General features: G+C 45.4%; 1 protein-coding gene across 1 annotated transcript; it reads right to left on the bottom strand.

The window, feature by feature from the left end:
• Window positions 1-94,339: 94,339 nt before the first annotated feature.
• USP3 (ubiquitin specific peptidase 3) lies at window positions 94,340-264,283 on the bottom strand. Its single transcript, XM_069222017.1, has 15 exons — window positions 264,148-264,283; window positions 255,359-255,419; window positions 222,365-222,502; window positions 207,338-207,421; window positions 204,300-204,381; window positions 183,242-183,324; window positions 173,674-173,787; window positions 144,608-144,721; window positions 142,516-142,662; window positions 135,167-135,273; window positions 132,795-132,875; window positions 125,427-125,545; window positions 116,340-116,453; window positions 107,081-107,148; window positions 94,340-95,726 (listed from the first exon to the last, which is right to left on the bottom strand). The coding sequence occupies exons 1-15, from the start codon at window positions 264,236-264,238 to the stop codon at window positions 95,561-95,563; spliced, it is 1,569 nt and encodes a 522-aa protein (XP_069078118.1). The 5' UTR covers window positions 264,239-264,283; the 3' UTR covers window positions 94,340-95,560.
• Between the last annotated feature and the right edge of the window lie 24,075 nt (window positions 264,284-288,358).

The following is a 288,358-nucleotide window of genomic DNA, read 5'->3' as shown; positions in this document are numbered from 1 at the left end:
AAGTCCCAGCACCCTTTAGGAAGAAGCCATAATTGAGGGTGTGGCTCTCATATAAAAGCAACCGCACCCAGGTTCCAGTGCTTGCTATTTTGGAACCTTGCCTGAGGAGGAGTCTTGTGACCTGTCTGCACTCCTTCCAGTTTGTCGGTGTACTTTTGTGGGCTTCCGAGGAAAGCGAGTGGTCGGACTCGCAGCAGTGAGAGTTTCATCTCAAGATTCTTAGTACCATTGTTTATTTTATAAAAGGACATCTGAGTTATTTCTTTGCCGCTTTAGAACTCCCTGGAGATTTGGATAATTGCATGCTTATCCTGAACTTGAAACTGAAACGATATTTGTTTAAGGCAGCGCGTCAATTTCCTAAAACTCTAAAGATGTTTTTGACAGAACTTTGATGTAGCAATTTATTTAACATTAAAATGAATGAAAGAATAATATGCTCGCACAAGTTTCCTGAAGAATACATTATTGATTTTATCGCGTGTGCCTAAAAGAAACATTTTGTAATCTCATCTAAGTAGTTTGAAGAATTCATTATTGATTTTGTTTTGTGTGCTTAGAGAAAACCTTTTAAAAAGCACGTGCAAGTTTCCTGGAGAGGTTCATTATTGATTTTTCTGTGTTTATTTAGAAAGTAATTTCACATGCGCGCTCCGGTTGTTAAAAGGCTTATTGTTCAAGCACTAAAAAATGTTCTTGTGAAAACCTAGCTACACATTGCTTATAAATCAAAGAGGTTAATTAGAATTCAGGATATTGTTGGAAAAGACTTATTTGATTATGGTTAAAAAGATTAATAATTACATTTATCTGAGTATATTAAACAATTAGGTTTTTACATTTGTAATTAGTGTCAAAAGGTTGTCTAGTATATTTTATGTGTGTATAAGGAATACTTTATGATAATGTTTATGGAAAATAAGGATCAGTAAAAATAAAGAAAACATTTCTTAATTTAGTGAATATTCATACATAAATAAACAATGAATAATGATTAATGCCTTTGTAATTGTTCTCTTTATATTTTGAAAGTCGCCAATTCAATTTGACCTCCTTTTTTTTTTTCCTTTGTTAATAACTTTTACATTAGAATTATTTCGTAGTAGATTATAAAGATACAAATACACAAATCCCGAGGAATCGGACATTGACATCCACGCTGGATGCAGTTAAGTCACATCTCACGTTACTGTCTTATGATACTGATTTACAAGATTTTTTGTCAGGTCCCAAGATACCACGGAAGAAAAGGTTTTTATACGAAGTTTATAATGAGATTTGGAAGCTTTCACAACAGGAGGCTGCAGCCCGGTTGAGGCAGATTGATCAGGAAAACCTGATGCAGACTTTGTCTGTTGTTGATAATGGCATGCATACCCTTTCTGACCGTGTTTATATGATTGACAGCATTGTTTCCTCTGCTATTGACATTATTAAATCGGACATGTCTTCTTTATATCATGGGCAGAGTCAGACGCGGTCCGTCATGCAGCTGGGTTGGACTCTTCAGACCTTGAAGGCAGGTCGCGTTCCATGGCAGCACATTCGTGCCAGAGAGATCTTTGTCTCCTTTAATTTGACTCGTCAACAACAGCTGATGGCTAAAAAGGAAGCGACGTATGTTATGTTGAATATTGAGAGATTGGAGAAACTGCCTTTCACGGTGGCTGAGATTCCGTCAGCTGAGTTGTTGATTCATGGGGTTATTAATCTGCCTATCTCCACTTTGCAATTTACTTCTTGTTTAAAGCACATTCCGGTGGGTAGATATGAACTATTGGGAGACAGTTACATACACGAGGTGTGGGAGCTTCCCTTTCAATACAGATGTGTTAAGGTTTGAGGGAGGTTTTTCTTAGCGGTAGTGAATGCGAAACTTCTGTCAGCCATTCTATGGTTTGTAAACAGCTGTCCTTGCACGGAGCGTGTAACGCTTCGATTGCTAACTTAGCTTGTTATCTGAAGGGAGTTCCAGTCCTGGTTATTAAAAACACTTTCCAGGTGCTTTCTAACGGCAGTTACATTGTTCTTAACAGCGAACGCTGCTGTGGCATGCATGCCGGAATAGTTTACGTTGTTGTTGTCAACAAGGCCGTTATGTGCTGCGGGAATGTGTTGTTTCCCCCCACTCAAATTAGGGAGGTAGCGGACATCTGGCCTCATATTGCTACTTCCAAGGTTAATTTCGACAAGTTGAGTCGGCTAAAAGCTTTATTGTTTCAAAAGCATGTGGCCCTTACATTTGCTAGCGAGACCTACGCTCTTCAGGTGGCAAGGTCATCGGCGGAGATACAGTCCCTTTTGAATACTAACTTTCCAAGTCACTTCGGTGAACTTGTGGGATGTATATTTAATGCATCCAGCACTGCTGGTATTGCAAATTTTTTCAAAGCCGTTGGTGTTGGTTTTGCTCACACCTTCTCTTCCATATTCGGTTTGATACCTTCGGCTATACACTCTATTTTTGGAAGCATTTTTGGGGGTTTCCCGATTACTTTGGCTTTATTGGCTGGAGTCTTGCTGTTGTTGCTATTTTTTCGCAATGGCTGTCCCGCCACGACGAGATCCTATATTGCTGCTCCCATCAGCGCAGCTGTGTCGTGAACGCATGATGCAGCATTTTGGAGCAACACTCCTGGGCCATTTGGAGTGTGACTGGTCTCTGTCATTCAGACCAGTTTTGGATTTTGTGCAACCCGTGTTTCGGTGCCTTTGGTGCTCGTTTGAACATGCACTGGCTCTCTGTCTCTCACTGCGGCGCCCTCCAGTGGTCGATCCTGATCTGTTGATGTTCCCGATTAGGGCTCATTCCCAGACTTGTGCACTGCGGTTGCGTTTGCTTCGTGAGGCAGTTTATGAGATTCCCTTCCTGGAGGAAGATGTTTTTTTCTCATTCATAGGCCCTGCATGGGGTGCCGCCCTGAATGGTTTTGGGGCTTTGGAACACACCTGCTCCATGGTACTTTGTGGCGTGGATCTTCCGCTATTGACATATATCGAAGTGGAAGAGCTCCTACTCTCTATTGCTTCTGTTTAACAATTGGATTTTTTTCCTCTCCTGCAAAATTGACATTATATTGAATTTGGCTTTATTGTCACAAGTTTTCCAAAGTTATGACTTTGTTGTCTTCTGACCTTGTCGAAATATGTATATAATTTTAGGTATTGTTTATATCTGGGGCATATTTTTATATTATTGGAACCACTTGCTACCGACAAGGGGAAGGTGTAGTGTGGTTGGTTTTACATATCCTTTGCGCGTTAGCTTCAGGCTTTAGGCCTTTGTGCACTTTGCCCTGGATGTATTTTATTCATTTGCTGGCAGCTTAGAGCCTCTGTGCACTTTGCTCTAAATGCTTTTTATTAGGCTCTGTACTGTTATTTTTCAAATAGCCAGTTCTACGGTTTTGTTTTTTATTCATATCACACTGTTTTGCCTACTTCAGCACTGGAGTTCTCCATAACACATTCACTCTGTGCTTCAGTCAAGGATACAGTCTGGTACATTGCCGATAGACGTGGTAGGAGTTTAGACTTGGCATTCCTGCGTAGGGACATTTTGTGATCACGCTGACATGTTAGTTATAAAATCACTTCCTTGTCCCAATACACGCGAGAGGGAGATTCCGACCAGGGAACCACAACTAGACGCTGACTGCCTCGTTGCAGATGCTGAACCAAGATCACAGGCCTTTGCTCAGGTATGAGGGCTGATGTCTCCCCAGTGATACAGACAGGCAAGCTAGAAGCTTAACATGCTGTGCTCAAAATAGAACAAGCAGAGGGAGAGTAGAAACTATTATACACGATGCTCGCTTTGTTCTTATGTTTTACTCTCCTGGTAACTATTTAAATCCTACTGTGTTGTATGGTTCTGGTTATTGCGGCTCATGCCTTATTATCTAAAATACAGTCGTTTTATTAAATCATTATATAAAACTTATACTGTCTTTGTCATTTGTATATGAGATCATATTGTAAATGAGAGAGTTGGTTTGGATCTGAGTGACCACGACTTCCCTGAGAAGTTCCAAAGATGTCATGCGCTCGGCTGCCCAATCATCTCTTCCCCGTGGGAGAAATGAGGCACTGCTAGTTAGCCGGAGCAAAAACCGGATTTAGGGTGACAGAGTTCCTTACACGTGGGTCAGACTCAGTCCCCCACACCGTTATTGATCCTGCTGTCTAGAAATCCAGTAGTCTCATTTAGGATAATGAGAGCCCACGCGACAATGGAGTCGGTCAGGGGCCCCTTGCTAAACATCATGCAAGTAATAAATTGTTACCATGCAATCACCAATTTCAGTTATCCCATGATGACCCAATAACTTATGGACTTGCATGGCTATAAAGTGACACAGATGGCAAATGCATCAGCTCTGTTCCAGCTATTGTGCCCAAGGCAAATTAAAACACACAGGGACAATGAACAGAGAGCCAGAGATATTTTTTATTCCTCAATTTGTATCATTTGTTTAATGTTTTACGCTACAGCAATGGAAAGTAGCACCAAGCATGTAGATATGAACCCGTGTGCATTACTTTGGCATCCATTTCTAATTTAATTGTGGCACAAACCAAGTCAAAGTATCACCCTAAGATATTACCTTTGTACGTATGGCCAGGAATACAGTTCAGACATGTATTCCAAATAATTGGGGACCACATTAATTCCTTGCTTTAGCTTGTGAAATACATCTCTTTCTTGGTACTCACAGACCATGAATGAAACATATGTTTGAGCCGCATTCCCATCATCTATTGACGTCAAAGCAGCACTAATTTACAAGATCAAGTTGTGTTTTGTTAGTTTATGCAGCTGTTGCATCAACAAATCTCGGTAATGTGTAGCAGATACTGTATAAATCAGGGCCACTGTCACTACAGATCATTTAAATGTGCACATTAGTCTGAATTGTACTCACCAACCGGGCCACAAATCACCACACCCAGGTGGTCCAGCAGGTCTCTGGCAACAAGGTCAGCCCAGCGGGTGCTTGAGTTGGTGGTCGCGCGGTTTGTTGAAAATTCTCCTCAAATGGTACAGCACCTTGGACAACCTGAGCCTCCTCGCCTCCGTGTGATACCCCTGTATCACCCTGCCAGCAGCCTCAATCATCAGGTGGAGGACGTGGCACAGCAGCCAAATAAATGCCCCCAGCTCCTCCTCACCCATTCTCCCCAATTGTTTTTTACGCAAATGCTTCAAAATTCCCCTGCATTCATAGTTCCAAATATTTTTCATTGGTAACCAATTTCATGGGGTACAGTGTAGGAATTACTGCTCGGGCCCAATGGATGTATAATGGCTGTGAGCGTCATTTTTCAATGATTATGCGGCGAATTTTGATGCATATGCGTTTTTTTACGCGTTTGCGTCAAAATATCTCTCTTTTACTGTGCTTGTGTCATTTCTCTTATTTTTAACCTACATGGAAGCTGTAACTGTAAAGAGATAGGCTGTTTGCGCCTGCATTGTGTGTTCCAGTGTTTGGGCACATGTGGCAGACCACACTACTGCGGACCATAATACTCATGTTGTTGTACGGATGAGCACTCTTAAGTTACCCAAACATTTTGAATAAAAATTGGTATTACCCAGTTTGAGCAGGTTGTGCGTCAATAGAGGATAGCAAGGGCACGTAACTTGATACATTCACTCATGGCCTGTGTGTTTATGTCTGTGAATTGGCTATTTCAATTGTTGTTGGGCCTCTGTGTGAACGTCGCAAGACGTGCTTTCATTAATGTGCTTGTATGCATGTGTTGTAAACGTGGATAACCATCAGATGCTATTCAGTATGGAAATGAATCAGGATATGTGTTTGTCATACACGTAGCATCTAATGCTGTGTGAACTTCCCTGACGTTTGGGACAAAACATGGGACAAAACATCTCCCATGACAAACTATGCACAGGATAGATAGAGGACGGTTGGTAATGGCAATGAGTAAGCCATCACATGTACTAGAATGCTGGATACCACTTCCTGTTCACTTGTTTGTATACTACCCATGAGTCAGGCATTTGAAAATGCTATGTAGGTACATTGTTTGTGACACAGAGTCCCAAAACCAATCCAAAAATGTAATGCCACTCCACAGTTTGAGTCATAGATATATGACCTATGTTTCTCTTGTGGCAGTGGAGGACCAGCAGACCAAGCTGCATGTGTTCACATATTTTCAGTGGTTAATTGCACAAAGGTTTCCAGTTCACGTGTGTGGCCATGTGTACCCTGTGTCATTATTGGCCTCCATGTTGTCACAGTTACGTGCAGGTCTAGTCATGAGTCTGTGGAGCCATTCCCTGCATTAACAGAGTATCCTTCAAAGCAGAATTAACCGAAAGCCAAAGAGGAATTGACAGCACACATGGGGATAGTCCAGCTATGGCACTGCAGAAGTTTTATGAGGCTGACAATAGGACAACCTTGGTGTGCTCACAAACGTAATGTATCAGTAAATAGTAACCAGCAGGTTTCATCACAACATTTGTACACAAGGTGGCCTCTATAATTCTCACTGCAACAGGGAACATCAGTGCCTCTGTGCTGATTAATCTCACATCTAGTCACCACGCAAGCACCATTATTGGGTTGCAGCCAATGTGAACCTGTGTGTGGACCGTCAGGGCGCAAACATGTTTTGTGCTTTCATGCACATTAGCAAACGTTGTTTGTTGTGCATACAGCCATAATACACTGTCACTGTTTGTCACTCATGCATACATGAAACCCAGACAAGGGATAGGGCCGGGATTTGACTACTTGAATACATGTCCCAGACCATGATACGATAAGTAAACTGATTACACTATACAATCTATTTGTGGATTCATCGTAGATGTACCAGACACAATACCCCAGGAGGAAAGAGAGGGCATGGAATGCAACTATGAGACAAATGGAGCCACAGGGAACCTCTATGGTAACACAAAGACAGGAACCAATCAGGCTAACAGAATGCAGGCTCTGTCAGGAATAAACATGAACAAGGCAAATGCACAGTGAGCAGACTCTGACTGGGAAAAGCTGGGACAACACTAAGGAACGTTACGCAATAACCCAAGGGCTGTGTTACACTTTTGATGTATACGGCAATGCACAACAAGGATATACATAAAATGGCAGCTTCTAAGAATCAAGTTCAAAGGGCCAACAGTATCTTTCACATGGGAAGCAATGGACAGTTGATTACAGGTCCTACAGACTATCAGGCAGTGCATTTTCGGACCTGAACTCCATGCAGACAGATGAACTAGGACTATGGCACGCCATACTAAAGAGGGAAGCACACTGGAGTCAGAATGTGAGTCTGGGTGTAAGTAGATGAAGGATTATCAGGGTACACATAGTCCAGTTACAGGGCCCCCCTAGAGAAGGGTGGGGAGAGACTGAATACATGCCTGTGGCAGGACTTATAACCTGGAATGGCATGCACAGGGCATGTCTTGTGAGCAATGCCTGTCATACCTGGGGCACTCGTGCTATCCATTTGCAGCTTACATGGACTTCTTGTCACACCTGCTCCTTGCAGAGATAGCTGATGTCACATTTACTGCTGTCAAGGGTCTGGTCATACATTCCTGTTACCAGTGCAATAGCACATCCACTGCCTCAGGTATGAAGCAGTTTTTTAACTTATGATTGATGGTGTCTTAGTTGTGTGCCATATGCTGCAATGAACCATGTTGCCAACATGGATGTGTGCCATAGCTATGCTACTCTGACATTGCCCTTCAAATGTGAAATGGACACGATATATGTCATTTACACTATGTGTGAAGTTGAGTGTACATGATGTGGCTTTTTCAGTATCCTAATCTGTATATCTGCAATGCTCCATGAGGCTAAACTCGGATTGTGATTCCTAGGGATCATGTGATGCATAAATAATTACCCAGACCATGATGTAGTGATGAAATGAGGTGTTTAATGACATATGGTAAGACAGTGTTGATGGTGACTAGAGGTAAAAGAGGTTTTGTACAATGTTATGTCTCCGACGCAATCCTGCTGCAGTGTTTGGATGGCCCCCCTCATGTTGATGGACAACATCCTCCTCTTCCTCCTCTTCAGAAATTTGTGGATCTGGTTCATAGAGGGACATGTTCCTCCTTACACATATGTTGTGCAGGATGGCACAGGTCAAAATGATCTTGCAGACCATTCCAGTGAATATACGAGGCTGCCTCCGTTGATGTCGAGGCACCTGAATCTTGACTTCAGGATGCCAAAAGTCCTCTCTACTATGCTGCGTGTCTTCCGATGTGCCTCATTATAGGCACGCTCTGATGCTGTGGTTGGGTTCGCAAATGGGGTCATGATCCATGGCTGGATCCCAAACCCCTGATCAGCTGGAAGGGAAAATGAGTCAAAAATGTTTGATGGAGCTTGCACCATGATTATCACTTTGCATGGCAGTTGTTATCTTGTGTTGTCTGTGACTCATCTATGTTTGTGTTATTGTGTGTAATCCTAGGCTTCTAGGATGTACCATCAGCATTGGGTTGTTGCATTATCTAAACTGGTGTTTGGCTGATTGACCGGATATCAGAGGTATTGTTGTACACTTGCTGTATATTGTGTACTCCCATGCATTATGTCATGTGAAAGAAGTGTCTATGTGTCTTCACAGGGGGTGACATAATACTTCCATACACAGAATTGATTCCACAGTGGTCGTAACACAGTTGCACTATGTGGCTTGAAGATCCCATCCAATTCAACATATGTAATAGCATGTGAAAAACAACAGTGAGGACCTTTGATTTGGCTAGGTGACAATGTGCAACACATCGCCATAAGTCGGCAGCATTGAACTGTTGACAATTGACAATGCAAAAATAATCCGTGTGTGACAAGGTCTATGCAAACCTATTTTTGTGCCCTCACTGAGTTGGCTCATGTGCAAACGTGTGCAAAAGTGTACCTACATTACTGAACCTGGCTAACTTAATTATGAGGTTGAAGGTTTAATTGTCAGAAGGTCCATATGCCTGTACATCTGTTGTGTGTATGTGTAATTGTCTCAATCCTATGTGTAGCAATGTGCACTTTGCAATAATGTCACATCAATGTGTGTTCATAGCACAGTCCACTTGCTTATTGGTAGTGGGCAATGGCACCCCAGGAGTGATGTGAGATGTTGGTACTGCCTCAATGATTCCATGACAGCTTCATTAGAGTCATCATCATCATGCTATGTGTTTCATGGTGTTTGACCTGCAGCAAAACATATTACACGCCCCTTACACAGTATGTATTGGTTGGAAGGGTGTGTGATTGAGTGTTATTGATGTGATATTGTAAGATTCATCTTCTAAGTTGTACTGCCAGTTAAGGCCATGTCATTGTCACTGTGTGGTTTTAAACTGGTCCCTTGTGCCTCTGGAGTGGCATCTGTTGTTATTTGCATCTGTAATTAGTCCATAGGTGTGTATCCCATTGGGTCAGGATATCAAACATGACTGGCAGTGTCAAAACCTCAGTGTTTTCCTGGCCACGTGTCCATGTAGTGGTGTTTGTGTTGTATGTCCTACAGGGTTGCTGTGCTGTGTGTATATAAGTAGGTTTCTGTACTTACCAACAAGCAGGCCATTTCCATATCGTCCATCCTGGAAGTGTTGATTGATGGTGCAGTGGCAGAAGATGAATGAATCATAAACACTCCTAGGATACTTTGCCACGATGTTGGTGATCAATCCCCGGTGATCCACAATGGCCTGCACATTGATGGAGTGTGTGTGCTTCCTGTTGTGGTATAAATGCTCGGTTGCAGCAGGTGGCACAATGTGTGGAGTCAATGGCACCAAGCATGTGTGGGAAGCCGTTGATTTAGCAGACGCCCTGTTTGGTCTCCTGCTGCTTCAGCTGTGTGTTAGGGAAGCTGATGTGGTGGGGTGTGAGGGAGATGATGGCATCCAGTACCTTGGGTAGGAAGGCAGAGAATGAGGGCTGTGACATCCCGGCAAACAGGGCACCAGTGGTTTGAAAAGAGACCCTTGCCAACATGTGGAGGACAGCTAGCAGCTTGGTCTCTGGTGGAATGATGTGGGGTGTCTGCAAGCTGGGTACCAACTGTGGCTAAATGTTGCGCAGCAGCTGCTATATGGCTTGCCAGTTTAGTCTGTACCTCTGGATGATGTCATATTCCTTGAGGCCCAGAAAGGTTGTCCTGGTCCGGAAAATCCACTCCTGCCTTCTGCTTTGCCTTTGGGGTCCCTGCTGGTGTATTGTAAGCTGCTGCTGTTGGTCATGTGCTCTGCATGTTTGTGCATGCTGGATGAATAGCACCTCCATGTCTTCCTTTTGGAACTCTGATGTTGCTTCTGTGTGTTTTCCTTAAGTACTGGTGTGTTTGCCCCATTTTAACACCTGCCCTGACCCAGGCATTAATTTTTTAAGCAAATCGGGCTGTGCACCATTTTCCGCCTCAGCCTCCCAGCCGGTTGGATAAATATGGCGCACGGGTGTTTAAGTCATTTTTTGGACAGGACCGCCTACCTTGCATGTCATTAATGCAAGGCGGATTCACGCATCCAGAAAATGACGCACACAGAATTTTGGCGTTCGCGGGGTCGGGCGTCAAAGTATAAATATGGTGTTAGGTTTGCGCTGAATTTGCGTTAAAAAAAAATGACGCAAATCCGTGCAAGCAGAGTATAAATATCCCCCAAAATGCCATCCAAATTGACACCCAGTATTTGTGAATAACTGCCTTGAAACGCGAGCAGCTGAAAAGAATTGTGTAGCGGCGAACATCAACCCTTGCTGCTGCAGGGGTATGCTGGGAGACGCAAGGACCTACTTGACTGGCAGAGTAGTGCAGTGAACACCCGGCAGCCCCAGGGTTATGGAAAGGCAGGGTGGCTTGGGGACCCTGCCTGGAGAAGCAGCCGGTGGGACCGCTGAGTCTGTGAAGTCCTGACAGAAGCGGGAGCCACCGACGCCCATACTGCAAAGGCTGTAGTGCAGCTGGGCCTTGTGAGGGCCCGTGTGGCTGCTGCCAGCGGGAGAAGAGGAGGCGCTGAAGTGGTGGGAAGGGGCCCCTGGCAGATGGCAGGTCTCAGGTTCTTGCAGCTGCAAGCTGTGATGGGTGGAGGAAAATACAGCAGGATGAAGCGTGGCCCGCATGGAGGAAAGTGAGCCGCTGCCGACTACCTGCAGGCACAGCAACGTGAGCAATAGGGCCCGGCTGCTGGGCGAGAGGTGAGGAAGCAGGGCACTGGGCCCTGACCAGCAGCTGGAACGGGTGTGGGAGGTCTGAAGTGGGTGCCGCTTGGGACATCAGCTACACCGGTTACCATGTGTGGCATGGGCTACTAGGGCTGCTACCACACTGCCTACTAGTCAAGCAATAGGCCCAAGAAGATGATAATAGAAGGTCCCCGGTGAGGTGAGGTACAGAACGGAGAGGAGCTGAGACTCAAACTTGGCTGAAGACTGGAATTCTCCCCGCCGTGGCAAGGACACAGACTTAGGCCCCAGCTTTCAGATTGGCAGGCATGGGGAAATCATATGCCAACCAAGCGAAACTACAGTTTGGGGCCAAAAACAAAAAAAGATCAACCAGGTTGCAGCTAGATACCATGGACAGCCAGTCGCGGCTCCCGATAACCTCAAGGAGCGACATGTGGAGGGGGGAGGAAGAGGGGGGGTGTAAAAAATAAAAACACATCTTCTCCGCCATGCTCCGATCCTCTGTCTTTTGTCGCTCCAAACCAGGCAGGCAGGCACAAGCTCCTACCCTGCCCTGCAGCCAATCCTGATGCTGCTCAAAACAGTGTCAGGATTGGCTGGGACTGCCCTGCCTGGGGGCTGGGTGATCCAGGCAAGCAAAGACACATACTAGCATACTTAGGGGCATATTTATACTCTGTCTGCACCGAATGTGCGTCAAAAATGTTGATGCACATTCAGCGCAAACCGTGCCCCATATTTAAACTTGGACACCCACAGACGTCAAAATCCTGCCGTGTGCGTAATTTTTTGGATGTGGCAACCCACCTTGCGTTAATCATATGCAAGGTAGGCGTTCCCTTCCAAAAAATGACTTAACGGGCGTGCGTCGTATTTATGCTATCGGGCAAAAATGCCGTACGGCCGGGAGGCGGAGCCGGAAAATGACACACAGCCTGATTTGCGTAAAAATGTTACGCCTGGGTCAGGGCAGGCGTTAAAATGGGGAAAACACACCTGTATTTAATCAGAACACACAGAAGCAACAGCAGAGCAGCAAAAGGGAGACATGGAGGTGCTTCTCATCCAGCGTGCACGCAGACGCAGAGCCCAGCAACAACAACAGCAGCTACTACAACACCAGCAGGGACCCCAAAGGCAGCGCAGAAGGCAGGAGAGGATATTCCGCACCAGAACAACCCTTCATGGCCTCAGGGAACATGACATCATCCAGAGGGTACAGGTTGAACTGGCAGGCCGTTCAGCAGCTGCTGCGCAACATTGAGCCACAGTTGGCACCCACCTTGCTGACACCCCGCACCATCCCAACAGAAACCAAGCTGCTTGCCGTACTTCACATGCTGGCAAGTGGCTCTTTTCAAACAACTGGTGCCCTGGTTGCCGGAATATCACAGCCATCATTCTCTGCCTTTTTGCCCAAAGTACTGGATGCCACATCTGCTTCCCTAACACACTGCAGAAGCAGCAGGAAACAAAACAGGGGTTTTTCCTCATTAGTGGCTTCCCACATGTCCTTGGTGCAATCGACTGCACACATGTACGTCTTGTGCCACCTGCTGCAACTGAACACCTCTACCGCAACAGGAAGCACACACATTCCATCAATGTGCAGGCCATTGTCGATCACCAAGGATTGATCACCAACATCATGGCAAAATATCCTGGGAGTGTCCATGACTCATTCATCTTCCGTCAAAGCACCATCAATCAACACTTCCAGGATGGACGGTATGGCAATGGACTACTTGTTGGTAAGTACAGAAACCTACTTATATACACACTGCACACCAACCCTCTAGGACACACAACACATCCACCACAACAGCAACATGTCAACAGGAACACACTGAGGTCTTAACATTGCTAGCCATGTTTCATAGGTCACCACTGAACCTGTCACACATCTGAAATTAGTGTACAGTCTAATGTTAAGACGTCAATGATCACAACGTTTGGAGTGGTTTGCCTAATTGTCACCTTGCAAAATGTAAGCGTCTCAATGATGTTTAAATTAATCCATTGCATAAGTCTAAAGGTATGTGATGTCCAGGGTACATTGATATGAACGTGTTAACAACACTGTCAAATTGAACCTGCGTATGGAACTATCATCTCACCCCCAGTGAAGACACAGGGACACCTGTATCCCAAGTCACAATGCTAGGGAGTGCACACTGTACTGCAAATCCCAAATCATACTGCTGACAACCGGTCAGCAGCCAAACACTCGTTCAGCCAAGGAAACAACACAATGCAGATGGTACATCCTACAAGCCTAGGATGCAACACAATAACACAAAAGAGTCACAGACAACACAAGACAACTACTGCCATGCAAGGTGATATCAATGGAGCAAGCTACATCAACATGATCCCATTAATTTTCTCTTTCAGCAGATCAGGGGTATGGGATCCAGCCATGCATAATGACACCATTTAGAAACCCGAGCACTGCGTGCCTACAATGACGCACATAGGAGGACACGCACCATAGTGGAGAGGACCTTTGGCATCCTCAAGTCGAGATCCAGGTGCCTCGACATCACTGGTGGTAGCCTCCTATATTCCCCTGAAATGGTCTGTAAGATCATTCTAACATGTGCCATCCTGCACAACATTTGCATAAGAAGGAACATTCCCCTCTTGGAACCAGCGCCATACATGCCTGAAGAGGAGGATGGTGGCCTGCAACATGAGGGGGAACAACAAAACACTGCTGCTGGATTGTGTAGGCGCCAACATATCGTGAACAATTTCTTTTAAAAATAATCACCATCACCACTGTATGAACTAATGTAAATAAACACTGATAATAATCACCATAGTATGGTCTGGCTAATCATTTTTGCTCACCTTTATCTCTCACTATCAGAATAAGAGTGTAGTCTCATGGAGCATTGCTGATATACCGATCAGGACCCAGAAAATCCCAGAGCAATTGTGATGCGTATCATACAACGGTCACATACACAAACACCGTAAATGACATATATCCTGTACATTTCACCTTTGAAGGGCAATAGCAGAGGACCACACCTATTTCACACATACATGTTGGAAACATGGCTCATAGCATCATATAGCACACAACTAAGGCACCATCACTCAATAAGGGGAAAACAAGCCACATACATGAGGCAGTTGATGTGCTATTGCATTGGTAACAGGAATGTATGACCAGACCCTTGACAGCAGTAAGTGCAACTGCATCCAATCTTTGCAAGGACTATCTGTGACTAGAGTTCCATATAAGCAGAACATAGACAGCACAAGTGCCACACATATGACAAGCATTGCGCACATGACATTCCATGTACATGTTAGCCCATTTCCTAACTCCTGACACACCCATGCTCCTGGTCACAACCCACCTGTCTGAAGAGGTCCCTGGAATAGTAATATGTGTACCCCGATATTCCCTCCTCTACAAACACAGACAAACAATAGTAATCCAGTGTGCTACACCCTTTCCTATGATATACCATTGTCATAGTACATCTGACTGCATGGACCTCAGGTCAATTAATACACTGGCTTGTAGTTACTAAGCCCTTTTAGAACCTGTAGATTGCTTCCCATGTGAAAGGTACTGTTGGCCATTTGAATGCAAATCTCACATACATGACTTGTGAGAAACAGATGCAGCACACACCTGTGATCACCTCCATGCACACCACCCATCTGAACATGCACTGCCCCTGCTGATGCCTGGAAGAGCATAGAAGTTGCCATTTTGTAAAATAAACTGTTATGCATTGCTAGTAATTAGGCCGTGTAACACAGCCCTTGAGTTCATGTGTCACCTTCAAAAACACAGGACATACACAGTTTTCTATGTCAGCTGTCTTGTTCTTCCTCCGATCAGTCTTAGTCAGACCACTGATTATGTAACTTGTGAAATTGCTGGATCCTGATTGACCCTGCATACTTTCAGCCTGACTGGCACCTGTCTGTGTGTTACCCTAAAGATTCCTTGTGGCTACATATGTATCACACTTGCTTTACCAAACCTCTTATTCCTCAGAGGGTATTTTGTCATGTGCTTCATCAATGCATACCCAAATACATTGTATAGCATCATCTGCCTTTTAATTGTACCACATTTGTTAAATTGTCTTTGAATACCAAAATCATGGCCCATCCCTTGTCTGGGTCTCATGTATGCATGAACGACAAAGAGTGACAGTGTACCAGGGCCGTATGCAGGGATTGGGTACGGTGCCTCCAGCAGAACCAGCTACCTCTGATAATGTCCATGAAAAGTCCACACATGTTAGGACCCTGACAGTTCACACGCTGAATCACATTGCTCACAACATATTGATGGGCCGTGCGTGGTGAAAAGCTGCGAGAATAATCAGCACAGAGGCTATGATGTTCCCAGATGCAGTGGGAATTTTAGAGGCCAACCTGTGTACAAATATTGTCATGACACCTGCCGGCACATGACACCTTAGACATAATCTCACTCAGCACACCAAGGTTGCCCTGTTGACAGTCTCATAACACGTCTTCAGTGCCAGGGTGGGACCATCCCCATGTAGGTTCTCATGTCCTCATTGATTTTACTCACATTGATCTCCGAAGGATACTCAGTAGATACAGGAATAGCTGCCACTGACTCATGATGAGACCTGGACGTAAATGTGACAACATACACCCCTAAAAATATACAGGATCAACATTGGACCACACACATGAACAAGACACCTCTGTGCAATTGATCACGTGCTGCCTCGTCTGCTCGTCCACCACAGCCACTGGAGAGTTGTGGCTCAGTTATATGACCTCAACTGTGGCGTCATATTACATTTGTGGTTCACCTTTGGCTGTCTGGGCCAATTACATGGTACCCACTTCGTCTATGCATGTGCCTGACTCACTGTGGGATTCACCAACAAGTGCCTAGGAAGCAGTTACCAGAAATCTAGGACATGGGATGGCCAACTTGTGGACCATTGACATGAACAAGCGTCTGCCATCTATCTGGTGCATGCTTTGTCATTTGTGGTGTCTACGTTACCCAAAATCTTGGAAGTGCACACAACGGATGTTGCTACATGTATGACTAACACCTGTCCTCTCTCATTTCCACAATGACTTGCATCTAAGGTTTGGACACATTGACTTCACATTCATACAAGCATATTTGCAATAATGCATCTTGTGATGCACACACACTGGGTCGACTAATACATTAGTAGCCACTGCACACACATTGAGCCATAGGCATTGAGGTATTGTACTCATGTACGTCACCTTGCTATCCTCTCCTGATGCCAATCATGCCCAATTTGTGCAATACATATATGTAGGCCACACATATGGCCTTCTAGTGCGTCAGCCAAGCGTCAAAATCGTGTTAAGGAAGTAGCTGGTCATGGTCTGTTGCAGTATGATCTCTCACATGTGAACATACACCATCAACACCAAAGTGGGTGCAATCAGCCTATCTCAGTTGTGTCCCAAAATGTAACATAACATTAAAATGGAAAAAATCCCCAAAACCAGTTCATGCCCTGAAATTTTGACATTTTTATCGTTATGCGTCATATTTTTTCACGCATACAGATTGTGCGTCATATTTTTCGACGCACAGGAGTGAAAATAGGCTGCATCCAAATAATTGCAAAGACTATTTACTATTATTTGGATGCGGCCTAATTTTCACTCCTGTGCATCTAAACATATAACGCACAATCTGTATGCGTGAAAAAATATGACGCATAACGATAAAAACGGTGGCCATTTTATGCAGGAAGTGATGTAATAGGATATCCTGTTTACAGAATATGTACAATGGGTGTACTTTCACTTTCACTTTGCAGTCTCTGACTCTTCTAGACTGTGTGGCTGTGTTCAGAGTGTTGTCCATTGATTTTGTGCTTTTGTGTCCTGTGTGGTATCTTACTTGTTACTTTGTAAAATCAATATTGTTGTTGTATACTGTCTGAGTGTGCTTTGTTTACAATTGTCTGGTACTGTATTGTATTTGTTGTTTGTGGGAGTCTGTTGTGGGTAGTGCTAGTTTGGGGATAGTTGGGCTCTTTTAGTTGTTAAGTTTACTTATTTTCTGTACTTCTACTTTCCCCCTTTTCTCCTTTCTTCTTCTTTATCCCCTATTCCCCTTTTCGGGGCTGAGATGTTGGGTAGGCCACGTCTTGGCAGGATGGGTGAGGAGGAGCTTGGGGGGGTTTAAATGGCTGGTGTGCCATTTCCTCCCACTCATGATCGAGGCAGGGGGCAGGGTGATACAGGGGTATCACACTGAGGTGCGACGAATCCGGTGGGGAAAGGTGCTGCATCACTTGCAGCGCGTGTATGGGATCCAGAGGAATGACCACCAACTGAAGCACCGCTGGGCTGACATCATCACCAGGGAGCAAGATCTGCTGGACAACCTGGGAATAGTGATTGGTGGCACTGTTGGTGAGTACAAATCATGTACATCTGCACAATTAAAAGCTCTGTAGTGACATCAGATGATTTGTGCAATATCTGCCGGCTAAGTTGCTGACTGTGTGGAATGCTGCGGAAACATACAGGGTCATTGATGGACTATGTGAAGGATCACAATTGCTAGCTGTCATGAAGCACATGCTCTGCAAACCTAGCGAATACTTTTGCTTAATGTAATTTGGTGCCGCCTTTGTGTCAGACAGCTACTCAAAATAGGAGCCAATCATGTCTATATAGGTCACATTTGCCAGTGAAGTATAGATTTACTAAAATATTGGCAACCTTTGTTGACGCAATAGCTAGACTGACTTTAGAAACACTACATGATGCACAAAATGAGTGCTGGCTTCAAGTCAATTGATGATAGCAATGTGGCCCAGACATATGTCTCATGTGTGTCTAGTGAGTGTGTCAGGAAAGCGTTTTTGGAAGTTCTATGAATGTTAGGGATTATTGTGGTCCTTCATCTTTTTGGATACATGTCAGATCTGGATTAGAAAACATCGGGGAAAAGGTGTAAGGTGCCCTCAGCTAACATCTTACACTGGTATTTGGAGTTTGTTGTGCCACATTCCAATTATGGATGGCAGTCCAAAGGTATGCACATGGGTTCATATCTCTATGTTTGGTGCAAATCACCATTGGTGGGCCACATCAATGAAGAAACTGTAACAACATGAGGGCTTACAAAAGTCCCTGCCCCTCTGTACATTGTACCTACATGTCATTAATGTGTCATGGCCACATAGGCTGTTTGACTGGTAATGCAGTCCTCAAGTAACCAGGCTTTGGATGTCTCTCTTGGATGCACATGATGAGACGATTACACACCATTATCATTTCTGCTCACTAATGAAGGAGCATGTTTGATAGTTAGGGCCACTGCATGTGTGCAGATATGTGTGTAATTGTCACAGGAGACCCATGCTATGTACATGTTAGCCGTGCTATATCAGATGCAGTATCATCTGTCTGAATGGCTTTCATTACTTATGTCATCTTATACATTGTTTTTGTCTTTGGAATTGTTGGTCAGTGCACAGATTTTGAGCACATTTCTTCCTTCCATGCCTTACAAGTGGACCGGCACCCTACACTGTGGTAGAGGTGGCTTCATTTGTGGACCCCGACCACTCCAGTAAGTGTTGATATGTGTTAGAAAGGGGGTCTTTGGTTGGCAGTCAGGTTACCCCCTGTCCAAGCAGGACCCTCACTCTAGTCAGGATAAGTCACACACAATCCAAATTATCCTGTGCCCACCCTCTGGTAGCTTGGCACTGAGCAGTCAGGCTTAACTTAGAAGGCAATGTGTAAAGTATTTGCGCAATAAATCATACAATAACACAATATAGCACCACAAAAATACACCACACAGTGTTTAGAAAAATATATAATATTTATCTGGATATTTGCAGGTCAAAACGATAAAAGATGCAATATGAAAATGTAAAGATATCACTGAAAAGTGATATAAAGGCCCTCATTCTGACCCTGGCGGTTTGTAACCGCCAGGGCAGAGGGCAGAGGAAGCACCGCCAACAGGCTGGCGGTGCTTCCGGGGCAATTCTGACCGCGGCGGTAAAGCCGCGGTCAGAAGCGGTAAAGCCGCGGTCAGAAAAGGGGAACCGGCGGTTTCCCGCCGGTTTTTCCCTGCCCCAGGGAATCCTCCATGGCGGCGCTGCATGCAGCGCCGCCATGGGGATTCCGTCCCCCTTCCCGCCAGCCTGTTCCTGGCGGTTTACACCGCCAGGAAGAGGCTGGCGGGAACGGGTGTCGTGGGGCCCCTGGGGGCCCCTGCAGTGCCCATGCCACTGGCATGGGCACTGCATGGGCCCCCTAACAGGGCCCCATCAAGATTTTCAGTGTCTGCAAAGCGGTGTTTGGGTGGTTTCCGCCCGGCGGGCGCTGCCCGCCGCCCGCCGGGGTCGGAATGACCCCCAAAGTGTCTTAAGTCTTTAAAAAGCAAACAAAGTCTCTTTCAAGCACAAAGTACCTGGTTTGGAGTGAAAAACCTCCGTAAAGGGTCGCAGAGGAGGAGATGCATGGAAACTGGTGTGTGCGTCGGTTTCGCCCATTCACACACGGACTTGCGTCGTTATTTTTCACGCGGGGGAGCCGTTGCGTTGATTTCCGGCGCGCGGACAGGTCTCCTCTGTGGGTCGCGGGGTTTTCAGACACCCCGGGGTCTGTGCGTGGAATCCTGGGCTTGTTGTCCGGCTGCGTGTCGTTCCGGTGGGCTGTGCGTGGAATTTTCTCCCTCACAGCAGGTGCTGCGTCGATTTCCCCTCTGGAAGTCGGGCGGCGTTGTCCAGGCGGGCTGTGCGCTGAAGTTCCGGTCGCACCGCAGGCAGCGCATCGATCTTTTCCTCGTGAAGTCGAGCGGCATCTTTCCGGTCCGGCATGTGGTGAATTTTTCACTGCGGAACAAGCTGTGCGTCATATTTTTCGCCGCACAAGGAGTCCAGTTGCAAGAGAGAAGTCTTTTTGGTCCTGAGACTTCAGGGAACAGGAGGCAAGCTCTGTCCAAGCCCTTGGAGAGCACTTCTGCAGCAAAGCAAGGGAGCAGCAAGACAGCAGGGCAACAGCAAGGCAGCAGTCCTTTGTAGAAAGCAGTCAGATGAGTCCTTCAGGCAGCCAGGCAGTTCTTCTGGTCAGGGTGCAGGTTCTGGTTCAGGTTTCTTCTCCAGGAAGTGTCTGAGGTGGTAGGGCAGAGGCACTGTTTTATACCCAAATGTGCCTTTGAAGTGGGGGAGACTTCAAAGAGTGGCTTAGAAGTGCACCAGGTCCCCTTTCAGTTCAATTCTGTCTGCCAGGGTACCAGTAGGGGGTGTGGCAGTCCTTTGTGTGAGGGCAGGCCCTCCACCCTCCCAGCCCAGGAAGACCCATTCAAAATGCAGATGTGTGCAAGTGAGGCTGAGTACCCTGTGTTTTGGGTGTGTCTGAGTGAATGCACAAAGAGCTGTCAACTAAACCCAGCCAGACATGGATTGTAAGGCACAGAAAGATTTAAGTGCAGAGAAATGCTCACTTTCTAAAAGTGGCATTTCTAAAATAGTAATATTAAATCCAACTTCACCAGTCAGCAGGATTTTGTATTACCATTCTGGCCATACTAAATATGACCTTCCTACTCCTTTCAGATCAGCAGCTACCACTTCAACAATGTATGAGGGCAGCCCCAATGTTAGCCTATGAAGGGAGCAGGTCTCACAGTAGTGTAAAAACGAATTTAGGAGTTTTACACTACCAGGACATATAAACTACACAGGTACATGTCCTGCCTTTTACCCACACAGCACCCTGCTCTAGGGGTTACCTAGAGCACAAATTAGGGGTGACTTATATGTAGAAAAAGGGGTGTTTCAGGCTTGGCAGGCACTTTTAAATGCCAAGTCGAAGTGACAGTGAAACTGCACACACAGGCCTTGCAATGGCAGGCCTGAGACATGGTAAAGGGGCTACTAAAGTGGGTGGCACAACCAGTGCTGCAGGCCCACTAGTAGCATTTAATCTACAGGCCCTGGGCACATATAGTGCACTCTACTAGGGACTTACAGGTAAATCAAATAGTCCAATTTGGTGTGATCCAAGGTTACCATGTTTCAAGGGAGAGAGCATATGCACTTTAGCAGTAGTTAGCAGTGGTAAAGTGCGCAGAGTCTAAAAGCCAGCAAAAACAGTGTCCAAAAAGTGGAGGGAGGCAGGCAAAAAGTTAGGGGTGACCACCCTAAGGCTGTCAGGTCTAACAATATGTCTGTTATGTGTTGTGTTTGCTGGTGATGTGTGATGGACTCCTGTGTGTTGAACACATAGCAAGGCATGATGCGCTGGCTAATCATTTGTCTTGATCCATGAGTTGGATTTCAGTTTCTCACCATTTTTGAGTTGGCCAATGCTTATCCTATTGTATTATCTAGGGATTGTAGGTCATTCCTGTAGGCCCCGCAATGAGAACTGGGGTGAGTCATGTGGATAACGCTTGTATCAACAAGAGTCGCACTGGAACTCATCTCAGGTTTAGTCTGCCTGTCAGACCCACATTCTCCCAGACTGGGACTGCAAATCGCTTTCCAACAGACTTCTGCTTCCCTATTCGCCAAAGTACTTATTAAAATGTAGGTTGAACTTCCTAGCAGCATGTAGTTCCACATGTAGTGCTACAAGCATGTGGCACTTGAGTGCAATGGCCTAGGTGTCCATGATGTTTGGAATTGTTCGTTGTTTCTCAACCCCCTACCCTCAAACACAGGCATGAGTTTGTGAACAGGGTACCTAGGACTGATGCTACCAGTATGTTACACAGACATGTGAATAAGTGAACGTTTGCTCGGAACCTAGTATACACACTCAGGTATGGCACATGAGTACTATACTAGCAAGTCCAATTATAACTTGCAGATCATGTGGCTTTATATTTCCATCCCGTACACTGACATCTGTAGCCCTGGCATTGGCGAAGGATGTGGAGCATGATTGTTAGCTGACAACTGGCAGAACTCAGATGCCAAAATCATGCCAGTTGTTACCCATCTTGTAGGGTTTGGATATGCTTTGTGTGATATGACCTTTGTAGGCTGCCCTGCCATGTACTTCCTCAGGGTCATTCAATGATCTGTATGATGATATGAGCTGTTACAAGTACAGTAGATGTACTGTCTGATTTACTTTTTGTGCCATTTCACACAATGCGGTTCCTAAAGTAAATTGTTTTCCTTTGTCTTCACAGCTGCGAACATGACACCCATCCAGGTCCGTGAGTTCCAGAGGCGGGCTATGAGGTACCAGCATATCCTGCTGGTAGAGTCGGGGTTCAGACGGATGGCCCGAAGATACCGGAATGAACGGGCCTCCGGAGCATGGAGGGCTTTCCCACAGGGTGGCCCTACTGTGCCCACCACAGTCACCACTTCCACCCAGGTGGCACCACCCACAGCTGGGACTGTTGTGCCAACGTCTGCAGTTGCTCCTGGCCCCAGCAGTGGAACACCTTCAGGGCAGCCCACAGGCATTGACTCTACACACCCACACACATCCTCCGCCGGTACCCAGACTGCCCCAGCTGCTACAGTTGACCTTGCAGCTTTTCAGGCAATGGAAAGAAAAATGGACTGTGTGCTACGGAAAATCAGTCACCTGCAGCAGGATGTTCAACATATGAACAGGCGTATGCGGTCCATAAAGCAGACCCTCCGGAGGGCCAACCTCTAGACTTTTAATATGGACATGATTTCCTCCCCTCCTTCCTCTTTCCTTGTTCTTATACTTAGTGGGCTTGGGGGGGGGGGGCTTAGTGTTAGGTTAGTATAGGCTGTTAGTTTAGTTAGTGTTAGTGGGTGGGGGGTCCTGATTCTTTCTATTTTTACTTTTTGAGTGTGTGGGTAGGTGGGGGGCTATGTTGGGGTTCTTGTATGTTTATAAAAACAATATAAAAAAAATACACAAAAATATATATTTGTTTAGGATAGTATAGTATGGCCCATATTTATACTTTTTGACGCAAAACTGCGCTAACGCAGTTTTGCGCCAAAAAAATTAGCGCCGGCTAACGCCATTCTGAAGCACCATGCGGGCGCCGTATTTATTGAATGGCGTTAGCCGGCGTTAGCCGACCGGCGCTGCCTGGTGTGCGTGAAAAAAAAACACGTACAACAGGCAGCGCCGGCGTAGGGAAAAATGGCGTTTGGGCGTCCAAAAATGGGGCAAGTCAGGCTGAGGCAAAAAAATCGTCTTAACCCAATTTGCGCCATTTTTTTACGACGCCCATCCCCCATTGAAATGACTCCTGTCTTAGCAAAGACAGGAGTCATGCCCCCTTGCCCAATGGCCATGCCCAGGGGACTTCTGTCCCCTGGGCATGGTCATTGGGCATAGTGGCATGTAGGGGGGCACAAATCAGGCCCCCCTATGCCACAAAAAATATATAAAAAAATACTTACCTGGACTTACCTTAATGTCCCTGGGGTGGGTCCCTCCATCCTTGGGTGTCCTCCTGGGGTGGGCAAGGGTGGCAAGGGGTGTCCCTGGGGGCAGGGGAGGGCACCTCTGGGCTCATTCTGAGCCCACAGGTCCCTTAATGCCTGCCCTGGCCCAGGCGCTAAAATCCGGCGCAAATGCGGGTTTTTTAGACCCGCCCACTCCCGGGCGTCATTTTTGCCCGGGAGTATAAATACGACGCAATAGCATCGGAGTCATTTTTTAAGACGGGAACGCCTACCTTGCATATCATTAACGCAAGGAAGGTGTTCACGCAAAAAAATGACGCTAATTCCATGAACTTTGGCGCTAGACGCGTCTGACGCCAAAGTATAAATATGGAGTTAGTTTTGCGTCGAATTTGCGTCGAAAAAAACGACGCAAATTCGGCGCAAACGGAGTATAAATATGTCCCTCTGTGTTTAGGTTAGTATCTGTTGTCCTCCATGTGTCCCGTCTCATAAGGGGGGTGAGGGGTTAATGTTTTGAACGTTTTGTTACATGTGATAAGTAAGTTTAGGTTAGGTTAGTTAGGGACAGTTGTGGGTAATGAGTAGTTAGAGTAGATTAGGGTAGGTAAGACTTTTCCACGAGTTTCCTCTTCTGTGATTACCATTTAATAAATATATAGTGAACCCTTTACAGTATGTGTTAAATGCTTGTTGATCAGGGCCTTGACATTAGTGCACATTAATTTTGTTCTATTACATTTGTGTCCTATGCTACGAACAAATCCCAACTGAGCTGTAAGATTGGCAGCTACCCCAGAGCTACCTTGCAAAGATTCCACCATTCATTGCAACCACCAATCACAGTTTATATGGATCCCAAAGTGTTTTTGTCAATAAGTATGTTTTCAAAGTCACAAACAGTGCTTCCAGATTTGGTATTGGGGGAACTGTTTTAGGTGTGACTGCAGTGTGATTTTGATGGACACCCTTATAAGGTGAGTTGTCGTAAGCACTCTTGTAGTATGGTCTTCATGACTCACAGACATCATTTGTGACACTGTTCAGCATGATTACTTATTTGGATGTAAACTCAGACACCTTCATTCATGCAGTTTTTGGACTGTTTGCTTAGACTTGTGGGCACTGTTATATGTGTTAGTATTGCATGGTGACAACATTTTGCTGCCACTATTTGACTTAGATATCCCTTGAGGAAGCATTATTCTGTCCAACACAGCATGATGGTGTATGGTTTCTCACTTCATCAGATATTACCCTCAGGAAGGGCAGAGTATGATGCAATCCTGGCCAGTGTGCAAATGTATCTGACTACATAATTTCAGGACAGTTGTATTGTCAAGCTATGTAATTTGACAGGAGTCACATTTCAGTTATCTACTGCACAGTTGATGTGTCACATTACACAGAGACAAAGTTGTTGTGTAAGTGCTATTTATTGAAAAGTGCTGTAGTGCTATATGTACATTGTCCATGATTGTGAGTCCATTATAGTGACATCTTCCATTGTGATCCTACACAAGTGGTAAAGGAAAATGCTTTTGACATGCTGGGGTGATGTGTCATAAAGTGCAGAGGGACAGGATTTGCCAATGAGTAAGTGAGAGACAATCACTGGGCAGGATGACAAGATTAACAGTGGTTTGCAGAACAGTCATTGAGTATAGTTGTTGTAAGACTGGCATGTTACAAAGCGCTGGACCTTGGTAATAGTTGGCCATGTGGCAGGGACTAGTGCTTCCGGGTACTTTTCCGTGTGAAGCTGATCTGTTCGATGTCTTCTTCTTCTGATGTGTGTGTTGCCTCCTCTGTCCTTGGTGGTGGTGGTTGTGAAGGGGCAACACACACCTCAGTGTTAGAAGAAGTGGAGTAAGACATCCCGGTCACTGCTACCTGTGAAGGTCTTAAGGGCAGTGCTGCTGCAAGGACGATCTGCTGATTCTTAAGAATAGCAGCCACATCACGATAGTAGGCAGCCAGGTCGGCCCTGAGGGGGTCATGATTACATTCGTGCATGCAGTGGAAGGTTTGGGGTGCGAGGTGTTGTGGCAACTCCCTTACTGCAGTGGTGAATTCCTTGACAGTTTCTTGTAGTCCTTGCAGGATGGATGTTAGGGCTTGCATAGCTGCTGCCTGGTCTGTAGATGACATCATGCACAAACGAACCCCCTCTAGGCTGGCTGCCATAGTTTGCATCCCCACCCACACCTCCTTGGCCAGCTCCTGCTGTACTCCAACTACAGTTCTCTCAAAGCTGGTGTCTGTGTCGTCTGAGTCCTCAGTTGTATTGGAGCTGGCAGTTCTTACAATTGGGGTGGTGGGTGGATCCTCTGCGATGGCTGCTTGTTCTGTGCTCCTCCTTGTGACTGAAGGTGGGGTCTGGAGGGTTTCAAGGACATCTTGGATGTTCGTGCGGGGAATGTTTGTCAGCTCATCATCCATGTCATCAGGGTATACCGGGACAGGCATATCCGCAGGAGATCCATCGTCCTCTGAAATGAAATGGGGTACAATTAGTGTGTGTGTGTGTTGTGGCATTAGTGATGTGACATGCCTGCCTTGTGATGATTTCACATTGTGATCTTGTTTCCTGTTCATTGCTCCAGTCTTTCAGATGGGCATTCTCCCAGGCCTATGGCCCACCTGCATGTCACATGTATTGTATTAAGTTATTGGACTTGTCAGCATCATCTCCTCTAGTGTTGTTTTCGGCCAAATAATGAATTGCCACCTTCTTGTCCTACTCAACCCTCCGTCTACCTCCATTCTCATGGTGAGACCTTTCACTGGCTGTGGGTGCTCTGATGGCACTGGCACCACACTTAACAATCTGGACCTGCCCCAGTCTCTGATCTTTCACATCCACTTATATGTAGTTGACATGTAGCGTATCCTATGCATAGCATTGTTATGGCACGATATGGATGTTGTAAGAAAGTACCATCTTGCCTGGCATGTTACCCCCATATTTCACTGTATATATGTTGTTTTAGTGTATGTGTCACGGGGACCCTGCCAGCCAGGGCCCCAGTGCTCATAAGTGTGCCCTGTATGTGTTCCCTGTGTGATGACTAACTGTCTCACTGAGGCTCTGCTAAACAGAACCTCAGTGGTTATGCTCTCTCTGCTTTACAAATTGTCACTAACAGGCTACTGACCAATTTCACCAATTCACATTGCCATACTGGAACGCCCTTATAATTCCCTAGTATATGGTACTGAGGTACCCGGGGTATTGGGGTTCCAGGAGATCCCTATGGGCTGCAGCATTTCTTTTGCCACCCATAGGGAGATCTGACAATTCTTACACAGGCCTGCCAGTGCAGCCTGAGTGAAATAACGTCCACGTTATTTCACAGCCATTTACCACTGCACTTAAGTAACTTATAAGTCACCTATATGTCTAACCTTCACCTGGTGAAGGTTGGGTGCAAAGTTACTTAGGCCCGTATTTATACTTTTTTTGCGCCGCATTTGCGTCGTTTTTTGACGCAAAAACGGCGCAAACTTGCAAAATACCATTGTATTTTGTAGGTTTGCGCCGTTTTGCGTCAAAAAGCGGCGCAAATGCGGCGCTAAAAAAAGTATAAATACGGGCCTTAGTGTGTGGGCACCCTGGCACTAGCCAAGGTGCCCCCACATCGTTCATGGCAAATTCCCCGGATTTGTGAGTGCTTGGACACCATTTCATGTGTGCACTATACATAGGTCACTACCTATGTATAGCGTCACAATGGTAACTCCTAACATGGCCATGTAACATGTCTAAGATCATGGAATTGTCACCCCAATGCCATTCTAGCATTGGGGAGACAATTCCATGATCCCCCGGGTCTCTAGCACAGAACCCGAGTACTGCCAAACTGCCTTTCCCGGGGTTTCACTGCAGCTGCTGCTGCTGCCAACCCCTCAGACAGGTTTCTGCCCTCCTGGGGTCCAACCAGGCCTGGGCCAGGAAGGCAGAACAAAGGACTTCCTCAGAGAGAGGGTGTTACACCCTGTCCCTTTGGAAAAAGGTGTCAGGGCTGGGGAGGAGTAGCCTCCCCCAGCCTCTGGAAATGCTTTGATGTGCACAGATGGTGCCCATCTCTGCATAAGCCAGTCTACACCGGTTCAGGGATGCCCCAGCCCTGCTCTGGTGCAAAACTGGACAAAGGAAAGGGGAGTGACCACTCCCCTGACCTGCACCTCCCAGGGGAGGTGCCCAGAGCTCCTCCAGCGTGCCCCAGACCTCTGCCATCTTGGATTCAGAGGTGTGATGGCACACTGGACTGCTCTGAGTGGCCAGGGCCAGCAGGTGACGTCAGAGACTCCTTCTGATAGGCTCTTACCTTTCTTACTAGCCTATCCTCCTTCCTAGGTAGCCAAACCTCCTTTTCTGGCTATTTAGGGTCTCTGCTTTGGGGAATTCTTCAGATACCGAATGCAAGAGCTCACCAGAGTTCCTCTGCATCTCCCTCTTCACCTTCTGCCAAAGGATCGACCGCTGACTGCTCAGGACGCCTGCAAAACCGCAACAAAGTAGCAAGGACGACTACTGCAACCTTGTATTGCTTCATCCTGCCGGCTTTCTCGCCTGTTTCCTGGTGGTGCATGCTCTGGGGGTAGCCTGCCTCCTTCTTGCACCAGGAGCTCTGAAGAGATTCGACGGAATCTTCCCCCTGCAACCGCAGGCAACAAAAGACTGCATCACCGGTCCTCTGGGTCCCCTCTGAGCACGCTGAGCGTGGTCCCTGGAACTCAGCAACTCTGTCCACGTGACTCCCACAGTCCAGTGACTCTTCAGTCCAAGTTTGGTGGAGGTAAGTTCTTGCCTCCCCACGCTAGACTGCATTGCTGGGTACCGCGTGATTTGCAGCTGCTCCGGCTCCTGTGCACTCTTCCAGGATTTCCTTCGTGCACAGCCAAGCCTGGGTCCCCGACACTCTAACCTGCAGTGCACAACCTTCTGAGTTGTCCTCCGGCGTCGTGGGACTCCCTTTTGTGACTTCAGGTGGACTCCGGTTCACTCCTCTTCTAAGTGCCTTTTCCGGTACTTCTGCGGGTGCTGCCTGCTTCTGAGAGGGCTCCCTGACTTGCTGGGTGCCCCCTCTGTCTCCTCATCCAAGTGGCGACATCCTGGTCCCTCCTGGGCCACAGCAGCATCCAAAAACCCTAACTGCGACCCTTGCAGCTAGCAAGGCTTGTTTGCGGTCTTTCTGCGTGGGAACACCTCTGCAAGCTTCTTCACGACGTGGGACATCCATCCTCCAAAGGGGAAGTTCCTAGTCCTCTTCTTGCAAAACACCAAGCTTCTTCCATCCGGTGGCAGCTCCTTTGCACCCTCAGCTGGCATTTCCTGGGCATCTGCCCACTCTGGACACTGTCGCGACTCTTGGACTTGGTCCCCTTGTTTCACAGGTACTCAGGTCCGGAAATCCACTGTTGTTGCTTTGCTGGTGTTGGTTTTCCTTGCAGAATCCCCCTATCACAACTTCTGTGCTCTCTGGGGGTTGTAGGTGCACTTTACACCTACCTTACAGGATCTTGGGGTGGGCTATTTTTCTAACCCTCACTGTTTTCTTACAGTCCCAGCGACCCTATACAAGCTCACATAGGTTTGGGGTCCATTTGTGGTTCGCCTTCCACTTTTGGAGTATATGGTTTGTGTTGCCCCTATACCTATGTGCTCCTATTGCAATCTATTGTAACTTTACACTGCTTGCATTACTTCCTTTTGCTATTACTGCATATTTTTGGTATTGTGTACATATATCTGGTGTATATTTGGCATCCTCATACTGAGGGTACTCACTGAGATACTTTTGGCATATTGTCATAAAAATAAAGGGGCATATTTATACTCTGTTTGCGCCGAATTTGCGTCGTTTTTTTCGACGCAAATTCGACGCAAAACTAACTCCATATTTATACTTTGGCGTTAGACGCGTCTAGCGCCAAAGTTCATGGAGTTAGCGTCATTTTTTTGCGTGAACACCTTCCTTGCGTTAATGATATGCAAGGTAGGCGTTCCCGTCTTAAAAAATGACTCCGATGCATATGCGTCGTATTTATACTCCCGGGCAAAAATGACGCCCGGGAGTGGGCGGGGCAAAAAAACCCGCATTAGCGCCGGATTTTAGCGCCTGGGTCAGGGCAGGCGTTAAGGGACCTGTGGGCTCAGAATGAGCCCAGAGGTGCCCTCCCCTGCCCCCAGGGACACCCCCTGCCACCCTTGCCCACCCCAGGAGGACACCCAAGGATGGAGGGACCCACCCCAGGGACATTAAGGTAAGTCCAGGTAGGTATTTTTTTTTTTTTTTTTGTGGCATAGGGGGGCCTGATTTGTGCCCCCCTACATGCCACTATGCCCAATGACCATGCCCAGGGGACAGAAGTCCCCTGGGCATGGCCATTGGGCAAGGGGGCATGACTCCTGTCTTTGCTAAGACAGGAGTCATTTCAATGGGGGATGGGCGTCGTAAAAAAATGGCGCAAATCGGGTTGTGGCGATTTTTTTGCCTCAGCCTGACTTGCACCATTTGTGGACGCCCATACGCCATTTTCCCCCTACGCCGGCGCTGCCTGGTGTACGTCGTTTTTTTTAACGCACACCAGACAGCGCCGGCGGCTAACGCCGGCTAACGTCATTGAATAAATACGACGCCCGCATGGTGCTTCAGAATGGCGTTAGCCGGCGCTAATTTTTTTGACGCAAAACTGCGTTGGCGCAGTTTTGCGTCAAAAAGTATAAATATGGGCCAAAGTACCTTTATTTTTAGTATATCTGTGTATTGTGTTTTCTTGTGATATTGTGCATGTGACACCAGTGGTATAGTAGGAGCTTTGCATGTCTCCTAGTTCAGCCTAAGCTGCTCTGCTATAGCTACCTTCTATCAGCCTAAGCTGCTAGAAAAACCTCTTCTACACTAATAAGGGATAACTGGACCTGGTACAGAGTGTAAGTACCCCTTGGTACCCACTACAAGCCAGGCCAGCCTCCTACAGAGGTTGGCATTGGTAATGTGTACAGCTGATGTTAGGGAATGTGTGGTACATTGGATTGCCCTGATAGTCGTAGCAGTGTCCTATTTCCTCCTCTGACTGTGCAGGTGTATGTCAGTGACTAGTTACATGTGTCCTCTCCCTCAGTGCTGTTGTCTGAGCAGTATTACATTTGGGATGTTGCATTGTGACCCAGGCACAGGATGGACCCTGACATATGCAGCATGGGTGTGACCTTAGTGCTGTATAGCTCCTAATGTGGATGACATTGGCTGATGTTTGAAACAACTATGGGCATTCACATTTGACAGGACTGGAGCCTTTGTCTTGTTTCAGGGGATTATTGAAGTTGTCATCCTCAACCCTCTAATTTAGGTGTGTATGATCCATGGGGATGTTACTGCCATTGGCTACTTGAGCTGCACACAAAGCGGAAGTGGTAGTGGCAACTGTTGTCACTGTTACATTCCAGTTGTCGGTATGACTAGAGGTTGTTAATCGGGCCCTAGATATTGTAGGGGGTATAGTGGCTGACGTGTTCCAGGATGTCAGTTTGACGTTGTGCCCTTCCCTCCTGGCGTGGCTTTACCTTTGCTCCATCGTTGGCATGGCAGCATGCCCCCATGGGACTGTTGTTGGTGTAGTGTTATGGTGTGCCCCAGCTTCTCTCTGTGCAGGCAATGCCCCCATGCCATACCCCTTTACCCATGCCACTCCATGTATATGATGACTTCCATGCATTTTGTGGTCCGTATCCACCCCCCTGCTTACAGTTGACATTAGTGCATTATAATTCCCCATGCGACTTACCCTGCATGTGTGTTGTCTCCTGGTAGTCTGCGCTGTCCTGTCCTTGAATCCCTGTGACGATCTCCTCAGGGATGACGGCTGCGACCATCTCCTCCATGTGGTCCAGGGCCTCCTGGTGTGCTGGACTCCCACCTCCAGTCTGCAGTGCTGCCTTCCTGTTCCTGGCCATCTTTTCTTTGATCCTGCACTTGCAGTCATGCCAGCGGTTCTTGCACTCGATGACTGTTCTGCGTACTTCTGCCACACTGTTAATCTTGTCAACAATTTGTTGCCATATTGCCTCTCTCCTACTGATTGGCAACTTTGAGGTGACAAAAAGTTGGTGCTGGTGTTCCGTCACCTCTTTAACCAGAATTTCCTGCTCCTCTGCACTGAAGCGACACTTTCTTTTCTTCTTAAAAGTGTCCTGGTTCTTGTGTGGTTCCTCCTGTCTGGTTCCTGGTCTGTTGTCATCTTCCTGGGGTCTCTGTACAGGCATCTGGGATCCATTTTGGCTCTCCTCTGCTGAAATGGCTGTGTTAGCGGGAATTTTGAGGCTATTGTGTCAAAAAACGCTGCATATCCGGTTTGCGGTGTCGAGAATCGACCCACAGTCATTTCCGCCGCGTTAACGTCATTTTGCTTTATGACTCGGCGCTGCGGTGTCCGTAAAAAAAAATGACTTACACCTGTGGTTTGCGCCGCCGTGCGTCAAAGTATAAATTTGACGCCCGCACGGCGCACCGAAATGGCGTCAGCCGGCGGTAATATTTTTTACGCAAAACTGCGCCGGCGCAGTTTAGCGTCAAAAAGTATAAATATGGGCCTTAGAGAGACACAATTCGCACCTAGCACTGCTACAGGAGACCCACTTTGCACCCAGGGCACAGGTCTCGTTTGCGACACGATGGGCTTCATATCGACAATACGCCACCTATTCCTCCTACTCCCGTGGCACAGCAATCCTAATATGCAAAGACACCTGCAGACATACTGCAAGGTGTTAGAAATGTTCCACATGGAAGATACACAATCCTCTGGGGCAGAATAGCGCAACACCAAACGTGAATGACCCCATGTTCTTTGATACCATCTGGAGCCATGTAGCAGATATAAGGTCGAAATACTTGGTGTTGAGAGGGGACTTCAACCTGGCCACAGACCCCCTCATGGATAGGGGGACTGGGGCAGTACCCTGCCGCAATAGAGCTGCAGAGAGCTTATACGCTGACATACCTGCACACAGGGTGGTGGATAGCCGGCTACATCCGCAAGACAGGAAGGGCACATTTTATCTGTTGTACATTCCAGCTAGTCTAGGTTGAACTATTTATCTCAATCTATGGTACCCTGGCTGAGGAAAAACCACACACCTGTCTCGCATATATTCTGACCACTCTCCGGTCACTCTTAAGCCAGCACTACCAGCCATTGCTTCCCTACTTCCTAATTGGCAACTATCCCCAAACATGCTATTGGATGAAGCCTTTTGTGAGGAACTCAAAAGGGAGTCAGTGGGATTCTTCAATAGGAACAGGGGTACGGTGTCTAAAGTAGGCATAATTTGGGAGGCCTTCAAGGTCACAATGAAAAAAATCTGTCTAGCAAAGGGCATTGGGGTTCTATGGAATATCCGGTCCATCCTCACTCCTATAGAAACAGAAATTAAAGATTTAGAAAATCCGCTGGCTACGGGAGACATTGACAGACTATCAGGAGACGGCAGAGCAGAAGGTCCTATTCAGGGGTAAATATGCTCAGGCACGTTCTTACGGCGTGGGGGAGAGACCAGGCAGGGCACTGGCCACTACCATTCGAGCAACACATTCAGACAACAACATATTGGAGATATGCGACCCTTCAGAATGCATACTTAGGCACACCCCCGACATACATAAGACAATTGTGGCATAGTATGAGCAACTATACTCCTCAACTAGGGCAGCACATCTGGGCACAGACAGCTATTTAGAGGGTGTAGCATTAGCTTGGCTCAGCGGCCCACAACGGGAATTTGTTGTGGCTGAACTCGAACATGACGAGATACGCAAAGCCCCGGGACCTGATGGCATACCAGCCAACTTCTATAAAACATATGTGGCTATACTCGTCCCGTGGCTGAAGGAGGTCTATACTGGGGCTAAATAAGAGGGGATACTCCCCCCCCCTCCCTATGAGAGAACCCCTGCTAATCACATTACTAAAAACCAAACAAAACAGCTTCTAGCTGCGAGTCCTGTCGTCCACTGTCACTCATCGACTGTGATATAAAGATTCTGGCTAAAGTGCTAGCCAATCGACTAAGGGGGTGATTTTAACATTGGCGGACGGCGGAGGCCGTCCGCCAAGGTACCGCCGGCAAATGACCGCGGCGGCCATTCAAACATTTCCTCTGGGCCGGCGGGTGCTCTCCAAAAGAGCGCCCGCCGGCCCAGAGGAAATGCCCCTGCAACGAGGACGCCGGCTCAGAATTGAGCCGGCGTAGTTGCAGGGGTGCGACGGGTGCAGTTTGCACCCGTCGCGTATTTCAGTGTCTGCATTGCAGACACTGAAATACACAGTGGGGCCCTCTTACGGGGGCCCCTGCAGTGCCCATGCCATTGGCATGGGCACTGCAGGGGCCCCCAGGGGCCCCGCGGCACCCCCTACCGCCATCCTGTTCCTGGCGGGAGACCCGCCAGGAACAGGATGGCGGTAGGGGGTGTCAGAATCCCCATGGCGGCGGAGTCCCCCGAGCAGCGGGAAACTTTCCGCTTCTGACCGCGGCTGAACCGCCGCGGTCAGAATGCTCGTGGGAGCACCGCCAGCCTGTTGGCGGTGCTCCCGTGGTCGGTGGCCGCCAGGGTCAGAATGACCCCCTAAGTCTATTAATGACATCCCTGACCAGACCAATCGGGATTTGTCCCAGACAGATCCACATTGCATAACTTACGCACATTCTTTGACAGTATAGACCCTGAAACCCCTGCAGTAGCAATATTACTTGATGCCACAAAGGCCTTTGATTCCCTTGAGTGGGATTACTTAATGGTCATACTGAGACGGATGGGTTTCCCACCCACTTATAGGGCCTGGATTGCATTATAACATACCAGCCTGTTAGCAACTGTGCAGATCAACGGAGTCCGATCTACACCCTTCCACATAGCACAGGGGACAAGGTAGGGATGCCCGCTATCGCCGCTGCTCTTCGTACTGGCGATGGAGCCACTGGCAGCCAACCTTTGTCAGCATTACAATAATACAGATATCCGTACACCTAGCAGACATATGCTAATTTCACATCTGCAGACGATGTAACACTATACCTCAGAAACCCAGCAGAGAGCTTAAACCCGTGCTATGGTAATTTATAAGATTTGGTCACATGTCTGGTATTCAGATAAACTGGGGAAAGTCACACATTTAACAATTGACTGCAAACTCGCCCTGGTTCAGCTCGGATTTACCCATCCAGCGGACAGATTCGAATCTCCGCTACCTGGGCATAGAGCTCCCCCGTGACAAGGAAGAACTAATGTGTTTAAACTATGGGACAGTGTTGGAAAGCCTACAATCCACCATTACGCACTGGATTACCCTACCCATCTTGATGGCAGGCTGGATCTTGCTAATGAAGATGGTCATACTTCCCAAATTACTCTATTTCTAAATAAACCATTCCCACCAATTAGACACTTTTTTAAATTACTAAAAACACAAATGATCAGACTGTCATGTGCTAGTGAACAGCCGCGTTTGAAATGGGAGATCCTTTTTCAACCATTTGTCAACGGGGGCTTTGAAGCCCCTGATCTCTACTACAATTGTGCGCAGGCACACTTGACACATTACTGGTACTGACCACCCCCATACATGGCCCCAACTCCCCAATCCCCGTATCTGGGGCCCGACATGGAAATCACTCCCTCCCTCTGCCCCCTGAGTCTCCACGGTGGCTTGTACGCAAAGAGCCTGGCAAAAAATAGCTAGCCAGGAAGGGAGGAACTTATTGTATTCACCGGACATGCCTCTGTTGAAGCAAGTGGCGGTGTCAGTTACATGCGAACAGCAGGTACAAAATTACTTACGAAGTTGGATATTCTCACATGGGGAGACTTGTACGATGAGGCTCACTTTCGGGAGCGATACGCACTCCCAAACGGTATGTTGCAGACACCACTGGATAATGTCTTATATATCCGCCTCAAGCACAGCATCAGAGACATTACACCAGACATTACACCAACCTTCCCACTAGAACCGCCCAGGGTGAACACATTTCATATACTGCAACAAGGGAATACACCACGACACTTGGGCCCTGATTTATACTTTTTTTGTGCCTCATTTGGCGTCATTTTGTGATGCAAAAGCGGTGTAATTTTGTAAGTGTGCGCCGCTTTTGCGTCAAAAAGTGATGCAAATGCAGCACAAAAAAAAAGGATAAATCAGGGCCTTGGTTTCTACACTATAGCACCACATGCAACAAGCGCACCCGATAATCTGGGGGAGTACGGGAAGGTTGGGACGGAGAGTTGCAGATGCCTCTCTCGGATAAACAATGGATATACTGCTGTCAGCAGACTGGTAGGATCACAGTAAGTAGCAGGTTGAGAATTATACACTATAAATTCCTACACAGGCTATACTACACACCCAAGAAGCTCCATAAATATGGCCTAAGGCCAGATGCAAGCTGCGCTAGGTGTAGGATGGAAAGTGTGGGTTTCCTACATCTGTCTTGGCTCTGCCCCCCGGTACTGTGATATTGGAGAGAAGTCAAAATGGCAATATCCCTTATGATAGCTACAACACTAGCACTAACACCACAGATAGCTTTGCTGGGATATAAAGAGGAATTGGAGTACGCACATTGTAGGTATAGAGACCTAGGTCTCCTGCTGGCAAAATGGAGGGTGGCATGCAGATGGGGACGAGGAAGGGCGCCCAAATTCAAAGCATGGCAATCAGACTTGCTATACTGTAAAGAGCAGCTGGAGGTTTATACAGAATTGCAACCCCCCACCTCATGCCCTAAAGATATATGGGGACCACTGAACACATATTTGCTCCAGAATCTGAACAGTAGGCCTTCTGCCTCAGCCTAACGGATCCACCCTGGGCCCATCTGCGAGTTCGGGAGGATACATTCATGCTCCGGGAGCCGCCCGCCAAGCGGGAACCGCCAGAAGACCGTACCGCGGTCAAAAGACCGCGGCGGTCATTCTGGGTTTCCCACTGGGCTGGCGGGCGACCGCCAAAAGGCCGCCCGCCAGCCCAGCGGGAAACACCCTTCCACGAGGAAGCCGGCTCCGAATGGAGCCGGCGGAGTGGAAGGGGTGCGACGGGTGCAGTAGCACCCGTCGCGAATTTCAGTGTCTGCTAAGCAGACACTGAAATTCTAAGTGGGGCCCTGTTAGGGGGCCCCTGCAGTGCCCATGCCATTGGCATGGGCACTGCAGGGGCCCCCAGGGGCCCCACGACACCCGTTCCCGCCAGCCTGGTTCTGGCGGTCAAAACCGCCAGAACCAGGCTGGCGGGAAGGGGGTCAGAATCCCCATGGCGGCGCTGCCTGCAGCGCCGCCATGGAGGATTCTGCAGCCCAGGGGAAAACCGGCGGGAAACCGCCGGATTCCCTTTTCTGACCGCGGCTTTACCGCCGCGGTCAGAATGGGCCTGGATGCACCGCCAGCCTGTTGGCAGTGCATCCGCGGTCCCCTACCCTGGCGGTCTCGGACCGCCAGGGTAGGAATGACCCCCTATGTCTGGTGGTGTGGGGCACGACATTGTAAGTAACTGCTTGTAGCGGGCGCCCCATCTGGTGCGCACCAAGGGAAAGGACAGGGTGAACAAGGGAGCGCAGCAAATAAGGATGGATCAATACACAGCGCAGAATGCAGGAACGAGTCTGCAGAAAGACCCTCCTGCCACCTCGGAGAAGGGAGTGGAGCCCACCGGTGTGCAGGTCCTCGCTGCCATTGAGTCATCTAGCCGGGCAACGCAGACTCAGATTGCGGCCATAGCGGCAGATGTCAACCTGCTGAGAGCTGATCTGAGAGTAGTGACGGAACGATCGGTGGCCACTGAGCAAAAAGTGACTTGCATGCACTCTGATGTGGACATACTGAAGGCTTCGGTGGCCATCCTTGAGGCTCAAACACGCAAACTGGAGACATGTACCGAGGATGCGGAGGGTAGGGCGAGGCGCTGTAACCTCCGTGTGGTGGGCTTCCTCAAGGGAGTAGAGGGGCGAATGTTGAGGCCCTTGGATCCGAAAATGATTGCCTGCTGCCCCTCTGTCGGCTGAGTTTGTGGTGGAACGTGCGCACCGGGCCCTGGTGGCGCAGCCGCCGGGGTCCCCTCCACGTACGATCATAGCCAAGGTCCTTAACTACAGAGACCGCAACGCAAACTTGTAGGAGGTGCGCAAACATGGAGATCCCACATTTGAGAACCACACTATCCGTTTTTTCCCAGACTACACCAGGGTGGTACAGCTCCAACAACAGTCATATGCTGGGTTTAAGCGTAAGCTAAGAGACCTGGGCTATACTTATATGTTGTTGTATCCAGCAAAACTGAAGGTTTTGCATGCGGGCCGTGCTCATTTCTTTCAATCTCCTGAAGCAGTGTGGGGCTGGTTGGAGCAGAGCGATGGGACAGAAACGCTGGAATCCCCAAAGAGTAGTAGTAGTAGGAGACTCCTAGGGCTGGAGGAAGTGCGTACTGCAGCACGCAGGAGTACCAGGCGCCATTGTGCTGGCCGTGGAAGCCGTGTGATTGTTCGCTCTTGACAGTACTCTGAACTTTGAGCGAAGGAGACAGGAGCGAGAGGAGGCTAAACTGTTGGTACAAACTGTCACGTCAGAGGCTTCCTCGCGCCCCCTCTCCCCCTGTGTCGCGAGTGGTCTGTCTCCGGAGGGGGGAGGCCGAGGTCACCTGAATGATATACTGGATGTTTCGTTGTGATTGGAATCAAGTACTTTGGTTTGGGGCGATGCTCGGGGTCCTCCTTCTTTTGGCTCTCCTCTGGCTCTATGGCCTCTGTTTTTCCTCCTTTCAATTGCTGCCTTTTAGGTGCTGGGGGAGCGGGGGTCCGGGTTGGCGGTTGAATGATGGCTACGGCAGAGTGGTGAGCCTGTGAACTCCCCCCCTCGTTGTTTATTTGTTGGGGGAAGTGTGTGTGCGGGCTGGACGATTGGCGAGAGGTGGCAGGTAGCGGGGTACAAACACAATTGGGCAGACACTAGTTGTGGGTGGTGTTTACCCGGGGTGGGATGGGGGAGTGTTATGTGGGTTCTAGTTGGTGTTGGTATTTTATTTTTGTCGAGGTGAGCACTGTGAACATTCTCCTGCTGAGAAGGTATCGGATCATCGGGTTGTGCGTGTGCCGTGGCGGGGGTAGGGTTGGGGGGGGGCTGCATGTGGGTGAGGGGGGCGGTCGGGCCCTGTAGGGGTCCAGGCGGTGTGGAACGAAATATGGCTGGTGCCCTGACACGTATAGTGGTGGAAAATGGGCTATTGGTAAGGGCAGGTAAGTACCTACACTTAGCAATAGGCCACTAACCTCCACTTAGGTCCAGTTAGGTCTCAGTAAATTAAACCCAGCTCAACCCTTGGTAGCTTGGCAACGAGCGACAAGGCTTAACTTAGGAAACAGAGTGTAAAGCATTCAAATATCACAAAACAGTAATTAAATAAAACACAGGAAACAGTTTAACAATCCAAAATCAATTTATAAAAATAGATTATATTTTTAACTTTACATTGATACCACAACAAATAAAATCGGATAAGGGGAACCAGAGATATGGAATTTTTAAAGAATTAATGCTTTCCAGCGCATAGAAGCAACAAGCGCTCAAAGGGTTAAAAAAGGTCACACTGGAAAGGAACAAAGTCCAGAGTTCATGCCACCCACCCATGAGGTAACACTGTCACACTTACTTTCAGAAGTGTTTGATTCAGGAAGGTTGTCCACAGAACCAGCCAAGGGTTCAGAGGCTCTGGTTTGCCTCTTGGGGTCTGGGACTACAACTCCCACAATGCACCTCTTCAACTTATGGAGTTGCTGCAAACGTCTCCAAACTTCTGGATCTTCTTCCAGAGGTCCTTTTTGTGTTCTTGACTTGTCCACAACTTGATCCAAGGTTCTTGGAAGTTGGGACTACAATTCCCAGAATGCACCTGGACAGAATCCTCAAATGGCCACTGGACGCTGGTCAGCAGGGCTTTGCTTGCAGGACTTGATGCAGGGGACTCTGGACAGCTCCTTTGTACCTGTAGCAAACAGGGAGACCCTTCTTGAAGCAGTAGAAGACAGGTAAAGTCATTTTAGTGGTGAAGCCCAAGTGTGCAGCTGGTACAGTCCTCCAGAGTGCAGTGTCCAGGTGCAGGTCAGGGGTCCAGCAGACCAGTCCTTCTTCTCCTGTAGTTCTTCCTTGTTGGAATCTGATAGGGATCTGAGGTGTGGGTGCAGGTCTGCCAGTTTTATCCCTGCTCCTGGGTGAAAAACAGGGGGGTCCTGGTTCTCCAATCAGGGACAGGGTCCTTCCCCCTGTGATGACCACTTCCTGGGAAGTGTGGCAAAAATCAATCCCAGGGAGCGACATTCCTCAAAAATACATCATGGCTGAAACTGATTTTTGGAGGTTACATCTGGCTGAGCCCACCCACTGGTGTGGCTAAAAATCCTCTTCGGCCCTCTCCTAATCTAATCAAGGGGGCACCTAATTGTCTGGGTTTGCAGGATGTGAGGGTGTTGCTGGGTTGCTCCAAATGTCCTTCTCTGCCTTTGAAGACAAGTTTGGCAGCCCTCCCCCTTCCTGCATCATCAACTGCTGAGGGGGAGATCTCCTCCCTCAGGCACATCTCTTTGTGTGGAGCCACGCCACGTCACACCTCATCAAGGCAGCTTGGCCAGGCTGCCAGAGGCTGGCCAATCAGAGCACAGCAGCAAAAACACTGCAGGGCTGAAGTTGGCAATTTTTCAGGTAAAGTTTAAAACTCTTTACCTGAACAAGTTATATTAAATCCCACAACTGGAAGTTGTGGGATTTATTATAACAATTAATTTGATACCAAACGTCTGGTATCTGTTACTTAAGGGGACTTTAAAAATTAGAATAAAGCCTACCCATTCTAGCCTATGGAGGCCATTCACTACAATGAGGGAAAAACAAATTTGGCTGTTTTACCTCACCAGGGCTTATAAAACTATTTTTTATAAGGTCCCTGCTTATAGTTACATGGCACCCAGCCCTAGGGGCACATAGGGTACACCTTAGGGGTGACTTATATGTAAAAATAAGGTAGTTTAAGACTTTGAAACTACTTTTAATTCCAAAGTCGAATTTGCATTTACCTTTAATTTAAAAGCAGCCAGCAAGGCAGGCCTGCCTTTAAAATGACACTGGGCACCTCAGCAGTGCACCTATGGGTGCACTACCTATGCTGGGGACCCTAAACCTACATGCCCTACCATATACTAGGGACTTATAGGTAGGTTGATTTAGCCAGTTATAATTAGCCTAATTTGCATACTGATTTTACACAGAGCACAGGCCCTGGCACTGGTTAGCAGTACCCAGGGCACCATCAGAGTCAGAAAAACACCAGCAAAAAGTGGAAAATGGGGGCAAAAAGTTAGGGGGCCTCTGCAATCAGCCCTGTTCTCTCACATATAGTTACATGGAATGTTAGAGGCTTGAACTCCTTTGTAAAGCGCTACAGAGTACACACATATCTTAAACGGCTTGGCTTGCACATCGCGCTCCTTCAGGAGATGCATCTGATAGAAAGTGAAGCGCAAAAAGTACAGAAAAAATGGAGGGGGCAGTTTTAGTCGGCGACTTACTCCTCCTACGCTTGGGGTGTCTCTGCATGGATTGCTCCCGGGACTTCATTCACGTTAAGAAGCTTATAAGGAGATGTTCAAGGCAGATATGTATTCTTACACGGGGTTTTAGATAACTGGGAACTATGTCTGTTGAATGTTTATGCCCCTAACACTGATGATGTGGGGTTCTATCACCAGCTCCAACAGGAATTAATATCTTACACAGGGATGCCTATTGTGTGGGCTGATGACTTTAATTGTGTCCTAGACAGGGCCCTATATAGGGACCCGCCAAAGCTGAACACTAAGTTGCAAATGACTGCCAAGTTGCGGATGGTTATGAGGAATAAACATTTTGTGGATGTGTGGAGGGAAATGTACCCTACTTCTAGAATATTTTCATGTTACATGCCCAACCATGGGGCTTATAGCCGCCTGGATCGATTCCTCCTTGCCAATGACGGATCGCTTGACGTTCGCCGTATTGCCTATGAGGTCCGGTTCTTTTCAGACCATGTCCCTCTCCTTCTGGAATGTGAAACACACGTACCCAAGCCAGCGATCCCCCTGTGGCGTCTGCGGCCAGACTTACTGAGTGATTCCGAATATAAACAAGATCTCCAGGGGGCGCTGAATGGTTATTTTAGTACTAATTGGGGTACGGCTACGGCCCAGGGCATCGAAAGGGAGGCATTGAAAGTAGTTATCAGAGGGGAAAGCCTTAGTAAAACTAATGGTATTAGGAAGCACTTGGACCAGTAGCTCACACAGCAGGAGGATGTATTGACAGCCCCACAGTGCCAAATAGATAATGGCGACACGTCGGAATCGGCGTGCCTTAAGGTGCGTGGCAGAATTGTATAACTCTCGGATAGACTGCATAGTTATGTCCACCCAAATTATAGACAGCGGCTGTATCGGGAGGGGGATCGTTCGGGGTGTGTGTTGGCTTGGCTCCTTCGGCAGGAACGCCCTGTTCCTAATATTCAGATGCTCCGTGGTCCTTCCAGTAAAATTATTTTGGGACAGCTGCGGCTGAATTCGCACCTGCGGGCTCTTTATACCACACCATGTGGTGTAGATGTGACCCAGATAGGGGAGTACTTGGATGGTCTGCAGCTGCCTCGCCTTACAGTGACCCAGTTGGAGGAGTTGGAGGGGGAGGTGTCCTTGGACGACCTGGTGGAGGCGTTGGGAGGAATGGCGTCCGGGAAAGCACCTGGTCCTGACGGGCAACCTGTTGAATTTTACTGTACTTACCCCGCTGCAATTCTGCCGTGACTGTTGGAGATGCTTCATGAGGCACGGGGTGCGGGATTTCTCCCAGAGAATATACGGGAAGCACTGATAGTCATGCTACCGAAACCTGGAAAGGGCAGTGGACGACCCGGGCTCCTATAGGCCATTATCTATGTTGAATGTGGATGTTAAGTTGTTGGTCAAGGTTTTGGCCTCCCGTTTGAGTTGAGTGGTGACCCATTTGATACAGAGTGATCAATGTGGATTTATACCAGGTAGGGGGACTCATATGAACATAAGGCACCTATCACATATGTAAGGAAATGCCTCCTTGGTATAGTTACCCCCTGACTTTTTGCCTTTGCTGATGCCAAGTTATGATTTGAAAGTGTGCTGAGGCCTGATAACCAGGCCCCAGCACCAGTGTTCTTTCCCTAACCTGTACCTTTGTCTCCACAATTGGCACACCCTGGCATCCAATTAAGTCCCTTGTAACAGGTACCCCAGGTACCAAGGGCCCTGATGCCACGGAAGGTCTCTAAGGGCTGCAGCATGTCTTATGCCACCCTAGGGACCCCTCACTCAGCACAGACACTGCTTGCCAGCTTGTGTGTGCTGGTGGGGAGAAAATGACTAAGTCGACATGGCACTCCCCTCAGGGTGCCATGCCAACCTCACACTGCCCATGGCATAGATACGTCACCCCTCTAGCAGGCCTTACAGCCCCAAGGCAGGGTGCACTATACCCCTACAGTGTCTAAGCAAAACCTTAGACATTGTAAGTGCAGGGTAGCCATAAGAGTATATGGTCTGGGAGTCTGTCATACACGAACTCCACAGCACCATAATGGCTACACTGAAAACTGGGAAGATTGGTATCAAACTTCTCAGCACAATAAATGCACACTGATACCAGTGTACATTTTATTGTGAAATACACCCCAGAGGGCATCTTAGATATGCCCCCTGAAAACATACCCGACTTCCAGTGTGGGCTGACTAGTTTTGCCAGCTTGCCACACACCAGACATGTTGCTGGCCACATGGGGAGAGTGCCTTTGTCACTTTGTGGCTAGTAACAAAGCCTGTACTGGGTGGAGGTGCTTCTCACCTCCCCCTGCAGGAACTGTAACACCTGGTGGTGAGCCTCAAAGGCTCACCCCTTGTGTTACAGCGCCACAGGGCATTCCAGCTAGTGGAGATGCCCGCCCCCTCCGGCCATGGCCCCACTTTTGGCGGCAAGGCCGGAGGAGATAATGAGAAAAACAAGGAGGAGTCACTGGCCAGTCAAGACAACCCCTAAGGTGTGCTGACTCTGACTTTTAGAAATCCTCCATCTTGCAGATGGAGGATTCCCCCAATAGGATTAGGGATGTGCCCCCCTCCCCTCAGGGAGGAGGCACAAAGAGGGTGTAGCCACCCTCAGGGCTAGTAGCCATTGGCTACTAACCCCCCAGACCTAAACACACCCCTAAATTGAGTATTTAGGGGCCCCCAGAACCTAGGAAAACAGATTCCTGCAACCTGAAGACGAAGAAGGACTGCTGACCTGAAAGCTCTGCAGAGAAGACGGAGACACCAACTGCTTTGGCCCCAGCCCTACCGGCCTGTCTCCCCACTTCAAGAAAAACGACAACAGTGACGCGTCCCCCAGGGTCCAGCGACCTCTGAAGCCTCAGAGGACTACCCTGCATCTAAAAGGACCAAGAACTCCTGAGGACAGCGGCTCTGCTCCAAAGAAGATACAACTTTGCAACAAAGAAACAACTTTTAAAGGACTGCACGTTTCCTGCCGGAAGCGTGAGAGTTTCCACTCTGCACCCGACACCCCCGGCTCGACCTGCGGAGAAACAACACTACAGGGAGGGCTCTCCGGCGACTGTGACCCTGTGAGTAGCCAGAGTTGACCCCCCTGAGGCCCCCCAGCGACGCCTGCAGAGGGAATCCAGAGGCTCCCCCTGACCGCGACTGCCTGCTTCTAAGAACCCAACGCCTGGTAAAGACACTGCACCCGCAGCCCCCAGGACCTGAAGGATCCGACCTCCAGTGCAGAAGCGACCCCCAGGTGGCCCTCTCCCTTGCCCAGGTGGTGGCTACCCCGAGGAGCCCCCCCCTTGCCTGCCTGCTTCGCTGAAGAGATCCCTGGGTCTCCCATTGAACTCTATTGCAAACACGACGCCTGTTTGCACTCTGCACCCGGCTGTCCCTGTGCCACTGAGGGTGTACTTTTTGTGCTGACTTGTGTCCCCCCCGGTGCCCTATAAAACCCCCCTGGTCTGCCCTCCGAAGTCACGGGTACTTACCTGCTGGCAGACTGGAATCGGGGCACCCTCTTCTCCATTGAAGCCTATGCGTTTTGGGCACCACTTTGACCTCTTCATCTGACCGGCCCTGAGCTGCTGGTGTGGTAACTCTGGGGTTTCCCTGAACCCCCAACGGTGGGCTACCTTGGACCCAACTTTGAACCCTGTAGGTGTCTGCAAAACTAACAAATACTTACCTCCCCAGGATCTGTTGAAAATTGCACCGTGTCTAGTTTTAAAATAGCTTACTGCCATTTTTGCCAATAACTGTACATGCTATTTTGCTGTTCCTATGATACCTGAGAGAAGCACATGTCATTTAAAGTATTGATTGTAAATCTTGAACCTGTGGTTCTTAAAATAAACTAAGAAAATATATTTTTCTATATAAAAAGCTATTGGCCTGGAATTGTCTTTGAGTGTGTGTTCCTCATTTATTGCCTGTGTGTGTACAACAAATGCTTAACACTACCCTCTGATAAGCCTACTGCTTGACCACACTACCACAAAATAGAGCATTAGAATCATCTCTTTTTGCCACTATCTTACCTCTAAGGGGAACCCTTGGACTCCGTGCATGCTATTTCTTACTTTGAAATAGTGCATACAGAGCCAACTTCCTACATTGGTGGATCAGTGGTGGGGTACAAGACTTTGCATTTGCTGGACTACTCAGCCAATACCTGATCACACGACTAAATTCCAAAAAATTTCATTAGAAACTGATTTTTGAAATTTGAGCTATTTTTCAAAAAATTTAAAAGTCCTGCTAGGGCCTTGTGTTAGTCCCTGTTAGCATTTCTTTTAGAGTTTAAAAGTTTTGTAAAAGTTTGAATTAAGTTCTAGAGATAGTTTTAGATTCTTAAAAAGTATTCCAACTTTTAGAAACATAGGCGGTCATTGCAACATTGGCTGTAAAAGCCGCTTACCGCCGTGCAGAAGACCGCCAACACACCGCCGCGGCCGTGGAATTCCGCCACAGCTATTATGACCCACATCTCGGAATCCGCCAAAAGTCAGACACCCACACAAGTCCTCCACACCAAAGGTCAGTGATAAACTGGCAAAAACAAAACCTCCACCGTCACGCCAACAGAAATACGCCCACACTATCACGACACACAAATCCACGCAGCGGTCTTTCATCTGCAGTATTCCATTGGCGGTACACACCGCTGCGCTCAAAATACACACACTCTTACAAAACATCCCCACATTGGACAATTCAAAATACACACACCTGAGACACATACACACACCACTCCCACACACCCATTACAATATAAAACACACACCCACATCACCCACAAACCCCCACGACCAAAAATTCTGAAAGAAGGCCGGAGAGAGACACCACCAGCAAGAACAACAGCATCCACAGGCACACAACACCATCACCCACACAACACACCACTACATATCAGGAAAAAATGTGGTGAGTTCTCACTTGAAAAATCATTAATAATAAGCACAATGCCTCAATAATGGTTTATTAGCATCAAGAAAAAAAGAAGTCAGTTCCATGGAATTGTATTTCTTGTTATTATATAACAGTCTTTAAGCAGAAAATAAAATCCAAAGGTCAGCAATTCTGTAGTCCAATCAACCAGTACCAAGGTTGAGAAAATATCACGTGAAATTTTTCAATAGCGAAGCAGCCAGGTTAGAAAAAGATCAGGTGGCACAATTCGATGACGGAACAGCCAACACGTGTTTCGCCCCTTAAGCGGGTAAGCGGGGGCTTTTTCAAGGCTGTGAAAGATATGTATATGTACAGAATAAGTCACAAAGCAAGCAATGATAATATCAAATTACAGGCTTGCTATCCATGCAAGTCATGCAGAGCAAAATGTGCTCCCTCTTGGTGAAAACTGTAATTAAAACGGTGTGGTCCATGACAAACTCCCAGTTTGGGCCAAGTGCTGAAGTCATAAATGGAATCTTAGTGAGATAAGGCCATAAGTGAGATTAGCAAAAAGCATTTGACCACTCTTGGGTAAATTCAAAGACTGAAGAAAAAGTGATATTATTATAAACCAATCAAAAGTGATGGGTAAGGAAAACGCATGCTGGCACACACGTGATATTAGTTCAAACTTTAACTCAGGAGGGATGCATGCGGACAGATGCTAATAGAGACACCCTGTGAAAAGAGATTTACATCACCGAAATAACAAACTCAAAGGGATTGGTAACATACCCAGTTCAAAGCATTATGGGAAAGCTTCTGGCATCTATTGTCATTAATGCGAATAGTAATCTGAGCAAGGGAACAAGTTTTGCAAAGATCTCATTTGTACACAGTATTTCATAACTAATACAAAAAACCTTAAAGTACTCAGGTGTTTGAAATAGCGGACTCTCTCCCATGAACCAAGGCACAAATATTTGTGAATCGGTAATGTGAGCATAGGTGCATATCAAACCAAAAAAAAGTCATAATATGACTAATGGGTGTGAGCGATATGCTCATAGTTCGTAGAAAGCCATAAGAACCCTTATAACCATATCACACAGATTTGAGAGCCAACAATTTGAATTTAAATGAACAGCAGAAGAAAAGTAAGACAGTATCTTGATCTTGCCGGAGTAAAATAAGTTAAGGCAACATGCTCGTAATCACATAAAACTTTTTCAACAAAAGATGTTACTCCCCGTTTCACAAGAAAACAGACTTTCAGGGGATAAATAACTAAGCTGTGTAAAACAAGTACGGATTCGCAATAAATAGAGAAACAGTCAATTGAATAGGGTTTTGTTACCTAAGATTGCGGTAAGCAAACAAAAGGTCGCTGAGAAGTCTCCCGCGAGTCCTGCGTTGAATCGCACTAGCGCCGTATGGCTAGAACGCGGTGTAAATATCGAACGCGTCCTTTCTCCGTTTCGAAAGCAACGAGACAGAGAAAGGACACGGCATGCAAAGTGCAGATGAATAATGGCGGCCATATTGGAGGAGAGCGATACAGCAGATAACCAAGAGGACCCGCATGGCCAATGAAATTGAATCAATAAAGAAAAAGAAAAGAAGAAGGCAAATAAACATTGGGAACACATGCTACAAAGAGAAGTAGCTGAAAAGTTAAGAAAGCTTAAAAGGGAAAGAAGAAATTGGTAAAGCATAATACAAGAGAAAACAATTAAGAGAGAATAGCTTAGTTGCAAAACAGATTAGAGAGAAAAAAGGAAAAAGAGAGGCAATTTATGAGAAAAGTTATTTGGAAAAGAATAGTGGAATAAAATACTGCAGGGATAAGATCTAGGCACTGTACAGAAATAGAAAACTGATTTTGGAAAAAGAAAAGGAAAATAGTAAAGACAGAGATAATCTGAAGGGATAAAATGTTTGCCCTTTGACTACAATTAGAAACATGATAAAGACCAACAAATTAGAACAAAGGAAAGATGGTAATAGACCAGCATAAGCCTTAACAGTAGTTCATCCAAACAGCTCAGGCGGTGCATCATTTACAGTAACCAATAGTGCCATTCATGGTCCTGATTCAAACCATTGTTCACAGTATCATATCGGATGATCAGCCTACTTTCCTCTTGACGTAGACGTAACTGTAAATTTCCGCCCCTTGGGGACGGTGTGATACGGTGTATCCCACTGAATTTAAAGAATCGTTCCTTGTGATGGAAGGCTTTATAGTGCTCCACTAGAGGTGCTGTGGATTCCAGTTTCAAGATGTTCCAAAAATGCTCCTGAGCACTTTAAGGTTTTTTGTATTAGTTATGAAATACTGTATACAAATGAGATCTTTGCAAAACTTGTTCCCTTGCTCAGATTACTATTCGCATTAATGACAATAGATGCCAGAAGCTTTCTCATAATGCTTTGAACTGGGTATGTTACCAATCCCTTTGAGTTTGTTATTTCGGTGATGTAAATCTCTTTTCACAGGGTGTCTCTATTAGCATCTGTCCGCATGCATCCCTCCTGAGTTAAAGTTTGAACTAATATCACGTGTGTGCCAGCATGCGTTTTCCTTACCCATCACTTTTGATTGGTTTATAATAATATCACTTTTTCTTCAGTCTTTGAATTTACCCAAGAGTGGTCACATGCTTTTTGCTAATCTCACTTATGGCCTTATCTCACTAAGATTCCATTTATGACTTCAGCACTTGGCCCAAACTGGGAGTTTGTCATGGACCACACCGTTTTAATTACAGTTTTCACCAAGAGGGAGCACATTTTGCTCTGCATGACTTGCATGGATAGCAAGCCTGTAATTTGATATTATCATTGCTTGCTTTGTGACTTATACTATACATATACATATCTTTCACAGCCTTGAAAAAGCCCCCGCTTACCCGCTTACGGGGCGAAACACGTGTTGGCTGTTCCGTCATCGAATTGTGCCACCTGATCTTTTTCTAACCTGGCTGCTTCGCTATTGAAAATTTTCACGTGATATTTTCTCAACCTTGGTACTGGTTGATTGGACTACAGAATTGCTGACCTTTGGATTTTATTTTCTGCTTAAAGACTGTCATATAATAACAAGAATTACAATTCCATGGAACTGACTTCTTTTTTTCTTGATGCTAATAAACCATTATTGAGGCATTGTGCTTATTATTAATGATTTTTCAAGTGAGAACTCACCACCTTTTTTCCTAGCATTTCAAGTATTGGGAGGCTTAGGGTCCAGGCCTCCTGGTTTGAAGTTCTCACAACCTTCCCATTAATTCGGCATTTTAAGGAAGTCAATTTGGCTGGATTCCTCTTCTTTTTTTCACCACTACATATCACCACACTTATCACCACACACTCCACCCCACACATCACCTACACCACCCCATTGCACGGCAAAGACACCCCAGGTTCTCGGAGGAGGAGCTCAGGGTCATGGTGGAGGAAATCGTCCGAGTAGAGCCACAGCTATTCGGATCACAGGTGCAGCACATCTCCATAGCTAGGAAGATGGAGCTATGGCGCAGAATAGTGGACAGGGTCAACGCAGTGGGACAACACCCAAGAAATCGGGAGGACATCAGGAAGAGGTGGAACGACCTACGGGTGAAGGTGCGTTCCGTGGTCTCAAGACACCACCTGGCGGTTCAGCGGACTGGCGGCGGACCTCCACCTCCTCCCCCACAACTAACAACATGGGAGGAGCAGGTCTTGGCGATTGTAAATCCTGAGGGCCTCGCAGGAGTAGGTGGAGGAATGGACTTTGGTAACTCAAAGCTTTACTATTACATCCCCCACCCTACCTCCATGCTATCACATATCCCCACCCTCACCCTCACCCCCAGCACCCCAACTCCTCACAAATGTCCCAACATCACAAACCACCCATCCCAACACCAAGCCCTGCATGCAACTACAAAGCATGGACACCCATCACCAAAGCATGGCCACTGCACATACCCATACACCCCCCTAAACCACCATCACACAAGCTCCCACACAGGCATGCTAGCACTGGGGTACATGCTCACCCACCCATTGCACACCATTACACACACAGATTTAACAAACATCCTTTTATACCCCTGCAGGACCCCTACCCAACGTCACCGGACAGGCGGGTTCACACATATCCACACCACCAACACCAGAGGCCCACAGTGATGACAACACCTCTGTCCAACTGGATCTAGATGACCAGCCCGGACCATCGGGGACCTCTGGACAGTCGGTTCCCCTCACACAGGCACAGGCCACCACAGACCTTACCCCCTCTGGAAACACCAGCACAGCACCCACCCAGCGGGCCCATACCTCCGTCCCGAGGACACGTCAATCAGCTGTGTGTCCACCACTACAGGGAACCCAGATTAACCCACCACCCCAACAACAACAGGGACCTGGGGGCAGTGGTACTGGGCACACTGTCCAGGGGACGGAGGCACTGGAACACAGGGGAACTGGGAGGGCTGCCGTGCAACAGGGGGCGGACAGGCCAAGGGAACCCACTCTCCACGAGGCCCTCTCCTCCATCATGGGAGCATACCATCACTCCCAGGAGACGATGGGAACAGTACTGACCAGGTTTCAGGAGACCCAGCGCATGCAGGAGGAACAGTATATGGGCTTCAGGGAGGAACTCAGAACCATCAGCTCCACCCTGGGCACCATCATAGGGGTGCTGAAGGAAATACTTAACACCAGGAGGGACACTGTGGCACTCCAAGGGGCCCCTGACACTAGCATGGACGATGAACTGCCCACCAGCTCCGCCGGCGCAAGTGGACAGGACGCCCCGCCACAGGACCACCACACCAGCACCCCACCCCCTGCAGAGGGAGAACCACCCCGCAAACGGTCCCTGAGATCCAAGAACAAGACAGAGAATGATGCCAAGACGCCCGCCAAGAAGTGAGACCACCCTGATTGTCATCCTTCCGTCCCACTTTGTCACCCTGTCCATAATTAAACTGCCCCAGCTCCACTTCGAATGCCCATATGGGCAATGCACCTGTGAGACTAATAGACTGGACTCTGCCATGGACACTCCTCCGCCATCACCCCTCACCATTTCACTACCCCCTCCAATATTTAGCATTTAAATAAACACACATAAAGCACAAAATGATCTGGAGTCTGTCTGTGATTTCGAAATAGTGTATTAGCAATTACAGTGACAAAATGTTTTTGAAATAGTAATGTCAACATACCTATGTCACACAGCTCTAGTCCAAGAGTAATCTAAGCAGATGTCACACAGTGGGACCCACATCTGTGAAACCGTAAGGGAAAGTGACAACTCAGTGACCATACACTGGGTGAAAACGACAGACAGGAGAGGGGTAGTAGTGTTAAAGTACATGTAGTAGACAGGATTGTATTCTTACCTGTGTCTCACTGGAAATATTGCTGGATCACTGAGTCCCTGTTGTGCATGTCTTCTTCCTCTGCTTCCTCCTCATCACTGTCCACAGGCTCCACAGCTGCAACAACACCGCCATCTGGACCATCCACCTCCAGAAAAGGCACCTGGCGTCGCAAAGCAAAGTTGTGAAGCATACAGCAGGCCACGATGATCTGGCACACCTTCTTTGGTGAGTAGAATAGGGATCCACCTGTCATATGGAGGCACCGGAACCTGGCCTTCAGGAGGCCGAAGGTCCCCTCGATCGCCCTCCTTGTTCGCCCATGGGCCTCATTGTAGCGTTCCTCTGCCCTGGTCCTGGCATTCCTCACTGGGGTCAGTAGCCATGACAGGTTGGGGTAACCAGAGTCACATGCAAATGGTGAGGGACAACTGTTAGACACACACTAACCTGGAGGGATAACCCCAGACCCAGACAACCATTCCCACTGACTTGCTTCCAGGTGCTCACCTAATAGCCACACACAGTGCCTCTGGAGTTGACCCATCACATAAGGGATGCTGCTATTCCGCAGGATGTAGGCGTCATGCACTGAGCCAGGGAACATGGCATTCACATGGGAGATGTACTGGTCTGCCAAACATACCATCTGTACATTCATAGAATGATAACTCTTCCGGTTTCTGTACACCTGTTCACTCCTGTGCGGGAGGGACCAAAGCCACATGTGTCCCATCAATGGCACCTATGATGTTGGGGATATGTCCCTGGGCATAGAAATCACCTTTCACTGTAGGCCAATCCTCCACCTGAGGGAAAACGATGTAGCTCCGCATGTGTTTCAGAAGGGCAGACAACACTCTGGACAATACGTTGGAAAACGTAGGCTGGGACATCCCTGATGCCATGGCCACAGTTGTTTGAAAAGAGCCACTTGCAAGGAAATGGAGCACTGACAGCACCTGCACTTGAAGGGGGATTCCTGTGGGATGGCGGATTGCTGGCATCAGGTCTAGCTCCAACTGGGTACACAGTTCCTGGATTGTGGCACGGTCAAGCCTGTAGGTGATTATCAAATGTCACTCCTCCATTGTCGACAGGTCCACCAACGGTCGGTACACCGGAGGATGCCGCCATCTCCTCACATGTCCCAGCGAACGGTGCCTATGAAGGATAACAGCAAGCACAAAGTCAAACAACTCAGAGGTACCTACCCAAAGTTTACCCAGAACACCAATCATACACAAAAGGTGGTCTGTATGTGTGTTGAGACTAGGCCTAGGTATGTGTGACGCAGTTGAAAATGAAGCCATGTGGGCCCCTGAAATGGCGGCTGCATGACCTCTAAAGTGGGACAATGGGATGTGAGGTAACTGCGCTGGCGTTGTACACCGTCGTGGTAGGCGGTCGAAGACCGCGGCGCAATGCTGCATTGGTTAACATTGGACCCTATGGGTCCCAGGAGCCAATGACGATGTACGCCGGCAGTGACGGTACGCACCGCCGCAGACGTGACCGCCATTTTCTATCACTTCAATCACTCGATACCTGATCTTCGACAGGAGAGGACCTACACTGCAAGTGCTGCAGTGACCTCGGTCTGGAAGAGACAATGGCTCGTGTGTCTGGGGATAGGGCCCCTGCCTTCACATTGGAGGAGTTGGAGAAGCTCCTGGATGGGGTCCTCCCCCAGTACACGCTACTCTACGGTCCTCCAGACAAACAGGTAAGTACACAGGGAGCATGTTGTATGGGCTATGCCTGTGTGGATAGGGCTGGATGTAAGAAAGAAGGGGGCAGAGTGCTGCGTGCATGAAAGACGGTGAATGCATGTGCCACATGGCAAGGGTAGGGATGGGGCCAATCACTTTGACGGTGCAGTTGGTAATGACTTCTCTTCTTCCACTATACATTTCATGTAGGTCAGCGCCCACCAGAAGAAAGATATTTGGCGTGCCATCGCCAAGGATGTCTGGACCCTGGGGGTCTACCACAGACGGAGCACCCACTGCCGCAAAAGATGGGAGGACATTCGCCGCTGGAGCAAGAAGACGGCGGAGGCTCAGCTTGGGATGGGCTCCCAACGTGGGAGGGGTGCCCGTCGCACCATGACCCCCCTCATGTTCAGGCCTACCCGGAGTTGGATGAGCGCTTGAGGGCATCACAGCAGAAAGAAGGGGGTGAGTACACTCTCATTGTGTGCAGATGTCGTCCATAGTCTTGTAGGCCATTTCCCAGGAATTTAACAGTGGAGCCCAAGAGCGCGGCGTAATGCAGGGGGCTTCTGTGTCTTGTCCACCAACGGTAGCGGTAATCCATGCACTCAACATGTCTTTCTTCTGTCGTCCCCCCCTTTTTGTGGTCTCCCTGTTCTTGTGTGCATTAGCATCATCAGGCGGAGGAGCAGTGGCACCGGAGCACGAGGGAGCTGCATCCCACATGGCCCTGGAGGGCGAGACTACGGACTCTGAATTCACCAGTGGGATAGAGGGTGAGGGGAGCTTCACAGCGGGGACAGGAGCTGAGACCAGCGACATGGACACGTCTTCTGATGGGAGCTCCCTTTTGGTGGCAGCAACATCTGTGCCCCCCCGCATCTACAGATACAGCCACCACTCCCCCTACCAGCACCGCCCTCCCAGCAGCCCCTCAGCCTTCGCCCCATGCCCGCTCACCCAGGAGGGTGGGCATCATCTTCGCCCCAGGCACCTCAGGCCCTGCCCCAGTCACCCCTGCTGCCCTCAGTGAGGAGGCCATTGACATTGTCAGGTCCCTCACTGTTGGGTAGTCTACCATTTTGAATGCCATCCAGGGTGCAGAAAGGCAGTTGCAACAAACTAATGCATTCCTGGAGGGCATTCATTCTGGTCAGGCGGCCCTTCACCAAGCTTTTCAAACTCTGGCCTCAGCACTGATGGCAGCCATTGTCCGCGTCTCTAGCCTCCCCCCTCCAACTTCCTCCACCCAGACCCAATCCCCTGTACCTCTGCCTATCCCAAGCACACCATCAGACCAGCATGCCCACACGTCAACACACAAGGGAAGCTCAGGCAAACATAAGCACCACACAACCCACAGGCACTCACGCAAGCAACACACACATGCAGACACACCAACATCCACTGCCTCCACTGTGTCCCCCTCCTCCTCGTCTCCCTCCACCCTCCCAGTCTCGTCTACACTCACACCTGCATGCACTACCTCTACAGCCACTACGTCCCTCACCAACACACCCCGCTCACGTGCAGTCACCACCCCCACTGCCATTCACACGTCCCTTGTGTCGTCTCCCAGTGTGTGTGTGTGACGCCCCCTCCCAAGATACACAAACGCAGGCACACACCCACCCAACAGCCATCCACCTCACGACAGCCTCCAGCGCATGCCCCTGCGCGCAAAGTCACCAAACGTACACCTCCTACTACCACCACCTCTTCCTCCACTCCCAAACCCCCTCCAGCTATCCATCCCAGTGTGTCCAAAAACCTTTTCCTGTCCAGCCTTGACCTTTTTTCCACACCTCCCCCTCCCCGTCCATCTCATAGGTCCCGAACTAGCACCTCAGCCACAACATCTCCGGGACCAGTGGTGCCTGTAGTCACCGGTATGTGGAGTGCACCGGCCACCAGGACAGCCAGTGTGGCACAGAGCCACAGCACAGACAGTCCCCCACCTGTGAAGCATCAGAAGTTGGCCAGTGCCCGGCGGGAGAGGGGGAAGACTCCAGCCACCAAAGCCGCTCCCAGGGGTCCCGTTGGGAGTGTGGAGTCAGCTGTGACACCTTCCAAGGTGGGGAAGGGCCACAAGAAACCCGGCAAGTCTGGGAAGAGCTGCACGGCGGAGAAGACCGCCATCATCCCCGCTGCCAGGAGGCCACCGCCAGCCCCAGCCCAGCTGCCCAGGAGGCCACCGCCAGCCCCAGCCGCCCAGGAGGGCACCGCCAGCCCCAGCCCAGCTGCCCAGGAGGGCACCGCCAGCCCCAGCCCAGATGCCCAGGAGGGCACCGCCAGCCCCATCCTAGCTGCCCAGGAGGGCACTGCCAGCCCCAGCCCAGCTGCCCAGGAGGCACTGCCAGCCTCAGCCCCGCTGCCCAGGAGACCACCGCCAGCCCCAGCCCAGCTGCCCAGGAGGGCACCGCCAGCCCCAGCCCCGCTGATCCATGAAGGACCGCCAGCACCAGCCCCGCTGGGCCATGAAGGACCGCCAGCACCAGCCCCGCCTGCTGGGTCATGAAGGACCGCCAGCACAAGCCCCGTTGGGCCATGAAGGGCCGACAGCACAAGCCCCGCTGGGCCATGAAGGGCCGACAGCACAAGCCCCGCTGGGCCATGAAGGGCCGACAGCACAAGCCCCGCTGGGCCATGAAGACCGCCAGCACAAGCCCTGCTGGGCCATGAAGGACCGCCAGCACAAGCACCGCTGGACAGGGCACCGCCATCTCAAGCAACGCTAAACAGGGCACCACCAACTCAAGCACCGCTGCAGAGGGCACCACCAACTCAAGCACCGCTGAACAGGACACTGCCAACTCAAGCACCGCTGCACAGGGCACTGCCAGCACCAGCCCAGCTGCCCAGGAGGCTACCGCCAGCCCCATCCCAGCTGCCCAGGAGGGCACCGCCAGCCCCAGCCCCGCTGATCCATGAAGGACCGCAGGCACCAGCCCCTCTGGGCCATGAAGGACCGCGAGCTCCAGCCCCGCCCGCTGGGCCATGAAGGACCGCCAGCACAAGCCCCGCTGGGCCATGAAGACCGCCAGCACAAGCCCCGCTGGGCCATGAAGGACCGCCAGCACAAACCCCGCTGGGCCATGAAGGACCGCCAGCACAAGCCCTGCTGGGCCATGAAGGACCGCCAGCACAAGAACCGCTGAACAGGGCACCGCCATCTCAAGCACCGCTAAACAGGGCACCACCAACTCAAGCACCGCTGCAGAGGGCACCACCAACTCAAGCACCGCTGCACAGGGCACCGCCAACTCAAGCACCGCTGAACAGGGCACCGCCAACTCAAGCACCGCTGCACAGGGCACCGCCAACTCAAGCACCGATGAACAGGGCACCGCCAACTCAAGCACCGCTGCACAGGGCACCGCCAACTCAAGAACCGCTAGCCCATGAGCGGCAGGGGCACTGACGCAACTGGGTCCGTCACGGGGTGAGTGATGCACTCTGGGCACCAGTCCCCCTCCAGAACCAGTAGGGACATCCATCCACTACCTCTGTCCTTAACAGGATGAAGCACTCTGGGCACCAGTCCCCCTCCAGAACCAGTGGAGACATCCATCCACTACCTCTGTCCTTCACAGGATGAAGCACTCTGGGCACCAGTCCCCCTCCAGAACCAGTGGAGACATCCATCCACTACCTCTGTACTTTACAGGATGAAGCACTCTGGGCACCAGTCCCCCACCAGAACCAGTGGAGACTGTTATCCACTTGAGAGACTGTGGCTTTGCACTCCTCAGGATGCAGCAGTGGGCAACCCACCCACTGTAAAGACTTGGGAGACTGTGGCTTTGCACTCCCCAGGATACAGCAGTGGGCAACCCACCCACTGTAGAGACTTGAGAGACTGTGGCATTGTACTCCCCAGGATGGAACAGTGGGCAGCCCACCCACTGTAGAGACTTGAGAGACTGTGGCTTTGCACTCCCCAGGATGCAGCAGTGGGCAACCCACCCACTGTAGAGACTTGAGAGACTGTGGCTTTGCACTCCCCAGGATGGAACAGTGACCAACCCACCCACTGTAGAGACTTGAGAGACTGTGGCTTTGCACTCCCCAGGATGCAGCAGTGGGCAACCCACCCACTGTAGAGACTTGAGACTGTGGCTTTGCACTCCCCAGGATGGAACAGTGGGCAACCCACCCACTGTAGAGACTTGAGAGACTGTGGCTTTGCACTCCCCAGGATGGAACAGTGGGCAACCGACCCACTGTAGAGACTTGAGAGACTGTGGCTTTGCACTCCCCAGGATGCAGCAGTGGGCAACCCACCCACTGTAGAGACTTGAGTCTGTGGCTTTGCACTCCCCAGGATGGAACAGTGGGCAACCCACCCACTGTAGAGACTTGAGAGACTGTGGCTTTGCACTTCCCAGGATTGAACAGTGGGCATGTGGCCCTCTCATGGATTTGGCGTCGTGCACTCAAGCGGCTGAGGTGCCCCCCTTTTCCCTCCCCCCTGAGGTGCCTGTTTAGTTGCTGTCTGATGCCCCTGCAGTGTTCTCTCCGTCATGGTCGGGGATCCTGTGTGGGCCTCGCCCATACCGTGTGGTCCCAGTGTTCCACGGACTTTCTTTGTGCAGTACCTGGACTACTATGCCTGGTATATATATTTTGTACATGGTGTATATATATATATTTCTGCCTACTTGTTTGTAATATATTCTGATGGTTACACTCATTTTCTTTGGTCTTTGCATTCTTCCTGGGGGGCTTGGGGGTGTAACTGTGATGTATTGATATGCATTAGTGTGTGTGTTGTAGTGGGTGGGGGTGAGGTGTTGCATGTGTGTGTCCCTGTTTTTTGCCTCCCCCCTCCCGTGTGTCGTAGGTGCAGTACTCACCGTGGTCTTCGCCGCCGGCGTTCGTGCTCCTGGTAGAGGAGCAGGAAGACTATCGCAGGTAGAATTTGGAGTTCCGGTTCCATGTTGTCCTCGTTCCTCGTGGGTTGTGTAGAGGTGAGCGTTTTCCCTTCTAAATTCCTGTTTCCGCCGTGTTTTTATCCGCGGTGAATCGACCCCGGAAAAGGTGGCGGATTGGCCTCTCATAATAGTGTGGGCGGTACATTGTCTCCCGCCTGTCTGTTGGCGGTGACCGCCGTGCTGTTTGTTTGTACCGCTGTGGCGGTCGGAGTGTTAAAGTGGCTGTCTTTGTTGGCGGTTTCCGCCACGGTCGTAATTGCAATTTTTTTACCGCCGGCCTGTTGGCGGTCTTACCGCTGCTTTAACACCGTCCGCCAGGGTTGTAATGACCACCATAATGTCTGCAGCAGAAGAGATAGTGATGGAACTCAACCTCACCCCTTACCTGCATCTTAGGATGTCAGAGTTAAGGTCTCTCTGCAAAATCAAAAAGATAAAGACTGGTTCAAGCCCTACCAAAGTACAGCTCCAGGAGCTTTTGGCAGAGTTTGCTAAAAACAACCCCTCTGATTATATCTTCACAGAGGGGGAAGCTAGTGATGAGGAGGGAAATCTCCCACCCCCTCTCCTAGTTAGGGAGCCCAGGGTTTCTCCAACCCTGACTCCAGAAGTGATAGTCAGAGATGTTGCTTCTCTCACAGGAGAGTCCAACAGCTCTGCAAGCATTGAGGGCAGCCTCAATGAAGATGACCTCCTGCTAGCCAGGTTGGCCAAAAGATTGGCTTTGGAAAGACAGATCCTAGACATAGAAAGGGAAAGACAAGAGGTGGCAGCAATTTAAATAGGGTCAGGGATTCTCCTGACATGCTAAAAATCCCCAAAGGGATTGTAACTAAATATGAAGATGGTGATGACATCACCAAATGGTTCACAGCTTTTGTGAGGGCTTGTGTAGCCAGAAAAGTAAACAAATCTCACTGGGGTGCTCTCCTTTGGGAAATGTTCACTGGAAAGTGTAGGGATAGACTTCTCACACTCTCTGGTAAAGATGCAGCATCCTATGACCTCATGAAGGCTACCCTGAATGAGGGCTTTGGATTCTCAAATGAGGAGTACAGGATTAGGTTCAGGGGGGCTCAAAAATCCTCGAGCCAGCCCTTGGTTGATTTTGTTGACTTCTTAGTCAAAACACTGGATGGTTGGATTCATGGAAGTGGTGTAAATGATTATGATGGACTGTACAATTTATTTGTGAAAGAACACCTGTTAAGTAATTGTTTCAATGATAAACTGCATCAGCATCTGATGGACCTAGGACCAATTTCTCCCCAAGTATGGGAAAGAAGGCGGACCATTGGGTCAAGACTAGGGTGACCAAGACTTCCACAGGGGGTGACCAAAAGAAAGGGGTCACAAAGACTCCCCAGGGGAAGAGTGTTGAGACTTCCAAGGGAAAAAGTAAAGAGTCTTCTACAGGGCCCCAGAAACCTGCTCAGGAGGGAGGGTCCAAAGCCTCTTCACAATGCAATTTTGGGTACAAGGGTAAAAACTTTGATCCCAAGAAGGCCTGGTGTCGTAGCTGTAATCAGCAGGGACACCAAACTGGAGACCAGGCCTGTCCCAAGAAAGGTTCCACTTCAAACTCTACTCCAGTTAGCACTGGAATAGCCAGTCTCCAGGTGGGATCAACAGTGTGCCCAGAGCAAATCAGGGTCCACACTGAAGCTACATTAGTTTCTGAGGGTGGGGTGGACTTAGCCACACTGGCTGCCTGGCCCCCTAATATGCAAAAATACAGGCAGCAACTCTTAATTAATGGGGTTAGTGTAGAAGGCCTGAGGGATACAGATGCCAGTGTCACCATGGTGACAGAGAAGCTGGTTTCCCCTGGTCAATACCTGACTGGACAAACTTATCCAGTCACCAACGCTGACAATCAGACTAAAGTACATCCCATGGCTATGGTAACTTTAGAGTGGGGAGGGGTCAATGGCCTGAAACAGGTGGTGGTCTCCTCAAATATCCCTGTAGACTGTTTGCTTGGAAATGACCTGGAGTCCTCAGCATGGGCTGAGGTAGAACTCAAAACCCATTCAGCCATGCTGGGTTTCCCTGAACTGGTGTGTGTCAAGACAAGGGCACAGTGCAAGGCTCAGGGTGAAAAAGTGGTGTTGGAGCCTGGAAAAATGGCCCAACCCTCCAAGAGGAAAGGGAAGAAGACTGGGGAACCAGCTTCAACACAACAAAAGAAAGAGAACCTCTCTTCTCAGGAAGAAGTTCTGCCCTCTGAGGGAACTGAGCCCATGGAGTCAGAACCTTATCAGATTGAGCTCCTAGGCCCAGGGGGACCCACAAGGGAACAGTTGTGTAAGGAGCAAGAAACATGTCCCTCTCTTGAAGGCCTTAGGTAGCAAGCTGCTGAAGAGACCAAAGGAAAAAGCACTGGAACACATAGAGTCTATTGGGAAGATGGACTCCTCTACACTGAGGCAAGAGATCCCAAACCTGGTGCCACTAGGAGAGTGGTAGTGCCTCAGGAGTTTAGGAAGTTCTTCTGACCTTAGCTCATGATATTCCACTTGCTGGGCATTTGGGACAAACCAAGACTTGGGAAAGGTTAGTTAACCATTTCTATTAGCCCAACATGTCCCAGAAGGTAAAGGAGTTTTGTGTCTCCTGTGCCACCTGTCAAACCAGTGGGTAAGACAGGTGGACACCCAAAGGCCTCCCTCATTCCACTTCCAGTGGTGGGGGTCCCCTTTGAAAGAGTGGATGTGGACATAGTGGGTCCACTTGAACCTCCCACAGCCTCAGGGAACCAGTATATCCTAGTGGTAGTGGATCATGCCACTAGGTACCCTGAAGCAATTCCCCTTAGGTCCACTACTGCCCCTGCAGTAGCAAAAGCACTCATTGGTATCTTTACCAGAGTGGGATTTTCTAAGGAGGTGGTGTCTGACAGGGGTACCAACTTCATGTCAGCATACCTGAAGCATATGTGGAATGAGTGTGGGGTGACTTACAAATTCACCACACCATACCATCCATAAACCAATGGTCTTGTAGAAAGATTTAACAAGACATTGAAAGGCATGATCATGGGGCTCCCTGAAAAGCTCAAAAGGAGATGGGATGTCCTCTTGCCATGTCTGCTTTTCGCCTACAGAGAGGTGCCTCAGGAGGGAGTAGGGTTTTCCCCCTTTGAACTTCTGTTTGGCCACCTGTCAGGGGACCACTAGCTCTTGTAAAAGAGGGCTGGGAGAGACCTCTTCATGAGCCTAAACAAGATATAGTGGACAATGTACTAGGCCTACCTTCCAGGATGGCAGAGTACATGGAAAAGGCAAGCAAAAACCTTGAGGCCAGCCAACAACTCCAGAAGATGTGGTATGACCAAAAGGCTGCTATGGTTGAGTTTCAGCCAGGGCAGAAAGTCTGGGTTCTGGAGCCTGTGGCTCCCAGGGCACTTCAGGACAGATGGAGTGTCCCTTACCCAGTGCTAGAAAGAAAGAGTCAGGTCACCTCCCTGGTAGACCTAGGCACTAGCAGGACCCCCAAAAGGGTGATCCATGTGAACCGCCTCAAACTCTTTCATGACAGGGCAGATGTGAATCTGTTGATGGTAACAGATGAGGACCAGGAAGCTGAGAGTGAACCTCTCCCTGATCTCCTCTCCACAGACCCTAAAGATGGCTCAGTAGATGAAGTGATCTACTCAGACACCCTCTCTGACCAACAGCAATCTGACTGTAAGAAGTTCTTACAACAGTTTGCTGAGCTCTTTTCCCTAACCCCTGGTCAGACACACCATGATGTGGACACAGGAGACAGCATGCCTGTCAAAAACTAAATTCTCAGACAGTCTGACCAAGCTAAGGAAAGCATCAAATTGGAAGTCCACATGATGCTGGAATTGGGAGTCATTGAGCACTCTGACAGCCCCTGGGCTAGCCCAGTGGTCTTAGTCCCCAAACCTCACACCAAGGATGGAAATAGAGAGATGAGGTTTTGTGAGGACTTAATTCTGTCACCAAGACAGATGCCCATCCCATTCCAAGGGCAGATGAATTGATTGATAAACTAGGTGCTGCCAGATACTTAAGTACCTTTGACTTGACAGCAGGGTACTGGCAAATCAAAATGGCACCAGGAGCAAAAGAAAAGACAGCATTCTCCACACCTGATGGGCACTATCAGTTCACTGTTATGCCCTTTGGTTTAAAGAATGCCCCTGCCACCTTCGAAAGGTTGGTGAATCAAGTCCTTGCTGGCTTGGAGTCCTTCAGTGCAGCTTATCTTGACGATATTGCTGTCTTTAGTTCCAGCTGGCAGGATCACCTGGTCCACCTGAAGAAGGTTTTGAAGGCCCTGCAAGCAGCAGGCCTCTGTATCAAGGCATCCAAATGCCAGATAGGGCAGGGAACTGTGGTTTACTTGGGACACCTTGTAGGTGGAGGCCACGTTCAGCCACTCCAGCCCAAGATCCAAACTATTCTGGACTGGGCAGCTCCAAAAACCCAGACTCAAGTCAGGGCATTCCTTGGCTTGACTGGGTATTACAGGAGGTTTGTGAAGGGATATGGATCAATAGTGACACCCCTCACAGAACTTAACTCCAAGAAAATGCCCAAGAAGGTCAACTGGACTGTAGAATGCCAACAAGCCTTTGACACCTTGAAGCAAGCTATGTGCACAGCACCAGTTCTAAAAGCTCCAGATTACTCCAAGCAGTTCATTGTGCAGACTGATGCCTCTGAACATGGGATAGGGGCAGTTTTGTCCCAAACAAATGATGATGGCCTTGGCCAGCCTGTTGCTTTCATTAGCAGGAGGTTACTCCCCAGGGAGCAGCGTTGGAGTGCCATTGAGAGGGAGGCATTTGCTGTGGTTTGGTCCCTGAAGAAGCTGAGAGCATACCTCTTTGGTACTCACTTTGTAGTTCAAACTGACCACAGACCTCTCAGATGGCTAATGCAAATGAAAGGTGAAAATCCAAAACTGTTGAGGTGGTCCATCTCCCTACAGGGAATGGAATTTATAGTGGAACACAGACCTGGGACTGCCCATGCCAATGCAGATGGCCTTTCCAGGTTCTTCCACTTAGAAAATGAAGACTCTCTTGGGAAAGGTTAGTCTCATCCTCTTTCGTTTGGGGGAGGGGGTTGTGTAAGGAAATGCCTCCTTGGCATGGTTACCCCCTGACTTTTTGCCTTTGCTGATGCCAAGTAATGATTTGAAAGTGTGCTGAGCACTATGCCCCTACAGTGTCTAAGCAAAACCTTAGACATTGTAAGTGCAGGGTAGCCATAAGAGTATATGGTCTGGGAGTCTGTCATACACTAACTCCACAGCACCATAATGGCTACACTGAAAACTGGGAAGTTTGGTATCAAACTTCTCAGCACAATAAATGCACACTGATACCAGTGTACATTTTATTGTGAAATACACCCCAGAGTGCATCTTAGAGATGCCCCCTGAAAACATACCCGACTTCCAGTGTGGGCTGACTAATTTTGCCAGCTTACCACACACTAGACATGTTGCTGGCCACATGGGGAGAGTGCCTTTGTCACTCTGTGGCTAATAACAAAGCCTGTACTGGGTGGAAGTGCTTCTCACCTCCCCCTGCAGGAACTGTAACACCTGGCGGTGAGCCTCAAAGGCTCACCCCCTTTGTTACAGCGCCACAGGGCATTCCAGCTAGTGGAGGTGACCGCCCCCTCCGGCCACGGGCCCACTTTTGGTGGCAAGGCCAGAGGAGATAATGAGAAAAACAAGGAGGAGTCAGTGGCCAGTCAGGACAACCCCTAAGGTGTCCTGAGCTGAGGTGACTCTGACTTTTAGAAATCCTCCATCTTGCAGATGGAGGATTCCCCCAATAGGATTAGGGATGTGCCCCCCTCCCCTCAGGGAGGAGGCACAGAGGGTGTAGCCCCCCTCAGGGCTAGTAGCCATTGGCTACTAACCCACCAGACCTAAACACACCCCTAAATTTAGTATTTAGGGGCCTCCAGAACCTAGGAAAACAGATTCCTGCAACCTGAAGACGAAGAAGGACTGCTGACCTGAAAGCCCTACAGTGAAGACGGAGACACCAACTGCTTTGGCCCCAGCCCTACCGGCCTGTCTCCCCCACTTCAATTAAAACTGCAACAGCGATGCATCCCCCAGGGTCCAGCGACCTCTGAAGCCTCAGAGGACTACCCTGCATCTAAAAGGACCAAGAATTCCCTAGGACAGCGGCTCTGCTCCAAAGAAGATACAACTTTGCAACAAAGAAACAACTTTTAAAGGACTGCACGTTTCCCGCCGGAAGCGTGAGACTTTCCACTCTGCACCCGACGCCCCCGGCTCGACCTGCGGAGAAACAACACTACAGGGAGGACTCCTTGGCGACTGCGACCCTGTGAGTAGCCAGAGTTGACCCCCCTGAGCCCCCCCAGCGACGTCTGCAGAGGGAATCCAGAGGCTCCCCCTGACCACGACTGCCTGCTTCTAAGAACCCGACACCTGGTAAAGACACTGCACCCGCAGCCCCCAGGACCTGAACTATCCGACCTCCAGTGCAGAAGCGACCCCCAGGTGGCCCTCTCCCTTGCCCAGGTGGTGGCTACCCCGAGGAGCCCCCCCCTTGCCTGCCTGCTTCGCTGAAGAGACCCCTGGGTCTCCCATTGAACTCTATTGCAAACCTGACGCCTGTTTGCACTCTGCACCCGGCCGCCGCTGAGGGTGTAGTTTATGTGCTGACTTGTGTCCCCCCCGGTGCCCTACAAAACCCCCCTGGTCTTCCCTCCGAAGTCGCGGGTACTTACCTGCTGGCAGACTGGAACCGGGGCACCCCCTTCTCCATTGAGGCCTATGCGTTTTGGGCACCACTTTGACCTCTGCACCTGACCAGCCCTGAGCTGCTGGTGTGGTAACTTTGGGGTTGCCCTGAACCCCCAACGGTGGGCTACTTTGGACCCAACTTTGAACCCTGTATGTGGTTTACTTACCTGCAAAACTAACAAATTCTTACCTCCCCCAGGAACTGTTGAAAATTGCAGTGTCTAGTTTTAAAATAGCTTATTGAAATTTTTGCCAAAACTGTACATGCTATTTTGCTGATTCAAAGTTCCTATGATACCTGAGTGAAGTACCTTTCATTTAAAGTATTGATTGTAAATCTTGAACCTGTGGTTCTTAAAATAAACTAAGAAAATATATTTTTCTATATAAAAACCTATTGGCCTGCAATTGTCTTTGAGTGTGTGTTCCTCATTTATTGCTTGTGTGTGTACAACAAATGCCTAACACTACCCTCTGATAAGCCTACTGCTCGACCACACTACCACAAAATAGAGCATTAGAATTATCTCTTTTTGCCACTATCTTACCTCTAAGGGGAACCCTTGGACTCTGTGCATGCTATTTCTTACTTTATAGTGCATACAGAACCAGCTTCCTGCAACATATATTGCAAGAGACCCGCGGCTCCGCGTTTCCCGGAGCTCTGGTGGCTCTTGATATGGAGAAAGCATTTGACACGTTATCCTGGGAATACTTTTGGTAGATGATGCGTCGGATGGGTATTGGCCCGGTCTTTCTATCCTGGGTGCGTCTTTTATACACAGCGCCTGGGCAAGAGTGCGTACAGGAGCGATAGTGTCGGAGTCCTTTACTATCGAACGTGGCACGCAGCAGGGATGTCCCTTATCACCACTGCTGTTCGCGTAGGCTATGGAGCCGCTGGTCATACGACTACGGTCTGGGTTGGATGGGTGGGGCATCCGTGTAGGGGCCAGAACGCATATAATATCATTGTATGCTGATGATGTCCTAGTGTATGTCACCGATCCGGAGTGAGCGGTCCCCCTCTTGTTTGGTATGATGGATATTTTTGGGCAGATGTCAGGCCTCCGAGTCAATCGGCACAAAACTGTATTATTCCCAATGGCAGGGGTGTCGACATCGGCGGCACCTGAGCTACCCAGTTTGGGGCTGTCTTGGGAGACAGAGTCCTTTACATATTTAGGTGTCCGAGTGACGCACTCTCCGCAGCTGCAATTTACGTTAAACATGGGGAGAGTATTGGAGGGCCTCCGCTCCTCTGTTCAATTCTGGACCTTCCTTCCAATATAAGTTATGGATAGAATTGCACTTAGCAAAATGATTGTTCTCCCCAGATGCCTGTGTGTCATGCAGAACTCGCTCTGTGAGTTTCCTCTCTCATTGTTCCGGCAATTGGATAGATTATTATTATCCCTATTCTGGGCGGTTAGGCGGAGCAGAGTCCGCTTGGAGTTACTGAAATTGGACCTGGCTAGTGGGGGTCTGGGACTGCCAGATCTCTACCTGTATTATCTGTCCGGGTTACTACAGTACGCAGTCCGGTGGTGTGAGGACACTCCTAACTGGGAAAAAGATTTGTTGACTGGCTCGGTCTGTGTGGAGTGACTCCTGCATATATTGATGGGGGGCTCTAGGGTTCTGCGGGGTACCCCTTATCTGATAGAGCAGGTGTTGAGAGCTTGGGAGAGTGCGGTTGTGCGGGTTCTCCGCAGAGCCCCGTACGCACATCTGCTACCGTTGTGGTGGGTCCAGCTCTTTGTCAAAGCTGCTGAGGTGATGGATTTTGAGAAGTGGCGCACAGGGGGTTGTAATAATGCGGGTGACCTGTACCAAAAATGGCAAGTTTATTACAAGGGAAGAAGCGGAATCCCTGTTTGGAGTGGGTAGGGGGCAGTTCCTACAGTATGCGAACATTTCGCAGACGGCCAGAGAGATTTGGGCGACTTTTCCAGAGGAGCCGGCTGAATCTCACCCCTAGTGACTCTTCTGGATCCAGGAGGTGAACACGGTCTCCTGTCACAAATGTATAAAGCTCTTAAGGGAGATAGGCTAACTGGGATGCAGAGAATCAGGGGCTGCTGGGAAACTGACCTGGGTGTAGCGCTCACGGACGGAGAACGGAATAGGGCCTGTTCGTTGGTACAGGATGCGACTAGCAATGCTTGGTTTAAATTGACATTGCATAGAGCATACCTGACGCCCCAACGCCTGCATAGAATATCCCCCTTGAGATCTGACAGCTGTGGCCGTTGAGAGATGCCGTCGGCTTCATTTGATCATATGGCATGGGTCTGTAGCTCTGTCCAGCCCTTTTGGCATCAAGTAGTGGTGGTGCTCAGGGAGGTCATGGCTGGGCGAGTAGCAATGAAACACTGTTTACTGGGCCTACTCCCTGTCCTTAAGAAAGGTCGTAAAATGGCATACAGATTTGCGCAATTGGGGCTTATCTTGGCGAAAAGGCGTATTGCAATGCGATGGGCCAGCCAGCACCCACCGCTACATGCTGATTGGCTTGGCCGAATGGGCCACCGCGGGGAGGAGTGTTGCCTGCGTAGGGTGCGAGTGGATGAACATGCTGCCCGCGACATAGAGCACTGGCACGACATGATTACTGAGTTATCTGGTGTGCGGGAGAATGAGGGGGAGGACCCCTTGACAGTCGCTTCCAACTGCTGAGCTCTGGATATAGTTTGTCTATTCGCGGAATAAGGTTAGCGGCTATGGAGACATGGCTACGAGTTTTTGAGATATCAGGGTGGGTGTGACTCCAGGGTTGGCTGTTGATGTGGGCGTTGTCACAAGTGGAACTCCTCCTCATCCTCATCCTGGTCCTTGATTTATATATGGACTGTTTTGCGGTTGCCGCCCTCCCTGAGCATTCTCCCCCCCCACCTCCCTGGCTGCGTGTGCGTGGTACCTTCGATGTCGTATGGGCGTTGTTGCTCATTTTATCTGTCTGTCAATGCCCATCATAATCACAGTGTTCTGTTTTGTTTAATAGTTGTGGGACTGAAATGCACTGCACAAACTGTATAGTGGTTGGCGCTACTAATCGATGTGCCCATTACGCTTATTATGATGGACTTGACCTTGTCTGATACTATAAATGTTTATCTCCTTATGCTTACTAGGTCAATGACCAATACGTGACCCTGGGTGGGGACCTCGAATGGGTACAGTTGTTGGATGGTCGACTGACTGTAGAGTTCCTTCAATGTAATATGCTATGATGTAGTGCATAGTTATAGGAGTCTGTTTCTATGCATAAATAAACCAGTTTAAAAAAAAAAAAGTGTTTATTTAGCAGATAGTACAATGATTGAGGCAGACCCACTAGTTGCATTTAAAATCCAGGGCCTGGGTACATGTATTATCATTTGCAAGGGATTACAAGTAAATTAAGTCCCAGATTCTGAAAGATGTCATGGAGCGCAGTACAGCAGCCAAAAATGCTTTGCTGCATGGCAAGGAGAGAGCAGCAGACCGCCACATTCACATAGCACTATCCAACCCTCGCCCTAGCCCTAGCACTGATTTCAGCTTCTGTGAGCCACTCACACACCTAGTGCTATGTTGTGTGTGTTCATAGAGTCTAGCATACGTTTTGTACAGGAAGAGTTCCCTTCCAGTACAAAATACAATGCCTAGACAAGTGGTAATGCTTTTCCTACTTTGTATGTGTGTTGTACAGTGCAGCACACATGCAAAGTCAGAAAAGCAGGGAAAAATAAAAACATTTCTCCGGTTAGCACCTGCTTTTCAAAGGAGTAATTTTTTATTTTTTTTTGTAGCTAAACCCTTTCTTCTAATGTGTCAGAATAGGGTTTAGCGTAAAAAAGCATGGGTATAGCATGGGTACGCCAATGTACCCCCTTGACACAAAGTAATGCAAAGCAGCATTTCACACAAACCAACGTTGGTTTGTGAATGCCCAAAAAAGTTTTGCGTTAGTTTAGCATTACAAAAGTAACGCTAAACCAAAGCTAAAACTTTGAGAATCTAGGCCTAAATGTGCCAATTAGGTGAGGGCACTTTTATCATGTTTTAGGAAGAGAGCACAAGCAACTTCAGCACTAGTTCGAAGTGGTAAAGTGCACAGAGTACTAAAGCCAACAAAACTGAATTCAGCAATACAGGCCAAAGATTTGAGGTGGTCTTGCAGAGAGGGTTAGATCCAACATGACTACCCACCCCAGCTAAGAGCTAGGGTAGACTAATCAATACATTGATGGGTTTCCCTACTCAGACGATAGAATTCGGACAATAGCCATCTCCTGCAGAGGTACTTGTCAGTCCTGTGCCCTTCTGAACCTAGTTGGATCCCTCTAATCCCTCTATCAACAGTCCCCTAAGCCACTGAACTGACCCATGGGGGAACCCTTCTCCTGATCTGTGGACCCCATCTGTGAGGCACCTAACAATAATGCATCCACGTAGGCAGAGAGTACCACCCTGGCCAACAAGGTAATGTGACCCATTCTGCCTCTAGGATCAGACTTTTTCCCCCAGCCCAAGGAAGACTGCATAGAAGGACAAAATTGCGTAGATGCTGGTGATCTTATTGCTGAAGAATCTAGAGAGCTGGGTGCAGAGGTCCGAGGAGGGAGGAGGATGTAAATTGGTGAAGCTTTCTCCTAGAGAGGTTAAGTGTTTCAGCAAAGCAAAGATTTCCTTGGCACTGTTGATGCTGCTTTCGAAGCGGTAGTTGTGCGTGGAGTGTTTGGTGGCCCTAATTTGCTGATGGTAGGGGCTGAGTGTGGATTTGTAGATGCTCGTTGGTGCCATTCTGACTTTGACTCCATCTGCGTTCAAGTTGCTTGCCTGGGAATTTGGTGAGCCTGACCTCTTCTAAGCGCCAGCTTGTTTGTGGTCCAGTTTTCATGACTTTGAGAGGAGCAGAGTATCTGCACAGGCAGTGATACTGGCACTGAAGATGAATTCATCTGAGACCAGCGGAGTAGCAGTTCAGACAACCAGAATACTTCTGAGATTTTGTTCCAGTCCCCTCGTAAAGATTTGGTGGTGGTCTTTCTGCAGTGGTGTGGGATGGACATGCTGAAGCTGATGAGGGTGTGGTCAGACCAGGTGATTGGTGTGGCAATGTCTACTGTGATGTTGCTGAAGCTGGTGACAATGGCGTCCAGAAGGTTTCTGACTGTGTGTGGGGCCTTCCACTTGCTGGGTGAATCCAAGGTCAGACAGGTCCTTAAGGAAATTGGACAGGTTCTTAAGGGGATTGGTCATGTTGGGATCGGTAGTGTCTTCCAGGTAGTAGTCGAGGATTGGGGGTACAACAAAGTCTGCAGTGGTGCTGCCAAAGTAGGCATGTAACCTGGGAGGACGTTAGATGAGGGTGCTTTTCAGGGTGTAGTTGGTGGTGATGATTTTGAAGGTGGAGTGTTCAATTTTGCTGGTGGTGCTTTCTGAGGTGGTGGTGGAGCATTGGATGTATTCTTTGATGTTAGCAATTCTGCCTCTGGGTCTGTATGTCATGTCCCATCTTGTGATCTTGTGTCAGGAGAGATTGCTGTGGCATTGACGGGGACCAATGAGGGAGTCAGCCAAGTTTTGATCAGGAAGAGCAGGTCCGGTGAGTGGTTGTGTAGCAGATCCCAAATTTTCTTGGTGTTTAGAGAGGGAGCAAGTGTTGAGTATGCAAGACAGGAAGGGGTGTGGCAAATTAGGGGTCAAGTCTGGATGTTTAAATGTGTTGGGTGTGCGAGGTGCTGGTGGGGATAGAGAGGTGGTTGTGGCAGAGTGCATGTGAAATGGCAGTGGTGCTGGAGAACACACCTTCAGTGCTAGATGGTTTGACAGCAGCAATGGGAGAGGTGACCAGGGTTCAAGTTGCAGAGAACCATGGTGGTGTAACAATGGGGGTGAGGTGGGTGAATGGAGGACCAGGTGGGTCCAGGCGATGGGTGCCAATGGGGCGCAGATGGACTTGCCTTCGCATGTCTGTGCTTCAGCCTTCATTAAAATACAATTTTAGCTGGAAAACAATGATCTCTGTGGAGATGGATGATTGGAAATCCAGTGGCTACTTCCTGTGCAGATGGATGATGGGAAAATATACATCAGAACATAGTGAAGTTTAAAATATGTTTCAACATCTTGTGAACATAGAGATAACTGCTTTTAGCCAATAGTTTTCTAGATCAGTCAGTGCTAAGGAGGAGGGCTAAATACCAGAAAAGGCATGATGTACGCATGCCTTTCACTAATAAAATCAAGCGAATTTTAAAAGGCAAGCCCCAACCGATGGGCGTGGTTAAAAGCCAACAGAGCGATTACTACAGAGCCAGAGCGCATGCGTGCTCGACCCTAAAAAGGGAGGCAGCACATTAGCAGTGGTCATTGCATCGCAAGGAGAGGCAAATAGCGTAAGAGAAATACAACATAACCAGGATCAGTACTGCATCGTGTAGAGAGGGATGTGGCCTATCTCTAAGGACCACTAAAGAGCTGAGATACGGAGGGGCAATGGGTCAGGAGGAAAGGCACAGAGGGAGGAAAAGCAGAAACATGCCTGATTTTTACAGTAATAGCAACAGAAGCTGATTAATGAGAATTACAACTTACTTTGAGTAGGATACAAGTAAATTAAGATGTGCCACAGGTTTTTTTTTTTTTATAAAAAAAAACAAAAAAACTTGTTTGTGCACAGAAAATGCCAAATAAAAACAAAAATGCATGATTGAAGATACACAAAAACATGGCTTGTTTCTCTGAAACCCTCTGTATATATTTACAATAAAACACTGACAAAAGGTCTGAAAAAGAGCTGCCCTATTAAACTAGACTTAAAAAGATTAGGTCAGTTTTGATGGAGCACTGTCTGAGACGGTGTTTTTTGTTGAATGGTTGTCTGTTGGTAGGCCACAACGACTCAGTGTTTATTATATCTGGGGGAAATGTTAGGTGAACCTAGAATCGCTGATGTTGTTACATGCCCCCAGGAGTTTCATCTGATGAGAAATTGTCTGTTTTAGGTTTGGTGGCCTTAAATAGCGTACGTTTTTGCATGATATTATCATCTTAAGAAACAGGTTCAATATGGGACGCCCACAAAATATGGCACCAAACAAAAATGCACTCGTGAGATGTTAGGTGTAGAAAGTGTGCTCACTATAACCGTACATTTGGTTGACACACTGCTATGTAAAATAAGCCTCGGTGCAAGAGCAACAAGAATGTGGAAAACATTTTGGCCTAAATGATTTGTAAGCCTTCAAAGTCAATTTTAGGTACAAATGTACCCGCTGGCGCAACAGAGGCGTTCGGAAACACTTTTAGGTGCAAAATAACATTAGGTGCGCAAACACGTTTCACTGTAAAAATGCCATTGGTGAAAAGTGAGCAGGGGCATAGAATCACATTTAAGTGCAAAAAAGGCGTACTATATTGCACTGGTGCTGTGTAGTGCATTCGGTGGTACCAGGGATTTCACGTTAGTGATTTGTTGGTGGAGGGCAAAGTATTCATAAATCTAGACGGGACAGAGGAGGATCCTGGTTCTTATGTAATATGGATGAGATTTTGACATGGTAGCACTTTATCAGCTATTTAGCTTAGGTGCTGTGCTGTGCTGTGTAGACAGGTGTTGGGGTGTGCTGATGTGTTCCATTGGTGTAAAGTAAGCTATATACGGCCGTAAACGAGATCTATTGCTGATCAGTAAATCCAGTTTTAAATTCAAAGACTACATGGTACAGTGGAACTATGTTGGATGTATGTGGAAAAAAATTAATGAGGGTAGTAGCTTCAGGGGGGCTGTTTGGGGTGTTACACCCCCCTAATAAACGCATTTTCTTATAAATAGGTGAGTACAGGTGCTTTCAGTTGGGTATTCTGAAATGTCAAGCGGATTTCAGCAGGAATTTTACATACACAGACAAAAAAACGCGCGCACACTCTGAAAGTCTTTTAAAAAATGGGTTATTTTACAGAATTTGTTTTCGCTCTTACTACTCCTACCAAACCACATTCCTCTCCCTGTCCACTGCCCTTTAGGCCCCTCTCTTGTGCCCTGCTTGTCGTATAATCTAGTTAAACATTATGGGCGTCATTTACAAGGCCATTTCACCACAATTGTGTCATTTAAAAAAAAATTTTTTTGACACAACAGTGTTACAAGCATTGCTTTACAGTGCTCCACATTTACAAACTGATGCATTGGACCCAATGCGTCAGTTTGTAAAGCCTTGTGTCACATTATACCTGCGCCAAGTACAATGTGTGCAAGGTTTGAGTTCCCTCAGTAAAAGCCACGCAGAACTGACATAGTGAAATTTACATTTCACTGCGTCCTTCTGCGACTTCACTGCTTCATAATTTTAATGCCTGCTCAGTGCAGGCGTTAAATTGATGCAGGGCTTTTCTTTATGGGAGCCTTCCTCATATTACTGTGAAAACGTGTGCCATGGAGTTCTGTATTGTAAATACAGCGCATCCATGGTGGTGTTAGGGGGTGGTAGGGCAGTGCAAGATATCTGACGGATTGGAGCTGATCTGACAGATTCTTGTAAATGAGACCCTATATGCCTGCCAGATTGTCAGAAAAGCTGAAGCTCACCCCCTCCCCCTTACTGACCAAGCTACACCCCTGATAAGCGGTTCTGTGATTGTATTTAATTTCTTAGTATTATGTACTCAGAGCATTGTGACAGCCACCTATGAGGCATACGTGCCTAGCGACAGATAATTTATCGACCATGTCTTCTTGGGTAGCCCTCTGAGAAAATCATATACAGAACATAACCTCAAGTCTTACACTCATTGATGCATAAATCACATAGTAACCTGTACGAACAAATATTGAATTACTAAGATAGTAAATTACAACCCTTTTTACATGAGGAAAGGGCAAAAATGGCAGGGCACTGGTGGCCTCACCATAGATCTCCTCTAGACTGTCATATTTTGTAGCCAAAGGGAGCGACGCTGCAGGTATTGACCAAGAGTTAGAATGTCATTGTTTGGGGCAGGGGTAAGAAATTGAGGTGACACTGCTGGGAAACCTTAAAAGCAACCATATCAAAGCCATTTTCCACAGCACCCTACTATGTAAAGGCACCATGGCTGCACAGGTTTACAAAGCCCCAGTGTGTAACAACAATACCAGCTCAGTAGTCCAGGATGTAAAAGAACCATCATCATGTAGGTTAAGAACCTCAGTACGTAAAGTACCAACCCCTGGAAGCTCCCTGTAGTACCTAGCTGAAGTGTGCAACTGACATTATGCAAAAAGGCCCAGATTTACTAGTTTCTCGTGCAGCAGCGAAAAATGCTGCGTTGTGCTAAGTGAGGAGAGCGCCATTTTTACAGAAATATGGCTCTCTCTTCCCCCTAGCGCTGGCTTCGGCTGCTATGTGCCACACACACCTCTTTGCGCCGTAGTGAAAGGGCGTGTGCTTGAATCTAGCATAGGTTTTGTACTGGAAGGGTACCCTTCCAGTAAAAAATAATATGCATAGACACATTTTAAACATTTTCCTACATTGTATGTGTGCTGCACAGTTGGACAAGAGGAGAAATGAACACATTTTTCCTTTTAACGCCTGCTTTCACATGGCGTTAACTTTTGGTGCAAAACCCTGTCTACTATTGTTTGTAGATAGGTTTTTGCTTCAAAAGCCATGGGTGGTTGCATGGGAAGCCCAGGTACCACCCATGTAACACCCCCTTGGTGCTAAATAACGCAAAGCAGTGCGCTGCATTACTTTTAAGGTACTTTCCCGCACAAAATAAGTTTTTGTGCTGGAAAGTAAATAGGTAAAAAAAAAAAAAAAAAATTGTGTCACTTTTGCGATGCAAACTGTGGTTCTAAAAATTCTGGACCCATGTAATTTACTTTGCCACAGCAGTACGATTTTAGTATCAAAAGACCGATAATGACTAGTACACTAAGCATGAGCATTTTCGCTCAATTCCAGCAGCGTTTTCACCTCGAAATCGCCATTTTCATCCTGCACTCGTGGCTCCCATTTTATACACGGCAGCAATTTTTAAAAGTTGCCCTCACATAGGCTTATAATACAGTCAGATTTGATTCCAAGGACACATACACTTTGATTGACTTTTCTCTGACCTGGGCAAGCTGGAACCATTGCCTCAGGCCAAACCTGTTTGGTCAGTCCCTCTCCCAGTGGCCGAATCAGATAGCATCAAGGCACACCATGCCATAAAACCCTAATTATCGCTCACACACCCTGCCTAATCTTGCTCACACCTGCACCTGCTCTTTTCTTCTTCTTACTTTACGAGGGGGAGGTGCCCGTTTTTATTGGGGGTCCACACTTATCTGATGTAAAATACTAGGCCTTGCCGGGTAATTTATTATGGGTTGGATGACATGAAATATGAGGTTTCATCATGACACTGTTTTTTCCTTTGTAGTGAAAACATGTGAATGACCAACCAAAATGTCAAGAATGTTTGCCTGAAGCTTAAAAAACTGTATATAAGGAAACCTGACTTTGCATTGACACACAGTCTCCTGAGAACATACAAACCGTGCTGTTGTACTTCTAGGACGCTTGTTACTTGGTTGCAGCCAATAAATTCGATCTTTGACTTCACCTAGAAGACTCTGAGTTTCTGTGGTCTGAATCAGGAAACTACCCGAGGTCTTTGGGTGTACCCTGGCACCACTGGGTTACTGGATCAGTACCGGTTCTGAAAAACCCAGTACCTCAGTTGGCGCCCAACGTGGGGCGATACCAGCGGTACCGGTCCAAGCCTGAGGTCCGTGAGGAGCTTCGTGTGAAAATTCTGGAGGAAGGCCGCCACTTCATCGACCCCTGCATGTCGACGTGGTCCGAAAGTCTTTGCTGCGAGGTTCCCCGCTTCCCGACGGCTACGAAGGACTGCTACCCTGGCTATCGCCCTGATTTGGACCCTTGATGTTTGGTAGAGCGAAACGATAAGACGAGTCTTCTGGTGACGTCATCGATATTTTCAGTTAAGTATAAGTGGAGCGTCTCCCAGTCCTTAGTTGGACACTTGGGGCCGTATTTATACTCTGGTTGCGCCGAATTTGCGTCGTTTTTTTCGACGCAAATTCGACGCTAAACTAACGCCAACTAACGCCATATTTATACTATGGCGTTAGACGCTTCGGGCGCCAAAGTGCCCGGAGTGAGCGTCATTTTTTAGCGTGAACCCCTTCCTTGCGTTAATGAGATGCAAGGGAGGCGTTCCCGTCTAAAAAAATGACTCCCAGGCCTTTACGTGGTATTTATACTCCCGGGCAAAAATGACGCCCGGGAGTGGGCGTGGCCAAAAACGGCGCATTTGCGCCGCTTTTTAACGCCTGGGTCAGGGATGGCGTTAAGGGACAAGTGGGCTCAAAATGAGCCCACAGTGCCCTCCCCTGCCCCCAGGGACCCCCCCCTGCCACCCCTGCCCACCCCAGGAGGACACCCAAGGATGGAGGGACCCATCCCAGTGAAGTACAGGTAAGTTCAGGTAAGTATAATTTTTGTTATTTTTCAATTTTTTTGTTGTGGCATAGGGGGGCCTTATTTGTGCCCCCCTACATGCCACTATGCCCAATGACCATGCCCATGCCATTGGGCAAGGGGGCATGACTCCTATCTTTACAATGATAGGAGTCATGTTGATGGGGGATGGGCGTCGAAAAAAAATGGCGCAAGTCGAGTTACGACGATTTTTTCGACGTAACCTGACTTGCCCCATTTTAAGACGCCCATGCGCCATTTTCCCCCTACGCCGGCGCTGCCTGGTGTACGTGGTTTTTCTCGCGCACACCAGGCAGCGCCGGTCTGCTTGCGCCGGCTAACGCCATTCAATAAATACGCCGCCCGCATGGCGCTTCAGAATGGCGTTAGCCGGCGCAAAACTTTTTGACGCTAAACTGCGTTAGCGCAGTTTAGCGTCAAAAAGTATAAATATGGGCCTTGGTTTGGTCCTTAGTTGGACATTTGGTTTGGTATCACTTTGATTTGGAACTTGCAAGTACCAAAGCCGAAGGACTCGTGTATTGACGAGACTATCGTAAACGATAATCCTTTGAAGTTTGAAGCTAGACTAGTGAGCGAAGATGCCTGGTCTTAGCAGACTTGGAAATTTGTTTTGTCTTGGTTGTAAAAGGGACTCCCGGTTGGAGGACTCATGTCCGGTTCCTCCGATTGGAACTCCAACCTATGAACTATATGTGAAGCACGGAGTAGGCCCCATCACATATAATGAAGTATGGATCCGTTACACCAGAAAAGATGGTGTTTTAAAATGGCCCCAAAATGGTAGCTTTGACACAGAAATCTTAGATAACCTCGAAGTTAGACTTTTTAAGAAGAAAGCCCGGCCGGCAATGTTTGATTCTTTCCGCTTATGGCGTAAGGAAGCCAAGCAAAAGGAAATTAAATTAGCTAAGAAAAATAAGAGAGAAAAAGGTATTTCGATTATGCAAGCTGCTATACAGTTTAAAGATAACGAAGTAGAACAGTTGAATGAGCAGTTGCATAGGCGACATAAAATGACAGTAGATAAATGCTATCCAGTTTTGCCGCCTCTTCAGCAAGATGCAGCAAAAGACTCTGAAAAAGATCCCCTAATGTCGCATTTGCTAAGTTCGCCACCACCCTATGCGCAGAATGCCACGGCACCTCCGCAACCTCTAGTTGCACAACCAGTGGTTGCATTGCCTCCTGCTCCTCCACAGCACCCACCAGCTATTCTTCAGTTGGTTCCTATTCCTCCGGTGCAGCCTCCTCAAGGGCCACCGGCTTTGACATCTGCTCTGCCTTTACTTCCTACAACTTTGACTACTATAGCGACTACCACTCCTGGTATTGTTTCTGACACTGCTTCTGTCTCTGCCTTGTCTCATTCTGTTTTTCCTCCTGTTCATTTGTCAACCTCTCCCTCTATCCGTCAGAGAATGACAAACACTGTGACTAGTCTTTTATCCCCTCTCTTTGGGTCATTAGCTACGACCCCAGTTTCAGAGCGTAAACAATTGCATAGCCAATTGCCTGATGGTAGGGAGAAAGAGACACTGAATTATTTGGCGCATAAATGGGTTACTGAACCAGCGAGATATGAACTAGAGTCTGTTATGGATGTCTTGCATCAGTGGGAAGAACCGAAACAGAGATACGTTTTTGAGAAAATGTGTACTTTTCTTTCTGAGGATTTAGAGGAAAATGGTTTGGAGCCCAATCCGCCTAAGTTGTGTCGTGTACGGTTCGATTTTGCGACAGGTTTGATTGTGGGTTCAGATGTCGAGAAAGCAGTTGCGATGTTATTGTCGTTTAGGACTGAAGGTGTTTCCAGGTTATTGTTTAAATATGATTCTTCTGCTAAAAAGAAAGGGAAACAGTACCCCATGAGAGAAGTTCCCCCACAATGGAGGGAAGGGGACCCAAATGCTAATCCACCTGTCCTGCCTCAGTTCCAGCATGTATGGGTACACGTTCCATGGAAGCGAGCTGAAGTTTTAGCCCTTAAGCAGACATTGCCTGATCCCCGTAAGAATCCCACAGGGTATTACAAGGAATTGTCACAGACTGCGGGGTCTTGCATTATGAATTTAGCTGACATAGACATGTTGTTTGGGAATGTTGTTCCACAGCCTTTATGGGGAAAGATTCGCCATACAGACCATGCTCAAGAGTTAGGTGACACATGGGCTAATATTGCTGCTGCAGATGCCCGACAAATTGGTGGTGCTAAACCTGAGCCTTTAGTGACAGAGCTTCCTGGTAGGATTATTGATTACATGAAAACTATAATGCCTGCGATGCGTGTAAACTGGGATAAATTGTCTGCATGTAAGCAAAAGAAAGAAGAAACTGTATCAGATTTCTTCACCAGGTTTGAAGAAACGTTTGTGGACCACAGTGGTCAAGATATGAGCACGGAAGGTGGTCAACGTTTGTTCGTCGATAAATTTGTGCATAATCTGCTTCCTGAGTTGTGTAAAAAGTTAAAAGATTCAGAAAGTTCTTGGGCAGTTTCCTCTTCAGCGCAGATATTGGCTACTGCACAGTTCTACGAAAATAGAGATAAAGATGAGAGAGATAGAGTAGAGAAGAAAACTAAAGAATTGAAAACGAAGGTTCTGTTACAACAAGCGTACCCGCCACGTGGTGGTCAAAATAGTGGTGCACAGAGTAACTATCAGAACAACTATCAGAATAACTATCAGCCCCAACCGTTTCAGAGAAACTCGCAAAGAGCCGAGTATGCTCAACCACGTATCCCAGTAGGTCCCAATCAGTGTTCATATTGCAAGGAAGAGGGTCATTTCAAGTATAGTTGCCCTGCTTTGCTACAGCGCGCAAATGGTACTTCTGGTTTAAGAGGTCGAGGTGTTCCACAAGCACCTAGAGGAAGAGGACGTGGATATGTTCCCCAGAGCACGCGCCCATTCCTCCCTCAAAACTCAATGAACAGATTTGATCAACAGGTTAATGCATCTGGTAGGATGGCTCAGTACTATACTGATGATTACTATACAGATGATGAGCATTTGGACAGTAATGATTGCTAGGACAGCCATAGACAAAGAGAGGGAGTTGTTTCAGTTCCAGTAGATCAGAGTGGGCCTTATGTTAAGGTGATTGCATCAGGTGTGTCAGAACCTTTTCTGTTGGATACTGGTGCTACCAAGAGTTCTATTATGCACTCAAAACTCCCTGGCGCACCTTTGTCTGGCGAAACAAATGTATCAGTAGGGTTTTCCGGCGCCCCAGTTAGAAATCCGATTTCTAACCCTATATCTCTTTCTGTTGGACCTTGTAAATTTGAAACACCCCTTATTTTGACGACAGGTTGTGGCGAGAACTTGTTAGGATTAGATCTGTTAAAGAGATTGTATGCGACATTGTATTGCTCTCCTTCTGGAGTGCAACTCACATTGGGTAAGGAAGTGGTTTCACCAATGTATTTGTCAAAGGACAGATTTCCACCAGAATTTTCGTCTCTTCCTAATACTCTTTGGGCTACTGGACCTAATGATGTAGGTCTTTTGGAAATTCAGCCATATGTGAGAACATTAAAAGCCAATGTTAAAATGCCACGTATTCCCCAATTCAAGATCTCTAGTGAAGGGGAAAAAGCGTTGTTAGCAATTATTTGTGATCTGATTGAGAAGGATGTAATTGAAGAGACAAGAGGCAACGTTTGCAATAGTCCTGTTTTGCCTGTCTTGAAGCATACTGACCCTACTCAGCCACATGTTTATAGGTTTGTAATTGATCTTAGAGAGGTTAACAAAATAGTGGTGCCACAGTTTCCAGTCGTCCCCGATATCACTGCATTGTTGACAATGATTCCAGCTTCAGCCACTTGGTTTTCAGTGATAGACCTGAAAAATGCTTTCTTCAGCATCCCTATTGTAGAAGAGAGCAGGGACATTTTTGGCTTCAATTTGGGAGGACGAAGCTTCAGATTTAAGGGAGCTCCTCAAGGCTATTGTGAAAGTCCATCTATCTATAGTCAGGCTTTGAAAGCACAACTTGACACTCTTATGTTACCTGATGGCGCCACTCTCATTCAATATGTCGATGATTTGCTAGTTGCTGCAGATACTAAGGAGATCTGCAAAGAAGCAACATTGTCATTATTGCGTCATTTGTCTGATTTACACCACAAAGTGTCCCTTTCAAAGTTACAGTATTGTCAAAAAGAAGTGACCTATTTAGGTCATCTCTTTTCGAAGGAGGGAAGGCAACTGACCCCAGAGAGAATCAGGGCTGTTGCAGCAATGAGTGTGCCAAGAACACAGAGAGAAGTGCGTGCTTTCTTGGGTATTACATCATATTGCAGACAATGGATACTTAATTTTTCGTTAATAGCCAAACCCTTGGTGGCATTAACTTGTAAAGATACACCAAATCCCGTCCCATGGTCTGAAGATTGTCAGAAAAGTTTTGTCGAATTACGTGATGCATTATGTTCAGCTCCTGTGTTGGGTACCCCCAACTACAGCAAGCCTTTTACATTGTATGTCCATGAGAAAGAAGGTTGTGCGTTAGCAGTTTTGACACAACAGTTTGGAGACAGGGAGCGTCCATGCGCCTATTTCTCTTCAACCTTAGACCCAGTAGCTAAGGCACTACCAAGCTGCTTAAGAGCGGCAGCGGCAACTGCTGTTTCTATCCGACAGTCTGCTGGTTTAGTGATGAATAACACATTAATCGTAATGGTTCCACATGCAGTGGACACGTTGTTAAACAGAACCAAGACACAGCATTTAACTAGTGCTCGATTGTCAGGTTACGAGTTGACATGGTTAGCAAGCCATGTACATATAAAAAGATGCACTACACTTAACCCAGCTACGTTATTGCCAATTGTGACGGAGTTAGATACTTCTGAACAACATGATTGTCTCCATAGAACAGAAGAAGAAACGAAAGGGAGAATAGACCTTCTGGACACTCCCCTTGCAAAGAGTGATGGTACTTTGTGGGTGGATGGTTCATGCTTTAAGCTCACGAATGGTGACACGACTGCGGCGTATGCTGTGACAACTTTGTGTACGATTGTTGAAGCTGCACGTATCCCACACAATTCAGCCCAAGCAGCTGAGTTAATAGCCCTAACAAGAGCATTTACAGTATCAAAAGGAATGAAAGTGACTATCTATACCGATAGCCAATATGCGTTTGGTGTGGCCCATAGTTTTGGGCGTTTGTGGAAGGAACGTGGGTTCCTGACCTCGCATGGAACTAAAATACAGCATGGTCAGTTGGTAAATGAGCTCCTTGATTCACTTACTTTACCGTTGCAAGTTGCGATTCTGAAGTGTAGCGCACATAAAAAGGTGACTGATGATGTTGGTCGTGGGAATGCATTTGCTGACGAGGTCGCAAAAGAAACGGCAAGGAATGTGATGAGCCAAATGTATGTCGCGGGCCCTGCAAGATGGATTGGTGATGTTGGAATGTGTGAAGACACGATAGAAAGCGTGAAATCGATTCAAGCTGAAGCCACAGAGAGAGAATTGAGTGTGTGGAGAGAAAGTACGGGTAAATTGGATGCGAATGGTTGTTGGGTCGAGTTGTCAGAACATCAAAGATGGTTGCTACCCGATGCGTATGTGCTTGCAGTAGTTACAATGGCTCATGGAATGGCTCACATGAGTGTGAAAGGGATTTGTAAGTTGTTGGCCCCAGTATGGCAAAATGCAGGAATTCCCAAGTGCGCAGAAAATGTGGTTAAAAATTGCATGGCATGCCTGAAACACAACCCTGGTAGAGGAACCCCAACTCCAGCTGGTCATTTTGCACCTCCTACATATCCGTTTGAGGTTTTGCAGCTAGATTTCATCCACATGGAGAGGTGCAACAACTTAAAATACGTACTCGTTGTTGTTTGTGCCTTTTCAAGATGGGTGGAAGCCTATCCCCTAAAAGACAATACTGCGCTATCCACAGCCAAAGCCCTTGTGAAAGAGTTCTTCCCTAGATTCGGAATGCCGAGAATGATCTGGAGTGACAATGGAAGTGAATTTGTGGGTCAAGTGATGAAGAAAGTATGCGAAGGGCTAGGCATAAACCAAAAGTTTCACGCTGCAAATCACCCCCAATCAGCTGGATTAGTGGAGTGCTATAATGGCACTCTAAAGCTAAAATTGGCCAAGATACAAGCGAGCTCTGGTCTTAAATGGCCTGACGCTCTACCCTTAGCACTCCTATCAACCAGAATGACTGTGCATTCACGAGTGAAACTTAGTCCTTATGAAATAGTCTTTGGCCGCCCGGCCAATATATGGGGAGTGCCCAGGCCCAAGAAGTTTAGCGAGCTAGAGCATCCAGTTTTGCTTGACTATCTGTATGAATTGACGGCTAAATTGCGTGTTTTACATCAACAGGTCCACGACACCCTGCCTCCGGTCTCTGAATCTCCAGGTCATCCCACTGAGCCTGGATCCTGGATTTTAATAAAGAACTTTCAGCGAACCAAAAACGAGCAGCCCAGGTGGACCGGACCGGACCGCACCTCGTTCTTCTCTCCACAAGATCAGCTGTTCGAGTAGAAGTGAAGAAACACTGGATCCATGGGACCCATTGCAAAAGGGTACCCCTACCTCTGCCATATGACCGGTGGGTTCAGGAAGGTGTCGCCGACTCAGAGACTGAAACCGTGCCACGTTTTCTGCCTTTCAGCGATGCACGAATAAAAGGAACACTCACTGAGAAAGAAAGTGATGACATTTTACAATCAGCAGTATCACCGTCAGTTCGATTGGACACTACAGAACCTGAACTCCTTTTTCAGGACCACACGATACCTGGGACTAACCGTTATAATCTACGACCAAGAATAAAGGACAAATAAAACAGTTTACTTTTCTTCCCTTTAGCAAAGTTCTCCAATATGGAAAATTATTTTTGAATGACTTTTTTTTTTTTTTTTGTTTTTCGAACCTCCATCCGGGTTCAGCTGTAGGATCGTGGCTGAAAAGACTTAGGGGGGTAGCCTGTGGACACAAGGTCTACAGGTCTGGTTTGTTCTAGGGCGGCCTGGAACATTCAGAACACTCCTAAGTGAAGTAAACCAACCGCCACGAACGGCAACGGTTAGAGGATGGAATCTTTCCAAAATGGAGAACATGTTGAAAGACTGAGTTTCAAGAAGAGAATATGTGAAACGATAACCAGGAAACGGTTTTTGCTGCTGTGCATTTTTATGTTATTTAGTATACTTATGTTTTTTATAGGATATGTTTTATTCTGTTTTAACGGGATATTGGCACCCACTACCTCGTCTACACCTCCTCCTTCCACTGTTTCCCCACATTCTTTTCAACTCCTCCCTAAACATGAATCTGCTAGGAGACTAGAGTTCATTAATAACTCCTTCATCCAGCTTTTGCACCAACACCAACTAGTGATAAATACAACTAACTGTTGGGTGTGTGGCCTTATGCCTCACACAGCAGATAAAGGTATCCCTTATCTGATCCTGCCTTTCAGCCACAATGGTTCCGTGTGGGCATTCAGAACGATATTCATCTATGCACACTACCCCCTACGTTTTGCGGAAGACAACCCTAAGAAAAATGCTTTAGTTAAAGGTATCATAGACATGATGAAGGACAATATCTTCTACGAGACTATCCCCAGAGATGAGACAATAGCATATATAGGATGGAACATGACCGGATATGAAGCCACAATGAGTGAGAAACAGCAAGGTAAGATATCTTCCCTGATTTGGGTTGTACCCCATCAGGGTCACCTGTGTCTGCAAGGTACTGGCAAGAATCCCAGAGCTCAGCTAGGGGAAAGCGTCTGCACTGAGACATATGTCTTCGCATCTCAGACCTCCCCTCCGCTCTTGGCAACTAAGGGTACCTATTTCATCTGCCATGATAGAGCCTTTACATGGTTGCCCCCTGACTTTTCGGGCACATGCTTCGTTTCGTTCCTGTTGCCCCCTACCTACACAGCAGCGGCAGATTACCACAAGACAAGGATAGTTAGAGGCGTCCTCAGTGAAGAAGACACTGCAGGACAAGAATTTGGGGACTTCGTAAAGGGTTTTCTGCCGTTCTGGGGACAAATAGGTAACAGCAGGAGCATAAGGCAATTGATAAGAGTGGTTGAATCCACCGTGGCTGAAACCGCTGGTGCCCTTGGTAACTTGACTGCTGAGCTCCAGTCGGATCGTCTTATGACCCTTTAGAACAGGGTCGCATTAGATGTCATACTTGCAGACCGGGGTGGAGTATGTACATTGATCCAATCCAGTTGCTGTGTTTTTGTCCCAGATAACGCTCCAACAGTATACCAGGCCATCTCCAAACTGCATAGAATTTCCGAATCTATTCATTTAGATAGAGGAGATTGGTCATTAATGGGATGGTTCTGGGAACTGATATCAGCATGGGGATGGAAGATACTGATGGTCATTGGGATGATATTGGCCATTCTTTTCCTGTTCTGTCTATGCGTGCAGTGTGCTCCTGCGATATGTGGCCTCTGTGTTACATCATGCATAAGGAAACCTGCACCAAGAGACGAGCTAAATACTAGGATGATGTTACAGCAACATCTCAACGACTTTAGAAACATAGACCTGGACTCAGATTAGCATGAGAATAGGTTTATTGCCTATGTAAGGGCAAAAGGAGGGTTTGTGGTTCTAAAAATTCTGGACCCATGTAATTTACTTTGCCACAGCAGTACGATTTTAGTATCAAAAGACCGATAATGACTAGTACACTAAGCATGAGCATTTTCGCTCAATTCCAGCAGCGTTTTCACCTCGAAATCGCCATTTTCGTCCTGCACTCGTGGCTGCCATTTTATACACTGCAGCCATTTTTAAAAGTTGCCCTCACATATGCTTATAATACAGTCAGATTTGATTCCAAGGACACATTCACTTTGATTGACTTTTCTCTGACCTGGGCAAGCTGGAACCATTGCCTCAGGCCAAACCTGTTTTGTCAGTCCCTCTCCCAGTGGCCGAATCAGATAGCATCAAGGCACACCATGCCATAAAACCCTTATTATCGCTCACACACCCTGCCTAATCTTGCTCACACCTGCACCTGCACCTGCACCTGCTCTTTTCTTCTTCTTACTTTACGAGGGGGAGGTGCCCGTTTTTATTGGGGGTCCACACTTATCTGATGTAAAATACTAGGCCTTGCCGGGTAATTTATTATGGGTTGGATGACATGAAATATGAGGTTTCATCATGACACTGTTTTTTCCTTTGTAGTGAAAACATGTGAATGACCAACCAAAATGTCAAGAATGTTTGCCTGAAGCTTAAAAAACTGTATATAAGGAAACCTGACTTTGCATTGGCACACAGTCTCCTGAGAACATACAAACCGTGCTGTTGTACTTCTAGGACGCTTGTTACTTGGTTGCAGCCAATAAATTCGATCTTTGACTTCACCTAGAAGACTCTGAGTTTCTGTGGTCTGAATCAGGAAAGTACCCGAGGTCTTTGGGTGTACCCTGGCACCACTGGGTTACCGGATCAGTAACGGTTCTGAAAAACCCAGTACCTCAAAACACGGCGTAAAATCTTAGTAAATATGCCCCAAAGACTGATAGCATCTCTATTGTGGTCCCTGGAAGGCCTTCAATTCAAGTGCAGTGTCATCTCTTCCTCCAGCCTAGGCCACAGCAGAGCACAAGAGGATGCACAGAGACACCACTAGTGAAACAGACAGTGAAATACCCACAGGAACACTGAGGACTAGAACAAACTCTCCCACCAGCCCAGTTGTCCACCATGGCGCCCAGCTTTCCATGTATAATCCTCCTAGCCAATGCATGACCCCTCCCCTCCCTCCAAGGGTCCAGTATCACATTTGGATATTTAATTATCTTTTCAAACCCTTTTGCTAACTAATAAGCTATATTAATATAAATGACTTAAGAGGCAACCAGCCTTTTTAATATGAAGAAAGGCCCGAAGATACAAGGCTTTAAGATTTGGCACCAGATGCCATACCTCAGTACTTGCTGCACCAGACCAAAGATACAAGGCTTTTAGGTCTGGCACCAGATGCCACACCTCAGCGCTTGCTGCACCAGTCTGAATATACAAGGCTTCTCAGGTCTGGCAGCAGATGCCACATTTCAGCACTTGCTGCACCAGACCTCCCCATAGCTCACCTCACATGGCCAGACAGCAGCCAAGGCCTTTGTGTAAAACCTTCATAGCCCCCCCCCCCCTTGCAGAGGGGAGGCAGCTGGGGAACTTCAAGTGGGCGGGACGGTGGACATTGAGGGGAGGGAACCTCAAGAGGGTGGGAGAGGAGGAAATGGGTGGATGTTGAGAGGGTAAGAATGCGAGAGGTAGAAGAGGTTAGCAGGGAAAATTATGAGCAAAGAGTAGCAAGTGCAATCGCTGAAGATATTCGAACGAAAACTAAAACAACAATTACCTAACCGCCCCCCTCAAATCAAATAAAAGCCTGCAGAAGCAGCAGTCAGCACTGAGATCCACCCAAGGCAACCTCCATACTAACATTGACAAAATAGAAGAACCAGAGTTAGCACTTAGATGGCATAAATCCCTCAGGCCTTGAGAGAGAGCAGACCCCAAGTCATATAATCAGTTGAAGAGGCCCTGAAAATCATGTGATACAAGACCGACATGCCGAAACCTCACCTAGCATAGCAAATGTATAAGCCTAGCAAGCAGGCAAAATAACAACATACCAGGCCTCCCATATGTGAAGATTTGACAGTCTATCATGGATTTATATAGGATAGATACAAAAGTATGTAAAATCTCAACCAGCATGGCTAATTTAACTTCTCTCAGGCATCACCCCATGAGCCTATTTTTAGGTCTGGGTTTTGACAGCAAAGGTGTCAAGCAGATATGCTGCTTACCATATACACAGGACGAGCTTTGGCTCTGCCCATTTCAACAATTGGCTTTCTTCGACCAGTCTCTTGCTGTCCCTAGGAACTGCCTCGCCTAACTACAAACCTGAATGACAAAGTGCTTTCTTCCTCTGAGCCCACAGAAAGAATGTATCCTTACAATGAAGTCCCTCAGTGAAAAATGTAACGCTATCCGTTCTAGACACACTAAATCTAGGGAGTCGCTTTCCGTACCCTTCCTTCTCTTAACTTGTCAGTCACTTTAATCCTACACTTCAATAAGGTGGTCAAAGCAGCCAGAATTCATTGTAATGCTTTAAAGTTCATAACATAATTTTGAGCGTTCACCTCAGAATAGCCCTATGTCGGCTGATCGTCTCCATGCAGAAGTGCCCGTCTCAGCCACTGCACCTCTCAAAGCATTCCTTCATTAGGCATCTAGGCTTGGTCACAGAGAATCAAAATAGGAACACATCACTGTCAAACTGACCGACCTACATCGTGCTATCTTATGCATTCTCCACAGTCTTAATGTTCCCTGCTGCCTGAGCCAGTGAGTGAGGTCATTGTATGGTTGGAATGTTGACAGCGTTTGTGCTTTGATGAGTGGACAGTTGGAGTGAGAAGGGCTGAGTGGCAGGATGTTGCTCCTGGTGGGGCTTCATCTGTAACCTAAATAAGCTAATAAACCTACCTCTTTTATAACCTACAAGCTTCCAATACGGACTGAGAAACATTATGGGCCATATTTATACTTTTTGACGCACAACTGCGTCAACGCAGTTGTGCGTCAAAAATGTTACCGCTGGCTAACGCCATTCCAAGGCACCATGCATTCCATTATTTATGGAATGATGTTAGCCGGTGCTGCGGACTGGTACGCATAAAAAAAAAATGACTCACACCAGGCAGCACTGGCGTATGGGAAAATGGGGTTTCTGCGTCAAAAAATGGGGCAAGTCAGGTCGGAGGCAAAAATCAGGCCTCACACCGGACTTGCGCCATTTTTTTTTTTAACGCACAATCCCCATTGACATGACTCCTGTCATAGAAAAGACAGGAGTCATGCCCCCTTGCCCAATGGCCATGCCCAGGGGACTTTTGTCCCCTGGGCATGGTCATTGGGCATAGTGGCATGTAGGGGGGCCCAAATCAGGCCCCCCTATGCCACTTTAAAAAAAATACTTACCAGAACTTACCTTTCCTTCCCTGGGATGGGTCCCTCCATCCTTGGGTGTCCTCCTGGGGTGGGCAAGGGCGGCAGGGGGTGTCCCTGGGGGCAGGGGAGGGCACCTCTGGGCTCCTTCCGAGCCCACAGGTCCCTTAACGCCTGCCTTGACCCAGGCGTTAAAAAATGGCGCCCATCAGGCTGTGCGCCATTTTTTAAGGCCCACCCCCTCCTGTGCGTCAAAATGACGCCAGAGTATAAATAAGGCGCACAGGCCTTAAAGTCATTTTTTGGAAGGGAACGCCTACCTTGCATATAATTAACGCAAGGCAGGTTCCCCCTGCACATGGTGGGATTTTGACGTCCGCGGGGTCGGGCGTCAAAGTATAAATATGGGGCAGGGTTTGCGCCAAATGTGCGTCAAAATTTTTGACGCACATTCGGCGCAAGCAGAGTATAAATATGCCTCTATATTTTATACTTCAGTTGTATGCCCACTGCCGACAGTGAAGAAAGTGCCAAAAAAATGGCTAGTGTAGCTATAGAGCTACACACATACAATGGTGTAAAAAAATAATCTATAAATAATCATATCTTGGCTTTGACTATTCTAGTCAATATAAGTGTTAAGGAACAGTCGAAATTTTGACCCCGTCCGCAGGCTTAAGAGGGTCATAAGCAGGACCAAAAGGTGAAATGAAAGCATGTGAGAGAACAAAAAAAATAGAACAGAATAGAACAAAATGAAGCAAATAATAATGAGATGCCCAAATAAAAAGATATTTACAGATATACAAGGCTCACAGAAGATCTGTTTACAGTACTACTGCGGAACATGGGGGCCTAGGCAACCTTAGGAGGTCATCATCTTCCCCCTCCCCACGACTTTTCGCATGAGTGGTGAGGGCCAATGTAAAGCAGGTTGGGGTTTGGGAGAATAAATTACATAAAAAGCGATGAATGGAGTGCTTCTACTGGTAATTATTAGGGAGACATCACAGTACATCGTTATTTTTTGCAGCATGCCACCTCAGTTTAGACCCAGCTATATGCAAATCAGTTTTGGCTTTCCATTAAATTGAAACAGTCCAGTCCAAACTGCCAGGCCAGGTCCTTACTGAACTGGAATTGACTTATGACAATATGGTGCATTTGTTTACTGTTACAGCCAACACGCTTCATGGTTGAGCAGCTTTTTCAGGGCGTAACACACTATGTTATAATCCATCTCAGGCCGATATTAGGAAGTCTAATGTCACTCGAGGTTTCTCACAGATTTTCATGCAGACCATTTAAATTCATGGTTTTTGAATGGTGATGGTTTGAGATTTTGTGACCATGAGACAAATTAATACTTCAGTTAATTGGTAAAAATTGAGATTTTAAAAGAGACTGGAATTGGAAACAATGGAGCCTCACAGAATTTCGGGTGTAAATTACTGAAATCAGGAGCTATTTCTGTGAGGCATATGTTTCAAGAAATGAAATGATGGGCAGCATCCCACTGCGTCTCAGTGAATCTGAATGGTCCGCATGAAAAACTTTGAGAAACCTCAAGATTGACATCAGACTACATAATGACAACCCAAGGGGGATCTTACAATCATGTTTTAGTCCTGAAAAAGCTTCTTACAAATGTGAAATACTTGTTGGCTGTAGTGATTCGGGGCCCTGTCCATCACCTGAAGATAGGCAAAAACAGACTAGGGGAATACCTACTGCATGTGCTAAACAAGCGCCCTCCCTTTGCACTTGCTTGATATCCGAGATCTGTTAAGATACCCCTAGATATGTAAAATTTGATTGGTTAAAAAGTTATATATCCTTCCACTCAAGAAAGAAGTAATTCTGTAAAGTTATTGAAAGCACCCTCTAGGGGACCACTTCTGGCACACCCTGCGTTCTGACAAAAAAGTTGATCAGTGCACTGCCATTGTATTTTCAATAAAGACAAACGCAAAGAAGGATTTCTTTACCATGGGGCCTTCTACTTTGGAGGGAGAATGTGATGTGGTGCAATGGGCCTCATGTTCAGCCAGACATGGGGGCTCCTGTACAAGTGAGCCCTTAAACGTAGCAGCCCTCCAAGACCACCAGATCATGAGAATTGACACTAACATCTACAGAGGAGATACTGGTTTCTATGGATAAGTGATCCCAAGCAGCAGACTACATCGCATGGCACACAAATGAAATCTGTGCAGCTGGTAGACCCCCAGAGTTCGGTTTGGTGGCTGAATGTGTAACACCTTTTTTCCCCCCCCATCAATGCCAATTCAGAAGGCCCAGGTAAACAGCTGGATGATGAAGCATGTTTACCCAATAAGTTCTGTGACTTCCAAATTTTCCGGACAGAGGGCACACCATTAGGTGTCATAACTACAGGCTGCCCATACAGGATTACTAAAACATTACAGTGATAAAAGGACTAGTAATAGCTGTGCTTGGCAGTTTTGAGGGAATCAGGACTACAAGTGTTAGAAATTGGGTTTCTGGTTGGCAGAGTTATGCACCCTTCCCAAGCAGGAAACACAATCCTAGTCAGGGTAGGAAAGGAGAACCTCAGCGCACTTCAAAGCCCTTCTTTGAAGTCTCCCCCACTTTAAAGGAAACACTGGGTATAAAAACTAAACCTCAAACCCTACCAACTCAGTACACTTTTGGACCTGTGGATTCTCTGCCAGAAAGAAAGACTAGTGTGCTGCTACAAGGACTGCCACTCTGCTGCTCTGGAAGAACTGATTTCTCACTGTGCTACCCTGCGGCCTTCCCTGCCTGGGTGAGAAGGACTGGATCCACATCACTTGAACCCAACACCCAGACTTGCTTCAAGGGCCAGCTGACTGATCTCCTGTTTTCTGAAGTCTCAGGGGCACAAAAGACTTCCAATTCATCTACTACGGCACCTGGAAACTGCCTGCTTTGAGTCTTACCCTCCTAAGTGGTGCCAATACAGTCCTGGGCCCTTGGAAATGGGTATCTGCTCCAGCCAGAACTACCGCATCACCACTATTAAGGGGATCAGAACTGGTGCATCGCCTTGCTGCGTGGATAGGAACCAGTGCATTGCCTCTACTGGTGAGGATCCAGTGCATGAGAGAACTGGCACATCATCTTCTGAACCACCGCACCTCGGAGTCACTGCATCGCCGCAGCTGCATGGGGAAAATCAACACACCTCTGCTGCAGGGATCGACTCTGGCGCACCACCTTTTGAACCACTGAACTGCTGCTGTGTGGGGAAAATCAGCGTCTCCTCGACTGTGTGGTGAAAATTGGCGCATGTCCTCTGCTGCGGGCTCGACAAAGGCACATAACCTCGTCTGCACCCCACATTTTCACAGACGAAACCAGGATTAAGGTAGCTTTGTTCAGCGGCCTCACTGGGTCCCTGTATCCAGCCCACGCCCCCATCGCGGTTGGCTTGAACTCCTAACTGTCTCGGTCCAGAGTTATCAGATTTCCCAAGTAAGTGCCTATTGTTCCTAAGCACTATTTTAGCTTTATTATTTAAAAAAAATCATAGCTCAAGTTCTACTTATTGGATTTAGGTCTTGTAAATTAGGTTCCAGTTTTCTAACCAGATGTGGTATCTTTTTGTGTGGAGTTTTCACTATTTTACTGTCTGAAGCATTGCACAAATACTTAACACACTGCCTACTATGTTAAGCCTGATTGCTCTATGCCAAGCTACCAGAGACGAGCACAGGTTAATTTAGGGTGGGTTTGTGGCTTACTCTTACTAGGACTGTGGTTCCCGCTTGGACAGGGTGCATACCTCTGGGATCAGAAACCCAATTTTTAAGCATAAGTGGTTAAAACAATCCTAATATCCTACCACGGAGGGAGTGCAGAGTTAGATTTTTTTCTGACTGGGGCAGATCGATCTAGATGAACGTGCAAAAGACTCTAGAAAGACCTAGATCAAGGTGCAAAAGAGTCAAAACATATCTGCTGGCCTTTAATATGGATGCATACCTTTGGCACCCTGCTTGTTAAAAGTAAGTGATTTTAGGCCTTGAAGTCTTGAAAAAGTCTATGGTGATGCAAGCTATTCAGGGACTCAATCTTGTCATTACTGTGGTCTCTTTCACAAAGACAGTAAGTATCACACTCCTTTATAAATGAGGGGTGTATTTGATCTGTGTGTAGGCCCTGGCATTTGGCTGCATCAGGTTTCCAGCCATTGTAACTGCCAAACAGCAGAGCAAGGAATTCCACCATGTACAGGTTTTGCACCTAGTATCAGTGTCCACTCACCAAACTGGATGCAAGGGTACTGTGGTGTTAGTTTTTGTTTTTTTTCTAATCAACTGGATAATACCCTTTATGTCTCCACTCACCCCAATCAGAATACGTTTTCAATAACTTCTAAATCACAGTTTTGTTTCAAATCAGGATCTAAAAATAATTGTACAAATTTTACATATTTTCCTATGGGAATTCCCCTGCGCACACTTCACTCAGAAAGAACCCCCCTCCAACCAAGCTCCAGAGAATTCCAAATACCAAAATGCATACATTTGCTTAAAAACACTACCATTACCCGCTCCATATGTCTGCGTATAATTTGACACAATGATATTAATGCTTATGCAAATTTGTCAAAGGGTGCCAACGATATTAGGGAATCACAAAACACCTTTTCAATGGAAACCATAGCTTGATTATAATATACATCTTTAAAATCAGGATTGCCCAAATCACAATTTCGAAATACGATATTGTATGTTTTTTTGGCTGTATAAAGACTCTTCCCGACTTCCCTCACTCCCTCTACAGTAAAAGCATACTCTCTGCTTTCATTTAACCCAAGAAACGTTTTTTTCCCAACTCATCAAAAAAATTACGATTATAGTCTAAAATCGCAATTTCAAGATGGTCAAAAAAATAAATTTGAACCACAAGTTGCTGGATGGCTATTTAGGAAAAACAAAAAATATCAAGAGACACTTGACCACATTCTAGTTGGGTGAAAATCCGGCCGGTGGTTTTAACTGTGGATACAATAATATTGCTATGAGAAGTAACAGAGGGAAATCACTTTTGGGACCCTCAACCACATTTACCTGCCTTAGCAGATCTTTAGCAAATTCTCAGAGATCAAACAGATCCACTTTAATCAACTTTTAGGAAAGTTTTGTGCAGTTATGTCAAACGTGCTAACATTAAAGACTAAAAATGTTATTTTCTCTAGGTATAGCAACTTAACTGTAGCTACAGTGTTGCTTATAGTCCTCTCTGTGACAGACTCCGACAAATAGCAATGCCAGCCGATTAGCGTATTCAGAGCAAATAAACTACTCATCTTGCCACACAGTTGTAGCATGGCGATCCACGTCAAAACAACAATGACAAAACCTGTTCTGAATGAGGCCCTTACTTGGATTGCCTGTCCTTTTGGTTCCAAATTCCAGCTCTTCTCTTCCATTTAACCTTACTCCTGACTTGATTCTCAAAATTATCCCATTTAGCAGTGAATACCTGTAACCCTATGCATATTTTGTTCAACTTTCAGGATGGTTCTTCGACCATACCCAATATTTTTGGCATTGCTCCAACACATCAAATGTTTATCTAGGTATCAACTCACAGATTCATCATTCATCTTTTAGAATGTTTTACTAGTTTCAATACAGATTATTAGGAGTGGACTCGTTAAGTATTGCATACAATATATCACTTATAAAGGGTCTTATGCCTTTCAATTTTTCTTAGAAGGTTTATCCAAAAGCTTTATACAGCGCCCCACTTCAGACACAGCAGGGCATTTCCCAGTCTGGGTTGTCTGCTTGAAAGGTGGCAGAATTAAGACTTACAGTTGTTCCAATTACGCGGTTCAAAACAAGTTCAAACCATTTAAATAATTAACAAAAAACAAAGAGTACACATAACTGGTTTATTAAAAGTAGGTTTTATACTTTCAGACTTTAAGCAATTGTTTATCATTTTTTAAAATTGTTTGCAATTTCATACAAACTAATAAATTCTAAAATCTACGTTCCTGGTTTGACCTAAAAAAATATGAATTCTAAAGAATTAGCAGCACCTTTATAAACCCTATGTGGAACTAGAAGTATCAGCATGGAAACCTCTGAATACTCAATTAACACTGAGATTTTTCTCCTTTAACAAATCGATTATTTATGCCAGAACTGAAATGGGGTTCAAATTCAGTCCAACTTACACTTGCCCAATGCTAATGTTTCTTAATTGGTAATTACCTGGGCATGCAGCATGATTGTATACCACCTGAAAGGTATGTTCTCCAATCGATGTATGCAGTTATATTTTGTAAAACTGGACGCAAATTGTACAAATGATTGCAGAGGGAAATCAAATATAAGAAAATGGACTGGCAGTGGGAAGCTGCGCGTGCACAGTTTCATCACCATAGCCAAGTTGTTTCCCCACAACTAAAAACAAAAGAACTAACACATGCACTTTGTGACAACAGTACAAACAAAGCACCATTAACAAACATACACCACCAGCTGAAGGGCTTTCTTGATTTTAATATTCTATGTGGGATAGCAATCTGCACTCAATGCATGTTAGTCTTAAGTGCATCTTAAAAAAACAGCTGGACAAGAAATATTCTCGGAGCAAAGTATACATGAGTATTTTAGCAACCGAGAGATACCTTTTTCAGTGAGCACTTGAGTGAAAGCCTGAGTTGCCTATTTTGCATTAAACAGGCATAACAATCGGCCATCTCATAATGGAGGGAACTCCAGCATGTCAGTTACAGAACAGCTATAACGAAGCAGCATCAAGTTATTTTTGCTTTTCATGACTGGGAGCATTCCCTTCGCATGATACAGACGCAACACAACAAAATGGTTTGCTAAAGTAAATGTGCGTAAGGAAAGGACTGACAACCACACATGTATACAGAGTCAAATATGAGCAAACCAAACATCTGCTGAGGTTTTCTGGTATAACTAATAAAGTTAGCTTTTGTCCATGTTCAACATGTAAGATGCGATGGATATCGACAAAACTCTGAAAAGTGCACAATGAAATGAATTGTCTTGGATCAAGTGTTCTTGAAAGAAATGAAAGTGTCTTCCTTCGTCTTGTACACTTGGTAAGTGAGGGGGATATTAAAGTTTATCCATTGCAGTTTTTGTCTGGCGTTCGACGTAGAACAAGATGTAGGCCTTGGCTTTCACCACAGTCTCTTCCTCGGTTAGAGTTACTGTGCTATCATTGAAGTGGAACCACCGGCCTTCGTGAGCGGCGTATGCTGTATAATGCCCAGATCCAACACTAGAAGGAAGGAAACGAAGAGTGCAAAACACGAGGTTTCATTAAAAGGAACATTACTTTCTAGTACTATGCTCGCCCTTGCATGATTACATTATCTAAATATTAACAATACTGAGAACATATGAGTGCATTTCGAAGGCACACCTCAAGCTTCATAAGTGACTATGGGGTTTGATGGTGCTCCTGCCCAGCCGCACTTGTTGTTTCCCTGCTCACTGAGTGTACAATGGCGGAGCCTCTGCCAGTGTAAACCTCTGACTTGGCAGCCTGTCTGGTAAAAGGCTACAATGTTTGTGATGGATTTGAGGGTAAAGCGACCGTCAGTGATTTCTTTCTGCCATGCTGTGAAGGGTGGACCCAGGCACGGAAAATGCAGAGCGCCCTCCCCAGCCCCCACTCACTTGGAGAAAACTTTCTGCACGTGAGCGAAATGTGTCTTTTTTTATTTTTATTTCTATAAAACTAACTCTTCCTTAGGAGGTATCTCTAAACCAAAAAATTTTGCTGAGCTGTCCCTTTAAACATGACGACTGTTCAGTAACTATACAACCTCCTTCACAGCACTGAGATCCCAGTCAATGACATGGACGGTCATCTGGCTCCCCTTCCTCCCCCGTCCCCATTTGATGCCATTTGTTGAGCTGCATCAAATGGACAGGGCAGGAATGCACCAATTCTATCAACACATTCCTATTCTCTCGTTGCATTGGTGTAGAGTGCTGTCTGGCACCAATGCAAGCACACTCGCGTCATGGTGCAAGGGTTTTTTTTGTTCTGGAAGGGACACCTTCCTGCACACAAAAAAATACTCTGAGGCTCTGTCCTCTTTCTAAGTATGCTGCAAAATGCAACACACTTAGAAAGAGGAAACAACGAGGAGAAATAAACATATTCCTCCTCTTTGAGCCTCTGTCGGGTAGCATTTTGACGCATTTCCAGGTAGATCTGGGAATGCAATCCATGGGTGAATGCGTGGGAACACCACACTCCACCCTTGGAACGCATTCCCAAGTGCAGTAACGCAAGGCAAAGCAGATTTACCAAGCCACACAGGGGTACGCAAGGTGGCCTTGCACTGCTTGATAAATCTGACTTGAGGATTGTGTTGCCCTTGTGAACCATGCGTGACGCAAAGGCAACACAATCTAATGATAAATCTGGACCTACATGACTACACAATAGGATTCACTACCCATCAACATCCTTCTTCATTGTAAATAAATCCTGAATCGTAACTCGGCGATCCTGCCCTTGCTCAGCGCTGTCTAAAGATAGCTACGCATACAGCGGAGGGTGTGATTCAAGAGAAAGTGAATAATTAGGGCAATGTAGACAAGCGACTCCCCTCTCCTTCTTGGAAGTCTGCTACCCCTCAGTAGGGTTTGAGGATACTTCGAGGCCACAGACGTAAGGTGGGAATACATTAAAGGGAAGCAGGCGCAGTAAATACTTGCACACGGCTGGGCTGCGTATGATTCAAGTTCCATGTGAGCTTTGTAGGACTGAGGGCTTTAAAGACAATTCATAGCTGCGGCACCCCGGAATCAATTAAGACAGACTCAGTTGAGAGGTGGCCTGGGTACCACACAGTGTCCCTCCTATAAAGTATGGCGTTAATAAAGACATGCCTGATAGCCCACGTTTTGCTGGAGGGGGCAGATGCGAACCACCAGTCTGGTGGGAAAAGCTGTAATTGGAAAGTGAGGAAAATACAACGTAAATGAAAACACAAAGAAAAAGAAATACTGAGAAAGATGGAAAACATTAAAATGTTAGCGACCACAAGGGGGGGTAATCAGCCAATTGGTGAAGCGACATTTGTACACTCAAAAGGTCTCATTATTAATTTTAGTAACAGAGTGCTTGAAAAGAGGAGGGTGTTAACTGTACAGAGGGGCTCACCAAGGATTTTACCAGTGTGATTACGACCACCCTGAATTTGTAATAAGTGACTGAAGTGACATACTATGATAATGTGGTCTGTAGATGCAGGTTGAAGAAAGGTGTAAAGACCTGCTGTTCGATACCTTTATGTTGGGGGGGGGGGGGGGGTGTTGGACAAAATTGAGAGGTTCCACTTTCTAGTGTAGCAGTTTTAAAGTAGGACTGAGTTGCTCTCCATACACCAAAAAGAGAAACTGATATCCTTTATCAGAAGAACCTCCTGCTCCACAAAGCAGGAGGTGAGCTCTCGCATGAAGATACACCAAGAAACACAAAGGAGGGTGACCTAAATGAAGCAGCTACCAAGCGAGACACCACAAAGAATTTCAGATGATGCAACAAGAAGTAACATAACCAATCAAGGAAGTGAGGACTCGCACTGATGCGGTGCTGGAACGAATCTGCAGGGTGGAGGAAGCTCAACAGACAGAAGAAAATGGGACTGCCACATAGATGAGAGAATGTGAACTGGAGAAAGCAGGAACTATTGCATTAACTGGACAATGCCAGAAACAAAGAAAGACACAACTTTACTTTTTGTGATTTACAAGGCGTAAAGCTAGGCTCCAAGGGAGGTGAAACGTCTTGTCATAGTTGAAATATTTATTAGAAGAGTGGTGCCAGAAGGGTAGGTATAAAGGTGACAGAGGCACAAATACGACACATATACATAGTGTCATTACCACTAGAATTCTGCATTACTTTCCCTGTTTAAATAATACAAATAAATCATACAACAGAAAGCAGAAGTTTCTAAAGTGGGAAGAGACCTCCAGAGGGTTCAGATTTTACTTAAGGCTTGGGGTACTGCCCGACTATAGTGTAGCCAAAATGTGGGTGACCAGTTTAAAAAAAATCTTTAATCTTCCAAGAAAGGGAACTCATTGTAGGAGATAATTACAAGATGGGCAGTCCACTGGACCTGGAGAGACTCAGAAGAAGAGGCGAGAAGTATCTTATGTAGAGTGAACATTTTGATTTTTGAAACCATTATTAAGAGGGGGCTACTGTTAAATGTATGGTAGGAGTGGAACTCACGAGAACGCTCTTTCCCACTCTCTGGCACTCAGCCTGTATGCCACCACTGTATATACTGTTCTTCTGGGGAGAAGCTTCGTCTATGTCATGGGAGCAGAAATGCTATCAAATTTGTACAAGAGTGGTCTTGGCATGTAAAGGAAATAAATGGAGCAATAGCAACTGCTGGCTACGAGACAGGATAATATGAGAAGACATCGAAGATGTCATCCAGCAGGAAAATGTTACTTACCCTGTAACAACCTGTTTGCAGCATGCAGTGCTGTAGATGCACATGCTCTGCATAATCCCACCATGTAGTGTTGGACGTGGACATTTTCAAGTTGTTTTCGAGTCACAAGGTCTATTGTCACTCCAACCTTAGCCCACAATGCGCCTGACAAACACTTCACCTTGGATTTTTTTTTTCCACTCTGAATGTACGTAGTGTAAGTCGAATGTCAAAGATAGTGTAGTAGATAATCTAGAAGATATCTATTACTTGCTTCCGGGGAGGAGGCTGGGCACATGTGAATCTACAGCACTGCATGCTAAGATCAGATGGTTACAGGGTAACACCTTCTGTTCAAAGTGTTTGAGCTGTAAATACACATGCTGTCCCATAGGCTAAAAAGCAGTTTCTTTCATAATCAATGGCTAGCGAACAGATTGTGCCGGTGTCTGAAACAATTTTCTCAGCATTGCCTGGCCAACCCCTGCTGTTGAGATTGAATAACCACAGAGTAATATCTGATAAATGTGTGGGGTGTTGAGACCATGTAGCAGCCTGACAAATATCTGCTAAAGGAATGTTACGATAAATGTGTGCTTGGCCTAACCACGGCATGTTTGAATGCATGTACTAATCCAACTAGCAATGCCTGCCTTGAAAATGGGGTTACCCACGTGAGGATACACAAAAGTCATAAGCAGTTGCCTTGTCTTATGGATGGATGTATCCTGTCAACGGAATGCATGGGTGCTCCATTGACATCCAAAGTGTTAAAACTTTTTCATCGACAGAAACTAGGTGCAGAAAGAAAACGAGAAACTACCTAGGGTAGGAATTTCGGTTTGTCCTTAAGGCGACCCTATCACTATGAAGCTGAGTGAAAGGTTCTATAGTCAAAGCCTGCAACTCATTGAATCTCATTAGATATGTGATGATACTTAAGAACCCTACCTTCCATGATACAAACTGCATGTTACAGCAGTATAGATGTTTGAAAGGAGGACCCATTAGTCTTGTAACAACTACATTAAGGTCCCAAGCAGGCACTGAAAGTGTGATTTGAGGGATTACTCTCCTTTAAGGCACTTTTTAACATGGATTTAAAAAAATAAAACCTTCCTGTTTTTTGTGTGCCTTCTACTCGTTTTTCTCTCGTTTTCACTTCTTCCATCTTGCTTTTTGTCCCCATTTTTGGGTGCTTTCTCCTTTTCCCTCGTTTTCACTGGTTTCTCCTTGCTTTTCTCTCGTTTTCACTTTCTCCTTGCTTTTCCACTGTTTATTGTAAGCCTTCTCTTTTCCCTCGTTTTCACTGCTTTCTCCTTGCTTTCCCACCGTTTTTTGTGTGCCTTCTTTCTTTTCCCTTGTTTTCACTGCCTTCTCCTTGCTTTTTCTATCATTGTGGCACCTGCCTGCCGCCTGTTATTTCCCGCTTAGCCTCCCCCACTGCCTCCCAGCACCCTACCGAGGACCTACTTAATGGAGGCCACAACACTGCCGAGCTACCGGCGCACCAAAGGCAAGCTCGTCTGCGCCTGGATCTATGCCCAGCGCCAGGACCCCTGATCCCTGGCCCACCCACAGTTACGACGACGCCACCCTCCAAGCCCTAAACACTGGACGACCCAGAAAACACTGCCACCATGCTGCACTGCACTCAACAGTAGAACAGTTCTCCTGCGCCTGATGCACCTTCTCCTGCACGAACACCGTCATGGCGCACAGCACCACGCCCAATTCTCACCACAACACACCAGAAGCAACACACCAACCCCATTGCCTGCTCCTAAACACATGTTCAATGTGCAAGCACTCCATCAAACTATAGGAGCTCATCACTACTCTCAGCCCAACATCATCTTCCTCAACGAAACCTGGCTCACACCCACATGCGCCCCAGACATTGCCACAGCAATCCCCAACGGTTTCAAAATCACTCACAAAGGCTGCACCAGCAGGCCAACAGGAGGAACAGCCACAGTCCATAAAGAAACCATACAGTGCACCACCTCCACTGCCAACACTACCACCCCCATGGAGCACCTCAATTTCAAGTTCCACAAGGACAAGACTACCATGAGAGGTACCATAGCATACCAACCCTCAGGCCCGTGCACCAGCTTCTGCAATACCATTGTAGACTTCATCGTACCCCTTGCCTTACAATCCAAGGACTACATCTTCTTCAGCTACCTTAACTTCCACATTGACGATCCCAAAAACACCACACACCTCTTAAACAGTATGAGCTGCCTCGGATTAACCCAGCACACCTAAGGATACACGCTAAACTCCATCTTCACCTCCAACAGCCACATCACATACAGCCACGTCACCAAACATGTATGCACTGACCACTCTGTTGTCCACTTCAGCATCTTTAGCCCCCGCACGACAACCCCACGTCATCCAGCCCCCCCCACCATGCATAGAGCAAAGTTTTAGAAGCCAATTGGACTGATGCCCTCAACACCTCCAGCCCTGCCACTGCCACCGACCTCGAACAAGGAGTGCAGAACTTTAAACCCAGATCACCAACTGCACCAATAGCATGGTCCCCATCAAAAGCAGCATCCAGAGAAAACAATTTAAAAAGGCCAGCTGGTATGCCCCTGAACTCAGAACAGCTAAAGAAGGCAGCAAACAGCTGGGGAGGAAGTGGCGTGCCAGCACAGACACCTCCAACAGGGCAGCTTTCAAGACCTCCCTACCCCTACCACCACCTGCTGAGAGCAACAAAGAAGGCAGCACTAGCCACGCATAGCAAAGCCAGCAGCAACACCAAGGAACTCTTTAACATCATTAAGGAATTCTCCAAATCGGCGGCTAGTGAAAACAACATCACACCTTCACAGGAGCTGTGCGACAACTTTGCCAATTTCTTTCACAACAAGACTGCAATCATATACAGGAGATTCAAACCCCAACCTACACCTACAGACTTAATCGGATAGAGTCACCACCACCACAACCAACCACAGACTAACCACCTGGAACCTTCTCTCCATCAAGGGCACCACCTCCACCATAAAACCGATTGACTCAGGAGCCTCCACAGACTGCTGCCTGCACCATATCTTCAATCTCAGAAACCAAAGGATCGTCCAGAAACTCACCATTCTACTCAACACCTCCAACACTGCAACCTTCCCCGAGGCTTGGAAACATGCTGAAGGCAATTCACTACTCAAAAAACCCCACAATATCTAAAAACTACCAGCCAATCTCCCTGCTCCCCTTCCCAACTAAGGTACTGGGACAAAGTAATCAGCAAGCAAATCATAACCTACCTGAAGCAGATCGAGCTACTCAACGCCTCCCAATCCGCCTTCCGCAGCAATCACAGCACCGAGACTGCCCAGATCGCAGCCACGGATTACATCCTTACTCTCCTCGGCCAAAGAGAAACAGCAGCTCTGATCCTCCTTGGCCTCTCATCAGCCTCTGATACTGTATCTCACCACATGCTGATCAAAACGCTCCACCCAATCGCCATCGAAGTGGATGCACTCAGATGGATCACCTCCTTCCTCACCGGAAGAATCCAGAGGATTCACCTACTGCCTTTCATCTCTGAACCAAAGGACATCACCTGCTGGGTCCCCCCAACCCCCCTAAAGGATCATCCATCAGCCCCATGCTTTTTAACACATATATAACCCCACTTAGCCAACATCATCAGATCTTACAGCCTCAACATAATCTCCTATGCAGGCGACAGCCAACTCATCCTCTCGCTCACTGACAGCCCCACTAGTACCACCAAAACCAGTTTCTACAGATGCATGACAAGCATGGTCAACTGGATGAAGAAAACTGCTGGCAGCTAAACACAGACCAGACTGAAATTCTGATCTTCGGCAAGAGCAGAAACACATGGACAGACTCCTGGTGGCCTTCAGAATTAGGACCTGCACCCACTCCCTCCAAACATGCCATGCTCACCACAAAATCACAGATTAACACCATCTCCTCTGCCTGCTTCTTCACTCTGCGCATGCTACGTAAGACCTTCAAGTGGCTATCCCCGCACACGAGATGCACTGTGATACAGGACCTCATCACCAATTGACTAGACTACTGCAACACCCTCTACGTAGAAATCGCCTTCAACTCCTACAGAGACTACAGAAGAGATGCCAATTCAAGGTTCTGATCCATGAACACAAGGCTCCACAAATCCAAGGACCCGCATACATTAACCACCACCTGAACTTCCGGACACTGTCAAGAACACTCTGCCTCCCTTTAATTTGCCCATACTCCCTGCACCTACTGAAGCAGAAGTGACGGACGCTCCTTCTCACAACGCAGCAAAAACCTGTAATCGCCACCCCTCGCACCTCCGGACCATCACCTCACTTCCGGAATTCCAAATGGCCCTCAAGACCGTGCTGTTCGAATAAGCCTCCGGGACCTGCAAGCGCCAGGACACCCTATCGGGTGATTAGCTGTGCTTTATAAATCCTGATTGATTGGCCAAAGAGTATCTGGTTATAGATATATTCACCAGAACATCCATTTGCTTCCAGAATTTTGTCCCAGATCATCCTCCATATACACCATAGTAACTATGGGACATGCTAGCCTCCTTTGTGATGCCCACTATAATTTATTCAGCATGTAACTTATTCACATTCCCTCCTTACTTCCCTGGCCTTTCCAAAAGCCTGCACCAGTTTGGAGTCTAAAATCTGCCAATTTCCTCTGCACCTTTCTTCTCCTGATTACAGAGGACCCTAATGTTCTTAGCTTGTGCAATTTTTTGGTTGCTCCAGCTGTCTATCAGTGCGCCTCGGTTCATGTAGGTCTGCATGTACTACTTAATGTACCATAGATTTGAGTGCTTTTATTTGTCCGACATCCTGTGGTCTGCGCAGCATCGATGTTTCAAACTGTACTACTCTTTGCAGCAATAACCAACCTTCTCTTAAAGTTGATCAAAACTGGTGTTGAGATTTGAGGTACTTGGGTCTATTCACTGTAGCATCTCTATATATGCCTGACCTCTGGGCAGAGTAATGTCTGTGAAATGAGTGGGTCTAACTACCTCAGGCCTCCTCTTCTTCATGTCTTGTAGTAGGAGTTCTTCTCTGGGCAGAAAAGTCATTTCTGTTGTATGCCCTTTGCTCAAACTGGGGTGGCATGGTGAGCAAAAGAACGAAGGATTAAACCCAGATCTTTGACTAGGGGTGAGTGTTTGAAAAGTTTCAGTACTCCATCCTTCATCCTTTTATCTTCCTAAAGTCACCCTAAGTGAGAAGGGTATGCCCAGACATGGGTCACGTGCTTACTGTGCCACTGGATTCAAGCTAGCCTGGCTGATGAAGGGTGATAGTCTGAAAACGCTCCCAGGATGCTTGTTTCCTAGGTTTGAGTGTTTGAAAAGTTTCAGCACTCCATCCGTCATCCTTTTGTGTTGCTATAGTCACCCCTAAGTAGGAAGGGCATGCCCAGACGTGGGTCCCGATCTCACTGTGCAACTGGATTCAAGATAGCCTAGCTGATGAAGGGTAAAACTCTGAAACCGGTCCCAGCATACTTGTTTCCGGACCAGGGAAGACCTGGCCTGGTAGTTCTGGCTGCATTGTTCCAATGGCAACAGAGTCAAGAGTTATTTGCATATGGATGGGTCCAAACTTGGATGGCATGGTGAGTGTAAGAACAATGGATTAACCCCAGATCTGGGACTGAGGGTGAGTGTTTGAAAAGTTTCAGCACTCTGTCCATCATGCTTTTGTGTTGCTAAAGTCACCCTAAGTGGGAATGGTATGCCAAGTCGTGGGTCCCGTGCTCACTGTGCTACTGGATTCAAGCTAGCCTGGCTGATTAAGGGTGATACCGGTCTCAGGATGCTTGTTTCCGGTCCAGGAAGGACCTGGTCTGGCAGTTCATGATGGACTGTTCCAATGGGAACAGGGTCACAACTGATTTGCATATGGTTGGGCCGAAACTGGGGTGGCATGGTGAGCAAAAGAACGATTGATTAAACCCAGATCTGCAACTGGGGTGAGTGTTTAAAAAGTTTCAGCAATCCGTCCATCATCCTTTTGTGTTGCTTAACTTTGCTCACATTGGAAATCACTGCAAAGCAGCGGAACACTTTTCCTTTGGTGTGTAGTGCTCTGTCACCTATGCAGATCTCCCTTCCAAGATGGTCCCCTATGTTTATGAACTTGAGTCACTCATCACCTACTTCTGTAGCAAAGGTTATGTAAGATATCCGCTACTCTCCATGCCCTCCTGTGTCACTTGGTGGGTTGTGTCCCAAAGCTGGGGTAATTGCGGGGTTCTAACCTCAAGCTGCTACTGTGTCCACCAGCTTCACTCCCCCTCCCCGCTATCAAAAGAGGATTCACCTTTTTTCCGGTGTGTCTTCTAGTTCAGCTGACACACATGGATTCACAATCATAACTGACTAATTGCCTGAACCATTGAGCACCCGCACACCTACTCACACCTGCTTTCACTTCACTCTGGGACTTCTTTTTTAATGTGTGAAAACACCAGAGGCCCCCCAGTGTTATCTGAAAGAGTAGCACTACAGGGTCAGATGCTGTCCGATCGTCATCTAGGCCAGGCCCGTGAGAATTTCAAATACAAAACACAGAAAAACGAGAAGCCCCTGGTCTAACCTTGTAAGTCACAGCAATTAACCAGTGAATGGACAAATCAACTTGAAGATCCCTGGGCCAATCTCTGAAAACTGATACCAGTGAAGTCGCATGACCTTAAACTGACCAAGCTACTCCACCTTTATCTTAACACCAAGGCATTAAGACACCAATGCCAGAATACAATTAAACGGATCCTAACAATGACCATCCACGGTTAGTTCTCATTAATGGAATGCAGAAGATTACTACCTACAAGTCTTTGAAAATATTGTAAAGCTCCTCAAAAAGTAGTTCTTTGTACTGCAACCTGTCTGATCTTGAATGTTAAAAGATTGGAGCACTTTATACCTGCTCTTGCATCTCTAAGCTAGTTTCCACTAGAACGTCACATTTCTTATAAATCATTTACAAGGATATCCTCAACATTCTAGAATACTTGCTATAGAAAATTCAATAGAAGTCAGGAATCACTCAATTTGGACACAAACCAGATTCAGAAAGACCTCCACTCTCAAATACTCCTCCAATAGAAATGTGATAATGTTCTCATATGGTTTATATATACAAATCAAAGCGGCAACTTTGATCTCAATCTTCAAAATGGGAACTCAAATACAACTTTCTCAAACATCTAAAAAAAAGTGGTATGCTCTGTCTAGCACTGCTCAGTATTATAAGTTAACTGCATTATTAGGCATGCACTCGGTATGACTTCACTGTGTTCTTGAGGTAAAGGGTTTTGTGGATGATGCTGTTGTTTCGTCTAGAGCAGTGGTTCCCAACCTGTGATCCAGGGACCTCTGGGGGTCCGTGAAGCCTCGTCAGGGGGTCTGTGACTGCTTAGAAAATTAAATAATATTAACAGATTAATAAAGTGTATAAAAATGAAGTGGCTTAGTGTACAATTGAAAATGATATATTGTGCATCGATAGTTACGTGGCAGGAGTGTATAAATGTAGACTTTTTCAGCTATAATTTGTGTTCTGTCACAAATTTGAGCGCTATAACCAGCTGTGCCAATTTTGTTCAGAGTCAGGGATTCTACCTAACATCTTAAGTTGGGACAGTTTCCTTCTAAATTCTATTTTGGGTGTTTCTTTTGATGTGCTTTTGCATGTAAAGATTTGGCGGGTTCTCTGAGTGGTTATGTAATCTAGGTTTCAGTGGATTTTGGGCCATTTCTTTGGATAGAATGACTACAGCATTCATTTATTGGGTAGATGTGGCAACAAATAGTTTGTCTTCAGTGTCTATTGCCATGTTGTCAGTCACATCACTGTTCATACTCACCAATTATCCCACAATAATTGTTTTGGAAACTATGCGAAAGATGACCTGCAACCTTCAGATTGCAACAAATCTACATATTAGAGATGTGAAGGAGTTAATTATTCCAGAGTTGTGACCTACTATTGGAAATAATAAAAAAATACCTTCTGACAGAAACACGGCTAATACTTTCACAAGAGATGACATTGTTGTCTACAGGATGAATGCAACCTGTAAAGTGTATCTTTATGTAATGCTGTATTATGGATTTACTCACCCAGATCCATGATGAACAACAACAGCCACAAGATCATAAAGACAGGTTTCTGGTTCACTGTTCTCTGGCTGTAATCGAAAAGAGGTTTAAACAAGGAGAATCATCAGAAAGTGTTTCCTTTCTTTTTTGTAATAAGTCATAGCTAGAAGCTGACTCTAAATACAACTTATTTACTATGGCATTTCTAAATTCAAACATGGTTTAAATACTCAATATCAAAGTCATTCCAGACCTTGCACTTTGAAGCTTATTGTATTGTACAAAGACAAATCCAGGATGAATAGAGGTCTACTCTGAAGAGGTAAAATACTAATGGACATTCATGGAAATAGGTCAAACCAGCAGCAGTGTTTAATTTGATATTTTGTTTTCGATCTCTGTGCTGCAATCAAGGTAACTCAAAATATTTAAAACACAAGCCAATGCTCTCTCTCTTTAAGTCGGTCCTACAGCCTAGCTGTCTCACCGGACTCATGTAATAATAAAAAATTTAAAAAATCATAAACCTAGCGGAGCTTTGGGTCAGTACTCTTTATACATTTGTCAGTTCAAAGGTCATTCACATTTTGTTTGAATGATTGTTTTAGAGATGAAGTGGGGTTAATTAATTAAACAGTTTTTTTACATTTTCAAGGAGTAAGCATGTATCTAGACGTCTACTGCATTTTGCATTAATCTAGTGAATGTTCAAATCTATATTCCAGTTTTCTTTTAGACGATCAGTATATGCTACCTCCAATATATACTTTTGGATAAAGTGTTTATCTAGGGAGTACATCGTTTAAAAAAAAATATTTGTATTACATATTAGTTTGATAATGTGATACAGAACAATTACATTTACACATTTTTTTAAAAACATGTGTTTATTAGGTTTTACTTTATGAAGAATGATTACAACTGGTGGAGTCCATCAGGGCGGAAGAATTTAACAGTATAACACAAGCAGTACATCATACATGAAAATATAAAAAAAGTAAATATGAATCAGAAGTGTACAAGCAGACTTGGTTATGGGATGATAGAAATGGTGGGGGTGTACTGCCGCAGTAATTACATTTATTCAATGATACATTACTTCAAAGGTGAGACAACATACTGTCCAATACACCATTAGTAACCATGGCTGTGTGTGCAAAGATTTGTGTAGGCTCACATTTGATCAGACTATGTCATAATACAATTCGCTACAATCACAAACGCTGAACAGGAATTTGTCAACTCTCCTATCAATATGTTTATCAAAGACAAATATACTTCGTATACTTCCATATAATTGCTACAATGTTCATTCTATAACGACTGAAATGCTGAATCTGGGAGATGCAGTAGTTCTTGTATATAAAACAACTAATTCAACAGATTTTTCTGGACTATCATCGGTTGGGTGATTTGTAGACTTTTTTTTGTTGCCCACTCTTCTATATGGTTAATCCTTCTTTATGTAGCAGGCTCTGAATCATCCAGTTTATGGTTATTCTTCATTTAGCCAATGGTAAGGTAAACTGTATCTTCAAACAAAAAATGGCAACAGAGATTCCTCAGTTGCACATCCCTTACAATTTGAGCACTGTACTGTTAACACCAAATATAGTGCTCTAACACTATAACACACCTGTTGCCAAGATGTGTAGGACTGAAAATCGGTGGAACCCAGGCCAGTAAATGTCAGACAATATATGTTTGTGGAGCACTCAATATGTGTATTTCTCCATTTATTCTTGGTACGACACCTTTTATATGTCCATAGATGCACTATCATATATGTTATATTTAAATTGTTCAGATTGATCTAAAACATCACTATACCAATTTACCTCAGATATTCAGGTGTGTGTTACTTCTTCTTTTTACTAGAGCCAGATTTCAAAGGCATTTACACATCATATTCTTTTAGTTATTAGTCCGTCCACCAATTTCAGGTACAATTATTTGAGAATATTTTGACAGACATATTGCTATCACTTCATCAATACAAATACAACTATTGTGATAGAGATTTATGGATATGTTGCTGTTAATTTCTCATAGATGATCCCAACCGACATGCTTCATCTTATGAAAGGAGTTCCTCAAGGCTGATTAAAAAATCCATCAAGTAAAACTGCATTAAAAACATACTCTATTTCTAAATAACATCAAAATATATTTGTAAGAAAGGTTTTTATACAGTGTCGACTTAAAAAAACCTCCGGGCACACAACATGAAATTTGTTTGTCCTGTTCACCAAACTAATGTATAGTTTAGCCTTTTTTTTAAAAGACATGCATTTGTTGGATCTTAAGATTGATTTTGAATGAATGAGGATAGTAAAAAATATAATCCCTTCCCCAACACCCAATCGTCCATTTGGGAGAGAAAAGAAAAAAAAGAAGAAAAAGTGACACAGAAGATTGAAGTGTGATCTTGAAAATATTAAATGTTGAATATTAAGTAAAGGATGATGCACTGGGAAATTCCGTGTATAGTCCAAAAGTATTGTGAAAACATAAGTCCATAGAAACACAGAGCAGCATGCAGATATATAGTTCCAAATATTCTTTCTATATAAAGATAACAAAAGGAAGAATCAACCATAGCAGGTGCTACTTTACCTATATCCAAGTAATGACTACTTCTCACTAGTGAAAGCTGATCACTAAAGAAGAGGAACAAGAATACATAAAGGATCAGAGATTTCGCTCTCAAACGTCCCTGCAACTAATAAAGCATAAAATGGCCACAACGTAGACTAATCTTGCGCTCGATCGAGCACGAAGGATATATGCATCCCGGACAAATGTATGTTGGAATTAACTTCAGATTCTAAAATAATGAATGTATCACCAATCCAAAAACAGTGTGTGGTAAGTTATTCACAGTCGCCAAACCTGGAAATGAAAACTAATGTATAAATATCCAGGTTTTATCACTTAAAGTACTGAAAAGCAGATTGCTTTAATAAAATCAAAAATAACTCAGAAGATCAACCAGACCTTCCCGTAATGTGTAAATGTCGTAAAATGGAGCCCGTATGTTAATAAGGACCATGATAAGTCCTTCAAATAATCTGTAAAAAAGAAAAGTGTATAACAATAACAGGACCAATTTTTTTATTGCAAGCTCACTACTGAAGGTTTGATATCCCAAAGCACCAAGCTAAGGAGTGTAATTTCTAATCCAAAGACATGTCCCATCTAAGACACATGAAGCCAAAAACCTGCTTTGTTCTGTCAATGCTGATGACAAAACAAATCAAAAACCACTAAACTGATACTACCAACAATGATATTATCATGTAATCAAAAGCTCATCACTGCATGTTTTATACAGGTAAGTGCCACGCTGAATAATGACATTGCCAATTACACAACATGTCCCATGCCGACTGCAGAACTTTTCCAAAACCCTCACAACTCTGCCAATACTTATAGATGTACACTACCCCTAAAAGCCAGTACATAGATGACTTCAAGTTATCGCTTACCTGCATTTTAACAGTGTGCTACATGGCCTGGCTTGGTGTTCAAAGTGTGTGTTGACGAATTAAGCACACCTCTGTCTGCATCAATTTAAAAGAAATGTGATACTACAGCAGAACTCCCTGGAAACAAAAAACGGTAAGTACGGAACAACAAGGATTTTAAAGATTGGTTGCCATTTTGCAGTATCCAAATTCTTTCAAAATGTCTATGTGGGTAAATATACCTGGACAGTTATATTGCCTATACTATAGCAGCTTGACACATAGCCCAACTCGGCATTCAGAGTATGTGTTGGTGAATAAGGGGTACCTCTGCTGGCATCTATTTAGAAAAGCCTGGAACTACGTCCAAACTCCGTAAAAATAAAAGAGTGATTACAAGAGCACAAGACTGTTAAAAAACGGTCACCATTTTGTAATGTCTAACTTCTAAAACTGACTAAGTGGGTAAACAAATCCAAACAATTACATCAAGAGTAAGACAGCATGTGAGCTTCAATAAAACATGTATATTCACATTGCACAATCCTCCCAGCCAGCCTCTATTTTAGAAATTAAGCACTGCATCAATATTCTTTTTCAAGAATAACTGGTACCCTATAGAAGATAAAAAGGAAAACAGATGATAAAAAAAAAAAGAAATCAAATAAATTAAGCAGGGTATCAAAGAATGAACACCTCTTGTGAAGTTTTCTGAAGGCCATCTGTGTACATCCACATGCAATTAATAGATCTGCATTATATGTAACATTCCTATCACCCTGTCATGATTTTGCATTTTTACAAAGACAAGGCCACCAAAAAAAGAATGAATTATTTTATGTATGTGTGTCGGGACTAAAATAATAATCATGTCTTAAGTATTACAAGTCAGATTTTACTGGTTCCTTTCTGTTTATACATTAAACCATCCTGAAATAAATAACAAACATCCAATATTGCATAAGAACATATTGATATTAAGGAAACTCTATTTCATGTAATATCAAGGTAAAACATGACAGTTCTGTGTTGACTTTAAACCATTGCATTTTTCATAAGACAACATCTGTATTATAATAAAGTAGAATGAAGGTCTGACAAAGCAAAAGATAACTATACTGTAAATACCAGATTTCTAAGATTCACATAAAGTATATTATTTGATTAATGCAGAGGAGTAAATGAAATGTGTATGACTAGAGAAAATTATGCATTTCACTATCCAGATTGATGCCCAATTCCACGGTTCTCAATTTAATTATCAACCTTGCCTCATTTTGTCTGAGTTCAATCATGCGATTTTCATCCATGGCATTCACTTAGATCTGAATGATTCCCATGAACGTAATCACTGGAGTTTCCGATTTTAAATGTATCTACCTAATGTGTCTCAGTAGGGGGGGGGGTTGATCATTGTTTTTCAATGGGCACATATGCTACTGTATTCTCTCTTTGAAGACCCGAATTGTACTACCCACATATACACTACTGCATTCATAAAGCAGCAGGTAAACCACATATCTGGTATTACAATTTATGAATGTTTCAATTGCGTATGTATTGCTGCCATTGAAACTAAAGTTATAGATTTTATGCATCATGTTACAAGAGCTACATATGAAAAATCCACATGGCCTCCTAGACAACCATGTTTTGTTACTTTCTGTTGTACGTGGCAAATAGCTGTTGTGTGTGGGTGTGTGTGTATTTAAACAACCACTCAAAAATGAGGAGGCAAGTGAAAGTTTGTAACCAAAGGTAATTAACTTGTTTTCCTGGTGGATACGTCTACCTGCAGATTTACTCGCCCCTCTAATCAGTACCCAAACAATACCCCCAAGGTGGTCGGTCTGAAGAGATACTGCAACACAGATATTGCACAAAGGCTGTCCTTGTGAACTTCAAAGTTGAGGCAATAATGCCTGGTTTGGTTGAGAACCAAATCCCATGCTGCAGACCGGATGATAACTATAATAGAAATAACTCTGTACAATGCTAAAGAAAGGGTCTTCACCCTAGTGCAGTGGGCCCCAACACCCTCAGGAGGCTCCTTTTGGGGAAAAGCATAGTAGATTTTGATGCACAGCACAATCCAAGTGTAACTTTTACACTTCTGAATAGGTTTGTCAATCTTGGAGTCCGCATCAACGAGGAAAAGCTGGTTATTACTCTGGTACTCGCTTGTCCTCAATCTTGCGTGGACAAAATGCAGGCCAGTAGGTAACATGCCGAGCACGATGAGCGCGTTATCACTGCGTGTTGTGTGTTGATTGGCTGAGTGTTCCCTACCTCATGTGGCATCTACCTTTTATGGTGTTTTGGGAACGCACGCCCCTCCGGCCAAATGTGTTTTATTGGGGGCCAAGCTCCTACGACTATGGTGGTGTTGCTGCCTATCAGAAATCAATCGGGGTTTTTGCTGTTAGAGAATTTGTCTACTGGCTACATGTGACCCCCATCTGTAATCTGTCAATCAGTAGATTCAGGTCTACCTCGCAGGGCTTGTCTGACCACGTATTTCTGACTCAGGATTGATGAGGTCACATCGGATAGAAATACATTAGTAATGAGAGTCTGTGGTTATGCGTATACATTTCATAAACAATGACATTGCTTTTTCTTCCTGTGTTGATAGAGAGAAAAACAATCAAATAAGTAAATCCCTTCATAAAATGCATAGGGATCAGAGACATGAGCAACGAAGGCTAATCCAATTGCAATTGGGGCACCAAGAAACTTAAAGGGATCAAAGTACAGAATAAATAGATTTGGAAGAGGAGCAACAAGCTGACAACTAAAGTTCTAGTCTTTGTAAAGTGGTTCTACCTGGCTTTACAAATCTCTAAAAAGCAATTACATGGAAAAAGTATGCTGACAAATTGAAAGGAGGGGGTGGGCCATTCAAATGTTTGATTTTCCCCAACTTAGTAAAAGTTTTGTTAGACCAAAGAGACCGTTGATTCCATGTTCTTTTAAAACAAGAAATAGCAGCCACATGGACTCTGACTGACTGAATTTGACAGATATAGAAGATACAGTAATATTTGTTGAGACAAGGCAGGTTTTGATTTAGCCTTTTTTGTATACACCGATTACAAAAACGCTTCCATTTTGTTAAGTATGTTTTGTTTGTGGATCCTGCTCTGGCTTTGGAAAGTGCTTCTTTACATTCCTGTGGGATGTCTAATAAAGGGAATTTTTTGAGTTCAGGAGCCAATCTGACAAGGTGAGAGACCAACAATCTGAGTGAAGGATTTGCCCACTGAGGTGAGACAGTAAATTTGGTGTTGGTTTCATTAATATTTGTTGCTCTAAAAAGAGAAGCAGCTCTCTGAAGCAATATTGTATTGTCCAAGTTAGAGCTTTGAGGATTATTCAGCCTGGTTCCCGTCTCATTTTTGATAATACTGTTGATATCAACAGGACTGGAGGAAATGCATATGCAAAGGACCCTGATCACTTTATCAAAAAGGGATCCTCCCCATTAACCTGGTAGGTGATGCATGCTGGCATAAAGTCAGCATTTCTTGTTCCAATAGGTAGCAAACAGGTGTAGTTTTGATTAGCCCAATTTTTGTAATAATTTCCATAACTGGATATTGGTTCAGTTCATATTCATGAAATTCCTTTGTTCTTCTGCTGAGACTGCCTGCCCAAAGGGTTGACAGTAAGGAGCAACAGAGATCATGTGCCGTACATCCACTATTGGAGACAAGTATATTGAAAACTGGGGTGCTTAAAACGCTACTGCAGACTTGTTGCCCATGTGCCAACCACCACACCCTACATAGGGATGGACGTGATACAATCAAGAATAAATATTTTGCAGAGCACTTATTTAATTATTTCATCAGTTACAAGTCGTATATCACAAAATCTAGAATCAGCGGACACGTTTCCTCCTCCCCTCTTCTTGCCTTTTCCCAAGGTTTACCAAAATGATGTAATTTCAAGTTTTCACGAAGGAAACCATGTCCATAAAAAATAAAAAACGCAATGGTTGTTGCAAAACTGGAAATCCACCAGACATCAAACTCGAGGTCCATAAATAATACAAGGGCAGTTTGGTCTAAATCCAGACTATTGTGAGTCAAAGGTTATAGTAATTCCAACAGTAGGGGAAGTAACGATCAGTCTATAGACCTTGATAGGTCTGACATCGGATCATTCAAGCATCCTTAGACACGGAATCAGTCAGCCGGTTATCGAGGCAAAGGTTAAACAGGTCTGATAGATGCTCTGCTTTTATCTGGATATGATGTTGTATCACTCAATTCTATAGTTTTTGTGCTTATTTGGACAAGGGACAGGATTGTGCCCTCCTCACCCACATTTGCTGGCATAATACATACTGGTTGTATTGCCTGTTCTTGTCAATACCAAAATGTTCCTTATTCGGGTGGAGAAAAGAGTGGAGCCCTAATGGGATTGTCCTTAATTCTAGAATATTGATGTGAAGTTTGCTCCCTTTTTTGCTAACTTGCAGGTCTTGTAAGTGTGCACCCCAGCCTTTCAGTGAGTTGTCCATTGACATTACAGAGTGCATTGTGTTTTTCAGAAAGGACAATCTGACCTCGGTGGCATCAACTCAAAAACACAATGTGAACATCGTATATGGTCCTCTGTAACAACTGCCTTTCTAATCCCTCATGAAATGGCCTCATACTAAGTTACAGTATGGGATAAAATGAATGCATGGTAACATCATCCCTAAAAAGGACTTGAAGATGCTCGTGGTGGTTGTTTTTTCTTTTTGGTAGGGGTGTCAACCTGACTGTTAAGCGGGAGGATCTTTAACGATACAATATTGGTCTCTAATCTGTGGTCTTTTTCTTTATGAGGAAGAAATTAGAGTAAATATCACAAGTTCTGTTGCACTCTGGGAATCAGCTCTATTGCTCCCTTCCTTAATTTCGATGTCTATTTCCTTCTGCAACAGATGCAGATGTTTTACTATGAGCGGTGGTGTCCTTGGAGGTTTTTCTAATGTGTGCCTACAATTTATCAGATCTAAGACCCAAAGGTTGTAATGGGGAGAGATTAGGCTGTCTACAGAGGCAACTCTTGTGTTCCGCAATGTCTAGAAGTATAACACTGTCTTCTGGAACTCTCAATTCCTCTGTCCTGGTTTTCTGGCCTTTCAAGAGCCCCCCCACTGGGGCAGCACATCAAATGAGCCACTCTTGCCTCCCAGGTCCTGGAAACAGCCAGTAGCGAAGCTTGGCTGACTTACTGAGGTTTCAATGAGGCAGCAGTGTTTTTCCAGGGAGCTGGTTTGTGGGGGTCACGGGAGCAAAGAGTTCCGAGCAGCACTCTGGTTCAAGCACACCTAAGCTAATCGCTTCTGCAATGCTGATCCCTGCAGCAATACTCCAACTGCCTTTTCCCAGAGAAGACCAATGACCTATTCCAGTCATGCTACAAATGCATATAATACAGGTTCAAATGACTGCATCTTTTATAGCCGTTTTAAAATAAAAGATGTACAAGAACAACAAACAACTGGGCATTTGATGGTTTTAAGTCAGCAAGGAAGGAACATTAATTGGACATTTAATTAATCTAGGATTCCTCTACATAAGGCAGTAGTATTTACAGGAGCCTTATTTTTGTAAAAAGAACTTCAACGTTTCATTAATTGCACAGGTATAAATCTGTAATGCATGGTGAGCCTGAACGGACTAAAATGAAGCTCTGGCTGTGTCTCCAACCTTCTTTTGCATTCAGGAAGAACATTCACTTAAAAAAGGAGACACTGAAGAAAATAAATAAATCAACAACTGATAAATGGAAAGGCAAAAAAAAAACCAAACCTCTAACAAGAAGCATTTCATGTCCAAGTCCCGGAGAGGAAACTCTACGTATGTGTCAACTTTATTTCTCAGGTATGCAGTCCAATGAAATCTTTTCAAATGTAAGCACAACACCTGCATAAAAAAGAATACAACATTTGAACTGATTTACAAACTCCTTCAGCATTTTTAGGGAAACAAATATGAGTTGGCACACAAGGTGTTAAGTATGCATGCATCAATGAGTGACTTGTCCCAACAAATGTTTATTTAAAGATGCAGCAAAGGAGAGATAATGTGTGTCAGAAACAGTGTATTAGCCCATCAGACTATTTGTGAGTTAAGGCAGACTGAGTTTATTTTTCTGTATTATGAATACTGTATTCCCAAGTTCCCAGATAAAATACATTTGTGGGTGGGAAACGTCACACACACTCCTGAATATTCTGCCAGCGTTTATGGTTTTCCTAGTTATAATCAAATGACCAAGGGTATTGTCACAGAGGTTATTTTAGTGTTTTACATCGAGAATGACTGCTGGATGCAAGGGCCAGTACAAGTCTGAAATCGGGCATGTTTGCTGGGACAGGACTACAAGGCCCAGTGCAGGCTGAGGTGGGGGGAGGAGCTCATCAGAGCTGGCGAGCGCTATTAAAGTACTCGGTGCTCTCTGCTGCATGGGCCCAGGCAAAGACCAGGCCAAGAGCAGTCCCTTCTGCGCCCGTCAGAGCTCGGTAGAGGCTGGGCTGGGCCCGCCCAACCCCCTTTGGACGCATTTATAAAACAAGCTGTGGGATTTAATAACAAATAAATATTCACTGCCAAAAGGAGGTTGTTGAGCTTTTTAGTACCCATCAACTGTGGGGCCTGCAATCCTCATCAGCTACATCCACTAACCAAGTCAGCTAACAACTTCTGTGCCACCAAGTGTCACCCCAAGCCCAGGGGGCTGTGGCCTTAGATGCAGTAGGTGCCTCTCCCTCCAAGCCGAGTTTTAATCAGAAGTGAGGGGCCAATTGCATGTGCACCCCTACCCCACGGTACCCTGCCGCTTGCCCAATTAAAGAGGCTATTGGGAGTTTGTCCAGCTTAGAACGGATCCTGAGGTCCTCTTGGTCTCTAAGCTGCAGGGTGGGTATCATCACTTGGTGAGTATAGAGTAGAAAATGTGTGATCTGGATACCACACTGATCGACAAACTTCCAAGATCTGGTGTTCTGATAGAAATACCCCTTCTAATCCTGTGCAAGAGCCTTGTGCACCGGAGGGTGTTTGGGGCTGCTGAATCTGGTTTAACTGAAGGAGCCTGTGGGAATGGTCCAGCTATATCTTCTGGCCAGGGGGGTCCATGAGGCACCTGGCCCGCCAGGGGGGCTCGGAGGACATATGGTACTTCCCAAACAACCCCCCCATGGAGTTGGGTTTGGACTTAGTTTCCATCTCCAGGTGTGACCTTCTGCCGACAGTCTGCCCATTTGTCATTGTTTTAGCTAATGTGCCGACTTTACACTCGGAGGCAATCAAGACTACAGTGAATCTAATTCACAAATGTATTCACTGGATCCACAGGAACTTGAGGTGTCACAACAACATTTAAAATTAAGTTCTTATGGCAAGGAAGGTGGGGAGTATGCACAAAGAATGTATGGGTGAGCGTGTTATTGTTACCTTCAGATATCAGAAAATTGCCGGTGACTTGATTAGGGCGTCCATCAAAGGTCAACATAAGCCTGACAATATTAAGATCTTGCCTACTGGCTATTTCTACAGAGATGTGGCTAGACACCCCCAAATTTGGGAGGGCCCTTATGTTATTAAGGCACCTAGTCATCCCCCTATAATATCCATCTCCAAAATCGCTTTGCAGCCTTGGCTGACAACAACTGACAATCGCTCGCCAGGCATCTCAAAGGTGGCCAAGCCTGGAAGTCAGTCGCGGAGCAGGCTATTTGGGTTGGGGTACGAGCCCCATAATTGATCAACCTAGTGGAGATTGCTCTACAATGGTTATTGCAAAGTTAGCAGCCCAGACACGGGAGCAGGGGTTTCAATCAACATAGGTGATGAAACACAAGAGGTTAAAATACTCTTCTGGAATACTGCAAAATGGGTTGCGAGAACTGGGTCACCTTTATCCATAATCATATTACTTTCTATCAAGACACCTGGGCGACTGATGATTTTAGCCAGGATTCTTATATCTCCTACTCAGTCCCAGCAATTCCATTCTCTTATGGCAGGGCTAGGGTGGGGTTAAGGGCACTGTTTAGAGTAACATTGGAGTGCAAAATTAGCCTTGCCAGCACTGACAGCACTTTAGTTCAAGGATTTTTACCTATCTAATAATTTTTTACAATGGGTGCACCTGACTGTATTTTAGTGTTAATATTAAATTGTTCTCTGATTTTATTTTAGGTCTTGACAGAAAATGTGCTTTTTTTGACAAAAGGTATCAAATCTTTTTAGGTGCTGATTTTAACATAAAACTGGGGCTCACACAGGAGGATAATGTCCATCTATTTATCAGCCTATCTAGCAGCCCTTCTATCTAGCATTCTCTCACTTACATAATTCAACCTCACTACTGCCTGGGAACTGCTGGACCCCCTTTACCTCTTAAAAGCGACCTTTGTAAGGGAAGAGCATGGTTCAGTCATTGATTATATTTTTGTATCTAGAGATTTAATGGGCTGGGCTTCTAGAGGTGGGATTGTAGAAAGTATATTCAACAAACACAACCCTTTGTATGTTAGTTTATGTATCCACAAGGGAGGTATGGGTGCGAATGGTGTGACCTCGTCCACCCTAGTTGTTAAGATGCAAGGTCTCCAGCTGGCATGGAGAAATGTCGATTTAAATGCCCTCATGTCTAAATTCTCTGTCAACCATCTAAATATGTTTTTTAACTTTGTTACGCCTTTGGATAACTATATGGGTCTGGCCAACCAATTTGTCCAGCTGGGGCAGGTAGTAAGCAATTTGCTCATTAAGCCAATTAGATCCAGGAACCACGAAGGCAAATGGTTTGACCAATCTTGCAGGAAGGCCTCGACAAACTTATGTAAGATGCTGAGGGAGAAGCCTAGAGACAGATGTAAAATTCAACAATATAGAGCAGTGTATAAAGCGGTTCAGTGACGTAGGTGCAAAAAAGATTCAAAATAAGTCCTGGGGGAAGTTGGTGTCGGCATGTAGACTGAAAGACACCAGGGCCTTCTGGGCGGTGGTTAACAATATTACATTTAAGGGGGCTAAAAGCAACTCTGTTCTAACTCCATCAGCCCTGAGGACTGGGTTAACCGTTGTAAAGCACTGTATAGTACTGCCTCCCCACCTCCCTCCACCCAATCAAACGAGGAACAGGTGACTTTCCCTTTAGCCCTGGAATTTAATGCTGAAGAGGTGTGGCAGGCTATCATTAGGTCTCCATTTCATAAGGGCCTGGGGCCAGACAGGATCCCAATGGACTTGAATAAATCCTTACCCGAGATTTGGGCCCTGTTGCTGTGCAACTGTTTTAATGTTTTTGTTCAAATGTGTCTCCCAGAATCTTGGCACACTGCTATTACAGTACACATCTTTAAAAGGGGCAATCCCTAATCACCAGGTTGCTACCGGCTGGTATCACTCCTGCTGAATTCAATTGTGAAGCTTGCAGGGAGAGTTGTCCTTGAGCGCCTTTTAACATGGATCAGGGAGTCAGACACATTGTTGAAGGTCCACTATGGGTTACCTGAGGTGCACGGCACGGTGGAACAATGTCTGAAACTGCACTTATTAACAAATATACCATTGCTAAGCAGGGTTCCATCTGCTTGGCCTCATGGACCTCTTCTGCACCTTCAACAGTGTGGTAATATCCAAATTGTGGAAGAAAAAACGAATTTGGAGGTGGATAGTGGCCTAGTGGAATTTCTGTGGGCCGTAGATTATGACCTTTCAGCTAGGGAAGAGGGTGTGTCATGGCAGTATCTTGGCCCCAGTTACATTCCTTTTGTATATTAATGGTTTAATCACAACCCGTTCAAATAAAACGTATATTCCCGTTATATTGTATGCCAATGCTGCCATACTAAGCACTAGAACTTTCAATGGCCCTAATATGCTGTTCTAGGAGTCTGTTACCTTTATGGGGGAACAATAAATTTACCATGACCTGTAGAACCAGGCATCATAAGAAGCCCAATGTAGATTTGCAAGGTCACCCTGTCGTCTCTGTGCAGGACTTCTCATATTTGAGTGTTGCTTTTGATGCCAGGGGGAATATGGGACCCTGCACCACTAAAGTACATCACAGATTTGTGAGTGTGGTGGGTTAGATTTATAATTTTGCCTCTCTCATTGGAAGCAAACCAGTGGCCCCCAGATTAGAGGTCTATAGGAGCAAATACCTTCCTATTCTCGCCTATGGGGTGGGCATTTGGGTATACTCCAATATTAACTCCCACTAGGGTGAGCAAAATCCTGGGAGTTCTCCCTGCCTGCACAACTTTCATAGTTCACCAAGAGCTTGGAGTTGTGTATGTGGAAGTTACTTTCAGACTGCCCCCCCCCTTGCTCTGTGGTGCGCGGTATGGGCAAACCTGCATGCCTCAATAGGAAGGTCATCTTAGTCTGCCTTGCATGCAATAACGGAAGGAAAATCCTATGGTTAAAATACATTAAGTCAGAATTAACAACCCTGTGTAGGCTGGCCACTTTCGCCAGTCCTGTTACCATGACAATCTCTGATGTGGCCTGCATAAAAAAAAAAAAAACGTTTCAAAACACTGAGGCACTGCCTAAGGGAGGAAACCAAACTGTCAAAAATTACTATTAGGGAGTATGTTAAGCTCTAAACCACACCAGCATTGGGGCTGTATCTTGAGTGGGTGGAAAACACTTGGGACAGATCGCTTTTAACAAGATTCAGGCTCGGTTATGTGAGATGGCACCTCGGTTTCTCCCTTGGTCTATTCGATTCAGCTAAAGTTTTAATATGCCATATGACAAATCCTATCCCCAGAGCTTGCTCTATGTTATTTTTTCTGTCAGTTTTATTCTGCCTACACCAAAAGGGTTTTTAATACCAACTCTAAGGGAGAGTGGAATTACAAGACATGGTGCTGCTTTGGCCTTTTGGCAACCGTTGAATTCCCCTTCCCTATGTGCAAAACATGCTATCACTAAAAGGAAAACCATCTTATTTTAGCCGTTTCCAACTATAACTGTTTTTATGATGTATATTTTTTACGCTAATCCTGCAAAGCCCACATAGGCCCATTGTAAACAACTGTGTGCCTCCTTTTAACGCCTTCTCTGAGCAGGCGTTAAAAGAGCCAAAAGAAATTATGCAAAGAAATTTCTTAGATTTCTCTGCGCCATTTATTCGTCTCCCCTCTAAGGGGGGGAACGTCATCTTTGCATACATTATGCCTGGAACAGGTATAATGTACTGCAAAGGGTTACAAAGTGGCGCAATGCATGCACTGCGCCACTTTGTAAATTTGGTGCAGCGATTTTGGCCTCGTTGGGCCACATTAGCGGAAACAAAATGATGCTAATGTGGCGCAAGGAGGCACCAGGGGCTCTTAAATCTGCCCTTAAGTCCAGAGGGAAAGAAAGCAGCTCATCAAAAACCAGTACAAATGGAGTCTGCCAAAGTTCAACTCCTAAACCACACTGTTATTGTGATTGCAAACAATGTATGCATTCAGTGAAGCAGTGGGTCACAATGACCTCACTCCCAGATATTATGAATCCAACATGCAAAGGGCTGGCCAATCCCACTTATATGAAGGTCCAGGAGGTCAAAAAGCAAGAGAGCACCCACAGGGATGTGCAACAAAACTCAGCCAGGTTCTCCAACATTCGAGTTCAAGGCACGATTAGAGCGTGAATACCTCAGATACCAAGAAGTATCTGCATAAGTCAGAACGCCTCCCATGTGTTATTTCACAGCATATCAGATTGTGCTTTTTTGAAACTGTTCTATAGTAAGTTATCCTCTAGTAGGCATGCATGATGTTCATTTATAACTGCACTCTTCTATCTCACGCTGGTACGTATTTTATTCGAGAGCAACAGATATACTTGTAAACCAATTTAGTCTGTATGTTGTGCTTGTATGGCTTTCTAATTTGTTTCAGTTCTCTTGTGAAATAGACTGCCAAAGTCATAATGAGGGCCTTAGTTTGGCGTGTCTAATAACTGTTTCATATCTAGTGAATGTCTCAGGAGGTTCATTCATCTTGGGAATATAAAAGATCACAAATTATTATACGTCTACTAGATTTTCTGGTAGTTTAGCACATATTTAGACAATTTAGGGGGTCATGAGTTAGGTGGACGGTTTTTACTGTTCGCCGAACGTCCAACAGGGAGGTTGCCGCAACACAAGCTACCTCCCCGTCGGCCCCATTAAGAGTTTCCCGCTTGGCTGGCAGGTGGAAACTGAGGTTCCCGTCCACTAGCCTAGCGTGAAACAGGCTACAGCATTGTCTCTGGCTCGTAATCAAGCCGGTGGCAATGCTGTAGCCTGCAGGGTGCACCAGCATCCTTGCAATGTTCACCGTCTGAAAAGCTGACAGTGAATACTGCGAGGGTGCTGGCAATGGGGGGGGGTGGCACTGCCCATACCAAGTGCATGGGCAGAGTAAGGGCCCTGCACCTGCACCCATTCTCCACTAGCCTTTTCATGGGAGTGCAACCACCATGAAAAAGCTGGTGGAGAATGAGATCGTAATCCTCAAGGCAGGGCTGCCCTGGAAGATTAGGACCGCCACTAGCCTCCAGACCACCGGGATCTCTGATCCTGGTGGAGCTGGTGGTTCCCTGGTGGCCCGCATGCCAGGGTTGTAATATGGCAGCGGTTGTCTATTTAATGACATATTTGAGAGTATCTTTGAGCAAGAGTTGCTTCTCAGAAAGCCATCACAGAGGTAATCTATGTTCAGGCCTGCATCTTCTTCAAAACCAGCTGCATCATTTATAAAGCCATCCTGACCAGCATCCCTACTTATCCCTACTTATCTTGCAGACAAGCTCAATATCTAACACTTGCAGCCAGACATCACACTAGACCAAAAAATGTAAAAAAGAAACAGAAATAAGCAGCAGGCCTTCTCCATTATGCACCCATTATCTGAAACAACGTCCAGGTATCCATCAGGACTGCCCCACAAAGCTGTTGCAATTTAGGAAAGAGCTGAGGATACACTTCTCTAAAGAACACTATACATTAATAGTCCACAAACCAGCTACCTCTCCTATTACTCGTTGACCTTATACTTGTCTTTGACTCTGTACAAAGCTCTGTTGCCTTTGGGTTGGGTTTGCGCTACAGAAATACTCCATACATACTTTCTACCAAAGAAGTGTTTGGAAAGCCACGCATGAACTGCACAAAAATGCCTGGCTATGCAAGAGTAACTTTTCAGTGTAGATAAGTCACAGGAACACTGACTAAGTTGTTTGGAATTCAGTGAAATGGTGACCACAAGCAGGGAAAAGAGAGAAGACAGAAAGAAAAGGACAGTGAGAAAGAAAGAAGGTGAGAGAGAGTGAGCTTAGATTATGCACCAGTTATGGTGTGACTCATCAGCAGGAGAATGGGCGGCCAATGTGGGCTGTTTAAGAGATTACATTTCCTATAAATATTTTGTTTTACAAATCATTTTTCAGTGTGGTCTCTTCGACCATATTGTAGTCAGTTTGCAAAATTTCTGCAGTCTAATTAATGTGCTAAAAATGCAATTACTATGAATAACAAGCACTGGCTATTTAAACTGTTCTCGCTTCCTTGCATTTACAAGTTAGATAGATTGGCACTGTTGATGCATGTTTAACGTAGTATTGAATGTCTGTCAGGATTGACAGATCTTCATTATTTCTGCTGCAGTTTATTTATAGAAAACAAGACGGAATTAAAAAAAGCCTATAAGATGTTGTTTTAGGGTGTCTGCCTTGGGTGCAGGAAAAAAGGAAAACAATTAATAGTAACAAAGTAATGGAAATTGACAAGTAAACCATCCAATCTTGAGCCAGGATGGCTCTGTGTAGTATTGTATACGATCTTAAACTTTAAAGCAGTTTATATTTGGAAAGAGCATTTGCATACAGAAATCACAAAGTCAACTCTAACAGCTTCTGGTTTAGGGATATAAAACTGTAAGCATTAGAGAAAGGAGCAATCCTAAAAACATGTAACTTAACAATCCCTGGCAAAGCCAATAGGGTCTTGCCTTTGAGACCGATTAGCTTTGCAAATGTGTTTTAGCAATGCTGTACAGCATCCTCAATACTGTGCAGCATGGGTAAAGATCAAGCAAAAAAAAATGAGGGCACTCCACATGCGCACCTAAAAAAGTATGCAGGATCTTTTTAGTCCTTTTTTTATTTTTTGGATTGGTAAATTAAAAAAAAAAAAAAAAGTAGTACAAAAGCAGGTTCTTTTCCAAACGCGTGTGGGGAAGGTACAGAGGGCATTTTTTGTGGGAATCCACAAAGAGGGTATTGGAGGATGTGAAGCATGGAGGATGTGGGAAAAGGCATACACGATATGGGCGAGAGAGAGCAACCTAGAAAGCGGGGGGATGGTGGATGGGCACAAGAGAGTGGGGGGGAGAACATGGGTGAGGGAGAGCAACAGAGAGTGTGGTGGGGTGGGAGAGAAGTACATGAGGGACACAGCCGGAAAACATGCAATCTCATGGAGTGCTTAGTGAAAACAAAAAGTATTGCCTAAAAAGTAAACAGTGGAAGGACACAAGTAATGAGGTCATGCTCCAGGGGAAGGACAACCAAAAGAAGAGGAAGGAAAACCCACACAAGCTAATAAAAAAATCAAGCAAATATAAATGTCAATAAAGCAACCAATGGTAAGCAATGAGTGGGCTTGAAATCCACTATAAGCTGCTAATAAACATCCCCCCCCCAAATAGACAGCCTGTGCTGTCTGGTAGGCTAGACCTAAAAAATACCCTCTACCGTTTTAAAGCGTTTCATGGGTTGATAACATAGATAGCTAACCGTCTCTAATTAACCTACAGCGGTTGTGAAAACAATCTGACAGAGCTAGGGCTTGGATTTTTCTGGGTAAGCATCAACACAGCACACATTAACACAAACCTTTGGTAGTTTCTGAATCCAGAATTTTTTGGTGGACTTTTGTTTCTTTTTACATTTGTGGCACATGTACAACTCAGTCTCATCAAGTTCTTCCAGGTCTGTAAAACTTTGAAGACAATCTACAAAGGGGAAACAGATTATTAACAGAAATTTCATTCACGACCACACTACAATAAGCACATTTTAAATCACAATCTACTTTTTACGGGCTAATTATCTGTTTTCTTAGGTTTTTCTGCTTTAATTCATTCCTGGATGTGTTCATGAGTCTGCTTTCGAGGAATGAAATCTTGACTAGCTCATCGAATATGTGTTCAACATTTTCACTTTATGAAACTAGAGTATTCAAATTAAAAATTCATTTTTATGTTCGGTCTCACCATTCCTTGTTGAAATGCCTAAGTAGACATCGCCCAAGTAGTTTTGGGAGATAGCATTAGGGTCATACATTAGGTCAGATGTGTCTTTCTTAGACATTTGTTAGTATTTCAAAATTATTTCTGGCACACACTAGTAACCAAATGAAGCCTATATAGTGTCAGGGTAATGTGATGTCATCTTGTTGAAGTGTGTGGAGTTTACCAACAAGAGGATGTTGCAATGGCAATCTTGGAGCCAATAGTAGTTACTTACCCATAACAACAGTTTTGAATTATTCAGCCTCAAGAAGTTGGGTCTGGAAACTAACACTGAAAAATTATTGTTACAGGTAAGTAACTAGTTTGTTATGCAGCATGAGCCTCTTCTATAGTCACATGTTTTCACAGGTTATACAGAAGATATATTTTCTCTTATAGGGGAGGGTTGCATATGTTTAAATACGGTTTAATTTGTGCATCAGTCCTTGCTTGAATATCTCCACAGCAGTGTTTAAATAAAAGGTGTGAAGGACTATGTGACTGTCCTGTTAAAGGACCGCAACAACATCTGCCAGATTTGCTCCCTTTTTCCTTTCCTTGCTACATGTGCCCTAGGATTGAATTTTAGTGTTTTCCCTGTTGTAGTCAATTGGATAATTTGCATGATACAACTGGCTATAAAAGCCTTTGCCACTGGTTGCAGTTTAGATTGTGCTGTGTGTGCCACTAAGAACTGCTGAATCCTTCTAATTTCCTTTGTGGACTCTACACAATACAGGATATCCCTCTGACATCTAAGGTGAGTAGCTTTCTTTCTTCTGGTGTCTTTGGATGTAATAAAAAGGTCAGTATGTATATAGTCTCATTCATTTGAAAACTGGATAAAACTATAGGGATTAATTTAGGGTTAGTTGTCATTTTCATGTTATCTTTGCTCTGTATAGTAAGGGCTTGTAATACCATTACTCTTCATATTGATGTGATCACTACCAAGGATATGTCTTTCAAACTGGCCTTATTCAGTGGTCACAAACAGAGTTTCTCTCTCTCTCTCATTCTCTCTCTCTCATTCTAGGCGGATAGTTTGAACAGCTCATTGCATTTGTGACCCTTTGGTATATGCTCCTATCATTGATAGGAGTACTTTTAGCGATGTGTATGCCAGTTTGCAATTGAAAAAGTGCATTAATAAATGTATGGTAGGCGAGTGGTCTGCTACACACATCAAGCAAGTGGGAATAACTAGGACTCCATCAGTAAGATTTCAAAATAGTGTGTAATTGGGTCTAATCTGTATTTACAACCTTTTTTTTTTTTTATTAATGGGGATCTTGAATATATCTTTTAAGTTTTCCTTTTGTAGTCCCTCTCTTATGTCCACTTAAAATGGACAATGTGATTGTAGTGTAGATTTATCATAAGTTTTTAACTTACAGTTTGTTTGCTTGCTCATAATGACAGATGTTTGCTTTCAACTCCCTGCTTTCCATGTTCCTTCTCCTTGGTATCCATCTACGAAAGTCAGTTGGCGACTGGAGTCTGTGAGGAATGGCTCCTTTTCCCTGTATCTTAAATAAATTCCTAAAGAAACACTGAAGAACTGTCCAGTGCTTTTCTAAATTATTCTCCACTACATATATTTGGCGAGGAGCGATTCTTCAAGAGCTCACTGTCAGCGCTGAACTTTTGAGGAGCACAGATCCACGATTTCAATAACCTGCCAACCTAACTGGTACGACGAGCGATTCTTCAGGAGCTCACCGTCAGCATTAGAAACAGGAAGGGTGAGTTCTCCAGTGAACCAGCAACTACATCCATGTGCATGGCTGGCGCTGGACGCATCAAGGAAAACAATAGGGTAACGTGCACCATCAGACATGCGCGTCTGAGCAGAGTGCACAAGTAACGTGCACAGTGCTGTCATAGCTGCATGCCCCAGTGCGAGAAAACACTGAAACAGGATGCACGTATCCTCTGTGAGGAATCACGTGAAACAAAACACTTATTGACAGCCTCTTACTGTCTATTTGTGAGCACCACAAACAGCAGCAGCTGCGCCCATACCGGCAACCCAGAGGATATGAAAAGAAAAAAAGCAATATTGGAACATTTAGAAAAGCATTTGTTGTCTCCATAGAATTTCAGTTCAGAACGATTTCAATGTCCCATGCATAGCAGTATGTTTGAGTTGATCCATTTTTGCAGGGCAACCACCCCTCATCTGGGAAAAATTGCTTAAAACATTTTGAGAGTTTCAGAATAACGATAGATGTTGAAAAAGTAAGCTTGTTTCAAAAAATGATGGATGCCATTCTGGACAAAATACATGGAATCCAAGCTTATCAAGATGATATTTTTATATTGGCAAAGACAGTTAAACAAATATATTCACTAAAGTACAAAAAATATTTAAAGAGGTAGGAATCACACTTAAATCTGAAAAATGTTTCTTGTTCAAAATAAAGGAGTTGGATTATTTAGGTCATCACATGTCTGAAGCTGGACCAACATTTTCATTAATTAAAGCAATTCAAGAAGTTAATCCACCCAAAGATAGAGACACCTTGAGATCTTTTCTGGGTTTGTGTGCATATTACGCCCGATTTATTCAGGGTTATGACATGATCGTCCAACAACTGCGCAAAATATTGCAAAAAGGGTTACAATTCAAGTGGGACCATGAGTGGTTAAAAGCTCAAAAAGAGGATAATACTCAAAATGATCTAGAAAGAATGGCAAAAAAAAAAAAAAAAAAAACACTTTAACTCTTCCCCTCAAGCCTTGTTTACAAGTTGAGAGTGAATTAACCATTGTTGGTGATATTTTATTTCACAATGATGTCACTGTACCTCTCTCTTTGATCAGACCCAAACTTCTTGAAATCGCTCATCAAGGTCACTTAGGTGTAGGAGCTACTTGTAAAAATCTGAAACAGTATTTCTGGTGGCCTTCTATGGACACACAGATTGCAAACTGCATTTCAAAATGCAGTACATGTTTATTGTCAGACAAACATTGGCTCACACAAAATACCCCTTTACACACAGTTCCCTTTCTTGAGGTTTAGACCAAAGTTGTTTTGGATTTTGCAGGACCATTTGAATTACTATCCTCAGCCAAGGAAGTTAAGCTGTTTTTAGTGGACTATTTCTCTTAATGGGTCTACTTCAAATTTGTTCCTGCAACCACTAATACTACAGTAATAACATTTTTGAAAAATGTGTTCAGTGTTGCGGGCCTGCTAAGGAGTTGGGTCACTAAATTCATCCAAAATGTTCACATCAAACATTTTAAATTTACTTTATATTCCCCAGCTTAGCTTCAAATGGTTTGGTTGAGAGAATAAATAGATTTATTAAAGAAGGAGTACAAGCAGCCTTAGCCTGTAAGGTTCCAGTAGTTGCATTTCTGAAAAAAAATGGTTTGGGCATGTCAGCTTACACCACAATCCAAACTGGTGTTTTTCCATTTTGTTTATTACGCAAAAGAAAACCAGAGTCTGTTTTGCGTCCAGATTGTTCCTCTTTAGGAATGGTATCTTTGATCCAATGTCAATGCACAATTAACAGCATGGGCAAAGCAAGAGTTACTGAAAATGAAGCCAAACAAAAGGCTTATTATGACAAAGTGCATGATGTAAAAAAAAAAAAAAATGTATTAATCGAAGTGGGTGACTGGGTATTGGTGAAACGGCCAGTCAGAGTACACAAAAGAGATTCAAAATTTTCAGGACCCTTCCAAATGGCAAAAGTTTCTAAAGGGACAGTTTTGATCAGAGAGAAAGGTTGGTGGAGTAAAAGCGCTCTTGTAAAGGTTTCCTCAAGGCAAGCAAGCAGCATCAACTCACAAAAGAACAGAGAAGATTCTCAAAGTTGGTTTATGTTGGGAAAAAACTAAGAACCAATTTGATGAGAGTTGTTCATGAGAGTGTAATGGGTCAACTGTTATCACTGAATCTGATAATTCTGTTGTGAGCTCTGATTCTGATTCTAATCTAGTAATTTCTAATAGCAATGTCTTAGAACATGTTGGTGAAGATGAATGTTTCAGATGGTTTTCCAATCTCTACAAATAATTCTGTAAGATCGTTTTCGCGTAATGTATTCATGCCATCTTAGTACAAGGATTTTTACATTAATTGAATTTGTTTTCCTTTAGTTTTTGCATAATAGGGAATATGATGTAGTGTTGAGTTATTCATCAGTTTTTAACGCCCATATTGACATAGATGTTTGCTTTCAACTCCCTGCATTCCACATTCTTTCTCCATGGTATCCATCTGCAATAGTCAGTTGGAGACTGGACTCTGTGAGGAAGGGACGTTGGAACGTGGGCTCCTTTTCCCTGTATCGTAAATAAAGGTCCACACTGAAGAAACGTCAAGTGCTTTGCTACATTATTCTACACTACAGTGACGCTAAGGTCAAGTGGTGAAAAACCCAATTTTAGTAAATTCTAAACTGGTCAGCTACGACTGGCTATGCACTATGCTGGAATACCAATTCTGTGCACCTAGCTCCAATGTGTCACTGGAGTTGCATCTCTACGTTATCACCATGACCAGACAGCCACATATGCTGAAACCATTGACTAGTTTAGTCAAGTTTTTAGATATGGTCTTACCTTACGTAACTGTATACTTAAGTCTTCTTTTGGAATTCCGAGAGATGATGCATGAGCATCATGCTCATGTTGATAGCCCAATCAGTATTTTGTCCCATTGTTTTTAGTGATAGCTGCCACCCTTACTTTGTGTACTTAATTCTGAACCACTGTTTGTTCCACTTCAATAAAGAGAAAAATGGGCACATATTCTGTACCTTCTGAAATAGCTTAGCTATGTAATATTGGCTGTGACCTGACAGGCATATTTTGACAGGAGGGCACTGAAGTTTGCAATCCTACAATGAGTTGCTGCTTCTCTCTATTTTCTCACCTACTGTATCTAGTCTTTTGCTGTCCCAGTGTGCTGAGGGTCTAGTAGTGGACATATTACTTTTACTGTCTATAGTAACATTACAAGGGTCAAGCTCTGCATGGGCTCTGCTATTATTTTAATAACCGCACAGAAGATAAAAGGTCATCTGGTGGAGGATGGTCTTTGGTTGTCTCTTGCTGCTCTTGAGGCAGCTCTGTGTTTATATGATGACATAGGTCAGGTCTGATTACGGAGCCTTCCTGTTGTGTGTCCCATGTTCAGTCCTCTGTTGGCTGGAGGAGAGGATTCTGTACCTGAATTTCCGGATCTGGAGCATAGCAACCTAATCCTCTCCTTCTAAATAAGCTTCTCTTGGTCTTTTTTGTCCAGTGTTTTGGGGATTTTGAAAGATACCACAGTGGCACTCCATCCCTTCTTCCATTAACGAGTGTCTGCCAATTCTGCTTCAAGTGTACGTTTTTGTCTTTTGACATTGAGCACTCTTCCATCACCACTGACAGTCTCTGAGGCTTTCTTGTTGTGTCTCAGACATTTTGCCCTAAGCCTTCCTGCAATCTCGATCCTCTGTAGATAATGAACCAGGCTTCTTCCACACACTGGTATTTTTTCAAAGTCAACATGTCTGACTTACTCTTGTGGAGTCCACTGCACCAAATATCAAGATGATGGGTGGAATGCTTGAATTAATCTCAGACACTGACGATCGCTTGTGGCCACATTCCAGTCCACTGTTTTACACCCACCATGACATTTTAGACTTATTCTCCATCTCATGCAAATCAGCACCAACCCTACCCTGCTCTTCAACCTGTTTTAGGTTGCTTGGCTTTCAGTTCAGAAAGGATATGGCTTGGTAGTTCAGGCTGGACCTAAAGGAACAGGACCAAGACTGATTTGCAGATGGCTGGGTCTAATCTGATGTGGTATGGTAGGCAAAAACTATGGACTAGGATGCTCCCTCGAGTAATTACCAGTGGCCGTCATTAATTCAAGCATTGAGCCCCCTCCCACCATCACTTTTGTTTACTTTTGAAGTCCACTTCCTTCTGCTCCAAAGGTTTCTGTTTCAAGTCACTGCTTACTCAGATTTTCTTGCCACTGAAATGCTCTCTTACAGATCAGTTTCAGTGATATCAATGTCTAATGGTGTTGTATCTTTGATGTCCAAATCATGGATCAGTATCTATTGTACCTGGTGCACATCTAATAACACAAGCCAAACACTGCTCTTTTGCTTGGGGCACACATTACTGCACCTATTGGTATTTTTCTCAAATTGTTAATGATTTTGGTTTGAACTGAACACGGGCCTTTCATGTCTTGGGCTTATGTTCCTTTAGTGGGCAGAGAAAAGGTATCCTGTGAAAAACATCCAAACTTCCCTCTGTAAGTTGCCACATTTTTTCTGGGGATACAAGGCCCACAACTTGAAGGAGCAGTTGATACATGGGCATACCACACACACAACTCGAAAGAGCAGTCCACACCCCTGCCCTCTGATGCCAGGCATCCTACTCCTTGCCCACTCTTCAGGGGCTACGAGAGATGCCGATCACATCAAGGGATTGCAGTGTGGGCTAGGGACGGCCAGAGGCCTAACACAAGAGTTGTAGTGGCCCCGTTCACAGAAGAGCAATGAAGAGCTTTGGGACTACCTCTGCTTGCACATGTATTGTGTTGTGCAATGTCACACCAGCCCATATGCTGTGGACACATGCAGAGCTTGCAAAGCAACAGCATGGAGCTCTGTGGCAGCAACCTCAAAGCAAAATGAGAGAAATCACTGAGTTGATGAAATCAATGCACTGAAACCGCTGAAAATCTACTAATGCTGTTTGATAAAGCAGCAGGATTTGGGTTACGTGGTTTCTTTTTCTAAAACTATTAGCATGGATATACAACGTGTTATTTTTTCTCCCAAATTAGTTTTTTCTGTAGATTCCAAAACACAGCATAAGTAACCCAAAGAATATAAAAGTATACTCAAACACAGACGACTGAAAAGTAAGTATTACACTGAGACCGACAGTTACATTGAGTATTAGTTTGTCATGCTGAGATTTTACTTACCCTGTAAAGTGCATGTTGGTCCATTTTCTTGGTTCTTGGTACGTCTTATTCTAAACTGACTGGGAATGTCTAGAGAAAGGTCTGGTGGGAAAACAAGAAAGTTACAATCAAGTTTCTACACAGAAGAAAGGTAAAAAGGCAAAATTGCACACGTAAATTACTTTTCCAGGACTACACCCTGTTCCCTTACACTACAGTCATTTAAAGACAATGACTTTACAAAATCGGATAATGACTCACACTGAGGCAGACACAAGTAACTTTTCTATTCTATATGGACTAAATTTCTAGATGGAGTTGATTGCCCATCCGATCATCTCCCTCATTTTTGGGCTTCTAAGTTTATGAATAATGAAAGGAGCCAGTTAAAGAGGTAAAGCAAATAAAGCTGGCAATCCTGAAGTTAGGTCATGTTGCTGTTTAGCCAAAAATGCTACATGCCTAGTCAAAAGCTGTAACCTACATGCTGACTGACGAAGGAGTATGGGTTTTTATTTTATTTGTCAAACATGATTTGGAAAGGACAGGATGGAACGTAAAAAACAAACTCAACACTTGTGTAAGTTAGATCTCACTTTGTTGCACAAGAACGAGAGGAATATGGGTTAAAATAGTGCACAGAGTTAATGCTACACATTTTTTCCTAATGGAGCAGGATCAAGACCTATTGGCATATGAATCCCAAGTGATTGCCAGAGGTGGAATGGTTGAATTAAATCTCCGCCAATCACCTTGTTGTTGTAGCTGTACTTGCACATGTTATAACGTTAGGGGAGCATAGTAGATTGAAGGCATGCAAGGGTTAAAACTTCCCATATTAGTCTGTGAAGAATACAACATTGCAATAGTTGTAGTCAATAATAATAGATTTTCAAAAATCATAAGAAATAACATTCTTTCCGACCAAAAACATGTGCTCCACTGACAGCAGTAACGTTTTCAGTTATCACTACATATTAGAAGACTTGGCTTGTAAATCGAGAACCATCAACATGAGATTTTGACTTTGTCATCCTGTTTAGAGGTCCACTGGAGTATACCCAGACTGAAAATTAAATCAGTCTAGGTTATGTTCAGAAGCAAAATCACAGAAGCAATCTACAGCATTTTATTAACCCTACTCTACTGGCATGTAGCCAGTGGTGAGTAAAACAAAATCTAGATCTTTAAAGCAGGTATGCAGATCGACATATAAGGACAGGAAAAGGCTTCCACATAACGGTCCAATATTTGGTGTGATCTGTTCCGCCAATGTAAAATGTCTGGATGTTGGTATTTTTATTTTTGCACTTTGTTCAGTTTGTAGGCTCACTGTTTTTGAAGCTGGTGGTTTTGAATGTCTGACTGACTTGACTGCAATTAATATTCAGTGACATTATGCAATCAATGAATGTAGTTTTTGGCGTTTTCCCCACTCTAAATCATGTACAGGGATTACTAGTAGTACAGGCATTACTAGCACTGCAACAAGTTGATGGATGGAATACTTGAATTAATTTCCGCCACTGGCAATCGCTTGGGGACGCATTGCAGTCCATTGTTTTTCACCCACCATGCCACTCTAGGCAAAGTCCCACCTTATGCAAATCAGTACCAACCCTGTTCCTAATGGGAACAGTCCATCCCAAACTAAAGTAAGGTAATGATACATTTCACACATTTTATTTCTTCACATTTATTTTACATTTTCAGGCAAGGCCTCCTCCATCTCAAATTGCCAATCGAGGCTCCAACAGAAGGGATCACAAGCAACCCCAGGCTGGTTTCGCTCTACTTGGGGCTCAGGAGTAGGGTGCAGCTCTAAACTAACGAATTTCAGCATCTTGAGAAAACTCTGAATTGTATCACGGAGTTGACTCCAGTTCATTAAACAGTTTAAAGATGCTCCACAAACTTTGCAGATGGGTAGGATAATAAAAGCAACAAACACCACAACCATGAACAGCCCAAGACTACGATAAACAGAAAACTCCTACAACCCACTAACCGTGGAGAGGCTAACAAAGTAAATCAATACAGCAAGGATTTTAATGACGTTTTCATTATATATAAACAAAAAAAATACATTTTCACATTTGTTTTTCTGTAATGTGAACAAAAACATACTTAATATCTCGACTAGTTAAGTTATGGGGGGTTCTGACCACAAAACTATCAGCCCAGTTACATTCTTATTTTAAATCCAAACTTTAGTGGCACCTTAAATATTAGACTTTTGCCAAAAGTAAGCTGAAGGAAATTTAAGACATTCATTCTCATACCATTTGCACACAAGGCTCCACTTAAAATTAAATTCGACTGCACATCTTCAATCCAATGAAGTGACAATGTTATTGTGAACTTTGAATACCCTATAAACCTAAATCACTTACCTAGGAATGGATCAAATTTTCTAGATTCTGTTCCACATATTAAGCAGTTCACTTCATTTTGGAGAATTCCTCCAAATATCGATGTGACCACTGTGGAAGTTCCATTTCTACACAAGTAAAAAGATTGAGGACAAACAGTGTTGTTGTCATAGTTTAAAACGGCAGTCAATGAAATAAATTATTATGCTACTCAATGAAGAGGATAAAAAAAAACATAATTGCCATGTTTCATCTAAATTACCAATATTAATTTGACATTATTCTTTATTGTTAGCGCTCCTATTCTACTGCACAAGAGAAGTGCAATTATGTAAATCTATAAAGTCAAAAGGTGCAGTTTAGGCTAAACGCCTAGGGCATGTGTCTCCTCTGCCTGGGAAAACAAGAAACATCAGATAGCATTTCATTGAACCTCTTCAAGGACATAAAGTTTGAGTATTGAAAAGTTAAGATGTGGTGAATCTCTATACAAAGCCATTCTATATAAGTCACTCAAGACTCCAGCAGCCTACCTGCACGGTCAATTCACTTTCCTCCTACAAAATATTTTATGCCAAGACATGGCATATTGCTATTACAACAACCTGTGAATACTTTCTCATCCCAATTGTAAACATAATGTGGCTGTGAGGGAATTGCTAGGTAGAATGAATGCAATCACCAGACTTTAACCTATGTTGACTCAAGATTATTTTTGGTTCCTTATCCCAAGTGGTTGGTACCAGAGATTAGGAAGTGTAATGTTTTTGTTTTAGAAACAACATTTTTAAGCATGAAAAATCATATTATTGACCTTCACCCATCCCAAAAATCCTTAAAAAATTATTTGTACTGGTTTTACACAGATGCAACACAAACATATGTAACAATGTTTAGCGGCAGGCAAAATCGGTACAGCAGTTCAATATGAGTGGAAGCTCAATACTGCACACAAACAGGACACTGTGTCTAATTAACCATGTGTACATCAATTTTCCATTTATGTGCTCTACTTCAGTATTTTTCATTCTACCCCAAATCCTCTGTAGGTTCTCCATGTGGACCAAACCTTTTCCTATTTTTTGGGGCACCCTCTACTTTGATATATTGTCCGTTCAGCAGTCATGCACCAACCCATATCCTGTTGCCATTCTCTCAGAGTTGGCGATCCAGCTGCCCGCAGTTGTTGGCGATGTTTCTCTTTGCCACTGCTAGGCCCAGGGACAACCATATTTTACAATATTGCAATGGCAGATCCTCTCCCCAAATGCCTAACACACAACATTTTGGCTGTAACTGGGATGATGTATTCTTTTACTTCTTTCATTGTGCTCTTAACGGTCGCCCAGTACTGTTTTATGTGGGGACAACCCAAGACCACATGTAGGAAAGTCCCTTCCTCCCCATATCTCCTCAATCAATCTGCGTTAGCGCATCTTTCCATGCCATATAGGGCCATTCAGGGGTAATATGAGCAATGTAGAAGACGTACTCGAACCAGTGTGAAACCAGATTTTATGGCGACTCCCCTGGGAGCCCCCCAGTGCCTCTTCCTATTCTCCCTCTTCAAATTCTCCAATATCTGCCACCCATATAGTCCTGAGAGTATGTAGGGTGTCAGGGGTACTGTTGGTTTATTTTGTGTATGGGAGGGAAACAGCTTTGGCATAGAGTCTTTCGGGGAGGATATGATCCTCCAGCGAAGAAGATTCCTCAATCAAGATTTAGGTATATGGGTGGCTAGGGCGTGTGTAAGTAGAAAGTATCTGTAGCTTTGTGTGTGGGCTAGTTGGAAGTGGTCAATCATGTCCGCCACTGTTCTGCACGCGTCCCCATGCCGTATATCACCCAATTTGGTAACGTCGATCAGATTCCATTTTTCAAAGCCCTGTAGTCTGCCCACCTCTGACAGTAGGCCGCTTGACCAGAGAGTAGTCGTTTCAGTCAGTCGGTTCTTCCAGCCTAGGAAGGTTGTCACCTCCCTCCATATAGATACCACTGTCTTGGTGTGGGTGAGGAGTGTCCGTGTTATTTTGGACTTAAAATGCTCCCTCATAACGCTGGTTGCTCCATGTGAGTCTTTCAGTCCCTATAGCTGGTTCTTCTGTTGGCGCAAACACCCAAGTCGTTGATCACCATCATTTGTGAGGGCCAGTAGTACTTCTGTATATCTGGAAGCCCTGTGCCTCCTTCGTATACTACCCTGGTTAGTTTCCTGAGTGCTATGTGGAGTGGGCCGGTTCCCCAGATAACAGCCGTAGGGCGGCCTCAGTCTTGCAGGAAAAAGTCTCTGGGCACTAGATATGGGGTGCTTTGTAAAGCATAAATCATCTGGGCAGTATCATAATTTTGAACATTGCCGCTCACCCTAAAAGAGAGAGCAGCAGGGTCTTCTAGTGTTGCAGGTTGGCTTCAAATCTCTCTAGAATCGGCATCCGTTGAGGGCATTTAGTGACAGACACCTAAATATTTAAACCCCTCTTTCACTATGCCCATCTGTTCTAAGTGTCAGTCAGAGCCCCATTACTAGCTACATAATGGACGTCTGCCAGTTAATAGTATACCCCAAAAAGGAGCCAAAAATGCAGAGAATCTGCAGGAGTCGTGGGATAGTAAATGTTGGGTCTGTGATATACAGTAAAATATCATTAGCATATTGGGATATATGCTCCTCTCATGTCTCTCGTCAAGTGATCCCACGAATCACTGGATCTCCCCTAACCCACACCGCCAAGGGATCTAATGCTAGGGCAAACTGCAAGTGAGAGAGCGGGCACCCTTGCCTATGTCCCTCGGTGCAATGCGAAGGTGCGCAATGTTGTCCCACTGACTCTCACCAGGGCCTCTGGTGCTGGATACAAGAGGCGGATCCACCCCAAGAAGGAGGGGCCAAATACAAAGCACTCTAGCACCACATACATATAGTCCCATTCTAGGGTGTCAAAGGTCTTAGAGGTGTCCCTGGAGAGGACTAGCATGAATATGCTGGTGTCTGACGCTCCAGCCAGCTTGCCGAATCCTTAAAAAATCTTAAACCAACCCTAAATATTAAAAGAGTGTAGGACACTCCACATTGCCACCTACAAACTGACTGTATCGCATCTAAACTTTAATCTTTGGACAACAGACTTATTTATTCGGAGGAGTTTGGTAGAAAATTGAATAGACATTCAAAAGTCAATACTGTTGAAAGTTTTACAGATAGTTAGGAGCAGAAATGGATTAGCAATCCAAGGGGAGTATGGATAGGGAGCCGAGTACTTCCAGACAAGACCAGGTATAAATTGTATTGGTGGTTTGGAAGGGAATGTCATCTGTAGATGATTTATTCAATGCAATACCTACCTTTATAATTCCTGAGGATAGATGTATCCATAGGTAGAAATGTATGGGGGAGGGGGATAGAAGGGGTCTTTGGAGTGAGACACAAAGTTATTCAATGTCAACAATATGCCAATAGAGTATACCAGCATTTGAGGTTGGCCATAATGGCTATTAAGCACAGTTTTAAGATATGGACAAAAATGTAAAGTTTCAACAATGTTAACTACAACGTCTAGGAAAACAGGTATAAAAGTCTTTTAAGTACTCAAGGGTAGCAGGAGAGTAAATGAGGAAATAATTTGGGAATGGTAGAGAACATACTAATGTCATCTAGTGTGGCGAGTTGCCAGACAGACTTATACAAATCATGTCTGATTGGAATGCACTATACATTAAAACTGTGTTGTAAGATTCAGTGCTAGGATGCTGGCCCAGGTCTTGAAATCTTTACCAACTAAAAGAAGTGAAGAAAGTCTGACCTTTCCTAGGCTCAGGATTACCAATGTAGTAGCTTATTTGAAGGAATCACTGAAGTTGATTTCACTTCTGAATGGTGAAATCACTTTTTTTTTAAATTCATGGTAATGTGACTCTCTTGCAAAATAAAGTTACTGTAGATCATGTGGGCTATTTGCTTTTCCGTGCTTGTCATGGTTTTCTTAAGTGACCTAATTTTTAGTTCTTTAATGGTCTTTTCAGATGTGGATAAGCAAACCTGCGTTGGTAGTTTGGCACATTTACATCTGAGACATCAAGCAGAACAGCATAAACTGTTGATTAAATGCAGACTTCCTGCTTCCTGGGTAATGTTGGATAATTACCTCTCCATTCTCTTTTTTGATGGCAGGCATTTTTAATCTCTCTTGGTTAATTCACATATGCTAGCCCATAATGTCCCAGGTCTGACGATTCTTCCAAATTATGTAGTATTTACTTTTGGCTGTTACATAGCTTATCCTATCTTTTAGGAAAGAGAGATGTGGAACAGGGGTATATTTTTAAAATAGAGGACACCTCCCTGATTATTTACCATTAAAGCTGTGGTTATGGAGTCTGCATATATTATATACATCTGACGGGGAGAACAAAGCAGGCTGATCATAACATAACTAGTAATAAATGATGATAGATGGTATTTGATAGAAAAGAGATGATAGAGCTGGAACAGAAAGCAAGCAAGATGCTTCTGAGAGAGTCAACACACTAAACTCACACCAAGGACACTAAAAACAAGAATCAACAGAGGTCATACAATTTATTTTCTTAAGGGTTTCGTACGAGCCTGATATTTCTAAGATCTCTTATTTATAAAATGAATAATTTCTTTAGAGGATAAACATGAAACCAACAGGTAAGATCATTATACTTCTAGAGTTTACAGATATCATGAGGTGGTTCTGTGGACTAAAGTCAACAAACAAGTATCTTGGTCAGGATAGAAATCATTCAAATCTCAAAATGTAGTTAAGGCTACTAGTCAGGAGAAATATTTTAGAATTATGACCAGCATCCACAAACACACACTCTTATGGGCTCAATCATTATTCCCTTTTCAAGATAATACAAAGAAAAATCCATCAGCTCAAGTAAAAAAAAGAGGAGGATATGGATACTTCAAGCAGTAGCACGAAGTAAGAATACTCTTTAATGGGTGTGCTATTGCTATACTCATTTGTTCTAGTTACAATATGGTAATTCATTAATGGGTAGCAGTATTAAGTTGCTTTTATTTCCAACTTTTTTTCTTTTTAGATTATTTTTGTTTTCTGATGTTTAGCAAGTTGTCATCCTAAACACTATTTCACAATAGCAGTTTCATCAGAGATGGAAACTAGACAGTGGGGTCTTGTAATCTGTATGCTACATTTCCTTCTTATTTGTTAGGGGTTTTTAAGTGATATTTTTTTGTACATTTACTTATTTTCAATGAGCAAAAATACAAGCTGTCCCTCTTTGGTTTGCCACTGTGTGGATTACATTGTTTCTTTGCAACAATAGCACAGACCAACAGCAGTCCCTGTAAGTGGTATAGTTCCTGTCAGTAACTAGAGTTTGGGTGTGGATGTTGTTGCTGACACTAAGGGCCTTATTACAAGTTAGGCGGATGGTTTAGGCTGTCCGCTGAACCTCCAACAGGGAGGTTGCTGCCATAGTGGCTACCTCCCTGCTGGGCCCATTAAGAGTTTCCCGCTAGGTCAGCGGGCAGAAACCTACAGCATTGTCTCCAGCTAGTAACTGAGCTGTCGGTAACGCTGTAGGATGCAGGGCGCACCAGCACCCTCACAATGATCCCTGTCTGCAAAGTGAACATTGCGACAGTGCTGGCTGGGTGGGTGGGGGGAGAAGGGTTTCTGCACTGCCCATGCCAAGTGCACCCGTTCTCCACTAGCATTTTCATGGCAGTTGTACTGCCATGAAATGGCTGGCTGAGAATGAGGTCGTAATCCCCAGCGCAGTGCTGCCCTGGTAGATTAGGACCCCCGCAACCGCCAGGTCTCGGATCCTGGCAGAGCTGGCAGTCCCACCATGGCCCGACCGCCATGGTCCTAATATGGCACTCGGACTGCTGCATTGGCAGTGGTCCGACCGGCATCCACAAGTCTGGCTGTCAAGTGACCGCCAGATTCGTAATGAGGCACCAAGTCTTTTCAGGCATGTTTGCCTGTGCACTCTTGCACATAAGGTGCGAGTGGCTTCGGAGAGGGAGAAGACAGCATTTAGTTTTTCAAGGAGTGTTAAAGCATATGCATTGTTCTTACAACATTCACGAGTGGGTTCTTGCACAACTTAAACCACTGGTTTCTAAATAAGTAATGTGAGGATACTTGTGCATGCCATTTCTCGGTATAACAATCTTTTTTTTCCCCATAGAGTAATACCCTCAATTAATTCCTAAAGGAAACCACAGATTTCCAATGCAAAGTAAATGAGCCTTTCTCAAAGACTTTTACAGAACATCTATGTCAAGAAGGTTCCGATGCAGGAAACCTTTTTTGTATGTTTTAAATAGTCTATAAGCTCAATAATTCTTTATGATGGTGGAGAATTGCAGATTCAATTGGCCACAAAGTGGAATGCTGCCCAATGCCAGAAAGTCATCTAACATTCTACTGGAAATATTCTCGCCCTTGCAAGGCATTTCTCACACGGCTGACACTTCAATCATCTGAATGTACCATTCAGATTGCATCACTCTTATCTTGGTATCCTTATACTGACTTCCAAATTCAAATTAATTTATTTTACATGAAATGTCTAATATATGTCTAAGACTGCTCATCTTAAATAGTTAAGACAGGTTATGAGAGGGAATCCATGCTTTGTGAGGCAAAGTTTTCCGGTCACCTCTAAATAAAGATTCCAAAGTTATTTTTGTTACATGCATTTGTTAAGGGTGCAGCTGTGACTGGAGTGGCATTGTAGCACTATGTGTGGAGTAATTACTGGCTGACCTATATGTTTTGTTGGATGGGTGCATGGCTGTAGTAGGTCCTATGTGTGAAGGGTTGGGTATAGTGCATAAGGATGTGACACATGGTCTGGTGAACTATGTGAGACGAAGAAGGCATTCAATATATAATCTACATGAAATCATATGACTGCCACAGAAGAAAAACATCAGGGTCTACTACGTAACATGATAGTCAAAGACAAAGTAAGAAAAATCAAAAAGTGGTGTTTCTATTTAAGAAATACTGATTTTGAAATCATGTTTGTGAACCTTTGTACTAGGTTCTAGACTAAGATAGTATTATAGGTCGTTATGGTGAACCAACATGAAAATGTACCACTGCCAGTTTAGAGGCATGGTTGTGGTGTATTGGCTTAAGAATCACTCTTAAAATCTTTTTAAGTTCTGCCAGGATGTTTTCCAACTTAAACACTTGATGGGATGTCTCTTACTTTTATACCATGATTGTCTAAGTTCTTGTTTCAATTTTTACTACACCTGTTTGGCTCAATGCAAGACATTACGCAAGTATTTACAAATATAACATTTGAGTGCTTTAAAGTGGGCTCCCTTACAAAGAAAATGTAACTCTTACATGCAGCATTTCTTGCTTGAAGACAGACTGGAATTTTCTTGTGAAATGATGGAACGCAGTACTCCATTATAGCCTCCTTGAAGCTCCAAGTGAAGATGATCCAAGAGGTAACGCATGAATTCATGGGCATCTTGTTGCTGATATCCCCTGAATGGTAAGGCAAAATATGCAGGTGTATGTAATGATATTAATTAACAACAATGAAGAGTAACTCATACTAGGGACTGCCAACTGACAGAAAGGACAAATGGAACATTTAACTCACCGTTACCACCATTTTGTGGTCTAGCGGCTAAGTTGCCAACTGTAGTTCCAGGAGACCTTGGTTCTAATCCGACTCTCCCACTTTACCACTATGTGTGGTCATGGGCAAATTACTTCATCTCCCTGTGTCAGTTCCTACATCTGCCAAAATTGGGAACACTTAGAAACGGGCTAAATGCTTCTGTAAAACACTATATAGGATAACGTATATTTTAAAATAACATATTTAGGCTCCCTCGGTAAAAAGAAGCTTTTTAAATTGTAACAAGTTGGGAGTCTTACAAGTTGATGGCTTACTTGTAGCAAACATTTTATATGCAAAAACAAGGTTCGCATGTACCTAGCCTTTAATCTTATGTTTATGCTGTTCCACATGCCAACCAAGTTTACACACTGTTCCTCAATCAGTGTTCCTCAAACAAAGACATCTACACTCAACTAATTGGCATGAATGTCACAGCTATGATTATAGCAATGATCTCCCATATTTGACTATTCTGAAGTTAATTTCCTCGGTCTTTAAAAATACCAACTTGGATACTGATCTTAGATTGTTCCTCCATGATAGTGTTGCATAGAAACATACAGGTGCCTCGCACATCAATGTTAAATAAGTGCAAATCCGAGGCCAACAGATGTCCTGGTAGCTATTTTAGACAGGAGACGTTTGAGAACAAATCAAATAATTTTTAGCTGTAGCACTTAAGGAGATTCTCGGATCCTTGACAGTGGAGTTAAGGATGCTGCCATCAACAGACACTGATTGAGGTACATGAAGGGGCATCTGTACACTACACATCAGGTGAAGGTAAGCATCAATAGGACCAAATGGACAATGAGAACTCCCTGTATAGCGTTTCAAAACATTGCAAGATTTTGATTTAGCAGACCTCTATGATCATAGTTTTCTACAAAGGACATGCAGATATAGAAAACATAAAATTCCACAAAGGTGTTCTGTTTGCATACCAATGAAACTCCTCTAACAGATAAGATCACTTATTTCAAGTTCAAACATGCAACAATCCAAAGGCAATGACAGATGAGAAATGAAGTGAATGGGTAGCTCTCACACAGCACCAAGAGGGGAAAAAATTGCCTCTCTCACCAACCGTTGGCAACAGAGGGTACAATGCACAGGTAGTTCTTACAGGAAGACCCTGGCTGCCCCTAAGCCAAATATCTCAGTGCCTAGAGTGAGCAGGTTATGGTTGCTGGTCCTATCAGTTGCAAAGTGTTGAGCTTGAGGGACCCTAAAGTGCATCCCCTCAGCTCAGTAGAGCAAGTGAGGACTGCACTGGAATTATATAAGGTTGGGCGACAGCAATGTCAGTGATGCACTAGTAGACTTGTGTAGGGCACACTTAGGCATTAAGTATGAGTGAGGCTAGAAAGGATCACTCCAAATGACTATTCATTTAGCATCCATAGGCATTGTATGTAGAAGGTTTCATAAACTGTTCATCCTAGAATGAGTTTCTCATGAGAATCCTAGAATGAGTTTCTCATTCTCAATAGGTAATAATTTCTCATACAATTAGGGTTATTCCGAACAATATTTGCAATTAGCATTTTTACAGAACATTTGATATAAAAGTTTAATTTCATGGAAATGTACATCTGTATTTGGATCAAGAGCTAAACAATCAGTTAGACAAATACGATTCTGCAGGGTTGTGTTGCATGCTATCATATAAACTCCTCGCAGTGTTTTGATCACAAACCTCATAACAAATGAGGACTTTCCCCAAGCACAATGTGATTAAGTACTTACATTGCCTTCACTTTGAAAACAAACATTTAAGAAACTTTTCCACACCAATCTTACCGGAAGCTCGGCATAATTTTCCAAACAACATAGAATAACGATTCCGGGCTAAACGCTGTCTGGCTGCCTTGCCACAGAGCACACAGAGTCTTTCTAAATTCTTCCACTAAAGAACTGAAAATAAAAAGAACACATTAGTTGAGAGATGGTTTTAACGATCAGCTGATGAACTTTTCTTAAATGTTTAATACTTTGTATGAAATAGTATGCACTTTGCTTGCTCTGGATTTCAGAATATGGCCTCAAGCTGTCTTTCCCAAGTAAGGTAATAAGACATTTTACAAATTTTACATCTTCACATTCATTGCGGTACAGTTATGTCAGCCACAGAAAAATGTCAATGGGAGTGTACAGTGGCCGACGTAATAATGATTATTACCTTACAGAGAAGGAGAATACCCACTTCTAAAACATACTGCCAAATCCACCAACACCTCACTAATGCCTGGGATATTCTCAATCTCACTCCAGTCTCACCAAATGACAGCTACTACCACTCCTTATGCAGCAGAGATCAACAGCTCAAACTGCAAAACAAACCTGGTCAGTTATCAACCGAGAGGCAATGGCACCTCTTCTCCACACACAGAGCTCCACCCAACTCTTTGGTGGACATGACCCCAATGTTCTGTCCAACAAATGCTACACATTCATCACATCCTCCACATAACATCCGCCAACCGTTGAAGGAAAGTGGAAGTACAGTCTTTATCTCCCACAAATGTCTGAAGAGCCAACCGATCTCTAGAAGAATGACAGCAATATGTTTTATGTTTCTTTGGTCATACACACATTTGGTAATTGTACTGACATAAGGATGATAAAAATGAATCTTATACGAAGAGCAAACCTGATTTGATGTTTAACTTGTTTTTATTGTTCTTCCATCAACAGATACAAAAGCATACTGTGTAATAGGACGTTATACAGATATGAATTACCTAGGATACAGTAACACAATTGCAGCATATATAGTCCACATACATGGTGCTATACAATGGTATCCTATCTCAGCAACGAAAGTTAAGTATGCATCGACCATGTAGAGAACACAGTGAGGGAAGAACAAAAACAACCTCCTAGAACAGTAAGAGATGAATACTATAAGTAATACTGGTAGCAGCTAAGCAGGATAAGTTAAGCCTAGGAGAACTGGGGAGGGATTGTATCCTCTCGTAGGTGGGTTGGGGGGGGGCGGGAGAGGCATAAGCGGGCCTTTGGATGTGCAACATCCAGCTCCAAAAAAAGGGGTGGGGGCTGTCCAGATTCCTGCAGTGAGGAGCATCACATCTCACAGGTGCAGCTGAGCCGTCACTCCCCCACACTCATCCACCCACGCGCACTGGTTTATGGCTTACTAATCATTTAACTCAGAAGCCTCATCGCCTCTACTCATGGTTAGTTTAACAAAGTTTGTATATGGTCCAGCATTTAAAGCAAACTTCAAATATCTGTTTTATATGGATGTCTTTCCTAGCAGCCCCTAGGCACGCTCCTTCCTGCAAATGAAACTATTTTTTTTTTTTTTTTTTGCTGGGAGGTGTCCAGCACACACACACACACACACTGCTGATGGTACACAGCACAGTAATATGCTGTCATCAAGTTTAACAGGCTCCCTAAATGCTGGGCTAATATGATATGCAATTTCTGATCAGTACTACAGAAGTACCCAGCATGAAGATAAAATATGGGACAGCGAGGCATCTCCTACTCTGCACCTTGTATCTTTTGTTTTATATTTTCAATCTTTTCTTATGAGTAGAAATTAATACTCTGTGTAATAAATACAAAACTACTAAACAACACAACATGTGTCAGTTAAATGTTTACAGTATAATCCTAGTAGTGAGGCCCTCTTGGACTTACACTGGTTCTGAGTTTTAGCTTCATTTTATATTTTACACGCTTTAGCTGCATTGCTTTCAGGGATGCAGAATTCCTATCGCCCGACATCCGGGACATCTTGTTTGGGGTCAAGGGCAACAAGTTTTCATGTTTATTTTGTCCTTGGGACATGTAGGCCCAACCCTCTGCAGCACAAACCCTTTGGCTGCCAATTTACATAGAGGGAAACTGTCTGCAGTTGAGTTAGTGTGTGTCCTTGTGATGATGCTGTTCGAACTTGTATTTATGGTTCATTAATTGAAAGCCTTCATTGTTAGGGTGAGCGCTGTAAATAAATGTTTTAAGGTTACACTGCACTTTTGACAGTGATTCCAGTAAAAAAATAAAATAAAGTGTACACCCGTTTCAAAAGTTTAACAATATAAAGCTAAGTATAATGCTCCCAGAATGCGCTCTGATTAGATGCAAATGTTTGCAGAAGCTTGTAAGCAAGAGTGAGGATTCTTTGCTTTTAAAATTAAAGGTTCAGAAAAAATGCAACTAAGAAAAAAGCTTTCACTACTAAGAAATTTTAGATGATATTTCTTTGAAGCGTCATTTAGTAAAATGTGTTAATGAATGCCAATATTTTTCAAAAATATTCCTAATGGAAAATCAGTGTAACCATTTTCCACAAGATTATGGGAAGCATGAAAATACACAGGCACTGACAAAGCCAACTGATCCGACATTGTTTTGTGAGACTTTTAGTTTCATCAATGCGTGTCTTGTATTGACATGGCTTTTGTAACACTTTGTTGTAGGAGATGCCAGGCCCTCACCATTGTAGCAAATACTGGCAAAAACAAAACAAAAAGTTTTTGATCTCTAAAAGCACACGTTGCCACCAGTGGCATAACAAAGGACCTGCAGCCCCCTCCAGGGGGCCCCTTTAGCACAGCACCTGCCCTGAGTGAATCTGGAGAGGGAACTCCCACCATGTTATTTCCAAGGGACCCCTCCAGTTTCATTATGCCACTGATTGCCACTGTAGTTCCTGACACTGAACTAAACTACTTTGTGTGACAATATGCTCCTTGTGGAAGAGCTGAATGTGATCACTCACAGTAAAGCCAACCGACAGAGAGAGAAATAGAAGTTTAATAAAAAACAAAATGTCTTTGATAATACCAGACCTAATTAGGGACCCAATTCTTAAAGAAAGTCACAAAAGTGCACCCATGCTATATGTCTTTGAATTAGTGGCTTTCATGAATTCACAAGTAGTGCACCAGGAAATAGTACCCCTATAAAATATTTGTGAACTGTATTTTAGCATGTGTAGATTTGCTGATGTGAAAATCTATTGAGCGTTTACAAGTTCACTTTCCCTCCAACCACTTTTTTTCCCCAACCCTGGAAGACTTTCTACTTCTGCCATTGTCATGAGTAAATTTCCAACCTTTCTTATTATAGGAAAAGATTAGAGAAAAGCTGGTGAAAATCTATAAAACATGCAAGTTAGGGGCGTGGCCAAGATGGCGTTCGGAGCAGCAGCATAAACTGCGGCTCCGCTCCCTACCCCACACAATTATCCTGTTTTTCGAGGACCAGACCCCCCCCTGTGCGAGGTGCGGTAGCCGTTTAGGGGGCCACCGGAGGGCTGCATCGGCGAATGTGACCCCGACCCAGGAACTGCCGTGGTCCCGGGGATTGGCGCGCGACCGCGGCCTGCGCCCGTCTCGGGGCCTACGCGACTTGGATGCGCGGCGCCGGGTAATCTGGAACCCGGGGCTGGCGCTTGGACCCTGGCAGGAATGGAGGGGAGAGGAGCTGCTGACACGGCTCTGCCGTGCACGCTGGAGCCGGCCGCGGCCCTGTGAGAGTTTACACTGCGGGAGCGGCGCCGACCGGGACCTCCCGGTTGCGGCGCCGCCCAACCTGAGGCAGATCCTACTGGAGCGAGCCCGCTCAGGCAATTCCCGTGTTCAAAGGAGGGCCCGGTGAGGTTGCTGAGGGACTGGCTATCCTCCGGGACCTCCGGTGGCGATAATGGGCGCCGCGGCCGGCCCGGAGGCCGGGCTGAGCACACACCAGCGGACGGCCTCACAAGCTGAGGCCGCCATCTTGGAATATTAAACCTTCATCGGACCGCAATCCTGTGACCCCCAGAGGGCCGACTCCACGTGCAAAGCGGCCTGGACTGCACGGAGACGTTCCGTAAGTGTGCAGAATCCCAAAGCTGAACCAAGTAGTCGCAATTGCATAACAGCACCATCTTAAGCCCTGTGGGGACCCCGTGGGGACAGAGTCTGCAGCGATTGGATTGCCTACCCAGACAGCCTGGGTCCACATTTGTCGGTTCCACGCCACACCTCAGGAGAGGAGAGGCAGCAGAAGCACAACTAATGGACGGATCCCAAGCGCAAAGTGGGCGCAGACAACAGCATAAGGTGAGGCTCTCGGCGACACTTATCGGGTCGCAACTTACTACTGTGCTAATTATTTCCTTCAAACCCAAGGCAACCAGTACAATCACAGCCTCTACCTAGTCTTGTAGAGCCAAGCCCATATCTCACTAGCACCATGAATTCCTACTGACATTATAATCCGCAGGCCTCATAAGTAAACGGTCAACGCGTCTCGCTGCTCCTCCACGAGTTACTCGTCCTGTATATGTTTTAATCGGCCAGTCTGTCGCAACACTTGACCGTATTCACCGTAGGGAGGTCGCGCGTAACACAAACGCACAGGCACTCTTGCGACTGCCAAATGGTTAAACCAAAGACCACTCGAGCACTTCCGAGCAAAATGGACCACACCACATTACCTCCCCCAGAAGCTCATACCACCACGCACACAACACTACAGAAGTTGGAACTAACCTTACAATCACACACGTCACAAATCGAAAAAATACTGCAGGCCATCCTGGACACTAAGACCACCCTGGAAGCTAAGATTGGCTCTGTAAAAGAAGATCTCAATATCCTTCGTACTGACCAACATGCACTGGCCGACAGTGTCCAAACTCGAAAAAGACGCGGCGTCCCTTCTTCGCTCCATGAAAGACCTACAACTACAACTAACGCAGCTATCAACAAAAGTTGATTCCTTAAAACGTAGAGCGGAAGATGCAGAAGGCAGGTCCCGCCGCAACAACATACGACTGGTCGGATTCCCCGAACGCACAGAGGGCTTCAGCGCGAATTATTTATCGAACAATGGCTCACAGTCACAATCCTTAAAGACAACATCCCGAAGTTCTTTTCTGTTGAAAGAGCACATAGGATTCCAGGTAGACCCCAGGCACCTGGCACACAACCACGCCCTTTCATAGTAAGATTCCTTAACTACCGAGACAGATCTTATCTTGCAATTATTCTGCAAATCTAGCCCAGTGCGCTATGAAAATGCTACGATAACAGCTTGCCCAGACTTTACAGCAGAGGTGCAGAAAAAGCGTAACTCCTTTTATCGGGTTAAAACTTGCCTCCGCAAACATAGCATCAAGTACGCGATGATGTTTCCAGCCAGACTTCAGGTGCAGGACGACACTCGCTCCTTTTTTTTCACTATTCCGGAAGATGCCTGGACTTGGCTGCATGCCAAGGGCCTAGCCGATCCGCTGGACACAAGCTCACAGGACGACAATAGACCTTTCTCCACGCTGATCCGCAAGCAACGTAAGAGGCAAGGGGCCAGACCCTCTCCTGAGCAAGCACAATCCGAGCGCTCTCGGCTCCTGCGGACAACATCCAGATTCGTCAGTGCCTCACCAACTGCACTATCTATGCAAACGGATGCTAAATTGGAACAGGATATAAACTCTGACTCAGCCGAGTTCACACGGGGTCCCCCTCTCACACCACGCACAGCGGACGATATCTGCTGAGCGTCTGGATTCCGTCTGCTCCTGCTGGCCGACCGCGGTGTGATGTCTCCTCGTCGCTCTGGTTATTCAACGACAAAAAGACTCCGTCACTGTTTCTTAACTGTCCCCTCACAAAGACTCGCAACCTATATGCGCCCTCCGGCCGGCGAGCCTTGCTTTCTGACCCATGAGTGACCCCGGGCAGGGGAGCGCAACACCTTTGCACCAATGCCAACTGGCACCCCCGGGCTCCACATGGACCATTCTCTTACACCGGAGATTACAGGAATTGTTTATTTGCTAATAGTTTATTTGTTGCATGTTGTTTTAGCGTGCACCTCTATATTAGGTGGTTGGTTTTATCAAGGGCGGGTCAAATGTAAAGGCAGCAGCAAATACACAAGAAACGCTCACAGTAGCAACAAGCCCACAGCTCATAGTTTGCTAATCACTGATCGGTCAATCACAAGGATTGAGCACCATAACAATGTCATAACGGGGATGACAGACAATTATTCTTCCATTTACATAATAGCTACAAAACAACTATGGCCACTCACACGCACCAAGGGATCCTGAAATACAAGATACTCACATGGAACGTTAGGGGCATGGCAACTCCACGGAAACGTCAAAAGGTTTACGCTTTCCTTACAAGACATCAAATACAAATAGCTTTATTACAAGAGACACATTTTGCTAAGTCCACCCTGGAAAGCACACGCTCAAAATGGAAAGGCCAACTACACGGCACTACCTCCTCGTCCTTTGCCCGCGGAGTAGCCATTTGGATCGCACCTGGGGTCCCGTTTGCACTGTCTCGCACACAGTGTGACCCAAATGGTAGACATGTGATACTTGAAGGCACCCTAGATGGATCCCCATTAGCCCTGGTCGCACTGTACTCCCCAAACGCGGACCAGCGCGACTTCTTATCCACGCTTTCCACTGGCAATCTTAACGACCCCACATTAGAATGCATATGGGGGGGCGACTTTAATAGTGTCCTGGATACTCGAATAGACCGCTCATTCCCCCCGCTCATCGCGGCCCCCTCCAATCGAGCCTCGCAGGCTCTGGCGCACTGGGCATCAAACAATGGGCTGAGGGATATATGGAGGGTGATCCATCCCACTCACCGCGAATACTCTTATTTCTCTCCAGTACACAAGCTACATACCAGAATAGATATGTTCTTTGTATCCGCAACTATTATTCATAAAGTATGCTTGTCTGAATATTTAGCTCGCACGATATCAGACCACAATCCACTATGCCTGACATTGGCTTGGGGACACACACACACTCGGATACCAACATGGCGTCTACAACCAGAAGCTCTTTTAGACCCCCCTTTTCAAATGGATATCTCCAAAAGTTTAGCCGATTACTTTCTATCAAACAAAAATACAACCTCATCCCGTGCCATAGAGTGGGACGCCCACAAAGTGGTGATACGCGGTCATTGCCTCTCGGCCACGGTAGGGGTTAGAAAAGCACTCACCAAGGAACTACAGGACTTAGGTGAAGCTCCGCAAAGCAGAGAATGTGATTGACAGTGGTGAGCCCACACTAATAACACTACACTTGCTTAGGGCCGCTCACAAGGAAGCAGACAACAGATTAAGCAAATACGACTATAGACATTAAATGGCAAGACAACACGCTGAGGGAGACAGGTCGGGCAGATTATTAGCTTGGCTGATCCGGCAGCCATCACTACCAACTCCCATTGGTGCGATACGCTTAAACCCTGATATCATCGTTAACACCCAAGCAGGCATAAACGACGCCTTCTCCGCATATTACCGTACCCATTATACACCCCCCCACATCCCCCAGAGCAATACCTTATTGACACACTACACCTGGTCCCCCAAAACCAACTTATCCTTGATAATGCTGCTACTCTAGACGGCCCTATCACTATTGAAGAGCTGCGCTTAGCCCTATCACAAATGGCACGCAGCAAAACCCCCGGGTCTGACGGCCTACCAGTTGAATATTTTAACTCCCACGCTGCCCACTTATTACACCCACTTATAGAAGTATTCAACGAAGCACACCACAACCTAAAATTGCCGGACTCAATGCGCGAGGCACTGATAGTCGTCCTCCCAAAATCAGGCCGTGACCCTCTTGATGTCAAATCATATAGGCCGCTCTCCTTGCTGAACACAGACTGCAAACTATTAGGGAAGGTACTTGCAAACAGACTCCTCCCCTACTTATCGAGTTTAATACACCATGATCAATCCCGGCTTTATTCCTGGTAGAAGCACTTTCCTGAATAACAGAAGACTCCTACACAATGCATAGCAATACAAACATGGAAACAGTGGCCCTCTCCCTAGATATAGAAAAAGCGTTTGACACACTCAGTTGGAACTACCTCCTATGCACACTTAAAGCATTTGGTTTTGGTTCCGGTTTTATTAACTGGATCAAAACGCTATATTCCAAGCCCACTGCCCATGTCAAAAACGGCCGATCTATCTCCGAACCATTCCCCATAGGCAGAGGCACCAGACAAGGCTGCCCATTATCTCCCTTGCTATTCGCTATTGCCATGGAGCCACTAGCGATTAAGCTACGGAGCTATGCACACATATGGGGCATCCCGGAGTCCAACACCTATCACATTGTATCCTTGTATGCAGACGATGCCTTAATATATCTGCGTGATCACTCAACCCTCATGGCAGAGGTACTGCGGATGCTGGAATCCTTCGCTTTCGCCTCTGGTCTGCACGTCAACTGGTCCAAATCAAGCATCTTTCCTCTCACCCCGATCCCGGCTGCTCACCATACGACATTACCACAATATAAATTACCATGGTCGCACACAACCTTTAAATATCTGGGAGTGCAGATCTATCACTCCATTACAGACTTAAAAGAAGGTAATATAGATAGGGTGCTTGGCTCCATCCGCAGCTCAATACCTTTCTGGAGCTCGCTCCCCCTGTCCCCCATGGGTCGGGTGACGATAGCCAAGATGCTTATCCTTCCAAGGTTTTTATACTATTTCACTGCCCTCCCGTTGTGCCTGCCACGTTCCTTCTTTAACAAACTGCAATCAATGCTAACTGACCTACTCTGGGGCAAAGACAGACGCAGAGTGGCGCTGTCTATAACACAGCATCCACAAGAGATGGGCGGATTGGGTATGCCTAACTTTGAAAGATATTATGCAGCTACCCAATTATCATGGCTATCCACATGGCTCCAAGATGTTCCTTCGGTTGAGGGCATAATGTTGCAGAAACGTACAGCACCACAGGGGCTGCTGCTTAAAATCCTAACTAGCTCCCCCCCTGAGCTTCCCAGACTAATACTGTTAGTAGCAACTCGATTTTGCTGGCACAGATACGTCCAGAATAAGGCTACCACTCCCCCCTATTCACCCTTGTTGCAACTGTTTCAAATGCCGGGCACCCAAACCCTCTCAACACATCATGATACGCGGGGAATAAACACACTCCAGTTGGGTGATTTATACTCTAGCTCCGTGATGCATACCTTTGCGGAACTGGTATCCGTGGGTACGATGCGAAATGGGGCCTTTCTAACATTTAATGCCATAAAATTATTACTCAATAATCTCTGGGGCGCAGGTGACTCAGAGCCTCCGGAGTCCCCGCTACTCACCAATATCCTTACTATAGGCAGTTCAAAGGGCATCATTACTACATTATACAAAGCATTGCTTGTAGAGATATGCACCACCCTGCCACACGCGAAGACGCGCTGGGACTCTGTCCTCCCCTCACCACTACCACAGAAAACCTGGACTGCCGCTCTCTCAATGATTAAATCAATATCCCGCAATCCTCGCCTGCGTTACACCCAATTCAATTACCTTCACCAATCAGATTTATCACCAGCCCGCATCCAAAGAATATACCCGAGCACAACATCAATATGTCCTAGATGCGCTACACCAGCAGCTGACTTCTTCCACATGGTCTGGAGCCGCCACTCAAACTCGGCCTGGCAACGTGTGACGGAGGTCACAGCAGATATCTCATCTCACACCCTGGTGCCCACGCCGGACTCCTGTTTACTTGGCATACGCCATCGTGCCAGAACAGATAAACAAATACACAAATTTATAGACTTGGCATTTGTGGTTTACAAACGTTTAATAGCAACGCACTGGAAAGCTCTGCATGCCCCCCCCCCCACGTGTCATGGCTGCGTGATTTACACAGCCGAGCGCAAGCTGAAGCCCAGACACTCCACCTACTACAACAGAGAGGTCTCATTTCAGAGGGCACCGAAGTTTGGGACACTTTTGTGGTGGCTATTGAGGCCAGAGACGACATGTATCCCCCGTGAACGGGATACTATACATACCTATCACAGTTCTGGCTGTCACGGTCAATACTTTAATTATGCTGCTCTAATTTTAGCCACTCTCAAGTGTACCCATTACTAATATCCTTATCCCTCCCCACAAGATATCTCCATACCAAGCTCAGACACGCTCCATGTGTTAGCACATACATGTAACATATATCTAGAACATGCAAAATCATGCCTGCCCCTTAACCTGTCAACCCCACAGACACATTTCACACTTTTGAGATGGTTTCCAACTCATTCATATATATTAGCCGCGTTCCTTCCCTCCTCTTCCCCCACGCACTGCAGGGGATCACTTAAACTAGTATTGACACCAACAGTGATTGGCTGTGTCTCTGAGCTGCAATTAGTTCACATATAGCTCCCAAGCTGAATGCTGCTTCACCTTCTTTTTTCCTTGCCCTTATCGATTCCATAATTGCTTTCCCCGCTTTTTATTTTCGCTCTCCTTTGTCCCCCCTTTTTTTTTTCTCTCTTTCTTTTCTTTCCCTCCTTTTTTGACACCTTATGGCGTAGTAATGCTGTGTAAATCTATATAAGTGTGTAAACGGATTGCAAAATTATGAACAGCTATTGTATTGTTGTGTAAAGGTTGCATTTAATAAACAGATTTAAAAAAAAAAAAAACATGCAAGTTAGTAGGTTTGCAGACTCAAAGGCATTCCAGCCTTGGAACTATTGCTTACTGCTTCCTCCAGCCCCACTATGTAGATCTGCAGAAAGATGGCAAAACAAGGACATTGCTACAGTAGGGATTTGAAATTGCAAGTATTCAAGCCCTACTATGGTAGTAGCCTGGGCATCATAAGAGAGGCTAGTATGAGAGCTCTTACATAATGAGATTGATGCCATAATTTCTTGCCATGGCACCAAAGGGACAAGGAGATGTGTAGGAAGTTGGCTCTGTATGTGCTATTTCAAAGTAAGGAATAGCATGCACAGAGTCCAAGGGTTCCCCTTAGAGGTAAAATAGTGGTAAAAATAGATAATACTAATGCTCTATTTTGTGGTAGTGTGGTCGAGCAGTAGGCTTATCCAAGGAGTAGTGTTAAGCATTTGTTGTACATACACATAGACAATAAATGAGGTACACACACTCAGAGACAAATCCAGCCAATAGGTTTTTATATAGAAAAATATATTTTCTTAGTTTATTTTAAGAACCACAGGTTCAAATTCTACATGTAATATCTCATTCGAAAGGTATTGCAGGTAAGTACTTTAGGAACTTCAAATCATCAAAATTGCATGTATACTTTTCAAGTTATTGACAAATAGCTGTTTTAAAAGTGGACACTTAGTGCAATTTTCACAGTTCCTGGGGGAGGTAAGTTTTTGTTAGTTTTACCAGGTAAGTAAGACACTTACAGGGTTCAGTTCTTGGTCCAAGGTAGCCCACCGTTGGGGGTTTAGAGCAACCCCAAAGTCACCACACCAGCAGCTCAGGGCCGGTCAGGTGCAGAGTTCAAAGTGGTGCCCAAAACACATAGGCTAGAATGGAGAGAAGGGGGTGCCCCGGTTCCGGTCTGCTTGCAGGTAAGTACCCGCGTCTTCGGAGGGCAGACCAGGGGGGTTTTGTAGGGCACCGGGGGGGACACAAGTCCACACAGAAATTTCACCCTCAGCAGCGCGGGGGCGGCCGGGTGCAGTGTAGGAACAGGCGTCGGGTTTGTAATGTTAGTCTATGAGAGATCTCGGGATCTCTTCAGCGCTGCAGGCAGGCAAGGGGGGGATTCCTCGGGGAAACCTCCACTTGGGCAAGGGAGAGGGACTCCTGGGGGTCACTTCTCCAGTGAAAGTCCGGTCCTTCAGGTCCGGGGGGCTGCGGGTGCAGGGTCTCTCCCAGGCGTCGGGACTTTAGGTTCAAAGAGTCGCGGTCAGGGGAAGCCTCGGGATTCCCTCTGCAGGCGGCGCTGTGGGGGCTCAGGGGGGACAGGTTTTGGTACTCACAGTATCAGAGTAGTCCTGGGGTCCCTCCTGAGGTGTTGGATCGCCACCAGCCGAGTCGGGGTCGCCGGGTGCAGTGTTGCAAGTCTCACGCTTCTTGCGGGGAGCTTGCAGGGTTCTTTAAAGCTGCTGGAAACAAAGTTGCAGCTTTTCTTGGAGCAGGTCCGCTGTCCTCGGGAGTTTCTTGTCTTTTCGAAGCAGGGGCAGTCCTCAGAGGATGTCGAGGTCGCTGGTCCCTTTGGAAGGCGTCGCTGGAGCAGGATCTTTGGAAGGCAGGAGACAGGCCGGTGAGTTTCTGGAGCCAAGGCAGTTGTCGTCTTCTGGTCTTCCGCTGCAGGGGTTTTCAGCTAGGCAGTCCTTCTTCTTGTAGTTGCAGGAATCTAATTTTCTAGGGTTCAGGGGAGCCCTTAAATACTAAATTTAAGGGCGTGTTTAGGTCTGGGGGGTTAGTAGCCAATGGCTACTAGCCCTGAGGGTGGGTACACCCTCTTTATGCCTCCTCCCAAGGGGAGGGGGTCACAATCCTAACCCTATTGGGGGAATCCTCCATCTGCAAGATGGAGGATTTCTAAAAGTTAGAGTCACCTCAGCTCAGGACACCTTAGGGGCTGTCCTGACTGGCCAGTGACTCCTCCTTGTTGCTTTCTTTGTTCCCTCCAGCCTTGCCGCCAAAAGTGGGGGCCGTGGCCGGAGGGGGCGGGCAACTCCACTAAGCTGGAGTGCCCTGCTGGGCTGTGACAAAGGGGTGAGCCTTTGAGGCTCACCGCCAGGTGTTACAGCTCCTGCCTGGGGGAGGTGTTAGCATCTCCACCCAGTGCAGGCTTTGTTACTGGCCTCAGAGTGACAAAGGCACTCTCCCCATGGGGCCAGCAACATGTCTCTGGTGTGGCAGGCTGCTGGAACTAGTCAGCCTACACAGACAGTCGGTTAAGTTTCAGGGGGCACCTCTAAGGTGCCCTCTGTGGTGTATTTTACAATAAAATGTACACTGGCATCGGTGTGCATTTATTGTGCTGAGAAGTTTGATACCAAACTTCCCAGTTTTCAGTGTAGCCATTATGGTACTGTGGAGTTCGTGTAAAACAGACTCCCAGACCATATACTCTTATGGCTACCCTGCACTTACAATGTCTAAGGTTTTGCTTAGACACTGTAGGGGCACAGTGCTCATGCACTGGTACCCTCACCTATGGTATAGTGCACCCTGCCTTAGGGCTGTAAGGCCTGCTAGAGGGGTGACTTATCTATACTGCATAGGCAGTGAGAGGCTGGCATGGCACCCTGAGGGGAGTGCCATGTCGACTTACTCATTTTGTTCTCACTAGCACACACAGGCTTGTAAGCAGTGTGGCTGTGCTGAGTGAGGGGTCTCTAGGGTGGCATAATGCATGCTGCAGCCCTTAGAGACCTTCCCTGGCATCAGGGCCCTTGGTACCAGAGGTACCAGTTACAAGGGACTTATCTGGATGCCAGGGTGTGCCAATTGTGGGATCAATGGTACATTTTAGGTGAAAGAACACTGGTGCTGGGGCCTGGTTAGCAGGGTCCCAGCACACTTCTCAGTCAAGTCAGCATCAGTATCAGGCAAAAAGTGGGGGGTAACTGCAACAGGGAGCCATTTCTTTACACAAGCCCCCCCCCAGCCCACAGGCCAGGAGACTCAGCCCAAGCTGGGAGAGTCTTCCTAGTCTGTCAGGCGAGGAAGAGTAGGAGAAATAGGCTGGTTAGTTGCAGGGCCTACTCTGCCTTACATCCTTCTGTTCAGGTCATTCCCTTTGGGGAACTGACCCACTTCCACAGTGATAGGACCTAGTCTGAATTGCCTCTTGTCTGCCTCTTCAATGTCTCCACCCATTCTTTCTATTTTGGTCTTAGAGGTATCCACCTCTGCTAACCTTATCTTGGCCAGGGTTACCCCTAGCTTACCCAAAGAGGTTACCCAGAGCTGGAGTAACCCCACCATGACCAATAGGGTCAGGGGGCCTAACTTGCTATTTGGCATGGGGTCAGACCACCATGCTAAGGATAGTGCAGCCATAAAGGCTAACACCCAGCAGAGGCCACTGACAGCTGTCAGTGCCCAGAACCACACCTTTAGCTCTTCACCTAAAAGGGAAGGGGCTAAGTTACAGGCTTCTTTGGGTTCAGGTTGCCTGTCTGCTGTATTAGAGTGGGGGGTTACCACATCTTGTAGTAAACACCCTTCTTCCACTCTTTCTTCTGTTAGCTGAGGAGCCACCCACTCAGGTTTAACAGTTGCCTGACTAGCCAGGACTTCTTGTGGGTCAGGTTGGACTTTATCAGGGCCATTTTTGGAGTTCTCCCCTACTGGAGCAGAATCTCCTTGGCTTGCTGTAACCTTGGCTAAAGGTTGTCCACCCTTCCTACTCTGTTTTCTTTTCTTCTTCTTCTGGGGCCTGCTTGCATTTACTGCAGAGGCAGGACTTCCAGAATCCTTGGGAGAGGACTGGCACTGGACCAGTTCCTCTCTTGGGCTCTGACTAACCTCTGGGTAGTCATTTCCAAGGAGACAATCAAGGGGGAGGTCTGTACTGACTACTACCCTTCTCCAGCTAAGAGTGCCACCCACTTCTATGGGCACTAAAGCCACAGGCCTCTTAGTGACCCTGTCTAGGCTAACTCTTACCCTGGCAGTCTCACCTGGGATGTACTGGTTTGAGAGCACCAGCCTGTCATGCACAATAGTGTGACTGGCACAAGTGTCTCTCAGGGCAGTGGTTGGGATTCCATTCACCAGTAGGTGGTGGAAGTGTCTACTTCCCTCTGGAATCTCCAACTCACCTGTTGGGCCCTGTTTCCAGTTGAAGGCTATGAAGACCTCCTCATCTGAGGAGTCATCTCCCATGGCTACACTGGTTACCCCTGGAATCTTGTTCTGGGGTTTGTTTTTGGGACAAGAAGTGTCCTTGGTGTGGTGCCCAGACTGTTTACAGTTGTGGCACCATGCCTTAGTGGCATCCCAGTTCTTACCCTGGTACCCACCTTTGTTTTGGGTTGTGTCTTGGGGCCCACCCACCTGTTCTGGTTTTTGGGGGCCTACAGAGGACTCTTTTTCTTTGTTTCTAGTGTCACCCACTTTCTCCTGGGGAGTTTTTGTAACCCCTTTCTTTTGGTCACCCCCAGTGGAAGTTTTGGTTACCCTAGTCTTGACCCAGTGGTCTGCCTTCTTTCCCAATTCTTGGGGAGAAATTGGACCTAGGTCTACCAGATACTGATGCAACTTTTCATTGAAGCAGTTACTTAAAATGTGTTCTTTCATAAACAAATTATAAAGCCCAACATAGTCACACACTTCATTTCCAGTTAACCAACCATCTAGTGTTTTTACTGAGTAGTCTACAAAGTCAACCCAGGTCTGGCTCGAGGATTTTTGAGCCCCCCTGAATCTAATTCTATACTCCTCAGTGGAGAATCCAAAGCCCTCAATCAGGGTACCCTTCATGAGGTCATAAGATTCTGCATCTTTTCCAGAGAGTGTGAGGAGTCTATCCCTACACTTTCCAGTGAACATTTCCCAAAGGAGAGCACCCCAGTGAGATCTGTTTACTTTTCTGGTTACACAAGCCCTCTCAAAAGTTGTGAACCATTTGGTGATGTCATCACCATCTTCATATTTTGTTACAATCCCTTTGGGGATTTTTAGGATGTCAGGAGAATCTCTGACCCTATTTAAGTTGCTGCCACCATCGATGGGACCTAGGCCCATCTCTTTTCTTTCCCTTTCTATGGCTAGGAGCTGCTTTTCCAAAGTCAATCTTTTGACCATCCTGGCTAACAGGGGGTCATCTTCACTGGAGTTATCCTCAGTGATTTCAGAGGTGTTGGTCTCTCCTGTGAGGGAACCAGCATCTCTGACTATTATTTTTGGAGTCAGGGTTTGAGGGACCCTGTTCTCCCTAGATAGGACTGGTAGGGGGGAATTTTCCTCCAAGTCACTATCCTCTTCCTCTGAGTTGCTACCCTCAGAGGGGTTGGCCTTTTCAAACTCTGCCAAAAGCTCCTGGAGCTGTATTTTGGTAGGTTTGGGGCCCATTGTTATTTTCTTTATTTTACAGAGTGACCTTAGCTCCCTCATCTTAAGATGGAGGTAAGGTGTGGTGTCGAGTTCCACCACAGTCACATCTGTGCTAGACATTTTGCTTCTAAAAGTTGGAATACTTTTTAAGAATCTACAACTGGTTCTAGAATCTAATTCAAACTTTTACAAACTTTTAAACTCTAAAAGAAATGCTAAACAGGATCTAACACAAGGCCCTAGCAGGTCTTTTAAGAATTTAGAAAACTTTTCAAATTGCAAAAAATCAATTTCTAATGACAATTTTGGAATTTGTCGTGTGATCAGGTATTGGCTGAGTAGTCCAGCAAATGCAAAGTCTTGTACCCCACCGCTGATCCACCAATGTAGGAAGTTGGCTCTGTATGTGCTATTTCAAAGTAAGGAATAGCATGCACAGAGTCCAAGGGTTCCCCTTAGAGGTAAAATAGTGGTAAAAATAGATAATACTAATGCTCTATTTTGTGGTAGTGTGGTCGAGCAGTAGGCTTATCCAAGGAGTAGTGTTAAGCATTTGTTGTACATACACATAGACAATAAATGAGGTACACACACTCAGAGACAAATCCAGCCAATAGGTTTTTATATAGAAAAATATCTTTTCTTAGTTTATTTTAAGAACCACAGGTTCAAATTCTACATGTAATATCTCATTCGAAAGGTATTGCAGGTAAGTACTTTAGGAACTTCAAATCATCAAAATTGCATGTATACTTTTCAAGTTATTGACAAATAGCTGTTTTAAAAGTGGACACTTAGTGCAATTTTCACAGTTCCTGGGGGAGGTAAGTTTTTGTTAGTTTTACCAGGTAAGTAAGACACTTACAGGGTTCAGTTCTTGGTCCAAGGTAGCCCACCGTTGGGGGTTTAGAGCAACCCCAAAGTCACCACACCAGCAGTTCAGGGCCGGTCAGGTGCAGAGTTCAAAGTGGTGCCCAAAACACATAGGCTAGAATGGAGAGAAGGGGGTGCCCCGGTTCCGGTCTGCTTGCAGGTAAGTACCCGCGTCTTCGGAGGGCAGACCAGGGGGGTTTTGTAGGGCACCGGGGGGGACACAAGTCCACACAGAAATTTCACCCTCAGCAGCGCGGGGGCGGCCGGGTGCAGTGTAGGAACAGGCGTCGGGTTTGTAATGTTAGTCTATGAGAGATCTCGGGATCTCTTCAGCGCTGCAGGCAGGCAAGGGGGGGATTCCTCGGGGAAACCTCCACTTGGGCAAGGGAGAGGGACTCCTGGGGGTCACTTCTCCAGTGAAAGTCCGGTCCTTCAGGTCCGGGGGGCTGCGGGTGCAGGGTCTCTCCCAGGCGTCGGGACTTTAGGTTCAAAGAGTCGCGGTCAGGGGAAGCCTCGGGATTCCCTCTGCAGGCGGCGCTGTGGGGGCTCAGGGGGGACAGGTTTTGGTACTCACAGTATCAGAGTAGTCCTGGGGTCCCTCCTGAGGTGTTGGATCGCCACCAGCCGAGTCGGGGTCGCCGGGTGCAGTGTTGCAAGTCTCACGCTTCTTGCGGGGAGCTTGCAGGGTTCTTTAAAGCTGCTGGAAACAAAGTTGCAGCTTTTCTTGGAGCAGGTCCGCTGTCCTCGGGAGTTTCTTGTCTTTTCGAAGCAGGGGCAGTCCTCAGAGGATGTCGAGGTCGCTGGTCCCTTTGGAAGGCGTCGCTGGAGCAGGATCTTTGGAAGGCAGGAGACAGGCCGGTGAGTTTCTGGAGCCAAGGCAGTTGTCGTCTTCTGGTCTTCCGCTGCAGGGGTTTTCAGCTAGGCAGTCCTTCTTCTTGTAGTTGCAGGAATCTAATTTTCTAGGGTTCAGGGGAGCCCTTAAATACTAAATTTAAGGGCGTGTTTAGGTCTGGGGGGTTAGTAGCCAATGGCTACTAGCCCTGAGGGTGGGTACACCCTCTTTATGCCTCCTCCCAAGGGGAGGGGGTCACAATCCTAACCCTATTGGGGGAATCCTCCATCTGCAAGATGGAGGATTTCTAAAAGTTAGAGTCACCTCAGCTCAGGACACCTTAGGGGCTGTCCTGACTGGCCAGTGACTCCTCCTTGTTGCTTTCTTTGTTCCCTCCAGCCTTGCCGCCAAAAGTGGGGGCCGTGGCCGGAGGGGGCGGGCAACTCCACTAAGCTGGAGTGCCCTGCTGGGCTGTGACAAAGGGGTGAGCCTTTGAGGCTCACCGCCAGGTGTTACAGCTCCTGCCTGGGGGAGGTGTTAGCATCTCCACCCAGTGCAGGCTTTGTTACTGGCCTCAGAGTGACAAAGGCACTCTCCCCATGGGGCCAGCAACATGTCTCTGGTGTGGCAGGCTGCTGGAACTAGTCAGCCTACACAGACAGTCGGTTAAGTTTCAGGGGGCACCTCTAAGGTGCCCTCTGTGGTGTATTTTACAATAAAATGTACACTGGCATCGGTGTGCATTTATTGTGCTGAGAAGTTTGATACCAAACTTCCCAGTTTTCAGTGTAGCCATTATGGTGCTGTGGAGTTCGTGTAAAACAGACTCCCAGACCATATACTCTTATGGCTACCCTGCACTTACAATGTCTAAGGTTTTGCTTAGACACTGTAGGGGCACAGTGCTCATGCACTGGTACCCTCACCTATGGTATAGTGCACCCTGCCTTAGGGCTGTAAGGCCTGCTAGAGGGGTGTCTTATCTATACTGCATAGGCAGTGAGAGGCTGGCATGGCACCCTGAGGGGAGTGCCATGTCGACTTACTCATTTTGTTCTCACTAGCACACACAGGCTTGTAAGCAGTGTGGCTGTGCTGAGTGAGGGGTCTCTAGGGTGGCATAATGCATGCTGCAGCCCTTAGAGACCTTCCCTGGCATCAGGGCCCTTGGTACCAGAGGTACCAGTTACAAGGGACTTATCTGGATGCCAGGGTGTGCCAATTGTGGGATCAATGGTACATTTTAGGTGAAAGAACACTGGTGCTGGGGCCTGGTTAGCAGGGTCCCAGCACACTTCTCAGTCAAGTCAGCATCAGTATCAGGCAAAAAGTGGGGGGTAACTGCAACAGGGAGCCATTTCTTTACAAGATGTTTTTATATGACAAGTAGATTTAAGAAGCAACTTGTCCCATGGATAAGTAGATATTTTAATAAATTCTACACCCCTTTGCTTTTAGCATGGCCTTTATCAATAACATCTTAGACACTTTTCTTGCATAATTAAATTGTAGGAACATAATGTACGAGTTGCTTGTTTTAATTACCCTTTTCGCGGCGTATACTCAGTACATCCTGTACAAGGCTAGGACCACAGTACACAAAATCCTAGTGCTTGCATTGCCTGTTCAGGCTTCTAAAAGCTAGACATAGCACAGCATCAGAGCTGTGCTTATAACACAGTGTGGTTTAAGTTTATAAATGATGCATTGACCCAAAAGGCGCAGAGGGGCATTCCAGCCACAACCATCCTGGGACAAAATCTGTGTTTGTCAAGCAGCTCTACTGGAGCTAATCTTCCAGTTTTCAAAAAGGATTGCCTTCCTCACTAAAGACTGACTCCTGACAAAGTTTACAGGTATGGGGCTAAGGCTAATCCCTCAGATCACACAGAGGCAGAAGGGTACACCCGCAGTGGTCTCAGAATAGTCTTAGGGTTAGGTAGGAACCTCTAGAAACTTCAGAATTAATTTACCATGATTGGATTGTTCATTATCTTTACCATATTCATAATGTGGATTACTTTGCTCGGTTTCATCTGCCTAATTATTGCAGCTCATTCTCTCTTTGCCAGATTACGACTGTTTCAATAAATGTAGTATTGAAAATGTATTTTGTATCTCTCGTGTTTCCACCTGGACATGCATGAGTAACACAATGAAAGTCTGAGATTTGTTTCCACGACTTCCTTTGGGAGTCAGGGTATCACAGTCAGAGTGTCATGTTTAAGTTGCTACAAACACCTTCCACTCGGGAGGTCTGGGGTTTGGATGAGGCACTGTGAGCTAGCCAGGAACCGGGCTGACAGAATAGGAAGGTGTGGAATGACTCAGTCCCCCTTATTCTGAAGTTCTATCAATCTAGATATGGAGTGCTATTATTTTAGTAAGAACCGTGCATTCAATGAGTAGATTATAAAAATGCGTTTCTTAGCTAGTTCTTTGCTTATAGTTTAACTAAAATGAGATTGTCCGGTAGTTCTGTGTACTATTAAGAAACAAATGATACTGACAGATAGAGCTCAAAGTAGATAAATGAGAATTTAACACACATTTTAGTTCTAAACGTCAAAAAAAAAAATCCCAGTGTTCAGACTGAGTAGACGTCGGATTATTCTTAATACCTGAGTACTTTAAATTGATTGCCAAGACAACATCAGTGGGAGTAAAGGATTACATGATAAAGTGGAATTTATAGTAAGGTTTGGGAATTTATATTAATATTCTCTGCCATGTCTTGAAACATCTTTAAAAATATTTATTAGAAAAAAATTTGGATGACTAACATTTACCCAAGTAATTACAGATACCCATGGGGAATCCCGGAGTTTTATTTCTGCTGAAAGTTTTTTTTTTACAAATCTAGGAGACCAAAAACTATTTATCAAGATTAGCATCCCAACAAAACTATGGGCTTCCCATTCCACTTTGGTTCTTCCGTCAAATCATCTTAAACCTGGATACATGAAATATATAAATGACAGTCATCTGCTTAAAATGTATACAGATGTGAATATCAACACACTCAGATATTTGGCATGACCTCTTACGAGTTCTATGTAATTACAGTCACAATTATAATTCAGTATTTCACTTTAGCCTTTCTTCAATAAATAACCTAAGACTTTCCAAATTACATTGGCTAGCTCAAATGTTTTTGCTGCAGCCTGATCCCAAGTATTTGTTAAGATGATAATCAGCATTACCTTTCTTTCCTACAGATGCCCATACATAACAGAGGCACCCCTGAATACTGGCTGTAGTACTGTCAAACATAGATCCCAGACTCTCATTAACAAAGTTAGTGCTTGAGGATGTATAGCAAAGGGTTGAATGTGTACAATACACTATTTACCGAATTGTTCCAAAACATTCCATACATACTTCCACCTAGAGGTTGACTATTACTCTTGCAAACTTGAGTAGCAAGATCAAGAGATCAATTTCACATGTCATTGTAAAATAAGTAATTCACTGGATAAGGGGTGTAAAGAAATGTAGGTCTATTATAAGGGATGATATAGTAACTGTCCAGAGATATTCAAGTGATAGCTTAGAAACAGACCTTATGGGGCTGAAATAGAACAGCCAGAGCTTAGTAAAGGGTCTTTTAGCGCTTGACCAAAGATCGAGACCTGGTACTTCATCCCAAGTGACTCTTACCTAAACGATCCCCCAATCAATGGCTAATCTGTTTTTCAGAGGGAGCTCTAACAATCAAATGCTTCCCAGTATATGTACTCCAAGACGGGGTTATAGGAGTAGCCCAACTTCAATTGTAGATTGACGCAAAGCCCCTGCACCGAAAGTAGGGAGAGATGATATCCTCAGTAAAAAGGCTGTGGTCCCCTGTGCCTTAAGCAACCTGTCACTGGGTAGCGTGGGAATAGAGGCAGGAATATATTGCAATGACCAAGTAGCAGGGAAGGATTGCGGAGCTACACCCTCTTTAAGTAAGATTAAAGAGAGGTTGCAAAATATTGGGGATGGAAATGATCCACTAATTAAATGTTTATCTTGGAATGTGGCAGGTGTGTTACCAACAACAACCAACCCAGACTGGTGCAGTTTTATAGATCAACATCATATTTCCTTATTGCAGGAGACATGGGCCCCTTCTACGATCTATAGAGCAGTTTATTGGACCTTCCAGAAAGCTGCGCTCCCATCACCATCTGGCAGGGAATCAGGGGGTTTGATAATTTGGCTAAAGCATGACCTGTTTCCAAAGGCGAAGGAGCTTTTTACTCCCACTAGGGACATACTAGCTGTGGAGGTTGAATTTAGCAGTCCAAGGGGGCCTGTTTGCATAGTATTTGTAAATATATACATCAGACCTGGCCCACAAAGGACCCAGATTGCTCTGCTAAATTTGCTTACAGATCTTTTGAACCATTTACCAGGGGGGCAGGGCTTAATCGTTGCAGGAGACTACAATATGCAACTGAGCTGTAAGGATGAGTTCCAACAAAAAGGAATTCAGTTTGTAGATCCATGGGATAGATCAGCGCCGGTCCAGGCTGTAATAAAGAAAACAGGGGGAGCATTAGATCTATTAGCGGATTTATCAAAAGTAAAAGGGGCTACGAATAGTAAATGGGAACACGAAGTCAGACACCCCGGCGATGCCAACAGACAGAAAAGGTCCATATTCAAGCCGCCTAGACTATGTCCTAGTAGATGATACACTCTGGGATTTTCTTATTGATATGGTTGTCTTTCCATGAGATGATAGTGATCATCAAGCTCTTTGTATATCCTTCTTAACCTCCACATTTAATTGTAACACACTGACTAAGTGGGTGAAGGGTAATGCCTTAACCGTGACAAATGATTATAAAAATGTGAGATGGGAATTGGTGGAAGATGTAAACTTCCAGATATCAATTTATAAAGAAGTTATATTGGCGCTTCTCCCCCTGAAGTACATTGATTCTGTACCGGTTGACCTGATTAATTTGCATAGTATCTTGGTCAATCGGTTAAGACCATATTTCCAGGTAGCAAGGAGGGGGGTAGAGGCTGCGGATAAACCATTGAGATGGCTTTCCAGCTCCTGCCGGCAGGCTAAATCACAGGTATTGGGAGCACTGAAGGCAGGGAATTGCCGAGAGATAAAAGCAACCAGGACTGCATACAAAACAGTATTGAAAAATGCCAAAAAAGAGTGGGAAACCAAATATTGGAACGGTTTGGTAGATGCGCTCCATGAGAAGGATTTTAAATTGTTTTGGAAATTAGTGGCAGGGAAAGGTCACTCCCAAATCGTGGAGAACTACCCAGCAATCCAGCCAGAAATCTGGGTGTCACATTTTGGAAATTTATATAGAGCGGCTCAAATTAGCAACACTACTGTTCCTCTACCAAAATCCCAGAGGTTCTTTATTTCTCATATACCAACTACTTGGGCAGTTATATCATCTACATTTGATCTGGACCCTTTTTCTCTAAAAGAAACAACTTTGGCTCTCCAAACATTATGCAAAGGGAAGGCCCCTGGGCTAGATGGTATCCCAGGTGATTTGTATTTGTCTCGACCCAGAACTTGGTCTTTATACTTAAATGCACTTAGTAACGAGATACTGAGGGGTGGTGGGTTTCCCCCCACATGGCAAGGAGCAATCATAGTCCCTGTTTTTAAAAAGGGGTCAAGGGAAGTACCAACTAACTACAGACCAATAAGTTTAATTGATGTTAGCCAAAAGATGTTCTGTAAGCAGATCCTGCCTAGACTGCAGACATGGATAGAGGACTCTCACATCCTCTCCAATTTTCAGGCAGGAATCAGGAAAGGAGTGAGTACAATAGACCAGGCGTTTAGGTTCAATCTCCTTTGCTGGAAATACCGGACACTTAACAAGAGCCACTTGTATGTGGCTTTTATCGACCTAAAAGCTGCTTTCGACATGGTCCCACAGGACTTATTGTGGAATGTCCTGGAGACCTACCAACTTGATAAAGAATTGTTGAGACTGATCAGGTACCTTCATGAGGGCACTTATGCCCAGGTACGCTGGTCTCAAGGTGGAGATCTGACAGAAGCCATACCCGTTGATAATAGGGTCAGACAGGGGTGTGTTTTGGCTCCCACTCTGTTTAACCTCTTGATCAATGGTGTGGTAGATCAGCTGATGTACTGTAATCATGATGCCCCAAAGCTAGCAGGAGTCCACGTCCCCATTTTAATGTTTGCGGACGACACCTTATTGATTTCAAGAACCCCAATGGGTTTACAAAATGAAAGTGATGCTTTTTTTAATTTTTGTACCATGGGGGCCTTGAAATAAATCCAACGAAGACAAAGTTTATGGCCTTTAATCTGTATAAGTCATTTAGGGGGAAGTGTCCATAGCAGGACAACTGGTAGAGAGAGTTAGTCAGTTTGACTATCTGGGGATCAGATTAGCAGATGACCAACAGTGGTCGGCACAGATCGGGAAGAGTTTGTCTGTCCTTCGGCAGAGGTCAGCAGTAATAGGGAGAAAAATTGCTAACTTCTCGGAAGGGGAAATTTCACCTGCTAACACAGTATATAAAGCAGCGGCAGTGGCTGCCTCAACTTATGGTGCTGAGCTATGGGGGTACTGTAATTCCAGAAGTCTGACGACGATAGAAAACCACTTTATTTGTAATATTTTGCGGCTGCCGACGAGTACCCCTCTTATACCCCTTAGATTTAATTTAGCTCTAAACGAGGTCCATAATGAAATTGCCCTAAGACCTCTTATGTACTGGGTCCGCCTTTGGACTTCCGAACATCTGTCCTCCTACCAAACAGCAACAGCTGAGCTTTTAATGGATGGTGGTGTTTTAAAAATTCCTTGGTTTAAATACATTAGAGACATGAGTAAATTCCTCAAAATGGAGGAGGTATGGAGAGATTCTTGCAATTTGACCAAGGAAGTAAAAGCACGTATAAGGAAGTGCTATTGGGAGAATATTTTGGTGCAAACTTGGTCCAAAAAAAACTCAAGGCAGCTGGACATTACAGTTTTTAGATCATAAATGTAGCCCCATGTTTGAGGCCTATATGGATAATATGACCCCCCCCCCCCCCATACCAAAACCCTTTTTATTAAATTTAGACTAGGGATCCGGCCACTCAAGACATTTACTGCGAGGTGGAGCAAGGAGGATCACAATCTGAGCTTTTGCCATTTCTGTCACGAGCAACCAGAGTCACTTGCACACTTTATGTTCTTTTGTCCCAGATATTTGGCATCTAGGAAGAAGTGGATTATTCCTTTATGCAGATCAATGGGGATAAGGAAATGCAATACATCCTTACGCATTCTGGCAAGTGATACAAGTGACAAGGTAGTTTTTGCAGTCGCAAGGTATTTACAAAATGCATGGGCTATAAGAACTAGAGAACTGCCATAACTGTGTGTCTTAATTTATTTTAGATTAAAATCACTCTAGGCAGAAGTAGACTATTAAGTGGAACTAAGATGTAAAGGTTTATAGGGTTCTAAAACTTGATGTCTGTCTTGTATTGTTTTTATAATTGTGTGTTTTAATAACATATTTAGAAGAAATATTTAGGGCTTCTTAATGCATTATGTGGTACTTCTTGTTTTATTTTTCAATTGTTTTATTGTATGATTATGGTATGGCGTTACTGGATACTTTTATGGCTTTCAGCCGAAATAAAGTTATTTATTGATTGATTGAACAGCAGTACAATACATTATGCAACAGCTCCTGGTTGTTACAGTATTCTGCCTTTTCTTCACCTTTCTTACATTCTCTTATCACCCTCATTACATCACTTAAACAATGAAGTGCCCTCCTCGTGTTTGTGCTGTTTGCCTCTCATAGATAGAGTCTCATCATCTCCGTTCGCAGGCTCTTGCTGCCCTAACTCTAAACCTACCTCTGCCTCGTTACACTGCGCCTCACACTGTTGCTCCCCTGTGAACGCTAGTATGGACGTGGCCCAACACAAAGGAGGGCAACCTACTGCTGTCCATGTCAAAACTGACTGGGCCCCTCTCATAAAAAAGCCAACAGCTGACACTAATGACAACTTCAGCCCAATATTACATTTCTCTTCTAAGCAAATGTGTTAGAAAGATGTTTTGCCTCACAGACATCCTTTTATATTGAGGCAAACAACCTTCTCAGTGTCTTCCAATCTGGTTTCAGACAAGGCCACAGCACTGAAACTGCTCTTTTCCAAATTTTAAATCATTCTCTACGCTTCCTCGAATCAGAATACTTCTGTCCACTTGTGCTTTTGGACCTCTCAGCTGTTTTTGATACAGTCAACCACTCTGCTCTGATTAACATCCTAGAGGGACAAAATGGAATCAACAGCACAGCCCTAAACAGGTAATGGTTCATAAATGTCTGTCACAAATAGTTAAAACAGGAATATTTGTTTTTAACAAGATTGACCTAAAGTAAGGTTCCAAAGGTTTTTAATCTTATTCCCCTACCTTGTTTAATTTGTAGGTCAATCAACAAGGAGACATTTTGAGTAATTCTGGAATTCTCCATCATCAATTCATGGATGACACTCAGATCTACCTAAGGACTTTGTACCAGAATTGCATTCTTCTACCCTCCAAAATCCTCAACAGGATTCAAAAGTGGTTGGCTCTCACCCAAAAAATCCAATCTACCTGACTGCATGAGGCTGGATTCCTTTTCTCCACTTAAGTGTAAATCAGGCAATGTGGAGAATGCTAAATCATTGGGATTTATCCTTGACAAATACCATGATTTTCAGAAGCAAACCTCGTCCATGGTCAAGAGTGCCTACCGCCAACCTAGGTGCTGTGGAACATCCGACAATTCATCTTTCCGCAGGAGCTGAAAACTGTAGTGCAGACCTTGGTGCTTCCAAAGCACGTGTCACACCTGAGAGAAGTGTGTCACACAGCTGCCAGCTCTGTGACAAGTCAGAAAACATTTCCTCATGTTTCTCCTAATTTGTGCGTACATGGCCCATTAAAGCAACAGCCCAATTTAAGTACCCACAAAACTATCCACAGAGTAATGTCCTCCTACTTGGTTGGAAAACAAAAAAAACTCTGGTGCCTGACAGGGATTGAGAAATCCTAAATCGCTCCTGCTGTAACATAACACATTCAGGGAAGAACGTTTTATGAAACAGGCATTCTCTGCGGTGCAATAAGAATGTTGAACTTGCTCCCAACAGTCCTACACACAGCATTGCGTCCTGCCACTTTTTAAAATCCTCCTACTTGAAAGACACTTTGTAAGAAGCGATGAGCACTTCTCAGCATCCCCTTTTAACTTATCCAATCTACCCAAATACAATCAGAGTGACCTTTCTTCTCAGATTTTAACTGCTGGGTCAATTCTTTTTCTTTGATGCTTATCTGTTATTTCTTTGTTGATTGTTAACCATATTCTCGCTTTTGTTCTCTTGTAAAGTATTCTCGCTTTTGTTCTCTTGTAAAGTGCTCTGATAGCATTAGGCCATGTTAATACTACATAAAACTGCAAAAAAGAAATACTAAAACAAAAAAAGAGGATCTGCCGTACTCCCCTCGTTCCCCCAGCCCCTCCTCCCCTGAAGCTCCCAGTCACAGTTAGCACGCGTGGGGCCATCCTGGAATGGGTCAATGCTAATAACAGTACAGTCTCACTTTAAACTAGACAATTGTGTTATACTTTCAGTGGGTTAAAAACCAGAAAGCCTACTTATGTGCTTAATTCTACCAGTTGTCTGCTTTCCCATGCTTGTAATAGAAGGAACATTTTTTTTTCAGAGTTTTCATACTTTGTTGATTATTCTGTAAGTTTTTAACCAACTTTGTGTTATACAATGTATTTGATTACTTGTCACAGCTTTTGTAGTAGGATGGCATAAAATTAAAGTTTATCCTTAGATTTGTTTGTGTGCCAGTTGTCTGTCACCCATCTACTTCTATCCTGGTTCAAGGGAGAGGATTCTAGCTCTGTTTAAGCAATTCTTGCATTCTCAATACTCTGAATACCAGTCTTGGATATCCCTTAGGCGAGTATGCTAACAGACCACGTGCAATATGGGTTGTCAAATGATCTTCAAAATGCATTTAACTAAGCATAGAGATTCTAGAAATAAGTGTGAAAGAGCATTTGATCCAGTGTCCTCTGGCATCACAACTAAGGCAGCCCTTGTTCAGGAGTAAACTGTAATAATGAATTATTAGACTGTGCTCCTGTCTTGACGTCGCAGCAGTTCACATTTTCTAGAGGGCTAAATAGAGAATGATATAATCTATTTGTGATGCTGATTTAGAATTACTCGAGTAGAACATTAACCTATTACCTTGATGTTTGAAGGCTGTACTTCACTTATAAAACAAAGAATCTACAGATCACCAATACATTGATGAACCACAGTACCCTGCAGTAAACTTTATGTTTTCCAAGATGGCAATACTATAATCACGTTATATTCTTGGCAGTTAACAAGCAGCATAAAAATTAAAGGTGACATACAATCCAGCATTTCACCAAACATATAGTGTGAAGTTTATAAAAATCATAGTTTGCTCAGGCATAGTTTGCAAATGTGCTTTATATGGAATAGTGCTCAGAAAAAATAAGCGCCTGAATCAATCTTGCGCTAGACCACCTCAGTCATAAAGGCTCTGATTGCACACAAGGTAAGGTACTTCAATAAAGCCTTTCAACAAGTCTTTAAAACTGTGTACACTAGGGCATGTTAGCTCTACTTGGAACAAATTAGAAAACAGTAAGCTGCTTAACGTTCCCCTCAAAAAACATTAATTATCCTATGCTGGCGTTTTTTCTAGGTTACGTCCAAACATGCAAGTTTACTGAGTGCCTTCATCCAACTGATCGATGCAGCTGCCTCAGGTGTTAAACAATAGCCCACAGCATGTCCACAGTTCAGATTCCGCCCCACAGCTTAGTCTAGAAAAAACAGTCTTTAAAAGCCTCCTGGACGTTTTACAGACTCTTGGTTTATCTTTCAAGATGTTTGCCCCAGAATATCTATAATCTTCTTTTGTGCATGCGTTCTTACTTATGGGAACCCCATTGGTAGTGTGGCCACCACACACAGCTGTGGTGGTACTACACTACCTATAAGCTTTGTCTCTTGTACAGAATTCTTCATGGACGAAGTACGACAACTAAAATTCCACTCACTTTCAATGGCAACCAGTGTAAATGCAGTAGAAACAGAATTTGAAGCTGCCTGGTTCTTTACCTTCTGGAGTCTGTACACTAGATTACTCTTGGACATTGTCTTTATCTCAAAAGGTTTTTTTTTTTTTTTATACGTAGTATAAGATGTAAACAGGAAGATTAAGAATATAGTAACTTACACATTAACTTCTCCTTGACTTCTGGTATGGTAAGTTCGTCTACCTGCAGTTTTCCCATTCCGTAGCTCCACAGCGGGCAGTTCCTTGAAGTAACAACAAAACTGCTGAATGTTGCTGTGCCAAGAGAAACAAAGACTGTTGAATACAGAATTAGAATAATAATACACATAACATGTAACAGACATATGAATATAAACAAAATAAAAAAAAGAATAGAAGACAGTTACATTTGCACTTATATGGCAACTTTTCTCAGAAGTCTTATTCTCTAGATGGAACACTTTGAAGACAATGAACATTTCGGCTTTTCTTTCTGCATCTCCCTTTCACAAGATGTTCTAATAAGCATTGCTTAAATCATGAAGGCTCAGTGAAGAGCTAAGAACTCACTATCATATCACTAACTTGTGCAACCGTAGATCTAGTTCTTTCTGGAGGATAATCTACCTAACCGCAGATTCCTCACCTTTTTCTTTTTTGCACATTTTTTGTAGCAGTCCTCTCACACACTGCTAGGTGGAGTTCCGCCGCTTCTGGTTGGCCACACACTGCCAGCAGAGTTGCATGCGTATAAGCATCAGCCCTGTGTGCGGACATTAGTTTCCTTGTGTAAGGAAATGCCTCCTTGGCATGGTTACCCCCTGACTTTTTGCCTTTGCTGATGCTATGTTTTGATTTGAAAGTGTGCTGAGGCCTGCTAACCAGGCCCCAGCACCAGTGTTCTTTCCCTAACCTGTACCTTTGTTTACACAATTGGCACACCCTGGCATCCAAGTAAGTCCCTTGTAACTGGTACCCCTGGTACCAAGGGCCCTGATGCCAGGGAAGGTCTCTAAGGGCTGCAGCATGTCTTATGCCACCCTGGGGACCCCTCACTCAGCACAGACACACTGCTTGCCAGCTTGTGTGTGCTGGTGAGGACAAAACGAGTAAGTCGACATGGCACTCCCCTCAGGGTGCCATGCCAACCTCACACTGCCTATGCAGTATAGATAAGTCACCCCTCTAGCAGGCCTTACAGCCCTAAGGCAGGGTGCACTATACCATAGGCGAGTGCACAAGTGCATGAGCACTGTGCCCCTACAGTGTCCAAGCAAAACCTTAGACATTGTAAGTGCAGGGTAGCCATAAGAGTATATGGTCTGGGAGTCTGTCATACACGAACTCCACAGCACCATAATGGCTACACTGAAAACTGGGAAGTTTGGTATCAAACTTCTCAGCACAATAAATGCACACTGATGCCAGTGTACATTTTATTGTAACATACACCCCAGAGGGCACATTAGAGGTGCCCCCTGAAATCTTAACCAACTACCCGTGTAGGCTGACTGGTTTTAGCAGCCTGCCACACTCGAGACATGTTGCTGGACACATGGGGAGAGTGCCTTTGTCACTCTGTGGCTAGTAACAAAGCCTGTACTGGGTGGAGATGCTTATCACCTCCCCCTGCAGGAACTGTAACACCTGGCGGTGAGCCTCAAAGGCTCACCCCCTTTGTTACAGCACCACAGGGCACTCCAGCTAGTGGAGTTGCCCGCCCCCTCCGGCAACAGCCCCACTTTTGGCGGCAAGGCCGGAGGAGATAATGAGAATAACAAGGAGGAGTCACTGGCCAGTCAGGACAGCCCCTAAGGTGTCCTGAGCTGAGGTGACTCTGACTTTTAGAAATCCTCCATCTTGCAGATGAAGGATTTCCCCAATAGGTATAGGAATGTGACCCACTCCCCTTGGGAGGAGGCACAAAGAGGGTGTACCCACCCTCAGGGCTAGTAGCTATTGGCTACTAACCCCCCAGACCTAAACACGCCCTTAAATTTAGTATTTAAGGGCTCCCCAGAACCTAGGAACTCAGATTCCTGCAACCTAAGAAGAAGAGGACTGCTAAGCTGAAAAACCCTGCAGAGAAGACGGAGACACCACCTGCTTTGGCCCCAGCTCTACCGGCCTGTCTCCCCACTTCTAAAGACACTGCTCCAGCGACACTTTCCCCAGGGACCAGCGACCTCTGAATCCTCAGAGGACTGCCCTGCTCTAGAAGGAACAAGAAACTCCTGAGGACAGCGGCCCTGTTCGCCCAAGACTGCAACTTTGTTTCAAAGGAGCAACTTTAAAACAACTGCGTTTCCCGCCGGAAGCGTGAGACTTGCTACTCTGCACCCGACGCCCCCGGCTCGACTTGTGGAGAAACAACACTTCAGGGAGGACTCCCCGGCGACTACGAGACCGTGAGTAGCCAGAGTTGCCCCCCCCCCGAGCCCCCACAGTGACGCCTGCAGAGGGAATCCCGAGGCTCCCCCTGACCGCGACTGCCTGTCTCCCAGATCCCGACGCCTGGTAAAGACTCTGCACTCGCAGCCCCCAGGACCTGAAAGATCGTAACTCCAGTGCAGGAGTGACCCCCAGGAGGCCCTCTCCCTTGCCCAGGTGGTGGTTACCCCCCCCCCCACATCGCTGAAGAGACCCCTTGGTCTCCCATTGATTTCCATTGGAAACCCGACGTGTGTTTGCACACTGCACCCGGCCGCCCCCGTGCTGCTGAGGGTGTACTTTATGTGCTAACTTGTGTCCCCCCCGGTGCCCTACAAAACCCCCCTGGTCTGCCCTCCGAAGACGCGGGTACTTACCTGCTGGCAGACTGGAACCGGGGCATCCCCTTCTCCATTGAAGCCTATGTGTTTTGGGCACCACTTTGAACTCTGCACCTGACCGGCCCTGAGCTGCTGGTGTGGTAACTTTGGGGTTGCTCTGAACCCCCAACGGTGGGCTACCTTGGACCCAAACTTGAACCCCGTAGGTGGTTTACTTACCTGCAAAAACTAACTAACTCTTACTCCCCCTAGGAACTGTGAAAATTGCACTGTCTAGTTTTAAAATAGCTATATGTGATTTATGTGAAGACTGTATATGCTATTTTGATTATTCAAAGTTCCTAAAGTACTTACCTGCAATACCTTTCATTTGAAGTATTACATGTAAAATTTGACCCTGTGGTTCTTAAAAATAAACTAAGAAAATATATTTTTCTATACAAAAACCTATTGGCCTGGAATTGTCTTTGAGTGTGTGTTCCTCATTTATTGCCTGTGTGTGTACAACAAATGCTTAACACTACTCCTTTGATAAGCCTACTGCTCGACCACACTACCACAAAACAGAGCATTAGTATTATCTCTTTTTGCCACTATCTTACCTCTAAGGGGAACCCTTGGACTCTGTGCATACTATTCCTTACTTTGAAATAGTGCATACAGAGCCAACTTCCGACACTAGTCTTTTCCACTCTCCGATGTGGAATGTGAACAACCGTTCGTTACTGTATGCCGAGTACTAACTTGGGACATTTTAGAGATGTAAAACGGTCACTTCGCAGAGCAAGGAAGAGGGAGGGCAGTGAGAGATCTGTAGTCAGAGTATTCATGAGAAAAAGCTGTAGCCAAGGTAAGCACACTGTTCTGATAAATACTTCTAACCACAGATTTATCACCTAAGAACAGATACCAAAGACGCTACCCAAGGTGGGGTGGGGGGGTCTGTGGAGTGGACTCAGACCAAAAAGTCTTGCATTTCAAAGCGAACATAGTAACTTTCCGCCAGATCTGTTTATCAAGGCAGTAATGCTTTGTGAATGTATGCACAATATTGCATCCCAGCAAGTATCGGAAACAGGCAATCCTCATACCAATACAATGTTAGTGATCTTGGCTCTGGAATGGGCGATCTGACCTTCTGACAGCTGCTTTTTGGCAAGCGTGTGGAAACTCTTAATACAGATAACTGTAGTAAGAAATTGTGTTACTGGTTGAGGGGAGGGGGTTCAAACCCAACTCAAGCAGCAACTACAATTTTTGTCAGGGTGAAGTCACAAGGAAATCCCAAATTAACCAGTGCTCAACCCAATGGTAGCAAGGCACAAAGCTGTCAGACTTAAATTAGAGGCAATGTGAAAAATATTTATGCAGCAATTCAAACCGTAATAAAGTGAAAACAGAACACAAAAATCCCACACCAATTTAGAAACACAGTATTTTTAAAATAAATAATACAAAACCAAAACGACAAAAATCAAAATTGGTAGAACTTGGAAAAATGCAAGTTAAAGTTTTCAGTGAAAACAGCGCCAGAGAGCACAACGCGTCAACTGTGGTTATCTGGTCGTGCTAGACCGGTACAAAGTCACAAGTTCAGTCCAACCATAATGGAGCCCGGGCTGGTTACAGGAATCCAGTTAGGCCCGCTGAACAAGAGTATCTTAAACACTGGCTACAAAGCTTCTCGGAGTCCCACATAGAGGATACATCACGCACTGGCTGGTTTAGAAGAAAGCTGTGGGGTTTGTGATGCTAAGTCCTGCACCATCGTCGTGAATGTGGTCTACAAGGGGCTTGCGATGCGAAGGCTTGTGCTGAGGATGCATCGTCCTGGGCGGCTGCGGGCAGAGATGCGCAAGTCCTGTGTCGGTGAAATCCACACAGCAGAGGTGATGGGTCAGTTCTGCTCGGGCCGGGCAGCAGAAGAGATGCATCTTCTGAAACCACAAATGGGTTGGTAAAGCACAATCAGGCCTAATTCCAAGGGTCGAGGACTGGAGTGGCACCACTTTGCAGGGTAGGACTCACAGACAGCACAGTCCAGGTGCTGGGTTCAAGGTTGTTGAAGCCTTCTGTCCCTGAGGCTCTCGTCAAGAGGCCAGGAAACTAGCCCTTGGAGTCACTCTGGGATCCTGGGCTCAGCATGTCAGCACAGCAGGACAGCAGTCCATTAGAGTGGCAGTCCTTTCAGTAGCACAGCAGTTCTTCTTCCTGGGAGAGTCCACAAGGTCCATACGTGTACTGAGGAGTTGGGATCTGATGCTCAACATATATACCTGGTGGCCACTCTAAAGTGGAGAAGGCTTCTAGAGGTTTCCACCCCTCTGAGGTGTCAGGCATCCCCTTTCTCCCTGTCCTTACTCCAGCTTGTCTGGGGTAACAATAGACTAGTGTCAATCCCCTTGTGAGAGTGCTCAGGCAGAGCCTTTGTGATGTGCAAGTGTGGTAGGTGACAGCTCTTCTCCCTCGTTACCTCAGAGTGGCCCATCCTGTCAACACCCATCTTCTCTTTGTTTCACTGTCTGGGAGCAATACACAAAGACCAACTGCCAGCTACACCTAGTCATGTGACCCAAGATCAGGCTGCAGGCACCAAATGGTTAGGACAAGGAAATGCCCACTTTCTAAAGGTAGCATTTTCAGAAATGCGATTACAAATCCAACTTTACCATTAAAGAGGGCTGTTAATTACAACAATTTAGACATCAACCTCAATGTGTCTACCTGCTTTCAATTGGAAGTTACATCTTATTAAATGTAATAAGGTAACTCCAATGTGATCTTATGGGAGGGCACGCCTTGCAGTAGAGAAAAATTAATTTAGAAGTTTATCACCACTAGGACATGTAAAAGTTAAAAGTACATGTCCTACTTTTTAAATACGCTGCACCCTGTCCTATGGGCTGTTCACCGCCTACCCTCGGGGGACACATATATGTATTAAAAACGAAGGCTTGGGCCTGGCATAATGTTTATTTTGCCAGGCCGGCAAGGCAGTTTAAAAACTACACACACACATAGACCGCAATGGCAGGCCCGAGTCATGTTCAAAAGGCTACTTGAGTGGGTGGCAAAATCAGGGTTGCAGGACCACTAGTAGCATTTCATTTACAGACCCTGGGCACATGAACTACCACTTTATTAGTGACTTACAAGTAAATAAATAGGCCAACTTGGTGTAAGCAGATTCTACCATATTTTAAGACGAGAGCACGTTTGCATTGGTTAGCATTGGTAAAGTATGCAAAGTCCTAAAAGCCAACAAAAATGGGTTCAGAAAATAAGAGGATGAAGGGACCAGTTTGGGAATGGCCCAGCAGAAAGGACAAAGCCCAACAACAATCCACAGAGACAGGTTCCTCTTCTGCACATTTTTCCCGGTCTTTGCTCCACAAAATTCACAAAAAGTTGATTGTGCAAGTGATATCGATGGAGCCTCTTCTCTTGTTTAGAGGGCTGACGGGGAGCAAGGAATGCTGGCAGGGTGACAGATTGTCAAATGTGGGAAGAAGTCATGACTTTTGGTAAGAAGGCTGCAAAACCCTCAGCATCCATTTTTCCCAAAGAACAATGGTGTAGGGTGGTTCACTCATGTGATGAGCTGAAGGAACGGTAATGAGGAAGACAATCTTCAAAGTAAGGCGAGCAAGCATTTACACATAGGCTTGGGAGGCATATAAATGAGGACTGTTGAGCACAAGTTAATGTTCCACTGTGGTATCATAAATGGCTTGGAACATGTGATTCGACCCTTATCAACAAGGGAAGTGAAGATGCATGGTTTGTCAGGCAAAAGTAGAAATGTAAAAAAGGAAGCTGGGCTAGGAACAACACAAACAAAAGGACATGCAATAGCTACACCTGTAAGGGGTCAGTGTCCCAGGACTAAACAGAGTTATACATCCATCCCAGGGTCTGGCATAAATGGATTTCACAGAGGGGCCTATGGTGGCAAGGAGAACATCAACTTTAAAGCAGTTAATTTCTGCCACTCAATCTCAATGCATTGAGGTGTAATTTACATAGATTTGAGTACAGGATCCCACCATGTGGCTGAGTCAGGAGGTCCTCTTGAAGTGGTAGCCTGATTGTAGGACAGATGCTCATGCTCAGAAGTTCCAGGTACCTGACTTTCCTGGCCCAATTCAGGGACATGAGGATGACTTACGCTTATTTGTTCTCAGAACTTGGGGGAGCAGAGGAAGCGAAAGAAAGTCATTCAGGAGTCCCTTGTCCCATTCAGGCCAGCATGTCTTCTAATGAGTGGTACCCCGACGGATGCCCTGGATCTCCAGACACCTCCAAAGATGAAAAGTCCCTTGGCACACAATCAAGATCCCAATCTGTCCGGCTTGTCGTAGTACCATGTGGTGGTGGTGGTGCCATCCTGGAGAACTTGTACCAGCCTCTCCTTGAATTATGGCCTTTAGGGACAGAAAAGAAAATCGATATGGAGCCAGGCCTCTACTGGAGACCAGACGCTTCTGATCGATACCTTTCCCAGCATTTATGCGTTCATCACCACTCTTAGATCTAGGTGCGGAAGGGAGACTGACTGCTGCAGAAATGAGTCACCACTTCAGATGTTGAGGTGAAGTGGTGTCACATTTCTGACATCTGGATGGGGTCAAAAAGGTGCCGTTAATGCTGAGCCCACTGGGATTTCAAGCTCCACTGCAGGACTTGAATGTGAAAGCTGGTGGGATTGAAAAGGAGGATGCACAAGGCTAAGAGATCAAGAAACCTCACAGTTATCCTCACCTGGATCCAGGTAGAAGCCTGAAACATTGGGATCGTAGACCGAATGTCTTGGACTTATTACAGCGGAGGGAAAGCCCTAAACTCCACTGTATCCAGGATCACCAGATCACCCCAATGAATGGAAACCTCTGAGAAGGAATCAGGTGGGAGGTCGGATGTCAAGAGACTCACAGATGTCAAGCAATAGTCCACAACTGGCTGGTGTGGGTCCACTGCCAGTTCATTGAAGTATAGTAACACAGAAATTGCAGGGACTGCAGGGCTGTATATGACAATCTGTGCCCTGCAAATACAAAAAACACTATTGAGTCGCAGGAGTCCAGAGCAGAAAGTATCTGGTCAGTTTTGAGCATTCTGAATTTGTCCTTCAGCAGGTAAGTGTTCAGGGGACGCAGGTCTAAGATAGGTCTGAGGCCCCAGCCTTTTTCAGGATGAGGAAATAGCAAGACTAGCAACTCCCGCCTTTTTCCAAGTCTGGTCTCTTCTCTATGAGAGATTTTGGCGAGCGACATGAATATCTCCTCTAGCAGGATGGATAGATGCTCTTCTGAAATCCGCTTTGGCGTGGGCAGGAAATTGGGTGGGGAGGAGAAAGAAAATAGGGAATAACCTTTTTGAATGATTTGCAAGACCCATCTGTCAAATAATGAATCACCAATCCAGTAGGAAGTGCTGGATCCTGTCTTCCACTGGGTAGGCATGGGCTACTGAAGGCAAACTAAAACTGTTTGTGGTCTGTTCTAGCAGGGGCGGAATTGTTGGAAGAATGGTTCCCCCTGCTGTCTTACCTGTTGTCTGATGGTTCTGCGTCTTTAGCCCTGAAAGGAATGGGTTGTCTGTTGTATCACAATTTAACACGGCTCTGAATGCTAGCACACTGGGAGTAGCCACTTAATTTTCAAAACTGCTGCAGAAATTGTTTGAAAGGGGTCAACACCACCAATGAATGTGCTGAAGCCCTTCTGTATTGTAAAGAATTCCAAAGTGGAGTCCACTTTCTCACCAAAGAGGTGAGACCCATCAAACAGCATGTCCATCAGCAAAGCGTACAGGCTGCAGGAGAAACAAGCTGACCCTATCCTGGAATGGCTCAAAAGACAACACTGGTACCAACCGCCCTGACATGGCAATCCTTGTCTCTGTGTGGATAACATCCTGCCTATCATACATCGCCTGGGCAAACAAGACTCTAAGATCTGATAAGAGTACCAGCAATATCTCACTGGTCATGTTCCAAAGAGCATGGGTATATTGGCCCAAAAGACAGACTGTTTACAGACCGTAATACCAAACAGGTAGAATAAAACATGTTTATCAAAGGCTTCAGTCCTTTTGGATTCTCTAACCAGAAGAGTGGGTGGAAATAAGTTAGGATTCATCTTACTGGTCAAGGCCTGCATAATAAAGCTCTCTGGAATGGGGTGCTTGGTGAGAAAATCCGGGCCACCAGGTGCCAGTCTAGGAACCCTTGAACATCTTTCTGTTCACAGGCGAGCAATAATATGGTTTCAACCAGGTAGCCAGCCCAGTATCTATTAGGGCACCATTAAACAGAAATAAGGGACGAGATGTTGATGGTCCAGGTTGCAGAATTTCTGTCAAAATTTTAGTTTTAGTCTCAATGGAGGAGGGCGCACAGGATCAGAGTCAGAATCAAAAAAAATAAAAGAGCCTCTGCTGATAGCTGTGATGCTTTAGAGTTATATGGTTATTGTCATGCTGCAGGGCAACTGTTTGAACTTTTGTAATTTTGTAGCAAAACATTGGTTGAGCTCGGCTAATGCCAACTCAAGGGTCTGACATGGGCACTGACATGGATGGTGTAGTGAAAACCAGTGCAGAGCGTAAAGTTGGAATGGAAATCCGCTGAAGGGGACACTCAACATGTTTTGAGTATACTATTCTGTGCAGGGTGACATTGTTTCCATGGGGAGGAGCCACCTGTCCCAGAGCAAAGAAGACAGGGACTCAACAAACATTCTCAGCCTTTAGTCCTTGACAGAACGATGCGCTTGATGAACCTGGTTATCATAAACACCAATCAATATCCATGTGTCCTTTTACATCTGCTTTAAATCATGTACCTTGCTAAATTAAGATAAAAAGCTACAAAAGTAACTAGCACATCAGTTACTACTGCACAACAAACATTTCATTTCAGTATGTTTACACAAATACAATGTGGTACATTTACAGATGCCTGCAAAATAACAAACCTGAGCGACTGGAGGATGGCATTCATGAAGCAGGTATTCCCCAGATTGCGAAGGCCTGTGGCACAGAGGGCAGCTCCACTGCCCTGCAAACAAGAAAGAATATCAGATAAGAGCCCGACAACACTTAGTCAAGTAAGGTGATAATATACTTACACAAGTTAATGGAGCTCATCAATCCTAGTTGTGAAATATTTCTCTACAACACTTAGGCACTTAGAAAAGTGTTAAAAACAAACGCATTACTGACAAAATTTGTTGCAAGGCAAAGATCTGGCTATGCCAATGGAGTAAAAAAAAAAAAGCTGGGAAACAAATAACCATCTCACAGCCCCACTTAGGGGCTATTTCACAGAGGGTATGGTCTGGAAACTGAGCCAGACGTAGCAGAGACTCTGGTAGCAGTTTTAGGTGGGACCCTATAGGAAGTTGGCTCTGTATGCACTATTTCAAAGTAAGGAATAGAATGCACAAAGTCTGAGGGTTCCCCTTAGAGGTAAGATAGTGGCAAAAAGAGATAATACTAATGCTCTATTTTGTGGTAGTGTGGTCGAGCAGTAGGCTTACCAAAGGAGTAGTGTTAAGCATTTGTTGTACACACACAGGCAAAAATGAGGAACACACACTCAGACAATTCCAGGCCAATATTTTTTTGTATAGAAAAATATATTTTCTTAGTTTATTTTAAGAACCACAGGTTCAAATTTTACATGTAATACTTCAAATGAAAGGTATTACAGGTAGGTACTTTAGGAACTTTGAATAATCAAAATATCATATATACTTTTCACATAAATCACATATAGCTATTTTAAAACTAGACAGTGCAATTTTCAACAGTTCCTGGGGGGAGTAAGAGTTAGTTAGTTTTTGCAGGTAAGTAAACCACCTACGGGGTTAAAGTTTGGGTCCAAGGTAGCCCACCGTTGGGGGTTCAGAGCAACCCCAAAGTTACCACACCAGCAGCTCAGGGCCGGTCAGGTGCAGAGTTCAAAGTGGTGCCCAAAACGCATAGGCTTTAATGGAGAAGGGTGTGCCCCGGTTCCAGTCCGCCAGCAGGTAAGTACCCGCGTCTTCGGAGGGCAGACCAGGGGGGTTTTGTAGGGCACCGGGGGGGGGGGACACACAAGTTAGCACAGAAAGTACACCCTCAGCAGCACGGGGCGGCCGGACACCAAGGGGTCTCTTCAGCGATGCAGGCAGGCAAGGGGGGGGCTCCTCGCGGTAGCCACCACCTGGTCAAGGGAGAGGGCCTCCTGGGGGTCACTCCTGCACTGGAGTTCGGATCCTTCAGGTCATGGGGGCTGCGGGTGCAGAGTCTTTTCCAGGCGTCGGGATCTGAGGAACAGGCAGTCGCGGTCAGGGGGAGCCTCGGGATTCCCTCTGCAGGCGTCACTGTGGGGGCAACTCTGGCTACTCACAGTCTCGTAGTCGCCGGGGAGTCCTCCCTGAAGGGTGGTTTCTCCACAAGTCGAGCCAGGGGCATCGGGTGCAGAGTAGCAAGTTTCACGCTTCCGGCGGGAAACGCAGTTGTCTTGAAGTTGCTTCTTTGAAACAAAGTTGCAGTCTTGGGTGAACAGAGCCGCTGTCCTCGGGAGTTCTTGGTCCTTCTAGAGCAGGGCAGTCCTCTGAGGATTCAGAGGTCGCTGGTCCCTGGGGAAAGCGTAGCTGGAGCAGTGTCTTTAGAAGGGAGGGAGACAGGCCGGTAGAGCTGGGGCCAAAGCAGTTGGTGTCTCCGTCTTCTCTGCAAGGTTTTTCAGTTTAGCAGTCCTCTTCTTCTTAGGTTGCAGGAATCTGAGTTCCTAGGTTCTGGGGAGCCCCTAAATACTGAATTTAGGGGTGTGTTTAGGACTGGGAGGGCAGTAGCCAATGGCTATTGTTCTTGAGGGTGGGTACACCCTCTTTGTGCCTCCTCCCTGAAGGGAGGGGGGCACATCCCTATTCCTATTGGGGGGAATCCTCCTTCTACAAGATGGAGGATTTCTAAAAGTCAGAGTCACCTCAGCTCAGGACACCTTAGGGGCTGTCCTGACTGGCCAGTGACTCCTCCTTGTTTTTCTCATTATCTCTCCTGGACTTGCCGCCAAAAGTGGGGGCTGGGTCCAGGGGGCGGGCTTCTCCACTAGCTGGAGTGCCCTGGGGCATTGTAACACAAAGCTTGAGCCTTTGAAGCTCACTGCTAGGTGTTACAGTTCCTGCAGGGGGGAGGTGTGAAGCACCTCCACCCAGAGCAGGCTTTGTTTCTGTCCTCAGAGAGCACAAAGGCTCTCACCGCATGGGGTCAGAAACTCGTCTCTCAGCAGCAGGCTGGCACTGACCAGTCAGTCCTGCACTGAACAATTGGGTAAAATACAGGGGGCATCTCTAAGATGCCCTCTTTGTGCATTTTTTAATAAATCCAACACTGGCATAAGTGTGGGTTTATTATTCTGAGAAGTTTGATACCAAACTTCCCAGTATTCAGTGTAGCCATTATGGAGCTGTGGAGTTCGTTTTTGACAGACTCCCAGACCATATTCTCTTATGGCTACCCTGCACTTACAATGTCTAAGGTTTTGCTTAGACACTGTAGGGGCATAGTGCTCATGCACCTATGCCCTCACCTGTGGTATAGTGCACCCTGCCTTAGGGCTGTAATGCCTGCTAGAGGGGTGACTTACCTATGTCACAGGCAGTGTGAGGTTGGCATAGCACCCTGAGGGGAGTGCCATGTCGACTTAGTCATTTTCTCCCCACCAGCACACACAAGCTGGCAAGCAGTGTGTCTGTGCTGAGTGAGGGGTCCCTAGGGTGGCATAAGACATGTTACAGCCCTTAGAGACCTTCCCTGGCATCAGGGCCCTTGGTACCAGGGGTACCAGTTACAAGGGACTTACCTGGGTGCCAGGGTTGTGCCAATTGTGGAAACAATGGTACATTTTAGGTGAAAGAACACTGGTGCTGGGGCCTGGTTAGCAGGGTCCCAGCACAATTCTCAGTCAAGTCAGCATCAGTATCAGGCAAAATGTGGGGGGTAACTGCAACAGGAAGCCATTTCTTTACACAAGCCCCCCCCCCCCCCCCAGCCCACAGGCCAGGAGACTCAGCCAAAGCTGGGAGAGTCTTCCTAGTCTGTCAGGCGAGGAAGAGTAGAGGAAATAGGCTAGTTTGTTGCAGGGCCTACTCTGGATTACATCCTCCTGTTCAGGTCATTCCCTCTGAGGAACTGACCCACTTCCACAGTGATAGGACCTAGTCTGAATTGCCTCTTGCCTGTGCTTTTTATGTTTTCACCCATTTTCTCTATTTTGGGGGTAGAGGTATCCACCTCTGCTAATCTTATCTTAGCCAGGGTCACCCCTAGCTTACCCAAAGAAGTTACCCAGAGCTGGAGTAACCCCACCATGACCAACAGGGTCAGGGGGCCTAACTTGCTATTTGGCATGTGGTCAGACCACCATGCCAAGGATAGTGCAGCCATAAAGGCCAACACCCAGCAGAGGCCACTGACAGCTGTCAGTGCCCAGAACCACACCTTTAGCTCTTCACCTACAAGGGAAGGGGCTAAGTTACAGGCTTCTTTGGGTTCAGGGTGCCTGTCTGCTGTATTAGAGTGGGGGGTTACCACATCTTGTAGTAAACACCCTTCTTCCACTCTTTCTTCTGTTAGCTGAGGAGCCACCCACTCAGGCTTAACAGTTGCCTGACTAACCAGGACTTCTTGTGGGTCAGGTTGGACTTTACCAGTGCCACTTTTGGAGTTCTCCCCTACTGGAGCAGAATCTCCTTGGCTTGCTGGAACCTTGGCTAAAGATTGTCCACCCTTCCTACTCTGTTTTCTTTTCTTTTTCTTCTGGGGCCTACTTGCAGTTACTGCAGGGGTAGCACCTCCAGAGTCCTTGGGAGAGGACTGGCACTGGACCAGTTCCTCTCTTGGGCTCTGACTAACCTCTGGGTAGTCATTTCCAAGGAGACAATCAAGGGGGAGGTCTGTACTGACTACCACACTTCTCCAGCTAAAAGTCCCACCCCCTTCTATGGGCACAAAAGCCAAAGGCCTATCAGTGACCCTGTCTGGGCTAACTCTTACTCTGGCCATCTCACCTGGGATGTACTGGTTTGAAAACACCAGCCTGTCATGCACAATAGTGTGACTGGCACTAGTATCTCTCAGGGCAGTGGCTGGGATTCCATTCACCAGTAGGTGGTGGAAGTGTCTACTTCCTTCTGGAATCTCCAACTCACCTGTTGGGCCCTTTTTCCAGTTGAGGGCTATGAAGACCTCCTCATCTGAGGAGTCATCCCCAATGGCTACACTGGTCACCCCTGGGATTTTGCTAGGGGGTTTGTTTTTGGGACAAGAAGTGTCCTTGGTGTGGTGCCCTGTCTGTCTACAGTTTTGGCACCATGCCTTAGTGGCATCCCAGTTCTTACCCTGGTACCCACCTTTGTTTTGGGTTGTGTCTCTGGGCCCACCCACCTGATCTGGTTTTTGGGGGCCTACAGAGGACTCTTTCTTTGTTTCTAGTGTCACCCACTTTCTCCTGGGGAGGCTTTGTAACCCCTTTCTTTTGGTCACCCCCAGTGGAAGTTTTGGTTACCCTAGTCTTGACCCAGTGGTCGGCCTTCTTTCCCAATTCTTGGGGAGAAATTGGACCTAGGTCTACCAGATACTGATGCAACTTTTCATTGAAGCAGTTACTTAAAATGTGTTCTTTCATAAACAAATTATAAAGCCCAACATAGTCATGCACTTCATTTCCAGTTACCCAACCATCCAGTGTTTTTACTGAGTAGTCAACAAAATCAACCCAGGTCTGGCTCGAGGATTTTTGAGCCCCCCTGAACCTAATTCTATACTCCTCAGTGGAGAATCCAAAGCCCTCAATCAGGGTACCCTTCATGAGGTCATAAGATTCTGCATTTTTTCCAGAGAGTGTGAGGAGTCTATCCTTACACTTTCCAGTGAACATTTCCCAAAGGAGAGCACCCAAGTAAGATCTGTTTACTTTTCTGGTTGCACAAGCCCTCTCAAAAGCTGTGAACCATTTGGTGATGTCATCACCATCTTCATATTTAGTTACAATCCCTTTAGGGATTTTCAACATGTCAGGAGAATCTCTGACCCTATTTATGTTGCTGCCACCATTGATGGGACGTAGGCCCATCTCTTGTCTTTCCCTTTCTATGGCTAGGATCTGTCTTTCCAAAGCCAATCTTTTGGCCATCCTGGCTAGCAGGAGGTCCTCTTCACTGAGGCTATCCTCAGTGATTTCAGAGGTACTGGCCCCTCCTGTGAGGGAAGCAGCATCTCTATCACAGTTGGAATCAGGGATTGAGGTTCCCTAGTTAGGACTGGGAGGGGGGAATTCTCCTCCATGTCACTAATATCATCCTCTGGGTTGTCATCCTCAGAGGGGTTGGTTTTTTCAAACTCTGCCAAAAGCTCCTGGAGCTGTTGTTTGGAGGGTCTTGAGCCAATTGTGATTTTCTTTATTTTGCAGAGTGACCTTAGCTCCCTCATCTTAAGATGGAGGTAAGGTGTGAGGTCGAGTTCCTCCACATTCACATCTGCACCAGGCATTATGTTTCTAAAAGTTGGAATACTTTTTAAGAATCTAAAACTAGTTCTTGAATCTAATTCAATCTATCACAAAACTTTTAAACTCTAAAAGAAATGCTAAACAGGGACTAACACAAGGCCCTAGCAGCACTTTTAAGAATTTAGAAAAATAGTTAAAATTGCAAAAATCAATTTCTAATGACAATTTTTGGAATTTGTCGTGTGATCAGGTATTGGCTGAGTAGTCCAGCAAATGCAAAGTCTTGTACCCCACCGCTGATCCACCAATGTAGGAAGTTGGCTCTGTATGCACTATTTCAAAGTAAGGAATAGTATGCACAGAGTCCAAGGGTTCCCCTTAGAGGTAAGATAGTGGCAAAAAGAGATAATACTAATGCTCTATTTTGTGGTAGTGTGGTCGAGCAGTAGGCTTACCAAAGGAGTAGAGTTAAGCATTTGTTGTACACACACAGGCAATAAATGAGGAACACACACTCAAAGACAATTCCAGGCCAATAGGTTTTTGTATAGAAAAATATATTTTCTTAGTTTATTTTAAGAACCACAGGTTCAAATTTTACATGTAATACTTCAAATGAAAGGTATTACAGGTAGGTAGGTACTTTAGGAACTTTGAATAATCAAAATAGCATATATACTTTTCACATAAATCACATACAGCTATTTTAAAACTAGACAGTGCAATTTTCAACAGTTCCTGGGGGGAGTAAGAGTTAGTTAGTTTTTGCAGGTAAGTAAACCACCTACGGGGTTCAAGTTTGGGTCCAAGGTAGCCCACCGTTGGGGGTTCAGAGCAACCCCAAAGTTACCACACCAGCAGCTCAGGGCCGGTCAGGTGCAGAGTTCAAAGTGGTGCCCAAAACGCATAGGCTTCAATGGAGAAGGGTGTCCCCCGGTTCCAGTCCGCCAGCAGGTAAGTACCCGCGTCTTCGGAGGGCAGACCAGGGGGGTTTTGTAGGGCACCGGGGGGGACATAAGTTAGCACAGAAAGTACACCCTCAGCAGCACGGGGGCGGCCGGCTGCAGTGTGCAAACACACGTCGGGTTTCCAATGTAAATCAATGGGAGACCAAGGGGTCTCTTCAGCGATGCAGGCAGGCAAGGGGGGGGCTCCTCGCGGTAGCCACCACCTGGTCAAGGGAGAGGGCCGCCTGGGGGTCACTCCTGCACTGGAGTTCGGCTCCTTCAGGTCCTGGGGGCTGCGGGTGCAGAGTCTTTTCCAGGCGTCGGGATCTGAGGAACAGGCAGTCGCGGTCAGGGGGAGTCTCGGGATTCCCTCTGCAGGCGTCGCTGTGGAGGCTCAGGGGGGGGGGGGGCAACTCTGGCTACTCACAGTCTCGTAGTCGCCGGGGAGTCCTCCCCGAAGGGTGGTTTCTCCACAAGTCGAGCCGGGGGCGTCGGGTGCAGAGTAGCAAGTTTCACGCTTCCGGCAGGAAACGCAGTTGTCTTGAAGTTGCTTCTTTGAAACAAAGTTGCAGTCTTGGGTGAACAGAGCCTCTGTCCTCGGGAGTTCTTGGTCCTTCTAGAGCAGGGCAGTCCTCTGAGGAATCAGAGGTCGCTGGTCCCTGGGGAAAGCATAGCTGGAGCAGTGTCTTTAGAAGGGAGGGAGACAGGCCGGTAGAGCTGGGGCCAAAGCAGTTGGTGTCTCCGTCTTCTCTGCAGGGTTTTTCAGCTTATCAGTCCTCTTCTTCTTAGGTTGCAGGAATCTGAGTTCCTAGGTTCTGGGGAGCCCCTAAATACTGAATTTAGGGGTGTGTTTAGGTCTGGGAGGGCAGTAGCTAATGGCTACTGTCCTTGAGGGTGGGTACACCCTCTTTGTGCCTCCTCCCTGAGGGGAGGGGGGCACATCCCTATTCCTATTGGGGGGAATCCTCCTTCTACAAGATGGAGGATTTCTAAAAGTAAGAGTCACCTCAGCTCAGGACACCTTAGGGGCTGTCCTGACTGGCCAGTGACTCCTCCTTGTTTTTCTCATTATCTCTCCTGGACTTGCCGCCAAAAGTGGGGGCTGGGTCCAGGGGGCGGGCATCTTCACTAGCTGGAGTGCCCTGGGGCATTGTAACACGAAGCTTGAGCCTTTGAAGCTCACTGCTAGGTGTTACAGTTCCTGCAGGGGGGAGGTGTGAAGTACCTCCACCCAGAGCAGGCTTTGTTTCTGTCCTCAGAGAGCACAAAGGCTCTCACCGCATGGGGTCAGAAACTCGTCTCTCAGCAGCAGGCTGGCACAGACCAGTCAGTCCTGCACTGAACAATTGGGTAAAATACAGGGGGTATCTCTAAGATGCCCTCTGTGTGCATTTTTTAATAAATCCAACACTGGCATCAGTGTGGGTTTATTATTCTGAGAAGTTTGATACCAAACTTCCCAGTATTCAGTGTAGCCATTATGGAGCTGTGGAGTTCGTTTTTGACAGACTCCCAGACCATATTCTCTTATGGCTACCCTGCACTTACAATGTCTAAGGTTTTGCTTAGACACTGTAGGGGCATAGTGCTCATGCACCTATGCCCTCACCTGTGGTATAGTGCACCCTGCCTTAGGGCTGTAAGGCCTGCTAGAGGGGTGACTTACCTATGCCACAGGAGTGTGAGGTTGGCATGGCACCCTGAGGGGAGTGCCATGTCGACTTAGTCATTTTCTCCCCACCAGCACACACAAGCTGTCAAGCAGTGTGTCTGTGCTGAGTGAGGGGTCCCTAGGGTGGCATAAGACATGCTGCAGCCCTTAGAGACCTTCCCTGGCATCAGGGCCCTTGATACCAGGGGTACCAGTTACAAGGGACTTACCTGGGTGCCAGGGTTGTGCCAATTGTGGAAACAATGGTACATTTTAGGTGAAAGAACACTGGTGCTGGGGCCTGGTTAGCAGGGTCCCAGCACACTTCTCAGTCAACTCAGCATCAGTATCAGGCAAAAAGTGGGGGGTAACTGCAACAGGAAGCCATTTCTTTACAGACCCCCACTTGATTGAGAGAAGCCACACAAAACAATAAGTGTAAATCCTTATTGTACCCTAACCAAGTGTATGAAAGTCAGCACACAAGTCACAAAGATTAAAGGTCATTTACATTAGAGCATTAGCAAAGTGAATAACAAGAATGCCACTGCAAAGAATCCTACAGTATTGTCCGCCATTATGAGGAAATGTACCCAAATCGTGCATACCCAACTACCTCCGCCATACCCCAACTACCAGAGGCAGCACTCTGTTGCATCTGCCTACATTTAGGCTATATAAATACTTCCTGCATACTTGTGTGCAGCTCTCTGTATAATCCCAATGCATTCTATGTACCTTGCTGCTACAAAGCATTAGTAAAAATAGAAGGCCCACATAAATATATTACTTGAGCATGTATAAGCATCACAAGCCTGCAAACTTCTATAACAAAGAAATAATACCATTATTATTTTGTCCTATCAAGTACCTGAGAGCAAAGGTCATAAAAGTGTAAGCCAGAAACAGGTTCTTACAAATTTTTTTAAATTCAGGAGAGAAAATGAGTTTATAGCATATTTTTCTTGCTTGGCTCACCGCTCTATGGAACTGGTTTTATTATTCTTTAAGGGTGAATCACACTGTTGAGGAAAGAAGGGAGACAGTCCAGCCCATTGTTGCAGGCAGGAAGTGGACAACTGTTTTACTTTAATAAAGCTTTAAAGAATGTATTTTGTCAAGTAGCCAGAAAAATTAGCATTCCCTTAAGAATGTAGTGGAGTAAGTAATTGCTTTGGTTGCAGAAGTGTAAATTAAAGGTGACAGATTCAAAGTCCGGTGCAGCAAACTAAGCATCACATCCTCCTCTGTAATGAAGCTAAACCCGTTAAGCAGCATAATAATAGCATCTATCATTAATTAACACATATGGATACCTCAGTGAGGTTCAGTAAATGTTCAAAACTTCACTTAGATTATCAGAGTTATGTCATACATACGTTAATGGATTTTCTATATTTTTAAAATGCATTTTTGCATACTTTTTAGAACTTAATAAAGGTTCACTTTGCATTTTTGGTGACTTTACAGCCCACAAATCAGTAGTATAAAAACCCATAAAGAAAAGAGAAACGTGGAATATGAAAAATATGTTATGTTGCCTGTGAAATACGGATTTCACCATCATAATAACCCTCAGGACGCCCTGCATAGCTCCATACTGTCAACGCTACTAGTGTTATTTAGCACGAAGGACCTAATTATGCAGCACAGTTATCTCAATTATGAAGCCAAGAAAAAGAAAATTATGCTGCACATTCTCATGCAGTATTATGTTCATGAATCTGATGTAGAAACAATATTTTTGGCGAAATCTGCAAAATCGGCCAATTATGTGGCACATGACCAAACCCATAATTATTCTGTAAAAGTTAAACCCATAGAATCGCACACATAATCCACTGACCTCACAATTGTTTTATCAAACATTCTAGATAAAACATAAACATGCAATATAATAAATAAATAAATAAAAAGTACCATGTGTATGGGGGGTGTGTGTGTGTGTATATATATATATATATATATATATATATATATATATATATATATATATCACCTAGTGGTTACTTATAGTTAGGACCTAGTTTCTACAGAAAAAGCATTTTTTGTTTTGCTAATAACTAACTTTTGTGCCGTTTGATGAATCTTCATAAATGTTTCTCAAAAAATACGACGCTCACTTCAGCTGCTCTCTGGAAAGTTTTGGGGAACAAGAAAAAGGGGAGTTCCCAAAACGCTTTTTCCCCCCATACATTTTTCTATAGTGATTTTGAACAGGAATAGCGGCTGAACCACTGGACGGAACTACACCAAATTTGGTAGAACGGTGGCTCATGGTCCAGAAAGTGACCTTTTTGTTATTTGGAGTGAATCAGTTCAGTAATTTTGAGAAATTAAAGAAAAAACAATTTTGTATCTATAGGGATGCAAAGGCTCTGCGAACCCCCTCGTACTGAGATTTGATTGGCTGCTAACACTTCAACAAGGAAATGAGGTCAGCCATCTTGGGACTCTGCTTCAGCTGAGTCCCAGACAAAAAGGTAAAAAAAATAGGAAAAGAGGCAGGGTAGGGAAACCCTGACCCCTTAGCTCTAATGGTGAGGCCCAGATGGACCCCACCAGGGCAAAAGACATTTTTTTCTAAGTTTTTAACTGCGAGTTGCAGCGAATATGCGGAACCAGTGACAATTAAAAATAAATAAATAAATGAAGCCCCGGGAGGCATCGAAAAAGGAGGAGGGCGCACAGGGCTCCCCTCCTAGGGCTTAGATTAGCCCTCGGGACCATCACCTCACCAGGGCTGGGGACTCCCACCACCATGGGGACTACCACCACCCTAGGGACCTCCACCTCCCCAGGGCTATCGCTCAATGAAACGCAGGGGGGCCACGCAGCCCCACCCCCCAGCATCTGTGGGGAACACCGTCTTCTCAGGGCAAATATTCAATGAAATGCTGCTGGCTGGGGAGGGGAAACAAGCAACCCTGGGGACCGTCACCTCCTCAGGGCTGAATTTAAAGAAAGTCCATTGCGGAACCAGAGTCCCAGAGACCCTCATCCCTCCAACATTAGATGTTTCCCTGGGGAGGTGCCGCACGCCCCCCTCGTGGAGCCAATAATGGCCCCCTGGACCGCTGCCAACCCCCAGGGACGGCCCATGCTATGTCCTTCCTGGGATGCCCACCCCGGGATACAGCAGTTTGCTCTGACTCGGCAGGAGTTGTGACCGCTCCTGCCAAGTCAGAGCAACCACTCCATTTCTAGCAAGTGAGAGCTGTTAATCAGCTCTCACTTGCTGGAAGCTGAGGTTTCCTCGGTTTCGAAACAGCATTAGTCAGGAAATAGCATTAAAAAAACCTTAGAAATTCGCTTAAAGAACTAAAGATTACAGGGACGTTATAGATCGGTTCTGAGTTTACTTGCACGAAACCCTAACCACATTAAAAATTAAAAAACAATCCCTATTTATGAGTTCTGCCACCCCAATAACAGATTAATCAGTGCAGGGTCATCATCACAACAGAAAATATTGTGGAGACACCAGAGGGTATATCTTTACTCTCCTCTTCTCTCCATGGATAATCACGGTTGAAGAGGCTTCTCCTGATTACATCAACCGATATCGTAGACTGCTAACTGGCACCCATATATAGATCAAGAAATGTGAAATTGGATTCACGAGCCGGGAACAAAACAGCTGTGCTCTGCCATAAACCAAGGTGATGACCCTGCACTGATTAATCTGTTATTGGGGTCAAAACATCGACAGAACTCATAAATGTGGACTGGTTTTTAATTTTTAATGTGGATAGGTATATCCGATGTACAGATATCCTATACAATACCACATCATCTGTTCCAGTCACATGTATATGTTTTGTGTATATATAGCACCACTGCACGTTTTTCACTTTGCACTGTGCTGTCACTGCATAGGAGCACAGGGGTGTGGAATTTAATGAAATATCTACTTGTCCATTGGACAGGATGCTTCTTAAATCTACTTGTCCTGTAAAAAAAATATATATAATAATCTATTGTCCCTTTGGTGCCATGTAGTGCGGCGACAAATTATTGCAGCAATCGCATTATGTAAGAGCTGTGATAATAGCCTCTCTGATTATGCCAGTGCTACCACTATAGTAGGGCGTGAATACTTGCAATTTCAATCCCTACTATAGCAATTCCCTTATTTTGCCACCTTTCCTTACATACTGGGGCTGGAGGAAGCAATAAGCAATAATTCCAGGGCTGGAATGCCTTTGAGTCTGCAAATCTACTAACTTGCATGTTTTAAGGATTTTCACCAGCTCTTCTCTGATCTCTACCCAAAATGAGAAGGGTTGGAAATTTACTCCTGACAATGGCAGAAGTAGAAGTTCTTCCAAGGTTGGGGAAAAAGTGGTTGGAGGGAAAGTGAACTTGCAAACGCTCAATAGATTTTCCAACGTTCAAATCTGCACATGTATATTTTCTTGTGCTAAGCATTCCTGGTCTAATTCTGTAAGCTCTTGTGAATTCATGAAAGCCACTAATTCAAAGGCGTATACCATGGGTGCACTTTTGTGACTTTCTTTAAGAATTCTGTCCCTAATTAGGTCTGGAGTTAACAAAGACATTTTGTTTTTATTAAACTTCTATTTCTCTCACTATCGGCTGGTTTTACTGAGGGTGAGCGCATTCTGCTCTTCCATAAGCAGCATGTTGGCTCACAAAGCAGTTTTGTTCAGTGCCAGGGATTACTGTGGCAATCAGTGGTGTAACAAAACTGGAGGGGGCCTCCTGCAAAGAATATGGAGGGCCCCCCTTCCAGACGCACTCAGGGCAGGTGCTGTGTTGGAGAAGTGTCTGCAAGCCTTTTGTTAAGCCACTGGTGGCAATGTGTGCTTTATGAGATTTTTTAAAAAAAACTACTTTTTTTCCTTTTTGGCAATGTTTGTTACAATGGTGAGGGCCTGGCAGCTCCCACAACAATAGAGTGTTACAAAACCCATGTCTAAACAAAACATGCATTGACAAAACCATAAAACTCGGATCGGTTGGCTTTGCCAGTGCTTATTTATTTTTATGCTTCCCATAATCTTGTTGAAAATGGTTACACTGATTTTCCATTAGAAATATTTTTTTATAAATACTAACATGCATGGACACATTTTAATAAATGACGCTTCAAAGAAATAGCACCTAAACTTTCATTGCATTTTTTTCTGAACATTTTATTTTGAAAGCAAAGAATCATCGCTCTTGCTTACAAGCTTCTGCACACATTTGCATCTAATCAGAGTATTCTGGGAGCATTATACTTAGCCCCATATTGTTAAACTTTTCAAACGTGTGTACACTTTTTTTGAATTTTTTACTGGACCCACTGTCAGTAGGGCAGTGTGACCTTACAACGTTTATTTACAGCGCTCACCCCAATAATGAAGGCTTTTCATTAGTGAACCATAAATACAAGTTCAAACAGCATTAAGATATGGACACAGGTATTACCTAGACTGCAGACAGTTCCCTTCTTTGTAAGCTGACAGCCAAAGAGTTTGTGTTGAAAGGGGTTGGGCCTACTTGTCACAAGGAAAAAATAATCATGAAAATTTGTTGCCCTTGGCCCCAAACAATATGGCCCAGGCATCGGACGATAGGAATTCCACATCCCTGGAGCACCTTTGTTATTATGTTCTTGTTTTTAAATTTTCTTTGGCAAAACAAAAATAAAATTATATTTCATTTTTGAAGAATTTCCTTTTGAAAGGGGTTCTAAAACAATAAGAGTGGCCATGTAAGTGAAGGGTGATACTCCCCCCTTTGGGACTAATATTGTTTATATCTGGGTCCCTGGGTTATGGGTTATTACCCCGTATTGTAAATTATAATATCTTATTTGTGTTCCAGGAGGTTGATCTCAACCTTGGGTCCGTCCTTCTCATGGAGCATTGCCTGTTTACCACAACGTTTGATTGTTGGATTCTATGATTCCAGTGCATGCTTTACAACCACTTCTTTTTTCTTTTCCGTTAAGCACTTCACAAGACTGCTGTTTTTTTCCAGCTGTATTTCCCCCTGCGCTCCGTGTTGCTCTCTGTCATCTGTGTGTTTCTCCCGGCCATGCTCCATGTTGCACTCGGCCTCATGCACTTCCATGTCTCTATGCTTTAATGCTCATATGAGTCCTCTTTGCCCACTCCACACTGCTCTCTGGCCCATTGCTTCTTACAACCGACTTTGTGTTGCTTCCCTTGCTCCTCTTCCCCACCCCCTCACTCAACCCATTGCCCCACCCACCTCAGTGCTTCTCCTCGCCTGTACCACGTTGCTCACTCACCTACTGCTTCTCTTCCCCTCCACCTGTGCCCTCCGTGTCGCTTATGCCCTTCTGTTGTTTTAAACTCCCTTTAACACAAACACACATACAAACCTTGGTGCATTTTGTTGATTGTTAATTACCAATCCAACACAAATCAGTAACTGAACAGAAAAATAAACCTGTGTTGTTTTGTTGATGCGTTAATCTACAAAATGGCATGGGCAGTGGCATCAACATGTTCTTTTTATTTAAATTCTTTAGCATCAGGGGTGCTGTGCAGCATGGCTAAAATCAAAAAATTCCATTGGCAAAGCCAATAGGTCCCTAGCGCAAACACAGGAACTCAATTTTATTTTTGTCATCTGAACAATTTTCAATTGATATTATTAGCTTTTTCTGAGTGGATATTGCTTCTCGAAGGTCCCTTTCTTATTGGTTTGATTTGTATAGCAGTAAATACTTTGTACTAGAATGTGTCCACCTGGAGCCTTCTTTTATTGAAATGAGTGTATATTGGCCACAAAATGGCTTAAAACTTGCTGGTCTCATGTTAGTTACCCCTTGTTCTCATAGCTCCTTCTGCAAACTGCACTGCTGCTACAAACTCCTTTTCTAATCACAGTTTACTGCTTTTCAGTTGAAAATGCATACTTTGTATTGAGTGTGAGGAAGCTTATTTTTCCAGGAAAATCACACTACAAGTCATACTGCTTGCTGGGCACTCATCACCAGCCATGAATCTTCCCACTGATTTGTGAGCTACTACACAGTGTCAGCAGCATGTCCGTATACACAATGCGTAAAGGGTATTGCAGATAAGTTAACGAGACAACAAACTCTGGCCAGGAATTCTGATCTACTCAACGTTTCAGATCAGTTAGAACTGCACATGCTTTGCCTGCTACTAAAAAAAGCAAGTCTTTTAAATCACAGTGAGTACTGTACAAATGGTGCCCACATATTAGGCCATTTCAAGTACACTCACAAAATTACAGATAAATTACTTGAATTACTGCAGGTCTACCAGACTACAGTACTATCCGCCACTTCTCAAAGTCTTAGAGGCATCCAGGCATTTACACTGCCTCCTCAATCTCAGGATACCAGAGAATTATGAGCAGAGCATCCTCTATAACAGTGGAATGGGACAATGGCAAAAACAACAAGTATGAACTGATGTGCTCAAAAGCACTGAGGACACAAATTTCTCATATCAATTTCCATATTCACTTTTGCTAGTGTAATAATTTGCTCTAGTTTTCTGTGGGCTAAATACATACGCTGAAACTGGATTATAATGTTAATACTCATTACCACAGCACATCTCCTGTATGTTCAGCAAGAAGGTGGTAAAAACACCCTATTTACACCTAAAGGGTCACCAGGACAAATGAAGAAGAGATTCGGAGCCATCTATACAGAACCACCAGCTCATTTTGAAAAAGTATGGCTGGAGGCAGTGTGTCCTGCTGGATGACCCAAACATTGCAGTGACTGACAATCAAACAAAAGGCAGATCTGTTGAGGTCAGACTCGCAATACTGTCCACACAAAAGCGTTACAAAAATACCTGCTGTAGAGACAATAATAAGATGAATAATTGCTTTCAGAGTAGAATGCACTGAATGATTGAATGTGACAGTCCGTCATGCACTGGAATTGAACCACCTTCCCCGATACACCAAACACTCAATACTATTAGGGGAAAGATGCATACACGTCTGAGCTGACACAAGATGTGACAATGTCTTAAAACAATGGTTAAAAGGGGCTGAGCCAAAAAGACAAATAGCTTATGTGACCCAACCCAAAGCCTGCTTTCTGTATGTTGGAAACAAATTAAGACCTGAAAAGAGGCCTTCAATCTCACCAAACCTTTCCTAAAGGCTTCCCTCCTGGATGCTGCAGACAAGTACAAGAATATGCAGCAGAATCAATTATGGAGAAAACTAGGTTGCATCCCAACTTGTTCCCCACTGGATAATGCCTTGTCTTAGTCTGCTCTCAGCCAGAAACACAGTAAAGATAAATCACAGCTGCTGCACAATGATTTCATACATTATAGTGACACAGACAATGACCGATCACAAACTGGTGCATTTGGTCCCCACATTGATCCTTTTAGCCCCAGTGAATCACACACGAAAAGCTAGTCATGAACTTTGTCTTGTCGCATGCAGCTGATAAAATGACACTGCACAACTGGATCAAACCTATGCAGGCTGCAGACATTCGTCCTCCTTGGTTGGATGTGAAGGAGAGAAGAAATATAGAAGAGTAATAGCCTGGACTATATAGAATGCAGAAACTACTTTGGGATAAGATGGATGGGCATATGCAAAGAACCAACTTATCTGGGTAGACAAATGTGAACGCTAGACAAACCAATTGGCCAGAAGTTCTCAAACGCTGTGAACAAAGGTAATTTCCATCAATATACGTTGTACAGGGTGTAAGGAAATGCCTCCTTGGCATGGTTACCCCCTGACTTTTTGCCTTTGCTGATGCTAAGTTTTGATTTGAAAGTGTGCTGAGGCCTGCTAACCAGGCCCCAGCACCAGTGTTCTTTCCCTAACCTGTACTTTTGTTTTCACAATTGGCACACCCTGGCATCCAGGTAAGTCCCTTGTAACTGGTACCCCTGGTACCAAGGGCCCTGATGCCAGGGAAGGTCTCTAAGGGCTGCAGCATGTCTTATGCCACCCTGGGGACCCCTCACTCAGCACAGACACACTGCTTGCCAGCTTGTGTGTGCTGGTGAGGACAAAACGAGTAAGTCGACATGGCACTCCCCTCAGGGTGCCATGCCAACCTCACACTGCCTATGCAGTATAGATAAGTCACCCCTCTAGCAGGCCTTACAGCCCTAAGGCAGGGTGCACTATACCATAGGTGAGGGCACCAGTGCATGAGCACTGTGCCCCTACAGTGTCTAAGCAAAACCTTAGACATTGTAAGTGCAGGGTACCCATAAGAGTATATGGTCTGGGAGTCTGTCATACACGAACTCCACAGCACCATAATGGCTACACTGAAAACTGGGAAGTTTGGTATCAAACTTCTCAGCACAATAAATGCACACTGATGCCAGTGTACATTTTATTGTAACATACACCCCAGAGGGCACCTTAGAGGTGCCCCCTGAAACCTTAACCAACTACCTGTGTAGGCTGACTGGTTTTAGCAGCCTGCCACACTCGAGACATGTTGCTGGCCACATGGGGAAGAGTGCCTGTGTCACTCTGTGGCTAGTAACAAAGCCTGTACTGGGTGGAGGTGCTACACACCTCCCCCTGGAGGAACGGTAACACCTGGCGGTGAGCCTCAAAGGCTCACCCCCTTTGTTACAGCACCACAGGGCACTCCAGCTAGTGGAGTTGCCCGCCCCCTCCGGCCACGGCCCCACTTTTGGCGGCAAGGCCGGAGTAGATAATGAGAATAACAAGGAGGAGTCACTGGCCAGTCAGGACAGCCCCTAAGGTGTCCTGAGCTGAGGTGACTCTGACTTTTAGAAATCCTCCATCTTGCAGATGGAGGATTCCCCCAATAGGGATAGGAATGTGACCCCCTCCCCTTGGGAGGAGGCACAAAGAGGGTGTACCCACCCTCAGGGCTAGTAGCCATTGGCTACTAACCCCCCAGACCTAAACACGCCCTTAAATTTAGTATTTAAGGGCTCCCCAGAACCTAGGAACTCAGATTCCTGCAACCTAAGAAGAAGAGGACTGCTAAGCTGAAAAACCCTGCAGAGAAGACGGAGACACCAACTGCTTTGGCCCCAGCTCTACTGGCCTGTCTCCCCACTTCTAAAGACACTGCTCCAGCGACGCTTTCCCCAGGGACCAGCGACCTCTGAAGCCTCAGAGGACTGCCCTGCTCTAGAAGGACCAAGAACTCCCGAGGACAGCGGCTCAGTTCATCCAAGACTGCAACTTTGTTTCCAAAGGAGCAACTTTAAAACAACTGCGTTTCCCGCCGGAATCGTGAGACTTGCTACTCTGCACCCGACGCCCCCGGCTCGACTTGTGGAGAATAAACACTTCAGGGAGGACTCCCCGGCGACTGCGAGACCGTGAGTAGCCAGAGTTGCCCCACCTGAGCCCCCACAGCGACACCTGCAAAGGGAATCCCGAGGCTCCCCCTGACCGCGACTGCCTGGCTCCCAGATCCCGACGCCTGGTAAAGACTCTGCACCCGCAGCCCCCAGGACCTGAAAGATCGGAACTCCAGTGCAGGAGTGACCCCCCAGGAGGCCCTCTCCCTTGCCCAGGTGGTGGCTACCCCGAGGAGCCCCCTCACTTGCTTGCCTGCATCGCTGAAGAGACCCCTTGGTCTCCCATTGATTTCAACGACAAACCCGACGCGTGTTGGCACACTGCACCCGGCCGCCCCTGTGCTGCTGAGGGTGTACTTTCTGTGCTAACTTGTGTCCCCCCCGGTGCCCTACAAAACCCCCCTGGTCTGCCCTCCGAAGACGCGGGTACTTACCTGCTGGCAGGCTGGAACCGGGGCACCCCCTTCTCCATTGAAGCCTATGCGTTTTGGGCACCACTTTGACCTCTGCACCTGACCGGCCCTGAGCTGCTGGTGTGGTAACTTTGGGGTTGCTCTGAACCCCCAACGGTGGGCTACCTTGGACCCAAACTTGAACCCCGTAGGTTGTTTACTTACCTGCAAAAACTAACTAACTCTTACTCCCCCCAGGAACTGTTGAAAATTGCACCAAGTGTCTAGTTTTAAAATAGCTATATGTGATTTATTTGAAAACTGTGTATGCTATTTTGATTATTCAAAGTTCCTAAAGTACCTACCTGCAATACCTTTCATTTGAAGTTTTACATGTAAAATTTGAACCTGTGGTTCTTAAAATAAACTAAGAAAATATATTTTTCAATACAAAAACCTATTGGCCTGGAATTGTCTCCGAGTGTGTGTTCCTCATTTATTGCTTGTGTGTGTACAACAAATGCTTAACACTACTCCTTTGATAAGCCTACTGCTCGACCACACTACCACAAAATAGAGCATTAGTATTATCTCTTTTTGCCACTATCTTACCTCTAAGGGGAACCCTTGGACTCTGTGCATACTATTCCTTACTTTGAAATAGTGCATATAGAGCCAACTTCCTACACAGGGCAACTGTATATCAGCTCAAACAGAGAAGATATAAACAAAAAATGCCACTGGATCAAATCCTTCAGACAATGTACCACTAGTGGCAAATTAGACATGAAAGTCTGATAAAGAAGGCACAAATGCATGCAGAGCTGCTGCATACTCTTTAACCATATCCACTGCCAGGCCTTGATGTACGGGGAATGATGCATTCTGTTAGACAGGTGAGGTGTAAACAGATTAATGCCTACCAACTTACACCAATGTTGCCCTTAGAGAGACTGGAGTTCATCCACCAGTACAGATCCTAATGCGCTGACTGGTTGATTTGTACCTGAGCTGAGAGGCTTGGTGTTGCAACCTATGCCTGCTTAGACACCACTGGAGGCCTCTCCTCCACCATCTTGCATGAGGGACTAACAGGATGCACATGACATACAGGAGCAGGATTAAGTCAGGCAGATCGGAATCATCACCTGAGTATCCAAGATTCTCTGAGGAGGAGGGAAGGCCTTTCTAACAGTAGTACTGAGCCTCGATTTATTGGGATTGCCCCAATAAAAATCAACTTATGAGTGGAACTGAAATGGAACTTCTGGACATTGATGGAAAAGCCCAGGTGGAGGAAGAGTAATCATCCACCAGACATGTTCTTAGAACAGCTTTGGGGACTCTGCCTTCAATAGCCTGTTGTGAATTACAAAAAGCATGGACTGGTGACATCCACAGAGACGCTGCCATGGCTGCATGAACATTCAAGCAGACTAAGTCCGAAAGAGAAGACCACAAGTTGAAAATGTTGAGAACCACCTTAAATTTAACACCTCTGGGCGGGAAGGCCTGGAATATGAAAATAAGTGACTGAAGATCCAGGGATACCAACCACTCTCCAGAGTTCAAGGCCAAGAGGACATAGCTCATGAACAGCAACTTGACTTGACTTTCCAGATTTCATAATGCAGGGATCTAGATCATGCATTAAGCATCCACCCTTCCTGGGGACCATGAATTAAAGGAAATAAAATTTTGTGCCACTCTCTTAAAGGCACCACTTCGAAGGCCCATGTTTACAGTAAGCCAAGGACTTTTGCCCTAAAGATCAAAGCTTGGATCAGTTTGCAACAGATAACGTTGTAGAGTTTGGACTGCCCTAGATTAACAACAGAACTCCCAATATTGTTGGTGGAACAGCTCTGCAGGGAGGACCAGACCAAAAGAACGTTCAATAGCCCGGCTCTTCCTGAAGTGGTCAAAGGAAGTTTCATTTTTTGCTCCGAACAGCTGTTTTCCATCTAAAGGTACTGGTTCCCTATCTAAAAACACAATTAAGCTTTACAGTCTTGCTGCTTTGACTTTCTTGGTTCTCCTCTCGCCACCCCACAAACCATTCCAGGACATTACGTAAAAAGTGATGCAGTCGGTCCTAGGTAAGAGGAAATATTTGTCAATGTGGGTCACATACACTAATAGGTTTTCATAATCCTAAACAAATGGGTAAAGTGATGCCCAAAACAATGGAAAGGTTATTTTTGTACAACCATTTCATTTTTACAAAAATGAAAACGTTAATACTTACATTTACTTTTAACAACTTGCTGTTCACACAAGAACTTTCTAGTAGTTTTCTTTTCCTATGTCTGTCTGCTGCAAAGGCGGAACTAGATGTAAAAAGGAAAAAATGTGGAAAGTAAGTCTTTCAAAAACACACCTCATCAAAAGCACTGGGTCTTTATAAAATACTTCTTTAATGTATGTTAGGTAGCTGATCTCACAATGTCTGTAAAGCTGAAGCATGAATTGTCTAATCACTGCTGAATCTCTAAGAGAAACAAAATTCAACAGCAGAAATACACCAGCAGGGTGGGCAAGTGTGGCCACTGCACTGTATTAATTATCAGAGCAAATCTAATTTGCCATCAAGTTTTACCCTTGCAGTCGACAAAAGTCCTCTGAATTCCACTGGAGGTGCTCCAAGCTTTTACTGCACAGTCACCAGAAGAGCCAGGCCCTACTGATGGTCACCTGAAGTGAACTATGGAAAGCTATTACTTCGTCTCAGATTAGTGGTAGGAATTATACCTTTGTTTTGTAAAAATATTTTTTTAAGTTTCTAAACAGAAGCAACAAGTTAAAGCAGTAGTAACTATACGCTAACACACAGAGGTGAAGTACATTTTTCATTTACCCTGCATTATGCCACTCCAAGTGTCTGCCCCACAATCCCCAAGCATGGCGACAATCTAGTAATGTGCATAGAATACCACCAACAAGCACATTCCATAAAATGATAATACCAATAACCTTTTTTTTTTTTTTAACAAGAACATCATAATTGTCAGAAATCCAGGGGCGAAGGGTGGACAAGACCTTGTAGTCTGTTAACCCCTATGCAAGTCTTCCTGCGAACAGAATCTTGGGTGTAGTCCAGCTTTTTGAAAGGCAGGAGGGTTGTTCCTTCTTATCCCAGGTAACAGCAGCAAGACTATTTCCCAAGCATTCACAAGCAACCCAGATGGAAGGGAGCAGTCTGGCAGATTCTACCCCTAGTTCTGTGGTCTTTTCTCCCACACACATGTGCAGGCTCTCCTCAATGTTCAGACAATAAACCATATACAAATGCTTACAATACTTCTACACGTCTGCTGGTCAAGGCAGGTGCCAGAGCCAACGTGAAGGTCAGCCACATTCAAAAGAATGGCCAGCATCTTCATATTTTGAATAGTATTTAGATATTGCTGCTGATCAGATTTTATGGGCCCATGGGCTTCCTATCCACTGTCAAACTATTTCTTACTTGTTCAAGGACAATGTGCCTCCATCTGGAGATTTGCATCCGTTTCTGTAAAGCAATACTGGTTTAACACTGAGAAAGGTGTGTGGGTGTGTTTCACACAGGCAGTGCAATCTTCAGTGGAAGAAAGGAATGGAATGCTTACTTCACTGGTACACCATGTTTCGGGTTGGAAAGGGGTAAAAGGAAAGTAGGTTCAGATATCCTAAATAGATATAACCATCTCAGCACAAAGGGAACCACCATTTTGTACTGCACACACAAGATCCAGTGGAGCCCACCCCTCACACAGACAAAGCTAAAGCATAGTTGTCATGATGCAAGGTTGCCAGCAAAAAAAAAAAAAAAAAAAACTAACCCAGATTACGTCATATGTGATATCACGGATGATGTCATTTGTGATACGCTAAATCAGGAGCAGTGCATGGTGGAAAGGGCTGCACATCTACCTTAACTTGAGAAGTTAATGGAGCTTTTAATTTTTCTGTCACAACAACCATTTTTTTGTTTGATTGTGCAATCTGACTACTTCTAACGCAACATCACATTAACATTTAATAGGTTTTTAACAGTGAATCCAATTGTTTTAAATGGCATACGCCTTTTCTCATTCCAGCAGAAATAACTGCAAACATTTTTGGCCGTGTGCAGCACAATCTGACAATCTGGATATGGCTTAGATAGCACCCTTTTGCATGTTCTCTTGACCCTACTGGATTCGGCCACTAGCTACAATTGACTATACTCGGCTTTACCCATGAGTAGTGGCCACTGGACGAAGTCAGCTGGCCCTATGAACAAACTGAAGAGTATACACTTTCCTCCTAGCCATTACTAAATGCTGGGAACGGAAATGTGTGCCCCCGTCACCTCGCCATCCCGGTGATTGGCTAAGGCAGAGAAGAAATCATTAGTGCGTCGCCCCCTTTACTGTGTGCTAAACTGGAGAATGCGTTACGTCACAGGTTTGCTGATCTCGTGGAGGAGCACATACTACCCTCCTTTTGCAAGGGTATGGTGTGAGAAGCTCCACATTCCTCCAAAGCCTGTGAAAAAGGTAAAAGGTCATGGATGAATTAACTATTTAAATGGTCCTTGGACATGTTCCATCTGCCCTCACATCCCCCAAGCCCTCGGCAGGCAGGGGGAATGGAGCGAATAGTCAGGCCCACTTTTAAAGCCAATAAATTTGCTTCCTATTTTTACATTTTCCTGATCTTTACAGGCATAGTAATGAATATCTACAAGTCCTACAGAAGTCCTACAGAAGCAAGGGGCAGCTGCATTGTGATCCATGAATGTGAATGTACCAAACCACAAAAAGTAATCGATTCAATCACTCCATGTCTTTTAGATTATTAGAATTTATCAGCCATTTTCTCCATTTTCAATAACCTCTACGGAGGTTTCTAGAGAACACAGGTCTTTCTGGACTCTATTATTTGCTCACACGCTCACTAGCCCTAGACCATTCCACCCTACATTATGCACAGCATTGTAACAGGAGACAAAAAATATCTGTAAGGCACAAAAGGACCTTAAGAACGTAACATTTATTCTAATCTTAACTTTAGATGTGCTAACACTGCCTCTGTAATCTGGGCAGTGGTGGATGTATGCAAGGTGCTCCTCCTGTGTTCTGTTGTATTTCCTGGTGAAAGTGCTTAAGTGAACCAAATGAATGACAGCAAACATCAGTGTAATTCATAAGAAATGCTTCCTTTAAAAAAATGTTTGCATTTAACATGTCTCTATTGTTTAAAGAAAGAAAGAAAGAAAATTATGTATGCACCGCAAGGAAGCATTACTCAATTTTAACTTACTTTTCCAAATTCTGTAGATGTTCTCTGACCTTCTGTACCGAGCCCAGCTTGGTATCATTAACTACAAAGTCATCGCATCGATAACTGCAAAAGGCATAAATGACAATTTGTTTTTACTCAATCAACAGTCTGTAAAATGCAACACTTTGCAAACTTGTGCTACATAGGCTTTCAACAATAAAAGGTTTCCAGGATAAGACCTTAGCACACAAACTAAATTTATACCAATTAAAATTCTCTTAGAGCTTTGACATGCCCCCCTTTTCTGTATTTTCTGGTTACAGGAATTACGCCAAAGCCCATCTAACCCTGTGGAGCTGGAGTTCACAAACCTCCCATAAATGTATACCCTGCTAACTGTCTGTAATTCCCCAATTCATACACTAAAATTAGTCACAGAATTTTTGATTAGGCTCCTGCTTTTTTCTAATATCGTTTCCAGGACTACATTTTTCATATGCACATAACACTACAGTATTTAAGGCAACATTCATCCCAATGAAACAAATAAATACTATGTTCCAGCCACTCAATTGCACCTCCTCCTGAGTCTGTTTTTATCTTCATTGAAAGTTGGCATTCATTCATTTTTATGCCCCTTCAAACATTCCCCATGGCAGACCACCCTGAGCTATCCTTATGCTACTTAGTAAAACCTGTGGCTTTAGAATATTTCTATAAGCACTGCTTGTACCAGCACTTTTTAAGATATAACGATTGTTTGATGATTTGTAAATGAACAATCTTTTACGTGAAACTGTTAAATGGAACGTATGTTTAATGGAAAGTGTTATTTTGCCGAAATAAACATGATCACTTAATGTTTAAAGTGGATATACAATGACTTCCCTCTGAAATCCCCATCTGTTTGCATCAATAAACTTCCCCTACTTCACCGTTCTTCCACAATTTGTGTTGAGTGCATTCAAATAAATCAACAGCAGCACAGAGAATTGCAGATTCAAGCCTTCAAATCCGACTGAATGCAGGGTGCTAGCCACAAATGTCCTCTTGAATAGAGCAGAATCACTGCAGCCTGCTCAGCACCCCTGTTATATATTCTGAGTCGAATTTGTTAATGCAATTCATCTAGACAACCTGGAAGATCCAAAGTTATAATGAAGACCTGATTCTCAATCTAGCTGTAGCCTTGACTTGAATGTACCCATTCCACACTTTTCAAATTTCTACACCTAGTTTGACAGCTTCTACAGCTGCTTTGATTCAAGATCTTATATCAGCTTTCCCCTTTCTACATCACCAAATATTCAACCTTGGTTATCGTATACAACTAATAATTTGCACACTGGACAACAATTCCAGGAGAAGTGTTTTTTTTTTTTTAAGTTTCCCATTTGTTGATCATTTTGCTAGCTACAACCTTTATATTGGTGAGTCTTATGATCTAGTTCTTCAATTGTCACAGGTGGAAAGATCGTCTAGGGTCAAGAATAACCGCAGATCGTTTCACACACCTTGGTGACACCACCACTAAAGGCAGTCCCACAAAAGATTCTGTTTGCTGACAGCCCCACAAAAGCTCTTGCACCCAACAGGCAGGCTGGCAGCTTTGCTACCCATTTGACACTTGTAGAAAGTTGGCTCTGTATGCACTATTTCAAAGTAAGGAATAGTATGCACAGAGTCCAAGGGTTCCCCTTAGAGGTAAGATAGTGGCAAAAAGAGATCATTCTAATGCTCTATTTTGTGGTAGTGTGGTCGAGCAGTAGGCTTATCAGAGGGCAGTGTTAAGCATTTGTTGTACACACACAGGCAATAAATGAGGAACACACACTCAGAGACAATTCCAGGCCAATAGGTTTTTGAATAGAAAAATATATTTTCTTAGTTTATTTTAGGAACCACAGGTTCAAGATTTACAAGTAATACTTCAAATGAAAGGTATTTCATGTAGGAACTTTGAATTAGCAAAATAGCATATACAGTTTTCACATAAATGACATATAGCTATTTTAAAACTAGACAGTGCAATTTTCAACAGTTCCAGGGGGAGGTAAGTGTTTGTTAGTTTTTGCAGGTAAGTAAACCACCTACGGGGTTCAAGTTTAGGTCCAAGGTAGCCCACCGTTGGGGGTTCAGAGCAACCCCAAAGTTACCACACCAGCAGCTCAGTGCTGGTCAGGTGCAGAGGTCAAAGTGGTGCCCAAAACGCATAGGCTTCAATGGAGAAGGGGGTGCCCGGGTTCCAGTCTGCCAGCAGGTAAGTACCCGCGTCTTCGGAGGGCAGACCAGGGGGGTTTTGTAGGGCACCGGGGGGGACACAAGTCCGCACAGAAAGTACACCCTCAGCGGCACGGGGCGGCTGGGTGCAGTGTGCAAACAAGCGTTGGGTTCGCAATTGGATTCAATGGGAGACCAAGGGGTCTTTTCAGCGATGCAGGCAAGGGGGGGGGGGGTCCTCGGGGTAGCCACCACCTGGGCAAGGGAGAGGGCCACCTGGGGGTCGCTCCTACACTGGAAGTCGGATCCTTCAGGTCCTGGGGGCTGCGGGTGCAGAGTCTTAACCAGGCGGCGGGTCTTTGAAGCAGGCAGTCGCGGTCAGGGGGAGCCTCGGGATTCCCTCTGCAGGCGTCGCTGTGGGGGCTCAGGGGGTCAACTCTGGCTACTCACGGTCTCGTAGTCGCCGGGGAGTCCTCCCTGTGGTGTTTGTTCTCCACAAGTCGAGCCGGGGGCGTCGGGTGCAGAGTGCAAAGTCTCACGCTTCCGGCGGGAAACGTGTGTTGTTTCCAAGTTGCTTCTTTGTTGCAAAGTTGCAGTCTTTGGTGAACAGAGCCGCTGTCCTCAGGAGTTCCTGGTCCTTCTAGATGCAGGGTAGTCCTCTGAGGCTTCAGAGGTCGCTGGTCCCTGGGGAATGAGTCGCTGGAGCAGTGTCTTCAGAAAGGGGGGGGGGGAAGACAGGCCGGTAGAGCTGGGGCCAAAGCAGTTGGTGTCTCCGTCTTCTCTGCAGGTTTTTCAGTTCAGCAGTCCTCTTCTTCTTAGGTTGCAGGAATCTGAGTTCCTAGGTTCTGGGGAGCCCCTAAATACTGAATTTAGGGGTGTGTTTAGGTCTGGGGGGTTAGTAGCCAATGGCTACTAGCCCGGATGGTGCCTACACCCTCTTTGTGCCTCCTCCCTGAGGGGAGGGGGGCACATCCCTAATCCTATTGGGGGAATCCTCCATCTGCAAGATGGAGGATTTCTAAAAGTTAGAGTCACCTCAGCTCAGGACACCTTAGGGGCTGTCCTGACTGGCCAGTGACTCCTCCTTGTTTTTCTCATTATCTCCTACGACCTTGCCGCCAAAAGTGGGGCCGTGGCCGGAGGGGGCGGGCAACTCCACTAGCTGGAGTGCCCTGGGGTACTGTAACAAAGGGGGTGAGCCTTTGAGGCTCACCGCCAGGTGTTACAGTTCCTGCAGGGGGAGATGATAAGCATCTCCACCCAGTACAGGCTTTGTTACTAGCCACAGAGTGACAAAGGCACTCTCCCCATGTGGCCAGCAACATGTCTGGTGTGTGGCAGGCTGCTAAAACCAGTCAGCCTACACGGGTAGTCGGTTAAGGTTTCAGGGGGCACCTCTAAGGTGCCCTCTGGGGTGTATGTTACAATACAATGTACACTGGCATCAGTGTGCATTTATTGTGCTGAGAAGTTCAATACCAAACTTCACAGTTTTCAGTGTAGCCATTATGGTGCTGTGGAGTTCGTGCATGACAGACTCCCAGACCATATACTCTTATGGTTACCCTGCACTTACAATGTCTAAGGTTTTGCTTAGACACTGTAGGGGCACAGTGCTCATGCACTTATGCCCTCACCTATGGTATAGTGTACCCTGCCTTAGGGCTGTAAGGCCTGCTAGAGGGGTGACTTATCTATACTCCATAGGCAGTGTGAGGTTGGCATGGCAACCTGAGGGGAGTGCCATGTCGACCTTGTCGTTTTATCCCCACTAGCACACACAAGCTGGCAAGCAGTGTGTCTGTGCTGAGTGAGGGGTCCCCAGGGTGGCATAAGACATGCTGCAGCCCTTAGAGACCTTCCCTGGCATCAGGGCCCTTGGTACCATGGGTACCAGTTACAAGGGACTTACCTGGATGCCAGGTTGGGCCAATTGTGGAAACAAAAGTACAGGTTAGGGAAAGAACACTGGTGCCGGGGCCTGGTTAGCAGGCCTCAGAACACTTTCAAATCAAAACTTAGCATCAGCAAAGGCAAAATGTCAGGGGGTAACCATGCCAAGGAGGCATTTCCTTACACAACCCGCCCCCTCCCCCCCAACGAAAGAGGATGAGACTAACCTTTCCCAAGAGAGTCTTCATTTTCTAAGTGGAAGAACCTGGAAAGGCCATCTGCATTCGCATGGGCAGTCCCAGGTCTGTGTTCCACTATAAAGTCCATTCCCTGTAGGGAGATGGACCACCTCAACAGTTTGGGATTTTCACCTTTCATTTGCATCAGCCATCTGAGAGGTCCGTGGTCAGTTTGATCTACAAAGTGAGTACCAAAGAGGTATGGTCTCAGCTTCTTCAGGGACCAAACGACAGCAAAGCCCTCCCTCTCAATGGCACTCCAACGCTGCTCCCTGGGGAGTAACCTCCTACTAATGAAAGCAACAGGCTGGTCAAGGCCATCATCATTTGTTCGGGAAAAAACTGCCCCTATCCCATGTTCAGAGGCATCTGTCTGCACAATGAACTGCTTGGAGTAATCTGGAGCTTTGAGAACTGGTGCTGTGCACATTGCTTGTTTCAGGGTGTCAAAGGCCTGTTGGCATTCTACAGTCCAGTTTACTTTCTTGGGCATTTTCTTGGAGGTAGGTTCTGTGAGGGCTGTCACTATGGATCCATATCCCTTCACAAACCTCCTGTAGTACCCAGTCAAGCCAAGGAATGCCCTGACTTGAGTCTGGGTTTTTGGAGCTGCCCAGTCCAGAATAGTCTGGACCTTAGGCTGGAGTGGCTGAACTTGGCCTCCACCTACAAGGTGACCCAAGTAAACCACAGTTCCCTGCCCTATCTGGCATTTGGATGCCTTGATGGAGAGGCCTGTTGATTGCAGAGCCTTCAAAACCTTCTTCAGGTGGACCAGGTGATCCTGCCAGCTGGAGCTAAAGACAGCAATATCGTCAAGATAAGCTGCACTATAGGACTCCAAGCCAGCAAGGACTTGATTCACCAACCTTTGGAAGGTGGCAGGGGCATTCTTTAAACTAAAGGGCATAACAGTAAACTGATAATGCCCATCAGGTGTGGAGAATGCTGTCTTTTCTTTTGCTCCTGGTGCCATTTTGATTTGCCGGTACCCAGCTGTCAAGTCAAAGGTACTCAAGTATTTGGCAGCACCTAGTTTGTCAATTATTTCATCTGCCCTTGGAATGGGATGGGCATCTGTCTTGGTGACAGAATTAAGTCCTCTGTAGTCCACACAAAACCTCATCTCTCTCTTTCCATCTTCGGTGTGAGGTTTGGGGACTAAGACCACTGGGCTAGCCCAGGGGCTGTCAGAGTGCTCAATGACTCCCAATTCCAGCATCTTGTGGACTTCCACCTTGATGCTTCCCTTAACTTGGTCAGACTGTCTGAATATTTTGTTTTTGACAGGCATGCTGTCTCCTGTGTCCACATCATGGGTAGACAGGTGTGTCTGACCAGGGGTTAGGGAAAAGAGCTCAGCAAACTGTTGTAGGACCTTCCTACAGTCAGATTGCTGTTGGCCAGAGAGGGTGTCTGAATAGATCACTCCATCTACTGAGCCATCTTTAGGGTCTGTGGAGAGGAGATCAGGGAGAGGTTCTCTCTTAGCTTCCTGGTCCTCATCTGTTACCAACAGATTCACATCTGCCCTATCATGGAAGAGCTTGAGGCGGTTCACATGGATCACCCTCTTGGGGGTCCTGCTAGTGCCTAGGTCCACCAGGTAGGTGACCTGACTCTTCTTTTTTAGCACTGGGTAAAGGCCACTCCATCTGGCCTGAAGTGCCCTGGGAGCCACAGGCTCCAGAACCCAGACTTTCTGCCCTGGTTGAAATTCAACCATTGCAGCCTTTCGGTCATACCAAAACTTCTGGAGCAGTTGGCTGGCCTCAAGGTTTTTACTTGCCTTTTCCATGTACTCTGCCATCCTTGAACGTATGCCTAGTACATAGTCCACTATAGCTTGCTTAGGCTCATGAAGAGGTCTCTCCCAGCCTTCTTTCACAAGAGCTAGTGGTCCCCTTACAGGATGGCCAAACAGAAGTTCAAAGGGGGAAAACCCTACTCCCTTCTGAGGCACCTCTCTGTAGCCGAAAAGCAGACATGGCAAGAGGACATCCCATCTCCTTTTCAGCTTTTCAGGGAGCCCCATGATCATGCCTTTCAATGTTTTGTTAAATCTTTCAACAAGACCATTGGTTTGTGGATGGTATGGTGTGGTGAATTTGTAAGTCACCCCACACTCATTCCACATGTGCTTCAGGTATGCTGACATAAAGTTGGTACCTCTGTCAGACACCACCTCCTTAGGAAAACCCACTCTGGTAAAAATACCAATGAGTGCCTTGGCTACTGAAGGGGCAGTAGTCGACCTAAGGGGAATTACTTCAGGGTATCTAGTAGCATAATCCACTACTACAAGTATGTATAGGTTCCCTGAGGCTGTGGGAGGTTCAAGTGGACCCACTATGTCCATACCCACTCTTTCAAAGGGGACCCCCATCACTGGAAGTGGAATGAGGGGGGCCTTTGGGTGCCCACCTGTCTTACCACTGGCTTGACAGGTGGCACAGGAGACACAAAACTCCTTGACCTTCTGGGACATGTTGGGCCTATAGAAGTGGTTGACTAGTCTCTCCCAAGTCTTGTTCTGTCCCAAATGCCCAGCAAGATGAATATGATGGGCTAAGGTCAGAATGAACTCCCTAAACTCCTGAGGCACTACCACTCTCCTAGTGGCACCAGGTGTGGGATATCTTGCCTCAGTGTAAAGGAGTCCATCTTCCCAATAGACCCTATGTGTTCCTGTTTTCTTGCCATTGGACTCCTCAGCAGCTTGCTGCCTAAGGCCTTCAAGAGAGGGACAGGTTTCTTGCCCCTTACACAACTGCTCCCTTGAGGGTCCCCCTGGGCCTAGGAGCTCAACCTGATAAGAATCTAACTCCAGAGGCTCAGTTCCCTCAGAGGGCAGAACTTCTTCCTGGGAAGAGAGGTTCTCTTTTTCTTGCTGTGTGGAAGCTGGTTCCCCAGTCTTCTTTCCTTTTCTCTTGGTGGGTTGAGCCCTTTTTCCAGGCTCCAACCCTACTTTTTCACCCTGAGCCATGCACTGTGCCCTTGTCTTGACACACCCCAGTTCAGGGATACCCAGCATGGCTGCATGGGTTTTCAGTTCTACCTCAGCCCATGCTGAGGACTCCAGGTCATTTCCAAGCAAACAGTCTACAGGGATATTTGAGGAAACCACCACCTGTTTCAGGCCATTGACCCCTCCCCACTCTACAGTTACCATAGCCATGGGATGTACTTTAGTCTGATTGTCAGCGTTGGTGACTGGATAAGTTTGTCCAGCCAGGTATTGACCAGGGGAAACCAGTTTCTCTGTCACCATGGTGACACTGGCACCTGTATCCCTCAGGCCTTCTACACTTGCCCCATTAATTAAGAGCTGCTGCCTGTATTTTTGCATGCTAGGGGGGCAGGCAGCCAGTGTGGCTAAATCCACCCCACCCTCAGAGACTAATGTAGCTTCAGTGTGACACCTGATTTGCTCTGGGCACACTGTTGATCCCACTTGGAGACTGGCCATTCCAGTAGAGTTAGAAGTGGAACCTTTCTTGGGACAGGCCTTGTCTCCAGGTTGATTACAGCTACGACACCAGGCCTTTTTGGGATCAAAGTTTTTACCCTTGTACCCAAAATTGGATTGTGAAGAGGCTCTGGGCCCACCCTCCTGTGCAGGTTTTTGGGGGCCTGTAGAAGACTCTTTACTATTTTTCCCTTTGGATGTCTCAACACTCTTCCCCTGGGGAGGCTTTGTGACTCCTTTCTTTTGGTCACCCCCTGTGGAAGTCTTGGTCACCCTAGTCTTGACCCAATGGTCCGCCTTCTTTCCCAGTTCTTGGGGAGAAATTGGTCCTAGGTCTACCAGATGCTGATGCAGTTTATCATTTGAACAATTACTTAACAGGTGTTCTTTCACAAATAAATTGTACAGCCCATCATAATCATTTACACCACTGCCTTGAATCCAACCATCCAGTGTTTTTACTGAGTAGTCAACAAAATCAACCCAGGTCTGGCTCGAGGATTTTTGAGCCCCCCTGAACCTAATTCTATACTCCTCAGTGGAGAATCCAAAGCCCTCAATCAGGGTAGCCTTCATGAGGTCATAGGATTCTGCATCTTTTCCAGAGAGTGTGAGGAGTCTATCCCTACACTTTCCAGTGAACATTTCCCAAAGGAGAGCACCCCATTGAGATCTGTTTACTTTTCAGGTTGCACAAGCCCTCTCAAAAGCTGTGAACCATTTGGTGATGTCATCACCATCTTCATATTTAGTTGCAATCCCTTTAGGGATTTTCAACGTCAGGAGAATCTCTGACCCTATTTATGTTGCTGCCACCATGGATGGGACCAAAACCCATCTCTTGTCTTTCCTTTTCTATGGCTAGGAGCTGTCTCTCTAAAGCCAATCTTTTAACCATCCTAGCTAACAGTAGGTCATCTTCACTGAGGCTATCCGCAGTGACTCCAGAGGTGCTGGACCCACCTGTGAGGGAAGCAGCATCTCTGACTATCACATTTGGAGTCAGGGTTTGAGAAGCCCTGATCTCCCTAACTAGGACTGGAGGGGGGAATTCTCCTCCACATCACTAACTTCCTCCTCTGGGATGTCATCCTCAGAGGGGTTGTCTCTGGCAAACTCTGCCAACAGCTCCTGGAGCTGTAATTTGGTAGGGTTTAACCCAGCTTTAATATTTTTTAATTTGCAGAGAGACCTTAACTCTCTCATCCTAAGATGGAGGTAAGGGGTGATGTCAAGTTCCATCACATTCTCTTCTGCATTAGACATTATGGGGGTTATTCCAACTTTGGAGGAGGTGGTAATCCGTCCCAAATGTGACGGATTTACCACCAGCCGTACTACGAGTTCCATAGGATATAATGGACTCGTAATACGGCTGGTGGTATATCCGTCACTTTACCGTCACTTTTGGGACGGATTACCACTTCCTCCAAAGTTGGAATAACCCCCTATGTTTCTAAAAGTTGGAATACTTTTTAATAATCTAAAACTATCTCTAGAACTTAATTCAAACTTTTACAAAACTTTTAAACTCTAAAAGAAATGCTAACAGGGACTAACACAAGGCCCTAGCAGGACTTTTAAAATTTTTGAAAAATAGCTAAAATTTCAAAAATCAGTTTCTAATGACAATTTTGGGAATTTAGTCGTGTGATCAGGTATTGGCTGAGTAGTCCAGCAAATGCAAAGTCTTGTACCCCACCGCTGATCCACCAATGTAGGAAGTTGGCTTTGTATGCACTATTTCAAAGTAAGGAATAGTATGCACAGAGTCCAAGGGTTCCCCTTAGAGGTAAGATAGTGGCAAAAAGAGATCATTCTAATGCTCTATTTTGTGGTAGTGTGGTCAAGCAGTAGGCTTATCAGAGGGTAGTGTTAAGCAATTGTTGTACACACACAGGCAATAAATGAGGAACACACAGTCAGAGACAATTCCAGGCCAATAGGTTTTTGTATAGAAAAATATATTTTCTTAGTTTATTTTAAGAACCACAGGTTCAAGATTTACAAGTAATACTTCAAATGAAAGGTATTTCATGTAGGAACTTTGAATTAGCAAAATAGCATATACAGTTTTCACATAAATGACATATAGCTATTTTAAAACTAGACAGTGCAATTTTCAACAGTTCCTGGGGGAGGTAAGTGTTTGTTAGTTTTTGCAGGTAAGTAAACCACCTATGGGTTCAAGTTTGGGTCCAAGGTAGCCCACCGTTGGGGGTTCAGAGCAACCCCAAAGTTACCACACCAGCAGCTCAGGGCCGGTCAGGTGCAGAGGTCAAAGTGGTGCCCAAAACGCATAGGCTTCAATGGAGAAGGGGGTGCCCAGCAGGTAAGTACCCGCGTCTTTGGAGGGCAGACCAGGGGTGGCTTGTAGGGCACGGGGGGGACACAAGTCTGCACAGAAAGTACACCCTCAGCGGCACGGGGCGGTCGGGTGCAGTGTGCAAACAAGCGTCGGGTTCGCAATAGGATTCAATGGGAGACCAAGGGGTCTCTTCAGCGATGCAGGCAGGCAAGGGGGGACTCCTCGGGGTAGCCACCACCTGGGCAAGGGAGAGGGCCACCTGGGGTCGCTCCTGCACTGGAGGTCGGATCCATCGGGTCCTGGGGGCTGCGGGTGCAGAGTCTTTACCAGGCGTCGGGTCTTTGAAGCAGGCAGTCGCGGTCAGGGGGAGCCTCGGGATTCCCTCTGCAGGCTTCGCTGTGGGGGCTCAGGGGGGTCAACTCTGGCTACTCACGGTCTCGTAGTCGCCGGGGAGTCCTCCCTGTGGTGTTTGTTCTCCACAAGTCGAGCCGGGGGCGTCGGGTGCAGAGTGCAAAGTCTCACGCTTCCGGCGGGAAACGTGTTGTTTCAAAGTTGCTTCTTTGTTGCAAAGTTGCAGTCTTTGGTGAACAGAGCCGCTGTCCTCAGGAGTTCCTGGTCCTTCTAGATGCAGGGTAGTCCTCTGAGGCTTCAGAGGTTGCTGGACCCTGGGAATGCATCGCTGGAGCAGTGTCTTCAGAAGGGGGGGGGGGGAAGACAGGCCGGTAGAGCTGGGGCCAAAGCAGTTGGTGTCTCCGTCTTCTCTGCAGGTTTTTCAGTTCAGCAGTCCTCTTCTTCTTAGGTTGCAGGAATCTGAGTTCCTAGGTTCTGGGGAGCCCCTAAATACTGAATTTAGGGGTGTGTTTAGGTCTGGGGGGTTAGTAGCCAATGGCTAATAGCCCTGAGGATGGCTACACCCTCTTTGTGCCTCCTCCCTGATCCTATTGGGGGAATCCTCCGTCTGCAAGATGGAGGATTTCTAAAAGTTAGAGTCACCTCAGCCCAGGACACCTTAGGGGCTGTCCTGACTGGCCAGTGACTCCTCCTTGTTTTTCTCATTATCTCCTCCGGCCTTGCCGCCAAAAGTGGGGCCGTGGCCGGAGGGGGCGGGCAACTCCACTAGCTGGAGTGCCCTGGGGTGCTGTAACAAAGGGGGTGAGCCTTTGAGGCTCACCGCCAGGTGTTACAGTTCCTGCAGGGGGAGGTGATAAGCATCTCCACCCAGTACAGGCTTTGTTACTAGCCACAGAGTGACAAAGGCACTCTCCCCATGTGGCCAGCAACATGTCTGGTGTGTGGCAGGCTGCTAAAACCAGTCAGCCTACACGGGTAGTCGGTTAAGGTTTCAGGGGGCACCTCTAAAGGTTCCCTCTGGGGTGTATGTTACAATAAAATGTACACTGGCATCAGTGTGCATTTATTGTGCTGACAAGTTTGATACCAAACTTCACAGTTTTCAGTGTAGCCATTATGGTGCTGTGGAGTTCGTGCATGACAGACTCCCAGACCATATACTCTTATGGTTACCCTGCACTTACAATGCCTAAGGTTTTGCTTAGACACTGTAGGGGCACAGTGCTCATGCACTTATGCCCTCACCTATGGTATAGTGCACCCTGCCTTAGGGCTGTAAGGCCTGCTAGAGGGGTGACTTATCTATACTGCATAGGCAGTGTGAGGTTGGCATGGCACCCTGAGGGGAGTGCCATATCGACTTACTCGTTTTATCCCCACTAGCCCACACAAGCTGGCAAGCAGTGTGTCTGTGCTGAGTGAGGGGTCCCCAGGGTGGCATAAGACATGCTGCAGCCCTTAGAGACCTTCCCTGGCATCAGGGCCCTTGGTACCAGGGGTACCAGTTACAAGGGACTTACCTGGAGGCCAGGGTGTGCCAATTGTGGAAACAAAAGTACAGGTTAGGGAAAGAACACTGGTGCTGGGGCCTGGTTAGCAGGCCTCAGCACACTTTCAAATCAAAACTTAGCATCAGCAAAGGCAAAAAGTCAGAGGGTAACCATGCCAAGGAGGCATTTCCTTACAACACTCTTCTGCAGTGATAAGATACTGCAAAGGTGAGAAACAAATGAAATTAGTAAAGGTATAAAGTTTAGCAACCTCAAAACATGCCATAAATGTTACAGTGCAAAAAGATGCCTATCACCACTGGGTGGTTCTAATCCAAGTGCTTAGTTTCCATACAGGGCTAATATACTTTCCATCAACGTGATACACACCTTTAATTTAGTGGTCAACAGGACTAAAAGTAATTATACACAGTCCAATAAACGCACAGTTTACATAATGGCAAGTCTGAGATTTTGACTGCTACCTGATAAATGTGACCAAAAGAGTTTGCCTTACAAATGATTAGGCATGCTGCATATTTGGTAAATATCCACATACATCCTCCATTCCTCATTTATAGATCTATATTTATTATTTATGTTATTTGTAAAGCACAGACACCAATAGGCTACGAACTCCAGTGTAGGAAGAAGGAAAGGGATGCCTAAAATCTCCTTCTTGATCCCCATTTGACTGAACCACACAAATGGTTCTAGAAAACATAACACTTTTAAACTTCAACACTTGGAAGTGATGATATGGTAAAATGAACTGTAAGGTAACGCAGACGCATAGGCTCTGAGACTACACCTTGCTTGAGTAACGGATGACTGCTGTAGATACAGGAATGGAAGGCACTTTTCAGTTTGCAGATTTAAAATGCTATAAAAGGTAATATTTAAATAATATTCAAGAACTCTGATTTTAAATGATACTCTAGAAATGGTTAAACTTGTGAGAGAACTGGCCAACCCCAAAGCCTGTAGCAATTTAAATACTTCCTCACAAGAATCTTATGAGGCACTATCTAAGATTTATATGATTCACACAAAGCTCAGTGTGATTACCAAACGGAATCCTACAGTTATTACGGAAACCAAGAATTCTAGGACCTCTGAAACCGATCAGCCCCAACTTATAAGATTTCTTCCTGTGTACCCGGAAGTTATACTTTGACCGAGTAGGCTCATTAAGTCCAGATTTTCTTTAGACTCTTTCCAGATAAGTTATTTTACATTAATATTTAAATCGTTGCTCCCATCATTGCTTTTCTTATAAATATGGTTTCCCTTTAACAAAGCCACAGTTCCTGCATTCAGGAAAACAACACTGAATTTCTTCACTAAAACTCTTCAGAAGAGCAACGCTCTATGGAAAGGAATAGGTGAGTTTATGAGCATACCATTGCGTTAAGATAGCATTGGTATCTGTGACGCATCAGCTACAGGCGATGCAGGGCTGTTGCCACCCTCATCCAAATGGATTCATTAGAGTAATTTGTTATGGTGCGTCATCCGTCCTCTCCATTTGATTCACTGAGGCAGGTTTTAGAAGCAAGGCATTTAAATGACTCATGTCTTCTCTACAGAGGAGCAGCCAGATGTTACAAACTTCACCTTTTCCATCTAACTTTTAAATTATTACCTATGAGGTATCCCCAGGGCTTATAACTTTGACCAGTATTCTTCAACATCTATGGGGCACCTTTGATCAAACTGATCAGCTCCTTTAAGCAAGAGGTCCCATCATACAAGTCGATGATACACAATTAATCTTGAGAATAGATGGAAAAGGGGACGTTACACAAATGAATTCAATAGATTTGTATGTCCCACGAACATGCCAGAAATTAGAATTACAAACAAAAATACTCAGAGTTGGCACAAGTTCAGGAAATTGCAGGACACTGTAAGGAATTGCCTTTAATTGAAAGCTGGTCGCTTGTTATCCTATGCAAAAATAAACAAAGCTTTCCAGGACGTATAAAGCATAATTCAATCACCCCTTTCTATTACAACTCAATTATCCGTTTTCATCAGAAGAGGATCTATGATGGAACAAAAGGCCTCAACTTGCAAAGAAACCACAGATTCCCACCCCTTAAAGCGAATCAGAAACTCAAGCAAATCAGTCTATCAAAGTAGGATTATTAATGCATTTTTTTTACATTCTAAAGAAATTCAGAAACTCAAGATGATCAAAACATTTTAACTTGAATTTCAGGTACTATCAGTATTTATTGTTGGGTTACTGGTGGAGAAACTCTATTTAGGAATTCTCTTCCACTGGTTGACAAAATGTGCATCCTAGAATATATTTTTGGAAATAAGCTTGGCTTAAATAACAGATCTGCTGCTCTCATTTCTTTCACTTGTAATCACTGAGGAAGATTATAGTATTATTTTCTCCATGGGACACCGATTTATGGTCATCTGGGCAATTACAGGTTCACATTTGGACTACAGTAATGTACTATAACTAGCATTGCCAAAATACCAGATTCAAGATGTGCAATTCATACAAAATCTGGCAACCAGAATATTTGTAGAAGTATCACACTGGATTTTTACATACACTTACATTGGATGCCTAGTGGCAAGCGTGTTAAATTCAAAAGCTTGAATATCGGTCACAAAGGTATCTATGGTAGCACTCCCTCTTTCACTCAAAATACAGTAATTACTTCTTATCACCCCCTTTGCAATCCATGATGGGTTTCAAGATCAGCCACGCCTAAGATTTACAAAAGCAAAAGGGGCACCCACGTCTTCTCATATGCGATAATGGTTTAACGGAACCCTCTTCCTCTTTCAGTGGGGCTTATGGAAGATGACTTAGCCTTTAGAAAGTTACTGAAAAAGCAGTTTTTTTGAGTTTTGTTGCAAACTAGTGACACGTTCTCCTTTCAGATCCCAGGGGTGATCAATCTAGTGCCAAAATGCCAATTGTGGTATACAGTGTGCTCCATAAATATGCAAATGTACTATTGGCAGAGGTGGGCTGGTGTTTTGGGAAAATGGGATTTTTTTTAACCAGTCTATGGATTTGAAATAAATGGTTGGAAAAGCATCACAAGTACTACATATATAACTTACCAGAATGTACTGTAACTACTGCAGTCCATGCAGACTGTATGCTGCAATCTGTCTTTTTCTGGTCTGTCCATTTTCTTTGGGCTGGGTGAAGGATTCTGTGCATCCTCATAATGTTTTTTCGCATGACCATTCACATACCTTTGATATTAAACATAAGCAATAATTATCCATGCACTAAATTAAGAAAGCATGCCTTATTTCATAACCATTTCTTGAAATCAAGCAGTATATTGGAAAACCAAAAGTAACTAGAAATTATAGGCGTATCAATTTATGTGAACAGATCCTTTTGGTTTCCAAAAGCAGCTAACAATACATTTATTCTTTTGTGACTTTAGTCCTTGCAGGAGCAAACAGAGGTTGCACACAAGTGAAAGCACTAAAACCTATAGCAAACTCTTTGACTGACAACACGTACAATTACTAAACATGAACATAAATGCAACCCAGAATATCTCTTCAACAACAATTTCGACCTCCAGCCCAGCACAAACAGCAAGGTTGGACACTTCAACTCTTGTATGCGCTTTCAGCTAACATCTTTCCAAAGCACAGGCTTACAAGTACAAGATAAGAGAAAAGAGCATGCTTGAGAAAAAGTAAATCAATAATTGTGTCTTCTATGCCCTGGTGGAAACAATAGTTTTTTTACGTAGATATCTGAATAGAAACAATGATAATCATAATGGCAGTAGTGACAGTGAAATCTTATTCTTGTGCATGACATGAGCACTCTTCTAGGATCCTCATAACTGTCAATCAAATCCCTTAAACGCTTAAGATAACTTTTTAAAGAAAACAATTCTCTGAACAGCAAATAATTATTATTTATTTCTAGAGCAATGAAAAGTGGGTGGTGAGGACATTTCCTTAACACTTTGAGCAGCACAAACAGCAGAATAAGCACAGTGATCAATATTCACCATGACGGACTGTTCCAGGTGTGTCTATTTTATTGTGAAACTGCAGGACACAAGAAGTTAGAAACCCAAACAAAAATATTCTGAGTAGGCACATGTTTTGCTTTCACCAATGACCGAGCTGACAAAAATCTCTGGAATGCACTTCTTAGTTCAAAGAAGACATTTATTATTACTTCACCACGAGGTTCCTAAAAAGAGATTAGTAGGTCGAAAGCACACGTTTAAAAATAGTCACAGTAATGAAAGGAAAATATATCAAAATGATTCTCAACTGCAATGTACACAGCAAATACGTGTGATTATATTATAGCATAATTGCAAAGCAAAGAATAAAGTAAAAATTAATCACTGTAGGGCCTACCAAGCTCTTCATCTTTCTCATGCCAGCAAGAAGATGACACAATTGAACTGCGAGAAAGAGATATCCACCTTCAAGTGACAAGTGTCAGGCATTTGACGTCCAATCCTGACTGAGGTCTTGGAAATTCCCTTGCTACTAAGCAGGGCCACCTATTTTATAGCTTAAACAACCATGGAAAGAGCCTTTTAGAAGCTCCCCCCCCGTCAGATGGAAATATTCACACATGCTGGCTACTGTAGGTCAGAGTTGGAAGAAAAATGTTGAAAACTGGCCAGCCTTTCAAGGCTCTCCTCCCATGGCCGAACTGTTCCCTGCACTGAAGAAAACAAAAAAAATATGTACTTTCTTATCATGAACTGTTTGTGTTCGGTGAGAAGGAAAAACGAAAAAACAAGCTTAGTTTACCATGTGGAAAAACACAGCTCAACTGCAATGTCTAACGCCACGATAAAGCCAATATGCAGCTAAACTGAATGCAAAATGTAATCTGCAACTGGTGAACACTGAACAACTAATATGCAAAGTGGCGCAACACAAAGTCAGTGGTCAAACATCTGTTTTCATTACAGCACAAGATCAACAAGTTGCAGGATACTGTAAAGAAGGGTTTTAATTATATGTTGGTTGCTCATTAGGCTATGCAAATCCTGCATTGTACTCCACCTCAAGTATCCCATTTTAGATTGAGCATAGCAGCATGCAAGCACTGCTTTTCCGACGTGTTGGTATCTATGTGGGCTTTTAACCACACATCACTTTCACTCGTTCGTGGGCTTGCCTTTCAAAAATCCTTTGATGACATTGGTAAATGTTTTACGTCTGTCCCTCTTTGGGGCAGTTTGGTTACCGCCTTGGACACGGACCCTGTTACATGGATAATTGCACATTTGCTGATACGTTTGACTACGAGCTAACTTCTTGTTTCTTTTGTGTCTCTCCTTCACGCTCACGGTCATGGCGCCCACTTATGTCAACTGTTTTAATTTTCATTTTTATGGCTAGCGGTTGTAAAAGTCATCTTTACTCCCACTAGAGTGTTGGAAACATACCTGCTTCCCCCTTTCATACAAGATGGCTGCCTTGCTCAATCAAGTCCTGCTGCCCTCCAGCTCCTCATTTACCCAAATTTCCTATGTGACCTGCTGCCCGGCGGGGACTGCTGCCCGGCGCCATGGTCACTGCAGTAGGGGTTGAAACAGGCGACACGCTATGCCTTAAGAAGAACTGGGCATCCCCACAAACAGGCAACAGCCATATCGAGGTCTATCGGGCGCAGGCGCACCCTTCCTCTAAGTTGTTTGTTGACGTTTCTCCCTTCAGAGGCACAGTGATGGAATGACTACTTAATGTGTGTAAGGAAATGCCTCCTTGGCATGGTTGCCCCCTGACTTTTTGCCTTTGGTGATGCTATGTTTACAATTGAAAGTGTGCTGAGGCCTGCTAACCAGGCCCCAGCACCAGTGTTCTTTCCCTAACCTGTACTTTTGTATCCACAATTGGCAGACCCTGGCATCCAGATAAGTCCCTTGTAACTGGTACTTCTAGTACCAAGGGCCCTGATGCCAAGGAAGGTCTCTAAGGGCTGCAGCATGTCTTATGCCACCCTGGAGACCTCTCACTCAGCACAGACACACTGCTTGCCAGCTTGTGTGTGCTAGTGAGGACAAAACGAGTAAGTCGACATGGCACTCCCCTCAGGGTGCCATGCCAGCCTCTCACTGCCTATGCAGTATAGGTAAGACACCCCTCTAGCAGGCCTTACAGCCCTAAGGCAGGGTGCACTATACCATAGGTGAGGGTACCAGTGCATGAGCATGGTACCCCTACAGTGTCTAAACAAAACCTTAGACATTGTAAGTGCAGGGTAGCCATAAGAGTATATGGTCTGGGAGTTTGTCAAACACGAACTCCACAGCACCATAATGGCTACACTGAAAACTGGGAAGTTTGGTATCAAACTTCTCAGCACAATAAATGCACACTGATGCCAGTGTACATTTTATTGTAAAATACACCACAGAGGGCACCTTAGAGGTGCCCCCTGAAACTTAACCGACTATCTGTGTAGGCTGACTAGTTTTAGCAGCCTGCCACAAACCGAGACATGTTGCTGGCCCCATGGGGAGATTGCCTTTGTCACTCTGAGGCCAGTAACAAAGCCTGCACTGGGTGGAGATGCTAACACCTCCCCCAGGCAGGAATTGTCACACCTGGCGGTGAGCCTCAAAGGCTCACCTCCTTTGTGCCAACCCAGCAGGACACTCCAGCTAGTGGAGTTGCCCGCCCCCTCCGGCCAGGCCCCACTTTTGGCAGCAAGGCCGGAGAAGATAATGAGAAAAACAAGGAGGAGTCACTGACCAGTCAGGACAGCCCCTAAGGTGTCCTGAGCTGAAGTGACTCTAACTTTTAGAAATCCTCCATCTTGCAGATGGAGGATTCCCCCAATAGGGTTAGGATTGTGACCCCCTCCCCTTGGGAGGAGGCACAAAGAGGGTGTACCCACCCTCAGGGCTAGTAGCCATTGGCTACTAACCCCCCAGACCTAAACACGCCCTTAAATTTAGTATTTAAGGGCTACCCTGAACCCTAGAAAATTAGATTCCTGCAACTACAAGAAGAAGGACTGCCCAGCTGAAAACCCCTGCAGCGGAAGACCAGAAGACGACAACTGCCTTGGCTCCAGAAACTCACCGGCCTGTCTCCTGCCTTCCAAAGATCCTGCTCCAGCGACGCCTTCCAAAGGGACCAGCGACCTCGACATCCTCTGAGGACTGCCCCTGCTTCGAAAAGACAAGAAACTCCCGAGGACAGCGGACCTGCTCCAAGAAAAGCTGCAACTTTGTTTCCAGCAGCTTTAAAGAACCCTGCAAGCTCCCCGCAAGAAGCGTGAGACTTGCAACACTGCACCCGGCGACCCCGACTCGGCTGGTGGCGATCCAACACCTCAGGAGGGACCCCAGGACTACTCTGATACTGTGAGTACCAAAACCTGTCCCCCCTGAGCCCCCACAGCGCCGCCTGCAGAGGGAATCCCGAGGCTTCCCCTGACCGCGACTCTTTGAACCTAAAGTCCCGACGCCTGGGAGAGACCCTGCACCCGCAGCCCCCAGGACCTGAAGGACCGGACTTTCACTGGAGAAGTGACCCCCAGGAGTCCCTCTCCCTTGCCCAAGTGGAGGTTTCCCCGAGGAACCCCCCCCTTGCCTGCCTGCAGCGCTGAAGAGATCCCGAGATCTCTCATAGACTAACATTGCGAACCCGACGCTTGTTTCTACACTGCACCCGGCCGCCCCCGCGCCGCTGAGGGTGAAATTTCTGTGTGGACTTGTGTCCCCCCCGGTGCCCTACAAAACCCCCCTGGTCTGCCCTCCGAAGACGCGGGTACTTACCTGCAAGCAGACCGGAACCGGGGCACCCCCTCCTCTCCATTCTAGCCTATGCGTTTTGGGCACCACTTTGAACTCTGCACCTGACCGGCCCTGAGCTGCTGGTGTGGTGACTTTGGGGTTGCTCTGAACCCCCAACGGTGGGCTACCTTGGACCAAGAACTAAGCCCTGTAAGTGTCTTACTTACCTGGTTAACCTAACAAATACTTACCTCCCCTAGGAACTGTGAAAATTGCACTAAGTGTCCACTTTTAAAACAGCTATTTGTGAATAACTTGAAAAGTACACATGCAATTTTGATGATTTGAAGTTCCTAAAGTACTTACCTGCAATACCTTTCGAATGAGATATTACATGTAGAATTTGAACCTGTGGTTCTTAAAATAAACTAAGAAAAGATATTTTTCTATATAAAAACCTATTGGCTGGATTTGTCTCTGAGTGTGTGTACCTCATTTATTGTCTATGTGTATGTACAACAAATGCTTAACACTACTCCTTGGATAAGCCTACTGCTCGACCACACTACCACAAAATAGAGCATTAGTATTATCTCTTTTTGCCACTATCTTACCTCTAAGGGGAACCCTTGGACTCTGTGCATGCTATTCCTTACTTTGAAATAGCACATACAGAGCCAACTTCCTACATTGGTGGATCAGCGGTGGGGTACAAGACTTTGCATTTGCTGGACTACTCAGGCAATACCTGATCACACGACAAATTCCAAAATTGTCATTAGAAATTCATTTTTGCAATTTGAAATTTTTCTAAATTCTTAAAAGTCCTGCTAGGGCCTTGGGTGTTAAGTCCCTGTTTAGCATTGTCTTTTAGAGTTTAAAAGTTTGTTAAAGGTTTGAAATTAGATTCTAGAAACAGTTTTAGATTCTTTAAAAAGTCTTCCAACTTTTAGCAAAATAATGTCTGATACAGAGATGAATGTGGTGGAACTCGACACCACACCTTACCTCCATCTTAAGATGAGGGAGCTAAGGTCTCTCTGTAATATAAAGAAAATAACCATTGGCTCCAGACCTACCAAAATTCAGCTCCAGGAGCTGTTGGCAGAGTTTGAAAAAGCCAACCCCTCTGATGATGACATCACAGAGGAAGAAATTAGTGACTTGGAGGCCAATGTCCCTCCTCCAGTCCTAAATAGGGAGAACAGGACCCCTCAAGTCCTGTCTCCAACTGTGTTAGTCAGAAATAGTGAGTCCCTCACAGGAGGGTCCCACATTTCTGAAATCACTGAGGATGCTCTCAGTGAAGATGACCTCCTGTTAGCCAGGATGGCCAAAAGATTGGCTTTAGAGAGACAGCTCCTAGCCATAGAAAGGGAAAGACAAGAGATGGGCCTAGGACCCATCAATGGTGGCAGCAATATAAATAGGGTCAGAGATTCTCCTGACATGTTAAAAATCCCCAAAGGGATTGTGACAAAATTTGAAGATGGTGATGACATCACCAAGTGGTTCACAGCTTTTGAGAGGGCTTGTGTAACCAGAAAAGTGAACAGATCTCACTGGGGTGCTCTCCTTTGGGAAATGTTCACTGGAAAGTGTAGGGATAGACTCCTCACACTCTCTGGAAAAGATGCAGAATCTTATGACCTCATGAAGGGTACCCTGATTGAGGGCTTTGGATTCTCCACTGAGGAGTACAGGATTAGGTTCAGGGGGGCTCAAAAATCCTCGAGCCAGACCTGGGTTGACTTTGTTGACTACTCAGTGAAAACACTAGATGGTTGGATTCAAGGCAGTGGTGTAAGTAATTATGATGGGCTGTACAATTTATTTGTGAAAGAACACCTGTTAAGTAATTGTTTCAATGATAAACTGCATCAGCATCTGGTAGACCTAGGACCAATTTCTCCCCAAGAATTGGGAAAGAAGGCGGACCATTGGGTCAAGACAAGGGTGTCCAAGACTTCAACAGGGGGTGACCAAAAGAAAGGGGTCACAAAGACTCCCCAGGGGAAGGGTGATGAGACAACCAAAACTAAAAATAGTAAAGAGTCTTCTACAGGCCCCCAAAAACCTGCACAGGAGGGTGGGCCCAGAGCCTCTTCACAAAACAATGGGTACAAGGGTAAAAACTTTGATCCCAAAAAGGCCTGGTGTCATAGCTGTAAACAGCATGGACACCAAACTGGAGACAAGGCCTGTCCCAAGAAAGGTTCCACTCCAAACTCCCATCCAGGTAACACTGGTATGGCTAGTCTCCAAGTGGGATCAACAGTGTGCCCAGAGCAAATCAGGGTCCACACTGAAGCTATTCTAGTTTCTGAGGGTGGGGTGGATTTAGCCACACTAGCTGTCTGGCCGCCTAACATGCAAAAATACAGACAGCAACTCTTAATTAATGGGACTAGAATAGAGGGCCTGAGGGATACAGGTGCCAGTGTCACCATGGTGACAGAGAAACTGGTTTCCCCTGGCCAATACCTGACTGGAAAAACTTACACAGTCACCAACGCTGACAATCAGAGAAAAGTACATCCCATGGCAATGGTTACTTTAGAATGGGGAGGGGTCAATGGCCTGAAACAGGTGGTGGTCTCCTCAAATATCCCAGTGGACTGTCTGCTTGGAAATGACCTGGAGTCCTCAGCATGGGCTGAGGTAGAACTAAAAACCCATGCAGCAATGCTGGGTATCCCTGAACTGGTGTGTGTGAAAACAAGAGCACAGTGCAAGGCACAGGGTGAACAAGTAGAGCTGGAGTCTGGAAGAATGGCCCAGCCTACCAAGAGAACAGGAAAGTCAGTTGGGAAACCAACTGCAACACAGCAAAAGAAAGGGAACCTCTCTTCTCAGGAAGAAGTTCTGCCCTCTGAGGGAACTGAGCCTTTGGAGCTTGAACCTTATCAGGTTGAGCTCTTAGGCCCAGGGGGACCCTCAAGGGAGGAGCTGTGTAAGGGACAAGAAACCTGTCCCTCTCTTGAAGGCCTTAGGCAGCAAGCTGCTGAAGAGTCCAAAGGCAAGAAAAATGGAACGCATAGGGTCTATTGGGAAGATGGACTCCTGTACACTGAGGCCAGAGACCCCAAACCTGGTGCCACTAGGAGAGTGGTAGTGCCTCAGCTGTTCAGGAAGTTCATCCTAACATTGGCCCATGACATTCCCCTTGCTGGACATTTGGGACAAACCAAGACGTGGGAGAGGTTAGTCAACCACTTCTACTGGCCCAATATGTCCAACATGGTTAAGGAGTTTTGCCTCTCCTGCCCCACCTGTCAAGCCAGTGGTAAGACAGGTGGACATCCAAAGGCCCCCCTCATTCCACTTCCAGTGGTGGGGGTTCCCTTTGAAAGAGTGGGTGTGGACATAGTTGGTCCACTGGAACCTCCCACAGCCTCAGGAAATATGTATATCCTGGTAGTGGTGGATCATGCTACCAGGTATCCTGAAGCTATTCCCCTTAGGTCGACTACTGCCCCTGCAGTAGCCAAGGCCCTCATTGGTATCTTTACCAGAGTGGGTTTCCCTAAGGAGGTGGTGTCTGACAGAGGTACCAACTTCATGTCAGCATACCTAAAGCACATGTGGAATGAGTGTGGAGTGACTTATAAATTCACTACACCATACCATCCACAAACTAATGGCTTGGTTGAGAGATTCAACAAGACATTAAAAGGCATGATCATGGGGCTCCCAGAAAAACTCAAAAGGAGATGGGATGTCCTCTTGCCATGTCTGCTTTTCGCTTACAGAGAGGTGCCACAGAAGGGAGTAGGATTCTCACCCTTTGAACTTCTGTTTGGTCATCCTGTAAGGGGACCACTTGCCCTTGTTAAAGAAGGCTGGGAGAGACCTCTCCATGAGCCTAAACAGGACATAGTGGACTATGTACTTGGCCTTCGCTCTAGAATGGCAGAGTACATGGAAAAGGCAACCAAAAACCTTGAGGCCAGCCAACAGCTCCAGAAGTTTTGGTATGACCAAAAGGCTGCACTGGTTGAGTTCCAACCAGGGCAGAAAGTCTGGGTTCTGGAGCCTGTGGCTCCCAGGGCACTCCAGGACAAATGGAGTGGCCCTTACCCAGTACTAGAAAGGAAGAGTCAGGTCACCTACCTGGTGGACCTGGGCACAAGCAGGAGCCCCAAGAGGGTGATCCATGTGAACCGCCTTAAGCTCTTCCATGACAGGGCTGATGTGAATCTGTTGATGGTAACAGATGAGGATCAGGAGGCAGAGAGTGAACCTCTCCCTGATCTTCTGTCATCAGACCCAAAAGATGGCACAGTAGATGGAGTGATCTACTCAGACACCCTCTCTGGCCAACAGCAAGCTGATTGTAGGAGAGTCCTACAACAGTTTCCTGAACTCTTCTCCTTAACCCCTGGTCAGACACACCTGTGTACCCATGATGTGGACACAGGAGACAGCATGCCTGTCAAGAACAAAATCTTTAGACAATCTGACCATGTTAAAGAAAGCATCAAGGTGGAAGTCCACAAGATGCTGGAATTGGGAGTAATTGAGCGCTCTGACAGCCCCTGGGCTAGCCCAGTGGTCTTAGTCCCCAAACCTCACACCAAAGATGGAAAGAAAGAGATGAGGTTTTGTGTGGACTACAGAGGGCTCAATTCTGTCACCAAGACAGATGCCCATCCAATTCCAAGAGCTGATGAGCTCATTGATAAATTAGGTGCTGCCAAATTTCTAAGTACCTTTGACTTGACAGCAGGGTACTGGCAAATAAAAATGGCACCTGGAGCAAAAGAAAAGACAGCATTCTCCACACCTGATGGGCATTATCAGTTTACTGTTATGCCCTTTGGTTTAAAGAATGCCCCTGCCACCTTCCAAAGGTTGGTGAATCAAGTCCTTGCTGGCTTGGAGTCCTTTAGCACAGCTTATCTTGATGATATTGCTGTCTTTAGCTCCACCTGGCAGGATCACCTGGTCCACCTGAGGAAGGTTTTGAAGGCTCTGCAATCTGCAGGCCTCTCTATCAAGGCATCCAAATGCCAGATAGGGCAGGGAACTGTGGTTTACTTGGGACACCTTGTAGGTGGAGGCCAAGTTCAGCCACTCCAACCCAAGATCCAGACTATTCTGGACTGGGTAGCTCCAAAAACCCAGACTCAAGTCAGGGCATTCCTTGGCTTGACTGGGTATTACAGGAGGTTTGTGAAGGGATATGGATCCATTGTGACAGCCCTCACTGAACTCACCTCCAAGAAAATGCCCAAGAAAGTGAACTGGACTGTGGAATGCCAACAGGCCTTTGACACCCTGAAACAGGCAAAGTGCTCAGCACCAGTTCTCAAAGCTCCAGATTATTCTAAGCAGTTCATTGTGCAGACTGATGCCTCTGAACATGGGATGGGGGCAGTTTTGTCCCAAACAAATGATGATGGCCTTGACCAGCCTGTTGCTTTCATTAGCAGGAGGTTACTCCCCAGGGAGCAGCGTTGGAGTGCCATTGAGAGGGAGGCCTTTGCTGTGGTTTGGTCCCTGAAGAAGCTGAGACCATACCTCTTTGGGACTCACTTCCTAGTTCAAACTGACCACAGACCTCTCAAATGGCTGATGCAAATGAAAGGTGAAAATCCTAAACTGTTGAGGTGGTCCATCTCCCTACAGGGAATGGACTTTATAGTGGAACACAGACCTGGGACTGCCCATGCCAATGCAGATGGCCTTTCCAGGTTCTTCCACTTAGAAAATGAAGACTCTCTTGGGAAAGGTTAGTCTCATCCTCTTTCGTTTGGGGGGGGGTTGTGTAAGGAAATGCCTCCTTGGCATGGTTGCCCCCTGACTTTTTGCCTTTGCTGATGCTATGTTTACAATTGAAAGTGTGGTGAGGCCTGCTAACCAGGCCCCAGCACCAGTGTTCTTTCCCTAACCTGTACTTTTGTATCCACAATTGGCAGACCCTGGCATCCAGATAAGTCCCTTGTAACTGGTACTTCTAGTACCAAGGGCCCTGATGCCAAGGAAGGTCTCTAAGGGCTGCAGCATGTCTTATGCCACCCTGGAGACCTCTCACTCAGCACAGACACACTGCTTGCCAGCTTGTGTGCGCTAGTGAGGACAAAACGAGTAAGTCGACATGGCACTCCCCTCAGGGTGCCATGCCAGCCTCTCACTGCCTATGCAGTATAGGTAAGACACCCCTCTAGCAGGCCTTACAGCCCTAAGGCAGGGTGCACTATACCATAGGTGAGGGTACCAGTGCATGAGCATGGTACCCCTACAGTGTCTAAACAAAACCTTAGACATTGTAAGTGCAGGGTAGCCATAAGAGTATATGGTCTGGGAGTTTGTCAAACACGAACTCCACAGCACCATAATGGCTACACTGAAAACTGGGAAGTTTGGTATCAAACTTCTCAGCACAATAAATGCACACTGATGCCAGTGTACATTTTATTGTAAAATACACCACAGAGGGCACCTTAGAGGTGCCCCCTGAAACTTAACCGACTATCTGTGTAGGCTGACTAGTTTTAGCAGCCTGCCACAAACCGAGACATGTTGCTGGCCCCATGGGGAGAGTGCCTTTGTCACTCTGAGGCCAGTAACAAAGCCTGCACTGGGTGGAGATGCTAACACCTCCCCCAGGCAGGAATTGTCACACCTGGCGGTGAGCCTCAAAGGCTCACCTCCTTTGTGCCAACCCAGCAGGACACTCCAGCTAGTGGAGTTGCCCGCCCCCTCCGGCCAGGCCCCACTTTTGGCGGCAAGGCCGGAGAAGATAATGAGAAAAACAAGGAGGAGTCACTGACCAGTCAGGACAGCCCCTAAGGTGTCCTGAGCTGAAGTGACTCTAACTTTTAGAAATCCTCCATCTTGCAGATGGAGGATTCCCCCAATAGGGTTAGGATTGTGACCCCCTCCCCTTGGGAGGAGGCACAAAGAGGGTGTACCCACCCTCAGGGCTAGTAGCCATTGGCTACTAACCCCCCAGACCTAAACACGCCCTTAAATTTAGTATTTAAGGGCTACCCTGAACCCTAGAAAATTAGATTCCTGCAACTACAAGAAGAAGGACTGCCCAGCTGAAAACCCCTGCAGCGGAAGACCAGAAGACGACAACTGCCTTGGCTCCAGAAACTCACCGGCCTGTCTCCTGCCTTCCAAAGATCCTGCTCCAGCGACGCCTTCCAAAGGGACCAGCGACCTCGACATCCTCCGAGGACTGCCCCTGCTTCGAAAAGACAATAAACTCCCGAGGACAGCGGACCTGCTCCAAGAAAAGCTGCAACTTTGTTTCCAGCAGCTTTAAAGAACCCTGCAAGCTCCCCGCAAGAAGCGTGAGACTTGCAACACTGCACCCGGCGACCCCGACTCGGCTGGTGGCGATCCAACACCTCAGGAGGGACCCCAGGACTACTCTGATACTGTGAGTACCAAAACCTGTCCCCCCTGAGCCCCCACAGCGCCGCCTGCAGAGGGAATCCCGAGGCTTCCCCTGACCGCGACTCTTTGAACCTAAAGTCCCGACGCCTGGGAGAGACCCTGCACCCGCAGCCCCCAGGACCTGAAGGACCGGACTTTCACTGGAGAAGTGACCCCCAGGAGTCCCTCTCCCTTGCCCAAGTGGAGGTTTCCCCGAGGAACCCCCCCCCTTGCCTGCCTGCAGCGCTGAAGAGATCCCGAGATCTCTCATAGACTAACATTGCGAACCCGACGCTTGTTTCTACACTGCACCCGGCCGCCCCCGCGCCGCTGAGGGTGAAATTTCTGTGTGGACTTGTGTCCCCCCCGGTGCCCTACAAAACCCCCCTGGTCTGCCCTCCGAAGACGCGGGTACTTACCTGCAAGCAGACCGGAACCGGGGCACCCCCTCCTCTCCATTCTAGCCTATGCGTTTTGGGCACCACTTTGAACTCTGCACCTGACCGGCCCTGAGCTGCTGGTGTGGTGACTTTGGGGTTGCTCTGAACCCCCAACGGTGGGCTACCTTGGACCAAGAACTAAGCCCTGTAAGTGTCTTACTTACCTGGTTAACCTAACAAATACTTACCTCCCCTAGGAACTGTGAAAATTGCACTAAGTGTCCACTTTTAAAACAGCTATTTGTGAATAACTTGAAAAGTATACATGCAATTTTGATGATTTGAAGTTCCTAAAGTACTTACCTGCAATACCTTTCGAATGAGATATTACATGTAGAATTTGAACCTGTGGTTCTTAAAATAAACTAAGAAAAGATATTTTTCTATATAAAAACCTATTGGCTGGATTTGTCTCTGAGTGTGTGTACCTCATTTATTGTCTATGTGTATGTACAACAAATGCTTAACACTACTCCTTGGATAAGCCTACTGCTCGACCACACTACCACAAAATAGAGCATTAGTATTATCTCTTTTTGCCACTATCTTACCTCTAAGGGGAACCCTTGGACTCTGTGCATGCTATTCCTTACTTTGAAATAGCACATACAGAGCCAACTTCCTACAATGTGTTAACGCCTCCTCCCGCTCCAAAGGAACAAACCTTTTTGTTCAGATTTGACAGTGCGACAAACTGGATTCTGTCTTGCGGGTGCACTCTACCACATCTGCACACTTAAGAACGGCTGCTTCGACTAACTCATCCTCCCCTTCTAGTTTATCATTGCCTCCTTAGTGTGCTTTCTCGCCACTGTTTGTACTTGCATGGTCTTCCCATTGTGCTCTCTTAATTTGTTTGAGGTACTCTTCCTAGATCTCTGTCTCTATTAATCTCTGGTTCATTGCAGCATGAGTTCTGCTGGCTCTGCTTAGGCCTTTACAGTGGACCACTGTCCCATCTTTTCCTCTTCATTGACTTTTCACAGTTGCTTCCACATTGCGCTCTAGCGGTCTTCCTATCTGCTTGTGGATTTCTTTCATTGTTTTTGATTTGCATACTGGCCTCTACTGGCTTTTCATCTTTCTTTATATCTCTTTAGATGCTCTAAATGGTTGCGCTTCTCTTTATTTTGCTCGCTCTCACCTATGGTTTCAATTCTCTCAAACAATTTTTGTAGCTCTCCACTATGGTTGCCTTATTCTCACTGTTCTAAATCAATGTCATTAGGTTGAATGCGCAAGCGCTCTGACCGCAAACCCATCACTATCACTCGTTCATTGGCTTGCCTTTCAAAAATCCTTTGTTATCACTAGTAAATGCTTTACTTTTGTCCCTCCTTGGGGCAGTTTGGTTACCGCCTTGGAATCGACCCTGTTACATGGATAATTGCATGACTGCCGACACGTTTGACTTTGAGCGAACTTCTTTTTTCTTTTGTGTCTCTCCTTCGTGCTCATGGCGGCCATGGCACTTTAAATCGGCTTGCTTATGTCAACAGTTTTACTCTTTTTTTCCCCCAATTTAAGTGGCAAGAAAAGTCCAGTTGGGAATTGTTCAGCATTAACAGCTCTAACTCGAGCAAACACATTGCAAATGCTTGTTTTCAAAAGAGGAGCTACAAAGAAACACCAAGTTATACAACCAAGCCATGGGTCTCACCCCTTAAAACCGAACCAGAGAGCCAAGTGAATCAGTTGATCAAGTAGGATCAATAATACACTTGTTACTGTTTTTAAAATTCAGAAACTCGATATGGTTACAAATTCTAGATCTAGATTCTAGAACAGTTAGGTGTACGGTTTCTTGCACTTACTGCAGGAAGAGCTAGTGGAGGGGCCTCAAGCTGCACCATCTTCAATTATTTACTAGTAGCACAGTGGTGAAAGCAGCAACTTCGGAGGAAGAGCCAACACCGCAGCCCGATTTACTGCTGTCCAGGGCCTTCCATCGAAGCCTCCATGGCTGTGATAGCATGTCAACAGATAGCAGGGTTCAGCTTGAACTGAAATCAGAAACAGAGGAAGGCCCACCTCTGCACCACAGGTTGAACTTTTGCATACTTGCAACACACTTGCCATGTGTAGGAGTATGACCACTGACTCAAGGACCCAACTGTTAATAGACAACATGCCTATGATACCTGTCCTTTTTAGCTATGCACCATGCTGGCTGCTGTGAGGGATTCTGCTCTTTAAAAGGAAGGGTGTCTGTGCAGAACACAAGCGTCACCTTAGCGAATGGCATTGCTGCTGCTGGGGGCATATGCTACTCATTAACGTATCAGGCAGGCCGGTAGGCTGCCATTCAAAGTAAGTGCAATTAAGGCTGTGTATGCGCCACAGAAGCATACGATTTAGCAGCAGTCACCAAGTTGCAACCTCCTGTGTACCCCAGCTGCTCGTGCAGCCAAAAAAGCTTTATAAAAAAATGATACCAAAATGCTGCAAGCTTATACTGACGCAGATGGACAAATCCTAAAGCCAATGCCTGAAGTCAGCTGGGCCACAGTATCCAATGGCTGAAACGGGCTTTTGAAAAAGCCAATTTTCTGTGTCTTTATGTATATTCTTGCATATGTGTTATGTACGTGTAGATATATGGGATGCATGTGTAAGTTCTGAGATGACAAAAAGCTCTCACCAGTCAGCAAAACTGTCTACAGGTGAAACCTGGAAAAAGAAAAGGGGTGAGAGAAGGTCAGCAACATGTTACTCAACTCATAATTATCCTACCCAGGCACAGCTGCATCTCCCCATCCTTCTCAGAACTGAGCGTGGGCATTTTAAATATCTGGGATTATGGATTTCCAGTGGGGAGGAATCACACCACAAGGATAATCTAGTACCCCTTCTCTTGAGTTTGGAGTTGGAAGTTAAACAGTGGGGGCGCTGTCGTTCTCCATGATTGGTAGAGCGGCGTTGTTTAAAATAGTGGCCCTGCCTCACTTTACATATAAACTCCAAAACAGCTCTTATGGCATACCTAAGTAATTTTTAATGCAGCTGGTGCACTGCTGAGAGTCTTGCTGTGGCAGGATGGCCTACTGAGGATAGCGCTATCCACTCTTCAGCGCGATACGCAGAAGGGGGCACTGAGTGTAAGGAGCAATTATGAGGCCGCTGAGAAAGGGTATCTGCATGTGTTATATGATTGGAGAGTGCCCACTGGTGCAAACGCCCCCCACCACCTCCCTGCACCCCTCTCCACTCCCTCCCGCCTGAAACCCACCACCACGCCCCAGGGACGAGAAGGGAACTTCAGGTCTGGTATAAGCTGAGTAGTGAAAAGGGCTGGCACAGGTAACTAATACCAAAGACCCCTCTTTGGTAGGGCACGCGGATGGATACAGTGCCAGGTCTTTCAGTTTTCCATAAGTGGGATGATATAGGAATCAATACCATTGCTGAGGTGTAGGATGCAAATGGGATGGTTCTGTTTGATCATCTTAGGCCGGCCTCCCAAGTGTTGGTTACCCCACTGCTCATCAAGTTGATTTCCCTTACATATCTGATACTGTAGAGAAACATGCAGGGGGGACATATAGTCCTTAAGGGCCAGGTGGTAAGGGGATGCGGGAGAGATGGAGGGTGAGGACGGGGACGGGGAGGAGGGGGGAAATACACTGCACTTCCCAAATAGACCAGACCTGCAATTAAGGCCTGTTACCAATTGATGAAGCTTAATATTCCACTTCACATCTATCATTCTACGGTCCTACTCCATAAAACGGGGAAGACTCCCGATGAGTGGTGCCTACGAGAGTGCTGACAAAGAGACACATTTATCAATACACTGTGGAACGGTTAACGTCTCCTCACTTTTTGGGAAGGTGTGAACCAAAGATTAGAGGGCACCACAGGCATACAAACAGAACCACGGGCACAGCTAGTGTTGGTAGGGATATGAGGAAAGACAGACATTTTGCGATATAGAACCCACGGCAGTACCGGAGGTGAGATATTGGGAACATTAAATGGATATTTGCTATGCACAACAAAAGGGGATCCATAAAGGCTGCCCCAAAAAAATGTGATAAAATATGTAATGTATGGGTGGGAGAGCATTAGTACAGTTTTTGCAAGCTACAGGTGACTGGATGGAGTATAGGTGTCGGACACATGGCCATACAGGGATAGTACTTGATCCACACAGGTTACAGCTGACTAAGGGGTGATGCGGATGCCCACCTCAACTGCAAGGGAGTAGAGGGCGCTGGGAGAAAGATGGTGACCTCAGAGGAGGGAAAGTGTTGTGGATTGCATCAGTTTGTGATGTGGTTTTGAAAATCAAAAAAATAGGTTTAAAAAAATAAAAACACCACACACCTTACTCGAAATGGTAAGGCACTCAAATGGGACAGTAATAGGAAAAAAGTAAAGATCTACATTCTGACATCTGGGTCTACAATTGGATCTAGAAAGCCTGAAAAAGCTAAAGGGATACTGGACGGACCTCAACAATTCACTGGTAAATGGCATAATGCTATGAAAAATGCACTGCTTTCTTTCTATATTGAACCCTTTCCCCCAAGACATTGAAGGACTACATTTTTTCAGGATGGAAGGACCCAATTGAAAGTAGAGTGCTGTAAAGCAGAGAGCATAAAAAAAAAAAAAACATTAACTGAAAAACCTCTCTCTGGTATTATGGACATCTTGGATGCATCTTTAAAACAGGAGAGCTTGAAGTAGCCAAATCTTGCCTACAAAACCCCACGCAGCAGATACCAAAAACCTAGAAAAGTAACATTCCATCTCAATCCTAACTTTAATCAAGAAAAGTCTGGAAAAAAGAATTAACCAAAACCAAAAAGAACATAGTACAATTTCCATTACCAACTTTCGAAATATAGGAAAAGTGAGGAAGAAATCCATCAGACATCATAAACAAAGAGTACTTCAGAGGCCTAACCTCCTTGAATTTGAGAAGCAAACAGCATTAGAAAATCATTACCACTTCAGAGGATGTCACATAAGGGTTAGATATTTCATGGCACACAATACTAAGAGAGAAGGTAAGGAGGGTTGGTGGAAGGTGGGAGAATGGAGAGGACAATCTCAAACCACTGTGCTACAGTGCACGAAACAACAGTCTTCAAGCAGGTTTTTAGTGTCTGAACCTGAACCTGCAGTGAAAGAACACCCTGGCATGAACACTCCCGCCTCACCTGGGACAATGTGCCAAGCCCAACCAATTAGTTTAGAACACTTACTTTGAAAAGTCCTCATTTACAAGCTTTAAGTTTGATAAAGATTTACTTACACTTAGAGACTTTGTTCAAACTAAATATCATATTTTACTATTAGAACTAACCATCTCCAAGACTTAGCTTCAGTACCAAAATTGACTGAAGTTATAATACTAAAATAAGCTCATTTGAAAGAACAGCAAGAATGGGTCATCAAGTCTTAAAAAATAGTTTATATCGTTTTACTCAAAACGTTCGGAACTAAATATTTGCAAGTTACATGAAAAATACATACAACGTAAAAAAACTGAACTAAACGTTCCACTGTCTCTCCACTCAGCAGCAGGCATCTCAGTCATGGGCGACCAGCATGCAATGCATGCAGCTCATCCCACATAGTGGAGTGATTGCAGGTGGCCCATCAGGCTCACGCAGCAACTCTGAGGAACACCCCGCAGGCCATACCAGCAACTCATCCACCTGGTTTCCAATGACAGTTTCACCAACCCCACATAGCTCTGCGTCTCACACAAACTTTGCACCACACATCTGCCACTCACACAGCTGCTACGATTCAGGGTGCAAAATAATTTAGAGGATTTGTGATGTGGGCCGTGAAGCTCCTATCCTAAAGAACCTTCTTGTGCAGTAGCTTGTCACTTTCCAGAACAGGTTCAGTTAAGGTGTGATGGAAAATTGGCAGAGGCCTTAACCCGTCACACTCTGGACTCCCCTGTCTTATTTGGGGCTAGAGCACATATTCTTGGAAAAAGCTCCAGGCATGTCAGAACCATGGCTATGTTCTTTTACAAGTAAAAGTCTGCTTTGGGGGTTTGTTTCTGCGAAAGCAAAGCAATTCCATACAGGTGCCATGACACTCTGGTCTGCACAGCATTGACATGTTTTGCCAGAACTGTTCTGGCCATGTTGGAGTGTGCGCTTTAGAGACATGTACCCAAGAGAGTGGAAGGAAATTACATTTAGCCATGCTTAAAATAACCCCTTCTGAAGTGTATTTTGAAACAAAGTTCTTAAACAATTCACCTGAATTTCTGTGCCCCCTTTCTTGTAATAGTTAAAGGAATTCCTTAATAAAAGAACAAGTTGGTCAATCAAAAGAAAGCCCCTTCCACTTCCTTTGTGTTGAAGTGAGAATATTCGCTCACAAAACTGATCTACTCTCAAAAGCGTGTTAGTGTACACAAAGTGGAATTCCAATAGATAGGGAAAGCCTCTTCAGCTGATGGGGTGGTAAGCTGTGACTCTGCTGTAACTTATGCAAAGGACTTCTTGTACTGTAGTAGCTGCTGAAACACAAGCAGATTTTGAAAATTGTTTACAGACAGGTTTAAGCTCAGTGATGAACTGAGTAAATCATGGAATGCATAAGCAAAGCAAGGCACATGTGTAATTCAGTTTTTTTCCAAGGCACCACTAATACGGAACCTAATGAAGCATGTCATAAACCTCACTTTCACAAACGGATGGGCTAGCCAGTGCGCTATTGCTGCATTTTCTCAAAAAAGTCATACTTGTGAAGCACTGCATGAAAACTCTGTTTGCAACATATCAATAAAGCCCAGACCTATCAAAAGATAGGACCAGGTTCTTCGTGGCACTACTCTAGTTTGATTATGCTATATATCAGTAGAATGGAAGATCACTCAGTGGGACAAATGTTAAAACTGTCATTATTTCTAGTAACTCATCCATAGAAAGAAAGAAAAATAATAATAATAATAATGAAGTTGTCGAAGGCCCACAAAGAAACAAACAAAAAGCCAAGCTATGGCTTTACCTCCACTGGGGTCTCTTGGACATACCTATTCTTTCTTCATAAAATGTTAACACACCACCAAGCTGATAATACCATCAGCAAAGAGGTAAAGTACAACATGCATAATTAAAAAGACCACAATTACAAGCTTACAGTGCCAGAGACCACATTAGGAAAGCAGATAAGAACTGACAGGCATCTAATCAATATTTAACCCTAAACACATTCTAATAATCCATTACTCCCCATATTTATTTTTTTAATATATTTTTGGATGAAGCAAGCAGGGCACCAGTCATTCCATGCAGTAGTTTCCAAGCATAGTGAAATGTAGCACCTTACTTAAAAGTTCTGACAGATGCACACAACAGTCTAGCAAAAATATTTCTCCCCTTATTGAACTGTCCACGAATTGCATTAGTGTCTATCTGTTCCCACTATACTCGAACGTGCATATTACCAGCAGAAGGGCATATGTTTGATTACCGCGGAATGACAGAGAACTGAGCAGTGATTCTCAGTCTACGTAGCTTAGTGTATAGTCTATGAAGGTCCCAAGTGTCTAAACAGACGTTACTCAGGTTGCACTGGAAAAATCACAAATATGCTCTAAAGCGGTGGTGCCAGTCACTTTCACTTCATGAATGTCAGGTCCAACAATTCTCCAGACCGAATAATATCCGACTGCTATATGATGTTACTCACCTCAAATGAAACTATCTCATATCAGTCTTCTGGTCCTTCAAATCCCACGTCTATTTCAAACATAACAAATTAGTGTGATTTTAAGATGACTCAAAGTCTACTGGTACTAATTTAAAAAAAAAAAAAAACAGGTCTCAACAAAAATCTACTCGCCCACTCGCTATGGCAACCTATATTTAATCAGGTAGAGTTATTTTTAGGACCTATTCACCCCGTCTGGCGAGTTGTCAAAAAACAGGTGCTCTCTTGAGTCGGAAAGTGAAGGAGCAATCGACGCCTTTAAATCTTGTTGTTATCACATCTGCTCTTTGTTCAGAGACAGAGGTCAAAAGTCAGTTTGTCTTTTTTCCTTCCGAATGCAGAGTTTCAGGATTTTGTAAGGTGGACTGTCTGAACTGCTGTAAACAGTATGAAATGAAAGGCTATAGGGTGTCAGTTACTTAAATGTTATGTGTTAGGAAAAACCTAAGTCAACTGTACAAACATTTCAAAATATATGTCAGTAGTTGTGGGAAGTCAATTTTTTTGTACGTCTGTGTGATGAAAAAAAAAAAACATTTAATAGGATGACTACAAATCAGAACACTTTACCTGGTGATGTGCAAATGATAAATATGTTTTCTGAAACTCAATTTTCACAGGTTATTGTTAATACACTATATACTTTCATCAGTAAAGCTGCGAATAAGTGGGAAGGTTTATGGACATTTATTAGAAATGTACTGTCTGTAAATGAGTGAGTTACCACACCATGCTACAGCAAACATGTTATTAGAAGTGAGTATTTAAACATAAACTGAGAAACACTCCTGCCCTGAAGGCAATGCTATTACTAAACTAAGAGGCAAGCCATGGATCATGTGTACCCTATACATGGGCTAGATTCTTATTATACGTGGAGCAAATGTTTAGTTTACTTAATCAAACAAAGGTTTTTTGTATGAAAGAAATCCTTAACTCACATATTTTAAGGTGCACTCATATGTGAAAATGAAGAAAAAGGCAACTCTGTAAAATGAAAAAATTGCCTAGGGTCACACATATGGAGACCCGTTTACAGGTCAAGTACATTAAAGTTTTGGTCAAGTAGATTAAACAAGTTACTCGACCTGCAGGTCTAGTAAGATTTTTATGATTTTTAGAGGCCCGATTACGATTAGCCTTAAATAGTCATACCCATTTTAAAACACCTGTGTTTAAGGTCTGTGTTAAAGAACACTTTTCTCTGTCGGGCAAGATCTTTGGTGATTTAAATAAATAAATAAATAAAAAATGCATGGTATGGGCTTTGGGTTAACTCCATATGCCACTGATTTTTTGGCGTGGCACTCGTATGCGGATTCAACCCAAAGTTAGCATACATTGAACAAGATGTCATCCACTTAATAGATAAACCTTCAAGGACGTGATTTGGTGAACCTCCAAGAAAGTAATTTAAAGACTGGAGAGTCATTCATCTTGAGTGATTACACTGTGCCACTCTATATGCGAGTCCTCATTGGGAAGGGGTGAGCACGGACTCAAAGTACACAGACTTCAATTAAAATGCATGAAATACATTGTTTTCAAGAACTGGAGCAGCAGAAATTGTAAAGAAAAGTTCTTACATGCAAAAATAAAAGGCTTCCGCTCCCTAAATACAAATAGAATCCCAGTAATAAATCCTGATGAAGTATGAACTAAAGTATGTAATTCAAAAACAATTTTAAAACAGAAATACGTTCTGGCAATTATATAGCTTTCCTGTTGTTTTGTTCCGTCTATTGCTTTCCGAGTGAGAAATGATAAGTATCTTTCTGGTCCCCATATTGACGGGTAGGTGCTCACTGTGTAATCCTGTATCTTCCTGCTCTCTCGGTTTCATTCTTCCCTTCCATCATGAATACGCAACAGTTGCCCAGTATGTTTACAGTAACACTGGAGATTGCTAACAGGACTTATGAAACTTATGAAGTCAGCTGCCATGTTGAAAGACAGCATTTATGGAGGATTATTTTAGATTGAATCATTTTGTGTTAGAGAGGAGCTACAGATGTCTGTGCAACTCTGCTCAATTTCCTTGTGGTGTCAGACAGCTATTAGATTTTTAGAGCAGAATCAAGGATCAGCTTTAGATCTCGCCTAAAACAGGGCATCGTTGTTTGCCACTATCATTGTATAGCTTCTTATTTTTCCAGCTCCCATAGGCTTTCATTCCTCTTCTTGTGTTTGTTCCTCCCCGGGTGCATGGATAAGTTACTATGTCCCTACAGTGCTTGTTTTTCCAGGCTCTGTTGCGTTGTGTTTTGACTCTTTTGTTGTGATATGTTTCGTTATGTTTTCACTGTGTTATGTTGCTTTGAGTATGCCACAGTGTTATGTTTTGGGGTTTACTTTACATACGCCAAAAAATGCTACTACATTTCCAGCCATAAGTAGCACATGCCTTGAAATTATCTGTGACGAGCAACCATTTACTACTATAAGGAACTAAACCAGTGCTGCTCCAGCTCTTCAACTACTTCAGAAAAACACCAGTGATATCAAAACTGTAGAAGAGACTGTCTCTCACTTTATCTGATGCAGCCCTTATAGACTTCTGCTGGCTTGTATGTCCCCCTCTCTCCTGCCCTCATTTCCTCCATTGTGTTTGAAAGCGCACGTGACTGTGACATTCTGCGTGTTTCAATGCATTTACTTGCACTACCCCACTCCCCTAAAAAATTAAGAAATTAAAATGACAAACATTCCAAAATGTGCTTTGTATTTGTTTTGTACAAAACCTCTTTCTGTTTTCTTAATTCCAGAATTTGTTTGGGTATATATATTTTACTTTAGGTAGCCTTCTAGTCTTTAAAAAGGTATGCATGACTTATGTCAGGCCCCTCTTAGTCTCTCATTTTTTTTTTATCTTAATGTGTGTTCAGTTCATGAGGCCCATTGTTCATAAAAACTCTCAGCAGTCCTTGCTGTACATCCCATTTAATTGGAAGAGTGGCTAATTCGAATCAGCTTTCCAAATAACATGTTTTTTTGTGCCTCCTTTAAAACTAGAATTCATAGGTTACAGTGCGGGCTGGGCTTTTTATTTTTGGACATCTGTTGTCATTTTGCTGCTTCAACTAAACGGAGATGCTTTCTGCCAGAAAGTATCTCCAGAGCTGCTCAGTAGCCCCTGGGACCATACAAATACAAAACTTGAAAACCACTTATACAACCAGAATGTGTATGCTTGGTCCCGAAATACAAAGGGAAATTGATCCTGAAATGGCAATCTGACAAGCCTGCAAAGTCTCGACAAGGGAAGCGTCGCAGGTTGTCGTTTTTCAATGCCAGGTGAATGTAACGCAGTTGTTTGCTTCTGTGTTTTTTACAAGAGTGGGCGGGTCTGGTGAGGCTATCTCTGGCACGATTCCTTCATTCACTCCTCCTAGAGGCTGTTGCATGCCTGGTCAGAGTGAGATGGGCTGGTCCTTGCTATTAAGTATTCACAGCAGCGCAGCGGTAGACACTGTCAGGCCGAGCTCCCACTACCAGCAATATTGTGTCAATCCTAGACCAGCATTTGCAAAGCAATGGGTCTCGCATTTGCTCGAGTTAGAGCTGTTAACGTCGTAAATTCTTAAATGGACTTTTCTTGCCACTTGAATTGAAAATGAAAAGTAAAACAGTTGACCTAAGTGAGCCGATTCAAAGCGCCATGGCTGCCATGAGCATGAGCGCGAAGTAGAGACACAAAAAGGAAAAGAAGTTTGCTTGCAGTCAAACGTATCGGCAATCGTGCAATTATCCATGTAACAGGGGCAGTCTGCAAGGCGGTACACAAAACTGCCCCAAGGAGGGACAAACGTACAGCATTTACCAGTGATAACAAAGGAATTTTGAAAGGTAAGCCCTAGAATGAGTGAAAGTGATGGGCGTGGTCAAGAGCCCACCATACTTACAACAGGTCAAAGCGCTTGCGCTCGACCTAAAAAGGATCCTTTCTATGTCCAGTTACACACTCGCTCATATATCCAGCCAACCATCTATTTACTTTTCATTTAACCACTCACACATTAACCATAAACTCTATGACCCATTCTTTCATTCATCCTTCTACTAACTCACTTATGTTCTCCTACATCTCCTAAATCGTAAATCAATGAAAAATAAAATGCAGACTTATAAAATATCCATAACTATTGAGCTTTGCGAACGCTTTATTTTTAACTGTAATCTTTCTCGTATTGCCTTGTTTTCACTTCCTAGTGCTGAAAGGTGGGCTTGCTCATTCGTACAGTACACAACACAACGTTTTGGTACAACATTCAAGGCCTCTTTACGAGTTCCGCCACAAACGTATCCTGCCCGCCGTATTACAAGTTCCATAGGATATAACTAAACTTATAATACGGCAGGCAGGATATCCGTCACGTTTGTGACGGAGTAATTCCCTCGGCTAAACTCGTAATGAGGCCCTCAGTCTCTTTCCTTTTTTCATCATACCCGTGAAAATATTTTGATGGAATGCCAGGTCGCTGATGTACCACAATTAAACCTCCTTGCTCTTTCCCAAACTTTCTCCCTCTTACCTTTAGCAGTACATTGGAACATATACAGTATACTTCAGCATTCATAGAGTCTTATTTGTATTACATCATGACCAGAAGCCTCAATCATATGTTCTCTATTTAGTCAATCCAAATTGGCACCAAACCCCACTAGCTTCTCAGACTCACATAATTCTTAAGTGGCATACACGTCTAGTATATAACTAACTAAGAAAAAAAAATGCTATGGCCACAGGGCTCTGAAAAATTAACAAGAACAAAACAAAAAACAGAATATATTATACAAATAAAAATGGTATTGAAGTTAATGGTAAAGGGGCAAAATAGAATTAGTAAGGACACCTTACTGTAGTGTAATGGCACGTCACTCCCTTACGTGTGCATCCATTCTCACAAGAAATGTGACAGCCTGCTACTTTGGCAGCTCATAACGACCTCCGGCAACTGCGTGTCAGTTATTCTGCTGGTCTTTCATAACTCACCTCACACATTACAGGTGAAATGAGAAATAACACTTCCTACTTGGCACTGCAGGAGCAAGGATGAAGGGGTCTGCCACCACTATTGGTGGTGCCGCATCTGGCCCAGCAACAAATGATCAGACGTGCCATAGGCTTCAGAGCCACATGGCCCAACTGCCCATGGCTGATGCACTATTCACCATACGAGGCTTGTCAGGGTCCTCCAAGCTACTTAGTGCTCAACGATTCACATGACCACCCTATGCCACCCTGCCATTATGCCATGGGCTACAGACACCCCAGACATTGAAGAGCATATCAAGCTATCACTCAACAAAGTGGCACACCTGCACCACCACAACATCCTTTCACATAATTTGTACCTGGCACATCACCAACTTTGAAGCCTGACCTAAGTAGATTTGGGGCCCGTGGTAGCCAGACAGCTCTAGCAGCACTACCCTCTGACACGCAACCACCACAAAGAAGCCCTGACATGTCATCCAAAGGAAAGAGCTTCATGCTCTCTGCAAATGCTGCCTCTCCCATATTGAATACAACAATAGCTGGTACAAACCTAGCAGAAGCCAGCTCTGAAGAAGGCTACAATCCTGCCTGCCACCCAACTCCTGCACCATTAAGCCACCCACACCGCAGTCTGTTTGAGACAGTCACTAACCTGGTCCAGACAAATGTTTCAATAATTGGCACAGAGCAGGCAGGCCTAACTTAGCAAAAATGCTTAAAGCATTTGAAGGTACCTAAACAAATAAAACGCCCCAAATACAACACAATAAAAATACCACTCCAGAAACATAATAAACTAAGGGTCAGATGTACGTAGATATTTTCTAGTCGCAAACAGTCCGATTCACAAAATCGGGCCTTATGCGACAAGAAAAACGCATTTTGGTATGTATAAACCCTATTTGCGATTCGGTAATCTATTTACCGAATCTCAAAATAGGTTTGTGAGTTGCCATTAGGAAGGGGCGTGCCAAGGGCATCTATTCCAAATTGCAAGTCGCAGTGCTTTGCAAGATTGTTTTGCAACTGTGCATGCAGTCCCAAAACAATTGCAGTTATAACCAATTTCAAATTAGTGGTAATGCAGTCGCAAACTAGAAGGGGTCCCCATGGGAACCCTTCCTCTTTGTGATTGGAAGCAAAAATATGTTTGCAGGGCAGGTAGTGGTCCCACGGACCACTGCCTACTCTGAAAAAATGAAAGGAAAACTTGTCATTTTTTTTTGTTTGAAATGCATCCTGTTTTCCTTTAAGGAGAATGGGCTGCATTTAAAAAAAAAAAAAAAATTTAACTGCTTTATTTGAAAAGCAGTCACAGACATGGGGGTCTGCTGAGTCCAGTAGACCACCCATCCCTTGAGTGCAGCCATTCCCTTGGGGTTGCAAATTGCGACCTACCTCATGAATATTAATGAGGTAGGTCATTTGCAACCCCATTGGGAATCTCTAAATGTGTCCGAGACACATTTGTACGTTTCATTTTGCGAGTCTCTAATTGTGATTCTCAATGAATCGTAATTAGAGACTCATAGAATTGAATGGTCGTACATCTGGCCTGAAATGACAATAATCCAGTACAGCAGCGGTTCCCAATCTGTGCGCCGCGGCACCCTGGTGCGCCAACAAAGCTATCCAGGGGCGCCGTGAACAGATTACACCAAGCATACAGTTTCAGAACCACTTGGGCTGTAAAGTAGCTCACTTAATGCCAGCAGAAAGGATTCTGTGCAAGACACATAGAACCCGAATGGGACGTGCTTGACACATGCATTTAGCGTTTAAATAAGGTTAATTCCTCTACGTTTACAGGAATCGGAATCATGTTGGCTTTACAAACAGATTATACCATTAGGTTTCTTAAACAACTTGGTGACATTAAATGCAGTGATTTATCCACCAGGTGGCACTGTGAACAAGATCACAAACAACAGATGCATCAGTGGGTGCCAGAAACACAAATTATATGGTTCAAAACAGAAACAACCTGGTTCCCTTCAGTGCAAGGTAAATAATTCAGTTTGTAAATGGAAATTATAAAGTTTCCACATCCCGGGGTGTGCCCGCCACTGATGCCCTGTATCTGAGGAAGAGTTTGCAAGAGTTCTAATGACTGCTGATAGTTTTAATTGTTTCAGTGGAGCTTGGGTTGCACGTGAATAAGTGCAGAGAATTGAGATCACTGGTCGACACATTACTCGTATTTGTGATGATCGTGAACTAACCATCCTTCCACTAATACTGTTTTTAGCTTTAGCCTCCGTCACTGGGCAGTAATTAAGATTAGCAGTTTAACCAAGAATTGATTTAATGGTGGGTATGAACGCTGTTCGGTCAGTGATGGTACTGTTTAGCAAATGTAATTAAAAAAACAGCACTTGGGCCCAAAGTGCCATGTCTGAAACCCTCAGCCAGTCAGCACATCTCATTTGACGGCAGCTTGTTGCCAGGGGTTTTCAGCGCACAACTGTAATGAAAAAAAAATACATGTCCCATAATACAACATTCTGCTGGGATACATTACCAGAACTGGCTGATGGTTAGAAGCACGACAGCCGAACACTTGGCAATCTGAGGATTACATTTACCCAAAATGTTGGCCAGTGAGAGCCTCTGGGTTGGAGAGCACACTTGAGTGTGCACAGCTTTGAGCGCAGGAGTTTGGGGAAATTACAACTCTAAGTTCTGTTTATCTGGTACCGTCAGGGCCTGTCTTATTTTTAAGTAATATCGCCAGTTTAAGTAACCAGATCTACTCGTTCCTATCTGGTGGAAGTTGTCATGCACAGGAGGTGCTCTCTTGAACCTGCAATTGCGCCACTAAGCTTATCCACACTTACTTAGGCTGTCGCCAGTCACTGCTAATAAGCGTCCACCTTCAGTTGCCTACTTCTCTCTGCTGTATGTGTAAACGTGTGCTGCTCTGTGAAACAACGATAGTGGCACCAGCGTGTTGCCAGTGTAGCATAATGGCCCTGAGTCAGCAGGAAAGAGTCTTTGGTTTCAGGCAAGTTTTTATTTTATTAGCTAGGAAATGTGTAGGATGAAAGAGAGTTTAGTTTACATTTGGTGACGGTAAACTGCTTGCATGATGATTTGGAGTTGTCTGGGGTGTACATTAATTTTGAAACATTTTTAACCCAGTAACTGTGTCCACTGGAGAAGTTTAGCTTAAAAATCTGGTCTAATTTCAGTATTGTTTGGTCGAGAGGCCGATACAGATTTAAATAGTAAGCTTCACACATTACTTAATTGGATAAACACCTTTATTACCCCGTCTTTGCTCTTTCTAACAATAATAGGTAACAGTGTGGTTGAATGGCACCGCTTGACCAGCCTCTTGCCATCCACTTAATATACACACATTTTTAATACTCTTCATTTAACAATAGATGCAGCCTCTTTGAATTCATCCAGTGTTTTTGTGGTGTTCTGCTGGGTTAGGCCTTTGGTGATTCATCCACTATCTGGATATGTTTTACTTTCTTATGTTAGAAAATCACAGACCAGTCCTTTAAATGGCGCTATCCAGTACAGAGTACCTTCACTTCTTCAAATTGAAATATCTAGTACTTGGACTTCTCTGAAGTGGTCAATACTTTTAATGGGAGAGAAATTGCACTTTTCAGTACCAAACAGGTACTTTAGGTTACTGAATGCATTCACATTTATATTTCCATTTCAAGTGGCCAGTATGTTTTTCTTGAAATATAAAAAGATAGTTTATTATAGTGATATCTGAGCCCTGTGTTCTGTATCTTGACATTCATTCGCAAGACACCAAATGTCAGGACACTGAAAACAACTGACTGCAGTGATATTATGTAAGGTACCAATGAGAATTATTTATGTCGTTCCCTACTCATCTCCCTGTCCACTTGGCTCCCAGGAGTGAGCCCCAAGCCTAGAGGCAATTGCTTTAAAGCAAAAAGTGGTTAAACAATTTTTTCATGTGGAAACCCCACTGTTGAAGAGTATTTTTTCTGACTTAACAAAATTATAACAGTTGTTTAATAAAACAACTTCAGATAGTTATGTTACATCTGCGATTATAATACCTTCAACAGCTTTATCCCAATCATTTTGGGAATAAAAATGGAAGTATTCCTGAGGCCAGGATTATATCCCCCCACCTGCCAAGAAAAAGTAGCATAATGGGGAGCGTGGCCAACGGCCAATAGATAAAGGGAGCCGGGGGCCAAAAAAGTTTGGCAACCACTGCAGTACAGGGAACTGGAGATATGAATTTGTCAAGCTCTGAGGCAAAAAGTCTCCACAACAAGTAAAGGGCCAATCAATATCCAGTGCTAGACATGATTTCAGGCCAACCAATCCTCCAGCAGGGCAGGATTGCAGGTTGTATCTGCTGAAGTCCTCTCAAAGACTGATTGCTGCTGGAAGAGGTCTCACAGAAGAAATCAGTTTGGTGGGAAAAGTTCAGAGTGGGAGAAATTAAAAGTTTACAGCTGCCTAAGTCCAAGTGTTAGGCGGATACTTTTCACGCCTTCACCTGGTCATGATTTCTACCCAAGAAATCAGTCTATTTTTTGGAGCTCAGATTCATCCAGTTGGGATAGGTGACAAGGTGTGTACAGGAAGGACAGACCAAAGTAGGATAGGCTTGCCATGAGGGTCTGCTGAACTGGAGTTTTAGGAGGCAAAAATCTCCAAGGGGGACAAACCTGAATTACTTGCAAACCGAGGTCACACCTTAGGTGTACTGACTTGGGTGGTTGGTCCCAGTCCTCCGGAGGACTGAAAACCCTAAACTGTTTTAATTCCACATTTTTCAGAAAAAGTCTTTATGGACATTACTAAGGCTCCCAGTATCTCGGGCACAACACTTAGTAGTCAGGGCTTACTCCTGCAGAGGCCACCAGCAGGGTCCAGTTCTCTACTAGTTCCAAGTGGTAACTCCCAAATAAAAGGCCTCTTGCAGCTTTTGATTCCCCATTGCCACAGAGGAGTTCGCCCACAGCCATCAGACCCTCAGAACCCACATCTTTATTGGAGCAGATCCACCCTTGAGGTCTTCTCACAAGTTTCAGACAGAAGGTTCAGTCCTCTTCTGTTCTTGCACAGGTCAGAAAGTCTTCTCAGGAGCTGGTGGCGAGGTCCATTTTTTTATAGTTCAGTAGCCAGTGAGAGAGGTGACCCTGCACATTCCCATCCTCTTCTAACAAATGGGGGAAATGTTTCTGTATGCAACCCTACCCAGTTTTACAGCAGATCCTGTTTGCCTTACTGCAAACTCTCTCAGAGAGCACTACTTTCAGGCAAATACAAGATGTCAGATCCCTTCCACTAGGGCAGGAGAGCAAGAGTCCACCCAGAGGTGTGTCTAGGGAAATGAGCAGTCCCCTCCTCCTAAGCTACATCAAACTGGTTCTAGGCACAGCTCTCCCTCCTGCTACGGTAAGGCCAGGCTGACTACAGTGTCCGTGATCAAAGGGCTTCGCCCCCCTAAGCTTCTGCTTACATTAAACTACGAATGAGCAAGCCTCACCCTTGCCCTTTAAAGTAAATTTAATTCCTGTACCCTCCCAGATGCTCTCCCTAGGCTAATACGTGCCATATACCTTACATCCAACCCAGCCAGCCCAACTGGCCTAAGCAGTTTTCATACCTTGTAAAGGTCAAGATCTGACAGGTGCAGCTGCTGGCAGCTAATGCACATTAGCCCCCAAGAACAACAGGCAGGGAAAAGGTAACTTTAATAAAGTTAGTTTCCCTAAATATTTAATTTAAAAAAAATAACTACACCACTGAATTGGCTAGTTAGAAAATATTAAACAATTAATACTTGAACCATTTTGCCTAGCTTGTCCCAAGTAGTAAAACTAATAGAGGAAACAGCACTCTAGTTTTCCTCATAGGCATCTCAATAATGCACTGTGCGGCCACAAAGTTTTTTTGCATAATTATGGATTTGCCTCATTTGCACACACTCCATTGTCTCCTGCATAGTCTGCAGATTTTAACAAAAAAAATTGTTTCTAGCCCATGCGATTGAAAAGGTATTAAAAACACACGGCGATATGTGTTGGCACGCAGTGGATGCCCTTTGCAAATGTTGACTGGTCACTTTTCTGTTGCTTATTGCTATATTAGGGTGTTAAGCTGGTACTAAAGAGATGCAAACAATGCCAAGACAGTATTAAAAAGTGTAAGAATACCAAAATAATGAAGTAATACTATCAGGAAAGAAGTAATGCTATTACAAAATGTGCTGCATTATGCTGCATAATTTACCTTTTCTTGCAGCATAATTTAGTCAACCCTGCATTATAATTTTGCCCTCTGCTGTTGCATAGCTCCAGTGACTGTGCTCATAGGACAGTCATAGCCTTCCACAGTGAGAATAGCTTTTGGAGAGCTTGTCACAGCAGGGGCATGCCGACATTATAATTTTACATGCCCCACTTTAAAATACTAGGCGCCCTACCCTGCAAGCTTGTGGGTTACAAGGCCTACTAAGAGGTCAAAAGGAATAATTTCACAGATCAGACTGCGGGTTTAAACTGCAGCTGTCGAGCGACATCGGTACGCCTTTTATTCCTTGTCTCACTAATGGATGGCACAATAAATGCTGCCATCCACAGGTTACATTTCACTTTCTATGCCATGGGTGTGTTTTTGGTGGCCTTACGGGATAGTTAAATATGACAGTAAGAGATAAGCTAATTGTTACATAGCACAAACACTGGCCACTGTATGGCAGCACCTCAATGTACAGAGCTAAAAACCCAGCAACATAATTCAGGAAAAATTGGAGGTGACAACACAAAAAGAGGCATTTTCTCACATATACCAGCCACGCAGATCTACTCTCCCTGCACAGCCATGTATGATCATGGCATAAACATTAGCCATCAAGAAGGGAAAGGACCCAGAAAGGCTGACTGGAAAGGTGCAATTTTGCCAGCTGGCAGAGATTCAGCTGTATGCCCTGAAGAAGAGGAAGACATCGTTCAGGACAATGCCATCCTGTCACCTGACAACCCAGCCAAACAGCAGCGAAATTATGTGGCCACTGCAGACCTGCACACCTCAAAGGCCTTGGCTCCCACATAAGAGGAACCATCTCTCCATGGAAACTGTTTCACCTACACCAAGGCTAGCTAGTGTCGGGAAGGTGAGCTGGAACCAGAGATCCAGCCATCGATGAGTGTGCACTAATACCTGAAATCCTCACCCAGCAGCAGTCTGCCTAAAAACAACCCAGAATAAGATGGAAGCAGTATCCTAAAAGCAACCCAAATTAAGATAAAACATGGCCCTGAAAGAAACCCACAAAAAGACCAAAATCTGGCCCGAAATCACACAGGAGCAGAGGAGAGGAAACTGGGCAAACAACAGCTTATAATAAATGGTGAAAAGTATTTCAAGCTCGTCCTGAAAAGGAAGAGCAAGCGGGGAGGGAAACAAGACAGCAGTCCTAGTTCGGTGAAGTTCGACAGCCTTACAATGCCATTAGCTTACAACTGCACTGTGCCTGAGAACAGCGAGAAAGGGAACGTTATGCAGCAACCTGGATCTGACTGGGGAGCAGCTACCACCAGAATCATCTTGGACAACGCACTACTTTGTCCTGGACCTGAACAACCCAGGGGAGTGAAGAGCAGACCCTAAGATATGTGCAATGCAATCAACAGCCGGTCTGAACTGCGCAGCACCATTAATTGAGTGTTTCAGAAATGAGACAAACAACACTCTTTGAGCCTTCTGTTACTGCTGGCAAAAGGTGTCATAGGACTAAAAGACAAGAAGATGTGGATTAAACATTTTCATGAAAGGGCCACGTCCCAGTTTCCCTAAAACAAGTACTAGCTAATTCTCCACTTACCTTCCACAGTGAACACTTGAACACGTCAGGCAAACCCATGGACTTTTGTTTGAGCGACACACTGAAAAAGAAAAACAAATCGTTCCATTTAAGTAATAAAGATAGTGATCATTTTCATTTCTCATTGCAGCAGCTACAGAACGCGACCCAAATTTACTTTTATATCTGACACCATAGCAGTTGAAACAAAGCTACTTGCCCCAAGATGTCATGGTCGTCATTTATGGAACTCCAAATATTCAGACACAGTGCAAAACCAGAATACTTAAGCAAAGTCCAATGCATATAAAGTATCAATTAAAACATGCATTTATTTTCAGGCAGGTCAATATTCCAGAATGAATTTAAAAAAATGTTCAGATCCCCAAAAGGGCTTCTAAAGTCTCAAACATTAGGATTTTGAAAACAGCAGGGTTTGTGTCTCACAAAGGCATTTTAACATCATGCGCTAAGTTAAAGTAGACATCTGAATGCATGTGTTTATTTCTGTATCAAAATGTATTTCTTTGCATTCAGTCAGAACACAGTAAGAAATCAGGGTCGTGGGCCCAATGAATAATGTTGGTGAGGCATGAGGTCTAACAATTGTATAGTATCACAACTGATACGGTGGTTTTGGAAGTGGATTCTCGGTTTAAAGGGAAGTAAGTCAAGGATTTATACTAGTTGGGAGAAGTCTTCAAATTTGTAGGTAAAGAGCAATTGGTTTGCTTCATTTCAAACAAGCAGGAAAGAAGTTGGTGTCAAGAAAGGAAGAGTGCATGGTGGCTGTCATGTCAGGACATCTGAGGACCTTGTAGTAGTCTGATCTAAAGTAACAGCACGTGCTGGTCTGAAGATAATTCCAAGGACTTTTATTATTTGATGATTAATCTGCAATACACCATACATTTAAATTGTGTACCGTGAGCATAATGAATGAACAAGAAAAAACACGAGGGAAAACAGAAACTTGGAAAACGTAACAAGTTAGAAATATTTATGATAAGCTCAACTGCCCACGATATCATACAGCTTGCAACCTATGAGGAAGGAATTTATCCCCACTGATTAATTAGGGAAAGGCCTATCAATAATCATTTTATATTCCAAACAGCTGTTTGTGATGGGATGATCTTTAACGTCTAACATTATAACTGAAGTTGATAAAGCATACTTAAGAGATGAACGTCGTGCATCCAATCAAGGAGAACTGCACCAAGAAAAATATGTATGTGGATTGTCGGCTCTCAGTAGGAATCAGCTACGGTTGCATAAGATGAGCTTTGTAATGCCAATGAGCTTCAGTATTCTCTCACTGAATAGAGGATTGAAGACAGAAGCGGCATTTTAGGCATCACTGGCAAGGAAGAGGGGGAAGCCTTATCATTTTGATGGTCACTTTCTGCTGCGAAGCTCACGGAAGGACCTACTTTCCATGCAAGTGCTACTCGTTCACGACTTGTAGATCTGTGACGTAGATCAATTAAACAATACTTTCCTTCCCACCATAGGCCATGTTTAAAAATCAATGCATGTACCAGCGTCTGTAAATGTATAACCATATTTAAATAATGAAATGGACTGAGAGGCTCGCAATTGTAAACTAGGATCTGTCCTTATTTTGAGGAGGGCATCTTGAAGTAAACACTTCCAAACGCCTGTTTCGAAGACACACTCCACATAGCTAAGACATAGAGCAGATCATCCTGTAGAGTAGTTCCAGGTAGATCACTGATAGACACTAAGGGATGGGAAGCAAAGAGAACGATTAATGAGATTAAAAAATGAATCAAAATAAATAACATCCCAAACAACTAGCATTAGGTAGGGTGTGCAGGATGATATCCCAGGCAGTTATCTAATCTACAAACTGGAGATAGGATCTGAAGTATTGAACTGCTCCAAACTTAAGACAGACGAAAAAAAGGGGGAGTTTCCTTTTTGCTTGGCCAATTTAATGAATGCACGCTTCCTATATTGCTGGAAATTTTGCATTAAAAATGTATACAAGTTGGAATACTGAAACGCTACTGAAGAAGAGAAACTGCACAAGATTCAAAACAGAATGTCAAACAGGACAATGAAGGAAGCACATGAAGAAATACAAAGGAAATGACTCTATAAAGTCCTTGCTAGATACCTTGGAAGGAAGTCGGTTATCCATACAGGTGACCACTAAAGCTCACTTCTTGAAACTTTAAGAACAAAATAACGAAGGAGGCCGTCCACGAGAGCCAGATATATAACGTCTTGCAGATGAAGGGAATTATGACAGTATAGAGCCATCTGTAAGACTACCAAAGAGACTACTGATGTTAAAATGAGGTGAAATCTCATACATCTCATGGTGTTAAGTCCAAAGCAGGAACAGATCAGTAAATAAAGATTAAAGGATTTAAAGCGAGGTGTTTAGGATGTCAGTTGGGCAATACCATGATGCATCATCAAGAGCTAACCATTCTCGAAAGACGTATGGACGAAGAGATGCCAAAGCATGAAACTAAAATAAACCAACAACTGACATATGCAACTACATAACCATTCAGGGCCAGTTATGACTAATAGAACTGTCAATAAAGAATAACCAGGAGCTCAGGCTGAAATGAGAGGGAGGAAAGGTCAATAACATGCGGGGGCACATAACCACACTTTATCAGAGAACTCTGGTCTGAGAAGTAAAATAAAATGTTATTTATTTAGAAGTTGCATATGCTGCCACACACCATGGAGTCCAATTCAGAGTGCAAAACAATCCCTAGTAGTAGGCCCTTCCTTGTGAGAAGTATCTAAAAATAAATACAGGATATACAATATTCTCTTTCCATTTTAATTAGGTAAAGTCAAGTCTGGGGTAATGCGAAAAACATGTTCTACAAAGCCTAAACAAAGAAAACATTCCTAAGGGATTTGGGTCGGCAGTCCCTTAAACCAGTATGAACGAAAACAAAAAGATGACAAACAAAAGCTAAAATTAAAATGGCACGTTTAACACTATTCTGCTCTTAAAATAGTAGAAAGTGGCATTTCTATCTACATTCGAAACGCATCTCCTACATTTCTGCACTCAGGGCCTCAAAACACATATGAGAAGGTAACTTTCATAACTCTTCAAGAGGCACAGCTGCAACGATATCCATCACATAATTCACAGCCGGAACCCATTCTACTGTTTTCGTTTGAAATGAATTGAACCAGTGGACTATTTTGAAGAACCACGGCAGGAAACGTGCGTTTTTGCAGGAAGCCGTCCCCTTCAAACGAAGTACAGGGTTTACGTATTGCTTTACACAAACGTGGAGAGAAAACCGATCGAGTCCCGGTCAGGAACAGACAAACTTGTGTGGAAAGATGGCTTGGGCGGAAGGGCCGGGAACAAAGAGCCCCGGTCGGCTGGCTCAGCAGCCTCGCAGCTGCCGGCGGGGGTCAGCCACACAATGCAGCCCGGCTCGGCGGCAGGCCCAGCTGTCACTGGAGGCCGGTGACAGGAAAAAGCCAAGGCCCAGCCGACAGCTTCAGCTGAAAGGCACTCCGTCGGATCAACGTCCTAGCACCGGCGAGAAAGAAGCAATGGCAAAGCCACGAAATCAAACATTTTTTGTTTTTTAAAGTTTCTTTTTTTTTTTTTTTTTTTTAAAGAAGCGCCCGTGCCCTCGAAAAGGTGCAATCGGAGGTCCCCAGATGCAAGCTTAGGCTGATGAAGCAAGTCTTTGCAGTAGCAGGGAGTGGTGGCAAGCATAACGATAACAAGAAAAAACAGAAATGGGTGTGAAGGATAGAGAAAAAAACTCCCAAAAGATAAGAAATTACATAATTTACGAAAAAAACATACAAGTGCTTCCTACAAGTGGGTGGTCTCTTGAGATAATTAAACCTGTCCTCGAACACAGCAGTGGCTAACTAAGAAAGTTGGGAGTCGAGAAAGAATTTCTGAGCTGATTAAAGAACCAGAGCTGACGTTTTGAAACTAAAATTAAAGATGATAGGTAAGGGTGGCTGGATTAATCTAACCGTACCAGTGGTATTTTATGGAGCACGGATGACGGTTTCTAGTTTTTTTTTTTTTAAAGTAGGGTGACAAATTCCCCCCACGAAAAACAGGGACCTACGCAAACATAGGAATAGGACTGAATGTTGGCACTGCTTATAGTCGCTGAAAGACTTAACTGGCACATCCTACAAATCTAGAAAAAGCTAGAGGTGGGCAGGAGGTGGGTGGGGCGACTGAAAGCTTGGGCCAGGCTTGGGTCTGAAGCCTGGCTCTGGCTTAGCTCGAGGTGCGGTTGAAAACCCGAGTCGAGCTTTCATGTGGCTTCTTCCTGCCACGCCCTGTCTATCCAGGATGCAGCCTTACAGCCAGTGATGCTAACATCGGAATTAGGGGCTCATGTTTGAGTCTCGGCTTCAGCTCAACACCATGCGATTCTGGGCAAATCACTTAGGGCCAGATGTAGCAACCTTTTTGCACGTCGCAAACAGCGAATTTCACTGTTTGAAACGTGCAAAAAGCACATTGCGATGCCCAATCCCCGTTTTGCGAGTCGGTAACCTGGTTACTGACTTGCGACTCGCAATCCCGTTTTGCGTTTAGGAAGGGGTGTTCCCCTCCCTAATTGCGAGTCACAGCGCGATGCTGCATTGCTTTGTGACCGCGGTCGCAAAGCAATCGCAGCTACCACCAGTGTCACACTGGTGGTAACCCATTCGCAAAAGGGAAGGGGTCCCCATGGGACCCCCATCCCCTTTGTGAATGGCATGGAAAACATTTTTTCAGAGCAGGCAGTGGTCCTATGGACTACTGCCTGCTCTGAAAAAATGAAACGAAAACGTTTCATTTTTTCGTTTTGTAATGCATCTCTTTTTCCTTTAAGGAAAACGGGCTGCATAAAAAAAATTTAAAAAAACCTGCTTTATTTAAAAGCAGTCACAGACATGGTGGTCTGCTGTCTCCAGCAGGCCACCATCCCTGTGAGTGCTGTGAGTCTTAAGGGGGGGGGAGAGAAGGGGTCGCAAATTGCAAACCACCTCATTAATTTTAATGAGGTGGGCGTTTGGGACACGATTGCGTACTGAATTGCGACTCGGAAATTGCGAGTCTCTCCGACTCACAATTTGCAAGTCGCAATTCAGGAATTACGTACATCTGGCCCTTAATCTCCCACTGCCTGCAAAAATAAGGAATACAACCTTGTGTAATGTAACTGATGCTTATGTGAAGCGATCCAATACCCTTAGGTCGAGTTTATTCTATATAAAAACTGTAGAAAAAGTCACACAGAGGTAAAAACAATGTATTATCATAAAAAAGTAAAGACAAATAAATAACCATGTAGCAGCTTATTTGTAGAAACAAACCAGAAAACCTGGATAATTCACACATACCCTGCTTAAACTGTGTGATCTTACGTAAAGACTATTTCACTGAAGCGTCTCTTTCTTCATATATGAAAGTACTTTCATACATGTGAGTTCAGAATATCAGCTGTATAAAAACCTATTGTGTTTGGTTTAACAGATTATAATGTTGCTCTATAATAATCACTAATGTTTCATATTTAAAAATATCACAAGTACTTCTCAGTATTTTGCTATAATGTGACGTATTATTGGCAAAGCTTTCAAGTGTGAAAGAAATACATTTTTTTCTTTAATTCTGAACTTATTTTTTCATATTTTACATGATGTTTGTTGTATGATTTACATAGCAAACATTTGCAGGGCTTGGCTCGTGCATGGGCTCTAACAGCCAAGCCAGACCTTTGGCACAGTTCTCACCGTTAATTTGTTGGCTCGCTCAGATAAATAAAAAGCTATGTATACGAAATAGAAAAAAAGTGTTTCTCAGAGGTTGTGAACTTTGTATTACTTAAAAAACCTTAGACAAACCAAGGAAAGAGGGCATAAAGCTCACGCTGTCATGTCCCACTCATTTTCTGTGCATTCTCGAGCTTGTAGTGCTCTATTTGTAATGGTAAAACAACTATAGTAACAGAAAAGCAAATAAAAAACAGCTCTGGATTAGCTACAATGTGTATGCATCCACCGAGTCTCCCCTTCCCAAGTAAAATATTGACAAATCTGCACCTCTTCCATGAGGCTATTTTAAACAACTCAAAATGTGACAACCTATAGGCCTCTGGTAAAAACAAGGTCCGTGGAGGACGAGTGACACAATGTAACAGGGCTTTGTGAGGGGATGCCAGGTATTAAGCACTATATAAAAGTGGCACTGTTAGCCTTATAAAACAGGTGACAAATATATATCCTCATAGCTAAGATGTGTTTATATTCGTCTATTTCCACTTCAGAAGTTTTCATTGAGCATGTGAGTTGACAACATGGGAACTGGAAGAAAGCTCACGCACTTGCCTAAAAGGATGGAAGCAGAAACCTGGTATTTTTCTCAGGGCAGAAATTATACTAGAGATTTGAAAATTGGGAAAAAGGGAACGGGGAGTACAATTATAGACCTGGAAGAGAAAGGGATGACATAGGCAATGTTTAATGGTGGGTGTAAAACAAGAAACAAGATCATCTAGCACTGCAACAGAGCATAGCACTTTTTGTACCGATACATGCACCAAACAGTGCAAAGAAAGACACATTTGCGCTACTGGGCAGTGCAAATGGCAGTTGTGCAGCAGTCGGTCAGTGCAGAGATCTCTTATGCAATTGTTGATCAGTGGAAAATTGCACAGCACACGTAGAAACTTGATATACTCTGGCCCTAGAGGCCTGGCTACACACATAAGGGATGGACTACATTTAATGAACTCAAAGAAGATATCAAACGTGACCCGGGCATAATTATGAAAGCCTTTGAGAAACGAGATCTCCAAACTTTGCAGCCTCCATAGCAGAACTACACTCTGACTAGCAATGTCATGATTATGTTCCATTGGTGAGCTTTAATCTTGCAACTGGCTGTGATTTTTATTGGAAAAAACATTTCAATATAACGGAAGGTGAGCAGAATAGTTTGCAAGATTGAAGCAGTGACAAAAAGTACTGAAATTTAGGAACGGTATACGGGGACAACTAAACTATGCAGAGTAAAAAAAACAGACACGTTTAGCTTGGATGCTCAGCGACGGGGACCTCGCAAAAACTAATCATGCGAAAAGGGATTTTATAAGCAGAAATACTAAATAAAAAAGTGAGGTCTAAAACAAACAAAAAAAAGAGGAAAAGCCGATCGAGCGTGTATGCCGTCCACCGTGACAAAGCTGAGAAGAAATGTTTGTGTGCCACAAAGGTGGGCCAATACTCCTCGGTTAATAGACCCTGAGGAATAAAGAACAAAACACATATGCAGAGAACTACATTTCTGAACACCAGACCAGTTCCTTCTAAATAACAGACACACTGGCGTGGAGGATGTTTTAGAAGGGTTAGGAGCTTGCTGAAATACGCATGTGTGAGCACGGAGCAGACCTACTCTAATAGAACACATATAAAATGTCTAAAATGCTTGTTGGTAAGACAACATTGTGCAAAGGCACATACACTAAAGGGTTCACTGTTTTGGAGAGGGCTGGCCTGCCTGAGGAATCGCTGCTTTTATGCAACCCAAACAACCATTGGAAAGAACCCGTTTTTTTATTTTGTTTTTTAATTTAACACTGCGCATCTCTTTGCCTTATTTCACATTAGGGATGTTTCAAGTCGTGCGTGGGAATCACAGTTTTACTTTCGATTGCAAAATGACACTGTTGAGCTTTCATAGACTGGTAGACAGTGCCGGGAAAGAGAAGTGTGTCCCAGTCAGAAGTACCTTGTGCACAATGCAGAGAACACAACAAGATGGGAGTATATACTGGGCTGTGAGTCCCATCCAGGGCGACTGTAGAGCCGAGGTCTTCAAACTGGGGGATCCCACTTTGGGGGGGGGGGGGAGGGATGCAGACTCCAGCCAAAAGAAGATTTATACAGATAACAGGCCTTCGTTTTAAGCAGAAGCATGTTATATGTCTAGACATATTTAAACATTGCCATATTTATAAAACAATTGTGAAAAATTCTGAGGGGGGGCCAATGATTTTTGTTTTTCAACAGGGGGCGCGGCATTAAAAAGTTTGGAGACCACTGCCGTAGAGGACAGAGAGTAGAAAGTAGGACCGAGTAGTGGGCAACCCGCTAAGGACAGGGCAGAGCATTAGACTGCACAACGGAAACAACAATGCAATTCACAGGAAAAAGGACAGCTGGGGCCCAGAGTGCACAAGACAAATAGCAGTGCTGAACGCACTGTGCGTGAATCAAGTCTGGGGTGTGCAAGATGCACACCAACCAACTGCAGAATGTACAGGACGTACAGCAAAGGACAAACTGCACAGCTAAATGTACCCAGACCTAGTGTACTAGTTATCTAGCACAATGCAGTGAGAGGTGCCCAATGCCATGCACATTATGCGTCAGAGCCTGTAGTACAGTAACATGCAAAGGGCAGATGCAATGCAGATAGAGTGCACTTGACAGGCAGTAACACCATGCAGGATGCTGTGTATGCGGGGCACACCACGACGCCTAGTACAGCACATAAGCCACAAAGGATGCTCAGGTAGAAGAGTCCGGTGTCAGTACAAAGTACAACAGCGGTCCACGTGCCCAGGGCAGGTCAATGGGCACAAGGAAGGCAGAGCAGGGTGCGCGACCGTTCGCACAAAGCAGGACAGAGAGCACAAAGCCGGGCTCCGTGCGCTCCCAGACTCCCTCGCACACACCTAGGCCCATCCGCGACAGCACACCGTGAACACAGGGCAGGGGTGCTCCTGTTACCGGAGGGGGGGATGCGAGAGGGCATCACTCACCGGTGCAGCACCAGGACGAAGGGGACCCGCCGGGGAAGCTGGGTGAGTCGGGAGCCAGGCAGACACTGGAGCCGAGATGCGGGCACTCCATGGCGGTGGATCCAGCTGCTCGCACTGTTGTTGTCAGACCGGGCAGCAAAACAAGCCCAAGAGTTCGTAAAAACAAGCCCACATTACGCACAGACAAGGAACAAAAAAAAACCTAAAACAAGCCCAGCCCCAAAACGACGGTATTATGGCACTAAATGCAATCTTGACATGCAAAAGAAGGCCTTTCTTCCGTAAACATTCAAATTGTCTTAGTTTATTTATTGTCATTATTGTTGTGATGATTATGTCTGGCGTTAACAAAGATCTTCAAATTATGATAAAATTACATATTTTGTATTAGATGATGCCTATTTAGCAGGCTTCAGCGTAAATAGTGAATCTTCTCTGCCATTTATCCCGCTGCTACTTTCTAGTAGAGATTATTAACTCGTTTCCAGTCCCTGGACAAATACTAGAGATCCTGCACTGTATATAGCAGAGAAACTTCAAAGTTTAGACAGCCGCTGGTTAAATAGTACACATTCTGCAATGTTTGCCCAGCAGCCATGCAAATAGGGAACTTCACTGTTTCTGTTTAAATAGCTGCTGGCTAATTAGCAGATACTATCTACTGTTTGGCTGGCAGCCACTTAAACAGCAAACAAACCTTACTTTTTAGGGGAGAGCGCAAAGCGATTCATCCTGTGTTGTAATCTCTCTTTGGGCTTCAAACCACGCCCTTGGCACGTCAGTCTCTTTCATTGGCTCGTGCCTCAGCCTTTTAAAATCTGCTTGCTTTCATTAGTGAAAGACATGCATAAGTCATGCCTTTTCCGGTGTTTAGCCCTCCTCGAGCGCAGCAACCAAGTACTGAAAACATACGAGGCACCACGTTTTCTGTCCGGTTTCTGGACTACTTTTTCTCTTTTTTCCCAGCGCGATCTCGCTGGGCAGAAGTCGCGCGCTTTGCATGACATCGACACTGTTACATAGTTAGTTGTGCTTTTGCCGGTTACGTAGATAATTGCACTTTTGCCGATAGGTTTCACTACAGTGAACATTTAATTCCCTTTGTGTGTCTGCTTTGCACTGATGGTGGCCGTCAGCTCGCTCATGTGAAACTTTGACTTTTCAGTTTATATGGCAAGAAAAGTCCAGTTAGTTATGTGAGACTGTTTGATTTTCATTTTCAATTTATGTGGCAAGAAAAGTCCAGTTAGGAGTTTACAATGCTAATTGCTCTAGCTCAAGCAAACGTGAGACCCATTGCATTGCAAATGCTTGTTATCCAGCCTGAAGCTGAACAGCAGAGATTGTGTACTGCATGGCTGGCTGTTGGGTAAATAGTGCATTTTTCTCAATTCGGTATATTGCTAACAAACAAATAAGACAGTTTATTTATTATTTGTCCGTCTGCCGTGCAAACAACACAGAAACATCACTATTTAACTGTCCTCTGGCAAAATAGTAGAGATTGCTCACTGATTAGCCTGAGGTCATGCACATAGCAAAAAAACTTCACTATTTACGCAGTTGCTTGCTAAACAGCAAATAATATATTTTATTTCGAAGGCGGGCTTGAAAATATCAAAGAAACTTTACAATTTACCTGACCCCTGGCTAAAAAGTAGACATACCCGTGGTTTACCCTCAGTGACCATTCATATTGTAAAAAGTCTTCACAATTTACCTGGCTGCTGTTTAAATAGGAGAATATATATAAGATTTGGCTGGTGGACATGCAAATACTAAACAACCTTCGTTAATTACCCCATATAGGCCAATATTTCAAGAGAGGAAAGTGGAAGATTAAAAAAAATAATCGGGAGAACGTATTTCCCCCATTGACTTTTATTGAACGTGAGGCAATTTCAGACGAGAGACAGCTAAATAACACAATTTTTGGCTTAAGAAATTGTGCCTCCCACCAGAATCAGGTCTATTGGCATGTATGTTACCCGGCTGCTGGCTAAAGAATTGCAACTGTGCACAGTTTATCCAACAGCCTCCTAAATAGAAAAGCAATGTAATTATTTACCAGCCACTGCATAAAAGACAGGGATTATGCATTATTTGGTTGGTGCTATTGCAAACAGCAAAGAAATATTATGCATTTACCCTGCCACTGGAAAAAGTAGCAGAGTTGGTGCATGATCTGGCTATAGGCCATGCAATTAACAGAGAAGCTCTACAATTTCCCTTGAGTTTGCTCACTTCCTCTCAAACTGCCCCTTTCCTCCTCCTTCCTTTCAACCTATCCGCTTTTCTTCTGTCATTTCTCCCCCAAGTCTGCTTGCTTTCCCCTTACCCTTCCCACTTTCCCCACAGTTTTCCTATTTCGTTCCCAATTCTGTTCACTTTAATTTTCACCTGAGTCTGCAAGTTTTTCCAAGGTATTACATGGATCCTCTCATTCTGCCTGTTTTCCACTAAATCTGACCACTTTATCCCTTTGCCTTCAGTGCCTGCTTCCTCTCGCTGTACCCGCTTTCCCCATTTTACTCATTGTCCTCTCAAACATTCTTGCTTCCCCTTAGTTTTCTGCCTTCTTCCAGACTGCCTGTTCCACACCTAAACTGGCTCACTTTCACTCCAGTATACATGTTCTACAACCAAATTTGCCTGAGTTCCCCTCAGTCAGACTACTTTACTTGTCTGTCTCTGGTCTTTTTAAGCCTGCCCACTTCCACCCAGTCTTTCAATTTTCCCCTCAGCCCTGTTTGCAAGCTTTCCTCCAAGTTTGCCAGTTCTTCCCTACATTGACTGCTTTTCCCTCAGCCTCCTTACTTTTCTACCCCATTTTCACCTGCTGTCCACAGTGAATGTCTATTCTCGCCAGAGTCTGTCTCTGTTTCCTTACCTTGCCCACTTTCCACATATCTTCCCATTCATCTATTATCCATTAGATTTGTTCCCAGTCTGCCCAGTGTTCACCCAATTTGCTTGTTTACCCCCTGTAGGAAGTTGGCTCTGTATGTGCTATTTCAAAGTAAGGAATAGCATGCACAGAGTCCAAGGGTTCCCCTTAGAGGTAAAATAGTGGTAAAAATAGATAATACTAATGCTCTATTTTGTGGTAGTGTGGTCGAGCAGTAGGCTTATCCAAGGAGTAGTGTTAAGCATTTGTTGTACATACACATAGACAATAAATGAGGTACACACACTCAGAGACAAATCCAGCCAATAGGTTTTTGTATAGAAAAATATCTTTTCTTAGTTTATTTTAAGAACCACAGGTTCAAATTTAACATGTAATAGCTTGTTTGAAAGGTATTGCAGGTAAGTACTTTAGGAACTTTAAATCATAAAAATTGCATGTATACTTTACAAGTTATTGACAAATAGCTGTTTTAAAAGTGGACACAGTGCAATTTTCACAGTTCCTGGGGGAGGTAAGTTTTTGTTAGTTTTACCAGGTAAGTAAGACACTTACAGGGTTCAGTTCTTGGTCCAAGGTAGCCCACCGTTGGGGGTTCAGAGCAACCCCAAAGTCACCACACCAGCAGCTCAGGGCCGGTCAGGTGCAGAGTTCAAAGTGGTGCCCAAAACACATAGGCTAGAATGGAGAGAAGGGGGTGCCCCGGTTCCGGTCTGCTTGCAGGTAAGTACCCGCGTCTTCGGAGGGCAGACCAGGGGGGTTTTGTAGGGCACCGGGGGGGACACAAGCCCACACAGAAATTTCACCCTCAGCAGCACGGGGGCGGCCGGGTGCAGTGTAGAAACAGGCGTCGGGTTCGCAATGTTAGTCTATGAGAGATCTCGGGATCTCTTCAGCGCTGCAGGCAGGCAAGGGGGGGGTTCCTCGGGGAAACCTCCACTTGGGCAAGGGAGAGGGACTCCTGGGGGTCACTTCTCCAGTGAAAGTCCGGTCCTTCAGGTCCTGGGGGCTGCGGGTGCAGGGTCTCTCCCAGGCGTCGGGACTTTGGATTCAAAGAGTCGCGGTCAGGGGAAGCCTCGGGATTCCCTCTGCAGGCGGCGCTGTGGGGGCTCAGGGGGGACAGGTTTTGGTACTCACAGTATCAGAGTAGTCCTGGGGTCCCTCCTGAGGTGTTGGATCTCCACCAGCCGAGTCGGGGTCACCGGGTGCAGTGTTGCAAGTCTCACGCTTCTTGCGGGGAGCTTGCATGGTTCTTTCAAGGCTGCTGGAAACAAAGTTGCAGCCTTTCTTGGAGCAGGTCCGCTGTCCTCGGGAGTTTCTTGTCTTTTCGAAGCAGGGGCAGTCCTCAGAGGATGTCGAGGTCGCTGGTCCCTTTGGAAGGTGTCGCTGGAGCAGGATCTTTGGAAGGCAGGAGACAGGCCGGTGAGTTTCTGGAGCCAAGGCAGTTGTCGTCTTCTGGTCTTCCGCTGCAGGGGTTTTCAGCTAGGCAGTCCTTCTTCTTGTAGTTGCAGGAATCTAATTTTCTAGGGTTCAGGGTAGCCCTTAAATACTAAATTTAAGGGCGTGTTTAGGTCTGGGGGGTTAGTAGCCAATGGCTATTAGCCCTGAGGGTGGGTACACCCTCTTTGTGCCTCCTCCCAAGGGGAGGGGGTCACAATCCTAACCCTATTGGGGGAATCCTCCATCTGCAAGATGGAGGATTTCTAAAAGTTAGAGTCACCTCAGCTCAGGACACCTTAGGGGCTGTCCTGACTGGCCAGTGACTCCTCCTTGTTGCTTTCTTTGTTCCCTCCAGCCTTGCCGCCAAAAGTGGGGGCCGTGGCCGGAGGGGGCGGGCAACTCCACTAAGCTGGAGTGCCCTGCTGGGCTGTGACAAAGGGGTGAGCCTTTGAGGCTCACCGCCAGGTGTCACAGCTCCTGCCTGGGGGAGGTGTTAGCATCTCCACCCAGTGCAGGCTTTGTTACTGGCCTCAGAGTGACAAAGGCACTCTCCCCATGGGGCCAGCAACATGTCTCTGGTGTGGCAGGCTGCTGGAACTAGTCAGCCTACACAGACAGTCGGTTAAGTTTCAGGGGGCACCTCTAAGGTGCCCTCTGGGGTGTGTTTTGCAATAAAATGTACACTGGCATCAGTGTGCATTTATTGTGCTGAGAAGTTTGATACCAAACTTCCCAGTTTTCAGTGTAGCCATTATGGTGCTGTGGAGTTCGTGTTTGACAGACTCCCAGACCATATACTCTTATGGCTACCCTGCACTTACAATGTCTAAGGTTTTGTTTAGACACTGTAGGGGTACCATGCTCATGCACTGGTACCCTCACCTATGGTATAGTGCACCCTGCCTTAGGGCTGTAAGGCCTGCTAGAGGGGTGTCTTACCTATACTGCATAGGCAGTGAGAGGCTGGCATGGCACCCTGAGGGGAGTGCCATGTCGACTTACTCGTTTTGTCCTCACTAGCACACACAAGCTGGCAAGCAGTGTGTCTGTGCTGAGTGAGAGGTCTCCAGGGTGGCATAAGACATGCTGCAGCCCTTAGAGACCTTCCTTGGCATCAGGGCCCTTGGTACTAGAAGTACCAGTTACAAGGGACTTATCTGGATGCCAGGGTCTGCCAATTGTGGATACAAAAGTACAGGTTAGGGAAAGAACACTGGTGCTGGGGCCTGGTTAGCAGGCCTCAGCACACTTTCAATTGTAAACATAGCATCAGCAAAGGCAAAAAGTCAGGGGGCAACCATGCCAAGGAGGCATTTCCTTACACAACCCCCCCCCAAACGAAAGAGGATGAGACTAACCTTTCCCAAGAGAGTCTTCATTTTCTAAGTGGAAGAACCTGGAAAGGCCATCTGCATTGGCATGGGCAGTCCCAGGTCTGTGTTCCACTATAAAGTCCATTCCCTGTAGGGAGATGGACCACCTCAACAGTTTAGGATTTTCACCTTTCATTTGCATCAGCCATTTGAGAGGTCTGTGGTCAGTTTGAACTAGGAAGTGAGTCCCAAAGAGGTATGGTCTCAGCTTCTTCAGGGACCAAACCACAGCAAAGGCCTCCCTCTCAATGGCACTCCAACGCTGCTCCCTGGGGAGTAACCTCCTGCTAATGAAAGCAACAGGCTGGTCAAGGCCATCATCATTTGTTTGGGACAAAACTGCCCCTATCCCATGTTCAGAGGCATCAGTCTGCACAATGAACTGCTTAGAATAATCTGGAGCTTTTAGAACTGGTGCTGAGCACATTGCTTGTTTCAGGGTGTCAAAGGCCTGTTGGCATTCCACAGTCCAGTTCACTTTCTTGGGCATTTTCTTGGAGGTGAGTTCAGTGAGGGCTGTCACAATGGATCCATATCCCTTCACAAACCTCCTGTAATACCCAGTCAAGCCAAGAAATGCCCTGACTTGAGTCTGGGTTTTTGGAGCTACCCAGTCCAGAATAGTCTGGATCTTGGGTTGGAGTGGCTGAACTTGGCCTCCACCTACAAGGTGTCCCAAGTAAACCACAGTTCCCTGCCCTATCTGGCATTTGGATGCCTTGATAGAGAGGCCTGCAGATTGCAGAGCCTTCAAAACCTTCTTCAGGTGGACCAGGTGATCCTGCCAGGTGGAGCTAAAGACAGCAATATCATCAAGATAAGCTGTGCTAAAGGACTCCAAGCCAGCAAGGACTTGATTCACCAACCTTTGGAAGGTGGCAGGGGCATTCTTTAAACCAAAGGGCATAACAGTAAACTGATAATGCCCATCAGGTGTGGAGAATGCTGTTTTCTCTTTTGCTCCAGGTGCCATTTTTATTTGCCAGTACCCTGCTGTCAAGTCAAAGGTACTTAAGAATTTGGCAGCACCTAATTTATCTATGAGTTCATCAGCTCTTGGAATTGGATGAGCATCTGTCTTGGTGACAGAATTGAGCCCTCTGTAGTCCACACAAAACCTCATCTCTTTCTTTCCATCTTTGGTGTGAGGTTTGGGGACTAAGACCACTGGGCTAGCCCAGGGGCTGTCAGAGCGCTCAATTACTCCCAATTCCAGCATCTTGTGGACTTCCACCTTGATGCTTTCCTTAACATGGTCAGATTGTCTAAAGATTTTGTTCTTGACAGGCATGCTGTCTCCTGTGTCCACATCATGGGTACACAGGTGTGTCTGACCAGGGGTTAAGGAGAAGAGTTCAGGAAACTGTTGTAGGACTCTCCTACAATCAGCTTGCTGTTGGCCAGAGAGGGTGTCTGAGTAGATCACTCCATCTACTGTGCCATCTTTTGGGTCTGATGACAGAAGATCAGGGAGAGGTTCACTCTCTGCCTCCTGATCCTCATCTGTTACCATCAACAGATTCACATCAGCCCTGTCATGGAAGAGCTTAAGGCGGTTCACATGGATCACCCTCTTGGGGCTCCTGCTTGTGCCCAGGTCCACCAGGTAGGTGACCTGACTCTTCCTTTCTAGGACTGGGTAAGGGCCACTCCATTTGTCCTGGAGTGCCCTGGGAGCCACAGGCTCCAGAACCCAGACTTTCTGCCCTGGTTGGAACTCAACCAGTGCAGCCTTTTGGTCATACCAAAACTTCTGGAGCTGTTGGCTGGCCTCAAGGTTTTTGGTTGCCTTTTCCATGTACTCTGCCATTCTAGAGCGAAGGCCAAGTACATAGTCCACTATGTCTTGTTTAGGCTCATGGAGAGGCCTCTCCCAGCCTTCTTTAACAAGAGCAAGTGGTCCCCTTACAGGATGACCAAACAGAAGTTCAAAGGGTGAGAATCCTACTCCCTTCTGTGGCACCTCTCTGTAAGCGAAAAGCAGACATGGCAAGAGGACATCCCATCTCCTTTTGAGTTTTTCTGGGAGCCCCATGATCATGCCCTTTAATGTCTTGTTGAATCTCTCAACTAAGCCATTAGTTTGTGGATGGTAAGGTGTAGTGAATTTATAAGTCACTCCACACTCATTCCACATGTGTTTCAGGTATGCTGACATGAAGTTGGTACCTCTGTCAGACACCACCTCCTTAGGGAAACCCACTCTGGTAAAGATACCAATGAGGGCCTTGGCTACTGCAGGGGCAGTAGTCGACCTCAGGGGAATAGCTTCAGGATACCTGGTAGCATGATCCACTACTACCAGGATATACATATTTCCTGAGGCTGTGGGAGGTTCCAGTGGACCAACTATGTCCACACCCACTCTTTCAAAGGGGACCCCCACCACTGGAAGTGGAATGAGGGGGGCCTTTGGGTGCCCACCTGTCTTACCACTGGTTTGACAGGTGGGGCAGGAGAGGCAAAACTCCTTAACCATGTTGGACATATTGGGCCAGTAGAAGTGGTTGACTAACCTCTCCCACGTCTTGGTTTGTCCCAAATGTCCAGCAAGGGGAATGTCATGGGCCAATGTTAGGATGAACTCTCTGAACAGCTGAGGCACTACCACTCTCCTAGTGGCACCAGGTTTGGGGTCTCTGGCCTCAGTGTACAGGAGTCCATCTTCCCAATAGACCCTATGTGCTCCATTTTTCTTGCCCTTGGACTCTTCAGCAGCTTGCTGCCTAAGGCCTTCAAGAGAGGGACAGGTTTCTTGTCCCTTACACAGCTCCTCCCTTGAGGGTCCCCCTGGGCCTAAGAGCTCAACCTGATAAGGTTCAAGCCCCAAAGGCTCAGTTCCCTCAGAGGGCAGAACTTCTTCCTGAGAAGAGAGGTTCCCTTTCTTTTGCTGTGTTGCAGTTGGTTTCCCAACTGACTTTCCTGTTCTCTTGGTAGGCTGGGCCATTCTTCCAGACTCCAGCTCTACTTGTTCACCCTGTGCCTTGCATTGTGCTCTTGTTTTCACACACACCAGTTCAGGGATACCCAGCATTGCTGCATGGGTTTTTAGTTCGACCTCAGCCCATGCTGAGGACTCCAGGTCATTTCCAAGCAGACAGTCCACTGGGATATTTGAGGAGACCACCACCTGTTTCAGGCCATTGACCCCTCCCCATTCTAAAGTAACCATTGCCATGGGATGTACTTTTCTCTGATTGTCAGCGTTGGTGACTGTGTAAGTTTTTCCAGTCAGGTATTGGCCAGGGGAAACCAGTTTCTCTGTCACCATGGTGACACTGGCACCTGTATCCCTCAGGCCCTCTATTCTAGTCCCATTAATTAAGAGTTGCTGTCTGTATTTTTGCATGTTAGGCGGCCAGACAGCTAGTGTGGCTAAATCCACCCCACCCTCAGAAACTAGAGTAGCTTCAGTGTGGACCCTGATTTGCTCTGGGCACACTGTTGATCCCACTTGGAGACTAGCCATACCAGTGTTACCTGGATGGGAGTTTGGAGTGGAACCTTTCTTGGGACAGGCCTTGTCTCCAGTTTGGTGTCCATGCTGTTTACAGCTATGACACCAGGCCTTTTTGGGATCAAAGTTTTTACCCTTGTACCCATTGTTTTGTGAAGAGGCTCTGGGCCCACCCTCCTGTGCAGGTTTTTGGGGGCCTGTAGAAGACTCTTTACTATTTTTAGTTTTGGTTGTCTCATCACCCTTCCCCTGGGGAGTCTTTGTGACCCCTTTCTTTTGGTCACCCCCTGTTGAAGTCTTGGACACCCTTGTCTTGACCCAATGGTCCGCCTTCTTTCCCAATTCTTGGGGAGAAATTGGTCCTAGGTCTACCAGATGCTGATGCAGTTTATCATTGAAACAATTACTCAATAGGTGTTCTTTCACAAATAAATTGTACAGCCCATCATAATTACTTACACCACTGCCTTGAATCCAACCATCTAGTGTTTTCACTGAGTAGTCTACAAAGTCAACCCAGGTCTGGCTCGAGGATTTTTGAGCCCCCCTGAATCTAATCCTATACTCCTCAGTGGAGAATCCAAAGCCCTCAATCAGGGTACCCTTCATGAGGTCATAAGATTCTGCATCTTGTCCAGAGAGTGTGAGGAGTCTATCCCTACACTTTCCTGTGAACATTTCCCAAAGGAGAGCACCCCAGTGAGATCTGTTCACTTTTCTGGTTACACAAGCCCTCTCAAAAGCTGTGAACCATTTGGTGATGTCATCACCATCTTCATATTTAGTTACAATCCCTTTAGGGATTTTCAACATGTCAGGAGAATCTCTGACCCTATTTATGTTGCTGCCACCATTGATGGGTCCTAGGCCCATCTCTTGTCTTTCCCTCTCTATGGCTAGGATCTGTCTTTCCAAAGCCAATCTTTTGGCCATCCTGGCTAACTGGATGTCCTCTTCACTGGGGTTATCCTCAGTGATTTCAGAGGTGTTGGTCTCTCCTGTGAGGGAACCAGCATCTCTGACTATTATTTTTGGAGTCAGGGTTTGAGGGACCCTGTTCTCCCTAGATAGGACTGGTAGGGGGGAATTTTCCTCCAAGTCACTATCTTCTTCCTCTGAGTTGCCACCCTCAGAGGGGTTGGCCTTTTCAAACTCTGCCAAAAGCTCCTGGAGCTGTATTTTGGTAGGTTTGGGGCCCATTGTTATTTTCTTTATTTTACAGAGTGACCTTAGCTCCCTCATCTTAAGATGGAGGTAAGGTGTGGTGTCGAGTTCCACCACAGTCACATCTGTGCTAGACATTTTGCTTCTAAAAGTTGGAATACTTTTTAAGAATCTAAAACTGGTTCTAGAATCTAATTCAAACTTTTACAAACTTTTAAACTCTAAAAGAAATGCTATACAGGATCTAACACAAGGCCCTAGCAGGTCTTTTAAGAATTTAGAAAACTTTTCAAATTGCAAAAATCAATTTCTAATGACAATTTTGGAATTTGTCGTGTGATCAGGTATTGGCTGAGTAGTCCAGCAAATGCAAAGTCTTGTACCCCACCGCTGATCCACCAATGTAGGAAGTTGGCTCTGTATGTGCTATTTCAAAGTAAGGAATAGCATGCACAGAGTCCAAGGGTTCCCCTTAGAGGTAAAATAGTGGTAAAAATAGATAATACTAATGCTCTATTTTGTGGTAGTGTGGTCGAGCAGTAGGCTTATCCAAGGAGTAGTGTTAAGCATTTGTTGTACATACACATAGACAATAAATGAGGTACACACACTCAGAGACAAATCCAGCCAATAGGTTTTTGTATAGAAAAATATCTTTTCTTAGTTTATTTTAAGAACCACAGGTTCAAATTTAACATGTAATAGCTTGTTTGAAAGGTATTGCAGGTAAGTACTTTAGGAACTTTAAATCATAAAAATTGCATGTATACTTTACAAGTTATTGACAAATAGCTGTTTTAAAAGTGGACACAGTGCAATTTTCACAGTTCCTGGGGGAGGTAAGTTTTTGTTAGTTTTACCAGGTAAGTAAGACACTTACAGGGTTCAGTTCTTGGTCCAAGGTAGCCCACCGTTGGGGGTTCAGAGCAACCCCAAAGTCACCACACCAGCAGCTCAGGGCCGGTCAGGTGCAGAGTTCAAAGTGGTGCCCAAAACACATAGGCTAGAATGGAGAGAAGGGGGTGCCCCGGTTCCGGTCTGCTTGCAGGTAAGTACCCGCGTCTTCGGAGGGCAGACCAGGGGGGTTTTGTAGGGCACCGGGGGGGACACAAGCCCACACAGAAATTTCACCCTCAGCAGCGCGGGGGCGGCCGGGTGCAGTGTAGAAACAGGCGTCGGGTTCGCAATGTTAGTCTATGAGAGATCTCGGGATCTCTTCAGCGCTGCAGGCAGGCAAGGGGGGGGTTCCTCGGGGAAACCTCCACTTGGGCAAGGGAGAGGGACTCCTGGGGGTCACTTCTCCAGTGAAAGTCCGGTCCTTCAGGTCCTGGGGGCTGCGGGTGCAGGGTCTCTCCCAGGCGTCGGGACTTTGGATTCAAAGAGTCGCGGTCAGGGGAAGCCTCGGGATTCCCTCTGCAGGCGGCGCTGTGGGGGCTCAGGGGGGACAGGTTTTGGTACTCACAGTATCAGAGTAGTCCTGGGGTCCCTCCTGAGGTGTTGGATCTCCACCAGCCGAGTCGGGGTCGCCGGGTGCAGTGTTGCAAGTCTCACGCTTCTTGCAGGGAGCTTGCAGGGTTCTTTCAAGGCTGCTGGAAACAAAGTTGCAGCCTTTCTTGGAGCAGGTCCGCTGTCCTCGGGAGTTTCTTGTCTTTTCGAAGCAGGGGCAGTCCTCAGAGGATGTCGAGGTCGCTGGTCCCTTTGGAAGGCGTCGCTGGAGCAGGATCTTTGGAAGGCAGGAGACAGGCCGGTGAGTTTCTGGAGCCAAGGCAATTGTCGTCTTCTGGTCTTCCGCTGCAGGGGTTTTCAGCTAGGCAGTCCTTCTTCTTGTAGTTGCAGGAATCTAATTTTCTAGGGTTCAGGGTAGCCCTTAAATACTAAATTTAAGGGCGTGTTTAGGTCTGGGGGGTTAGTAGCCAATGGCTACTAGCCCTGAGGGTGGGTACACCCTCTTTGTGCCTCCTCCCAAGGGGAGGGGGTCACAATCCTAACCCTATTGGGGGAATCCTCCATCTGCAAGATGGAGGATTTCTAAAAGTTAGAGTCACCTCAGCTCAGGACACCTTAGGGGCTGTCCTGACTGGCCAGTGACTCCTCCTTGTTGCTTTCTTTGTTCCCTCCAGCCTTGCCGCCAAAAGTGGGGGCCGTGGCCGGAGGGGGCGGGCAACTCCACTAAGCTGGAGTGCCCTGCTGGGCTGTGACAAAGGGGTGAGCCTTTGAGGCTCACCGCCAGGTGTCACAGCTCCTGCCTGGGGGAGGTGTTAGCATCTCCACCCAGTGCAGGCTTTGTTACTGGCCTCAGAGTGACAAAGGCACTCTCCCCATGGGGCCAGCAACATGTCTCTGGTGTGGCAGGCTGCTGGAACTAGTCAGCCTACACAGACAGTCGGTTAAGTTTCAGGGGGCACCTCTAAGGTGCCCTCTGGGGTGTGTTTTGCAATAAAATGTACACTGGCATCAGTGTGCATTTATTGTGCTGAGAAGTTTGATACCAAACTTCCCAGTTTTCAGTGTAGCCATTATGGTGCTGTGGAGTTCGTGTTTGACAGACTCCCAGACCATATACTCTTATGGCTACCCTGCACTTACAATGTCTAAGGTTTTGTTTAGACACTGTAGGGGTACCATGCTCATGCACTGGTACCCTCACCTATGGTATAGTGCACCCTGCCTTAGGGCTGTAAGGCCTGCTAGAGGGGTGTCTTACCTATACTGCATAGGCAGTGAGAGGCTGGCATGGCACCCTGAGGGGAGTGCCATGTCGACTTACTCGTTTTGTCCTCACTAGCACACACAAGCTGGCAAGCAGTGTGTCTGTGCTGAGTGAGAGGTCTCCAGGGTGGCATAAGACATGCTGCAGCCCTTAGAGACCTTCCTTGGCATCAGGGCCCTTGGTACTAGAAGTACCAGTTACAAGGGACTTATCTGGATGCCAGGGTCTGCCAATTGTGGATACAAAAGTACAGGTTAGGGAAAGAACACTGGTGCTGGGGCCTGGTTAGCAGGCCTCAGCACACTTTCAATTGTAAACATAGCATCAGCAAAGGCAAAAAGTCAGGGGGCAACCATGCCAAGGAGGCATTTCCTTACACCCCCCCTCCCTGAATCTGGCCACTTCTGCATAGCCTGCCCACTGATCACCTGGTCTACCAATTTTCCCCGAATGTTTTCTTGCATTTCCCAGTCTACCGGTTCTCCTTCTGAGCCTGTCTGCTTTTCAGTTAGATAGCCTATTTTTCCCAGTTTGCTCACTCTCCCCCAGGCTATCAGCTCTTCAACTGACTGTCCCCTTTCACCCCATCGCTCTGCTCTGAGCCCAGTATGCCCTATGCTACTTCAGCTTGGCCACTTCCTCATCCAAATGTTCTACTATCTTCAGCATCTTATCTGCTCTCCCCCAGTCTCTCTGCTTCTTCCCCAGTCTTTCCCCTCTCCCCTCACCCCTTATCTATCAGCTCACTCTAGTGTGTCTACACTCTCCCCTGTCTATCCACTCTTCCTACCAGCCCTTCACACTCTTTAGCTATCTGCCTATCTCTCTAAAGCACTCTAATTGTCAATTTCAATTTAGACAGTAGTGCCCATTTGGTCCTACAAGATTAAGAGCCAGGGAAGTTTTAAACCTTGAAGGTCATCTTGAATAGAAAGAGCTTGTAAAAGTGATAAACTGGAGGCTGCGACCTTCAAGGGTTCGGCACTAAGGAAGCATATTTAATCAATAACGCAACACGAGTAGGAATTGAAGAACTCACAGCAATTCACGGTGCTGTCATGGCTAGGCATGTTTTCCCTAGGCGTGTTTTCCCTAGCCATGAGAGCACCGTTCACTTCTGAACCCAAGGAATTTGGCTGCGGAGTACCACAAGGCTCTTCACTCAGCCTCACTCTCTTCAGCATATACATGACTCCTCTGGCAACTATCATTCAGATCCATGGACTCAACATAATCTCTTATGCCGGTGACACACAACTTATCCTATCCCTCTCAGAAAACGCCAACACCACCAAAAGTAATTTCAAAATGTGCATGACCAATGTTGCCAACAGGCTGAGAGACAACTACCTCAAACTCAACGCTGACTGTCGAGCCTGCAAACCCAGATATGCCCCAGTAAAATCTTCTGAGTTGATCATTTGCCTTTGCAGGGACCAGTGCTTGTTTACAGAAACCATTGCTTGTTTGCAGAGATCAATGCTTTTTGGAACTAATGCTTGTTAGAGACCAGGGCTTGTTTGGGAACTTCCTATGACTCAGACTGGGTGTGGCTGGATGCAGCAGGTATTTAAACCACACCTGGCCTGAGTGAATTGCTTGCTGTAAAGGTCAGCGGCTGCAGAGAAGGAATTTCTGCTACTCCGCTTTTGATCTTCACATTCTGTCCTGTCCAGCATCTTGGAGACCGCTTCTGGACGAAGTAGAGATTGACGGATTTAACCCTTTAAAAGGTAATAACACTCTGCGCGCGATTTAAGTTTAAGAATGCTTATTGCTAACACTTGATACTTGCTGACTTGAAACTTGATAAGCGAAAGTTCCAGGATGTGATGCACCTAAAAGGGCACATATTTGGGTTTTAAGGACATAGGGATGTTCGCCTCTTGTCATGCTATAACGCTTCTTCTAGTTGGTTGCATTATACCACAGAAAGAAGTATCTATTGAACAATCATTATGAAAAAGATATTCTGTGAAAACGTTTATTATCCCTGAGTTTAATGTGGCATTACTGTTGTTAGCGACACAATATACTGTGAATACAGTTACTATCGCTGAGTTCAAAGCGGCATTTGCATTATTTCACATTGTTGCTGGCGATGCAGAACTTTCTGTGTTTGGTGCTTAAACAAAGTTGAAGCTTATCTTTGCCATGCTCAAAATTACACTGTGATGTAACAGTGATAAGCCAGTTGTTCATGAAGTTGAACGCTATTGATTAACCCTATGTTTTCATAGTACTACAACATGGACCGTAATCCTTGATATTAACCCTATGTTTTCAGTGTGATTTAAACACTGAATTGCATTCCTCGCAATACTAGCACAGTACAATTATTAACCCATGAATATCTAAAGAATCTAATTCCCTGAGAGTTTGTTCTTATCATTGTTGCCTATGTAAATGTCTAAGAGTCGAGTGAGTCAGCATCTTGGGAAATTGCATCAACGTGAAACATGCAAGATATCGACTGAACGTCAAGGAACATCTATGTAAGCTTAATTGAGGTGACAAGGGACTCATCTGGGATCTCAGTGGAAGTAGTCATAGACAGTATAGGAGGTTCAAGGCTCCTATTTAATTACAGGGAATCCACATCGTTTACAAAAATTACTAGAGAGAGGGAGAGCCATCAAAAGCGGGAAAGGGAACCCCAAAGGGTACATCTAGCTTCCATATCATAGTTTAACAGTAGAGTATACATGGGTTATGAGATATTAGTTATTTGACTGATGTGTAATTTATCATCGGAAAGATCACTAGGCGTCCAGATCCAGCCCTGCAACTCCAGTGTCTCTCCCCTCTCATCCATCCCCTTTCCCCTGGGACATTTCAATGCTGATCATATGTATTTAAGTAGGAAGCACGCAACTTTTAGGTGGAATTGGGAACAAGCAGCTTGGTCAACATTGTGTCTCCGTGGGATGAACAGGTTAGTGCTTGACACTGAGAAGGTTGACGTTTTGATATTCAACAACAATAACTCACCCTGGGATTCTATTTGGTGGGCGAGAGAATTAGGCCTCACCCGCCCACCCTTGGACCACATCAGAAACCTGGGCATCGTCCTTGGCACCAACCCCACCATGAGACATCAAATGAACGTTGTCACCTCTGCTCAGAAAAATCATCAAATGACTCTCTCCTGACACAAGAAAGACCATCACCTAGTCCCTCATCACAAGCAGACTAGACTATGAAAATTCCCTCTAATTTGGCATCCCCACCCACCTGCTACACAAGTTGCAAACCATACAAAACGCTGCCACCAGACTCATCTTTAACCTTACCCTCTGCACTCACATCATACCTCACCTCCAAAAACTACACTGACTCCCCACTCAGACACGCTGATAGTTCAAGTTGCTCACCCATGCCTACAAGGCACTTAACAACCAAGGTCCCACGCAACCACCGCCTACATTTCCACCAACCAACCAGGAACCTCCACTCTGTATCACTCGCACTCGCTCAGTATCCATGAAAGAGAGACAGGAGGTAGGGCTTTCTCTTACCTGGCAGCCAAATCCTGGAACGACTTTCCCAACACATTAGGACAGACGTGTCACTTATGGATTTCCACAAGAAACTGAAAACCTGGCTCTTCAACTAATCCTACTTAAAGAACCTGCACCTACTCAGTGCCTGGATTCCCTCATGAGTGACAAGTTTCTCCCTTTACAAATCCATGTTCCATTACATCATCATTGCTTCTGGGTGACTGTAGTTCTTTCAATCTAAACACCTCCCCATCATTACATTAGTCAACATTTCTCACATTCCACTTATTACTATCTTCCAAAACAACAGTAAATCTTCCAGTTTTTATTATGATTTTTGGCATAGACCATTTTGATGTACCCTTCCTCACACCATTTAACAGTCTGACACACACACCCGTTCACCAGCCTTAGGTTCCAAACCTCTTCTGTCCTATTTATCATCACCGTACTATATGCTTTTCTTGTAGTGTTTGTTGCAATTTTGTCAGATCCACACTAAGCGTCCTTCCTTTGCACATCCCACTAGGAACAGCTTTTGATCATGGCATACAACCCTTCAACAATACAAAAGGTGACTCTTCCATTGTTGAATGAGGAGTGATTCCATAATGCCATGCTAAATTCTTTATTGCCTGTTTCCAGACAAGGCCATTTCTCACCGTCAACTGTACATTCCCCCCCAATACTCTGTTAAATCATTACATTTGACCATTTTCCAGTTTTCCTGTGTCACACTCCATTCTGCTCAAGATATTTTCCAAACACCCTCGATATAAACTGTGGCTTATTATCAATGAAAACTTCCTTGGGGTAGCCTTCTCTACTAAACATTACATAGCAAAACTCCACCACAGCCTTTGTTTGTACTTGATTTACTAAACTCACTTCCGGTGTACTTGATTTACTAAACTCACTTCGGGCCATTTAAAAAAAGTAATCCATAAGTTCTATGACATATTTCCTCTCACTTCCTGTCAACTCAAGTGGATCACATACATCCATTGCTACCTTCTGTCACGCTATTTCAGGAAACTATATTGATACTCCAGCAGCCTCTCTAATCAGATGAGTTTTGTTGATGCACGCACATCCTAAACATCCCCTCACAAGCCACTCCAAGTCTCTATCCACTCTCAGCCACTAAAAGCTCTGCCTTCCTTTCCTTTTCATGGACGATACACCTCCATGTCCCTCATGCAGTGTCATTATTAATCTCTCCCTCAATCCCTTTGGTACTAACAGTTTATCATCACGTGTGATAATACCATTCAAAATTGATAATTAAGTCCAAACAGACTTATAATTAGATTTTGGATCCAAATTCAGTTCCTTCACTCTTTGTTGTGGTAATTTGCTGCATTTCGTCATCTTCTTCTACTGCCCGTTTCCATTCATTCTCTGATATTGGCTTTCAGCCAGAACCTTCCACATCAGCCACCACCCAATCATCCTCTATGTCAGCTCCGTTTGCTGGTACCAAAAAATGGGATAGACAGTCTATATTCAAATTTTTTAATCCAGGAACATAAAGGACATCAAACACAAACCCTTGCCATTTGGTCATTTGTAGTTCTACCTTGCTAGCTCCTTTCATGGTAAATAAACCCACTAAAGGTTTATGATCCATTCTTAGTTCACGTTCTGAACCCCACACATAGTTACGGAAATGTTGAACTCCCCACCAACAAGGTAAAACTTCCCTCTCAATGGTGGAGTATCGCTTTTCTGCATTTCTATGAGTCCTAGAAGCAAACACTACTATTCTTTTTTGTCCTTCATTCACCTGCATTAAGACAGCATCTAACCCATGCATACTGGCATCAATCCATAAAAGTCTACGATCCTCAGGATCAAAAGGTTTAAGTTCCACAGTTCGTATAATACAATGTTTGATATTTTCAAACACATTTTGACAAGCTAGTGTCCAATCATACTTCTGTCCCTTCTTCGTCAGCACCCTCATGGGTTGCACTCTATCTGCAAAGTGATCAACAAACTTCACATTGTACTCTGCTAAACCAAAAAACAACCTTAGTTAATCCTTGTCCTGGATACACGTTGTCTTTTCCATTGCCTCCAATAATTTCACTTTAGGTCTTATACCTTCGCCAGAAATAGTGTGCCCAACTACTACACCTCCCTAACTGCAAATGTATACTTGTCAATTCCCACAGTGAGCCCTGCTTTTTCCAAAATTCCCAACACCTTGCACAAAGCCTATCATAATCCTCCCTGTTCGTATCCCACACTAGTTCTTCATCTTGGAAATACACCACTCTTTCTTGTGGAACACAGGTGAAGCTAAGCCAAATGTTACCGCATAAACCAAAAGGTTCCCTCTGGGGTAACAAATGAGGTCAAATTCTTCTAATCTGGCTGTAATAGTATTTGAGGAACAGGGTCAAAACTGATTTGCATATGGCTGGGTCTAAACTGGGGTGGCAAGGTGAGCAAAAGAACGATGGATTAAACCCAGATCAGTGACTGGGGATGAATGTTTGATTGGTTCCGCATTCCATCCATCATTTGTGTTTTGCTTTGCTTTTGCCGCCATAAGTGCGCCGGGTATGCCCAGACGTGGGTCCCGGGCTCACTATGCCACTGGATTCAAGTTAGCCTGGATGATGAAGGGTGAAACCCTGAAACCGGTCCCAGGATGCTTGTTTCCGGTCCAGGGAGGACCTGGCCTGGCAGTTCGGGCTGGACTGTTCCCATGAGGAACAGGGTCAAGACTGATTTGCATATGGCTGGATCTAAACTGGGGTGGCATGGTGAGCAAAAGAACGATGGATTAAACCCAGATCAGTGACTTGGGGTGAATGTTTGATTGGTTCCGCATTCCGTCCATCATTTGTGTTTTGCTTTGCTTTTGCTGCCATAAGTGCGCCGGGTATGCCCAGACATGGGTCCCGGGCTCACTATACCACTCGAGTCAAGCTATCCTAGCTGATGATGGGTGAAACCTTGAAACCGGCCCCAGGATGCTTGCTTCCAGTCCAGGGAGGACCTGGCCTGGCAGTTCGGGCTGGACTGTTCCCATGAGGAACAGGGTCCAGACTGATTTGCATATGGCTTGGTCTAAACTGGGGTGGCATGGTGAGCAAAGGAACGATGGATTGAACCCAGATCAGTGACTGGGGGTGAATGTTTGATTGGTTCCGCATTCCATCCATCATTTGTGTTTTGCTTTGTAATAGTATTTGATGGCATGCATTAGATAAATCAATGGTGGAATAATACTGCCCTCCTCTCACACTAGTCAACATCTCACCAAAATTAGGCAAAGGAAGCTAATCTACCCAAATATTCTTGTTAAGATCTCTAAGATCAATACACATCCTAAATGTTCCATTCAATTTATGGGCTATCCCTATAGGACTCAACCATGCTGATGATTCTGTTGGCTCTATCACATTAATTCTCTTTAATCTATCCAACTCTCCCTTCAATAAACTCCTCAAGGATTAAGGTACATTCCGCACTTTATGCACCATTAGCACTGCTGTTCGTTTTGAAATTATTTTGTGAGCAAATTTCTTCAAACATCCTAAATCGTTCTTAAATAAATTGGGAAACTTCGGTACCCACTGCAAAGTTTCACCATGCGCCAAACACTAGCACTTTCAAGAATACTGTTGGGATCCAATGTAACTCCCATTGCTCTTTGCTCTCTCCATCCTAGTAACGTCTTGCCCCTTTCCACAACATTAATTTATCCTAATGCTGCTCTTCCCCTAAAAGACAATTGTGCTAAGAATACCAAAAAATGGGTGACTTCACTCCACAATATACTTCAGATGCAACATCTGTTTTCTCCAAATCCTTCATTCCCAACTTGTCCCATGTACTTTTGTCAATCAACGGATAGGGAGAACAAAAGTCGGCCCACATTGCTACTTGCACTCCACAAATCACTAAACACTTAGGTGGGCGATAAGGTTTCACCGCCATATTCAGGTTAATACCTTGAACCTCTTCCAGATTACACACCACTAATACCTCCCCCTCATCACCAGACTCCAGTTCCGTGGTTCTATCCTTGTATGATTTATCATTCTAACACACCATATTCTTACTCCTCTAAATATCACTTTTGCATACCCTAGAAAAATGACCAGTTGTTTTTACATTTAAAACTTTCACTTTAATGGCTGGGCAACTATCATAAGTGGCCACATGTTTAATGCTATCACACCTACAGCACACACTTTTGTCGAGATTAAATGAATTTCCTAGTTCGCACCTATTCTTGACTCCAGATTTGTCTGATGTCTGCAAATTGTTCTGCTTTGTAGAATTAATTTTACAGACACCCGCCTTGCCTTTCAGTTCCTCAACATAAAGTGGAGTATTATCTATACGTTTTGCAACCAATATAGACTTTTCCAGTGTAGGCTTCTTCATACCTAAGAACTTTTCTTGAATTCTCAAATTCAATGTTTGGTTAATTAACTGGTCCCTAATGATCTCTCTCGGAAGATCCTTAAATTTACATGTTGTTGCTAATTTCTTAATTCAGCAACACATCACTCAATAGTCTCTCTGACTAACTGTGCCCTGGAAAATAATGTAAATCTTTCCATTACTACACTATCTTTCTTCCAAAATTCTCTTCTGATGCTTTCATTGCCAACATGTACTCATCATCCAACTCTTCATCCACTCCAGAGCCATTATCACCATTGCCAGAATGATTATTACTCTTCGGTAAAGCTTAAAGTACCTTTATACCTTCAGCTCTTAAACTATGCTTAGAGAAAGCTAACTTCCTCTTTTTTTTTTAAGAAGAATTAATACTTGACAAATGTTCCCATCCTCAAGCTGTCACATGGTAAATGTGCTGTAATAAGTATCTACACTGGCCAACTTCTTAACAACTGCATGGGGTACAGATCACACGATCAGCGACTTCAAGACACTTTGAAGGCACTGTGTGCATGTGGCTGAATAACTGTCCCTCAGAAATATGTCAGAATCCTTGCACAGCTTACATGGAAACAAGGCAATTCAACAAGCACAAATTACACCCACTTTAGAGGTGCAGGTTGCACACGGCCACGCATCAGGAATATGCTGGAACCAACAACTTACTATAACAGGTGAGCGACAAGACACACACGCACCCAAAAGTAACTTAGGCCCTCATTGCAACCCTGGTGGTCGGTGATAAAGTGGCGGTAATACCGCCAACAGGCTGGCGGTAACTACCGCCAAATTATAACCATGGCGGAAAGACCTCCTGAAAAACAGCCAATGTACCACACCGACCGCCAGGGCGGAAACAACAGCCACCACGGTGGGAGCCGCCTTCAGCCAAGCGGAAGTCAATGTTCCGCCCACCATAGTATGACCCTGCAAACTGCCACCTTTTCCAGGGCAGTACCAACGACATCAAAAGCCTGGCGGAAACACCGCACAGAAGTGAAAGGACTCACCATTGGAGACACAAGGAAGAACCACGTCGCCATAGAACCAGAACTGCATGTTTTTCAGAGGATAGTCTACGTTCTGCTCCACCACAAACACCAACGCCGGCGAGGACGACGATGGTGAGTACAGCCGTCTAGCACACAAGGGAGGGGGGAGGAAAACGACAGCGACACACACACGCAAAACACACACCCCATACACACAACCAGCTGCCCAAGAAAACAAGTTACCCCCCTAAATCGGCTGAATAATGCAAGGACAAAATGATTTCGCCAAAGTGTTTGTAATAAGATCAACACAGTGGAAATAATAAGTTATGCAATATAACAGATATATACAAATTTACAGAAAAAGGGACACATCCCAGTCCTGTCCTCAATTTTCATGGGCCACATGGCCACAGGCCAAAGTCCAAGACCCACTTGTCACCTGCTTCAACATGGAGAGAATACTGCAGGGGCATAAGTTGGTAAATAGGCAGGCACCTCAGAGGGATAGAGGGGGGCACCTCAGCTGGGAGATGTAACAAGACCACTGGTTCTGGATGGGGCAACATGCCCTGTGCTTGATCCTGGGGAGTGATGGGCCACAGTCTCTCGAGTGGGTGTCTTGCCCACTGGTTCTGGAGGGGGCAACATGCCCTGTGCTTGATCCTGGGGAGTGATGGGTCACAATCTCTCGAGTGGGTGTCTTGCCCACTGGTTCTGGAGGGGGCAACATGCCCTGTGCTTGATCCTGGGGAGTGATGGGCCACAGTCTCTCGAATGGGTGTCTTGCCCACTGGTTCTGCAGGCGGCAACATGCATTGTGCTTGATCCTGGGGAGTGCAAGGTCACAGTCTCTCGAGTGGGTATCTTGCCCACTGGTTCTGGAGGGGCAACATGCCCTGTGCCTGATCCTGGGGATTGATGGGCCACAGTCTGTCGAGTGGGTGTCTTGCCCACTGGTTCTCGACGGGGCAACATGCCCTGTGCTTGATCCTGGGAAGTGATGGGCCACAGTCTCTCGAGTGGTTGTCTTGCCCACTGGTTCTGGAGGGGGCAGCCCACACAGCAGCCCATGGAGGCAGAATTACATTGCGTCCGCCGGCGGTGACGGCTGCACAGTGTTGGTGCTGCTGGTGGGGGGAGGCTCCTGCACATCCCCTGCACCCTCGGACGGCTGCACAGTGGTGGTGCTGCTGCTGCTGGTGGGGTATGCTCCTGCACATCCCCTGCACCCTCAGATGGATACACAGTGGTGGTGCTGGTGGTGGAGGGAGGCTCACGCACATCCCCTGCACCCATGGATGGATGCACAGTGGTGGTGCTGCTGGTGGGGGAGGCTCCTGCACACCCCCTGCACCCACGGACGGACGCACAGTGGTGGTGCTGCTGGTGGGGGGCGGCTCCTGCACATCCCCTGCACCCTCAGACGGATGCACAACCATGGTTGGTGGTGGGCCTCCATCCCAGCTGCTGGTGCAGGCTCCTTGCCCTTCCTGCCTGCTTGTGCAGGCTCCTTGCCATTCCTGCCTGCTGCTGGTGCAGGCTCCTTGGCCTTTTGGGTGGCAGGTGCAGGCTCCTTGCCCTTCTTGCCTGCTTGGGCAGGCTCCTTCCCCTTTAGGCTGGCTGGTGAAGGCTCCTTCCCCTTCAGTACATGTGGCCTGGATCCCTTTCCACCACGAGTGGGTGCGGTTAGGACTGGGCCCGTGGACTGTGTGGCTGAGGTGCTTGGCTGGGTTTGTGATACCCCGGCCATATGTGCAGGACAGGGAGGAGGGGTAGGGAAGAGGTCAATGGTGGATAGGAACAGTTTTTTAGGGACATTTGGGCGGGAAGAGGGAGAAGGAATGGGAGTGGAGGATGAGGGAGTGGTTGTTGGAGGTGTATGTCTGCTGGATTTGGGTGCAGGTACATGGGCTGTATGTTGTTGTGAGGTGGATGGCTGTTGGGTGTCTGAGTGCTTGCGTTTGTGTACTTTAGGAGGGGGGATAGACACAGTGGGAGAGGACACAGGGGATGTGTGCACGGATGTTGTGGAGGTGTCTGCCTGTGAGGTGTGTGTTCTGATTGGTGTGGTAATGATGCTGGTAGTGGATGATGATGTAGTGCATGCAGGTGTGAGTGTGGACGTAACTAGGTGGGAGGAGGAGGAGGAAGAGGGGGGGACAGTGGAAATAGTGGATATTGTTGTTTCTGCAACTGGATGATGTTTGTGTGAGTGCCCGTGGGATGAAGTGTG

This window comes from Pleurodeles waltl, chromosome 3_1 (genome assembly GCF_031143425.1).
Source record: "Pleurodeles waltl isolate 20211129_DDA chromosome 3_1, aPleWal1.hap1.20221129, whole genome shotgun sequence".
NCBI lineage: Eukaryota > Metazoa > Chordata > Amphibia > Caudata > Salamandridae > Pleurodeles > Pleurodeles waltl.
The sequence above is the reverse complement of the archived record's forward strand: the minus strand, read 5'-3'. Positions and strand labels throughout refer to the sequence as shown.

What these genes read in the sequence shown, in the direction of transcription:
- USP3 (XM_069222017.1), bottom strand. Translation starts at nt 264,238, where the DNA reads ATGGAGTGCCCGCATCTCGGCTCCAGTGTCTGCCTGGCTCCCGACTCA. An exon ending in AAAATTATGCCGAGCTTCCG is followed by an intron (nt 142,663 to 144,607) that starts GTAAGATTGGTG and finishes CTTACCATTCAG; the next exon opens with GGGATATCAGCAACAAGATG. An exon ending in AAAATTTGATCCATTCCTAG is followed by an intron (nt 132,876 to 135,166) that starts GTAAGTGATTTA and finishes TTTTCCCACCAG; the next exon opens with ACCTTTCTCTAGACATTCCC.